General features: G+C 47.6%; 1 protein-coding gene and 1 long non-coding RNA gene across 2 annotated transcripts; one reads left to right on the top strand and one right to left on the bottom strand.

Moving 5' to 3' along the window:
* Nucleotides 1-37,963: 37,963 nt before the first annotated feature.
* On the bottom strand, nt 37,964-249,872 carry PLXNA2 (plexin A2). The gene is made up of 32 exons (XM_037824810.1): nt 249,206-249,872; nt 223,410-224,677; nt 218,112-218,294; nt 148,040-148,174; nt 110,636-110,736; nt 107,264-107,387; nt 105,319-105,472; nt 104,567-104,663; nt 100,473-100,587; nt 92,673-92,873; nt 90,780-90,876; nt 87,679-87,869; nt 72,333-72,484; nt 66,063-66,180; nt 63,315-63,451; nt 62,250-62,417; nt 62,018-62,111; nt 58,106-58,345; nt 57,331-57,474; nt 56,747-56,981; nt 54,329-54,471; nt 53,453-53,721; nt 51,395-51,461; nt 50,984-51,130; nt 50,269-50,428; nt 49,803-49,906; nt 46,239-46,338; nt 44,311-44,501; nt 42,719-42,888; nt 39,950-40,162; nt 39,180-39,330; nt 37,964-38,474 (listed from the first exon to the last, which is right to left on the bottom strand). Exons 2-32 carry the CDS (start codon nt 224,640-224,642, stop codon nt 38,379-38,381), a joined length of 5,730 nt encoding a protein of 1,909 aa, XP_037680738.1. The 5' UTR covers nt 224,643-224,677; nt 249,206-249,872; the 3' UTR covers nt 37,964-38,378.
* On the top strand, nt 227,425-234,299 carry LOC119526038. The gene is made up of 3 exons (XR_005215069.1): nt 227,425-227,703; nt 230,706-230,883; nt 233,966-234,299. It is a non-coding gene; the product is annotated as an uncharacterized LOC119526038 (long non-coding RNA).
* Nucleotides 249,873-258,377: the final 8,505 nt, after the last annotated feature.

Here is a 258,377-nt window from a genome sequence, read left to right as displayed (position 1 = left end):
ACAGGAGTCACTCTTTATGCCTCTCTCTCCCCTGGCTCTAACCTTTAATCTATCAGCAAGCTCTGTTGATGCTGCCTCCAACCCACAACTTGAATCCATTCTCTTTCCACTGTCACCACCATTGTCCAGGCCATTGTCATCTCCTGCCTGCATGGCTTCTTTCTGGTCTCCCGCTCCCTCCCTCCAAAGAGTATAAGCTCCGTAAGGGCAGACCTTGAACGTTGTGTTCAGCACTCAATCACCAATGGCTCACACAATGTCTGGCTTACAGTAACTGTTCAATATTTGATTTTTATTTAATGAATAAATGAATGGAAGAAATGAATAATAAATGAAGGAATACAGCCATTAAAGATATTGAGGCTTATTTAGTAGTGTGCCGATAATTCATCCTGTGATCTCACGGTGAGAAGGGGCCACATTTGGATCCTGGCCACATTGGTGGGACACTAAAGCCCCTGCTCTTTCCACTCTCCAACCTGCCTTGGCATCAGCTCATTTCATACTAGAGTCATATATGCACTGCCCATGTGCTTTTTTCTTTCCTTTTTTTTTTTGTTCTCTTCTTGGTTGGTGCCATGGGCTGCAGAGAGACACCTGCTGGCCCAAAGGTAGTATTGCATGCTTTTGTATCCTGAAGTCTATCATGCTTTCTGTGCGTTTTTGACCATACTAATTTGACAGAAAGCTCTTTGGGGAAAGGAATGATGGCAAACATTCTCATAGGTCCATGTACCCCAGAATTTTCTGATTTTGAGTTAGGGGACTCAGGGTCTGGTATAGGATCCATTGGAATTAATTATGCAGTCTTTTTAATGAGTAATTCTACTTTACACCTAACTTCCCAGTTGGCAAATTGGGGATGATAATGTACTTATGCACCACCTGGTGAAGCCACAGGAAAGTGGAAGGGTTGTGGCTTGGGCTAGGGTGGTGGCAATGGACTTGAAGGGAAATGAAAGCGATAAGATAGGTAATGGAATCTGAATTGACAGCGCTTACCAACCTAAGAGCAACCATTATGATTTCTGGTGGGGCTGACTTGCAGGCCAGGATGAAATGCCCCCTCCACCACTCGCTGTCCTGCCCACATGGGCTGTGCACATCTGCTTTAAGTTGTTAGTGCCCCTGGGGCTGCCACACTCTTGTTTTTCTATAAATAAAACCTTGATGTCACCTTTTGCTCCCCCTTTCAGTTTATTCCTCAAGAGCAGTTGTTTCTTCCTGTGGAAGGCCTCTCTCCCCCATTTCGCCCTTCCTTCGCTTTGCTAGTTCTTTCTCTGTTCCTGACCGTCCCCACCCCCATCTCTCTGGGAGCTGTCTCTTAAAGCTGCAGGATCCTCATTCCACTCCCTGTTGAGGGCTTTCAGGGGCTCCCCACTTTACCTGTGGACACAATTCAAACTCTTCAGCTTGGCCTTCAGTTCACGGCGTTCAATCCTAGTCTTCCTTTCCAGTTTTAATTGCCTCTTTTCTGCCCACTCTGGGTACATTCCAAATACTTCTATCTTCAAAATGGGTCTTGTCTTTGGAATCTTAGAATCTTCACCCCAGAAGAGCCCTGCATGGTATTTAATACAAATTCCCACCTAATTCAGGTATCCCTTCTAGAATCATCTGTGATAAAATTATTTCCTCTGGATTGAAATGGTCTTCAGAGTCCCCCTTGTCCAAGGAGGCCCCAATTTTTCTGTGCATTTTGGGTTAGTATTTCACCACCCCCTCCACACTAATTCGTACCATTCAAATCCTCAGCCTTCAAGTACCCGTTCAAATCTCACCTCCTCCAGGTGGCTTGCCCTGTTCACCAAGCACATGATGTTCCTTCTTGCTTCTCTAGTCCCTTGGCATGGTAGTTAACAACCCGAGCTTTCCATCACACAGACCTGCATTTAAATCTCAGTTTTGTTAGCATTTTAACTTGGATAAGATGCTTAATGTCCAGGAGTCTCAGACTTCTTATATTAAAATCTGATGGCATTATCTGCCTTTTAGAATTTTTATAGGCACTGAATGAGCCAAGGTATCTGAAGTGGTTTGTGAGCATGCCCGACAACTAATAAGTGCTTAATTTAATGCATGCCTGGAAGTTCCTAGCATCACACAGGAATCATTTGCCAGTTATTGCTTTGTATTGTTAGTTCCTTTTTTATATTTTTTAAAAATCTGTAGCAATTCTATCTCCATGACTCACAATTCTCTAGGGGCAGGGGCAGGGACTTGAAGCTGGTAAACAGTCTGGAACTCTTTTCTGATTGAGCTGAAAATCATTGTGTGAGTGAATGCATGCAAGTGTGTGTGCGAGTGTGCATGCACAGGCACATGCCCACTAGGGGGCACCAGAGAGAATGTGAGCTGCTGTCTGTTGAGCAGTTAGCAGGGCCGGCATAAAAACATTGCCCCTGCTGGCAGCGTAAGAATCAGTAGGGATAAGGGGGAGCATAGATGAAGGTTTTGTGCCCAATTCCATATTCTGTGTTTGCGTGCCACTACCCCCTCCCCACACCAATCCCTTTCTGCACGTTACCCACTCACTAGGGTTGGGAATGCGAGTGGAGTGCATAAGTGAGCTGGGAGTTAGGGACCAAAGTGGGAGAGCAAATAAGAAGTATATACAACTGCAGATTCTTTGTTCTGTCCGATTTCTCCTACCCCCACTCCGCACACACCCTAAAGAGTTGCTTTCTGTGCCAGCTTAACCTGCCCATTCCTGCAGCCCAACAGAAGGACTGTCCCTACTTGGCTTTTGCAAACCTGGCCTTGTGACAATGCCAGTCGCCTTCCCAGTGCCATGTTCCCTCCTCTCGCTATTGCCACTTTGCTTTGGCAGGTGTGAAATATTAATTGCCTCACTGGGGACTGGGCTCTTTCTGTCTGTCGTGTCTGAGCAGAATAATATCATTCTCTCCTGCAAATATAATTACTGGGGTAGGGGCTGGGGGGCTGGGAGGGGGCTGCAAGGTAGGGAGGGGGAGCTTGTGTGGGAGGGGGTGTTGAGAAGGGGCTGCTGCTTTTTTTCTTAATCGCCTCTCGCCTGTCTGTTAATTAGGAGCCTTACTTTGCTACATGCTGAGATATTTTGGTTAATTATGAAAGAGAAAAGGACAAATTTGTCACGTCTTTTGTTTTCGTTCCACTGAGTCTCCTGGTGACAGCGGTGTGAAGGCTGATGGACAGCTCAGGCGGCAGTGCCAGATGTTTGCGCGCACCCCCTCTGGGAGGTGTGCAGTGGGGAGGGGTCCGCAGGGCTAGGAGATGGGCAGGGAGCCCCCAGGCAGGCTGGTGGGCATGGGGCCTGCTTGGGCTGGGGTTCACATAGGTCACGAGGGAGAATCACAGTGGATGCCAGGGAGCGTTTTGGCAGAAACCCTGAGCCCCTCTGGAAAGAGCAGGGAGGAGGAGATGCTTATTCATGAGCTATCCTATCCGGGTTGTTGGACTTGAGCAAATAACCAACAGATCAAGGCTGGACTGGAGGATAGAATCAGAGCAGACAGGAAGGCTTGCGGCCCCTTCTAGGGTCTTGAGGAAGTGCGGAGCATGTTCCTGTTGGAGACTGAGGGTAAGTGTAGTGTGCCGTGAGCCTGCCGCGAGCAGGCTGCCCAGGGGTGTGGAAGGGTGTGCTGGTTCTCTCTGCTACAGTACACCTGACTAAGGCCTACTTCAGGTCTCAGCTTATACATTACTCCCCTCCTGTCTCCAGATCTTGTTACAAACCCCTGCCTTTGAGCTTTGAGGCTCACTGAGCTTCTACCCCCTTGCAGCCCTTAGGACCTGGTCTTGGACTTGCCTGCCTCCCAGCCCGTCTCCTCCACTAGACTGTGAGGGCAGAGAACTACACTGGGTCCTGTGGGCAGCAGCACCCCCTGGGCCTAGCAGAGGGCCTCCTGTAATAGGCCCTTAATGCACAGTTGTTGTATATTGAATGAGTTCCTTTGGGAAACCAGAAACACCTACATCCCTGAACCAACCAAATAATCATACAAGACCGGGTAGGCAGCTCCTGACTTATAAATGGTTTGAGTTCCAAAATCCATTTGAGTTAGTTGTCTGAAGCTTTTTCCCATAACAACAAGAATATCAGTGCTGGCAAAGTTCCCGGGCTGGCTGCCAAAAACCTGTTTAACCCATAGTATAGATTAAATACTGCACATTTGCCATGAAAAAATAGTAGAAAACAATACTCTTGCAAGGCTAGTAATTAAAAGAGAAATATGATAGTATTGAATAAAAATAGGTTAAATTTTTCATTTTGAATATTGGAGTTTGAGGAAAAATGTTTAGAAAAGGACAAGCAAATAGAGAGGCTTACGGAAAATCCAAACCAAATTTCTGAGTATTTTCAAGGGTTTTAGAAGTCCATGATACTAGTTCTTTATTATGTCTAATTTCTGCCCCAACTCATGGTTGTTCATTCCCCCACCCCACCCCACCCCCACCTTCCTGATTGCTTTATAATTAGGCCAACTCTTCTTGGTCTCAATTAAGGGTATTAGTTTATTCACAAGTGTAACAAAAAGAGGGAGTAAAGGAATCCTGGGGTGCTTGGACAAGAGGGAGAGGGAGAGGGGAGAAAAGGGTGAGTGTGGGAATGAGATTGCCTGGGGTGAAATGAAGTGAGTCATGAGCAATGATAAGAGAAGGAAGGCAGGATGGAGCTTGCAGCGGATGCAATCTCTCAAGGGGCTCTTGAGAATGCAGAGATGCCCAGTCAGACAGCTCCCTGCACCAGGCACCAGGAGGCGCTGTTGTCCTGTTATAGCGGAGGGCTGGAGGGTGAGCAGCCTTGGAGGAGTCGGTGGGGAAAGCAGGAGGGAGGGAGTGTGGGGACATTTCCAAGTTAATCCTGCAAAAGTACTCTCTGGTTAGAAAGATCCAAATGCGTGATGTAGGTCACAAATGTTCTAAGATCCAAGGCAGGGAGTGGGCATGGTGGGAGAATGGCAGAGAAGGTGAGCCTGGGGGTGGCCTTTGAAGCCTGCTTAGTGGATGGGATGGCCGGAAGGGAGGGTGGCCGTCGTCCTCCCAGCCGTGTGAGCAAAGTTCCTCAGGCAACAGCGAGTCTGCCATTTTGGAGAAAGGTAAGTAACTCTGAGGTATTGATTTTGTGAAATAAAGCAACATAAATGGAAATATTAGGATGGGGAAGTTTTTTTAGGAGCAGGGTATAAAGACGAGTCCTTTTTTTAAAAAAAATCTCTGTTCTGAAATAAGTTTATTTTTACAGAAAAGTTGCAAACCTAGTAGAGTTCCTTCTTCCAACTTCCCCTAATGTTAACATCTTACATAACTGTCACACATTTATCCAAACTATGGAATTGACATTGGTACAGTCCTATTAACTAAACTAGAGACTATTCAAATTTTACCAGTTTTCCCACTAATGTCCTTCTCCTGGGCGGTCTAATCCAGAATACTCTATTGTATTCAGTCATCATGTCCCCTTGGTCTCCTCTAAACTATGCTGTTTTCTCAGTCTTTCCTGGTTTTTCATGAACCTGACAGTTTTGAGGAGTACTGGTCAGATATTTTGTAGAATGTCCCTCAATTTGGGATTGTCTGATGTTTACTCATGATTTGGCTGTGGCTATGGGTTTTGGGAAGAACACCACAGAGGCAGAGTGCCCTTCTCATTTCATCATATCGGGGGCACATGATGTTAACATGACATGAAATATACAGGTTCAGCCTAATTTTCTAGAATACTCTAGCATTCCTGTCCCCACACTCCCTGGAAAAGGTTCCTGCTCTGGAGCAGCTGCACATCAGTGATGATTAAGGTGGTGTCTGCCAGCATTCTCTACTGAAAAGTTACCACTTTCCTTTTCCACCCTCTATTTGTTAGAAACAAGTCACTAAGTCTCGCCCACTCTCAAAGGGATGGAAATTAAGCTGCACCTTCTGGAGGGAATAGTACTGTGGTAGATTGAATTACGCACCCCAATTTTAGACATGTTCTTAATCTTAATCCACTTTCCCATGGGTGGGAACCCATTGTAAATAGGACCTCTTAAAGATGTTATTTGAGTTAAGGCATGGCCGCAATGAATGAACGTGAGCCTTAATCCAGACTGCTGGAGTCCTTTATAAACAGAAGAAATGCAGACATAGTCAGCGAGAGCCATGGGAGGAGCCAGAAGCAGGAAGTCAGCAGGAACTCGGAAGAGAAAGGAAAGGAAGGACATCTCCTTGTGATGTGAGGCAGAGATACAAGCCAAGGAACCCAAGGATTGTGGCAAGCCAACACCAGAGGCAAGCCTTCGGGTTCCTGAAAATCTGAGCCAATAAATTCTTATTGTTTAAGCCAACTCATTCTGTGGTATTTGTCACAGCCGCCTGGCAAACTATTTGTCACAAACAAAGAATTTGTGGAGATATGTTAGAGCTGCCAAAGTCATTTATATATACATATATATATATATATATATACAGGAGGAAATGCTTCGGAGCTGTACAAATATCCTGTTTGGAGGAGTTTATTATTGGAAGATTTTGCTGTAACTATAGGACAAAAGGTTAACCCTTTTGCCTATGGCCAGTCACCTGACAACTTTTTGCCAGAGCTGGGACTAGAATTCTTTGCTGAGAACCTGGACAGGGCCAGTCTGGATGAGGTCATGGTGGTGGCAGAAGTGCTTGGGGAGCAGGTATGGGAGGATAAAGCTGCACTCACCATCTCGATCCCTAGTAAAGAATTCTTGGCCATCTTTTCAGCAAGGGAGGGCTCAGGAACTAAGTCAGTTGTAAGAATTCAGTCTGCCTTGTCCTGTGGCCCTCCCTGCTTGGCTGTGGAACTGACGGGAGGCAGGAAGATGCCCTCCAGCTTCTTTGAGGGCCTTACTTCTGAGCTGTAATGGGAGCGTGCTTCCCGGCTCACTCAGGAACTGTCGGGAGCCTCCTCTTTAGGACTGCAGCCTGAGACAGCTGAACTTGCCGGTCTGTTTTTAATCGACCGCCTCTGCCCCACCTCTTCCCCAGAGTTGAGAATGAGACAACGGCTGGGATACACTTTAGCTCTGCTGCTATGTGAGGAGCAGCAAGACACTGTGGCAGGAAGCTGATGTCCCAGCCTTGGGACCCTTGAGGTTTTGCCTCTCCCAGTTTTTTCTTCCACTATCTCAGCTTTAAACTTGTCTGAATTAGGAAGCTGTTTGCTTCAGCAGAGCTGAGGTTTGGATCTTCTACAGAAGGCCCCAAGGGCTGGTTTAGACCTCCTTTCTCTGTTTCCTAGTCACCTCTGCCGTTGCCCAGCCTTTGAGGGACAGACTGACTTGGTGGGATTCAAAGGACATTATCCCAAAGTCTTTCCTACGATTGACCAAGCCTGGACCAATTCCTGACTGGAATCACCTTTTGCTTTAGGTGCAGAGAAGATACTTACCATGCATCTATTAAATGTCTGTGCACTGTCCCTTTCGGCATCTTCAGCATGTCTTTCATTATTTGATTGCGTTCACCTAAGACCCAACTTGATCTCACCTCTTCCAAAATGCCTTCCTGGATTAACTTCATATCATGCCAATTTTAATTTAACTAATAAACTTAGTTCTGTGTTGTCCTGTATTTTCGAGTAGTTTCAAATGTGAACATTCATATTCCCCATCTAGAGTTCAAGCTCCTTGAGGGGAACTCCAGCCTCCCTCAACTGTGTTACAGACAAGCAGACTGAAGTGTGAAAACAGAAAGATCTGAATCTTATATGGTCCCTAGTGATCCATCCTCTGGAAAGGTCGAAGACCTGGGTCAAACTGCCAGGAATCTAGAGTTACTCTGTCCATTTTTCTGCTTGTGTATGTGTGGGGGGTGGGATAGGAGACGGGGAAAATCGCCTCTTATTTTTAGTCTCTGCGGTTAGGCCTCTGAATTGTAGCTTCTCCTGTTCCCAAAAGAAATAGGAGGCAGAATTACCCTTCATTGAAAGGGGCTCAAATAATGTTCCCACCCTGAGGCAATCCTCTCCCTCTCCCCATTTCCAGCAGAGAAAGGACCCCAGTGCCTGGTATGAGGACGCCAAAAACAGATTTCTTCTGTCTGTTAATATGGGGGAAAAGGCAGGCACTGGTTCTGCCTAGGGCTTCCCCTTCCCCTCCTTATTTGCATTCAGTGAGGACACATTCTAGAACATAACCTCCCTTTTTCATTCCAGGAATCTAATTGTTATTTCTGTGTTTGTGAAAGATAAAGGATTAGCAAGAATGCTTTGCATTAAGGCGCCATTTGTAAATGCTTTATAATTATTTATGAAATTATCCTGCATTCTATAGCATGGGAGATAACTTAAATTGATGTATTAAACATGCACAATCATTATTTTAACAATATTAAAGGCACCTCAGTAGAATAATTATTCCATAAATACGAAGAAAGCATTCAGAAGTGGCACCTTAATTTAAGACATTACAGGATTCATGACACCCAAATCCACGTCCCTTTTTCTTGAAGACAGATGGAGTTTCTTATCTGGCTGCAGTGTTCCTCTTTCTTGAAGTGAAAATGAATTCTTAAATTAAAAAATATATTATCGAGGTAATTTTGGCAATGTGATGAAGCAATGGAAGAGGCGATAAGGAGCAGTATTTCCAGGGACCAGAATAAATTGGACAAACCTTATCTTTTCTAGTCTCCACCCTCCCCTGGCCCAGGGTCCTGGAACAGCCTCCTGGTTTCGGGGTATCCTGCAGGTCTCTGGGGAGGAGTTAGGGACCGACTGATGGCGAGGATTGCTACACTATTCTCCTCTAATGCAAGGGCTTTGGAGCTGTTTGAGCAAGCACGACCCCAAAATAGAAAATACATTTACACAGCAGTAGGTCTCTGGAATGAAGGGGAAAATCCAGAAGGAATTTGAAATTTGGTAAATAGAGGTGGGGTGAAAGTGGAGAGAGGAAAACCATGAATCTCATTCTGTTATTTGTGTGAAGCTAGTTTGGTTTTGATTTTTCACCGGTTTAGTGGATCCAAGGCAGATGAGCTAGTCTTCCTAGCAGAGCAGTTCCACTGTGTTTTGCAGAGGTTGCCCTCTGCTGGTCATTGTTAGAATTTCACCACACTCTTTCAGAGTATACTCAGCATATGGAACGCTTTCCAGGGTTTAGGTCCTATGCTAAGTGTTTTGTGAACATGATCTTATTTAATTCCCACAATAATCACTGGGTGAGAAAAATGAGCCTCAGGGAGTTTTTACGTGCATGTTCAACCTCTTAACCACTAGGCTATACCGGCTAGAGAGCTGACCTGGTTACATAGTCCCAGGTGCAGAGCTGAATGCAAATCTCTATATTTAAAGGGCCTATTCCAGAGTCTTAACGATCTGATGTGGAAGTGCTTCTTAGACTCTAACCTAAGTCCTTCCAGCAGTACCTCAAGCACCTGTCCTTTGGGGAAAAAATGGGTCTTAGAAATGACAGAAGATCAGGTGAATGTTCTTTAAACTTTATTGTAAGCATCTAGTGGCGGCCCCTGTGGATTCAAATACTGGAATCATGCTGATTCTTCTTTTTCTCTCACACCTCACAGCCAGTCCCCATCAGGAAAACCTGTCAGCTCTACCTTCAAAATACATCCAGAATCCAGCTTCTTTCCACCCCTTCCACTGCTACCAGCTTAGTCCAAGGCACTGCCATTGCTTACATGGATTCCTTTTTAGTGCAATTTTATTGAGACATAGTCACATACTGTACAGTCATCCAAAGTGTACAATCACTTGTTCACAGTATCTTCATATAGTTGTGCAGTTGTCACCATAATCAATTTTTGAACATTTTCATTACTCCAAAAAATAAAAACAAAAAAAATATAAAAGAACACCCAAAACATCTCATACCCCTCTTTCCCCCCATTATTCATGTACTTTTTGTCCCCATTTTTCTACTCATCTGTCCATACACTGGATAAAGGGAGTGTGAACCACAAGGTTTTCGCTTACATGGATCCTTGAAGTTGCCTTCTAACTGGTCTCTGCTTCTATTCTCTCCCTGCACAGTCTATTCTGAAAACAGCAGCCAGAACAATCCTGTTGAAACCTAAGTAGAATTGTGGCTCCCCCTCTCATAATTTTCTACCTTGTTTCAGGTAAAACCCAAAGTTCATATGATGGTCTATGAAGTCCTCACAATTTGGCCTCTGTGATCACATTTCCCACTTCTCTTCCCTCCACTTGCTCTGCTCCAGCCCCACTGGCCTCCACTGAGTGTCCCGAAGAGGCCAGGCAGGCCCTTTTCCTGGACCTTCTATCTGGAATGCTCTTCCCCCGGATAACCTCACTCCTTGCTCCCTCTTGTCCTTCAGTCTTCTGCTCAAATGCCACCTTCTTAGTGAGCCCTACCCTGACCACCCTGTTTAAAGTACAAACCCCTGCTCCTCACTGCCAATCCTCCGTCTCTGTTTCATTTTCATCACAGCACTAATCACTTTCTACCACATGGTATAATGCATTTGTTTGTTACATCTGTTATTTGTCTCCATCCAGTAGAATGTAAGTGCCCTGAAGGCAAAGTTTTTGTCTGCTTTGTACACTGCTTCATTCCCAGTACCTGGAAAACTATCTGGCACGTTGTAGGGACTTAACACATATTTGTTAAGTGCACGAATGATGGGCTGCTCCCTTGTTCCCAACTGGTAACAGAAATGGTGACCGTCTGTCCCTTTTTGTCAAGATGGGCCTGGTTTTTGCAATGAGAGCCCAGAGCCTGGGAATCCCTTCAACCCTGGCAGATGGGGCAGCTGGTCACCCTAGTGGCAGGCACGCCAAGCATCAAGAGAAAGGGACAGCTGTCTTCAAGATCCAGTTATGTCTTTCCCTAGCCTAGGAGTCTGGAGGAGTTACCTGTCTTAACTCACATTACCAGAGGACGGGGTGGGGGTAGGAGAATGACTGAGCCTCAGAAAAGGCCTTTTGAGTTATTGAAATTGCAGCTTATTATGAAGAAGAAAGTGAGTTTCTATTTCCTGGTAAATGACATGGGAGTAGAAAAATGACAGTGTAATGAGGTTCCAGTGGAACAATTATTTTCCTGAGATGAAGCAACATAAAGCATCACTTTGGTTCTGCTCTGCCACCTCGCCCCACCCCTCTGCCCTAGTTCAGTGGCCGATAAATCTTCTCTCAGCCTCCCTGATCTGTGGCTGCTGCCTCCGCAGGGACTCGCTGGCCGGGGTGGTCCTCATCAGCCCAAGGGACTCCTGCCTTCCTTGACTGTTGTTTAGGGTGATTAATCTGGGCTCAGGCAGGGGCCAGAAGTGAAAGGAGATGGAGGCCAGAGGGAGAGAGAGCTGCTGGAAGGATGGACAGTAACCTTGAGCCAGGGATGAGGGCATGCATTGGGGCTGGGTGGGGTCAGGGCAGGAAACGGAGAGAGAAGGAGGGATGGGAAAAGGCCTGGTCAGGATTGTTTGGACATGAAGGTAAAGAAGCAGCATCCATCAGAAGGTGGGGATGGTCTGCAAGAGCAAGGAACCACAGAGGGGTTCATCTGTGCTGCCAGCTATGGGGTATACATGGAGACCTCTCCCTCCTTTTTTTAAATCTCAGTATTTAATCAGGTTGTTTGGTCCCTGGGTCTGCCTAATTAAAATTGCTCCCCCTCGCTCGGCAGATATGAATGTCAGTATTAGTGCATACAGCCACTGTCAAAAAAAAAAAAAAAGCTGGACTAGAACCCAGACTTCAATTAGTGATATGAATGAAGCAGGTCTGGTTAAGACCAGGGCAAGCCAGGCCAAAGGGTAAAGGTTGAAACTGATTGTGTTTTAAAACTTCAACTTCCATATGAGACCAAGGGAATAGATATCTATTTGGTACAGGATCTAAATTTTCTAAATGGTACAACTCTACAGTCAATTTGTTCAAACACCACAATTGCATGGAACTTTGAATAGGAAGTGAGATACGGTAGGTTAGTATAGGCTGGAGTGAAATAGTGACACATCCTAGAGTAATTTGGGCAGATAATAAAAAATATATTTACAGCCCCCCCCTCCCCAGCCCCGAGGATCTGGGGGAAGGTGCAGATGTGTTGGACATCCTCACCTGGACTGGTGTTGATGTTGTCACAAACATTGGGACTGGCGGTTTGATGTGCTGAGCCCTCGAGCATGGGACTTGCCCTTATGAAGCTCATTACCACAAAGGAGAGTCTAAACTTGAATGTAATGGTGCCTCAGAGTCTCCCCCTGAGTACCTCTTTGTTGCTCAGATGTGGCCCTCTCTCTCTCTAACTGAGCCATCTCGACAGGTGAACTTGCTGTCCTCCTCACTACGTGGGACCTGACTCCCAGGGGTGTAAATCTCCCTGGAAATGCAGAATATGACTCCCGGGGATGAATGTGGACCCGGCATCATGGGACTGAGGGTATCTTCTTGACCAAAAGGGGGATGCAAAATAAGACAAAATAGTTTCAGTGGCTGAGAGATTCCAAATGGAGTCGAGAGGTCACTCTGGTGGACATTCTTATGCACTATATAGATAACACCTCTTAGGTTTTAATGTATTGGAATAGCTAGAAGTAAATACCTGAAACTACCAAACTCCAACCCAGCAGTCTGGAATCCTGAAGATAATTATATAATAATGTAGATTACAAGGGGTGACAGTGTGATTGTGAAGACCTTGTGGATCACACCCCCTTTATCTAGTGTATGGATGAGTAGAAAAATGGGGATAAAAACTAAAGGACAAATGGGGTGGGATGGGGGGATGATTTGGGTGTTCTTTTTTCACTTCTATTTTTTATTCTTGTTCTGGTTCTTTCTGACGTAAGGAAAATGTTCAGAGATAGATTGTGGTGATGAACGTATAACTATGTTATCATACTGTGGACAGTGGATTGTATACCATGGATGATTGTATGGTGTGTGAATGTATTTCAATAAAACTGAATTTAATAAAAAAAAAAATTGCTCCCCCTCATGCTTCCTTTCGCCCCTTGGGCCCACAGATTAAACCTGAGACTAGTTCCCTTTCAGCCCGAGGACTTGTCCCCAGATACTGAAATCAGTGGTTCTTATAGTGTGATCCTTGGACCAGCAATATCCACACCACCTAGGAAGGAGACAGAAATGCAAATTCTCAGGCCCCGCCTCTGACCTCTTGAGTCAGGGGCTCTGAGGGGTGGGTCCCAGGAATCTGTGGTCCTGATGCAAGGTAGAGTTTGAGAACAATTGTTTTGAATAAGAGAAGACTTTTCCTGGAACCCTTGCTTTGAGGTTTTGAAGCTTGAGCATCAGAATCGCCTGGAGAACTGATGAAAACACAGGTTGCTTGGACCCAGCCCCAGAGTTTTTGATTCAGGAGGTTTGAGGTGGGGCCTGAGAAGCTGCATTTCTGACTAGTCCCCAGGTGATGCTGATGTGCTGGTCCTAGAGTGACTGCATTAGATGAGCTCTTCTAGGCACTTCCCTGGAAACTGTTCATCTGGCTGTGGCCGTGGCTGTGCCCTTACTTTGGACCTATTTCCAAAGTGTTCACTGTTTCCTTTGCCCCAGACTTGACTCGTCCTCGCTTCCCGAGGTCATGTGGTCTTGGACTGTTGCTCAGTGCCTGTTGTCTAGTCTGGGCATTTGGGTGTCTGCCACTCCCACCCTAGAGCTCTGTCTCAGTGCCTGCAGCCCTCAATTCAGGCCTGATCTGGAGGTGGGGCTTAGAACCATGCACATGAGTGTCAAGAGCTGGTTCTCTCTCTCTGACCAGGCCTCTTTCACCCCCTCAATTTCCGAACCTAAGCGGGACCCAAATCAGGGGAGTCTCAAGTGGCTCTAGCCCAGCATCTGACCTGGGTTCTGTTCCCCTGGTGCCGATGGAGCCTTGCCTGAAGTATGCTTTTGTCTTCTTCCAGATACCTGGGTCTCCCTTAGGAGCGATCACTGGATCCTGGTTTTAATTTCTGCTCTTGCATCTGAGAGCTGCATCAGGGGCCTGTTTCTGATGGCCACACTTTGCTGATCCCCTTCTCCTGCTTCCCTGAATTTCCCAATGTGATCTGCTGGGAGGTGATTCCCAGCCCCTCTGTCATCCACTCATGACCTCCCTACTGGGTGCATCCTGAGGGCCTGGGCCACCAACTGCTGCCACTCCCTCTACAGACCCCTACGTCCCCTGGCTGGCCAACTCTCAGCACTGGCGCCAGGGCCAGCTCCAGGCAGTTCTGGCTCCAAGACCTCCCACCTCCTGGTCTGCCCTATCCAGCTGCAAGCACTTCTTCCAAGCTGGACCATGTCCTGCGATGTGAAAGGTTGGGTCCCCGGTGGTTCCTGGGGTGATGCTGGCACTTAGAGATGTAGCATTGCTAAACTCCATGTTGCTGTGGCCACGGGGGAATGGGCTGAGCTGTTGGCTGGCTGCCGAGTCCTTAGGATTAAGGGCAGGTGGTGGGTTTTTATTGCATTGTTATCAATTATAGGGGTCCTTCAACAGTTTCTGGCTCGGAATGAGGGGAATGAAGAAGCCTGTGTTTTTTATCCTAATTTGTTTGGTTTGGAGCTGGACCCTAAGCTCAGGAACCACAGTAATTAGCCCAGCTGCAGAACTGGGCAAATGTAGCACATGTCTGTCATTGCTCCAAGAGGCTGGGCTGGCACCGGAGCCACTGGCTCTAACAAGGGCTTTTGTCAATTTGGGGGCCGTGATTGCAGCGGTGATGTGGAGGGGGCTGGAGCTTTGATTCCTCAGTCTCTCTTTTCCTGCCCCCTGTCCTGCCCCTTTAGGCTTGTGGACCTGCCTGATTGCTGAGGCTGGGGGTGGGGGTTAGGGAGGGAGCACTGGGATTAGGAGGCCAGAGGAGAAGGGATGGTTCAGCTGCTGAGTGCATGGAGGCTCATTTGATGGAGAGGTTGGGGTTTGGTGCTTGCTGAGCAGGGCAGACAGAGAAGGGAGCATTGCAGTCACATGCAAATGAAAGTTGTGCATAGGCCCAGAGCTCTGGGGAGAGAGAATCTGCAATTTGCCAAGCCAACCAGAAAATAAAAAAGATGGCTCAAAATGCATGCTAAAGCTACAAGCAGGAGAAGGGTAGGCGAGAATCAGAGAAATGAGGGGCATGGGGCCTACTGAGAGAGGCTCTGTGTCAGCCATCAACAGGGACAGGGCTGGGGCCAGCTTCCCATGGTGGGACCCATCAGTTCATCTGGAAGTGCATTCCCTTTGCTTGCCACCTTAGCACTGAAGGCAAGCTGTGTCATGCTGGAGCTACAGGCTGTAGAAATGTAAGCATTGGTATGTATCCTACAGCTCTTGTGGGGACTCCAGAGCCTCAGGAAAAGCCTTTCCCACCCTTACCCTGACTTTCCTTCTGTTCTTCTCAAGCCCTGTAGATACCCCCATGTCAGTTTACAAGCATAAACAGCACCTTCAGGGATTGGACGTCAATGTGATGCAGTGTCCAGAATCAGCAACATTTTACTGGATCCAGTTCTTTGTTACTAATCATAGAAGGAAATAGCAGGAGGGATATCAGGCAGATATCAGAATGAAACTCTTACTCATAAAAGTAGGTGAGATAGACATAGAGGACTGGTGGTTTGATGGGCTGAGCCCTCTACCACAGGACTTGCCCTTGGGCAGGCTATTGCTGCAAAGGAGAGGCTAGGCGTGCTTATAATTGTGCCTAAGTGTCTCTTCCTGAATGCCTCTTTGTTGCTCAGATGTGGCCCTCTCTCTCTAGCTAAGCCAACTTGAAAGGTGAAATCACTGCCCTCCCCCCTACATGGGATCCGACACCCAGGGGAGTGAATCTCCCTGGCAATGTGGAATATGACTCCCGGGGAGGAATGTAGACCTGGCATCATGGGATGGAGAACATCTTCTTGACCAAAAGAGGGAAATGAAAGGAAATGAAATAAGCTTCAGTAGCAGAGAGATTCCAAAAGGAGCCGAGAGGTCACTCTGGTAGGCACTCTTATGCACACTTTAGACAACCCTTTTTAGGTTCTAAAGAATTGGGGTAGCTGGTGGTGGATACCTGAAACTATCAAACTACAACCCAGAACCCATGAATCTTGAAGACAATTGTATAAAAATGTAGCTTATGAGGGGTGACAGCGGGATTGGGAAAGCCATAAGGACCACACTCCCCTTTGTCTAGTTTATGGATGGATGAGTAGAAAAACGGGGGAAGGAAACAAACAAACAAACAGACAGACAAAGGCACCCAGTGTTCTTTATTACTTTAATTGCTCTTTTTCACTTTAATTATTATTCTTGTTATTTTTGTGTGTGTGGTAATGAAGGTGTCAGGGATTGATTTTGGTGATGAATGTACAACTATGTAATGGTACTGTGAACAATCGAATGTATGATTTGTTTTGTATGACTGCGTGGTATGTGAATATATCTCAATAAAATGAATATTAAAAAAAAAAAAAGTAGGTGAGAACTGGGAAAAAGTGACTGAGGGTTGTGTACTCCAAGACTCTGACTAGAAAGTCAAAGTGGGGTTGAGCTACTGCTGAACTCTCCAAGCAGGATAATCGGAGCAGACACAAGGCCTTGGAGCTAATGACTCAACAGCTACCATTTCCTTCCTTAGTTGAGACTGTCTCACTTATAGTGTAACCAGAGGGTACCTCTTAGCTTAGTACCACAAGAAAGCACAGTGCCACGAAGAGATGAGTATGTGGGGGGGTAGGGTGCTGGGTCTCTGCCCATCTTAGGCCACAGCGCCCTGGGCCTCTCCCATGTAGATGTCTGTTGGACAGATTTCTTTCCTTGTCCTGTCAGCAAAACTAGAGGATACTGCTCTTCCAAAGCCCTTGGCTTTTTCTCTCACCCTTTCCATTTCCAAAGAAGTGGAATGGACAGAGGAAGAGGCAAGGGGAAGGATGAAAATAGCCAAATCCTAAGAGACCAAGAAAGAATTGGAGTGAGAGCTAGGGCAGGAGTCAAAGACCAGGCTCTTGGGCTGTGGCCCAAAGCTGGGGCTCAGGTTTGGAGTGAGGGAGAGTATGGAGGGGCATTTCCCCTCAGGCTGAGTCACTTGTAGATGGGCTCTGTTGGGGACCGAATCATGTACCCCACAAAAGGTATGTTTAAGTTTCAATCCGTATTCCTGTGGGTGTGAACCCGTTTGTAATCAGTACCTTGAATATGTCAAGGTGGGTCAGGTGTGTGGACTCATTTGTGAATAGGATTTTCAAAGATCCTGTTAAAGTGTGGCCAAACTGAATCAGGGTGGGGTTTAATCCCATGACTCGGGGCCTTATAAAAAGAGGCAATTCAGACAACCAAGTAGGAGAAACCAGAAGCCAGAATAGAAGAGCCAGAAAGCCACAGGAGGGGGGCATGTGACGGAGGCAGAGATGCAAGCCAAGGAACCCCAAGGATTATGGCAGGCCAGCCCCAGAACACTGCCGACTCTGGGAGAAAGATGACCTTTTGAGACCTTGATTTTGGACATCTAGCTTCCAAAACTGTGAGACAGTAAATTCCTGTTGTTTAAGCCAACCCATTGTGTGGTATTCATCATAGCAACCTGGCAAACTAAGAAGACTCCAAACCAGAAAGATAACAGACTCTTCTCTGCTGGGTAGGGGTGAAACTGGCCTCACTTTTTTTTGGCCAATACAATTTCCTAAAGACCCTCAACACACTGGCTCCGTTTCCACTGAAGGCCATACTGAACTCTGAGAAGACAGCAGCACTTTCTATTTTGTTCATCATTGTGTCTCCTGGGCCAAGACCATAGTGGGAACTCAATAAATATTTGTTAAATGAATTTACTCATGAGGGAGATCTCCTTGCTGGGCCCTGGGTTGGGCAAGGCAGCTTCCTACTATTTCCACTGTGGGCACTTCCATCTTGCTGCTTTCTTGTTCATACCTCCTCCCTTCTTCATGTTCTACTTCTGCTTTTCTTTTCCTTTTCTTATTTTCCCTATTTCCTCTCCATAGGCTTGGCTGGGTCCCTGGTTGTTCTTAACCACCGAGGTAGATGCATTTATAGCACGCATTCTTAATGGGCCCTGCCACAAGGCCTAATCCTCCCCATCCCTCTCTCCAAGGCATCCTGAAAGGACCGAGGCAGACAATACTGCATGGCAGGCTGGGCAGGCCCATAGTGAGACTACTGTGTCCCTCTGAGCACACAATATACCCCATGTTCTCAGCTGATTGACAGATGCTTGAAATTTTTTTTTTAAAGAGCAGAAAATCCTCACCTGCAAGAAACAAACTTTGTTTTCCTAGTGTGACTAACTCTGGATATTGGCTCTTTGCCTCAAAGACTTATTAATCAAGGTACCATTATAAGAAAGGACAGACAGTTAGCATTTAGAGCCTTTTATATAAAAGACTGATTGTGCAGCACAGCAAACAATTGTAGAGGGATTTTTGAGAAGGAGGAATCAGCAGGGTGTGGTGGGGTGGGGGGCAAATGTCAGGGTAACATCAGTGATTTGGTCAAAAAGTCAACTTCAGGAGATTGTCTGGGAGTCAGTACACAGTTACCCTGTCTACACCTTCTACCTCGACATCTACTGCTACAGAAAACAATCATTGATGTGGGTAATGAATGAGCCAGAAATTCTGCAAGATTCTCATCCATCTGACAGGGCATTTAAACCACACACTGGGATCCAGTCTGTAATGTCCCTTTAAATGAAACTGGCTTGTCCACACATGCAGTTTCACATCTGGGACTTAAGAAAGCAACCCTTACGTGGTAGGCAGCACATAAGATGGCCCTACAGCTCCTGGTATTTACTCCCTTGTGTGATCCCTTCCTGTTCCATGGGGGCTGGACTTATTGATCCACTCCTACTGAGTAGATGATGACAGCAGTGATGGCATGTCATTTCTGAAATTAGGATATGAAATGACTGTGGCTTCTGTTGTGAGTGCTCGCTCTCTCTCACTCCCTCTCTTGCTTTCTGCTTCTTTCTCTCTGATCAACAGCTCCCAGGTGGTAAGAACCCTCAGGCAGTCTATGGAGAAGCCCACATGGTGAGGAATTGAGGCCTATCAGCAGCCATGTGAGTGAACTTAGGAGCAGATCCTCCCTCAGACCCCACCTCACCCCCATCGAGCCTTCAGAGGAGACCACAGCCTGTACCTTCATCTTGACTTGAGTCTCAAGAGAGACCTTGAGCCAGGGTTGTCCTACTAAGATGTGCCCAGATTCTTGATCCACAGAAACTGAGAGACAATAAATATTTATTGTTTTAGGCCACTGAGTTTTGGGGTGATTTATTACACAGCAATAGAGAACTAATAAATCCAGATATCAGCAATTCTAGATTTCTAGAATTCCTTTAGATTCTCTCCCATTCACCCCTGTCACTACTTACTCTCTCTAGCTGCTTGACCCCATTCCCCATCTCTCCCACTCCCTTATTTTGCCTCTGTATCTTCAGCTCTTCTAGTTGCTTGGATTGATGGTCAGGTCTTTGCTCTATCAGGTCGCTTTGACCTTGGTACCTCTCCAGACACAATTCTGGGGATCTGCCTTCCAACTTCATATTTCATGATCTCATATAAGAAACTGCCACCTGACTTCCTCCTTGACCAGGCTTGCCTCTTACCCTCTTACCTGCCCCAGGTGTGACCTAAAAGCAGGATCAGAAAATGAACCAGACTTGACAGAGCAGAAAAACTTAACCAGAAACTCTGGCAAGATTTTCCGTGAAAGCTGGAACAACCTTCTTATCATGAGAAAATGCATTGCACTCTAGCCCTTCACCCCATTCTCTTAGTGTTCCTATCAATCAGGACTTTCCTGCATTTGTTGGCTGATGGATGGCAAACAGTTGGCCCATTACCTTATAAAAACACAACGTTGTTTTCAGATATTTTTCTTTCCTACTTCTTCTTCCCCACCCCTGCTTCACTTGAAAGCCTTCATTATTTCAGTCTAGTCAGCATTTTATTCATTATTATCATTAGTTTTGGAATTCAGACATTAAAATTATAGGGTCTGGGTTCCATTATGGGGATCTGGTGACTCAGGGTAAATATTCTCCAAGCTGAGAGAACATTTGGCTACTTTCTCTCAGGCATCCTGGTCCCAGATGATAGTTCAGGTCTTGGAGTCAAGCAGAGGCTGATGCAGTTTGGGCATAGAAGAGGAATTTGACTTAGGTTCGCTGGCTTCCCAAGCAATAATGATGACCCAAATGAAATTCCAAGTTTCTGTTTGGGTTAGGGGTCTGACCTAGGCTGGAAGTTGGATGTGACATTCCTCATCTTGCCACCAAGCGTTTTTATCCTTTAGTCTAATATTACCTCTGTCTCCTAGCATAGGAGTTGTAGACAACTTTTGGGGTATCTGCCTGACTTTCAGTAGTTGCAACTGACAGGGAGTCCCTTCAGCGTTCTTACGCTCTGGGGGGCTTCTTTGGCAGCTGTATTGCTAGTAGGTATCTTCTTGGAGACAGTGGATTGGACTAACAGTGAACACCTGAATCAAGTTGGGCCAATCAGATTTGGTTTGGGATGGGCCAGTTTGTTGAATCTAGGAACTACAAGCTTGTGAGTTTCGGGGTGGCTTTCTTCTGTCCGTCTGAGGAGCAGAGGAAGAGTGGGGTGGAAGTGGACCCCTGCTTCAAGACTTGTTCTCCCTTTCTCCATAGCAATAGAGTTTTCAGCTGGTCACATGCCCATGCATAATGAAGACCATGTTTTCCAGTCTCTCTTGCAGCTGCTGAGTATGGCCATGCGACTAAGTTCTATCTTATGGGAAGTAAGTAACTAGAGGTAGAGTATGGCAGTTTCCTGAAAATATCCTTAAGGAACAGCTGACATGCTCCCTTACCCTCATCTTTTTTTTAAATTCCTTCGTCTATCCTGGAGTTAAAAGGTGCTTCAGTGTTTGCCAAGCCAGATCATGAGATGGATCCTCTTTCTGGGGTTGGCAGAGAGAAGTCTGGTTGGAACCCAGATCCCTGGGAACTTAGTGGAGCTGCCATACCTGTGCTGCACACATGAGAGAGAAATAAACCTCTGTTTTGTTTAAGCCAGTGCAATTTTGAGTTTCTGTTATTCACAGCCAAAGCCAATCCTAACTGAGAGAGCAGGTCTATAGAGAGCCAAGAGTGAAGTTGCTGTCAGTCCCTGACAGTGTCCCACTCCCTAATTCTTCTTCCTTTCTGAGGTTCTGTGAGGTGCCCTTGTGATTTTATTTGCTTAAACTAGGTTGAGTTGGTTTCTGTAACATATCAATAAAAATTCCCAACTCACCAAATAATACCACCAGTCCCTAGAACAATGCCTAGCACATAGTAGGTATTCAATTAATATTTGTGGGATGATGAATGGATACTCAGTGCATTGCATATAGGATGTATATGGTAAATGTTTGCTGAAATAATGAACAAAGATTCGTAAGGCCCACTGAGGCTGCATCTGGCCTCTCCACCCACTCTCCCTGGATGATTTTACCTATGATCATACTTTAGTCATCATCTATGACATGATAATCCCCAAAGCATTATCTCCAGTTCAGACCTCTCTCTTGGGACTCCAGATCCATGTATCTAGCAGGTCACTAGACAACTGCCTTGGAGCATTCAAAGGGACTGAAAGCTCTTCATGTCCAAAACTGAACTTAATATCTTTTGCTCCAAAACTGCTCCTCATCTTCTCTTTCTCAACTTCTGGAATCCCTCCACTTGGTTCAAGCCAGAGTCATAAGGTGGCTCTTAATTCTCCTGCACACATACTTGTCATGGTTGGTCACTGAATTCTATCATGTGGTTCCATCTCTTGCATGTCTCTTGAATGGGATCACTTCTCACCATCCATTGCCACCAGCTCTTCTCTACTGCATTACTCCTAATTGGCCTCTTTGCTTCCAGGGTGGCCTGTGGTCAGTTTATCCTCCACACTCCTGCCAGAGTGAGAGGCACAAAATGCAGTTCTGTTGATGTCACTCCCTGCTGAAAACTATTCAAGACTCTTTCTTGCCCTTGGGGTAAAATTGCCCAAACTGTGAGCATGGCTGCAAGGCCATACCTGATCTGATTTGGCCCAGCTTCCCCAGAAGGTCGTACCTAGGGCAATGAACTTGTGCTTTCAAGAGTCGGGCTGACAGAGCAGACTTGATAAGGCCCTGGTTGTCAGATACGATAATAATAGTCTCATTTATTAATATAAAAGCCCGCTAATAGCGGCGGCACTTTTAATTAGCCAAGGCGGCCACGACATTAATTTTTATCCAGAGTTATTTAAGTCTGGGAGCCTTCCTCCCCTCTTTGGTTGGCACTTAGCTGGGGGGCGATTGAGAACATTTGTAATTGGATTTCTGTGCAGGACTTAATTATAAAGAGACAATAAAGCCCCTGAAATGCGGCAGGTTCTACCCAGCTAACTGTTATTTTCCAGAGACACGCTCAGGCCAATGAATGCACAGATTTATCTAAATTATAATTTTTAAACTTAACAAAGCTTCACTTCCTCCTCCCCTCCAGGACCGAGAGGAATCTGACGGGAGTGCAGGCTTGCAGGGAGGAGGCTACAGAAGCAGAATACTTCATTTCTGTAATCAAGTCTTGTGCTCCATGGGCCACTGAGCGGCTTTCCCAGGCCTCTCGGGATCCCAGAAGTGCATTTTCTTCCCTTGGCCAAATGGCTTATTAATAGAACGGGCTTATTTATATCTCACCCACAAAATCCCAAAGTGATACAGCAACAGGGAGATATCGAGCCAATTAGTTGTTGGGTTTGTTGTCGTGGGGGAATCTAGTTATTAATTTACTGCCCTTCACCGGTGGCAGAATCGATTCAGAGGAAACCAAAAGGAAAAGGAAAAAGAAAAAAAGAAAAAAAAAGAAAAAGCCATGTATTTTCATACCATCTGAGAAAACTCAAAGAGACAAGGCTAAACCATTTAAACCTTTGGCAAAGCTGTCTCAACTAAGGGCGGTGGGAACCTAAGGGCGTCTCCACGGTCAACTGCATTTGCTGAGCATCTAGGAAGGGACTGACTTTACATATTTGCATTTGGTACTCACAGCCGCTCTGTGACATGGGGTTACCTCACCCAGTTCAAGGACAAAGGCATTCATTCATTCATTCATTCATTCATTCACTATTTGTTGAAGCCCTCCTCTAAATTTGGCTTTGGAGGGACGATGGTGGACGAGATGGAACCTGGCTTCCTGGAAGGTACATTCACGTTTAGGCAGCTCAGATGGAGAGACTTGCCCAAGCTCATCAGCCAGCAGTTGAGTTTGGTAAGGCCAAGAGAGGAACCCATGTCCACCAAGGCCAACATCCTGGCATCCCTGTGCCTTCCCCTGGGTGCTGGCTCTGTGTGGGTGGTGTGGCCTGCGGCAGAGCACACTCTGAGCATCACCCAGCCTCCTAAGTGGGCAACCTCACAGGAGAAGTCACTAATGAGCATGATTTAGTTTAGGACCTGGGAGAGGAGGGTCCGCTGAGATGAGGGGTTGGGGGCACGTTTTGCTATACTATGAGAGTAATTGTGGAAGATGAGGAGTTCAGGAGTACAAGTATTTTTCTTAAAAATAAGTTATAATAGTCATTACAATTGTTGAAATTTTGGGGGAAAAAAAAGAACAGTGGAAGAAATAAAATGAAATTCACCCATGATCCCACTACCCTGTTTAGATCATGCTGTAACATACTGTGAACGGTTTTCTAAACCATTAGAAATTCTTTGTGGGTATAATTTTTTTTAACTTTTCATTTTTAAATAATTTCAAACTTACAGGAAGCTTGCAAAAATTATACAGAAATAATACAGAGAACTCCAATATGTTCTCTACCAAGATTCCCAACTTTTCCAACTTTTAACATTTTGCCACATTTGTTTTATCATTCTATTTTTCTACCATTTATCTAATCTATCATCTATCCCTATCTACCTACCTCATCTATCTGATTTTCTAAACATTTAAGAATAGATTGTATGTATCATGCTCCTTTATCATGCAATACTTCCATGTGTATTTTCCTAAGAATAAGAACATTCGCCCGTGTGACCACATTAGGTACAATTATGAAGTTCAAAAAAATTTAACATTGATATAAATCGTAGAATGTATATTCCAGTATTTTCAATTGCCCCAATAATGTCCTTTTGGGATTTTCTCCTCCATTATTAGATCCAGTCCAGGATTAGGTATTGCATTTAAATGTCATTGTCTCTTAAGTCTCTCTTTTTAAAATTGTGGTCACTTATTTTATATAGTGACCACACTTATATACAACATCAACTTTCCCATCTCAACCTCTCCCAAGCATACAATTCAGTGGCATTAATCACATTCACAATATGAGCATAATTTTAAGTGGGAATATAATATTCTATCTTGTGGATAGTCTATAATTTATTAAACTTTCCCCTATTGGTAGATATTTCATGTGTTTCTATTTACTGTTATAAATAAAAGAGATGAACATATGTGTTTGTCCTTATTTTTACCTCCTCAAAATTGAAGTGGAATTATTGCAACAAGGAGAAAGAACATTTTAAAGACACTTGAGACATTGCTCTATTGCATTCTAGAAATGTCATACAAAGTTCTATCATGCTTGTGGTGTGTGTGGGGATATCATTGTACCATTTCTTCATCAATGTTGTGTATTGATTTTTACAAATATTTGCTAATTTGATAGGCCAAAAATTGTGTTTCATTATTGCATTTTCTTCACATATATTGATTGCTAGTGAGGTTCAATATTTCTTTGTATGTTTAATTCATCATTTGTATTTCTGCTGCAAATAGCCTTTTCTTGTTCTTTGCACATTTTCCTATTGGGTTTAGTGTTTTCTAATATGTATAAATGCTATTTTATATTTTGAGAACATTAACTTTTTGATCATTTTGTTGTAGACATTTTTCTCAGGTTGATTTTGCTGTTTATTTTTATGTTCTATGTTGTTCTTTACAGTGGTGGTTTGAATTTTTATGCAGCCCAATATATCTGTTTTTTCTCTGTGATTTCTTCAATTGCTTTTATGCTTAGAAAGTCTATCTCCAAACTGAGATAGAAACAGTAATTTATATTTTATTGTAAGTACTTTATGGTTTCTTTCTTTCTTCTTCTTTTTTTTCATATTTAACTCCTTAATTTATCTGAAATTTATTTTGTTCTATGATGTGTGGTGAGGATGTAAGTTCTATGATGTGTGGTGAGGATGTAAGTAGATAAACAGTTAACTGTTTATCCCAGTAACATTTATTAAAGAATGCTTTTTCCCCCTCACTGGTCTGAGATGACACCTTTATCGTATGCTAAATATCTTTTAATATACAGTTGACTATTCTGAGCTGTTTTAGTCTGATCAGTTGATCACACTGTTTTAATTATTGTATCTTTATAATTTCATACATTTTAAAAATGACATATTTGTATAGAGAAATGTAGCATTTTAAAATATGGTAGAATAAATCTCCCACAATTACTCTATTTTCAAGGAAAAAAGTTGGCTAGCCCTGCTCATGTATTTTCCAGATTAATTTTAGAATCAGGCTGTCTAGCTCCAGAAAGAACAAAATTTCATTTGAGGTTTTATAAGGGATTGGCTTAAACATATACCTTAATTTGCAAAGCATTTGCATCTTTATACTAGTCCATTTTACCATTCGGGAAATTGGTATGTTATGGTTTCTTTTCTATTCCTTTGTTTTTGCATGTTTTAACTCTTCGGTCTAAATGGAGTTTTAGATGAGGATCAAAATTGATTCCTTCTCAAATAGCCAATTTTCTCAAATCCCAGTTTTTGTATAACTCATACCTTCTTCAGTGATTTATGATGCTTCTTTTTATCATTTGTTAAGTCTCTCTCTATATATTAGGATCTGTCTCTAGGCTATCTGTTTAATCCCATTGATCCGTCTGTCGATTTTTATGCTAATGCCACACTATTTTGATTATTGGCTGGTCTTTCCGAGGACTAGTTGGCAGTGCCAGCCCCTCCAGATGCCTCTTGGAGTCACTGTCTTTGCTTTCTCCCAAACAAGGGTTCATGCCCTGAAGAAAGAATCTGCCGCTTGGTCAGAGCCTCTGGTCGAAAGCTTTTTCGTGCCTCAAGGGACTCAGACGGAGCAGTCTGATGTCAGGTTTCAGTTTTTAGTTCAGAAAACACCTAGACTGATGGAGATGGAGACCTGATCTCTCTCTGCCCTGCCCTTCTCTCAGTTCAGTACAGCCAGATGCTGGCCATGGGAGAGAGTGCAGGAGAATGAGGGGCCAGAAGTTTTCAGGGAGGTGGTGCAGGACAATAACGATATACTAAAAACCTCTTCACTTATCAAGTGCCTGCTATGTGCCAGGCCTGTGATAAGAGCATTGTGTGCAGTAGTTTTAATTTCCACCATAACCAACTGAGCTAATACTAACCACATTTTGCACACTAGAAGACTGGCTAAGAGGCAGTGAGAAATTAACCTAATATCACCCAGCTAATAGGTGGCGCCTATTTCTCACTCCAGTGTATCTAAGTTCAAAACCCATCATTTTTCCTGTGCCATGGTTGACTCAGCCAGAACTCCAGCCCATGCCCAAAAGGCCCTCCTGACAGGAATTTTTCCCCTAGAGAAAATGTTTTAGGCTCCTTAGCTTTGAAGGGTCTCCAACTCAAGCCCTTCCTGAAATTGAATATGATGATGCAAGATCGAGGTGTTTGAAGCTGGTCATCTAAGCCAGGGCTCAGAGGTCCCTTCTCCACCAGGCTAGGTGGGGTTACCTTAGGGTCTGCACCAGGGCCAAAGCTCTACCTGCAAGCCGGGACTCCCAGGGTCTTCTCCACTCCCTGGACCTCATCGGGGAGGGTTCCTCAAAGGTTCCCTCCACCTGGCTGGGGCCAGGCAGGCAAGCTGGTTTTTTAACCTGGTGACTTCCCAGGCTGAGCAGGTGTGTGGAAACAGGGGCCATGGTGGGAGGAGACAGAGGGAAGCCCATTGCTTTCAAGAGCACTCTATGGAACTAGCTGTATTTCTTTCCAAAACAGTTGACTGAAATGGCTAAAACAGTCAGAATTTTAAAATAAATACTCAGTGAATATCTACTGATCAAAGAATACAATCTAAATTTGCTTCTAATCTTGGTCAAAAGACAATGTGCACATGGTCACATTTCCACTCACATAATCACTGGGCACGTAGTACAGCTGTCTCTTCTTTTCCATAATTTTGATGGTGCATAACTTGAAAGAAAAAACATCTTTCAAATGAGGCCTAGAAAGGGTGAGGTGTGAGCAGACTGATACCAAAGGATCTAGTCATGGGAGGATGAGGCAAAGTTGCTTTGTGGGGGAATTTCTCTTTGGAGGACATGGGAAACAAACATAAATTATTATCCTTAAGACTTACTTTTGAGGCATGTACAATCCTGGGCTAGGAATCTAGGTGCCTGAGTGCTGATCTTGGCTTTTACTAGGCTTTTACTAGTATTTATGTTTCTTTGTAAGATGCTTTCTTTCCCTGGTTCTCAAGTTTTATTCATCACATTCTGATTATCAGAGAAATCATGAAACTATGGAGGTGGAGGGACATTAGGAAATGAGTCCTGGAGGCCATATGACTTGCCCAAGATCACAAAGTCAGCCATCGTTTTTGTGGACCTCACCTCCAGCAACCTCCTAAATCACAGAAGATAATCTTGGCACTCCCTTAAGAAAGGCCCGGTGAAGCCCTACATTATTATTCATGTCCAGCCCAGCTTTGAACCTTCTCTCCTGAATCTTAGTCTTTGGAGTGTGTTTCCTTCTAAGCAGTTGACACGTGCCTCCTGGAACTTCGCCTCTCCTTCTGGAGGTCCAGCAGGGTTTATTTGACTGCCTTTTATAGAGGGGTACTGCCTGACCGCAAGGGTTTCCTGTTTTCTTACAGGACCCCTGCCTCAAGTCTTGTCTTTTCCATCTGTATGAGTGGACACATCCTCCATATTGCTCTTGATCAGGCCAAAGGAGTGACAGCATTCCTGTTCTGTGTTGGTAGTGACTGTGAAGTGCTTGGATTGTCAGAATCATCTCACCGCTATGGTATATTTTTGCTTCAATTCATAGGAGGCTCAAAGTGAGCAAAGACAATGGCACAGGGGCAGGGCGGGCCTTTGAATGCTGGTCATCTGGTCTGGACAGAGAGCCCACGCAAGAAAATCTCAGATTCGCATGGAGACTTCTCTGGGGAACTGTTTTGCTACATAGTAGGGACTGGTGTGGGGCATAGGGAGCATGTTTTATACATTTAACCCTTATCATAGGACAATAACATCAGTGAGTGTCAGAGGTGGAAGAGAGTTCTGGGATTACCCAGTCATTGCCCAGATGTTCCTGGTGTAGGGATGGATGAGATCCAGAAAGGGATGGGACCAGCTCAAGGATCCGGAGGAGGGAAGCACGTCTGCCTGCCCTTGTGGAGTCCAGGCCCTTTCCTGTCCTCGCAAGGGTCCAGAAGAAGAGGCCTCTGAAAGGAGCGGAGGGCAGCCTGGGGACAGTGGGATGGTGTTTGGAGGGAAGAGGGAATCACACCACCACTTTCTAAGTTGAGAATTTTCTGAAGACTAAAGTTATAACATCAGGGGAAGGTTCCTCAAAGGCGCTCTTTTGGACCAGGGGTCTCTGAGCTATGCATGGTGTCAAATATCCCCCAGGGTCTTTTTCACTTTTCTGACAAAATACAATTTTAATTCAGTGCGAAGACACACAAAAGGAAGAGCAAAATGGTAATGGTACCTGTCTTAGTTTCCTAGAACTGAAGTTACAGTACCACAAACTGGGTAGCTTAAAACAACAAAAAATTATTGTTTCACAGTCCTGGAGACTAGAAGTCCAAAATCAAAGTTTGAGCAGGGCCGCCCTGACCTGCAAACCTGTCGGGGAGAATCCTTTTTTGCATCTTCTAGCTTCTGATGGTTTGCTGGCAATCTTGGTGCTCCTTAGTTTGCAGCACTTCTGTCTCGATTGTCACATGACTGTCTTCTCTCTTCTTCTCATAAGGACGACAGCCATATGGATTAAGGGCCCAATATGACCTCGTTTTAACTTAACAATTCCATCTGCAATGACCCTATTTCCAAAAAATGTCACATTCCCAGATATTGAGGGTTAAGACATGAACAGATCTTTTTTGTGGAGTGGGGACAGAGTGGGGAGTGCTGGTGGCATGCCTCCCTGACATCTAGAGTCTTGGGTCGTGTTCTGAGTCCCTCCTGCCCAGGGCTCCTTGACGCACTGAAGTGGAGCTCCTGGAGGTTTCTCCGTGGCCTGGGTGGACACAGGTGGAAGGCGATAAAAAGAATGGGAGATGTGCCAAGTTAGATCCTGGGGGTCCACTTACTGTCCCAGATTGGCTCCGTGTGCCCTTTTTCTTTTTCCTTTCTCTCTTTGTTTTAGGATAGGGAGTTGGTTTGCTCATCTCTCTTCTTACGTTCTTACCAACTGTCCTGTCCACAGATCAGCTCTGAATTAGTAGCCTGGTTCCTGAGTCAGCACAAGTCCTTTTCATTTTTAAGATCCTCTCAACTATTTACCAAAAGGAAAGAGAGTTTACAGTGTAAAAATCCTGGGTGCAGGTAAAGGCTAAATACATCTCGAAACCACGTGTAGAGGGCAAACCTATTCTTCAGTTAAACACAAATGGATTGGGTCTGCCAATCTCATATTCCAGTTCTCTCTTTCTTCCTCAGGGGGTGCCCGAGGGTCTCTCCCACCAGTTCATTCTTTGGTTCTTTCATCCTGGGGCAGAGCTCACAGCCCTCTCCACCTCTTCCACCCCCAGTGCACCTCTACCCCGCTGCCTTAGTCTCAGTCTCCTAATTCAGCAGAACTCTTGGTGATCCTCTGTAGGTGGAAAAACAAGTACCTCAAGTCTCAGGTGTGATTTTTTTTACATTTCTCAGGAACACTTAAGAAACTTTCTGTCCTCCATGCTCTAATGAGCATTTCCTGTTCCCAGGGTCTAATGGGGAGCCCTTAGAGGAAAGAGCTAAGGTTGGAGGCTGGGGGAAAGGAAGGTGTTTACCCTGGGTGGCTCCTTAAAGAAACCCAGAATACCCCCTAGGCAGGGCTGAAACTGTAAAAAGCTGCTGCATACTTCACTCAGCTCTGGAATTGCTCCAGCCCGCTTAGATGGTGCCACTATGCTACCCCAACTTTACCTTTTTCGGTTTCACAATCCCTGTTTTGGCTGCACACTTGGCTCTTGCTCTCTTACATTCCCTAAATCTAAGGCTGCATTTTTGAACTTGGATTCCAGTTTTGACGGCATTGATCCCCCATTTTCCTAGGTCAGCATTCATGCCAGTTTCCTCAGGCACGGACTTTCATTTCTGAAACTTATGTGATTAATTCAGTGCTTCCCACAGCCAGATGGAGACACTTGTTTCTTCCTGCTTGACTGCCTAAAAAGAAGGATATTATCGCTAATTCTCTTTCTCTCATATACCTACTGTAATAGTTATTGAGTCTATTACAGACATTGTCTTCTCTAACCCTATTTGATGCATATAGTTCTCTCCATTTGACAGATTTGAAAATTGCTGGACAGAGAGGTTATGTAACTTGCCCCAGACCACACAGCCTGGAAATGAAATTCAACGCCAGGCAATTTGACTCCAAGGCCTGCCCTCTTAGCCGGGATATATGAAACATAGCAATGAGAAAGAAGTAGGAGGTAGGGTAATAAAGGAAAATGAGGGCAGGGACATAAAGTAAAGCCAGGAATGAGTTTCATATAATAAAACACAGCAGAAAGTCCTGTACGTATGTTATTGGCAGACCACAAGTTTGGCTCCTGGCAGCCAACACAAAACAGGTGGGAACCTCTTCTGGCTTCAGCTCACTGAGCAGAGATGTTTGAAAGTTCGTGGTGTCCATGTGATCAAGCACAGATAACCAGCTGCACTCACCTCCCTAAATTCTCTCAAGTTCTCCGTCATACAAGATCTCCCCCACTCCCAAATTCAGGAGCCCAGTTTTCTGAGAACCCTATCATTGCAGTTTGGCAAAATTATTTCACACTTATTGTAAAAATGATGTAATTTCCACTAGGAAAAGGGGTGAGTCTTTCTCAAAATAATAATTATATATTGGCATTAGATTGTAAACTTTAGGAAAGCTGCAACTTTAAAATTAATAATTTTTTTTCCTTTAAATGGCTCAGTGCCTAGAACAGTGTCATGCTCACAGTAGCTGAGAAATAGATATTAATTGCATTGAATTAATGAATGCTGAAGGGCACTCTCATAGCATCTGTGTGTTACAAGAGGACGGATCTATTTCTGGGAGGACGTCCAAGCGTTAAATGGCTCTAGCACAATGGAAAGGCAGGGTAGTGCAGTGGACAGGGTGTTCTGGAGTCTGACAGACTTAGTAACTGTGTGACCTCAAGCAAATCCCTTAACTTCTCTGATCCTCTGACTATGAGGCTAAAAGAGATGATGTTCCAGTGTCTGGAATATGGTAGGTAGTTCACAGCTTTCGTTTATTCAATCCACCATTCATTTAGAGCACAAGTTTTTGGACAGGCACTGTCTTCTGTCCTGGGAATTGACGGTGATCAGGACAGAGAGGCGTCTGGTAGCTTCCCTCCTCTGCATGTCCTACCCGGAGGATGGTCGTTCTTGCAGATATTTAATCACACGGGTGCCCCAAGTCTAAGGTGCTGAGGGGAGAGAGGAAGAGCATGGGAAGATCAGGGGAAGCTCGGGGAAAGGACCCCACGCGGAGAAATGGTGTTCTTGGTCGGTGCCCCCCTGGTCCCAGCTGATTCTGCTTCCGAAGCCAGGGCTGGGTCAGGCAGTGACAGAGGCCGAGCCCCCCTAACTGCCCGGGCTCACATGGTATTGACACGCGGGAGCTCACAGGAGCCACATTACTGCTTTTGCTGAGAAGTGATTACGCCTTTTTTATTGAGGTGGAACAAACAGTCTCCAGTGCTTCCGGTTTGCATTTAAAAGTGAAGTGGGGGGTGGTTTAATGTTATTAAAACAGCCCATGGTCTCACAAACGCTCTGTGTTATTGCAAACAATGCACTAATTACATGCAGGCCTTGGCACCCACCACTCTCTTCTCCTGGCTCCTCAGGGTGTTGTGTTTGCATTTTTCTTACCCCCAGGATCAGCATTTTCATCTCTCCACTCTCTCGGGGAATGGGACATGGGAGTGAGGTGGGTGGGGATGGGCAAGGCAGCACACAGACCCTGTAAACTCAGAGGCTGCTAATAGGGACCGAAAAATCTTCATAGGAATTCTCTCTTTGGATCTCAGGTCGTTCTACAACTCCTAAATACACTATATTTATTAACATGCACTTGTTTACAGGCTTTTATTTTGGGTCCTAGACCTGATTCTCATGTGTAAGTCCCCTTAACAGCAGGGTCTATGCCTCCCCTACCAGACTGGAGGCCCCCTGAGGGCAGGGGCTAACTCCACCATCAGAGCGGAAGCCCCCTGAGGACTAGGGCTGTACCTCACGTCTTTCAGGAGGCGCTACTCTTGGTGCTGGGCACAGAGCTGTGGACCCAGAAAACTCTTCTAACCCCATTATCATGAAAAAGATCAACAATGGTTTCCTTGCCCGCTCAGTTGGGATGTCAATGGATAGATTCTTGAGTTAGTCTCATTTATTCCTCTTAGAGAGTGGAAATGTCACTCAAACACTTTGGAACACCAGGAAGAAAAATAGAAAAAAAAAAAAAAAGGAAGTACAGAAGAGGGAAGGGGGCGACGGGTGTCTGCAGGTTAGAGGGACCCAATTCCTTACCTCTAAGCCTCACTGCAGACTTGTTAAGTTTCTCCTGCCTCTGGACCCCAACTCAGCCCAACTACACTTATCCCCCAGGCCAGAGTCCACTCTTTCCTCTCTCCTCTGTTTCAGATTTAAAAGCACACACTATCTAGATTCTTTCCTTTGATTTACCCCTAATCCCTCAACTGAAAACAAAAACACCAACAATGAAACCCCTCCAAACACATGGCTGAGATATTCCTTTTTTCAGAATCCTAATGATTTTTACTACACTAAAAGGCTCAGGAGGGCAAGGATCATGTCTGTTTCATTTATTATTTTATCCCCCAGGGCTTGCCACAATGCCAACCCATGGTAGATGCTTAAATAATGAGTTTTTTTAAAAAATACAAATAAATGAATGTACTGTTCAGGAAGAGCTGTCAGTAAGGGCCTTGACTCAAGGTCTGCACTGTCAGCATCCAACTGGAGGAAAGCTGTATTCTGGGGTCTCGTGGCTAGGAGGCAGTGTTCTCCAATTGGTACAAGCCAGGGCAGTGTCTATGTGTGCATGTGTGTGTGTGTTTTGATTATGTTGACCAGACACTAATAAGCTCTGACTCCAGAGATAATTCTAGAAGTCTCTCAAAACTTAGCTTACTTTTCCTTGAGTACCCTGCTTCTTAAATATGCTGTGAAATGTTATTATGCATGCATGCTGCTGAAATAACTAGGTTTATTTGGAGATTTTTTTTTTATCCAGTAAACTTTATTTATATATAACAACAGTACAAATTGCATCCTTGGCTTGCAAAATAGGAGTGTTTCATATTTACAATAGGTACACAATAATATATTAGAATAACAAAAATCCCCTATTTTATTGGACCATTTTAAATACTTAATTTTCTTACAGTTTTTGTTCCACAACACCTGTAAAAACAACAAAACCAGACAACCATCATTGTATTTTCTTAAAAATATATATAATACAGATTCCAGTGTGTCAAAAAGAGTGGGCTTGGGAAGGAGAAGTTGGGGGGAGAGGCAGTTGGACTCGGGTCCCGGACTTAACTGGTGTAAAGAGCTTGTCCCTTCTGCTCCCACGTACTCAAGAACATCTGTTCTTTTTGGTAGGGACTATATCCCATTATACTGTCTACTCTGAATGCCAACATGGAGAGCAAATAAAGCAAAAGTCAAGACCTAGATTGAAATCCAGAAAAGGCTTCATAAAGGTCTTCTTTGAGGATAGAACAGAAGGAAACAGACTGCGCTGCAGGGGAAGGGATACAGCTCCACCTGCAGGAAGAGCTTCCTTATGGTGAGGAGAATGAGACACACGCAGGTGACCACAGAATGCTAAGGAATCTCCAGTTTGCTTACTGGGTTAAGGCTCTGTCTGACAAGCACTGGTCTTGATTGTCTCTCAAGACCTCCCCTAGTACTAGTTTGGAAATAATTAAGAGTGGAACTTTAACTTCATCCATGGGCATCATTGAGCCCTGGATGCTAAAAATTCACTCTTTGGGGGAAACTAGGAGAAAGGAAAGAGGCAGTGAAGAGAGACTTTGGAGTAATGAAGGAAATGCCACCACTTTTTCAAAGCATGGTCCTGAGACATGGCATCGGAAGGCCCTGAATGTCCTCTCCCTGGCTCCCAGATGGAATTCGCTCTCATAGCCCTGCGTCTACTAAGCCACGTTGCATGTTATCACCCACAGAAGCCTCTGGGTCTCAGTTCTCCTCTCCTCTCAGTGGCCAGGCCCCAAGAGCCTCAGTGTGGTTAGGAAGAAAAAAAAACAAAAAGCCAGCCTCTCCCAGAGCAGCTGCCAGTCAGTATTTACCAGCTGCAGGTCAGTGGGGGCAGGTGTGTTGCTGGAATGCACCTGGATATCTATCAGCCCGAGGTTTTCAGACATTTTCAACTTTTTTCTGCCCAGACCATTTTTAGTCTAGCACACCCATCCATTGCTTCCGCTTCATGCTCAGCAGGGCCAGGGGACTCGACTGCTATTTCTTGCCCTCATTTGGTGGAATTGAGGGAAGGTCAGGAGCTCAAGCAGCAGGGGAAATGCTGCCAGAAGAGACTGTGGTGATGGAAACGAGAGCAGCTCTCAGGACTGGGGGAGCCTCCCGAGAATAAGGCAAAGCAGCTGGGCTGTTCAGCCTTCTTCCTCCTCCCAACCCCCTTTTCTGCAAAACTCAGGCCCTTTACACAAAGGGGAAGAGCACTGTGCCTGCTAAGTTGGTGGCAGGAACCAGCAGCCTGAGGAATGTGAATTTGCTGGAGGAACAGCCTTGTCTGTCTTGTTCCTCGCTGTTTGCTAGCACCTAGAGCAGTGCCTTCAAATGGTTGCTGCTCAAGGTTTCCTGGATGAATGAAAGCAAGTAACGGTTCCTCTCCCGAGTGGGTTTACCAGCCAGTCCATGCTTTTAGTGATGGAACTCTGTTAAGGAGGGGGCGCTCTCTGCCAGTGGTGGCTCAGAAGTGGTGCTGGGTGGTAGGCCATGTGGAGAGGTAGGAAGCAAACACAGAAGCACCTGACCCCAAGCAGAGGGCGTGAGGCAGCTGTAAGGTCCAGCTGCAGGGACTTGCTCACCATCTTGTCCATTGGCCAAGTTAGTTGTCTTAGCAGAGCGTTCTCTGTCTTGCCAAGTGCCCTTCTAGGATACTTTTCCTTTTCCAGAGAATTGTCTCTTATGCAGATCAATGAAACGAAGCAAAGCTGGATAGACTTTGGAGAGACTCCCCTCCCTGTCTCCTCCAAGACAGATAGAGGTGGATGGCTTCATGTGGGAGGCACTGTGGCTAATACTCCTTGCTTATGCAAGGTCAACATAACCTCAAAGTGGATAATAGTGAGGAGAGAGTTCAACCAACTCCCTCTCTTCCCTATTCCATGGGATGTGGAATCCTTTGGTTCTTGGTGACTCAAAGCCAAGCAAGAATTGGTGGAGGAAGGATGGGTGGGAAGCTAGAAGGGGGCAAGGCTCTACAACCTTTCACCCTGATGGCTTGGCTTGACTCCTACAGAGATTTCCTTTTTCTCAATTCCCTTCAATGCTCCTGTATCACTTACTTTGCTAGCCCAAGCCCCCAACTTTCTCATAGAATTTTGAGAAATGTGGCCAAGGCATTTATGACCAGCTCTGCCCCCCCCCCCAACTCTCCAATTGTCCATCCCTCTGTCATTCTCCACACTCTACAATGACCTTCCAGGAAGTATTTCCAGTGGTGGTGAAAGTCATTAAAAGTAGCTCCTGGGAGAAAATTAGGTCGATGCATAGAAGTAAGGGTTGGTTAAGATTCCGTTGACATATTTACCTTCCTTTTACTTCTCAGTGGAGCAAAACTCTTGATGCTAGCCTGAACAGGGATGTGATCAGAAAACCTTCATTCAAACAGAGCTCAGAAGTAGAATGAGAGTGGGCTGGGATTTTCTGAGGGTAGCACAAAGCTTCTTGCTTAAACTCCTCATGCTCATATTTCCTCTTCTTGCATCTCCATAAATCAAGGGCTCTGAGCTGATAAGGAGCAGACACTTTGGCTTAGTATGGAGGGCCAGTCATTAGTATTTCTTTCAGGCTATTAACAGGGCCCAGAGAAACTTTAAGAGAAGTGGATTATCAGAACAGAGTGGCCTTGGCATGGCTGGTTGGGAATTATAATGAAAACAGCAAGCTTCCTGAGTATTTTGCTGAATGCTTTTCTCTTCCCATTTGTCAGCTGCATTCAGGCAAGAGACTGGAGCTGAGGAGACCAGGCGACGTCTGCTGTGTGGTTAGCACAGCCATCCAAAGCCACACGCCAGGGATGGAAGCCAGCCTGCAGTGCTCCCCTCCCCCAGCCCTTTCCTGGGAATCAAAATGTGGCCAGCAGAGCCTTCGGACACTGGAATTCCCCGGAGGTAAAGCAGGGCACAGAGAAGCTGGGGCCCAGAGTTAATTACAGAGGAAATGCCCCTGGTCCAGTTTCTCTCGGTTTCCCAGCATTGCAGACTGAGAGTCCCAGTCCCTTGAAAAGCGGAAGGTGGGAAGTGGGGTGTTCCTCCCTGTCCCCCTCACCCATTCCTCTTTGCCTTTCTCATGCTGCCTCCCCTTCACTCAGGGCCCCTCCACCAGCAGAGCCGCATTTCCTCTGGATGCCTCCCACTGGCTGCTAGGGAGTCTCTGGACAGGGATGTGGAGCTTTGGTCTGCCTGGAAACTACACTCAGGAGAGTTGGCCATCCATGGTTTTAGGTGTTGGCAGAAGAGCGAGATAAGGGAAGGAGCCCAGTGAGAAGCCACCCGCTTATCCTTCAAGTTCATGAGAGGCAGGAGAGGCTGAAGACAACAGTAACGTGAGGATGCGACTACAGTCATTTTCACGGGTTCCCCTCGAGGCAAGTGCTGTCTGCCCAGGAGGTCAGGAGCTTCCATGAAAGAGCAAAGGTTCGTCTCCCCTCTCCAAGCTGGAGAGAATGAAGAAAAGAGAGTGTAATAAATACTGCAGCTTCTTTAACCTATTCTCTTCAAGTATTGCTTGCTGTAAACAGTGGCTGACTTTTGTTTTCTCCTTAACTGCAAGGGACCACCAGATGACTGGAGAGGAATCCACTGCCAAACACTCTTGTCCCCAGATCTGCTCTCACATGGTGCCTTACGGAGGCCTGGGCCCCGCACTGCACCTCCAAGCCCTCTCCCCGCAGTGCCCGCCTATGCGGGGAGGGGCCCGGGGTGAGGCAGGGCTGCTCCACGTCCTCGGGGAGGCCTGGCGGCTGGTCCGGGAGAGGCCCACCTCTCCCCAACTTCCGACCGCAATTTTAGGGACACCAAAAGGAAAGTACCAAAGATCAGGTCCTCGATTGTTGAGGTTTGAGATTAAATAAAACAAAACAAAGCAAAAACAGTAGCAAAAAACATTGGTACTACACAGATACCTATCACCTCTCAAGAGATAAAAATATAAAGGAGTGTGGTACGTAAAGCTCAGTTTCCAGTCAGCCAGGGCGAGCCACTCAATGGCTTTGCAATTCGTGCAACGTTCGGCAGGTCCCAGGCTCTTGGCTGCTGGGATAATTCCAGGTTTTACTGGCCTGTATTTTTGCGAAGTGTTTGGTGTGAACTTGTGCTCATTCATTCTTCTTCTTCTCCTCCTCTTCCTCCTTTTTTTTTCTTTTTTTAAATTTCAAGGGAAAGGAACAGTCAATTTCCCTCAAATTTTTCTTATCATCTTTTTTTGTAGGCTTTTTCTGGCATTTGGAAACAGGAGTTATATCAGGAAGGAGGAGTGGGGAAAAGAAAGAAGGGGAAAAGAAATCAGAATTAAACAAAAGTTGGACGGGATGAACAGGGCGGCTTTTTGTTTTGTTTTATTTCTGTTTTTTTTTTTTCCTTTTTCTTAAAAAAAATTAAATAAAGTTTTCATTATTTCCCCAATATACATCAAATGAGTTTTCATGCAAAGCAGCAGTCACAGAGACAGCGCTGTCTCCAGCTTGCGCCTCTCAGCTTGAAGAACCACCTTCTTTTTGCCCGTGTCTTTCTCTTCTTCTCACTGGATGGATGATGCTCACGGTTCTTCCCTGCAGGAACTGGCCAGGGTGAAACTTGGCTGTTGAGGGGAGAGAGGTCCTCCCCTCTCCCCGCGATGGGGTCTCAGGGGACAGCAAGCTCTGGGGCCCAGTCCCCTCCACCTGTCCTTCCTTCTGAGATTCCCAGGGTGACAGCTTTGATGGGACCCTCTTCCCAGGAACGCGAGGCTCCTCCTCTCAGCTCTCAGTGGACATGGCGCTGATGAGCTGCTCCACCTTGTAGGCCAGCCGCTGCCGCCGGGCCTGCTCATCCTGCTCTAGGGCCCCGATGAGCTGAGGAGCAAACACAAAGGCTTCAGGGCTCAGGATAGAAACCACCACTCTCTGGAATCTTTCTATCCACCTCTCCATTCTGCCCTAATGAACATAACTTAGAAAATTTAAACAATTGCAATATACATATATGTATATGTATATGTATATGTATATGTATGCAGGTAGGGGTGCGTGTTTATATGTGTACCTATAAAGTATCTAAAATGATATCCAGCATGTGGGAAGAGCCATGTTGGTGTTAGCTACTACAACAATGGTTGTGGTCAGGTGTAGTGATGATGCACGGCTTACCAAGTCTCTGAAGCTGTCCTATTTAACCTTATTCGTGTGTCTCTGACATGTAACTGACAGGATCTGCCCAAGTGCAAAGAATAGTTTACATCATTGTTCAAGAAAGAATGAAATTAATCATACAACACTTGGAACTGAAAAACAATTAGATTATTAAATGTGCTATTTATTGCATTCATAGACAATGTGTGCCAGACAATGATATGTAGAAGGAAGCATTCAATGGATCAGGGGAGGTTAGGCCTCCTTATGAAGGCATGATAATGCTTTTGAGCTCATTGGTTTTTGACTCCATGAATGTGTTTTCTAAATTACCCTGTGTAGTTATTATTTCAGGACTGAGTCAGGCTTCCTGTTTAAGCGCCTAACTCTCTGTGGGTTGGTGTCTGCCCTTCTAGGGCCCCGTCATACCTCTTCGCTGTACTTGCTGACGTAGGAGTAGATCTCGTTGAGGGCGCTCAGCATGTTGAACTCCATGGCATGCAGGCGGGACTGCTCAGCGAGGTAGGCATTCATGTCCTGGTCACTGATGGCGGGGAGCTTGGTGATGTCTGCATAGTATCTGTAGCAGACAGGAGAGGCTGCTCGATGCGTTGCTCAGCAAACACCTGCCTACACCCACACGGGCCCAGGCCCCCTCAGAACACCGGATGTCCCCAACTGTTCCTCCCTCCCTGTTGCTTTTCTGATGTGGCTTCCTGTGGTCTCTTGCCTGAAGCTGAGGTTGAGGCCTGAAAATTGGTGCACCCTGAGGCTATAGTTTCTTTAGGAGATTCCATCTAGCTGAGAGGTTCTGGCTGCAGTGCCCAGCAGAGTGGTTAAAAGCACTGACTCTAGCCAGGATCCTGTATTCAAACTCCTGCTTTGCCACCTGCTAGCTGCGTGAACTTGGGAAAAGTTACTTAGCCTCTCTGTGCCTCAGTTTCCTCCTTAGTAAAATGGGGATGATAATAACACCTACCATACAACTCTGTTGGACATTTTAATGAGATGATATACATGAGATTCTTGTCACAGTGCTAGATGCTTACAATGTGCTCAATAAATGGTAATGATAATGATAACTACCTGATTTCCAAGGGCACAAAGTCACTGTTTGGGGTCCTTGGTCAGCAAAACCCACAGGCTGGGGAACGGAGCAGGCAGATGGAGCACCGGCCTGTCCCAAGGGTACTACTGACCTCTCCACCCAGCTCTTGTAGCTGGGGATGTCCTTGGCATAGAGCAGCTTGTTGGAAGGGGAGTCCTTGCCCAGCCGGTGCTCTGACGTGGAGCAGGAGTCCATGAAGGTCTGGGCCACCACGGAGAGGCAGGCGTCCGTGATGCTGCCCTTGTGGATGTCAAAGACAAACTGGGGGTTCTTGATCACGTTCACCCAGAACCGCAGAGGGAGACTGTAGGAGAGGCAGAGCAGACCTCGAGAATGCACCTCGGCCATGCCCTGATGTTGTCCACTGATGTTCCTCCTCCCCTCCCCCCACCAAATGGAAAGTTCCCCATCAGAAGGGCAAGGGAAGAAAATCATGGAAAACTGGTCCGGCAAAGGTTGCTAATTTAGCCAAGCTGTTACTGACCCTGGGAGGAATGGACTAGAGCCATTGAACCCCAGTGGGGCACTGGGGCTGTTCTCTAACAACTGAGGGGGAGGGTGGGTGGATTTGGTTCCCTCCTGCCATTCTTTTCTAAAGGCCTCCATGCCCCCAGGGAAGCCCAAGCCCAAGGGACAGCACGATTTTCTCAGAGCTTCAAACAAAGCCCCCAGGCCCTCCCAGAGCCCCTTCACAGTGCCCGTGGCCATTGTCTGGAAGCTGCAGCCGGCAGCCCCCAGGCACTGCCTGGAGTGGGCACAAAGGGCACCACCTGTGCTCCCCGCCCAGGCCGGCTGCTCTAGCAAATTCCCAGGGCTGGCCTGGCCGGGCCGGCTGAGGAATGGGCTCCCCTGGGGGACGCTCTTTCACAGCTCTCCCCAGGGCGTTCTTGTATCTGGGCAGGGGCAGGGAGAGCAGGGGCAGAGGGAGAAGAGGAGGCCATTGTTGGCATCCTGGGAATGACTCACTGTAGTGCAGAGCTTTCCCACCCCGAGAGGAACTGATCCATGGTCGGCAGACTTCCTTCTGCAACTCGGAAGTTTCTAGTGGGAGCAGAGTGCATTTGCTCTGCTCCTTGGGCCATAAGGAGGATCAGCCCATTTACTCTCCTTCAAAACCAGAACAGCTGCTGTTTTTGCTTCCTTTTCCTGCTTTGCCTTCTCTTCCAGCTGCCTTCACAGCCTTGACTCTTTTGTGGACTGAGCTCCATTCCCCGGCTTGTCCTTGCTCTTTAGACAGCCCAAAGTCCAGCCTCAGATGATGTTACAGCTCCTCAGCCTGTCTTCCACCCCCCCCTTCTTTATCTGCTCTTGACTCTCACGGACCCCAAACTTCCCCAAATGTCTCCGTAGACCCAGGTATTGGGAAAGATCAGTCCTACCCACCCCAAGCCCTTCCACGATCTGCTTATCCTCTGCCCATCAGCTGCACCAGCATTGCCACTTTCCTGTGACCTGGCAGGAGCTGCCTCTGCCAAGATGCTGACCCAACTGGTCAGCTCATCTCTTCTGCCCTTCCTTCCTCTGGCAGCTTTGGAGGGGTGGGGTAGGGGGGCATCTTACAACCTTTCCTTGGACATTTGCTAGTTGAGGTCTGGGTAAGGGAACTCTCCCCGACCACGACTCCAGGGGAATGCTTTTCTGTTACTTGGGTCTGGCCAGCACGCTGAAGCCGCAGAGATGGGGGCAACCCAGAACCTTCTCTCCACTTGCCTGAAATTGCCCACTCCCAGCACTGGGCTGTGGAGTCTCCGAGGCTAAAGGAAACAGTGGTGGCCCTGCTTCTGGGAATGCAGATGAAAGGCCTGTCCTGGTGGGGGGCCTGGCGGGCTCCTCACCCCTGACCACCTGAGTCTACATTTCACTCTGCTGTGATCAAAGCAGCAAGGTCAGGGGGACTCGGCTGCCAGGCACCCCGGAGAAGGAAGGGCTATGTGGGGGCGGGGTTTGGTTTTCCCAATGTGTTTTGCTGGTTGCTAAGACTTTTGTTTCCCAAATAACAGCCTGGGTCCATCTGTGTTGGCTCTATTTTCTGAGGAAACAGCTGACTCCAGACAGTGGTGTGGCTGCCTGCCCAACCCAAAGGCCCAGACCTCCTCGCTCCCCTCTCCACACTCTTTCCCCAAGGAAGATTTTTGGCTCCGGCTTTGGCTGGGCCCAGTCTGACCTAAAGCGAGTCCTGAGCTTGGTCTGTGGTCCGGGTTCAAGGCCCAAGAGGGAAAGTCTCATTCCTCCTCTCCCACTGTGGGCTGTGGAGGTTACTTTAGGGAAGAGAGCTATGCCTGTAGGACATCCTGCCTGCAGCTTCCAGAAGGCAATGGCCAAGTGTCAATAGTATGGCCTTAAGGATAAGTTTCCAGTGAAATACTCCTGTCAGTGGGTGCAAGTCTGTAGCAGGTGCAAGCTCTCTCCCAGCATTTCCCCAGAGCTGGCCAACTCGACGAGGGATCTAAGTTTAATTCAGGGCTTCTACATCTCAGGAATTGCCTTAGATTCTGCCCCACTCTGAATGCCTGGCTTTGAAGCTCTGCTCTGATTGCTCTGTGGAAGTTCCCACAACTCCCTTTTCCTGAGAACTAGAGGTCTAGGAGTCAGGCGAGAAGGCACTTCCTGGTGAAGGGTCACAACCTAAAGTGGCAAGAGCTCAAATGTGGGGCATCGAGCCAGGCAGGCCCTGCTTGGCAGAGGCAGCCTCGGGGACCAGTTTGGCTCTGCAGAGCGTATGTGTGCTGTTGGTTCTAGGAGCTTCGGAATTCCCAGCCACGGACGGTTCCTCCCAGCTCGCAGTCCCGGCTGGGCCCCACCCTCCACAGCTGGTGGCCTTCCTAGGCTGCACCTTCCGCTGGGCATCCCTGGGGCTTACCAGTTGCTCTTCCAGGTGTGCCGCACATCTGTGTCATGGATGCTGTGCCTGTCTGCCTGCTCATCCAGGAAGTCAAACATATACTTGATGGCCAGGGGCAGAGCGCTGCCCCGATGCACAGTGCTGAACAAGGTCTCAAACAGGTCGTCCACGAACTTCTGCAGGGTACCCTGGGGGAGGCCAGGGCAGGGGGAGAACATGAGCCAGAGGGTAGTGGAGCGTGGGGGCTGGCAGGCAGCAGATGGGCGTACCAGATGGCGCCTTGGACCAATATCGCCTGGGAAATCTGTCTGCGACGTGAGGCTGTGCAGACTGCGAGGTGGGGATGGAGAAGGGTGCTGTGGGGGTTTCGGGGAGTCAGGAGGGACTGAATGGGCTGTGGATTCCTGGGCAGAATCTCTCCTCCAATTTGTAGCCACATGCCAGACTTACGCTCATGTCCAAGCCAGGCAGGGTGGGCTTAGGACAAGACAGGGGACTGTGAATGCTGTGGGCCCAGGTTACCCATGGTAAGTGGAGAGGAGAGAGTGGTGGGCCCATCTGGAGAGGGTGTCTGAAGAACAAACTGGAGGACTGGGCCTCCTGGCTGGAACATGGTAGAACTAGGCAGGGTCTGGAAGGAAGGTGTGAAGGGCAGTAACATATTAGCGACCTAGTGTAAATGGAGTATGGAGTGTGAGGTGCAGGTGAAGTGTTTAGATTCAAGAACACCCAGGCCCAGCCCTGAACTGCAGGACCTGGGAGGGTCTCTGGGCCCAGTGTACAGGCTCAAGGCACTCCTCTGAAGGTTGGTAAAATATCAAAACTTTTCCGGTGTCTTTGTTGGTTTCTCATTGGTGGTGAGCATCCTATACTGAGGCGATGCAAAACAAACTTACTGATAAAGTATCTCTGTGCTACTTCTGGAAGCAAGTCTGAGAGCTGTAACTGGCAGGCTACTTTATTCAAATTTTAGCAGCATTTTTCTGGGAGCAGTGGAGGGAGACTATTTGAAATCTAGACTGGCTTGGAAAATATGGGCCATATGATTGCTGTACTTACAGGCATATTTTGTTTTCTGCTAGACAAGCTAGAAGACAGCTTTAGATCACAGCTTCTACCACTGCCACTGCCTCACTTCCATCAACATTACGGAAGATGATGAGATGGGATGGGGAAGGGGGGCAGTTCAGAACTTTCCCTCGGATTACCAGCAGGACCCAGCCTTTGTCCTTTCCCTCTTACTGCGGCCAGAAACGTGGGAGAAGAGACAGGGAAGGTGGAGGCTGGATATCAGTCAGGTAAACATAGCACGGACCCCCAATATCTCCCCAAGTAGGAAGGGGGCCCAGAGGTGAGAGAGCAGCAACTCTGAAAAGCAATGATTGTCTTGTGGAGGGGGTAGAGAACAACGATAGCAGCGCTATTTTTGTGGAAGGGTAGAGAGCAACTGTGGGCTGATCCTCTGGAAACCCTGCCCAGGAACCTGGACTACAGCTTATCTGAATGGATCCCCTTGCAGGGCAGGCACCAGGATGCTCTTCCTGTGTTGTGGAGGGGCAGGAAGTGCCCCTTGGAGGAGCCCTCCCTGGCCTGGGCATAGCAGGAGTTACCTTGGTGGCCAGCAGCCGTGTCAGGTAGATCTCGGACACCATCTTGCTGCCCCGGTCCCCCTCCTTCTGGTCCCCATGGTCATGGTTCTTCACCAGATGCCACACCTTGACCCCACTCTCCAGGTCTGGGGTGATCATGGGGGCCCGGGACCGCAGGCTGTCGGGGCTGCCTGTGTACCTGAAGGAGGAGTCTGAGGAGAGAAGGCAGTGGGAGCCTGTGAGCACTGAATTCACGGTCCTTGCTGGTAGAAGCCTTTCTGAATCCTGGCCTGCCTGCTGCACTCCCTCAGAATAAACTAGTTCCAACTGGAAGGGGACCCTTAGGACCTCCTATTGGGTGGGTTCTTTTAGGGATCCTTGGTTGGCATGGGGACAGAGGAGCCTGAAGCCTCTTATAAAACAGGATTTAGAAATTCCTTGAGTTGCCAGATGTGGCCCTCTCTCTCTGGCTAAGCCAACTTGAAAGGTGAAATCACTGCCCTCCCCCCTACGTGGGATCAGACACCCAGGGAAGTGAATCTCCCTGGCAACGTGGAATATGACTCCCGGGGAGGAATGTAGACCTGGCATCGTGGGATGGAGAACATCTTCTTGACCAAAAGGGGGATGTGAAAGGAAATGAAATAAGCTTCAGTGGCAGAGAGATTCCAAAACGAGCCGAGAGATCACTCTGGTGGGCACTCTTACGCACACTTTAGACAACCTTTTTTAGGTTCTAAAGAATTGGGGTAGCTGGTGGTGGATACCTGAAACTATTAAACTACAACCCAGAACCCATGAATCTCGAAGACAGTTGTATAAAAATGTAGCTTATGAGGGGTGACAGTGGGATTGGGAATGCCATAAGGACCAAACTCCACTTTGTCTAGTTTATGGATGGATGTGTAGAAAAGTAGGGGAAGCAAAAAAACAGACAAAGGTACCTAGTGTTCTTTTTTACTTCAATTGCTCTTTTTCACTCTAATTATTATTCTTGTTATTTTTGTGTGTGTGCTAATGAAGGTGTCAGGGATTGATTTAGGTGATGAATGTACAACTATGTAATGGTACTGTAAACAATCGAAAGTACAATTTGTTTTGTATGACTGCGTGGTATGTGAATATATCCCAATAAAATGATGATTAAAAAAAAAAAAAAAAAAAAAAAAGAAATTCCTTGAGTTGCAGTCTTGGGAATTTGGGAGCTCTCCTCCACCATACTTCCAGCAATGAATAATCAACAGTTAAAACGTCAGCTGGATATTTTTATAGGGGTTTTAAAAATCTGGATACTAAGGAGCTGTAAGTTCTAATGATCCTTCTGGGTAATTAAAAGGTCCCTTCTTTCTTGGGGCTGAGGATATAGAATTTCCTAAGCCCTATTTGGAGCTGCTCAGCTCAGTCCTTTGGGTGTCCTTTATGGGGGCAGCCCCAGACCTTAGTGCATAGGGGAGGCCAGAGAAAATGAAACAAGAGGGAGTGAAGCACCGTAAAGTCCCTGCCCAGAGGGCACAGGGGCTGGAGCACTCCTCAGGGGTGGAAGATTAGGGTGACCAGATAATTTACCACCCAAACTGGAACACTGTTGAGTAAAAGGGGGGACTATTAATAACTGAGCCAAGGCAATAGATGTCAGATGTGGGTGGCCCAACAAACTGGATGTATGATCCCTATTTTCAGGTGCCTGCTGGTTCTGGGCTACTTAAACTCCTTCATCAGGCCAGGGATATCACAGGAAGGGCACATGGTGCCACCTGCTGTCCACAGCTCTGAGAGCATGAGTTGTACTGGGAATGACCGGGCTAGGGAGGAAGGGAAGCAAATGAGCACACTCCTTTGCATCGAGGCCAAGTAGTGGCAAGGGCTTCCTGCTCTTAGAAGGGATGGTGAGTGGTCCCTGGCAGGTCACAGAAGACTCCGCTCCAAGCTGCCCAGACTGCTGTCCTCACCGTATCTGCTGATGGACGTCCGGGAGATGCTGGCAGAGGCAGGGATGTTGTAGGAAGAAGTCTGTTTGGGTACCAGAGCCACCACCGACCTGTCTGACACCTGAGGAGGGTACAAAAAGTGCAGTGTGGGTGAGTATAGGGGTCTTGGGAATATGAATAGTCAAGTACTTCTAGAAGGTTATGGAATAGAAAGCAAGGGGTTCAGGAGCTGGGTAGACAGCGAGGAGTTATTACTATTTTTTGAGCTTTTACTGGGCTGGGGCTACACTGACCTATACAGTAGCTATGGGTATTGGGCTCTTTGAAATGTGTTTAATCCAAATTGAGATGCTCTGTGTCTGGACTGGGACATGCGCTAAGTGTCCAATACACAACAGATTTCAATGACTTAGTATGGAAAAAAGAATACAAATGATCTCAATGCATTTTATATTGGTTACAAGTTAAAAAGATACTGATTTTAGGTATATTAGGTTAAATAAAATATATTATTAAAATGAATTTCATATGTTTATTTCTACTTTTTTAAATCTGGCTGGTAGAAAATTCAAAACCATACATATTTCTATCCATCAGTGCTGGGCTAGACACTTGCGAGTTACATGACATCAACCTTGTGAGTTAGGTGCGATTGTTCCCATTTTACAGATGAAGATGCTGAAGCACAGAGGGGCTAAGTAACCTCTTCAAGATCACACAGTTAATACATGGCAGAGCCAAGATTTGTAGCCAGGTCTGTCAGGCTCCAGAGCACATGCTTTCCTTATCATACCCAAATTTGGGATTTTATTTCAAGTCACACTGGTTAGAAGCCTGTGTTTTTTTGTTTGTTTTGTTTGTTTTTGCCCTGATTTCTCTGTGGCTTGGGTTCCATAATGTCTGGGCCACTAGGCATAGTGTCACTAAAAGGGCAGTTGCTCTAGGGGAGTCAGAGAAAGATGGTATCTAGCATGATCCTCTGTGAAGATGACGCTGTGGGGAGAGGGCTGATAAATGAGGAGCCATATTGAAGACATTTGGGACCATTTTGATTTAAGATTACCCTCCATCCAATAAAAATGGAGAATCCCCAGAATTGTGGCGATCCAATTAAACCCCTAACGCAGAGGGAATAAAAAGCTATAATGATGTTATGGGCCATAAAACATTCCTATTAAACCATTTTTTATTTTAACCATTTTTATGAACTTTATAAGTTTGATTTATAGCTGCACCAGTCATAAAACCATCTTTCTGGGTCTTAAATTGTCAGGCCCTCTCTCCCACCAAAAAAGAATTAAATGTTGGGAAGTCAAACTATAAATGAACATTAGTGCTAACGAGATTCCCTGATAGCACTTTTAGTGGTGGTGTTTAATTTTACCCTCCCTATAAATCTGCAGGAGCCTGGGAAGTTTTTTAACATCTCTTTGTTAATTAAGATTATACAGATTTTCTCCTGGAGGGGCTCAAGGACCTTTGACTCTTAGGAGGGTAGCAAGAGGGCAACTTTGGGTCTGGGATGGAGATGGGAACGAACCCCCCATCTCTGCCTTTCAAGGAATCCTCCCTGCACCTGACAGCCCAGAAATGCACCTTGAAAACCTAGTAGGGGCGAGAGCTTTCCCTCCCAGGAAGAACAGGTTACGTCACCCTTTATGATGACTCAGACGGTCACGGTTCCACTCTGTTCCAGGTCTCATCTCTAAGCCTCTTGTCCTTGGTTTTTCTCTCTTAACCAACAGGCGTTGCAGGCTGGTGGTCACGAAGCCTGGCTGGGTGAGCACGTGGCTCTGCCACTTGACTACATGACTGTGGGGAAGTTGCTCATCCTCCCTGTGCCTCAGTTTTCTCATTTGTCAATGGGCATACTAACCATGTACACCTCATGGGGTGGCTGTGGGGACAGAGGCCATTAGGAACTGTAAAGCTGAGAGTGGTGCTGGTGCCCAGTGACCACCTGGTAAGTATCGGCTATCAGTGTTGCTATCATCATCATCATCATCATCACCACTGTCTCCCAAAGGGACGGATAAGCCCTGTGTCCTCATCACTCAGGGCTAGTGTGTGGGAAGTGCCTCACACTCAGTAAAGCTCAGTAAATATTTGAAGAGTGAATGAATACATGAATGATAAATGACATCAGAGAATTGAGTGTGCTTTGTATGATGAGCGCCATAAGAACAGAATATTCCATTCTTTCAGCCACAGGACAGATGGCCCAGTAGCAAACATGAGGGGTATCAGAGACAGAGAAGAAAGGCCCCTCTCCTGACCTTTAGAAACTTACAGTTTAGGGGCATAATGCTCTTTTCCTTTGTATTTCCATATTCAGCTCCAATTGATTCAACACAAATGATCCACCACCCTAAGCACCATGTGAAACGTGTCGGAAGGAGGAGGAAATTAATGGGGATAATGATAATGACCTCATTTGGAAGCATGTATCCTGAGCACCTCACTTGTTGTTTCTAAACTTTCCAAACACTTGACAAGTTGGGGTTGTTATTCTGTTGAGGCAGGGGTTTAAATCCTGCTCCCAAATATTTTTCCATTCCTGTCACACCACACTCCCTCCATCTGGGGCAGGGGTCCAGGCGGCATGTCAGCATGGGGATGTGGGCCAGAGGGGGATGGAGCCCAGAGAGGAGGGTTTCAGGGTATCCCCAGTGCCCCGGGAGGCTCCCGGCCAGCTCCCTGTGGCCTTCAGGGCCCCTTAGCATCCTGGTGGTGGGTGGCTTGGCGGGCGAGAGCCCAGCTTCCCGCCTCTCTGCATGCCTCCCTTTGTGAGGTGGGCATAGGAGAATATCACTAATCAGGCAATCCTGTTGGGTCTTGCAGCCTGAGGCACTTCTTCTGGTTGGTTTAATTTCCCTTAGTGTCTCTCATTTCCAGTTTCCATTTTAGTATTTTTTACTGGATCCCAACCTGCCTGCCTCTTCTTAATCTCACAGAGCCCCCTGGCAGTGAATGGTTACTGTGGGAAGGAAGCGAGGCGGGGCCGGATGCCGCCTGGATCTCTTCTTCCTTCTGCTGGGAGGCTGTGGCTGTGCATGCACCATGTCTGCCCGTGCGCCCAGCACCTTACCTGCTATTCGATTCCCCACAGCTTTATCAGACAGGGATCATTTAAACCCCATCGTATAGATGGGAAGAAAGAGAGCTTAAGTCATTTTCCTAGGGACACCAGCTAGTAAGCAGCAGACGTAAGGCAAGGCTGTTCAGGTCCCCACTACATTGCCAGTCCAGAGTGTAAGCTGCATTTTTAAGTGCCCTAGAGAGAAAGCAGCAGACACCTTCTAACTGAGATGTGCCACTTTTCTGAAGACTTAGAGACATACAGGATGGAAATGCCTAGGCCATGCCCCAGACTGGTTAAATCAGAATCTCTGGGGTTAGGGCCTGGGCACCAATGTGTTTTATAAATTACCCGAGGTAATTCTAACGGGCAGCCCTGGCTGAGAATCACTGCTCAAGGCTCAGGGAGGAAGAGGAGTAGGGGAGTTAAGAAGATACTTTTCTGACTTTTCAGGACTGCCTAGAGGAAGCCCCAGAGGGAAGGGAGCAAAGCCCCCCACTGCTCACCTGGTAATGCATCAGCGTGTTGAGCCGCTTCCAGTCGCCCTCAATCTTGGTGGTGATGTCCTCGTCTTGCAGCACAACCCTGGCAATCCGGCCTTGGCGCCACTCTGGGTGGGGGTGGGGTGGAGTGCAGGCAGCAGTGTGAGAGGGAGAGGGCTATGAGCCAGGACCACCTGGCAGTACCTCCTCTAGAGCCCTGGCAACCCTGGCTCCCTCATACTGATGCCCCTGATGGAGCTTAGAGACATCTAGGGCTCCCCAGGGTCAGGGAAACTGAGGCAGAAGCACGAGCCTCACCAGAGACAACCACCTCTCGAGCAGGCAGGGCCCCGGGGAAGAGGCATTCCCATGACCAGGCGGGGCTGCGCACAGGGCAGGGCTTCTGTCTGCCCATCCTACAGCGCGGCCGGAACACACTCCTGGAAGCCCTTCCCCACCCGTCCCCGTGCTCCAAGGCCAGCTCTCCTACCCAAGTCCATGTCAACAGCCCTCGGCCGCTGGGAATAGGGCACGTTCTTATACACGGCGTCCAGGATCTTCTCCTTGACTTGGGTGACGGTGTCACAGTTTAACACCTTCACGGGGATCTCAGGACTGTTCTCATTGTCGGGGTTGACACAGTTCAGGATCTAAAAGTGGGTGATAGTGGGTGAGTGGGATGAGAGTGGAAGGAGCAATTTGAGGGAGAGGGATCAAAGTGTCAGAATCATGACTTAATAAGGTTCACTTTCCTTGAAGGAGAAATAAGGGTGCCGCGCTGGTCTTTGCCCCAGTTTCTCTCATCGCCATCCACTATGTGAGAACTGAGTCATTGTGTCCACCCCTTCTTTCTCAGGAAACAGAACTATGGTCCCTGGCTCCCAGATGGCTTGGCTTAGCAGAGGCCCATAACGCTGGAATGAGGTACCCTAGGGGTTTAAAGATGGCTCCCGGTGTTTCAAGGGCTTTCCCGTAATATTACCTAGGGTAAACTGAAGTATAGACAGCTCTTTGAGCCCACCCCATGTGATGGGGAGGGGTTTTCCTGTTCTGACACCCCCAAATCTGCTGTGCAACCTTAGGGCTTTGAACTTGCGCCCAGAGTGGTCCCCCAGTCTCTTTATTTATCCCCTCAGACTGCCTCTGTGGTCAGGTGGTGGAGCTCGGAGACGCAAGGGCGTCCCCGGAGCTTCTGGGCTCCTCACCAGGGTCTTGTACTCAATCTGCTGCCGGATGAGCTTGTCCTCGCTGAGGGAGTAGCGGGCCTCACCCGTGATGGCGTCGATGGGGCCCTTCTCCATCTGCTGCTTGATGGCGCAGTACAGCATGAACAGCGGCTCCCCGGCACACTCCTGCAGGCGCAGGCGGGAGAGGGTGATGGAGGGCACGGGGCTGCCCAGGCTTGCCGGCCCTCCCCCTCCTGGCTTGACCGCCTCGTGGAGCCCAGGGCAGTGCGGAGAGAGCCTGCCTAGGCCCGCTCTGCTTTGAGCCCCCAGGAGAGGTGGGATCTTGTTTCTGAGGGTTGGGGTCCCCAGGCAGCCCTGATGGCCAGGCTCAGAGGAGCCACCCCCCATCTTGCTTTCATCTTAGGGCTCCCACCTCACTCCCATTCTCACCTTCAGGAACTTGTGCAGTAGGAAGGCAAACCAATTGGTTAGCATCTTCTCAGCCACGGACTCTGTCCTGGGGAAGGGAGGAGGGCAGTTCTTTATGGAGGGATCTCGGTGGTGGGGCCTGGGCTTATGTGAGCCATAGCCCAAGGAACAACAGGTCATGAAAAAACATGGGCCTGGGAGGCAGGACAGCTGGGTCCTAGCCCAGCTCTACCAGTAAGGGGAGGTGTGATGTGGGGCCGGGGCCTTTTGCTCCTGGTGGTCTCTGGTACCATGAACTGCTTTGGCTATGTCTGAGGGTCTGGAGATAATGGCCCTGACTACCCCCACCCCCAGGGGGCGGTGCTATAGCTATAAAGGACCAATTCTCCTTACTACCTTCTGGCCTCAGGGTGATAAGAAGAGGTTTCCCTGCCCTCCGGGATTCCTTGCATGCCTGAGTACTAGGCTTTCCATTTCTGAAAGGTACCTTGTACTTGCTCCCCAGATAGAATTAGGGAGATGGGGGCCTTCTATCCTGCCCCCTTGGGCTACTCAGAATCAGACTGCCTCGGTTCAAATCTCGGCTCTGCCACTTACTGGCTGTGTGATGTTGGGCAAGTCATTTAATCTCTCTGGAGTCTGTTCCCCTGTCTCTAAACAGGGGCAACAATAATATCTTCCCCACAGGGTTGTAAGAACCAAATGATTTAATTTATGTAAAGTGCTAAGAATAGCACCTGGTGCCTTGTAGCACTATGTAAGTATTAGCTATTATTATCACTCTCCTGTGGAGTCGTGGATCCCAGCTGCTCAGGTAAGGAGCAGTGTGCAAGTGTTTAGCTGACAAGGGATCTGCTTCTGCCAGCGCCGCCCCTCCCTCCCATCCCCCATCCGCATTGTGGGGCTGCGGATCTGGGAATTTGGGAAGGAACAAAGCAGCGGGTGACAGACCCTTGGTGATGGGGATGCCGAGGGGTATTTTAACTCCCTGCACGTGGTGCAAATTATACCCTCTGGTTGCAGTAAATCCCAGGCATTTGCCAGGGCTGCTCCACAATCCAGCCTGGGAGAGAATGACAATGGCAGAAGAAATTGTAGCTTTCTCCCCAGGCCCCTCCCAGCTCCCTCTCCCTGCATTGTGCCTGAGATTAGCTCTAATTTAAATACAACAGTTCTTAATGAGAGTTTCTAATGCTCAGATTGGCAGGATGGGGGCTCAGTACTCCATACAGCAAAGCCATCCTTCCTCCCTCTTCACCCCACGTGGGCCCTTCCTAGCAGCAGGTTAAAGGGGAGGGGTGAGAAGTGGAGGTGGGTTGTCCCAAACCCTGCTGCCTAGAGGAGCTCCAAAGCCTCCAGAGAGAATGTGCTCAGAGAGAATGTGCTCAGGGGAGGTTGTGTGTGTGTGTGTGAGTGTGTGTGGTTGGTGCTGATGATTCGGATCCAGGAAGCTGTGTGCAGAAGGGACAGGCAGTGCCAAGTCCCTGGCCCAGCGCTGTGCAATAGAACTTTCTGCAATGGCAGACATGTTCTATATCTTGCTGTCCTATACAGCGGCCACTAGCCACAGCAGCTATTGAGCACTGGACATGTGGCTAGTGCGATGGAGTTTTTAATCTGATTTCCTTCTTTAATAGCCACATGTGGCTAATGGTGTCCGTATAGGACAGTATGGCTCTAGAGGCACAGGGAAGGAGACTGCAAGATGGCTGTTATTATTCGCATTTTGTGGATGAGAAAACTAAATATCAGAGAGGTCATGAGACTGGTCCAAGATCACAGAGCCAGCAGATAGCAGAGTTGGGCCCCAAGCTGAGATCTGAGCCAGGACCTGTGCTTCTCCACCACAATCAGCTGGCTTCAGATACTGCACAGTCTCCCTGGGCCAAGGGAAGATCAGATTCTGCTCTGGAGGAGCCTCCGAGACACAGGCCTTTTTGCACAGATGCCATTTCTGGGCAAGAGGAACCCTCTCCTGCTGCTTTTGGGGTCTGCCCTAATTGAAGCCCAGATGCTGGACTCCTTCCTGTGTCCCTGTGCAGTGACCCATTTCCCCGTCCACCCCCTTGCTGGTCAGACCTGCGGAGAAGCAGCTTGGGGTGGTTCTTGTTCTCCAGGTTCTTATCGATGAGGTCAGAGAGCAGCTGCTTGAGGACGTCGGTGGCGTACTCCAGGCGGCCCTGCAGGCCGGTCATGATAAGCGAGGCCACGTTGCCCCGGTCGCGCATGGAGAAGCTCCGCTGCAGCTCCAGGGTGCGGATGAAGGTCAGCAGGAACACCTTGTTGTTGATGAGCTGGGCAAAGAGCTTCAGGGCCTTCTCCACGTGCTGCTGCCCATTGCCCTGCACCTGGAGTGGGGTACGAGGGGGTCAACACCCTCAGGGGACAGGCGCCTGGCCTCACTGGGGAGCATACCAGCTATAGGGCCCTCTCCACGATGCCTATAGCCACCCCCATCCCGTCCCCCATCCATGATGATGTCGGAATGGCCAGGCATCGGGCTGAGCTCGGAGGTCTACAGTCTGCTCTGACCTCCGCTGGGTTGGGAGGGTGGCTCAGTTCACCAGTCTCCTGTTATTCTCCTCTGCCCTCATTTTTTATTTGTAGTAAAAGAAATGAACAAGCAAACCTCACCACATATGTCTTTCTCTAAGCCACCTCAAATCCATTTTAGAATGAGGCAGGATCTTAGTTAATTAATTCAGTTGTTAATTAAAGAACAACACACACTGAGCCTCACACTGGAATCAGCCCATGGAGCCTGGGTGCCCCCCTTGGCTGTATCTTTCCCAATCAGCCCTGATCAGAGATATCCTGTTTCTGAGATGCTGCTGTGAATGATTTGCCCCCCTCCCTCCTGAACTGACACCGGGCCGCTGAGCACCAGGTGGATCTCCCAGGAAGCCTGGGCCCCGCATCCCTGCTTGGCATTTGGGTGAGGCGGGCGGGCGTCACCTCCAGCTCCCGCAGGACGGGGTGGTCCTCTATGCCGGGGAACAGCACTCGCATGGCGTAGGTCCGATAGTCCAGATAGGGGATGCCCGAGCGGTCCAAGTCGCTGGTCAGCTCGTTGATGTCTGTCTGGAGCTCGGCAAAAGCTGTGGGAGTGCAGAGGAGACAGGGAGGCTCAGGCGGGGGTGAAAGGTGGGCAAAGAGGTTGGCGAAGGAAGAGGGGAGGGCCGTGGGGTGGAGAGGCAGTTAGGGGTACAAGGTGTGTCTCTAGATATCTCTAGGCTGCCTTTCTTGGGTGGTTTTTATATTACTTTCTTCTTTTTCCTCATCTATAATTTTGAATTTTCTATGTATTACCAGTGTAGTTAAAACAAAGAAAAAGGAAAAACACCATGACTGGAATCATTCAGTAAAAATCCTGCAGGTAGGATATGACTCCCAGGGATGAATCTGGACCTGGCATCGTCGGATTGAGAACATCTTCTTGACCAAAAGAGGGAAGTGAAATGAAACAAAATAAAGTTTCAGTGGCTGAGAGATTGCAAATGGAGTCGAGAGGTCACTGAGGTGGGCATTCTTATGCACTATATAGACAACCCTTTTTAGGTTTTAGTGTATTGGAATAGGTAGAAGTAAATACCTGAAACTATCAAACTGCAACCCAGTGGTCTGGACTCTTGAAGACGATTGTATAACAATGTAGCTTACAAGGGGATGACAGTGTGATTGTGAAAACCTTGTGGATCACACTCCCTTTATCCAGTGTATGGATGGATGAGTAGAAAATGGGAACAATAACTAAATGAGGGGTGATTTGGGTGTTCTTTTTTACTTCTGTTTTTTATTCTTATTCTGATTCTTTCTCATGTAAGGAAAATGTTCAAAAATAGATTGGGGTGATGAATGTACAACTATATGATGGTACTGTGGATAGGTGATTGTACACCATGGGTGATTGCATGGTATGTGAATAAATCTCAATAAAACTGAATTTAATTAAAAAAAAACTAGCTATAAAAAAAAAAGAAATGAATTATTGATAGGTGAAGCAACATGGATGAATCTCAAATGCATTTTGCTAAGGGATAAAAGCCAGACCCAAAAGGTTACGTAATATATGATTTCATTTGTATGATATTCTTGCATATAAATTGCTATTTATATGACAAAGGCAAAACTATAGGAATGGAAAGTAGGTCAGTGTTTTCCAGGGGATAAGGGTTGATCAAGGGGTTGACTATGAAGGGGCAACATAAGGGAATATTTTGGGGTGATGGAGCTGTTCTGTAACTTGATTGTGGTGACATATATCCAACTCTGCCTTTGTCAAATGCACAAAAGAGCAAATTTTACTGTTTTAAAATGTTTAAAATTCTAAAAATCTGAAAAAAAATAAAATTTGTATATATAAAAAAAAAAAAAATCCTGCAGGTACAGAACAGGTGAGCTACAGAGGCTGAGGGGATAAAGCAAAACTAGAACAGGCAGCTTTGCTCCCCCTTTCCAAGAAGAGAATAAACCAACATGCAAAACCGTGGGAAATCCTGGCCATCAGACCCTTGGCCCACAGGGGAGTTTCGCAGCAAAGGACAGCAGTGGTTTCATCTTGGTGGCAGCACTAACTTCCTGGTGCCCTCTCAACCTCCTCGCCAGCTCCAGTGCCAGGAGGAGCCTTTGCCCCACTTTACCCCAGCTCAGCTCTTCCCTTATCCAAAAGAGGGCTTATTGACGATCTTGATGTTTGCAGCAAAAGGAGAAATATTTTGATTCCCATGTGAGATGTTTACCCAGAGAACCCTCTGGGTCCTCAGCCCAAGAGGATGCCAGGTACACCCATCACCTGGTGGTCGTGGTTGCATGGGAGATGGGAGAAAAGACAATCTCTGCTCCCACACACACCCACAGCCAAGGACGCCAGCTGGTGGTGGCCTTCAGAGCAGCTCAGCCTCCAGCAGTAGTGGAAAACAAACCCGGGGGTAGGTGGTGCTGTGGGAAAGAGAGGTGAAGGGCTCTCCCATCTCTGAGATTGCTGTATCCACCTGCTACAAAGTGACTGTGCACATACCAGGAGCTGGACACTCTTATGTGGGGGGTGAAGAGTCTGCAATAACAGGGCCTCAGAGGTTCTCACTGTGAGAGACTGAGGCCCTGAGAGGGACGGGAAGTTGGCCAGATTATGTGCTGAGTCAGGACAGAGGTGAGAACAGTAGAATGTGCTCAGACCTGGGTCCTTCCTTGCATGGTGAGCATTCTTAATAGGACTTCTCTGCCCTCAGGGAAAAAGAAGTTTCTGGGAAAACAGCCATCAAAGTGGAGAGTGGTAATGTGGGGTGGGAGGGATGAAAATAAAGGTGAGAGTAGCTTGTGGGGAGGCTGATGAAGAAAGAAGTGTCCAGGAAAAGAGAGAATGACTCCACTTACCTTCCTTACACTCCAGGGCCACGCGGGACTCCAGGTTGTCCATCTGCATTTGGAGCCGCTTGAGAGTGAGGTCGTTTTCTCGAGACTTCCGTTTGTAGGCAATGAGGACGATGATGACGATGATGAGGAGGAGGCTGCCACCCGCTGCAATGCTGATGATGGCTGGCAGGGTCAGCAAGCTGTCTGAGATCACGCTCACCGAGCCAGGAGAGAACACCATCCCGCCCACGTGGACCTGTGCATTGTACACACACAGACACACACGGATGCACGTGGGTGTAGACCCCTGGCCAGCCAGAAAATCCTTCCAGCTTCAGGAAAGACATTACAGACCACAATCACACAGTGAGCCCTTGGATGCAAAACAACTTCCTGCTCATTATCTGCCGGCCTTGCCTTGTGTTCTCAACTTCTACTCCTTTTAATGAAGGGCATGGAGAAGAGAAGATACAGAGGCTGTGAGTCAGGTGACGAGGCAGGGAAAAGGAATAGTCTGCCCTGGAGGACAGAGCCTTTCTTTATGACAGATCACACGTGCCCAGTGAGGAGAGGAGGAAGTAACAAAAGGAAAGGGGTTCACTCACCATGACCTTGTGCTGCCCTGTGAGGTTGGGAGGCTCACAGAGGAGCTGTGTCTCGGACACAGTGACAGCGCAGGGGGTCTCTCCAATCAGCACCGTGTAGTTGAGTTTGGCACCTCCAGAGGCAGGAGGGCAGAGGTTTTTGCCCTGTAGATAACAGTAATCTTAATAGGAATAGTTGACACATGCATGCAGAAGTTAATTGCCTATTTAAAAAAAGATTAAGGAGACAGGGGAAGGACAGCAATGCAAAAACCAATAACTCCATAAGCATGTTTTTTGGAGGGTACTTCTAACAGCCACAATTTAAAGAGAGAGAGAAAAAGAAGGGAGGAAGAGGGCGGGAAAGAGAGGGGAAGTGAGACAAAACACTGAACAAGGGAAAGCGTGGGGAGGGTACATGGGATATAAATAAAAGTGGTTGAATAACATAACACTGGGACGGAGAGTGCCAGGAACTGTGACTCTTGAAATATGTGAGCAGTTACTGTGGCTACAGAAGTGGTCAGTAAAAGGAAATGGTTACTCCTAACTCACTGCAGAACTTGTGGTTCCCAAAGCTCACAAGAACAACCAGAAATATTCTAAAGTATTTCCTGAGAATCCCAAGGGCAAGATATATAGCTCGATGGGTCAATATCTATAAACAACGTCCTTCTGACAGTTCTGTGAGTCCACATCAGTAGGAATGAGAACCAGGAAGAAAGGCAGGGGGAGAGGAGGGTGCTTTCCACCCAAACAGCCCGGGGCAGACCCTCCCCACGGTGCCCTTCCCTACCTTCAGAATGATGGGGGATCCTGGCTTTTGATCCAAGACTCCAGTGGGGCTGAGCAGCTCAAAGGTTGGGTTGGGATAGTAGATGAACTTGGTGTCGTTGTAAATCAACAAGGACTGGACGTTGTTAAAGACGAATCCAAACTCGTCCGGCCGTTCCACAGTGTCCAGGCCAGGCCGATAGTCCGTGGTCAGAGAGGGCGCCAGGCAGGTCAGGGTGGTTGTGTTCACAACTTTACACACCTACAAGGGCCAGAGCACAAGCAGTCAATGCCAAGCAGAGGCAGACGTCACACTGTCTCCTCTCATACCCTGTGCTTGCTTCTGCCTGTCATCATCGAGTGGCTTGTTTCCTTCATTACGCAGTGAGCCCCTTGAGGTGAGGGCTGGGAATCTGTGTCTGTGTGTGTGTGTGTGTGCACCTGCACACTAGTCTCACCCATCCATTCATCTGTTCAGGCATTCACCAACACCGTTTGAGCATGTCCTTTTTGACAGTCACCATGCTTGGGGTTGGGGCTCTCCTGCAGTCCTGGCATCCTAGCCTCGATCTATAGGGGAGACATGAAACTAAACAAACAGTCACAAGGTGGCTCCAGCAGAGAACCCGGGGCACAGGTGGGGCACAAGGACTGTGACATGCATGCATAACTGTGAGAGGTGCACTGGTGGGGCCATGCATGGTGCGAGAGTCTAGGTGTGTGTGAATGCCCTGGCAGGGGTGGGGGAAGGGACCTCACGGAAGTTTTCCCTTGACAGACATGGAATGAAATTTAATTTTAAGAATGACAGCTAGACAGAGAGAGTGAGGGGTATGGAAGCAAGTTCCAGGCAGAGGGAATAGTAGTTCCAAGGCCTGGGGATGAGGGAACAGGGAATGTTTGAGGGAAAAATAGGCCGGAGGCAGTATAGGGAGTGTGTAAGCGTGTGTGTCCGTGTGTGTCTGTGTCTGTGTGTAGTGGGGAGCAGGAAGTGGTGTGAGATGGGCACATTGCCCAGCACATAGGAGGTATTCAGTAAAGGTATACTGAATAAATTAATAAAATAAAATCCAGCAACACTTTAAAGGTTTAACCCAGGACTTCTCCCTCCTCTTCTAACCAATGCTTGCTAACTTTGCACAGGGATATAACCTGGGTATTGACACTGAGTTCACGTTGTCCATTCTTTCTTGTTGGACTCTGGTTTCTCAACTAAAATCCTAGCTAGGCCTGCCCCTGCTTAGCATGAGTTGTCATCCTCTCCTCTTTGGTTTTGTTCTGAGGCTGACCAAGGCAGGGGCTGGATTGAAGAAACTGCGATGGAACCCATGTCCAGCTTGGGAAGAAACACAGATCCCCTCTCCTCTGGGCTCCCACTTGGTATGACTTGGTTTCAGCTTTGAGAACCATGGCATCCCAGCAACAGCCAAGGGCAGCTGTGAGAACTCAGACTGCTCAAGTACATGCTGTCCTTGCTGTCCTACACATGTGGCCAACACACACACACACACACACACACACACAAGTCTTCATGCTCAGAACAGAACAAAACAAAAACAGGTGAGATTGCCAAAAAGCTGAGACTGCCTTAGAGATTGTGTCAGGGCTCCAATTCCAAGATTTTACCCTCTCTTTCCAAAGGGAGTTTAAGAGTTCAATCAAAAAGGCTCACTGCAGACCTCATGCTGTATTAGGGGTCAGCACTCACTCCAGTCCTTATCATCTCACAGCTCAGGGCCCCTTATGAACCTAAGGTCCCTTTTGTGTTCAGGCCAGGGACACTGAGGCATGGGTAGCCACAGTCAAATGGGTAGAGTGAGCCGGGGAGTCCCAAGCCCTGGGCTCTGCAGAGAAGACACCCAGCCTCGGTGCTCCTCTTCACTTCTCTGCCCCCAACATCTCCCTCCCTGCTCTGTTCCAGTTTCTCTGGACTGGGCTCTTCTGTGAATAAGCAAATCACTCCAAAACAAGCAGACTCTGTTTGCTTCCTGCCCTGTGCTGCATCGGCACTTTGTTTGCCAAACATTCCTCTGAGTTTTGTGGCCTTTGGTTTGGCCCTCCTCACTACCCACCAGGGCTGCTCTGAAACCCAGGGTTAAGGGAGTAGCCCCAGGTGGGCTGAGGGTCAAATGGGGCTGAAGCAGGGCTGCAGGGGGCATGTGCTTCTTTCCCTCCACTCCCTGGAGAGGACGGCAGAGCTTATGAGGTGCTCATTCTGGAGCTTGATGGAAAACTTTCACAACCTCCTGCTTTTCCTCCAGAGTCCAGCCTTCAGACCCCAGGCTGGTCAATATTGAAGCCGAGGGTCCCCAACTCTCGATTGGGAGGAGCCACTTTTTAATTCCTTGAAACACTGAGATTAAGGTGGAAGGGGATAGGGGAACTGAAGGGCAGATTCTGCCCAGTTCTGCAAATGCATCTCGGTGAGGGGAGTGAGCACCCAGGATCTGAGCCTTCTCGGATGGACATGCTTGTGGGACTGCCTTCCCAGCTCAGCCTTCTTTGCAGATGGCTTCCCCAGGGCAAATGCTGCAGCCCTGGAGATCAACCTTGTCAGTCATATGCTCTACACAATCCCGTTTCTATAATTTATGTTTGGAGTTTTTTATCCTTCCTCGCCATGGGCTTCTATTCCCAGATCTCTCCCTTCTCCCCTCCACTTAGGCCTGGGGTTGCACAGAATGGAGGTGTCCAGTGAGCCACCAGGAGCTTTTAACCTCAGTCTGGAAGCAGGAGCACAGGCTCCTTCACCCACTAATCAAGCTCTAGACTTGGGATAAGGGACACGGGCTCACAGTTGAGGCCATGGTGGGTGCTGACAGTGGGGTGCAGGTGCCCCTGGGTCTCAGGTATGCGGGTGACGTCAAGTCGCCAGCATCTCATGTGACCTGGTTCTAAAGGTTCTGGATGCTTGGGGACTAGCCTGGCTCTGCCACCAGCCACTTTTATGATTAGGGGTAAGTCATTTATCCTTTCTGGCCTTAGTGTCCTCAGTTGTTCATTGAGGAACCAGATCTGATGTTCTAGCACTCTGTCAATTTTGTGTTTCCTAAGGAAGCCTTGAGCACACTGAAATGTGTTGGAGTAAGAGAATAGACAGCATACCATCTTCCCCATCTCCATCTCAGCTTAGTTAATCCCCTGAAGGTCAAAGCAGTAATAATAGTAATTCATATGAAAAATAATGGCCATAATAGCATCTTCTGGACTGTAATTATGAACATCATATTTCTGAAAATAATGGCTGAAAGGAGTGAGATAGAGCCAGTAGAACAAACTGAACAATTTAGGACAACGTATCAGAATTTCGCTCTTATGATATAGAAGAACTTCTTTAAAATCACAAAATTTCACAGTGAGAAAAAGTTTACATGATCCTGCGTAGAGGAGTAAAGTAAAATGTTCAATTTGATTGTCTCAGCAACTGGGGTGGACTTATCTACACGCAGTGAGTAATGTTTATAGAGTGCCAACCTGGTGCCCGCCATGGATAGGTTATGAAACTGCGAGGCACATGTTTAGCACCATGTATTGAGAAAGTTAAATGACCTGAGCAGGGTTGTACGGCTACTAGATGGGAGAGTCCTACTTCAAATCCATAAATGGCTGAATCTGGAGCCAAGATGTCTTTGACCTTCCCACACTGCTTCTCATCAGATCTCAAACTGAACAGAGACCTTTCATGCTTTACCATAAGCTCAGAAGCCCCGTACTTTTAGACACTCACGATATCACCTTCCGAGAAGAAATGATTATACTGTAATTATTTAAAACATTGTAAAGCTCGGGTGTTCTAGGCTCAGACTCTGGAGCCAGCTGTCTTTTCTAGTTTCTAGACCTTGCAGTGCCTGACATGGAACTCATCACGTTGCAAAACACAGACAGGTAGTTGTGTCTACTGGGGGCTGGGATGAACCAGTGGTTACTCACTCACATTGACAGATTCTTTGCCATTGAACTTGACTCGGATCCTTGGCTCCTGAATGACATCTAAGTTGAAGCCTGTGATGGTCAGGGGTGTGTGGCCGCTGGGAACAAGCAGAAGCTGGGTTAGGTAAGAGCCCTCTCACACTGCTACCTGGTCAGGATCCCTCTCATGAGCCACACTTGGGCTGGAGGCTCGCGCCACAGAGCAGTGTGTGTACACTTCCCTCCTGCCGCCTCACCTGGCAATGCTCCACTCGGGCTCAATGCGCTGGACCCGGGGGTCATCTATGTACTCGAACTGCAGGTTGTTATCCACCCGGGCTCGGTCTACACTCACGGAAACGGGGACCGGGCCCAGTCCATTGGACGACGGGGGTGAGACACACACGATCTCGTTCATGGACCGCCTGCCAGGGAGACAGCAGGAGAGTTGGAAGAAAGGCGTGAGTAATCGGGGGCCCTCTGGCTTGAAAAGAAGCTTTCCTGGCCTGAGGCCATGGCCCAGGGAGCGTTCTTCTACCCTCCTGTGCTCTGGAACACATCCTTATCACTGTCTATCAGTGCTTTCCTTTTACCTGAGACCCAGCTCTGGTTGGACTAGGGAGGGAGAGAACTGGAGAAGGGGTTAGAGAACGTAGGGCTCCGTGGGAAAGGACGGGGACAGCTGTTCTTTGGAATTTTCTAGAATGTGAACATTTTACCAGTGCTTTGAGAATGGTCAGGCAGCCAACAAATATTTATTGAGCACCTACTATGGATAAGGGTGGGTACAAAATCCCTGCCCTTTTGGAGTTTAGGTCCAAGGAGGAGATTATCAGGTAGATACTCCTGGGAAGACTGGCTCCTCATCCATGGATTCTTTCAGAATTCTCTCAGGATTCTTGACTTCCTCTGGGGCTGAGCAGTGTCTGAGAAACAGTAGGTGCTTGCTAGTGATTTTTTATGCATGAGAGTTGCCCTGAGGATGAGTCTAGGTGCTAACTAAGGGCTGGGAACCTGCAGAATCCCTGCTTCTCAACTCCCCGTGGTGAAGCTCGATGAATGCTTGATCCTGGTGGTGTCTGGAGAGCTCCAGTGAGGCTTTGTCATCTGGTGCGCCATGGCCCTCCCATCTAATTATTTTTAGAAGTACCAGCCCCTCCGACACACAGGACATAAGTTGGTGAGTGGTATATATTTCCATCAGTGACTGGAAGGGTGTTAGGGCCCAGGATGTGACAAAAAACATGGAGGTGGTGGGGCAGGCACACAGGTGCCCATGCCCCGACGGATGCTCTCCTTGGGGGACTTCGAGTCCATCTCACCCGTAGAACTCGCAGGTCTGGTTGCCCAGGTACACGGCCACGTTGCTCCCAGCCCCGAGGTAATGGCCCATGACGGTCACCATGGTGCCCCCTGACTCCGGCCCTCGGATGGGGTTGAGGGACAGCACTGAAGGGTTCTTTGGAAGGAAGCAGAGAAACGTTCACAGCTTAGGTTTTGCCTAAAGGGAGGGATTGAGGCTCAACCTAAGGACAGAAGGAGGGACTGTCTCCATGCTCAGCATAGAGGTACTTTTCCTGCCCTTTCCATTCTCCATGCTCACCCTGGAGCTGAGACCCTTCCTAAGAGGAAGCTCCCAGCATGTCCAGAGAAGGCAGAAGGCCATGCCTTGGAATTAATTAACTCCCTGGAGAGCATCATGCTCATAACAGTGATGGGAAGGCAGATGTGACACTGACTAATCTATCAATTAGTTTACAAATTGAGAACAATTTGAAAATGCTTCTCTATCTAGAGCCAGTACTGATTTTTTTGGCATAAAATCGATAGGGCTGAATAAAGTGTCCCTCTCTGGGTTGGGCCACCAAGAGGATAAAGTCCTCTGTTAATGGCTGTGCGCCTGTCCTTCTGGCCCCACCTCCTTTGCATGTGAAGGACACAGCGTGGTGCCTGGTGCAGAGAACTGTCAATAACGCTCAAGCTAACCACAGCTTCCCTGACCTTCATCAGGAGCATGGAGCTTCGTTGGCCGAGACATTCTGGTAAGCTAACGAAGTTGAAAAAGGAAGCCTGAGCTTAAAGGAAATGTGGTTTGACCTACAATGCATCAGGTGGCAGACCTAAGTCAGAAAGATTTATGCCTCTAGGCTTCTGCCTAGAGGGCAGTGTGATGCAGTGGAAGGTGTGTTTAACTGAGCAACTAACTGCTCAGGCATGAATTCTAGTCTTCTGTGCCAGTTTGGATAAAATACTATGTCCCCCCAAAAGCCATATTCTTTAATGCAATCTTGTGGGCGCAGACTTATTAACGTTTCGGATCAGGGTGTGACTTCAAGATTGAATGTTCCCATGGAGATTTGACCCTGTGCATTCAGGGTAGGTCTTGATTAATTTACTGGAGTCCTTTAAAGGGAGCTCACACAGAGAGCAGGACAAAAACTCCCCAGGAGATGCTTGCGACACTTAGAGATGCTTGGAGATGCAAATAGAAGGATGTTTGGAGATGCTAAGCTAAGAGATGCTAGCCCAGAGTTTGCTCTGGAGAAGCTAAGAGAGGAACCCAATGCTTAGATGAACAGGAGCTGAAGAAGCTAAGAGAGACCAAGAGACATTTTGGAGAAAGCCCATTTTGAAATGCAACCTGTGAGCAAAGGAATAGCAGAACCACCAGCCACATGCCTTCCCAGCTGACAGATGTTTCGGATGCCATTGGCTGTTGTTCTTCAGTGAAGGTATCCTCTTGTTGATGCCTTAGTTTGGACACTTCTATGGCCTTAGAACTCTAAATTTGTAACCAAGTAAACCCCCTTTATAAAAGCCAATCCATTTCTGGTATTTTGTATAATGGCAGCTTTAGCAAACCGGAACATCTGCATTAGCCACTCACTAGCTGTGTGCCCTGAGGCAAGTTTCTGGATCACCCTGGGCTTTCTGTTTTCTCCTTTGTCAAGGGAGGGGGGTGGGCTAGAAGATCCTGAAAGCCCCTCTGACATCCTACAGTTCTCTCCCTGGCTAGTCCTCCTGGGCTTGCTTCTTGTACACAACCCTATCTGCATGGGTAGGAGATGAGGTAGGAGGGCTGCAGATAGGCAGTGGCACTCTGCAATCAGAGAGAAAGAGTACAAGAAAGAGGCACAGGTGCCAAGATCAGAAGACAGAGGCTGGAAAACCTACACTGAGTACTAAAATGCTTTAGGGAAAATAGAATTTTGTGGACTAATGATTTTTCAAAACTCTTAGCAAGGCTGTTTTGACCCCATCCACTGATGTTAATGCTTTTCAATGAAGAATTCGATGTGGCAATGTAGGTAAGTGCCAGAAAAGGGACCGCAGGCCCCCAGAAGGAAGTTATTAATTCAGTATGAATTTGGCCCCAGTGGACTTCAGGGCCCCGGAAGCATCTTATTGATTCAGTTGGAATATAGTACCGGTTTCAAAGAAAGCCTTTGTGGTTTTACTACCGGTTGCCTGAGCCTGCAGGGATATTTTCAGGTGTGAGTGTGTGTGGATGTGTATGAAACTGTGCCATGCACAGAACCACTCGCACGTACAGCCCTCTCTTGAGGTCCTGCGTATAGACACACATCCTGCAGGCTTTCAGTAACTCCTCTAAATTCCCACCTATGACATCCTTGGCAGAAAACAGAGCATGTGGATAAATACAGACCCATTTAGTTAGGTCCCTCAGGTGATGTGTTGTCCTTAGGCTGGAATTAGACTACAACATCACATTGGTGGGACAAAGGATCAGCCTCTCCCTGCCTTGAGGCTAGGATCTGCTTTCAAGTAAGGCCTGATTTTGCCTTATCTAGAAATTTGACCTGTAGGCCCTGGGGCTCCAAGGCCTCCACAGCTGTGTCAATCACATGACCATTCCACACCAGAAAGACAGACTTGCACAGAAGTCAAACAAGTCAAAGAAGTGAGGACAGATGTTCCACTTTCTGGTCTCCTGCTCCATCTGTGGGAACTGACCTAGGAGCAGAGTGCAGAGCCTTCCTTGGAGAGGCCTGGAACTGATGTGTGCCCTTGCTCAGCCCCTGTAGTCCAACCCTAGCCCTGATACTCACCACAAAGGTGTACTGTTGATGGGACTTGGTCATGAACTCTGGCTTACACTCGCCAATACACAGGCGCACGGGCCCTGAGGTGGTTCCCACAAGGGCATGGCCCATCTCACAGACGATCCTGAGGAGACAGCAAACCTTCCAGTGAGAAGCTTGGCAAGAGCAGGCACCCCTGCCTGGCTTGCTCACCCTCTCACCAGTGAGTGACTCATCACAGTCTTGAAATGGTACAGGGCCACGACTCAGCTTGGTCGCCTATCTAGCTGTGCGACCTTGGGTAAAGTGCTTTCCCTCTCTGGGCTTCAGACTCTCCTCTGTTCAGTGAGAGGGTTAGATTAGATCATCTCTGAAGCCCTGTGTGCTTCTGATATGTTATGATGCCTAATATTATGAGCAAGCCTGCACCTCCCATTGCCTAGCATAGCACCTAGCACTGGGCTGGGTATTCAAATATTTGTGAAATAAACTGAATATCCAACAAAGAGATCTAGGGGCAACAATTTGGTTGGTGTTCTTTCCTCTGCAACCAGCTAACATTGCAACTCTCCCCAAAAGAGGGGCTGGCACTGACTTGCCAAGTTGATTTAGTTGTGGTTTGTTTCCTGCAAAGTTTTTTGTTTTTTTCTTTTAAAAAAAGGAATAGATAAATTGGTGAAATAGTGAAAGCCTAAAATGGGAGCTCCCAGCAAAACGGGAGGAGCAGTACTGGGGCAGTAGGCAAAGTGATGGGAGGTGGCTGAGTTCGTTAGGACATCAGTGGACCCTGGACTCCCACTTAATCAAGGGCTAAGTGCACTGAGCTGGTGGGTGATGCAGTGGCGCAGCTCTGGGTTTGGAAGTCACGTATCACAGTAACAGGAGAGCTGGAAGGAAGAGGTGTGCGGGCGATCAATACCCCCAGTGATGACTTCCCTGGCGCCCGAGATCTGTTACAACAAGCACACTTAGAGACTGTCGCCTTAGTCACAGCAGCATTCTGGAAAGGCTCAGAAGACAGGGGAGTGTCTGAAGAAATCAGGTTCTTGCCCGAAATTGTAGTGTAAGGGGTAGGTGGGAGAGAGCCCCATCAGGCTCAGCCGAAAGGAGCCTGAGAGCAGAGGGAAGGATTTTCTCCTCCTTCCAAGGCCCATTCAAGACTTCAGAGCAGTCTGGTGCCCTCAGTAGGCTTGCTTAGTGGGGAGTCAGTGAAACAGACCCCCAATACGCTAATCCCCAGTATTATCCTGGTACGTTGGAGAAGAGCTGTGTTTAATTGAGCGCAGCTCATCTCAGCTTCTCCAGGAAGGAAGGTAACTAAACAGAGGTTTCTTTTTCATGCAATAAAACTTGCATCAAACAAATATGCCACAAGTTCACATGCATGGCCTGCCATGGATCTCCATCGTCATCATAAGAGTTAACCCCAAATAGGTAATCTCCCTCCTGGTGAATATTTACTTAACAGGTAATAACTGTCTTATTATATTTAGTGTCTTAGATTCAACAAGAAAGTACTGACTGTACATGGAAGCAGAGTCTCCCTTCCCTTTCTATATGAATAAATACAGATTAAGTACGGATCCAGAGTAAACACGATAGTGATGCTCAATTAGTATTTTATATGTAACTATCTCCTTAGACCTGTTAAGTGGAGCATTTGAGAAGCTTAATTTAAGGCACTACATGTGGTTATTTTCATGCTACTACCTGCTTTGAGTCTCAGCTCTCTGGTCCCGTTTCCTGCTCCTGTGTGGGTCCCTGACAGCTGCAGACCGTCCCCTGCTCCACCCTCTCCAGGAGCTCTAACGAGAGTCAACTCTCTATGGAGGGTAATAGGGAAAAGCAGAGGGAAGAGGAGGGAGCAGATAACTCTCCTTCCCTCACTTCCTAATCAGGGCTTTCTAAGCTCTTGTTCCTCTCCTTGGACACTCCATGCTGAAAAGAAGGAAGAAATAATTGCGGACTTGAAGGAACAGTGAAAGAAAATATGGCACATGTGAGGCTCACAGGTGACAGTTGGCCCTGGGGCCTGTCTAGGGAAAGGAGAAGCACTTAAGGAGATAACAACGGGCAGGGGCCCCTTGGAGCACTGTCTTTTCTGGAACTTTTTCTTGCTTAGGATTCATGTCCTAAAAGATAAGGTTTATATATCAAGCACCTGGGAGAAGAGCGATGGATGGGAGACGGAGGCTGCCCGAGGGTCTGAGGCCGAGCATGTGCAATTGGCTCTGAACACCCCTGCCTGGAAGGGCAGGAGGCAGGGGGCAGGGGCTATGCTGGAGTGAGGGCCCACGGCTGCACCACGGGGCCGCGCCTCGGCACTGCAGCAGGCGCCTCCCCTCACCCCTGCACCTCATCGGGTGAGTGGGGAGAGGGGCTGTGGTTGGGAGTGGGCTGTAGAAAAGGGTCTGGTTTGGCAGGTCAAAGAGCTGGACGAGAGTCCTAGGGAAGGACTTTAGAAGCACTGCAGAGGTACTTTAATGACTTCCAACTCTTCCCTTTTATTCCTGGGACCCAGTGCCTGCAGGGAAGGATGGAAAGGACTTGGATAGATTTGTCGTAGGTATTTGTCCTCTGAGTTTAATGAAATAGAGAGCTAAAGAAAGAGGCGAGTGCAGCGGTAGAGAGTAAAAAGGATTATACGGAAGAATAAGGGTTAGGCCAAAGCAGACTCTGCACCTTAATAAAACAAAGCTGTAAAATACTGAGCTCTGATTGTGGCAGGCACTTTACAAGGCAGGATATCATGTAATCCTCAGGCTCTGCTATGAGGCAAGTCTTGTTGCCTCCATTTTACAGAAACTTAAACTAAGGTGCAGAGATGCTAAGTGACTTATCCAAGGTCGCAGACCCACTAAGAAGCAGAGCCATGATTCAAACCCAGGCCTGTCTGACTCCAAAGCTCATGGGTTCCTCCATTTCACTCTACTGCCTCTGGCTTTACCTGGATGTTCTGGATGGCTTTCGGGGAGAGGACAATGTGGACATGGCGGCAATGCCTTTCTCTGAGCAACAATGCTGGGGTAAAATTGAGGTTGCTGGACAACCTGGATGGATTCCTAAGGCTCTGAGAGCTAAGCACTCTTCCCACTGCCTTTTTGGTTGAGGACAAGCACCGAAAGCAGCTGTGTGCACTGCCTTCTCCCTCAGGCGTTACATGTCTAATCTCTGCCCCCTCCTGAGTCACTGTAATTCTAGGGTCCCTACGTCCTATAAGGAGACAATAGCTGGAGATGCCTAAATTTTCTCCTTGTAAAATGAGGAGTTGGACAAAACAACTGTCCATCTCTGACATTTGAAGGCTCAACTCCACCTGGTTGACAGGGGGCTTTTGGCGACATTTAATGCCACAGATAAGCTTTCTAATGGTGGGAGCTGCAGATTCCACAGGGCATATCGTTTACTGCTTCTGACATCCTAAGGACCATAAAAGTGATTGTGGAGATCATCTATTCCTTCATACTCATTTTTCAGATGAGAGACCCAAGGATCAGGGAACAAAGTGACTTGTCCAAACTCATACAGCTTGTCAGTGACTGAGCTAAGACTTGGCCTCCAGTGCTCTGACACCCAGCCCAGAGCCCTTGCTTCCAGGCCACACCACCTGCCATAGACTTGGCATTGACTGGGGTGGGGAGCACATATATATGACATCCAGGTAGCCCTGGCTGAGTGCTCAGGTGTGGTAGGTGAGAGAGTACAGGTCAGAGGACCAGAGCTGAGTCTACCTCACGTGGAGACCCCATCCCAGGAGGGGCTGAGCTGCAGCCCCAATCCACATCCCATTGCCGGGGAAACGTCCTGCTACCGAATCATCCGGCCCTCCATAGACCTGTGGGATGCTGATTGCAGGACTAAGCAGGGCCCTTTAACCACCATTAACCTAACTGCTGAGTGATAGATGGCACGGCACAAGCATATGGCGGGTCGTTACCATCCTGCTAATCCTGCCCGCGCCCGGGACTCAGCACTGGGCCCATTCAGCCAAATTCATCTCTCACAGACATCTGTAACGATTGCGCCTGCTGTTCACTGCCCGGGATGGAGGCTTTAATGATGTTAACAAACTCTGAAACCTCAAGCGCGGTAATGAGCCTGGCACGGCTGGAAACCAGGGCTGCCTCCAGCCGAGGTCCGGGGTGCACTCGCTCCCTCCTGCCTGCCTCGGGCCTGATGAGACCATGGTGGCAGTTTTCTAGGGTAATTGCCAGCCTTGGCAGGGACCCATGGTGACCGCTCACTTCCCCAGCCTCCTTTCATGTCTTTGCTTCCGGTTTCACTCAGCGCTGTTTCTTCCCCGTGGCCTCAGGTGAGCGGGGTGCATTTGATTTCATAAATAGAACTATAATTCCTTACATTTGCATAGCACTTTACAGTCTTCATTTTCTCATCTTACTGAATTCTCTTCCAAACCCTGTAGAGTAGGAATCGTGATTTCCATTTGGCTGATAAAGGCCAGGGAGACCAAACAGCTTGCTAAGGTCTCAAGGCTGCTAAGTAGGGGAGCCAGGACATAAATGCTTTTTAATACCAAATCTCATGAGATTTCAATGTCCAGCAGCCTGGTAATTTGCAGTTCTCAGCTGAAATCCTTACCCACCCACTCCCCACCCCAAGCCCTCTCCTTTGGGGCCCTGTGGCACCCGGCCAAGTTGGTCACTGGCCTGTGTCTAGAAGCCCAAGGCAGGTCATGAGGCCAAAGTAGACTTGGGGTCAGTGTGATGGAGAGGCCAGCTACACCCGGCAGAGTGTGAGCTCTGAAAAGACCTGACTGTGAGGCCCTCTGCAGGCCGCCTGGCTCCTGCCCCAACAGCTTCCACCCTCTCTTCTGGCTCAGAAGGACTACTCAACCTCATTTCTCTTCCCCCACTCCTGTATCTCTTTCCTACAGACCCAGGCAGTCTTTCCTCCAAGACACATTCCTGGCAGGGATAAGGTTCCAATGAAGGACCAGGTCTGATGTCTTCTTTCTTCTCTGCGGCTGTGGGCAGCAAGAATCACTACATCCCTCAAAGTCTGGGAATTCATCCCTTTTGTCTCTGACCCTTCTCAGGGCCACACTGGAATCATGACATTGACCCTTGAAGCCACACACTGATGAAACATGGGATTTTCAGTGTGGCCACTCTTTACCTAGGAGTCTTGTGCCATTGCTGTTACAGAATGGAAAGAGCACTGGACTAGGAGTCAGGAGACTCAAGTTCTAATTCTGTCTTGGCCACTTACGCACCGTGAATTTGGGAAAGTCATTTCACATCTTTGAGTCTTTGGCTCCCTCCTGCTGTGTGAATGGTGATAATGATATCTACCTTGCAGGGTCAATACCGATTAAAAATGAGATACTGGATGAGGAAGTGCTCCGTTAACTGAAAAGAGCTGGTGAAAGACAGGGATGTCATTTTTATGGTTGCTATTGAAAGCTGGCGCTGGGGAGGTCAGAGGACAGGACCTGTGGCTGCAGAGGGTGGAGCTAAAGGAGGGAAGCCCTTTCCTCGAAGCCAAGTTCTTGGACATGTTCTTAGTGCCCCTTGCAAAGCTGTATTTCCAGTGGACCGGCATGACTTGACCTGCCTTTACATGACAAATCATGCAGAATGATCTGGCTGCTCCCCTCCCTCTCTCCTCTTGAGGGAAGCATCCCTTCTTCCACCCTCCCGCCTCCAGCTTTGTGACCACTTCCTGCCCACCTCCTCCACAGCAGGTGCCACACTGCCAAATGAACACCCCAAATTGGAACGTATGTCACTCCTGGAGCCCCGTCTGCCTGTCCACCGCTACATGCCTATTTTCTAATTTCCAGTTGACATTTCCCTTAGTGAAATAAATGAATTTGCTCCGGTGGAGGCCCTGCTCGGATTAAGCTGCTGTCAGAGCCCCATGCGCCAAATAAATTGTTGCCCGCAGCCCACCGTGCAGGAGGTGTTCCATTGTGGGTTGGGAGGGGGTGAGGGGGCCGGGGGAGGCTGAGGAGAAGCTACGCCTGTTGGGAAACTGGCTCAGTCACACGGTGGGCAGGTGGAGACTGAAACGGTGGCAGCGTCAGTGCCTCTGATGGCAGAGGAGGCAGGGAACCAGGAATCAAATGGAGTAAGACCCTCTGAGGGTGCAAGTGGGGTGGGAGAGGGCTCTGGGAAAGCTTCAGGAGTGGAGGGAGGTTCCAGGGAGAGAGGCGGCGAAGATGAATCCTGGGAAAGCCCCAAAGAAAGGAGAGCGTGGAGGGCCCCCCTCCCCATGTGCCCCTGGGAAGCAAACCATCCTGCCTAGGAAGGAAAGGATCTGCCCGGGGGGACTCACTGCTCAGCGATGATGTACTCCCCTGGGAGGGGTGTGCAGGGCACCCCAGCCACCTGCACGTGGTGGGCGATCTCCGAGAAGTCCAGACCCAGGTTCACGCCATGGATGGTCACTCGAGTCCCTCCTTCAGGCGGTCCCAACACTGTCAGAATCTGCAGGAGGGAAGTGGGATTAGCAAACGTGGTCGTCAGTGAGCACAGAAGCAGCAGCATCTTTTTCCCTCCCCTGCAGGAGGCCTGAGAACTTGGATGGACACTGGAATCTGGATGGACCGAGCGTGTACTCAAATTTGTAACTTCTCTAGGATTCCAACATTATCTTCTGTTTAACACTACTTCCTTGGTTCTTTTGCTCATTAATTCACTCATTTATCAAATTATTAAAAAAAATTGATCAGAAACCGTACCAGACTTGGAGGCGGATAGTCATTGTTTGAGATGTATCTCTAATTGATGCATTGTCTGGTGGTGCTCAAGTCACCTCTGAACCTTAGTTCTCCTTAGTTATTTGGGGAGGGGGTGCTCCCCACCAGCCTCCCAGGGAGCTTGTGAGCACTGAATGGATGACGTGTTCGGGAGCATTTTGTAAACCAGAAAGAGCTCTGTAAATGTGAGCTGTTATTATTGCCACTGCTGTGTGCACCACCCTGTGGGAGGTACAATGATTGAATGCAACAGGAAATGTGCCCTCAAGGAATGTATAGGCAAGTAGGATGAGATAAAGGAGGCACATGAATAATGCTGATGCAGGGTAGAGAGTGATAAGGTGGGTACAGAGGAAATTCTGTGGGAAGGCAGAGGGGTCCCTCATCATATATGTCTGCAGTGGGAGCAATCAAAGAAAAAAAGTGTATTTGACATTGTTCCACAAAAAAAAATCCTGTGAGGCATACTAGGACCAAGAAGAAATAACTTAGGATTTTCTGACTCTTTGCCGGCTTTCTGTAAGCAAGGATCACTTATTAAAAATTCATTCCTTAATTCAGTTACCTAATGCTAACCATCTCATTTTGCTTCGACCCAACAGGAAATGAAGCCACAGAATCTTGTTCTCCCAGAGATTAAGTTGCTGGTTGGGAATAGATCAGGTTCTTGGAAAAATGCAATTCCTTGGGGTCCAACAGATCCCAGTGAATAAATTCAAATTTTGTGGTCCATAGTCATGTGGAGTAGTTACTGAAATTAGAAGCGAATGCAATCCTAGGCAGCAGAAGAACTCATAAGAATTTCAGAGTGAGAAGGGGGCTCCCTCTCAGTATCTTATTTCAAGATCCATATTTTACAGCAAGAAGAATGAGACCCAGAGAAGTCGGGATGTATCTAAGGCTTTGTACAACTTGTACACACGGTTGTAAAAAAGTCCCAGTGCTCTTTTCAGTACACCATAAAAAAGGTGAGGCAGGACAGAGAGAGAAGGGGACTTGTTCAATGCCAAGAGTCCACCAGAACCACCCAGATGGGGCCTCTGGGCAGAGCTGCAGCCTCTGTGTCCTTGGGCACTGCTGGAGAGCCTCCCCACCCCGAGCCCTGTACATGCTGGCTAGTGGGATGCTGCCTGGGCGGCACAGGCAGTGTGTCCAGGGCAGGGATGATGGGGGGTACAGGTGAAAATGCCATCAAAGGGTCTGGAGACTCTTCCCACCTTCCCTCTCCCTTGCAAGGGGCACTGCTTCACTCGCTGTGTGTGGGCACCACGACAGCCATAAACTCAGCCACCAATTCCTGGATGATAGTCAGCAGAGGAGGGTTGACGGTGGGGGGTGAGGATCGGGACAGGCCTCTTTCCATCGGGGTCTGACTGATGCGCTGCTCAGACCCCTGAGCTCTCAGCAAGGTGACCCAAGAGTCAAACCTCCTGGCCTTCCACCTTTTCTGTAAGTCTTAGAAGGGGCTGTGTCCTTCCCCCAGCCAGTCCAGGCGCGTTTCACCCCAGGCACCTTGTCTGTAGCTCTGACTCCCTTTTCTGGGAATAAAATATTCCACCTTAGGAGTAAAAATAAACAAGACACATGGAATGAATCAAGGTAGAGATGGTTGAGGTGGTTCAGGGGCATCTCTGTGTGTCGGCAGTGAGTGTGTATGTTGGGGGGATGGGGCACAACTGGAAAGGAAGGAGCTGGCATGAGGACCCCTTAGCCTCTATCCTTTTTCTGTCCTGGGGACTCTAAAAATATCCAACAGTAATAGATCTTGGCTGTTCCACCCTCCCCTGGCACAGGTACCTGGGACTCCTGAGCTCTGGGGGATGGACCTTTGCTCATGGGAAACGGGGGGTGCTCCCACCCCCCTGCAGGAGAGCATCGTTAGGAGAGCATCTGCTTTTAGCTCCTGGTTCTCCTTTCATCCACTTATAATAAGCCTTCACCAGCCCCTCCAGCCCTTCCCTCTGCCACCTGGATGGCACGTACCCACCTACCGAAAGAACCGACAAGACTGTCATGATTAGTTCCCTCTCCTCCCCCCACCCTTTTATTTTTAAAAATACATTCTTTTGCTCACTGCAGTTAATTACAACCTTTCAGAAAAACTGTGAAATTAAATCTTTCTGGAAAGCCTAAAAATATTTCCGTCTTGCAGGTAGCCTGCAGGGACTGCGTTGTGGATACTCAGTGGCCCTGGCAGGTTCCATGGGGAACCTTCCTCCCGCTGGTAAGTCATCGTAGTGCTCCCCTTCCAACAGGTGAGGGCTGGTGCCACAGATGCGGCCAGGGCCCTGGGGTGCTGCAGCAGCCCTTGTTAGTGCAGAGCTGCTCAGAAGCATGTCAGCTAATACTGTTTAGAGGAGGTTAGAGGAAACCTTTTTTTTTAAAAAAATATTTGAATTATTAACAAGTGTTATAACCTCAGTGTGAGGATACAAGTCAAGGAGACAGGTCATTTGGGTGGGGAGATTCCAGCCTGATCCCTTCTATCCCAGCTGATAGCTGTTAGGATCCAAACCAGGAGCATCAGCATCCTCATGGGTCATGAAACTAGGTTCTCAGTGCCTGGGGAAGGCTGAGTCCATGAGGTTCTTCTTTTCTTACTCTGTGCTATGCATCCAGCACCTGGGGAAGGTGCCAGGGTGGGCAGGGGGCAAAGCACTAAGCAACCACTCTGCCCTGGGGCTTACAAGGGGCATAGCTTACAGCCGCCCTGCTAAGCAAAACTGACGTGTAAAAGTCTGGATTTCCAAAACATAGAGATGGTGGTGATTATTTTATTTGCAAAAGGATTCCCAAGGCCGCCATTACTGATGACTTCCAAATCTATATCGTTGGCTCAGACTTCTCTCCTGAGCTCCATATCCATATATCCAATTGCCACTGGACATCTCTACTTTCATATGTATGTCCCTCAGGCACCTCAAATTTCACCATGTCTCAAAATGAACTCTTAATTTTCCCTCCTCCCATTCCCAATATTATTATCCTCCCAGATTCTCTTTCAAGGTTAATGGAATGACTATGCACCCAGCCAGGAATCTCACAAGCATCTTTGGCTGTTCCCTTTCCTTCACCTACCACATAAAATAAATAAGGTGACTCGGCCCGATCAGTTCTTGTTTCCGTGTGCCTTGCCTTTTGAATCCGTGCCCCCCTCTGTGTTCCAGATGCAGGGTAGGTGGTAAGGCCAGCCTCCACCATCTCATCCACACTCACTGCAACAGCTTCTGTGTCCCTCTGTATAAATCTAACTTCCTCAAAGCTGCCAGCATGATCTTCATGAACACATACTTGATCAAGTCACTAATCTCTTGTTCTAAAAACCTCCAGTGGCTCTGGTCACCATCAAGACAAAGTCCCGAAGTCCTGGCTTGGCATTTGAGGTCCTCTGGTTCTCAGCCTTCTTCTTCAGACAAATCTGCCATTCTCTGCTCTGTGCTCCATGCTCTGCCTGGAGACCAGTGGCTCCTGTACACACAATGAACTTTAAAAATCTCTGTGCCTTTGGACATAGTGTTTGCTCTCCCCCAGCTTAAGAATTAGGGAGGATCAGGGCAGAGGTTTGTGCTCAGTACAAAGGAACAGAGGAAAGCTTCCAGGAGCACATGCCCCCTGCCCCTGAGGCTGGCCCTCTAGATGACTCAGAGAGTGCAGGGAAGGGCCTTGGCATCTCCATGGTGACCTGGGGTTGGAACCCAGGCATCCTGCCTTCCTATTTCTCCCCAGGACCACCTATCGGGGAGGGGCTGCAGAGGAGAGGCTTCATGGAAACAAATTTATTCTCCAAAGAGGAGCTTAATCCCTCAGGATTAAGGATCCCTTAGGACACCGTCTAAGGGCAGCTGCAAGGCCCAAGCCCACCCTGGAAACCCAGCACCCAAGGCCCTCTCTCCAAAGCAGCATTCACTTCAGGGGCACCCAGGGCTGCATTCCATAAAGCCTGGTTCTTTTCTGTCCTTCCCACCTGGGTCTCCAAAGAGACAAGTTTGCTGAGTCCTTAGTAACTGCTTGTAGAATTCCAGAGAAGACCTTCCAGGTGTGGAGCCTTGGAAGGGGGCTGTAATGGAGGGGAGAGTTAACTTCCAGTGGAGGAGAGGGTGAAAAGGCAGGGCATAATTATGTAGATTCCCCCAAACCAAATAATAGTTGGGATCTTGGCCAGAATCCACACATATTTGGCTCCCAGTTTCAGATGGCCCTTGTGCTGCTGACTGCTAGGGGGTGGGGAAGAGAGGCCATCAGATGCTCAGACAGTATCTGTAGCAGGAAGAGAATAACCTTTTCCGCCAGAATTTGAATTCCAGCTCAGCCACTTATGACCTTGACTCTCAGTGTCCTCATCTGAAAACAGATAACAACGCTTGCCTCACAGGCCTGCTGTGAAGATTGAGATAACATGTGGAAATCACCTAATATAGTGGTTTAGAGAGTAGGCCTTGATAATTCATAATTTCTGTCCCTGTGCTCCCCCTGCACCTGCACCTTCCCAGATCACGAAAGTATGGGATGCTGGAGTTGGTAGGAAGCTTAGCGAGGACAGGACTCTTCCTCTACACATCTGGCAGGAGAACACAGGGACTGGGGAACTCACAGCTTAGATGCTGGGGTGATGCAATCATCGGCAGATTGGAGAATGCCTGGAAGCTTTCCTGCAGCCTGAGCTTAGGCGAGAGGCCCTGCTGCCAAGGGCAAGGCCAATCTGGATTGGGGGATTCTGGGCCCTGCACAGGAGCATATTCTGAGCCACAATACCTTTTCACCCAGAACAAACTTTGGAGGCCCCTGGCCCTGTCCGAAATGGTCTTCATTCAATTCTCCCACCCTTCTTACCATTTCTTCTCCCCTGGCAATTAGCTATTCTGGGGTGGTTTCAGCTTTCCCAATGAACTCAATGAATTATTTCAGGAACGTAAATCTGAATGAGACACCCACGCAAACAAATGATTTGACAGTTTGGGGAGAGTGTGTGTGAGCGCGTGAGTATATAGTGGGGGTGTGGAAAGAGGGAGAAGGGGAACACAAATCTGTGAAATCAGCTGAAAAGATTTTCAACCCCATGTTTTCCAACACGTATTACACTATGGTCCAGAAGACCTCAGAAGTGAGAACTAGAAGGAGATGTTAGGGAGAAGAGCCCAGAGGCAGGTGCTATTCTCCCCTATATTCTAAAGCTAATTGGGGGAAGGGGGGAGCTACTGAGACTCTTCCCTAAGTCCGTGCTGACTTCCCCTGGGTGCTCCTCCTCTGCCAACCCTTATACTTGGGCTTCCCAGAGCTTAGGCTCAGCCCTTTTCTTATACATTATGCATGTTTCCCAGGAGAGCTCCATGGACATAGGATTGAAAACCTATGTGCATTTGGCATGTGGTTCCCTCTGCAGGTCAAGCATGTGCACTAACAAATACCTACCCATCCTGCAAGATGCTTCTCAAAAGATACCTCCTCCCTGAGGCCTTCCCTGACCACCTTGAGCAGATTTAGTAGCACCTTCTGTGCTCCCACTGCCCTTCATGAACACCTCTAAGACAACAAATGCCACATTAGACTGTAACTGTTTATCTCCTCAATGAGACAATGATGATCTTGGGATAGGAAGTATTTCACTTTTGCTTAGCAACCTAATACTTAGCCCACTGCTAAGAACAGAGCAATTATCAATAAATATCCCCAATTCTCTGTTACTGGGAAATGCAGGCCTCAACCAGATCCTAAAACAATCTGCTTTCTTCACCGATGACTGGAAAAATGGAGGTACCTAGGTTGCTTGGGAGTGATGTAGTATTTTAATATTGAAATCTTCCTGCAATCTCCTTCTCTTTAATTTAGGCCAACTTCTCATTTGATTCCTCATCGAATGGAGGACTGAACAGCTGCCTCCTCATCAAACATCTTTCAGATACTGAGGACAGCAATTAAGCCTCCCCTGGCCTGCTCTTCTGCAATTCTGTTAGCCTCTTCTCCGAGGATCTTGCTTTCTAAGCCCTTTGATCATTTTGTCTGCTTTTCTTTGGACCCTCTGATTTGCATGCATCCTTTGAAAGGGCAGGGACCCAAACTAGGCTAACGGCTTAAGCAAAGGCCTGACTGATGTGCGGTAAGGAGTGTCTGCCCAGATAGCTTCCATTCACGGCTCACACGTGCTCTCAACCAGGCTGTCCCCAGGAGTGGGTAAGTTCTTCCTCTCTTTCCACAATCCTTTTCTTTTTCCCTCCCTGGGATTCCTTCCTCATTTTTACTCTGCTGTTCTCTCTTTCCTATAGAAAACTGTATTTTCATTTGCATCTTAATTGGACTCAAATTCATGTTATTATCTTGCCTTAACGTTATTGACTTTTTAACTGATTATAGAATTAAAAGTTTGTCTATCATTTGCAGGACTCAGGAGGAAAATAGAGGAAATACTTTGGGGCTGAGGGTTTGGTCCAGCAGCCCTAAAACCCTGCCACAGAAGCAGTCACTGACCCTGCCCATGTGTAAATGAGACTAGTGCAATCTCAGCTATGTGCTTCTTTAGCTACTCATCTTAAGCCAGGATGATAAGGCCAGTCAGAAGTGGGATGAGGCTGATGCACAGGTCACAGCCAAGATGCCATTGGTAGCGGTGAACTGGAAGATTCCTGTCTTCTGCTGGGATCCCCTCAAGCTGGCTGGAACCTCTGGTTTGGGGAGCCACATTCCCCACCTACTCAGGTCCAACTGACCCCTGCGGAGCCCTGGAGCACCCTGGTCAAATTAGTATTCCTGCCAGCCTCTGTCATGTTTGTTTTCCTCTGTGGGTGCTCTGACCTGGAAAACAGCCGCCGCGATGCTGCACTTGCCCTGATTCTTGCAGCCACTAATTGAACAGTTTGGAGGGAACTGTGCCACAAAGCCGCCCAAGGGCGAGAGCAGATGCAGCCGATTAATTACAGCTGGGGAGATGCGAAGGGCTGTGCGGGGGCAGCAGAGTGAGAGGTGCTGGAAGGCCCAGGGGCTTGGTGGGCTGGGGAGCACTTGAGCTGGCTGGGCCAGGCTGGCCATTCCTGGGTTCAGACGCAGGCAGGGTCTGGGAGGGGCAGAGTGGGGCCTCCTATAGGAGAGAGGTTTAAGGCCCCAGAGGAGCTTGTTGGGGAGCCTCACAAAGCCCAGTTCTGCCGTATAGGCACCTCTCTTTCTCTGGTAATATATCTCCTGGTTAAAAGAGATGACAGGAGAGAAGACAAAAGTGGGGCCTAGACTCCAGGTTATCAAAGATTCTGATAACAATGGCTTCTGTTTCTTCATTTTTAAGGGCTTATGATGAGACAGACATTGTGCCAAGGGTTTTACACATCCCATTTAGGACTCAGAACAAGCTATGAGGGAGGTTCATTATTATTTCCATTTTATAGATGAGGGAATAATGTCCCAGAGAGATTAAATAACTTGCTTGAGATTGCACAGTGAGTGGCAGAACCCATCCAGGTCTATCCAAGTCCAAAACCTGTGCTTTTAACCTCCATGCAACATGGCTGGAGCTGAACATCCTACCGCCCTGGGAGGGACCCCTAGGTCATGAAACATGAGACCCCATTCCCCATCCTGCTCTGGGGTTCCCTTGGCTAAGATCATATCTTGCTGTGGTACAAGGAGCTCTGAGGATGGCTTTGCTGGCCACTGTCTTTACTGGAGCTATCTCCATCTCTCTAAATTTGTTACCTTCCATCTCTCCCTCTCTGTCCCTGCCCCACTGACTGTTTGCCCTTCCCCCTCGGCATGCACCTTTTATATCCGTTCCTGTGCATGTCCCATCTCTCCAAAGGGTACTGGGAGGGGTGGCTACTGTCATTTTTCCCATCTCTACATCAGGCTTGATGAAGAGCTTGGTGCCAGCGTCTTTCCCTCCTCAGCCCTGAAGATTTAGAATTCTATTTGTCCAAGTAAGCTCAGAAAGGAAGCAAGGGTAGGGTACCAGTCAAACGTGTGGGCTCTAGAGTCAAGCAGCTGAGGGTTCAATCCTGGTCCTAAAACTTATTAGCAATGTGACTCAAGAAAGTAATCACATCTCGCAGTGCCTCAGTTCCCACATCTATAAACCGCTAGTAATAACAATAGCTCCTACCTCACGGAGGTTGTTGTGACGTCTACACCAGGTGATGTGTAAAGTGCTGGGTACAATGCTAGGCACAGGCATTCTGTGAATGCTTGCTATTATTTTTCTCATTACTATTTTATTATTAGGAGATCAGGGCAGAAGCCAGGCTAGGTGAGGTCCAGAGAAAAGTGGCTTTGCTTTTATAAGCTTCTATGCAGGTGGAATCTCTGAATATTGTTCCTGGTGGGGACTCAGGCAGGAGCAGACAGCTTGACTTGTGCAGGGAAAGTGGCTTGTGTGGAGGAGACTGTCCAGCAAGGCTTTGGCTGCCTCCCTGGGGGCCTGTGTAGATCGCACCGTGGTCTCCAGTAGACTCTCCATGTTGTGGACAGGGTTGTGAAGCGGACACGGGAAACACTGACACCAGTGCTTCCTAGAGCAGCCAAGGAAGAGGTTCCAGGAGAAGTCACTCCAGGCCGGCTTCAGCCTCTGTTGTCATCCCCCACCAATGATGAATATGCTTGGTATTAGAAGTTCCTGTGTCTGAAATTGGGATTTCAGGAGAGTCCTGCCCTGCCCGAGCATCCCCCTAATCAGGACCAAGCAGTGAGGACAAGTGGAGGGCAGACACACAGCCAATCCTCTCCAGGGCACTTATTCCTTTCCCATTACTTAGTGTTTTTCCTGACTTTAGAGGGCAGTGATGCCAACTTCTTGCCTGCAAGTCTCCATTCCATCCTGACTTCCCAAGTCTTCTGGCTTCTGGGTCCAAGAAAGCAAATTGTCACATTCTTTTCCAACTTGGTGTGTTTGTGTGTGAGCCCGTGTGTGCACACGGGTGTACATAGCCTTCACGGTAGGCTGGAGCCCAGCCGACGAGCTCTGCAGGAAGTCAGGGCATTGGCAGCGCCAGCTCCCCTGCCTGGCATGAAACCTTGCTGGCTCTGTCTTAGCTGATAGTACATTCAAAACCTAATTGTTATCTCAGCAGAGTAACTCCATTATTCATCCTGACACCATCCCCCGTTAGCTGTTTGTTGCAGTGATGTTATATTAATGAGGCCTGCAAATAAACGAACGGGAGATCAGAGTGCCGGCTTGTTTCTCAGGAAAGCTGGCTGACTTATTTATTTATTTGTTGGGAACTTTGCAGCGAGTCATTCACGCTCTGGGCAGGTGGCTTTTGGCCTTCCCTGCAGAGATCTGGTGCAGCCTTGCAGATAAATACTTGTCAACGTCCTAGCTCCCATAACAGACCCATTTGCACCAGAGAGAATCCAGGAAAAAAATCTGCTTTAAATTATTTGGGCAAATGGAGGACAGGAGGAAGCAGGAGCAATGGATCATCTCAAACTATCACAGTATCAAAAATCATTTATGCTTAATTTTCGAGGGCAGTGAACAGGATTTTCTACAACTGCTTTTCTTTCCCAGTTAAATGCATCCAAGGAAATGTTGAAGAGAATTTATAATACCTAAGTATGGGTTACTGAGGTGCTGGGGAAGTTACTGAAGTTGAAAAATTCCTAAAGTAGAGAAGTTACCCAGCAGTAAATCAATGTCCTCGCTCCTTGGCATCAGTAGGGACTTACTGGTCAATGTGGCAAGGACTTGAGGAACACACAGGAACATTTTTTGGTACCCAAAGGCTGGTAGGTAGTAGGTTCCTGGTGACTCCCTGAGAAACCTCAAAACTAGGGGTGGGGAGTTGGGGGGTGGGGAGGGAGTTAGCCCCTGCATTTAAAAAAACCTGCTTTGCCAGTCTGATGGCTTCAAGAGACACCTGGAATTAATGTAACTCCTACCCATGGTAGGCAAGAGGTGATTCCCTAAATGCAAATGTCCTCCAAATTCCATTGGTTCGTTGCTGTATGTTTTCTTCTTTTTTCACTCATTGGTATGTGTGTGCACCTACTTATACTTAGGAGGGCAGTTAGGAGGATGTTATTCTAAGGCTCAGTTCAAAGGTTAGCCAACATTCAGTTTGTCTGGGGACTCCTGGTGTCTTCCAAGAGGACCTCTGCTCTACCACTAACTAGATGTGTGACTCTGGACAAATTATTTACCCTCCTAAGTCATGCTTCCTCAACTCTTAAATGAGGATAGCAACAGCCATCTTGAAGGGTTGTTGGGAGAAAGAGAAGGAGGTATGCAAAGTGGACAGGTCCTGTTGCATAGTAAAGTCTTGTTAAAGAGAAACTGCTATTATTAAGCCTCCCAGAATTAGAATGTGACAGTCTATTCACGTCACTGGCTTGGGGTTAGTGTTCTGCTTAGCTGTGGAAGCCTAGGTCCTTGCTAGGGTTCTCTTTCTACATTGGAGACAACTCCAAAAGGTGGAGATTACTAATTTCAGTCCCAGGCTCTTTGGAGGAAGCGGAGGGGCCTGCAGGGTGAGCCATTTCCAGCCACTGGTGGCCAATGTTCAAGGATAGCCAGGGGTCTTCCTGAGAGAGGCTGCATCCCTCTGCTTCCCCATCCAGGACTCACTCATCCAAATGACAATTTCCAGGCCTCGCACTTTGCATGGCATGCAGTAGACACTTATTAACTATTCCTTTAACAAGTGAATTAATTTCTTCTGTAATTGTGGCACCTCCTCCTTTTGCTCAGAATACTCACTTTGACTGAAACCTGTTGCGTAGGTCCCAAGCTCCTTTACCTTCCGTAAGTTTCTCTGCCCATGAGCATATCCAGTTTCCTCTTCCTTTCTGCTGGGTCCTGCCCACTCACTGCTCCTTGGGAAGTGTTTTCTCTGGGCCTTCCTTTCTAGTGGGTGGCTCTTAACATCCTACTCTTTGAGGTCCCAGCAGGCCCTGAAGCACAGGCCGGGAGAACAGAAATGCGGTGGGCTGTGCATCTCACGGGCTTTCCAGTCCTCTGCCTTTCTCCTGTTCCTGGGGTTGAACAGGTGACACGTGCGCAGATGCCCAGGATGACAGCTGGAATGGGAACAGTCTGCGATCCCTCCCATAGGGGATGGCGTCATTATCACACCAGGAGCTGGCTGAGAAGGAGCAGACGGCGAGTCCTGAGGGGGTCCTAACCTGAAGTTTATGCAAACTGGGAAATTCAATAGGCTGTACATCTTGTCCTACATGAAGCTGCCATAAAAGATGGGTCTCCAGGGGTGGGTTTGGTTGCCATGGAGACAGTGGGGTAAGGAGAGGTTAAAGAAGAACACTGCTGTGCAGCTAACTAAGCTCGGGTCCACTCCTTTTCCTGAAGTAGAACTCTTTTGAGGACATCTCATTTATTTTCCTACCCCCAGGTAGGTCGACACCCATTCTCAGCTCCCAGTTATTTCCATGATAGGAAATGCTGTCACCCCCAGCAACCACCATAGGCCTTCAGAGAATCCCTCCCTTTTCATTCATCAAGAAGGAACTTTTTAGTAAATGGCTTCCATTTGCATGTGTGCTCAGACCACGGGGGTTCACATTTTGAAGATAAGGGCCAGAGGCAAGGAGGTATGTGCACCTCAGAATTTCAATGAGCAAGAAGTTTAAGAAAGATATCTATGCCAATATCAATGCATTAGTTGAGAATGTTAAGGAAAAGTAAAAAAGTGAATTCTTCTTAAAAGCAATTTTAACAAAGTATGCACTTTTGCATAAAATGTCATAGAAATGGGGCTGTGCCCTTCTCAGCATATCCTTTTGGGAGGCACATCAGGTTGATTTTTCTCATTACTGGAGATGTGAATTTTGATCATTTGGTTAAGGTGGTGTTTATCAGGTTTTTTCACTGTAGTTACTATTTTTCATGTTGTAACCAATAAGTAACTTGTGGGAAGATACCTTGAGACTAGGTAAATATCCTATTTCTCATGACACTTTTATTCACCCACTTCAGCAACCATTGACCATTCATGACCGAAATAATTATTACTATGAACTTTGTCAAATGGTGATTTTCTATTTCCATAATTCCTTCTACATTTATTAGCTGGAATTCTACTGTGAGGGAAAGCTTTCCCTCTCCCCCATTTATTTAACTGAATAAATAAATTTATTTGAAGAAATAAATTAATAAACACTGGGAGAGAGAAAAAAACCCTTCAACAGGATGTGTGGATTCTTATTTACTATAGGGGTTATAGTCCATTACTATTGTTGTTTATTTTCTTGCTCAAATTGCCCCAGATATGGCCATTGGGAGCCTCTAGGTTTGCTCTTGTGTCCTTTCGACATGTACCCAACATTGTTGAAGTGCTTTTTGCCAAAAATATGTAACCTGAATTTAATAATGAGGAAACATCAGACAAATCCAAATTGAGGGACATTCTACAAAATAACTAGCCAGTACTCTTCAAAGGTATCAAGGTCATAAAAGAGAAAGAAAGACTGAGGATTCAAGGACTAAGTAGACACAGCCAGGAAATGTAACACATCATCCTGGATTGGATCCTGAATCAGAAAAAGGACATCAGTGAGACAACTGGCAAAATGTGAGTAAGACATGCACTTTAGATGGCATTATTACATTAAGGTTAATTTCATGATTTTCATAATTGTTCTCTGCTTATGTAAGATGTTAATTTTGGAGCCTCTGGGTGAAGGGTATATGAAAGGTCTTTGTACTATTTTTGTACCTTTTTATAAATCTGAAATTATTTTAAAAATGAAAGTTAAAAAAGTGAAAAATGACTTTTTAGGGAAAGGAGGATAGGTGGTGGATAGGAGAAGCAAAATGAAAGAAATCATTCCAGATAACAGTGAATAAAAGTTTGCAGGCCTGACACCCCCTCTCACATATCCTGTCCTCAGTGATGTCCTCCCAGGTGGCTCAGGACACAGCACGGATTCGTCACTTCCCTAAGATGCTCTTTTTCTTTCTCAACAGCCTCTCCTTGAAAAATATCAACAAGAGACCCGAGCGCCTGGGGCCTCAGCCTCCTGCTGATGTGTTCACTGGGAAAATCAATTACACCTTAATTACCTCAGGGGGTTAATTAGCTTCCATGTAGCTTGGGTGTCCTCTGTGAACAGAGCGCCCGTCAGTCCCCGGTCAGTGAGCAGCGGCCAAGGCAGAGGTTTCCCAGGGAGAAGGCTGCCTTGGGGCTGGGGAGGGGCCCCCCCGCCAGTTGGGGTCCAGACGGGGCTGGTGCAGCAGCTGCAGGTTGACGGAGATGGGAGGTGCTGATGGAGGTGAGTCCCTGACTAATTTAAGCTCCACCGCACCACAGGTGCCTAGGGACATGGAGACTTTCAACTGCCACAGCAAAAAGAATTACAGAACCTTGCAAGTTCTCAGACCAGCAGTTTCCGGAAATCACTAGAATCAGAGATATGGCATGGAGTCCTGAGCAGCACAGGGCTCTGGCTGTCTCAAGGCCGAGGCTGGAGTGTCATCAGAAGCCCCTGCAGTCATTCTCTTCCAGCAACATAAAGACAGAGGACGAATTCAGTATGCACCATCACAGGCCACATCAAAGAGCAAAGTGTGGTTGAAGCTGCCCAATCTTGGAGGGGCAGAGCCTGCACTCTCAGACCTCCCTGCTCCGATGAATACGGACCTAGATGCAACAGAGACTTCCACACAGCACTGTGTTTTCCCTGGGAAATGCTGCCATATGGATGGGTTTGCACTTATCTAGTCCATCCCAGGCAGGAAAGGTTGGGATACGAAGGAAGAGTAAGCACCACTTCTTTACATTGTTTGGGCAAATCATAAAGAATTTAAAAATAGTTTTATACTTAAATAAATCTGAGCTCAAATACTGGCTCTGCTACTTAGCTGTGTGAACTTGGGCAAGTTACTTAATTTCTCTGAGCCTCATTTTCTTCACCTATAAAATGGAGACATGAATGCTTCCCTCTCGGGATCGTTGTTAGGAGTAAATGAGAGTGTGAAACACAGGTTATGACCCATTGAATATATACTAGCTCCCTCTTCAAATAGTCCATCCAGCAGGTGCAGGTTGACAACACCTATTCACTCTTAAGGATTTTTTTTTTTTTTTTTTTTTACTGATCTGAGGCTTCAGGATGATTATCATGTGCTCCAGAATTTTCTCCATACTCGGCATAATATAAGTGAGAACCAGAGCTGCTGTCCATGGCCAGCAGGGAAAACAAGGAATGTCTCAGGGAAGGGGCAGAAGAGGAGCAGCTCCTCCCGGCTTTCTCAAGTGTGCAGACCACAGTAGTACTTGCCTCGGCCTTTATTCCTAGTCACCACGGGGAATATGCAATTAGTTTCAAAGTACAGATGACAGTTGGTGAATAGAGAACAGTGAAGAGTGATGAGCACACAATGCAACCAAAGTGAAGTACAACTATTCCTCTCCCAGGCCATTCAAAATCCAAGCAGCTGCATTTTCATCTTCATCATCTATTCATCTTCCTTGGCAATTTGCTATTCAGGAAACACCATTTTTTTTTTCAGGATAATTAATTACCTATTTCTTGCCATTAAAATGCGCAAACAAATTGGGACATAGAGTAAACCCTGAGAAATGGCATGGTAGCTGATGTAGCACCTGCCTTTACTTTCTTCTTCCATTTCCAACTTTGCAACTCTGAGCTAATTGCAGCGCCTGAAATCACCTTTCTGCCGAGGATAGCTAAACCTGCTTTCTGCAATGCCCATGTGCCATGGAGCCAACTTCTTGTCCCCACCTGGCTCAGCTGGCTTGGCAGGAGGCCGGGCTGGCTCTGCCTCCCCGTGGCATGGACACATGCACCCAGGACACACTTCCGTAGGTTTTGTCAGTTACATCTGAACACAGGGCCTCACAACACATGTGAGAGGCTTCATGCACCCCACGGTAAATACACTCTATGTGAGGAAGTCTTCCACAGAGTCTCAACTTGCACTCCTTTCCCATTGTCCTGGCATCAGCTCCGGGAACCTGGGGAACTCACCTCTGTGATCTGAGGGTTGGAGCACTTGACATTGTGGCTGGACCAGTCAAGCCAGGGGCTGGAGGGGCTGGTACAGTGCTGCTGGAGGGTGCATCTGCGCTCGCCACTGCACCAGCCACACTCAAACTTCCGGTCAGCCTTTAAGCAGAGACCGCAGCTCTCCCGCTGGGCGGCACACTTGTAGAGATGGACTGCAAAGAGAGAGGGGCAGTCACCGATGAGACTGGGGATGGCTTCTCACCACTTACCCTCTTCTTGCAGGCACGGTAGGAATTGTCCCCAGCCATGGAGGACACAACTGATCATGATTACTATGCAAGAATTATTGATGGGGAATTAATAATAAATTGAACTTCTTGGCAATCATTTAAGGCACCATTGGAAATAACATCTAAGAGTTCTGGCTCTAGATTGAATCAGATCAGGGCTTTAATTGTGGCTTTACCACCTCCTAGCAATGTGACAAATGATTCAACCTTCTTTCACTTTGTTTACATAATCTATGCAGAGGGAAATTATTTGTGGTCAAGCTTGAATGAGAGGTTGTATATTAAGTGCTTAACACAATGCTTGTAATGAATTTGATGTTCTATCCATGGTTTTTATTTTCTTTGATCTCAAACTATATTCTTCTGCCTCCAGAGCCTCTCTTAGTCTCACATTAGCTCTTATTAAAGAGGTGAGGGTTAATTTTCCCATTTCAGGTACAAATGAAGCTCAAAGAAGGATTTAATGATTCTTAGAGCTTACTGAGGTTAGGGCCCTAAACTGGAATCTTGAAATTCCAACTCACTCTGCTGCTACATTACAGACCCTGAGAAGAGAGAGGGGTCTTGCGTGTCATGCCAGAAATTGTGTGGCAGTTACAGGGGAGTTGGCTTGGGCTAAAAAAAAGTCCAGGTGACTGGCAGTGGGGGAGGCAGAGCTGATAAGAAGAGGGTTGATGCAGTCCTGCCTATAGTCCCCCTGGCTAGAGAGTGTGTCCTTGGAGAAGACAAACTGTCCACTTAACAGGCCACTTTTGGAGTCTGCAAACCCTTTGCCTTTGCTTTGCTCTCTCACAGACTGAAAAGCCCTACGCAGAACAATCAGTGAAACTGTGTTTTATGTGCCTGGAGCTTAGTTCCTTGCCTGCTGGTGTTCTGAACTGAATCTCAAGGAGTCTGACTCCAGAAGCAAATTAGTTGGAAAGCCATTTTCCAACTCTTGTGGTCAAGTGGATGTAAGCTTGCAGGACTAGACGGAGCACCTCTGCTGGAGTCAGGGACACGCCCCAGGGGATGAGGCTTTTTAATTCTTCCATGGACCCTCATCCTTCTCTTCTGCTCTGTCAAGCATTTCTCAGTCCCAGCTGCCGGGACTATATTTAAACATCCATAAGCCTGTAACTTCTTTAGGTAGAGGACAGGAAACAGGGAATCTTCTAATTGACAAGTACACATCGAACATCTGTTAATATGCACTGAATGGCTTGTCTGAGCCTCCTGAAGACCCTGTGAGGTGGGCATCCTCTTCTCCATTTCGCAGATAAGGAAGCTGGGATGTATAGAGAATAATTTCTCTCAGTTCACATGGCTCTAAGGGTAAGAGCCAGGATTTGAACCCTGGTTTGCTGGATTCTAGAAACTGAGTGCTTAAACAATGGCCATATAGCCCTCTCTCTAATTATACTGCCTCTCTTCCCAATCCAGTGCATGGCCCACGGCAACACTCAGGCTCTGGACGGGATACAGACATGAAGACAACACTGCCCGTACACTCAAGGAGCTTCTGAAAAGTTGTTGAGAGCCATAAGTGAGGTTTCTGATGTGACAGCTAGATGTGGCTGTTTTTTTTCCTAAGCTCCAGGTGCAAAGGCAACCTCTGGGAACCAAGCCCAGATCCTCAGCAGGGGAAATGTCTCCTATCTCTTAGCAGTGAGTACATTTGGCCGGGGTATAAGGAGAAATAGAAAAACAAGTCTCTGGCTCCATTTCTTTTTCCCAGCCTAAGTAGCATTGATTTTAGTGGTGGCATCTGAGACAGGAAGCTGTGACACCATAGATGCTGAAGCACTTGCAGATCCTGCTGTGGTCTTGGTCCCCCTCTCTCTGTTCCCAAGGGGTTACTGTCAGGCTGAAGGAGAGGCCTGTGACCAACCCCAGCTACTAGCTGTGTGGGGAGCCATCTGGTTAATACGGGACAGGGTGCAGGCTCAGGGGAAGAGGGTTCAAACACATAGAGGCCTGAGCAGCAGGTTCTTAGGGTAATGTGGTTGCAGCGTGTGGGCTCTGCAAATTAGGCTGGCTTGGTTCAGATCCATGCTCCATCCCATACTGTCTGACTCTTGGCGTGTTTCTTAGGCTCTATGGGTCACAGTTTCCTCATCTATACAATGACAATAATAACAACACATACCTCTTGGAGTTGTCATGATGATTAAGTAAAATAATCTCAAATTGCTTAGTGAGTGCTGAGCCCATAGTAAGGGCTCATCAGATTTGATTTTTTCATTCTTGAGAGCAGGGGTAGAATCTTGATATGTGCTGCATTGAGAGTCCTGCCCACCTGGCACATAGGGGATGGTCGACATGTGTTTATAGGGCAATGAATAAAGGTGGCCTTCATGGAGTCGTGGAGTAGCCCCTCCTTCTTAGCCCAGTTCCCCTTTCTGTGCTTCCTTCCTTCAGATGTGAGCTCAAATCAGCAGGCTGGTCCTTCCCATCCACCTCAGGACCAGAGGAGCAGCCTGGAAACCTCCTTTGTGCAGTGACCCCAAGGACAGGGAACAAGGGCCTGACTAGAAACAATATCTCTATTTCCAGGGAAACCAGGACTTTCCTGGGCCACATTCCACAGATACTTCAAATCCTCTGGGAGCCAAAGAATGACACAGATGAGCCCACAGCAGCCTGGCAGATGCTCTGGTTGTAATAAAACAAGGGCTCCCAACAGGACTCCTTGGATGACTCCAAATGTTGCTTTAGGATCCTCTGAAGAGCTCGGCTGACAGAGGGAGTGTACTATTTGTGGCACGATGGCCGGAAGGCTCTGATCCCTGCAGCCCAGTCTTTCCCAGGGTTGAGAAAAGACCAACACCCCACCCGGAAGCAGCCCCTTACCCTTCAGGTCCTGAGGGTTGTCGATGATGAAATTGCCATTCCACACCACGGCGAAGTCCACGGCCAGGTTGCTGATGTCTATCCCGTCGTACTGGTACTGCGGGGAGAGGGGCAGAGGCACATGGTTCGTGAGGCTCCGTCCTGGGCTCAGGGCTGCTGCTGGCATCTCAGGGGACCAGACTACAGCAGGAGAGAAACCAGGGGCTCTGGTTCCCTCTGGGCTGGGAAACGAGTTGGGGGAGAATCAGGGCAACCCTGTGTGCTGCTCAAATGATCCCCACGGTGCCCTGCCCCTGACTCCCAGACCCTAACACCAGCAGGATGCAGCCCAAACCCCTTCACTTGGCATTCCAGATCTTTCGTAATCTGATCCGAACTTACTTCAACCTTTGTTTCTACTACTCTTCTACAGAAATCTTTGACTCCATCTGTCTCCAAACACATTGCTTAGGCCCCTTTCTGTGTCTTAACTCAGTTCAGATTTCACAGAGAATGCCTGCCTCTCACTACAGCTGCCATCCCTTTAACCCATCTTTATCCTTAAGTCCACCCTGGATCCACCTTCCCTGGGTCTCTTCTCTGACTTTCCTGCCAACCCTCCCCAGCTTCTCTGTCCTCTGGGGTTGCCACTGTCTACCTATGATGCGGCACTTCCCGTGCACCACTTTGCATCTTTTCCTGTGCGGTCTCTCTAGAAAGACCTTTGGTTGCTCGGGGAGCCCCAAGAGCCTTGAGCGGTGCAAATGCCTGACAAACAGTTGCTGAGGGGTTGGCTGGCCAGGCCCGGCGGGGGTCCCCTCTGCCTGCCGATGAGCCTTCCTTCGGTCAGCAGTCCACTGGGGAGAAACGTGCCCACAGCTTTCTGGGCACAGATCTGATCAGCCCTCCCAAGACAGAACTCAAGCTGTGGCCAAGAGACAACTTCCTCTCTCATGCTGATTCCACAGAGGACTTTTCAGCCCTTCACACGCTTCGGAAGCACCGCTCTCTGCTGCCGGGCCACACCTCCGTGAAGGAGGCCCCAGGGAATCCCCTCCGTGGCGACCGGACTGCCCCGGTCCTGGCCACTCGGCTCTGGAGGGCACGTCACTGTCGGCGCGCTCGCCCCCAGCCTTTCCTGCCGCCTTTCCTGCCTTTGTTGTGTTCCGTTTCTTTCTTGTCCCGCCTTCCCCTCGAGCTTGGCGGCCTTCCACCGATTACAAATTCTATCAAGCGCCTGTGACCCGGGAATCTGACAGCTCCCTGATAAGAGGCCCAGATTCTCTTTATCTCTCTCAGGCGAATTAGCTTCCCTCAACACCTTTGTCACGTCACCCCCATCTCCCAGCTGACCCCCCGCAGTCAGAGACAGGGAATTGGCAGATAAAAAGATCTTCTCTGGGCTCGTATTATAATTAAACACCTCATGGCTTTCTGTCCGGCATTCAGGATTGGTTTAACCCTTGCTGCTCTTGAAATCCACTGCTTCCTCCTTCCCCCACCCTCCCACCTCGCCTCGTCGCATCCTACTTGTAGCTTGTTTCTTTCCCAATATCCTCCAGTTTCCTCGTATCCTGAATGGGGACAGGGTTTGGGGTGGAGCTGACTTGCTTCGGCTAGTTTTTTGGAAACCTGGAGGCAAAGAGGTGCTCTTTAAACCTCAGGACAGGACGCAGCTCCTGCCTTCTACCTTTAGGGATCTCGCAGCACTTGGTTTCTCTGACACCATTAACCCATTCTGCCCTGGCTGAGGGGCCTGGGGTGCTGGCTCATGCCTCCGTTCCTGGGGATGTGGGGTCAGCCTGGGGACCCAGAAGGTTCTGGGGGTGGGGTGGGCATGGATGAGGCCTGGGTATTGCCAGGACTGTGAGAGAAAGCCCCGCTCCAGGCAGGGTCCCACTCCTGCCCTCTTACCGAACTGTTCTGGCACTGGACGCTGGAGCTGTTGAAGCGCAGGGCAGGGACTCGGTGGACGGCCCCCTGGATGTTGAGGACGCACTCATAGCCACGCTGGCCAGACTGAGGCTGGGGCAGGTTGCGAGCCTTCAGCGTGATTGGCTTTACCTCCCCGACCGGTATCAGGATCTCCTCCGTGGGCACCAGCTGGGGACAGTCCTGGGGAAGCAAGCAGAGAGGGTCCAGCTGTCCCCAGCTTGCACTGTCCTACTCACCTGAGCCAAAACAAGGAGCAGGGCTGGAGGTCATGTAAGGGGCACATGGAGTCAGCTGGGAAAACGAAATTTGTCTCTTAGCTCCCAGGGCTTTGAAATTGTCTTGCGCATCCCGCAAGTTGCTGTTTCCACTGTGAGTATTACAATTTAGGAATTAATTTTAAAGCACCAGTGTGGCAGGCTGTGGGTTTTATATCCTGAGACACTGGATAAAAGGGCCTCAATGTGTCCCTGTCCCCAACCCCAGAACCCCCACCTCCTGGTTTCATCTTGTTACCCAGCTCCAGCTATCCGGCCCCTTGCATTGTCCAATGCCAGGGGCGTTGTGTTATCAGCAGCTTCAGCTTCCCAGCTCCGACTGAGCTGGGCTTTCCAGGAGGTGGATCAAGCCCTCCCAGTGACACTCTAAACACTTGCTCTGGCTTTTTATCTCATTTCATTACCAGGCCCTGCATGAATGCTATGTTGCTTTGGAAAATAAAATGAAAAAAAGAAAGTCTTGGGAGGGAGGGGCTATTGGAAGGACCTTGAGGGAGAAAGAAAGGGAGAAAGGGATTGATTTCACTCAGTTCTCTTCCTAGATGCTGCTCCCCTACCAGAGGCCAAATTACCGCCTCCCACCACTCCTGTCTCTGCCACTGACTCTGCTCTCTTTCTCTCTCTCCCAAGAAAGACCAAGCCCGCTGGCCCCTGGCAGTGAGGATGTGGAAACCACCTCCACGTCAAATCATTTCCTATCTCTCGGGATCAACTAGGGGAATTCTTGACAGAGGCTCCCCTTCTCCACCCATTTCCCCTGGTTTTCAGAGACAGTGTTTGGGAACGTGTGGGGGTTGATGTTGCAATATGGCCTCAAGAGGGCGCTACTGGTGTTTAGCGCTTGGGGTCCAGGGTTGCTGCGTTTCCTGCAAGTGTGGGACAGTCTCAATAATCAAAGCCTAATGCCAGGGGCACCGCCTGTTAAGACAGTGTTAAGGCAGTGTTGAGTAATGGAACAGTCTTAAGGAATGAGGGGAGCCAGTTTGCCTTAAGCAGTTGCCACTGTAATCTGGGCCTCAAGTGTAAGCCCTTAGGTTTAAGCCCCTGCCTTTCTCTTACCCTGTTTGCACTTCATGGTCCAGCCACACTGAACTTACGGTTAGCCATCTCCCTTATCCATTTCTATTCCTTGGAACATGCTTTTCCCTCTGCCAGAAACACTTACCCCAACCTCCTACACACCTCTCTTTCTCCTGGCCCCCTGCCCTGCCTCAGACCCTCTTTAGCTGATTGTCTCTTGACCAGCCTTCTAAGCTCAGCATCTCCTTCTCCAGAAAGACTTTGGTGTCCCTTTCCTTGTTCTGGACTGAGGGTGAGTCACAGATATTCTCCTGCAATTGCATTTAGCTCCCAGAATTGCAATTTCTTGCTGACTTGTTTTCCTCCCTGGGCTGTGAGTGAGCCCCTTGAGGACTGGGCTCTACCTTATTTGCCTCTATATCCCCAGTCTGATGTGCAGGGGACCCTGGGCCATTGATTGTAGAAGGGTGAATGGAAAACGGAAAATGAAGCAACAGACCAAACGATCTCTAAGCTTCTTTCTAGCTCCAACTTTCTAGGTTCTTTAGAGATGAGGGTAAATCCCTACCCTCTGGAGAAGGAATTTGATTCCCAGAACCTGGGGATGGCAATGGTCAGTTTCTCAAATCACATGATTACTAAGTTGGCATATCCAGAGGAATTATTCCTCCCAGAAACCTATCTAGGAAGTCCTGGATGGATCTCTGGGGCCACTGATGCCATCCCTCTGCTGTAGGCCAAGTACAAGTGGAGATACTGAGGCAGGCAGGGTTTCCACCAGAGATATCACCACGAGGCAACTCCAGAACTGATGGGTCCCCTTTAGGAGCCAGGCACTCAAACTTCTAACCCATCAAATGCTCTTTACTACACTTTTACTTCCATTCCCTGTGGGCACTCCTGACAGAATCTTTCATATATTTATAGCCAAGAAAAAAATGAACACCACTCTAGGACGGCCCAGGCATCCCATGGAAAAGGAGGTAACCATTTCCTGTTAGTGGCTAGAAAAATCCCCATTGAGTCTAATAAAGTAGAATTTTAATTTAGATTAGAAATAAGGCTGGGGTATAAGGATGAGAGAGAGAGAGGGAGACAGAGAGAGAGAATAAAAAAGAGAGAGAGAAGAGAGAAAAGAAGAGAAGAGTGAGTCAGAGACAGCGGTAGAACAGATTTCCAGACTCTGAACCAGTTGATATATTATAAATGATGACCAGTTGTTTTTCATCTCTAATGAGTTCAGAAAACAAAGTCAAATTTCAGTAGAAGGGTCTTAAAGATGTGCTTTTTGGAAGTCATGTGTCTTGGGATACTAAACAAGATTGTGTGATCCTTTTAACTTTTACCATAAACAACAAACAGCAAGCCAACATCCTCATCTGCTAGGTCTGGTTGAGCTTGGAGGCTTCGGGAATCATGAGTAGACATTATGGTACTCATTTTTTTTAAAGGGATTCTAGAATTTTAGAAAAACTTCCCATGGTCTGCTTTTTCAGACATTTGGAACTAAATTTAAGAACAATAATTAGGGTCTTCCCAAATGCCTAACCAGGCTCCAAACTTTCCTCAGTAGAAAAGGATGTCTGATGCTTTGTTTATCGGCTATTTCAGGCCAGAGAGAGTAGGATTTATCTTTCTATTCTCGCGAGCAGAAGAAAGAAGTGGTCAGTGTCCCAGGCTGGGAAATAGGGGAAGATATAGATCCTTTTAGATGGTTCTGGTGAACATGCTAATGAGGGAGCAGAGAGGGTTTTGAGGGGAATGGTGGTGTTGGGGACTGCAGGCAGGTGCAGGAGAACTGCCAGCTCACAAAACTGTCTCATCGTTAGAGCTTCTAAGACCTCTGAGGCTTGAAGCAGGTGATGGGTTTCATCAGGATACAATGGGCCATCCTTTTTATTTCTGTGACTACACACACAGGCACACACACATGCTTGCACACATTCAGTTCCTGTCTCCTGTTTTAGGAAAAAGAAAGCAAATGATCTTAAGAAGCTTTTTCTGCAGAATGTTACGACTGCTGTGAATATTCTTAAAATACTCATTACTGTTGCTAATCCTTGTAGTTTTCTGATTAGGAACGACTCCGTTAGGTCAACTTATTCCTCCCTCTGCCTTCAGGCCAGGATCACCTCCTTAGCAGCAATCTTAGTTTAAATTAAGATGAGTAGATGGCCTATTTGGGACTGTCCTGGGGTGGGGGTAGGCTGGAAAGGGAGGGCGGGGATTTGGACTTAGGAGCCCTAAGAGTCTTGGGGCCTCAATTGCCCACTCTGTTCAGCTACATTTTGCCAGCTTTCTGTTCTGGGGACCCTTCAGCCCTCTGAAACGGCTTCTCCCACGTGGAAATGGCATTATCTTCACCCACTGGACTTCAAACAGAGAGCGCAGCCAGCATCCTGGGAAGCTAATCGGATTTATTTGGTTCTATCTTTCCCCTGGGACAGGGCATAAAGAAGATATTTATGTATCTACATCTCACTAGGCCTGGTTTAGCCATGGAGGGAGATGAGCTTTTAAAGCTGAAAGCCACACATGCTCTCGCGCAGACCCGCTTGCTAACACCACGTCACAGCCTGATCTGGCCCAGGGAGGCAGAGCCTCTTGGGGTCCATCAGAGACATGTTGTGCTCTGGGCAGTGCAAAATCGGGCTCATTACCTTAAAAGAGCTTGAGAGGTGGTTCAATTGAAATTTAGTTTCCTCAACTATAAAACGGTGCCAATAATACCTGACAACCTTACATGAAATGAAAGAGGGACATGAAACATGTTGTAAGTGGCAATAAAAGGGATTAACACTTGTTAATGTTATGATTGCGTATTCCTATGTGTGTGTGAATGTGAATACACCATCAGAGGATTTCGACTATTTCAAGCCCAGTTTGGGAAAATTTACTCTGAATTCTGATTTTTGACTTATTTCATGGACATAGGAAAATCTGGTAACTTCTCTAAGCCTTAGTTTATTCATCTGTAATAGAATCTACTTCACAGAGTAGGCACCAAGATGAAATGAGATAATATATGTAAAATGTTGCATGTGTAACAAGCACTCAATAAATGTTAACTATGTATATTTTTCTTTTTCTTTTGCATTCATTCTAGCATAGCAGTTCCTCACTGTCAAGCCTAAGAAAGGAATTGTGTCCATCAGCCCTCTTGAAAATGTGGGCAGATTTACCTTATGGGCTATCTTTTTACCTGGAAATGGCACTACTGACCCATCTTCAATGGGCAGTTTCTTCATCTGTGGGGATGGATTTGTATTGGGCCATCCACAAAGTGCCCTGAATCTGATGACCAACAGTACAGGGCTAGGGTGAAGTCAGGCCTGCAAGTGTGGCTGTGGCCATGGAGACAAACAAGCTGACTGGCTGCAATTTCCTGTAGAAAGCATACTGTACTCAGCTTTTTTGGATGCCTGTAGCCTTGGGCAAAACCCTTAAATTTTTAGCAGCTTGGTTACTACATATGTCAAATATGAATTATATGAGATTGGAGGGCGGTTGTGAGAATCCGTTGAGATGCCGTATGTCAGTGGTTCTCAATCTTGAGCTCTATTTGGGACAGAGCCCAAGAATTTGAATTTCTAACAAGTTCCCAGGTGGTGCTTCTGCTGCTGGTTGAAGCACACTCTGAGAACTCTTCCTATGTGTGAAAGCATGACAAATGTAAAATACATCCATGCAGTTATATTGGTCAGTGGTGCTAATCAGTCATATATTGTTTCTAGGAATTAGATAGATACAAAATTTTGATTTAAGGGGGCTCTTACTGGAAGTGTCAAAGAGATATTCTATGAACTCCAACGAGGCAGCTCAGGGATTTCCAGACCTCACCCCCTCCACCTCCCCCTGCAAAAAAACCTGAAAAAGTCAGGTAGGACTCCATAAAAGTCAGAGAGACCTCACCCAAGCTGGGTGCAGGCCCCTTTGTAATTCCCCAAATTTTCAGGCATAAGTTTTCCGGAAAGCAGTGGTTTGGACAGAAAAGGGCAGGGCCTGGGAGCATTTTGCCAGGAAGCGACGTGTGAGAGGCTGTGCCTGAGAGCTAACGTAGTCTTTTAGGAAGCCGGGGACGTGGCCCTAGCAACCTCCCTGGGAACCTGCAGCATATTTCCTTCCCTGAGCGAAGTCAGAAGCCGGATGGAGTTTGGGCTCCCTCACAGCCCTCCAGAGACCAATCCCTGGGGCTGGGACGGGTGCCAGGGCCCATTAGTGGTGCGAGAGCAGCAGCCCACCGCTTACTGCTCAGGGGAGCAGAACAGACGAGCAGGCACAGAGGGGATGGCGCCTCCCCACCCCCAGGGGACAGACATTAAGGAGAGAAAGTGGAATAAAAGAAGAAGGGAAGCCTCTGGGTTTGCCCCAAGGGCTCCTTCAGCACTAAGGTGATCCTGAGCTGTGGGGAGGCAAGGGCTTCTCTCTGGCCGGTGCAGCTCTCTGGAATATTTGACTCTCTCATCCGTTGCTGAGAGGGAACTATGTTTCAGTGACTTCTAAACGGCGTGAGGGAGGCTGGGCGTGTTTCCAATTAGCCTTCTGGGGCTCAGCCTGCCGGCCTCCACACCCGGGCAATGAGTTGATTTGTCTTGCTTTGCATTACACTCGTCCTGCCATCCCTCCAGCTGCAGGTCGTTTGCATGTTTGGCTTCAGGTTTCTCTTTGTCCCAGGAGGGGTTCCCCCACCCCCGCAGAGAAATCGAAGCAGCTGCTCTTTCTTGTCTAGATCAGTACTTCACTCCCTCTCCCTCTGTGTTCTGGGGTCCTCTTGGATCTATTTTATTAAGGAACTTAGGAGTTTAGAAGGCGCCAGCGTGAAGGTCAGTTTCTGAGGCTGTTTATCCTGATCTTTCACCGCCCAGCCTTTGCCTCGGACCCGGGACCGCCTGTGTCTTCTGCTCTTTTGGACCAGTTATACCTCCCCTTAGCCAGCCTTCTACTGGCTCCCATGCTGTGTTAACCACCCCCCACCCCCCACCCCACACGCCTGGGTCCTTTTCTCTGTCTGAGAAGACTGGCCTGAAAGCAGTTTGGAACCCTTACAGAATCTAGGGCTGGAATTAATTTCCAGTGTTCACTAAGAAAAGAGTAGTGCTTTTCGGGCCAGCTGTATCAAAGCACACATGCCAACTGGATGGAGGAAAATCCTCTGAAAGGCCCCCCACCCCCCGTCCCCAACACTAGGCACCTGGTTCAGTCATGCGGAGACACCTGTGGATGGGTCTTATATGCCACTGGTGGGGACCACCAATGAGATATGTTTCTCCCTTTTAGGATAGGCATTTTCTTGGCTGAGTATAATGCATGTTGTTTCAGAAGCTAAGAAGAGTTTAAGGTTTGGGAAACCTTTCAAGGGCTACTTTCTTATGTCTATTCATGAAGCTACAGACACTACTGTCCAGATTAGGAGATAAAGGAGGCTCCATTTCTTAAAATCATAGACAAGTAGACACAAGGAACCCCTCCTCTCAATGGCACTGGGGTAAAGTGGTTATTCACTCATCCTTTCTTTCCTGCATGCATTCTACCAACACTCATTGAATGAGGCTTGAAGATTTATTGATGAATAAGATGTAGCTCATGGCTTCAGGGTGCTTATAATCTAGTGCAGGAGGGAGATGTGTACAGAAAGGTGCTATGATGCTGCTTATTTACATTTGTGGATTTTTCTAAAAGGTGGAACAAGAGAGATACATGTGTTTTTGCACATGTGCTTCTGTATATATACTTCAGGTCTCTACAGTTGTTCAAACCCAACTGGCCATGCTAGGGCAGGAAGAGTGACTGACTGGCCTGAGGCATTCTGTGAATATGTGGGAAAGCAACACCGTGCATGATCATTAAGTGGAATATTCATTGGAAAGATAACTTTCCTATTTCACCGTATTGATCACAAAGGAGGGTTACATTGTAGGGATGGCGTATTGACCGAAAATAAAACGGGACTTTTAGCAAGGCCTGATTCTTTTTGTTAGCTGAACTCCTCTCTCTTCTACAGGGCCACCCACCCAGTCATACATCAGAGTCAAAGAATCACTGAATTTTAGAGTTGGAAGAGAGGTTGGCATGAAAGAATGGTTGAGAGTGAATGTTCTATTGAACTAGAGTAGGTCTGCAGCCAAGCAAAGGGCAAGACTCAAAACATCAGTGCCATTCACTGCAGTCTTCCAGACCACGGAGTCTGTTTGGTTGGATCTTTCGTCTAAGCTTTCAGTCTCAACCTACAGTTCCCCTCAAGCTTTTGAATGCACAGTCTTAGGAGTCTAGTAGATACAGCACACTTCCCCGCCCCTGGGGTCATTTGCTGCCACTTTTTCAAGTTTTATAATAACAGGGCTTTCTAACATGCAGAATCTCTGGCAAGAGGACCAAGTTGGGCCAGGGCAAGGAGATGGCCAAACACTTAGACTGACCACCTGAAAAGGGAGGGAGACTTTAGATTCACTGGAAACACTGCCATGACAATGTGAGCCCTGCTTACCTCTGAAATATTGATCCGGCCCTCCTGGAAGGAGCAGGTGGTGGGGTCATGAGTGCAGAGGTTGCGGTACTTGCACCAATGGCAGCGGAAGGCGCTGTTGACACACGACAGGCACCTACAAGGAAGGTGACAGGGACAAAAAGGGGCGAAGAGAAGGGAACAGAGAGGGAAGGTGAGGGCAGGCAGGTACACAAGTGTCACAATGGAAGCGTCTTATCCTGTGTTTAATTCCTAGCTAGCTTCACCCTCAGTAGAGCAGATTGATGGGGCACCCTCTGACACTGAGAATTGTGCATTCTGCATCCAAGATGTTCATGGGAGCATAAAGTTGGAAACAAAATGAGACCAGAGTGGGGATAAAATAACATATAAAGCAGTAATGTGCTGGAGCTGGCCCATACCAGCTTGCAAGAGCTGATTATTTTATTTTCAGGAATTTTGCAAGACAGTTGACATCATGTTGGTAGCTTGAAATCAGCCACGGTGGGGAATATTTACACCACAGAAATTGGCAAATGCTATACACTGTTCCCCGCCCCCCCCCCAAGGGCTGGTAGTTACACATTTACCAACATACCACTGCTTCTCAGCCAGAGTAGCTAAAAGAGCACTGGTATAGAAATTGGGAAGATCTGTTTCCAATCCTGTCTCTGCCTTTGCCACTGGGGTCACCTTGTGCAGCTCACATTACCCTCTGAACTGAAGTTTCTTCATCCATTAAACAGTGTTTATAAAACATTCCTGTCTACTCCACAGGGCTGTTCAGTGTCAATAAAGATAATAGAGAGGAAATGGCTTTAAAAAGTGAAATGCTATACGTGAATATTGCTTTTAAGTGCTTAAATTACCTATTATTTCAAGTTTTTAAATAACAGTCGAGTGTTACCCATTGGTTTGGATCACCCATATTATTGGGCTTTGAGGCAGAAGGCAGTAAGTATTAAATGGTAACTGTGGTCCCACTCTCGAAGTACCCCAGGCAAGGAGTAATATGTGTGCTTTCTTGCAAGGTGTGCACCTCTTTCCTTCCAGTCAAACCATTACAATGGAGACAGGCTGTGCAGGTGGGCTCGGTCCTTCTTGCCAGCTCCCCTAGTCTAACCTTTCACAACTAGACCAATCTGGAAGGGACCGGGGCCAGGTCTGCAATCTGGCGCCACCTGGTGGTGTTTTTATCACATTTGGGCAGATGGAGCCACAGTTCATTGGCTTGGATCCTGGGGTCATTGGCTAAAATGCCATAGTGTATTAACCTCGTGCTGATTATTTTTATCCCCTCCTAGATATGACCAACATTTTTTAGTTTCTGCATGTAGGGCAATGCTATTTCATGTACTCCCAGATCTGACTGGCTCTTGCTAACAAAATATGCTCTAGCAGGTAAATAATGAAAATAGACCAAGGATGAAGAGATCCAAGCTTTCTACAACTAGCTCTTCCACTAATTTGGTGACCCCAGTTGCAGCACTTATCGTCTGTGGGCCTCAGTTTCCCATGTTAAAAGGCAGGGATTGAACATGATTCTGGGGCCTTTATGAACGATAGGAGTAGTCAGGGTAACATAGAAAGTGTTTTGTAATAAAATGGAATCTTGGCTGTTAAGGAGATCTGCTTTTTTTTTCCCTACTAAAACTCACTGCCTGTGACAGCATCTCTGTTGCCATAGCAATGTATCATTGAAAGTGGTGACATCACATTGAATTGCCATAGAGATGAGGATGCTCTCACTAACAATGGATTCCAATGCCACCATGTTGAAGTTAGAGAAGAAGGATGGGTGGTTCTCTCTTCAAAATGCTTGCATTCCCTAACACAGAGTTAGTTGGCGTTGGAACACAGTGCTGAGTGGGCAAATTTTTTTTTTTTTTTAGCTTCAGCCACTCTCGACCTGGCCCTGGTTCCTGCCGAGTCATTTTTACCATTTGTTCTGTTTTGATTTGTCCCATTGGGGCTCAGATGTGTCTCCTTCCTCAATGACTGTAGAGACCCTAAAACTTCAGCAGGTGATGTTCCCACAAACATTGGGGACTGACGGCTTGATATGTTGAGCCCTCTGTCTTGGGGCTGGCCCCTATGAAGCTTGTTGCTGCAAGGAGAGGCTAACCCTGCTTATAATTGTGCTTAAGAGTCTCCCCGAGTACCTCTTTGTTGCTCAGATGTGGCCCTCTCTCTCTAGCTAACCCAACTAATCAGGTGGACTCACTGTCGGCCCCCCCTCCCCCACCATGGGACCTGACTCCCAGGGGTGTAAATCTCCCTGGCAATGCAGGATATGACTCCTGGGGATAAATCTGGACCTGGCATCATGGGATTGAGAACATCTTCTGGACCAAAAGGGGGATGCAAAATGAAATGAAATGGAGCCTCAGTGGCTGATAGATTTCAAATGAAGTCGAGAGGTCACTCTGGTGGACATTCTTGTGCACTATATAGATAGCACTTTTTAGGTTTTAACATATTGGAATAGCTAGAAGTAAAAACCCGAAACTACCAAACTCCAACCCAGTAGCCTTGACTCTATAAGGCTTGATTGTATAACAGTGTAGCTTACAATGGGTTACAGTGTGATTGTGAAAACCCTGTGGATCGCATTCCTTTATCCAGTGTATGGATGGATGAGTAGAAAAATGTGGACAAAACCTAAATGAAAAATAGGGTGGGATGGGGGGGTGTGATCTGGGTTTTTTTTTTTTAATTATTTTTTTATTTTTGTTTTTTATTCTGATTTTTATTCTTTCTGGTGTAAGGAAAATGTTCAAAAATAGACTGGGGTGATGAATGTACAACTATATGATGGTACTATGAACAGTTGATTGTACACCATGGATGATTGTATGGTATGTGCAATTTCTCAATAAAACTGAATTAAAAACAAACAAACAAAAACTCCAACAGAGTCTTCTAATCACGAACAAAAAAACAAGATTAGAGAAGGGAGGCCAGAAGGAAGGGCTTATTTGTTTATTTTAATGGCTAACAATTACTTTAGGGCCTAAAGGCAAAGAGACTGCCTTTGCTCATAGCCTGGGCCTACAGACTTGCTGCCTGGAGTTCTGCCTACTACATCACCCTCAAGTGGTTCCCATTCCAAGCAACAGGAAGGATGGGACCTTAGAATATTCCCAGTTACTGCTCCTTCTGGCATGGAGATGTTACTTGGCATTTCCCCTTGCTGGATGTTTAGGGCCATTGTGCCCATGATCTTCATATGGCCCCATTGTGGAGACCTGTGTTTCCCTCTTTCTAAACCCAATGGTGCCTAAGTTCCCGACTTCTATGGAAGGAGTCTCTGTTTCTCTGCCCAGAAGGATCAGCAGAAACTACACACTGGGTCTCTCCCTCTTCCACTTCTGGCCCTGCTTCTTACTTAAGAAAAGCTCCCAGCTTTCTGCACAGCTCTAAGATCTCACAGCTTGTGGGCACCAGGTGGTAAGCATTCAGCTGTTGGAGATGGCCTGAGCAGTCAGCTGGGCTGAATGCAAGTCCCTCTGGAGGCTGGTGGTTTGGTTTGGCTTCTCCCCGCTTTTTAAGAAATTGAAGGATGGGTTTGGAAACACTGTGGAGCTAAAGCCTCCTCTCCCCCTTTCCAGCCCAGGTCCTTTCACTGCGTGCCTAGTTTCCCCATTGTCTGCTCCTCTGCTGGTGCACATATCTCTGGGTGCCTCTTTGTTCGGTCATGATGACATGTCCAGCAAGACTCCACTCACTATCAACCTTTACCTTCAAAGCTACCAGCAATTGGTCTAAACTGGAGAACTATTCTTATGGTCCCTAGGCCATGACCTTTATTTTTCCTCAAAGCCTCTTTTTACTGCCATGGCTTGAGAGCTGGGGGTAGGGTGTGAGTGTGACTGTGTGTATAAGTGTGGGGGGCAATGAGACGGGATCAGAGGCCATGGAGAGGGAATGCTATTCAGTTCAATCCAATCACATTGATGGAGCACTTACTCTGTTACAAACAATGTGCCAGACCCCCTGGGGAAACTGTCAAATGAATAGGACATGATTCCTATTCTAAAGGGGCTTAGAGCCAAGGGGGAAACCCCACACCCACACCCATACTCAGAGCAAGACTCTTCTTGATATGTGCTTACAGTTGGTGAGCACTGCAGTTGTAGAACTTAAACTCGGTGCTGACAAATATCTTCCCTGTCTCCTTGGATCTCAGCTGCAGCTCTAGCCCAAACCAGTCTGGAAAAGAAAAGGAGGGGTTGACAAATTGGGGGTGCAGTGGGCAGCCTGAGGGCCAATCATTAAACCATTCCAGCGCTCTCTTGGGCCAAGATGCTAGGTTGAATCTGCCAGAATTATCTCTTCTCCCAGGAGACTCCCTTTGGCCCTGCTGATTACCTACCAACCCTTCAGAGCCAGACATGGCCCCCACACCTCGGCCCCCACGCCTCAGCCCCCTTAGGGAACAAATAATGAATTGGATCCCACAGACCTCTTGCCTTGGTCAGGCGTGTTCAATTACTAAAAGACTCTCAGAAATATCGGGCCAGAGCCCCTCAAACTCCCAGTTGTACGGAGAGAACCCACTGAGAACTACTGGCATGCACTCCCATTTCTAGAAGGATAGGAAAGTCTGGCAAGACCCTTTGCATACTTGCAGCCTTAACCCAAATGAAGCAAGGGTTTTCTCCTTTCTGAGTTCTGCTTTGGGGCATGACATGCACTTTCAAGCTCTTACAAACTATATAAGCCCATAATAGTATCTGACATAAGAAGGATCAGTCAGGCAACTTCTGGGCCTGGCATTTGTGACCTCCATCCCCTGTGCCTTTACTCTGGGCCACAACAGTACAGCAGCCCCCAGCGTGTGGCTCTCACAGCAGACACTTCTCACCTTGATCCAGAGGGATGACAGGGACGTCCCTGGGCCCAGGTGAGATACAGATGACCTGGCTCCTGGACACCTGCCCCTCCACCTCCGTCAGGTTCCCAAAGGCACAGGTAACTCCTGCAGACAGACTGGGAGCATCACTCACATCCAGGCTGAGCTGTGGGAGGAGGAAAGAGGGTCAGGGGCAGAAAGAGCCCTAGGGGCTCAGGGGACCTGGGCTCCTGTCCTGGCCCTGCCATGACCCACTGGCTTAGTGATTCCACCCCTCACGCCCCCCAACCTCATCTGTAAAAGAAGGATGTCAGTCTAGGTGGTCTTCCAGCTTTAACATCCACAATGATGGAGGCACAGACAGGTGCCTGCAGAGTGAATGATCTTTTACTATTACCGTTATTGATATTATTACTATTTTAATTTTTTTGCCTCAGCCAGTGTTGGAAAGCCTGACTAAGGGGGAGGGGTAGACTAAAAGGAATGATACAAAAATCCGTCTCAGATTCTGCTCATTTTGACATAACACATGTGAAAATTAGTTGCAAGATGCCACACAAACTTGAAAGCAAGCCATGAGCTGAGTCCTTCACAAATGAGGCCTTAGCACTGGCTTAGGAGAGAATAAGGAGCTCTGATCTGGAGGTTTACCAGGATTCACCAGGATGGTGGAAGAGAGACAGCTCCTCACCCTGGCTAGCATTCAGAGGCTGCTTATCAGGTTGGTAGGTTTACTAGAGTTTCTTCCCCATCTCTTCCCCTTCTGGACTCTCTACTCATTAGCAGCTCTCCAAAGTGGGGCAGTAGGTCCATGAGAAGCTTGGAAGATGAGAGAAAGGAAGGTTAAGTGGACACCAAGGGCCCAGATGATGTCTGCGGTTATCTATGGATTCCAATGACAGCTATTTGCAGCCTTTTCAATTTTGAAGACCCTCCTTTTAATGTTAGAAATATCACAGGCTTTCAGAAGAATCTGTCAACTGAGACACTATCAGTGGGAAGTATTGCTCTGAATTCAGTGCACTTTTCAATGACTTTGTATGTGAATTCAATGTGAATTTGTATAGAATCTAAGTGGTATTTAAAACAATAGATAAGAAATGTGACTGATTCCATCTGGCCATAGGGTGTGCCCATCAGGGTTCATGGTGATAACAACTCTGAGGCCTCCAGGTTGGGAACCACTGATGTAGATTTTCCTTCGTCTTGCTACTGACACCTGGCGATATTTATTTGCAGTGGGTTTCCCAGTTACAGTGGCTATCATGTAGTCTTTCCATATGTTTGCCACTGAATCTCTGCCCCCGGTTTGGGTTTCCATGGGATCAAGAGCCAAAACCTCCTGGTGGGGATGAATGAACCAAAATCCTGGAAGGTTCATTAACTAACATTAGTGAATGTTTATAAAACCTTCAGAATGAAATAAAAGTGTAGGGTTTGAGTAAATGAAATATTTTGGATGGCACCTTGACATGTGGTTAAGGGTTGTTTTTTTGTTTTTTTTTTTTTTCACTTTAAAATGCTCTGTAAAGCACACACTGGCTTTAAATTAAGCCCGAGTCTCTGTTTCTCTCTCTCTCTCACACACACACATACACACATACACAGACAACCTGCAGGTTTCTGTGAGGGGGTGTAGCAAGTGGAAGATTGCAAATACAGCATGTACCAAAGAATGTGTCATTTGGTATTGGATTGGGTTACTTTGTAGATGTTTGTTACTAAATGCAAAATCTAGATTTACAAAACAGATCAATTGGTGATGAATCTGCAGGGAGTTCAGAATGACTATGCCCTTTACAATAGGAGTTACTATAGGTTTTCTATAAAGGTAAAGTTTCCTTGGTGCATTTAAAATATGATCCATTTACAGATCTCCATGCAAGTGTTAAAGGAACACACCCACACACGTGTGCTCTGAACAACCCACCGCCGCCCTCCTTGCTTAGTCACTCACCAGCTGGCTGTGCTCAGATACGGAGATGCTGCTGGGATGCACCGTGAGGCTCATGCACTGGCTGATACTGGCAGCAAATCGATTGGGCTCCCGGGCCCGCTGACACTTGTCCCTGCGGGAACACCTGCCACAAACACAGATTCACAAGAGGTCAGGCCTCTGAGACCCATCTGTTTGGCTCCATTGCTCCTTGGAGGTAATGTACGAAGAGTTTGCTGTCCTGAGGCTGGGAACTTGTCCTCTCATAACTTTCACAGTGTCCCAGAGGGCTTTAGCATCTCCCAGGTGATCAATCCCTCTTGCAGCTAAGGACAGTCTAAGAGGAACTGGGCTTACTCCCAACACCAGAGATGCAGTTTACACACAGAGAATAACCACTGCCTGAGCACTGTGTGGGATGCTCAGAGTGAGTGAGGGAAGTTTGGGGAACCTGAGAGGTAGCCTAGCAAGGGAGCCTAAGCATATGAACTTTGGAGCCCAGTGGCCTGGGTTCTAACCCAAGATCTATTACCTGCTAGTCGTGTCCCCTTGGGCAAGTCTTAATCTCCCTGTGCCTCAGTTTCCTCAATTGAAAATGAGCATGATGCTGATAATACCCTACCCCACAGAGTTGGTGTAATGATAAATGAGTTGGTGCTTAGAAAATGACCTGGCACTTAGTAGTTGCTTTATTAATGTTAGCCTGTATGATCGACATCATCATTGTATGATTAATATTATTTCCCTCGGAAGGATTTAATAAACAGGAGAGGATCTTTGCTGCATGGGACAGTGTGCACATGATCTTGTGGCTGGATTAATGGCTTTTTGAAGGCAGGGGCCATGTTTTATTCATTGAGATATTCTACCTGTCACATGGTATATTTAAAATAAATGTTTGTGGTGTGAAATAATGCCTGACAACAGAAAGACAGAAAGGAGTCGTGGTCAGGGCTGTCTCCGTCAGAAAACTGTATGGCCGTTTCTCCAGACATCTTCATCTCTGGCTCTGGGCTCCTTTGCCCATCTTGGCAGGTGAAGGTGGGGCCTCCCATTTGCAGGAGCTCCTGCTTGCTGCTGGCGATGGCATGGAGCTTGCTCCAAGGCCAGAGCTTCTCTAAACCAAACAGCCTGGAGCCAGCAGGACACTGGGAGATTCTACCCTCAAGCAGTGGTTCCCACCCCGACTCCCCCAAGCCCCTCCCTCTCTTCCTTTCCAGGCACATAATGGATCTAAATATGAATGCTGTCAAAGAAAAGAATTATTGAGGTTTAAGTGAATCCTTAAGATAGCTCTAAAGTGAGCTCTTGACTGGAGCCTTTATCTCATTGACTCACTGAAATGGCTCTTTTTTATCATACTATTTATGGCAACAGCCCTAACAGAGATAAATAGCCTCGGAGACAATAACACACTTGCCAGAGCAAGGCATACAGAAGGGACAGGACAATTTCAGATCCCCCTGGACCCAGAGGCTCTTTAAGCGATCTCCCTCAGCCCTCTGCCTGTGGACCTGGGAGCTGGAGTTGAGCCCATCTCCTCAGTCCCCCGTTACCCAGGCAGGTTGGTGGAGCCAGGTGGGAGGGCGTCGCAGGAGAATCACAAGAAGAGGGCAAACCTCTGGGACTCAGTAGGAAAAATCTTGTTGCCCCTGTGCTCTTGCAGGCAGACTAGCGGGGAGGAAAGGTGTGTCCTAGTGGGTAGGGAGGACTCTCTGACAATAGGTAGGCAGTTCGGAGGGCAGCGGGAATCTGAGACTGTCTCGCGTGACTCCATCATTTTAGCAACCACGGCAGACCTAGACCAGAAGGATGATGGGTGGCCTGGGGCAGCTGGGAGACTTGGGCACTCTTGATAGTTGTCTAGGTGCTAGTACAAGTTGGGGAAGGCAGATGTCCTTGCTGTTGAATAAGTGAGAATCCCAAATCTCTAATTTTGGTGTGTTCTACATGTGAGAAAGCCAGAGATACTGAAGCTGGGAGGGCAGCGTGAGGGAGAATTAGGGAGTGGGTGGTATAGCTGGACTTGACTGCTGCAGAATGAGTGTGCAGGGACCCCAGGCCACTATGCATGTAGCTGGGGCAACTGGGGGGGGGTCGTCTTTGGAGGAAGCAATCTCCTTGGGAGAGCCTGCCGGCCATTAGGTCAACTTCACAGAAGGAAACCCAAATTTACCATCTTTGCTATTTCTGGGGTGCAATGTGGGTAGTATCAGCATCTTTACTACTTGTCTGGCCTAAATGGAGACTCACAGTCCAGGGTTTGGTGAGATCATTTTTGCAGAACTTTTTGAGGAGTCCCTTACCTCCAAATCCCAGCAGGAAACCCACTATCTGTGGGCTCAAATCCAGTCCGGATTTTGCATCTGTGAGGCGCCTGTCTCTCTCCCTCCCTCCATAGCCCTCCAAACACCTGCTGCAGAGGCTGGAAGCCAAGAGCTATTGTGTGGGATCCTGAACTCCGGCCCTCTGCCTCCGCCTCCACCCCAAACCCAGCACATTTCATGGAGATGCTTTGCTGGCTGGCACTGAGCCATGGAGTTTCCAACTCCATTGGGGAACAGAATTCCTAGCCAGCTCCCGCCTTTCGGGTTTTCACCCTTTTCCCTACCTCTGGGGCTCTTCAAATTAGGAAGTTTATGTGTGATTTTTGCATTTCTATTGAGCTGGTATTCAATGGCAGGCAATGTAACTGAATAGGGGCGTGAGGCCAGTTGGAGCGAGATGCAGACTCCTTGAAACCATGAAATAATGAGGCCAGAAGGGTCCTCCCGAGGGTACAGAATCCACAGTGATTATTTGGATTTGCGTAACCTTTTCGGGACTTCCTTATTTCCAAAGCATTTATTATTTCATTTAACGCTCACAATTCACCTGTCAGGTAGGTGTTATCCCTATTTTGCAATGGAGAAACAGAGGTCCAGAGTTGTCAGTGGACTTCTGGATCCAAGGTCACACAGCAGCTAACTGGATACAAACTTCCCAAATCTAGGGCACTTCTGCTGGCACAGTCTTGGCAGGGGACACCTATTTCAGGCTAGACTGAGGAAGTTCTTGGGAAACCTAAAGATTCCACAGTTTCCCGTGTGAATTCTTCCAACAACACTACTCTTCCGTATTCTGAGACAAGGATAAAACAGAGAAGCTGGGAAAGTGGAATCTGGAAGTAAAATCAAAAAGAGAGGGGCAAAGGCTCTGCACCTGGAGAGCAGGCCCACCATGTCCTCTTTCCCTTTTCCTGCTCTCGATAATACAACTACTGTTAGAATTACTGCTCAGAAGTGGAAGATGCCTCTTTCCCTGCAAACTGCTGTCACATTTCTCATCAACATTCCCAGTAAAGAAGCTGGTCTTCTGCAGTCTGGGTCCTTTTTCAGAAATTCCCAAACTTACATGTTGTGCAGGGTGCACCAGCCACAGTGAGGGTCCCCCGAGCTCAGGCACTCCCCACAAGTTGTGTACTGCTCGCATGACTCCACAGGGACCCTGGTGACCTGGCAGAGAGAGGAGAGAGAGTTTGGTGTGATCAGGTTGTGAGAGCTCACGGACGTGTGTTCAGGCTCACTCATTTGCACTGTCACCTCCCCGAAAGGGGAGGCACTGAGAAGTAAATCAGTAGCCTCAATGTTGTCATCTATTTGCTAAGCAGAAGGCAGGTATGGTTAAGCAGATGTGTTGCTGAGGTGGCATGCCCAAGGCTTCTTGCCTTTGCCAGGGTAGACGCAGATCCTCCAATCTGTTTCTGCCTGCCTCTAAAGTCCTCCCTAGAGCTGGGCACACCAGGGACAAGTGCTGAAAATGGTTAACTCTGTTGAAAGGCTATTGAGTGGCACAAACTCATCTCTGAAGAGCTTTCAGCTGGGCTTGGGCTGAGACATCCTGCCTGCAGAGAAAACATTTAAAAAGGGAGAGGAGAAACTTTCCCCATCAAATAATATTCATATTATGGCACAGTCTCTTTATAGCCAACCAAATATACCACCTGGATCCAATTATCCCATTCTCTGATGCCTGCTTTCAGTTTCTCTAGCAAATCTCCCATCCTTTGAGAAGTCTGGCTAAATGGGAACATCCACAGAGACAAGTTGCCTGTATGATTCTGTCTTGGTGGAGGAATGTGAGAATTTGCAGATCAAGACCCTGCTCCCCAGAGAGTGCAGCCACTGAAAACTTCTCCTTACTTCCTGGTGGGGCTCTGCAGAGATGTGAGCTGGGCTTGTTTGTACATTACTCACCCCGGTCTGCCCAGCATGTGTGACAATAAAAGTCAGGCAAGGGGGTCAAGGACTGGAGTCTTCAACTTGCTAAGTCCAAGGTATCTGTCACTGGCTAGGGCAGGAGACTGCTGGGCTGCAAAATCATTTGCTCGGCTGGGAATGCATTCTTATTTGTTGGGGCATAGAGGTCTCCCACCTACTGGGTGCGTGAGCTCAAGTGCGACTGTCACCAGTGGTCTGACAGCACGGCATCCTGCCTGTGGCAGGGGGACAAAGGCTATGATGGAGATGCCCTTCACAGCATCCTCCTGAGAGACTCAGGATGGTGCCTAACACTGCTCATTCAGCAGATGTTTACCAGATGCCAACGAGGTGGAGGCACTGGTGCTATGCAAGAGAGAAACAATGGCAAATAGGACACAGGCCCTGCCCTAGCAGAGCACACAGTCCAGTGGGAGTTGGTGATTACAAACTGACCATTGATCCACAGCATGCCGAGTGTTTACTGCATGGGACTGGTGTGAGCCTTGGGGGCCTTGGGAGCCTAGAGGAGGGGCGTCCCACACAACCTGTAGGGAGAAAGGAGCTAAGGGAGTGAGGATAAGCCCTGAAGGTAGGAGTAGGCCAATATAGAGCTGTGATGAGCCTTCCAAGAGGGGGGATTATCGCGAGCAAAGGCAACCATGGGCAAATTCAGTATAACTCGAGTGGAGCATGTACACTGGGTGGGGATAGGGCTAAAGATGAGGCTGGTGGGATGTAAGCAGGGGCCAGATCATGAAAGGTCTCGTGCTCCAGCCCAAGGAGTGTGCCTTTTTTCTGTTGGGTTACCCTCCTGATTCTTACCACATCATAACACTTATCATTCCATATTACAAGGATTTTCTTTAAGTGAGTGACATGATCAGTTTTAAACATCCCTAACTTTCCTTTGATAACAAAAAATACGAAATGCAGAAAGGATATATGAAAACCTTGCAATTTGGTTTAAAAAAAAATGATACTTTAAATGTATGTTGGGGGATAACTGGTTTGAAATGGCTTATGTGGAATGACCTGAGGGTTTGCGTTGACTCTAAGTCTAATATGACCTGATAGGGTGATGAAATAGCTAAAGGGGCTCATTTGATCATGGGTTACTTGGACACATAGCATCAGGATGGAGAGAAGCCACTCTACCCTGGGAGATTTGAGTCAGGTCTCTGCTCTAAGAGGGGAGTTGCTCACCCAGAGATCTTTTCCAGAAGGGTAACCAGAATGGGAAGGGACCCAGATGCCCATCTGTGGTACAGCCAACAGACGTGCGATGTTTATTTAGCCCAAAGAAGAGGAGTCTTGGGGTAGCTGCAGAGGCTGTTTTCTAGTGTTTGAAGGGCAGCAGTGTGACTCCAATAGGACTTACGGGTGAAAAGTTTTAGGAAAGCCCAATAAAAGGAAGTCAGGGTTGCCAATAACACAACAGATCCCACTTCACGAAGGAACTGCTGTCAGTGGGATGCTTAAGTAGAGACAACGTGACAGTGGGCGGGGAGGTACTGGAAGGGATTTCTGCCCTCAGAGGCAGGCTGTGTTGTCCCTTCCAATTCCAACATCCTAGGATTCTATTTCCCACGGTTTACCCAACTCTTCCTTGAGACTGTTTATGATTTTGTCCTGTATAACCTGTACAGTTAAAAGATAACATCCAGTCATTGCCTCCGCCAACTGATTTCCCATTGCTTTGAAGTGCAACCTTTGGTACCTGACTCGATGCCTGCGATCCCCACCAGAAGCACCTCTCGGACAGGTGCCTGCCAGAGGACTCTTCTAGGGTGTCTCTCCTGGATGTGGCAACCCTCAGCCCCTCAGCATAGCTGTGACCCTGGTCGCCTTGTCTGCATCCGCCAGCCCCCATCCCACCCGCCCTCCGAGGCCTGAGAGCGGTAGTCCAGGGCCCGGCCTCCCTTTCTTGGGTTTCGGGCTCCTTGTGAGTGATGTCTGCATCTGGCTGGAAATTAAAACAACTGTCTGCATTGCATTCGGCCCGTCTGTCAAAACACAGCCCGGCTCTCAGCAGCTGGGAAAGGGGGCCCTGAATGGGAGCAGTGTCTCCAGCAACAAAGCCCACTTTCACGCCAAGTGCCACGGAGATAGTGAGAACCCTGTTCTTCTCCAAACATGAAACCAATAGCACAACTATTTTTCCTGTTTCCTGGGCCCTCCTGGTGGGATTTTTTTTTTTTCAATACCCTGAGTTGAAGAGCAAAGTGAAACAGGAGACTTACAAAGGGGGAGAAGGCTTTATAAAATTGAATTCTTCTCTCCCCATAGCCACACACAAACCAGAGGAAAGAAATGTCACTGTGATTGGGAGAAGACCCTCCAATGTTACCATGGGCCTTCTCTCTTTCATATATTCATGTGTTTCTATATTCATTCATCAAACAGTGTTCATTGACCATGTCTTACATTCAGGCCAGTTACAAGCCAGTGCCAGGTACTTCGAGGGAATAAAAAAACAATGGAAGCATTAAAACACGGCCAATCACCTTCAAGTTGCAAACAGACTAGCAGTAAAAACAAACAAAAAAAGTGATATTTGTTCTAAGGTAAGTACGGGAAGAGGGCTGAGGGAATTCAGAGCAAAGAGAAAATACTTCTACATCTGTCCAACCTGACAGTGCCCTGTGTGGCTACTGGGCACTTAAAATGTGACTAGTCCTGATTCAGATGTGCTGTAGGTGTACAATACAGGCTGAATTTTCAAAACTTATGAAGAATGTAAAACATCACATTAATAATATTTTTATGTTGAATGTGTTGAAAAGAAAAACAACTTGCCTATACTGGTTTAAATAAAATCTATTATTAAATTGAATCTCACCTATTTGTTTTTACTTTTTAAAATGTGGCTGCTAGAAAATTAAAAATTGCACACGTAGCTTGCATTTGCAGCTCACGTTATGTTTCTGTTGGACGGCACTGCTCTGGAGGGAGAGCCCAAGAAGGCTGCGTGAGAGGTATAGTATTGCGCCTAGGCCTTGAAGGATCAAAAATATTTATACAGATGAAGAGGGGATCAAAAAGCCTTCCAGGTAGAAAGAATCACATAAGCAAATGCAGGGAAGCAGAGCTTCTTCAGAAAACTTTGAGGGAAGACAGGGGCACAGTGGGCTCACGCCTGCAAAGGGCAGCTTTGGGTCAACTTGGGAAAACCTGTGAAGACCACAGGGCTGGGATACAGGAAGTCTCTGGGCTCACTCACTCTTTGGCCAAGAGAATTCCCCACATAGAGGTGGCCCTGCGGCTACCAATGGTTTTCAGTGTGTGGTCCTCAAACAAGCAATATTGGCATCACCTGTGAGTGTGTGAGAAGTGAAAATCCCTAGCCTGAGGCACTAAATAAACTCTGGGGATGGGGTTCAGGAAATTGGGTTTTAACAAGCTCTTCAGGAGATTTTTATGCATGCCAACCTTTGAGAACCACCAATATAGATTATCTCAGCTCCTCTGGGGGATGTTTTTAAATGTCAGGCCCTAGGGCCAAGGAGAAACACAATAGAACTCTGCCTTGGGGCTATGGAAGGAATTGACTGATTGGGGTGTGGTGGGGTGGGATGGGGTGGGCGACAGAGACACAAATACTTTGGGGAATACTTTATGCCTAGGGAGAAATTGGTTTTAATAATCCTGAGTCTTCAGAGTTCTTAAAGGTCCAAGTTCAAATCTCCCAAGTTAGGGGGTCATTTGACTCTGCACCCCCAGGGGACAGTCGGGCACTTGGTCTAGCAACTGCTGAGGTGGAGTGAGGTGCAGTGGGGGTGGGATTTATCTCCGAAAGCTCAGGACCGAAAGGGAGCTTTCTCTGGAAGGTGTCCACAGCTTCGGAAGGCTCATTGTCAGGGCTGACTCAGAGTTTAATGGGACGCTCCGGCTCGCTTTAATTGGTGTTGTTCATCATTTTAATTACATCTGAGGTTTCCCCCACCCCCTCCAGCCTGAGCGCTGGGGCATGAGGGTGGCAGGATTGGCAACCCAGTGTGGCAATGAGCTCTGGACAATACCAGGCCACCCTGCTCTTGTCCCCGCCACCGCCTTCTCACCAGGATGGTGGAGCTGCCTCGCACTAGCTTCCACCCTCATGCTCTGCATTCTTTTCTGCTTGATCGTATGTCTCATAATTACGCCTCTAATGAATATAACTGTCCTATTAAGTCATTTACTTAAGATATACTCTTAATTAAAGGTGACTCATACTGAGTTCTTGGCTCCTATGGCCCCAGGGCCCCGTGTCCCTGGTGCCTTCCGTGGCCTGATTCAACAGGGGAGATTTATGTGGGAAGGGCTCAGCAGGACTGTGCAGGGGAGGGGGTATTTTTGTTTTGTTTTTCCCTGCCACTCTCTCATTTCAGCACACTGGGTAGCCCACAGGGTGTGAGGTCCAGCACAGCCAGGGACATTATCAGAGTATCATTAGCTGCAGTGATAGATTACTGAGGGAGGCTGCTGGAACTGGTTGCATTCCTGAAGATCTTGAAGAACAGCACAGACCTCTAGGATCTGGGTCACCTAGGGTGGAGCCAGGAAGTCCTCTGGGATCCTGGGAGTTGCTGTCATCCTGGACAGAGGCCCTGGGCAGTCACTTTCATTAGGTGCAAACAAGTCACTTTTCAGGTAGAAGAGCTGCCCAGTGGTAGAAGCCGGAACCAGAGCCCTTTGCTGAGTGAGCTGGGGAGCAGAAAATCAATACTTTCCCCCTCCACCAGCCTGTGCGGACACCTGGAAGGAGCTCATGGTTCTGAGAACCTGGAATTTTCTACCAGAGAAATGCTGGAGTTGAAAGAAAAACACATAGGGTTCCCACAAGGAATGGCGCCTGAGTCCATTCAGTCCTTACCTGTTTATTGAACACTTGTGATATGCTGAGACTTCTGTTAGGCCTTCAGGCTACATTCTCTGCCCTCCTGGCCCATGGTGTGAAGACATAACCAAGGAAACATTTAATCTCAGTAAGCCACAACAGAGGAATAATTGTGGCTCAGAGGACAGAAAGGATGCTCAGCCCAAGGGGCTCTGGCAGGGCACTCAGTGTTCAAGAGGCCCGCAGGACTCCTTTGCAACCACGTAAGAAAGAGACATGCAGAGAGGGAAGGAATCAGGGAAAGCTGTTCCCCAGGCTGGTGGGGCCCCTTGGAGACTGAGCATTTAATCCCTTGCTTCCCTGGCATCTGCTCTCCCCTGCCAGAGGGTACACCTGTCCCCAAACATGTCCCCACACATGTCCCCTGCCTCCTGACACAGGAAAGAAACAGAGGCCTTCCCAGTGGCCGGGAGTCAGGTGGCGGGGGCAGGAGGTGACACAGACAGCTGGCTGGAGCATGCAGTTGGTCTGATCAACAGGCTCCTGCTCCCCAGGGCCCAGGGCAAAGCACATGACAGCTGAAGTGTAACTGGCTCCCTGGGCCCCTCCTGTTCTCCAAACTTTTTTGGGCAGCCCCTCTCTACCAGCCCCCTGCAGCCCCTTCAACTTTGTAGGGTCTTCCTACATTCTCCTCTTTCCCAAAATCCAAACTTGTTTTCAAGAAAAGACCTGACACCCATTCACATGAACAGCTGAGGGCAGATGGAAGGGAAACCTGCAGCCGGGCTCATGTGTGCACGGAGAGAAACAGTGAAAGCACCACAAAACCAGGAAAGGGTTTTAGCATTTTCAAAGTGCTTTCACCACATGAAGAGGGGATAGGTACTGTCATGCATTATGATTTCTGTGTGATCTATGAGGAAACAGGTCCCCAAAGGGCTGGCTTTGGGAAAGACCATATGGGATCCTGTTGAGGGGTGGGTAAGAAAGAGGTGTCTTAGAAGTCAGTTCCTGGAAAAAGAGGCTGCGTCCTGATCCGAGACAAAATCCCAGCAGGGCTAGGCTGCTTGAAGCTACCTGAGGCAAATGAGGCTTCTGCTTCCCTGTAGACCTCGGCTCTTTAGCTTAGTGCCTTGCTGGTACTTGTTAGCTGTTGACTCATGCAATGGATGGATGGGTAGAGTTTCTCTTCTTCACAGGCTTGCCCCAAATCTTGTCAGCCTTGTGGTGAATAGGTGCAGCCAGAATTAAGAGATGCAGGGATATTTGGCCTGTAAGCCTAGGGCTCAATCCTTTCCCTTATACCTGGTTGCAGATGGTGGCCAAGGTCACAATTGACTTAACAGGGAGAGGAAAGTGGGCAGATGACTGGGAAGACCTACCCTAACCCCCAGACCTGGTCTGATTGCTTTCAGACATGGAAGCCAAAGTGGGCCCTCGGTTCAAGTGCCAGGCTCCTCTCAGATCCTGACATGCCTTCTGCTACATTTTCTTTGGTTCAGCAAGTCTACATGGAAAAATGTCCAGGTTCTCTCTTCTGTCTTTTCAAGGGAAAGATCTGCTGGATGCCTGAAGTAGCACTTTGACCTAACTCACCCCTGCTGGATGTGGAGGCAAGGATGAGATCCTGACTCCTCTTTGGCTCTGCTCCCCAGGGATCTGGGGGGATGTGATGGGGACTGAGGACTCCTTGCTGATGACTGGGAAGCCCCTGGTGACAACACCTTGCTCCAAGCTGGATAGTTGGCTGAGCTTATAGAATGAAATGAAGCAGCAGAGACAATAATAATAGCTGCCATTTATCCAGCACCTACTATATGTGAGGTACTTCATATATATTATCTCATTTAATCCTCACACCAACTTTGCAGGGGAGATATTATCAGCTTCTCTTTATATATTAGAAAACTAAATCTCAGGTTAAATACCCCACCCTAGGTCACATGCCTATGGTAGAAACAGAATTCAAATCCAGGTCTTTCCGACTCCCACACTGAGGCAGCTGGGTTGAGACAGAGGCAAGGAGTGAAGAGAGAAGGCCCACTCTCCCGGGGCTGCCCCAAAGGCTGGCTGTCAAAGTCACTTTTCTTCTTCCTAGAAATCAGTGACTAGTAGGCTTATTGGACACCATTCACGCCCCTGACCACAACATGTCTCTTGGCTTGTTTTAGTCTCCTCTGTTTTCTAACAGTGACCCAGCTGGTGAATCAGGAGCCAGGCAACAAAAAGAGGGGAGACCAGAAGGTGAAGAGGTAGAAAGTTTGGTGGGGGTGGGAAACTTCCTGCTGGATCACCACCACACCCTTCCCGCTGGCCCCCAACACGCGCACACATACACACACCCGAACTGGAACCAGAACAATAATGGAAGAGGCTGTGGGTAGGTGGGCAGATTCCACATTTTTATCTTGAGCCTCATATGGAACGTCACCGAGTCCTCTGTAAGCACAGCTCAAAGTAGAGGAGATAGTAGGGACTTTTTGTCCTGTCTTGCTATTATTAGCTGTGTGGCCTTGGGTTAGTTGGTTTAACCTCTTCAAACCTCTATTTCCTTATCTTTAAAATGGAGACAGTAATAATCTTTGACAAATGGTGCTGGGAAACTGGATATCCACATGCAAAAGAATCAAGGTGGACTCCTACTTCTCACCACATACAAAAATTAACACAAAATGGATCTAAATATAAAAACTAAAACTGTAAAACTACTGGAAAAGAACACAGTGGAATATCTTCAGGGCCTTGTATTAGGCAATGGATTCTTAGACTTTATACCTAAAGCCCAAGCAACAAAAGAAAAAATAGATAAATTGGACCTCAACAAAATTACAAACTTTTGTGCATTAAAGTGTAGTACCAAGAAAGTAAAAAGGCAAACTACAGAATGGGAGAAAATATTTGGAAACCATATATCTGATGAGGGTTTAATATCCAGAATATATAAAGAACTCCTACAACTCAACAACAAAAAGACAACAACCCAATTAAAGATGTGCCAAGGAGTTAAATAGACATTTCTCCACAAAAGATATACAAATGGCCAATAAGCACATGAAAAGATGCTCAGCATCATTAGCCAACAGGGAAATGCAAATCAAAACCATGAGATACCACTTTGCACCCACCAGTATGGCTACTATTAAAAATGGAAAATAACCGGTGTTGGCAAAGATGTGGAGTGATAAGAACCCTTATGCATTGTTGATGGGAATGCAAAATGGTGTAACCACCGTGGAAAACAGTTTTATGGTTCCTGAGAAAGTTAAACATAGAATTACCATGTGATCTGCCAATTTCACTTCTAGATATATACCCAAAGGAATAGAAAGCAGAGACTTGGACAGATATCTGTACATCCCTGTTCACAGAGGCATTATTCACAATTTCCAAAAGGTGGAAACAACCCAAGTGTCCATCAACAAATGAACAGATAAACAAAATGTGGTATATACATACAATAGAATATTACTTAGCCATAAAAAGGAATGAAGTTCTGATACATGCCACAATATGGAAGACATCATGCTGAGTGAAATAAGCAAGGCATAAAAAGGTGAATTTTGTGTGACTTCACTTATATGAAATACCTAAAATATGCAATTCCATAGAGAAAGTAGATTATAGGGCACCAGGGATGGGGGAGGGGGAATTAGGAGTTAATATCTAATGGTACAGCATTTCTGTTTGGGGTGACAGAAAAGTTTTGGTAATGGATGGTGGTGAAGGTAGCACAACATTGTGCATGTAATTAACACTTGTGAATTGTATACTTGAAAGTGGTTAAAACGGGAAATTTTATGTTGTGTATCTGTTACCGCAATAAAAATTAAAAATAAGTAAATAAATAAAACATTTTGGAAAAAATAAATGAAGCGGAGACAACAATAACTGCCCTACCTATCTCACAGGCTTATCGGGAAGCAGAGCACCTCTAAGATCACATTTTTGGTTCGGGGGTTTTTTCTATGCATGAATCAACTTCCCAGTAATTAATGAGAAGAACTCATTATTGTTTGTTCCTAGTGTTAGATCCATTTCTTTAAAAATCAATAGTAATGTGCCCAGATCCCCTTAAATCTTCACAAAGTAAATATCAACCCACCTCCCTGCCCATCCTCTGGGCTATGAAAATCAACATGATCAATATCATGTAAAAAAAAGAGCGAGAGGTACAAAGCAGCAGAAAATCAGCTGGAGGTTTGGGGGCCTATGATTGCAACTAAAGCAACATGTAACCTTCTGGCCAGAAGCTGACCCTGGGGCTGTCTCCTAAGAACTTCAGGCTATCTGGAGACCTGAGGGTGGAGTGGAGTTCAAAGAGAAAATCTCTTTTTAATGACTTGGGGGAGAAGAGTGGAGTGGCTGAGTAATTCGGTATAATTAAAGCTATCTATCACTCAGAGAGAGGAACCCAAAGTTTGTTGAACTTTTCAAAGATTTTTTTTTCTCCTTATTCATAAAAACCCAGTAGAGGGTCCTGCAAGAGTCCAAGGGGAGAGGGCAAAGGGGGAAAAAAAAATTCTGGCCCTGAACAGAGGAATTCACACTTCCTATGAGTGCTGGGCAGTGGTCCCTCCTGAATCTTATTTTCAGGTAGAAACTTATTTTCAGCCATATTTTGTCCTGGTTAAGAAGACTTTGAAGGAAGCAGCTGTCAGTTTGAAGTCCAGCTCCTATGCTTATCAGCTCTATGGCCTTAAGTCAACTTTTGGATGCACTTCAGCCTCGGTTTCCTCCTGAGAATAATGATATCCACTTCACAAGGTTGTTTTGAGGCTTAAGTAACATCTGTACACAAAGACCCCTGCACACAGTCTGTGCTCAGTAATGGAAGTTATTGTGCTGAGTCTCTATATACAGATGCCACGGAAGGCAGTGGTGTTTGCACAGGAAAGGTGCAGCAGGATCCTTGCCTAAGTTTTGCACTGTGTTGGTGACCTTGAGCAAGTCGCTTTGGGCCGGGATTGCTCATCTACCACATGGGGAGAATTACATCTGTCCTCTTTGTGAAGAACCGTACATCCACACAAGGTATTGTCCTTATTAATGACATAATCCTTACCAGAATCTGATGTGTGCTGAACCCCAGGATCCTTGGCTGAAGAAGTCAAATTAAACCTAGTCCCTGAAGGATGAAGGTAAAACTTGGGCAAGCAGAAAAGTGTAAAGAGGGTGAGACACCAAAAGGGCAAAGCAGATACTCCAAATGCCACACCATACTTTCTCAGACAGGGCTCCTCTGCCAGAAATGCTGGGGAGGTAGAAGTAGTGCCCTTTTTAGTTATGTTTTTTGGAAAGATCTACAAAGAAGCAGAGATGCTGATACTGCTTTGTCTCCATGACAACAGTGGATTTATTTAAAGAAAGCAGGTGAGGTAGGAAATGGGGATGAGAAGGATTTGGGAAATGAGGCCTAAGAAATAATTAAAACAGACCTCACACCTGGGAACCAGATACCTGGGATTAGCCAGGCTCCACAAAGCTCTCTAAAGGGGCAACACTGACTGGTCCATCCCAGGAGGGAGAAAGGTGATGATGGCAAGGGGATAGAGGCAGTGTGGGCAATTTGTCTTCCCATTTGCACTCATTCATTCTGCATTCTCTGTATGTTCAGTGCTGGTTCCAAGAAAGCTCCTGACACACAGAGCCCAAGTCTAGACTTACTACATGGTGCTTGCTATTATCCAAGAGCTAGGAATCTGCTCAATAGGCCCTGGTCTCTGCAGGCCCTACTCCCTTGACTTCTGGTTCCCTGTCCTCCAGCTATCGGGAAAGCTTGAGAGGAGAGGTTTGAGGCTCCACTTATACTGAAAAGTTTTAATTTCTTTTTTTGTGTAGAGCTCATTTATTGACATATCATTTATTTGTTCAACGCTGGCGAGGTGGTGATGTGAGAGGCAGGAAGGTTGTCCTGCCTTGCTGGGTCCTGTGCAGTGCTTTGGGAACCTGCATAGACTGGTTAATTGGATACAGACCATTGCAATGAGGCAGTAATGACCACGTGGCCACAGTGCTCTGTACCAGGGGCCTCGTCAGTGGTGGCTGACTGGCTTGGCCTCTTGACTCTACATTCCTGAATGCCTGCCTTATAACTAAATAGACCTGTACCTGGTTGAAATATACTTGGCATGTCTAATTTCTTTACTTATTCATTCATTCCTTCATTCTCTCATTCATTAGTCCATTCAGGCATGAATTCCTCCATCCCATCATCATTCATTCATTCAGCAGACCAAGCATCACGTTTTGTTGTGTGAGGATACAGAAGTGAGTTATTCATGGTCTTAAACTGCCTTCAAGAAGCTTTCTTTCTCGTGGATAAGCTAGAAAGTGAAAAATGGCCTATGAGAGGTGCTATGTTCCAAGCTGGCAGTGATTACCCCTGGCTGACAGGGCCAGGAAGGTGTCACACATTTGTGGCAGGTCTTGAAAACCTGGTGATATTTTGGTAGGCAGGAGTGGAAGAAGGACATTCTAAAAGGAGAGTATAGCATGAGCAAAGCACATTCATGAGAAAGTGCAGGGAGGATTCCAGGAATGGGCAAGTACAGGACAAGGGAGCTATAAGCAATTATTAATAAATATATATTAAGCACCTATTATATATTCCATGTGAACTTTAAGTTCAAAGAATGAACAGGCATGGCCTTGATCCTACAATAATCCATAGTGTTATCAGGAAGATGGACAAACCTCCTAAATTATAATAAAGTATTAGTGCTATGATTAAGGTGTAAAGGAAGGCTTCCAAGAGGCAGTGTTTTGTAAGGGTGACCTCTGCTAGAAAAACAAAACAACACACAACAGAAAAGTCCAAAAACAACAAGAAACACATCTTGGATGAAGTTATAGTCCAAACAACCACATTTCAGCCTTTTAAACTCTGCTCCCACCCACACTAACATTTTTACTCTCGACCCTCCCCATCAATGTTGACCCCTCCCCAAGTGTGAAACATCCCCCATCAGCGTGCTCTCTCCCGACAGCTGGTCTCTTGTCAGGCTCTGCAGGCCCTGCCTCCTTGCCTTTTTGTTCACACAGTCCTGCTAATCAGAATGCCCTCCTCACTCCTGCTATGCTTCAAACCCCTGGGCTCTCCCTCTTCTGCCAAAGCTTCCTTAACCAACCCCAACGATCTCTCTCTGAACTTAGAATCTTATTGCCTGCCCACTTGGCAAGACTCTAATGCAATCTTTTGAAAATCTTAGGCATGTATCATTTTAGGTTACTCAGAGGGCTGTGCTTTTTATTTCTTCATAAAATATATCCTTGCATGCTCCTAGTTCAGTTTCTTACACAAAATAAGTGTTCAGTCTATAAATACCTGCTGAGAAGCTAATCACACTTGCCCAGTGCTTCAGGTTTTATTTTAAGCTCCTTAAGAAAATCTGATCTGTGAAGTTTCTCGAGGTGTGGCTGAGGCCCCCAGGCATTCTGCCGTATCCATTAGGTGGCTTGAAGACTTCTTTTTTTTTTTTTAAGAGACATAGTGTTTATAATATAGTAAGGCACAGGGTGTCAGGGAAAGGACACAACTGTTAGTCAGAAGACCTTGTCTCAGCCTCACTACATACACAACTGGGCTAAGTAAGTCACTTAATCTCTGTGAGCCTTAGTTCCATGTTTGTAAATGTCATGGGTTGTTACAACCAAAGCATCCACCGAGGCTCAAAGATACAATGAATGCTGCATTCCAAAGTAAGATGACAGACCGCCATGCAAGTTTTCAGAGTCGGTTCTCAAAATCCAGATTCATGATTCTTCTACCCATCACCCTTGAAGCCCTTGATCCTAAATGAAATAAAAGGGTTGCAGGAATGAAACAAGGGATTTTGTTAGCTTTTTGGAGGAAATCATCAGAACGTTGTACGCTAGCCGCCATGCAAGAGGACAGATTGGAAAGCTTGAGATGGAGGTGCTGGACTCTAGCAGACAGAGCGGACAGGAAAATCCAGCAGGTAGAAGTCCAGGGGTAGGCTGGAGAGCCCTTAGGAGGGAGAGCAAAAGCAAGTTGCTGCTGTGACTGGAAAGTCACTGTGCCCCTCTCTGGCGGTGGCAGGCTGAGGATGTGCCAGGGCTTCCCTAGTGGCAGATGTGGACACCTCAGGATGGAGAGCTGAGCTGGAAGCAATTTGCATCCTGTCCAAGAGGACCCCTTGGAGACAGTGTTGGGACCCTACTGTAGGTGTCCATGTGGCAGGAAATGCTGGAAAATCAGGAGCTGAGTTGAGAGTGGCCAGTCAAGAGGAAGAGCCTCCTGCTCCATGGGAGATACAGCGGGAGAAACTCAAGTAGGGAACATCCAAAGACCCACAGAAGACCCAGGCCTAGAAGAGCCAGGCAGGAGAACACGGAGGCTATTTAGCAACAATTCCAATTCAATTAGGAAGGAACCTCTCCAACCCCTTCCCTCCTCCTGGGTTAGTGTCAGCAGCTCTACTGGGGGGAAGGTAAGTGAGAAGGCTGGAAGACATCGCCCACCCCTCATTGCTGCATGTTGGGAGCTTGTAGCCGACCCAGGCTGGGGAGGTAAAAGAGCTGAGCTTTACTTAAGTCCAGAGTTTTTAATTTCAGTCTGGACTTGGGCATTGTCATTCTGAATTGTGACCGTGTTGGGGACTTGAAGTGACTGGCACACTTTTTATTAACGAAAAGTGAGCTGAAACGTTCTGTGACCTACCCGAGTCCTAGGTTTCTTTCAGAACCAAGGGAAAAAGTTCCACCACTATAAACATTTTGCTGGTGAGAGATAAAATAAAGTTGCCTTTTTTTTTTCGTATCTCCCAGTGTACTGGTTGAGCACGATCGTATTAATGAAGCCATCCTTAACTCGCCTGTTGTCGTGAGGGTCATATCAAATGAGGGCCACTGCAATGTTTGGTATGATGTGTCTTGCACTAACCTGGGGGAATCACTGCTACTCCTTCTGGGTACTGACTGAAAATTTACTGAAGAAATGAGTTTAAAAAAAAAGAAAAAGAGAATCTTGAGGGTCAACTCTCATGGTTCAGCAGACCACTCTTCCTGAAATCCCGGGTTCCTTCCAGGGAGTGTAGCTCTCCTTTTCAACCGAAATGGCTCATGGGTCAGAAGAAGTTGTGAGCTGCTACCCAGGGAAGCCTCTTAACCCCATGTATCTCAGTCTCGCAGAAGATGCAAGTGCAGTCACTAAATATAGCACTTGAAGCTGGTCTAACGAAGACAAGGCTATTGTGAAGAGTTTGCTTTTGGTCATGAAGCCCCCTGGAAGCTCTTGCTCCCGCAGCCCCAGCTCCTGGTGCTGCCTGAGCAATCTAAGGGGATTGGAGCTTTGCAGCCTCCTCTTGCCGGGAGGATGGTGGTGGGGACTGTTCAAATCTTTGCTGTCCCCCCTGCTTTCTGTTCATTGCTTCCTTCAATTGCTGCCTCAAATGTAACCAAAGTCACGGAGCCTCTGGGGGTAGAAAGGGGTGGGGGAATGTGGGCACATGGAGGACAGACAAAAGATTTTTTTCTTTCCTTTTTTTTAACAGGTGCTTAAGAAATTAATTAGAGCAAATAATCACTTGAGTTGTCTGAGTCTCTTATTTTATTTGGTGCATGCCGGGTCTGGTGGAAAAAAAGGAATTTTAAATAATTTTGGAGTTATAACTGATGTAATTAGGTGCTCAGTGAATACTTAGCATCGAGCTGTCCTTATTAAAATTACCGTTTTAATCAGAACATTGCCGGAGAATCATTAATAATACAATGGCTTGATTCCCTCAACTCTTGATTCCCTGGACTTTTAACCACCTGAGCGTAATCTGGCTCCGTCTGGATACGTACCACGGGTGATGCATTATCATTTCAGGGCATGGGGGGACGGAGCATCAATACTGCTATTTAGTGACTGCCTGAATGCTTTGTTTTGGAGTGAGAGTGTGTTGAGGGGTACGGGGGTACCGTGCTGAAAGGTGGAGATGAAGTGAGGGAGGTTGGCAAGGGGCTTGGGCTTGGAGGTCTTGAGGAAGAAATGGCAGGAGACGCTTTTCCCACTGCCGCAGGCCAGACATGCCTTATATGTGGTTCTGCCACAATGTCACAGACCCAGCCAACGGCCACTTTCCCTGATTCTCTGTCTTACCCTGGCCTCCCCTCATCCAAACCAAATGCACCCCCAAGGATGGGTTCGGCTCTTGTCTCTGCTAAATCACTGAACATCCGGGATCTAATCTACTCAGTTCTTCACATTAACTAAAGGTTAATCTGGTGAAGGAGTGGGGCCACTTCTTAATTTTCCTTTCCGGCATTTTGTGTCGCCAGAGAGAGAGAACATGGAGACTGGCTGAGTTCCTCTGGGACTTTCTAATCCTCAGGGACATTTTGCAGGTAACTGGGTCGGAGGCTAGAGGGAGGCTGGGCGGGTGTGTTTTTTCCCGCCGAGACCCTGGCTAAGCTGGTGTTCGTGGTGAGGGGTCACTGCCCTGGCTCACGGCCCTGGGCGTAGAACTCTCGGATTCTCTGCACCTCAGCTGGTGACACAGAGTGTCAACAGCACTGATTTAGACCCAACTGGGGGCAGAAGTCCTCTGATATGTCACAGAGCTGGCTGGAAGCAAAGGAAATAGAAGCATACTCTCTGCCCTTCTAGGGCTTGCTAACTAGTTGGAGGAACACAACAAAGATCTGAAAGGGGGAAAAAAGATTTAGGACATTTAAAGGGCAGCTACTGAGAAGTGAAAATTAATCTGGAGCTAGACAAGAACATGTGGAGTTAAGTGGTGATAGGAGTTGGGTGGGATTAATCAGAGAAGGAGGAAAGGCTTTCTGAAAGAGGGCTGTGGGGACCAGACATCATCTGCTAAGGTTTGGGGCAGGGAAGGCAGCGTTCTTTGTGTCCCCTGTTAAGCATTCTCCTAGCTGCTACAGGAGGCCTGGTGACAATAGGGGTAAACTCAGAGGCTGCTTTTCTGGGCTACTACCAGCCAATACAGCAACTTCTGTGCATGGCTTGGAAATGCTGCATAGCTTGGTAAACTGAACCAGGACTAGATTTCAGCCCTGATGACTCCTCAGCTAGATGCCTTTGTGCAGTGCACACACTGAACAGTCATATCTGGCGGCCATGATGCCCAAAGTCTCCAGGGAAATAGGGAGTTGAAATGTGGTTGGAGGGTCTACCAGAGTTCTGGCCCAGCTGACACCAAAGACAGAAGATTTTTAATTGCTAAATATTTTGGTGTCTTTTGTAAGCCCTGTGACGAGTCAAAGAGTGTAGAGTAGGTTGGAGTTGACTGTGGACTAAAGGATAGGGAAGGCTTCATGGAGGAGGTGGATATGAGGAAGAGCAGGATGAAACGTGTCCTTGGCAGGAAAACATCATAAGCCACAGCAGAGAGAATGAGCTTTGGAGTGTGCTCTGAGAAACAGTGAAGGACACGATCCAGGATGCCCCCATTTAGATTTCTTTCCTTACTAATTCCTTGGCAATGGGCATTTAAAATAGTAACCAAAAAAGTAAAACAACTCTAGACCTCCTTCAAAGAAGAAGAGCTGAAAGAAAGAATTTCTACATAAACAAATACCACCAAGAGGGAGTGACATTTCCAGCTAAGCAGAGACTCAAAGTCCAGGATGAGTGAAGGCTGTACTCAAGGGTCCCCTCCAGCACCAAGATTGTCCCAGGGGAGATGGCCTGCAGGCTTCTTACCAGTTCCTGGATTCATCACAGCTCTCTCACCACAAGGGGATTTACACACAGTGGAATGCGGTAGGTGAGGGGAGAACTGCCTCTGTGCTTTGGAAGCAAATGGTTATGCCTCATCTCAAGAATTCTTGTGCTTCTGAAAAAAAGAACACTCTGAAGGATAGCCCTGTCACACACACACACACCCTGTCATTCCACAAATACAAACTCATACCCTTATACAAACACTCAACACAAAACACACATTTGTACCATGTGCTCTGATTACATCCAGAACAGAGCCCACCCCCCAAGCTTCACACATACACCACACGCTCGCACTGACATCCTATACACACATTCATTCACACGCACTCATAGCACACATACATTCCTACCACACACATCACCCTCCTTGCCCCCCGCCTACACACAAGTGTGAAAAGAAAAGGGCCATCGGGAGCTGTCTCCCTCTGGCTTGTAGTGAAGAAGGATTAGGGCTGCGCAAGATTAAACAGAGAAGTTAAAAATGACAAACCGACTTCTAAACAGGATTAGAGTCTTAATGAAAACCATAATGAATGAAAGAGCCACCCAGATATCACCCATAAATGGCTATAAATATCAGATCAACAGATGAGGCCCTAGATACTGGTTTCAAACCCCATCAAATTACTTCTGTTATAATTCATCAATAAATAACCAAGCCCAGCTTCATCTATAATGTCCTATCGGGCTTCAGAGAACGGGGTTCTGAGGCCAAACAGATCTGGGTTTGAGTTCTGTTTCTTTGCCCCTGACTAGGTTGGCTTTCCTGGACATATTCCTTGGCTCGAGTCTCAGTTTCCTCATCTACAATATGCTCATCCATAACATGTGCATAATTATCTCCCTAATAGAGATGTTATGAGGATTATAACAAGTCCTGTATACCTAAAATAATAATTATTATGGTTATTATTAATTTTTCTATTATCTCTTGCTTTCCTCCCCTTCCAGCTTCCTGAGGTCCAAGAAAAGCAAATTAGATGCACATTTAACTGCTGAGATCACCAGGAAGATAAGGAAGAAGGAAAGGGGAGACAAGAGGAATAGGAAAGAGTAGGAGGCTAGGGAGAAGAAATGGAAAGGGAGAGAAAATGAGAAGAGGGACAGAAGCCAGGCACTGCCGTCATCCGTGGTGTGGTGCCCACTGCCTCTTTGGGTTGCCAGGGGATGGAGAGGTCACAGAGGAGCCATATAACCATGGCACAGCTTTCCTAAGTTTCTTAATTCAAAGCCAAGAATGGAAGGAGAAAAGCTTAATATATCCACTCGTAGGCAAGAGCCATAATGGAAAATATTCAGTTGTTTACCCCAAGAAAGCTCACTGAACCAAGGTTAGTCATCAAGTCACAGGATTTGAGCCCAGGCAGTTGGATTCTTTCATTTTTTCCATTGGCAAAACCACAGCCCAGAGAGATGGTGTGTTTTCAAGTGTAGGCTTTTTGCACCTCCCCATACTTGAATCACAAAGAAAGTGGAAAAAAATAGGCTCCAACTCTTGGGAGTCTCTTGCCTGTAGTTTTATGATTTGGATTTAATGTTAGGAGACAAATGACGGTCTCTTGGTATCCTGTCCCTATCTCTCACTCTTACCTCTTAAACAGTGACAGTTCCCAGCTCTAGTTTTGCAAGGTACAAGGGTGATGCTCTTCTAACGGTTGTCTGTCACTGTTTATGTGGAAAGTGATTTGGTATGTTAAGAATGTTAGATTGCAGGAAAGCAGCACCCCTGGGCCAAAGGAGTTTATAATCTGGATTGAGGAGGACTAAGCTATTCATTGGACTCAGGAAGCATCAATCACCCTTGTTCCATATATAAAGTGAGATGCATTCCATAGGGTCGCTGCTCTGGGAGTTTCAGGAGTGACAAGGTAACTATTCGGGCCAGTTGACCCCAGAGACAAAATATTTAAAGACTAAATAGTGTGTGCAGCTTCACTTGCAAAATGATGCCTAATCCTCACTTCCCCATGGCCACCAGATGTTAGTCTAGTGCCACAGGCAGGGAGACTGAGCTTCGTGCGGGAGAGAACCAGACTTAACACCGACCGATACACAGGCTTCAGGCAAACCAAATGAAGCAGGGCTGAGCACATATCTTTCGTATACATGTGAGACCTTCTTTCTTTTCTATAAAATCCCAATATGATATCCTGAATTATGGGGAGAAGAAATTGTTCCATGACTAGGCCAAAATGATGCCATGAACCACAGTGTTCTTAGAGGTTAGGCCTGACGGCAGCGGCAGCCGCTGCAGCTGGAGAGTCAGGGAAGAACTCGGACGGATGATGGGAGGCGATCACGGAGCTCAGGTGCTTCCTGCCTGGGTCGTGCTGCACCAATGTCTCTGGTTACCTCAAGATAGACTGTGAGAGTCTCAGAACCGAATTCATTTGAAAATGTAATAATAACTCTACCAAATGGCCTTTTGTGGGTGCCGTATTTCATTAAATAAAATGACAATACAATGTTGCCACACTGAAAAGGTCAGGCATTGTTTGTTAACAATACTCAAAGAATCTCATTAAATCTAAGAGCCCGAGGAAAGCACTGACTAACAAAACGTATCTGAGGTGATTTGCATACAGGTGAAGACCACCTGGGACCAGAGTGGCAGTTGTAGGCCCCCTGCGGCCACTCCCTGGACATCCCTATGCTCCTTGGAGGGTCTCCAAGTCATTCCGTCTGGTGTGGAGGGACCGGTCACATTGACTGGGCCCTCGAGTTCCTTCCCCTGTCAGAATTTACTCCTTTGTGCATACTTGGCAAATAGGTGATTCCAAGTGACAGAAGGAGGATTCTGGAGAAAATGAAGTGACTAGAATTTTCTCATTAATCTGGGCATGCTCCAATTTACATTCTGGGCATAAATTTGCATGTTGAATTCAAGAGGCCCCAACTCTAAGACTATTAGATAAAATAAAATTAATTCTTGTAATCCTCCATGATCATATTCAAACCCGATATTCTCAGCTTGGCATACAGAATAGGCTTGCCTGTCTGCTTTCCTAGTGAAATGATTTTCTCAAACATTGATTGAGTTCTGGCTGTACAAGCAGCACTGTAAGGGGGTGGAGTACCTGTGAACTGGATCCTGTCCCCCTAGATGCTCAGAGACTAATGGACGGATACATCAAAGAGTCAGATATTTACCGTATAGGTAGTTTTTTTTTTTTTAATTAAATTCAGTTTTATTGAGATAGATTCACACACCATACAATCATCCATGGTATACAATCAACTGTCCACAGTATGATAACATAGTTATGCGTTCATCACTACAATCTATCTCTGAACATTTTCCCGTACGGGTAGTTTTTACGATATAAGCTACAGAAGCTAAAAGAACCGAATTCATTCTGATTGGGGTGAGTAGGGATGGTTTTGTGTTCTGCTGGGGACACAAGGAGCAAAGAAACATGGAGCTGGCAGCAAGGAGATACTCTCGCCTTGCTACAAGTTCAAAATACCTGTATGACTCTTCAGTTCCCTGTCTTTCTAGGGAGCTGTTAATTAGAGAGACAGCTCCTTGAGAGGGTTTGCAGCTGAGGCCCAGCAGGCATCAGGGTTTAGGGGAAAGTCCATACTATGAATAATTCCTGGGGGGGGGGGTGGGTGGGATGGCGAGTATGGTCAGGCCAAAGCAGAGAGCAGGATGCTTGAGTAGCCTACGTGCCTGCAGAAATCTGCTTGGCCTGGGAAGCAATCTTGACACCACGGTGGGAGGACTGATTTCTTCTTGTTCCTCTGTGAGTTTAGGCTTTTCCTGTGGTCCTAGACATGGGATCATGAAACACGTGGGCTTTATTTACTTGGAGAAATAAAACAGACTCTCTGTGAACCAGGTCTCTAGTGCTTAGTGATCTAAAAACTGCCAGGGCTCATCCAGGACAATTAAAGATTGCTTTCAAAAGCCTTCATTTATTATGTGCCAGGCAGTGTGCTGAACGCTTTACATATATCATCTCATTTTAATCCTTGCCACACCTGATGAAGTAGATGCTATCATTATTGACAATGTACATAAGAGGAAACCGAGGGTTTAATGAGATTAGGTAATTTGGTGAAGGTGAGTGTGTCATACTGGAGCCATTCTGCTCCCCCAAAGCAAGCAGGCAACACGGCACTGTGTTCAGAGGCTCTGGCCTCCACTTGCCTGCACTGTCTTCCTGGAGAGTTGCAGGCTCTGCTTTTCCTCTTTCTCTTTCCACTCCCCTCTTCTCCCTACCTTTGGAGCAATCCTGGAAGGAAGCTCATGAGAAGAGAGGCAGGCACACTGTGTCCTGGGCCCAGGGACAGGTGACCTTTCCAATTCAGCACCTTTATAAATCTTACCTAATGAAGTTAAGGGGGAAAAGGAATTAATGAATAAAAGAAGGTTAAATCACTCTCTGCAGAAAATTGATGCTGACAGCAAGGGCCAGGAAGAGAGCTTGGAGCAGGGCACTGACTTGCACAAGAGGCTTTTAAAATTCCTTTCTCCAAATTTGAGGGATCTCTGAGGCCTGACAATTCCGAGAAGGGCACTGAAGTCTTTAGGAAGTCTGAGATGGCCTGAAGGAGCTGGAGTGAGAAAGCCATACTCCATTTTTGATTTTTTTTTTTTCCAGAAGCTGATTTGGGTATAATATACACATATATCTGCATGTGCACATGCTCACATACACACACATAATCACACATGCTATATACACAAAATTAACTCCTGCAGCCAATCAGAGTGCCATTAGTTTGCATCTGCCTGGCTCATTTCTGGCCACCCAGGGACTTCTGAGGCATGTCTACCTGTCAGCACACACTTGTTAGCTCTCTCTATCTCCTTGTCACCACTATGACTATCACCACCTCCAACTCCCACCCCTCCTGGGGCTGTATTCCTCAGCCCGATTGGCTCAGAGGGGCTGTGGGAAGCTGGCAAATGTTAGACCCATGGAAGGAGAGGAAGGGAGGAAGGAGAAGGCAAAGCGAAATAGCTACTGGCCTCGGAGGCCAATCAGGCCAGGAGCTGGGTGCAGGGAGTGGTCAAGGTTGAGGGCAAATGGTTGAAAAAGAGGAGAAACATTGTGCAGCTCAAGGGAGCAAAATTTTGAGTGAGGGACTAGAAGAAATAAATGCTCTTCTGGGCAATGCCACTCATTTACTCTGGGGCAGGTCACTTGCCAGCTCTAACTCTTGGTTTAGCTCCTCAGTGAAAAGGGGCAGGAAGAGGAGGGTGTCAGCAGAAATCCCCCTTGGTGGGAGTGCCCAGTAGCAAAGGGGATCAGTGATTCTGGTTTTCTTGCCTCCTGCTGTGCCCACAGGATTTTGAGACTCTGATGCTCAGAGGAGCCAGCACAACTTGTCCATCCTGTAGTGTGATGAGGCCTGGAAGCGAAGGAGTAAATTTTGGGCTGACGTGGAGGGATTAACATGTTGGAGGTGGGTTCTTGTATGTATGTGTGGAGGGAGGAGAAATTGGGGGGAGGCAGACAGACCCAGAGCCAGGAGCTGACTAGATCAACAAGTAAATAAAAGGTCACAGTGATTTTCCCAGGCACCCTGGTAGAAGCAGACAGAGAGCTCTGCAGACGGCAGCAGCTGACAATTGGCAAATGAGTCTCTGCAGTTATCTGTTTCCCTTCCTTATTCTTGTCTCATAGAAATAATAGACGCAACCAGCAGATGATTTAAGGATGACAAATGAGCAACATACTAGTTGGGGGGTGGGAGTGGTCAGTTACAGTGACACAGGGAGCTTGTGAGGGAGCCAGAGAGAAAGCACAGGGTTAGCCGGAGCCCACCTATAGGTTTGGCTCTTGCTCTGTCCCAACCAAGCACTTTACAGAGATTAGTCATTTAATCTTCTCAACAATCCTATAAGGCAGGTGTTATTGATATCCCCACTTTACTGAACAAAAAATTGAGGCTTAGAGAGGATAAACCAGACTGTCAGAGCCAAGAGTTAAATACAGGTCTAACTGCTTCTAAAGATAAGCTCTTTACAACTATTCTATAATGCCACCTTTTTGTATGTTCTTTGTTTCTTTCCTCCCCCCATCCACCTTCCTCTCTTTCTAACCTTTGATAATGTTTATTAAGCACCCACTAAGAGCCAAACACTGTGATATCTCTGGGGAAGATGTAAGCAGTCCAGGAAGGCAAGGTCTCTGCCACCGATAAAAGCTGAAATGTCAGAATGAATGAATAAAATGGGCACAGTATATTTTTTTCCTCTTCCCATAAAACTGGGATGGGCAGAGGTTTTTCTCACTGTACAGTCAGAGAAATGGCTGTCCTGAGGGGGAGTGGATTGCCGTGATCACAAAAGGCTTCACCAGTGGAGCTCTGCCCAGCCCTGGCATCTTTTTTCTTGACTGTGCAGCTTAGATCAGTGACCTGTCCAGGGCGCCTGCTGGCATGCCTGGTGCCATGGAAGGAGCACATTAAGAGCTGGGTGCACGTTTGCTTCCTCTCAAGCTGTATGTGGCAGCAGTGGAGGCTGTGGGGGCCTGGAGTCCCTTCTTTTTGAGTAGAGGCTCCTTTTCATCTTGGAAAGAGGGGGTGGTTGGAACCTACCTGAAAGCTGCTCGCCTGTTTGAAATGGGAATTCTGCAAGGGTGATGCTTCCTTAACCCTTGCCTTCTGCAATACAAACAATACCAAAATTTGTGGATGATTCCCTGAACACGCTGAACTCTCTCATGCCTTCATGCTTTCCTTCACTTGATAAATGCTCCTTTGCTTTTTATTCACTTGATGAACTCCTCCCCTTTCATGATTCACCTAGAGTATCACCTCTTCCAAGAAGCTTTCCTTGGGCTACAGATTCTGTTGCATGACACTGTCTCATGTATTCCCAGAATTCCTCATAATGTATTGTCCTTCACTGCTTCCTTGTGTGGTTTTGTCACATAATTGTCATTTTGTGAAAATAAGCTCTACACTGTATAAACATATACTATGTATAAGCATAGTAGGTCTTTGAAAATTGTTTGATGGCAGCTGATTAAGACATTGTTCCCATCTCTGTCCATTTTTCCCTTTCCAATCTTTCTTCTGCCTGACTCTCCTCTCAGTCCCTCTCCCTCTTATCATTAAACATCACTTGAAGGACAGACACTGAACCCAGACTGTTTGCTAAGCCACCAGCAGCTGATGGCATAGTCAGTCCTCCCTCCTCCTAGTGGAAATTTCAAACCCCCAACCTGTTTGCAGAGGTGAGGAGTGGGAATAATTGGGAGGGAGAGTGAGGAGGGTTACCTGATGCAGAATGGCAAAGGCTCGGGCAATTTAGCTGCACAGCATGAAGACTATGAACTGAAGACTGTGGCTGATATGCTGGGTCCCTGAGCTGGGCCAGCGGCAGAAATATCAAAGGACCAGATGGAAAGATGCAGCCAAGCAGGGCTCCAAAAACAGAGCAAGCAGGGAGCAGAAGGAGCACGATCCGCTCTTCCCCCACTGGGTACAGCCCTGCCCCGCTGCATAAAAAGCCTCACAGTGTAAATACCCTCTGTACCTCCAGAACACACAGGGACATTCGATCTCATCTCACTCATCTCTCTCACACACACCTGTTCCCATAAGCAAGTGCACATGCAGCCCTTCAATATATATTCAGGGCTACAAAGAAAGCACCAAATGTCAAGACTATGAGAGGTATGCAAATGCATTTTATCCTTGAGGAAACTGAGGCTCCAGATGTACTTAACTCAGATGTACTGGTAAGCGGCTTTTTGATGATTAACCAAAGGCAGAATGTTCCCCAGCCACTCTCCCACCATCCGTTGTCGTCCTTCCACTTCCCCCCTCCACCTCCCAACAAACTCTCTAGCAGCTCAAAGTCTGAGTCTAAATTTCATCCCTAGGAACAGCCCTGGAGAGCAACCGGGTAGCATGTGTGAGCGGCTGGCTAGAACTCACAGGCAGTGAGGAAAAGCCCCCAAATATTTCTGTAAACCAGCACAGCTGCTCACTTCTGGCTGAGCTGTTCAGAGGCCTTTCCCAGGAGAACCTGGCCAGTGGTCAGCTTCCACCTCACGGGAATGCTGTGTTCACAAAAAATCTCCTTGACAAAAGGCCTGAGAGGGTCAGTCTAAGTCTACACCATTTGTGTGGGGAACCAGCGGGAGTGGAGGTCAACTCCTTTCCCCTCCCTCAACAGCACCCGGGACCCTGGCCCACACGTGATAGAGCCTTGTCAAGTCACCCAGTGCCTACATCTACTTCCCCCTCGCTGAGGAGGCCACAGAGTCCTGATGTGCACCCCAGGACTTCAAATTGTGCTTCTTTCCAGGGACTAGACTGATAATCCTATCCTCCCCTTTCCCCCTTCCTTGATGGCTGGGGCTTCTCTTGGCCCCTCGGAAGCCTGTATTTTCACATCATGGCAACTGTTCTAGTCATCAGTGGATGGAAATAACTTTTCACGATGGCTCCTCTGATGTTGCTATCTTTTGTGTTGATCAAAACAATGAAACGAATCAGACTTTCAGCATCTGATTGAAGTCTAATTGGAAATCCAAAGTGGCACTAAATGTTACGGTCTAAATAAAACACATTCAATTACCGAAACCCAGTGCAGGCAGCATGAGGGAGAACTCTGGGAAGGAGGTGAAAAGCAGGCTGCAGAGTTCTGGGGTGTCACTACAGGGCACCCAGAATTCGGCTGGATAACATGGAAGGTGGCAAACACAGAAGGCTTTCTTGAGCATAAGAACCTCTAGTTAGGGTGAGCGAGTGAGCAGATACTGTTGTTCACATGAACAGAGAGGTTGCCTGGGAGCTTCAGTGCAATACATCCCACATGTTCTGGACCTGCCTTCCTTGCAAAGGTTTTCATTCCACTAGACAGGCCAAGATGTGGCTGAGGGTCGGAGAATGCGTATGGGAGTCATGTCACCTGCTGGAACCCCTGAATGGGCCTCCTTAGTGAGCTGGGAGGGCTGGACAGAAGCTCTGCAACCACACAGACCTGCACCTAAATTCAGTTTTGCCTCCTGAGAGTCTTAGGCATGGCCTTGCTAAAATGGAGAGATAACACTGCCTTTCCAGGTGGCTGTAAGGATCCGGAGACACTGTGAGGCACTTGGCCTTCTGCATAGGATAAACAGCAGTAGTTTCCTCAGGGCTTGGTGCTTTCTCTCCCTCCACTCTGACCACCAGAGACATTTCCTGTGTCTGTTCACAGAGGGCCTGCGGCATTACTTACTTTCCTTTATTGGTTTTTTAAACAAAAGCTGTGTACTACTCCAATCTCCTTGGGGGTGTCAAGTGAGGAGTTATGGAGCCCTGGCTGGTCCCCTGGAGCTTTGAAAACAGCTTCTAAGCCCTTCCCTTAATTTGGATCTGGTGGAGGGAAAGCAGGAAGGGAGGTGCCTTCTGCACCCATATGGCAGCTAGGGGCACCCTCTCAGGAAGGCTGAGGTGTGGATTTGGCTTCAGAAATGTGGGCGTGGAGTCCCAGCCCTGCTGCTTGCCAGCTTTGTGGCCCCAGGCAAATTACTCGGCAAGACCAAATTTCAGTTTTCGTATCTGTGAAAAAGGCAACGACAATGATACTTATCTCACAGAATTGGTGATTCAGCTGAGGTCATGTTTGTAAACTAAAACAAGAAAAGCACTACATAAATATTAGTTAGATTTCAACTCATCTTAAATAAGGTAGGGTGGTTAGGTGCGGCTGTATGCAGAGCACGATTTGCAGGGCTTGGCCTGATGATTACGCATGCATGGGGCAGAACCATAAAAATAAAATTACTACTACTAACATTTGTTAAGCAAGTAACATGTGCCAGGCAGTTTTCAGAATGCTTTTTATACATTAATTCACTAAATTTAACCCTCAAGCAGATGCCATAATTATACCATTTTACTGATGAGGAAACTGAAACACAGAGAGGTGCAGCAACTTGTCCAAGGTCACACAGCTGTGAGTGGCAGAGCCAGGATTTGAACCAAGGCAGGCCAACTCTCGAGTCCACCCTCTTTACAGCAATCAGTAAACTGTCACAGCCAATCTGATTGGTTTGGTACACCCTCCCTTCTCAGGAGTCACTTCCCTCACAGACCTCTGTTTCCTCATCTGTAAAACAAAGGGCTACTCTTCACTAGGTAACCTCTGAGGCTCAGCTAGCTTTGGATTCCTGTGTCAGGGAGAGGGTGAGTCGACTGGCTAGGTCATCCCAAGTATGGAGAGGTCAAGTTCACTCCCTCCCAGATTGGTATAAGTTATTTCAATCATTGAGTACACATACATCTCTCCTACAGAGTTGCTCACCTTATATTGTCATTCTTCCCCTCCCGGACTGTGACCCCTCTGAAGGCAGGGGCTGTATTTTATTAATCTCTACACAAAAGCAGATGTAACAGTCTTGTTGCGTTGATAGCAGCAGAAAGAAATCAAGAAGGTACCCAACTTCAGGGCAGTTCTGTTTATAAGATCTTAGCTTGAATATTATTTAAAAGACAGGCCTATCTATATCTGTTTATGTAAATGACCAAATGACTTGTTTTTGGACAGCTCTATGCATTATACATGGTAGACACTTAATGGTCTGTTGAATGAATGAGTCAGTGTATGCAAACGATATGCAAATCTTTCCCTATTTTAATTTGACCCTTGGGAACATCTTCAGGGACTCTCATGGGCCCAGTTTGTTTTAATTTTTTTTTTTTTTTTAATTAAAAGTTTTAAAACACAGCTAGTATTCTCTCTTGCCTGTGCTGAGTGATGCTGTTGTCAAGTTGGGGAAAGAACACTGGGCTGGACCAAGTCAATCAGGATTAACCCCGGTTCTGCTGGTTCTAGCCCAGGCAGAAGGGATGTTTGTTCCTGAGACTTCGTCCGCCTTATAAAAATACAGAGGATAACGCAGGCAAGCAACTCCCCTTTCTGGGCAACAGGTTTCTCATCTTTAAAATAAAGGGGAGTGGTGGTTCCTTCCACTATTGACAGACTATGGTTTCCCATCCTCTCAGTCACAGGAACTTCCTTCTCGGCAGTCAGAGTGTCTAGGCAATACCTGCCTAGAAAGAGAAAGCAACTCCCTTGCTGAGGATTAGTGGGTCTCCAGCCACTTGCGCATTTAGGGAAATGAGTTTTTTTTGGCACCAGTTCTTTCAGCCTGGGCATTGTGTTCAATCATTTATTTCCAATCCAAAGGATTTTAAAATAAGAGGCTGGAGTTTTCTCTCTCAAAAATAATAAACCAAGAGCCTGATTAATAGGGTGGGATTGCATTTCCTTTCCCTTGTATGAAAATATTTATAAAAAATGTCCCAATAAGAATATTAATAGCCAGGAATCAGCTCTTTGTTCCCTGAGATTTAGAACAGGGGGGAAAGAAAGGGGGAAAATCAAAATCCAGATTTGGCATGGTCAGTGTTCCCCATGCCTCTGCCCTCCAGGAGGCAGGATTTCCCCTTCCTTTGGGAAAGGCATGGAAACCAAGCCCTCCGCTCCTGGGCCAGGCTGGGGTCCCCCCTCCTTAACCAGAAACACATGTGCATCAGAAGCTTGGATTGAAAATGACATATTTTAAAACAAAAGTGCTGGAGAAATTCGCTTATCCTCACTTTCCTAATCTGCAAACTCTGTAATTCCTCCCAGGGTCCCTCAGGCTCAACTCCAGCCCCCTCCCCGCCTCCCTCCCCACGCTCCCCCTCCTTCGTGGCTCAGCCAAGGCCTCCCCAGCCCAGGCAGAGGGGAGAGGCCTCCCGTCACTGAACCTTCATCCACCCTGTAAAAATACACCTCAGCACGCTTTGCCCGCGCCCTGGGAAGCCCTAGTGCCTGGACTAAACAAATGTACAGAAACAAAATAACAGTCTGCAATGTCAAAATAAATGAACAGGGGACATCTGGAAGTGTGGTTCTCCACATCTTTTCTTTCCTTTCCCCGAGGTCTTTAGGTGCCATAGAGACTTGGTAGTTCACTAGCTTTGGCCACAGGTAAAAGACTTACTACCGTGGAACAGCACAATAGTCTTTTTGAAAGTAGTTCTTATTTTTGGCCCTAGATTCAGCCTGCTAGTTGACAGGGCTTCCCCCAATCCAAGGAAACCAAAATTAGGTTTCTGGTGAAGCCGCGCTGAACACTGCTGGGGTGGGATGCTACGGGAGCCTGAGCTGTCCTTCCAACCTGCCTCCATCCTTCACGGGGCCTTCAACCAATGCCGGGAAATTGGGGGTGGGGAAGGGGAAGGCAGGTGAGGGGGCTCCTGCAGTTGAGACCTCCAGGAGGGAAGGGTGGCATCACAATGTTTCAAACTACTCCTTTTAACAGCTCCAGGTCAAAGCACTCCTTGCCCCATCTCTCTTAAATTACTTAAGGCGAAGGTGGTTAAAAAGCTGGTTTCCTGGAATCCACGGTGGTGAGGTCCCGCTGCCCTGCATACTGAGTGGATTGTGGAGAGGATTGCCTCCTGATCACCACATGAAGGCTGCCCGGGAGAGCCACTTAAAATCAGCATGTCGTTGGGTGATTTCCAGGCAGTGTAAATCCTGTTTCTGATAGGAGTCCTTCAATGGCTTCCCAGAAGCACTTTCAAGGCTCACGGACATTTGCTGTGGACCTCACTCAGGACTTACACAGCCTTTAGTAAATGAAGGGCAATCTTTAAATCTACTGGTGCTTCCCCCGAGTGCTTTGGGAAGTCAAACCAATTCTGATGGCTCTGGACTTGGGTGTTGTACCATGCTGAAGGGGGCAGCCAGCCTGCGGGGATCCCCCGGGCCTCATACTTCTCACCTGGGGTCAGAATGGGTGACCTCCAAAGTCCTCAGCAGCCCTGAGGCTCTCTGGTTCCATGAACTGGGGAGTCAGGGAACCATGCACATTTACCTTCTCAGAGCCTTGCTTCGCAAGTGTGTTCCACAGCCCACATGTATCAGAATCACCTGGGATGATTGGCAGCAGAGTGGTGGACGGTGCAGGCCCTGGAGCCAGACCTCCTAGCTACAAGCCCCTCCTCTGCTGCTTACTAGCTGTGTGGCCTGGGGTAAGCTACTTAACTACTCTGTGCTTCTGTTTTCTCTAAAAAATGGAGACAGGATAGATAATATGTGTAAAGTACCCAGAATAGCATCTGATCCATAACAAGTGCCCCACAAATGTTAGCTGTTTTTGAAGGCCAATTTCTGTCTGTTGGAAATGCTCTGGTGCCCGAGACAGCAGGGCACAGACTAATATTCCAGGCTTTTCCAGGCATTTTAGGGCTGACCCCCAGATTCCGTGTCTCTCCCACACCTGCTTGTCAACCACAGGTAGGCCCCAGTGCCTGACCTCTGCCCTAGCTGTGTTCCACACATCATTCAAAGTTACTGACTCGTCTCTCAAAGCATAGTGTTGCATTTTATTTTCTTCAACAGAGCCACAAGGAAATCCATATGGAGTGGTTCCTGGGGATTGCTGGCCTGGCACCCATGCTCTGGGGTGGGCCTCTAGAGCCTTCCAGCTCTTCTTCATCTCTTGAGGCCCTACTCAAGTCTCATTATCTTTTGCAAAGCCTCCCTGGCCTACTCCAGATGTCACTTTCCTCCCAAGTCTGGTAGCTTCCATTCCACATGCAGAGTGACTTGTCAATTGCAGGGACATTGCCCTACAATGGTTGTGTAGAGACTGACTCACAGTGGGACAAATGAGCTGCCTCCTAAGTAGCAAGTGAGCTCCCCAACACAGGAAGCGCCCAAACAGGACTCATTGGAGATGGCACTGAGGGAAATCTCTGCCTCAGTCAGGGTTGGCTTTGTGACTTTGAAGTTCTCTTCTAAATTTGAGGGTCCAGGAGGCTGATTCCTCTCACTATACCCAGCAGAGGGCTGGACATCTAGCAGGAAGTGCTCAATAAGTAAGTATTTAGTAACTGACCAATTGATGGGGTCCTTGTGGTGGTTTAACATACAGCCATAAATTCTTTGATGCTCCTTCATTGAAAGGTGGGGGTCTATGTCCCTCCATTTTAATCTGGGCAGGCTGTGATACTGCTTCAATCAGTAAACTGGGGCAGAAGAGAGAACTGTGACTTCCAAGGCTAAGTCATAAAAAAAAAAAGGCAATAAAGATTCTACCTTATTTGCAGGGAATATTCACTCTTGGAGCCCTGGGCTGCCAGGTATGAAGTCTGACCACCTTGAGATCACCAGGCTGTGAGAAAGCCCAAGGCACACAGAGAGGCCATGCCTAGGGGTCTGGCTGGCAGTCCCAGTGGGTCCCAAACTTCCAGACATATGAGAGAAGAAGGCTCCAGAGGATTCCAGCCCTGAGCTATTCTAGTCACTCCCAGCCATTCATGTGCTCCCTGTAGAGGCCCCAGATATCCTTGAGTAGAGACAAGCCATCTTAGGGTGTCTTGTCTGAATTCCAGACCCACACAGTCCATGAGCATAATAAAATGGGTGTTACATGCCCTGAAGTTTCGGGGTGGTTTGTTATGTATCAATAAATGACTAGCACATATCTCTCTGAATCCCTTCAGAACTGGGGTCTGAGTGTCTACTACCTGGAGAATGGCAACCTGAACTTGCAAAATACTTGGTTTACTTACCTGGAGAGGCCGGACATGAAAAGCCCCATGGATAGTCCCTCTTTGGCTAGGCGTCTGCATAGACAGCTAGAAAGAGCCCAGAGATTTTGGGTATATACTAGGGATCAGGTTCCCCTCCCCACCTCCCAACTTCTTGCTACAGATGCCCACTATACTAGCCTCCTGGGCCTCACACAGGGGCCTGGGGCTGCCTCCGAGTGTATTGAGGAGAACTGGACTGTTTAGTCTGCTGGGCACATTCCTGGATTTTAAAAATAAATAGCAGATTATGAACGACTCAGCCTGATGCTGTCAACGGGCCAGGCCAGAGGCTTTTGAGAACTCCCTCAGGAGGGAGCAGCAAAAATGGCAGGTTGGAGGCAGTTGCCTGAGACTGGGCACTCTGTCCCAGCCATAATTTAATAGTGGAGAGGCTTCCAGCCCTCTGTGGGGTCCCAGAGAACTTCTAACAAGCACTACTATTGATAATGATCATAACTGCTACCACTTATTAAAAGCACTGATTACGTGTCAGACACAGTGCTAGGTAATTTATGCATATTCTCTCAGTCTTCACAACAGTTACCATTATTAGGCCCATGACACAGATAAAGAAACTGAGTTTTAAGGAAGTTAAATAACTTTCCCAAAGCCACACACCTAGTTAAGTGGCAGTGGATTGGCTGGAGGTCCATCTGACCTGCATACTCCAGCTCTTCTCCACTATAACATATTGTCTCTCCGGGCCTCGAAACAGAGAGAAGCATCCTGCACCCACTGTCCCCCTTCAACTTACCTCCACCCCACCCTTCTGACCCCAGCCTTCAGCCTGTGTGCTGTTCCCAAGGCCCTATCCAGCCTACATGGAGCCATTCTCCACTGTGACTCCCGTTTTCCATTTCACCCTTCGGTGGATCATTTTATGCCTCTATTCCCTCTGCTAATTCAAACTAATTAAAGTATAAAATAGAATAATTGCTTCCATCCCTATGCTCTTTTCCCATCCACCCTGACTACAGAGTCGTATTCCCTTTCTGGGAGTGGCCAGTCTGACAAGTTGGGTGGAAACTGGGGCTATCAAGTTTCTTTTCATCTTGCTGCTTGTTTTTTTCACTTGGCTCATAGCCTGCTTTTCCCTGGACTAGCTGTCTGACTTCCATTAGACTCTGAGATTATGGGAGTGACTTGTATTCATGTGTAAAACATCTGCCAATTTGCTTTTGATGAAGCTGGGGTGGACTTTCTAAGGAAGAGACAGGCATCCTATCAGGGAAGCACCTGGGCAATTAAAAGGATGGGGGAATCAGTTCCCAAATTTTCCCCTGGGACTGGCCAGTCTTAGATCTATTAACAGTACATTAACATCGACTTGTTAGGCAGTGGCACTAATAACCTAACACTTCTTACTAGTCCTATTTCTTAATTACATTTAATAAACTGCAAAAAAAAAAAAAAAAAGAGAGAGAGAGAGAGAGACAGAGAGAGAGTATGTGTGTGTGCTGTATTGGATTGTTCTAGTTCTGTGGGGAGATGAAAATTGCTCTAGGCAGAACTTGCAACCAGGACCTTGGTTCTACTCACAGTGTGACAACGGCCTCACCTATTATTTAGGTGCCATGTTTTGGGAAGGGGACAGGGGAGCAGACAGGCAAGGGTTGAGGACAGGGTGGAGGGCAATGATAAAAGTAGGCTTCCCAGAATTTGTTACAAAGTGAAGTGACGGGAAGCCCCACTTCCATGACGTCCGTATAAGGTCTTAGGACCTTTAGAGTCCTCCATGGTCTTAAATTGTTGCCTCAAAACAGGAACACACTTATCCATAATGAGAACAGCATTCTTACCCTTCTGCAGTGTTCATCCTTCAGGGAAGAATCTCATGTGGACACATGCAGTCTCATAAATCTCTCATTCAGAAAGTGCATCTTTTGGTCTAACCTCAAGCCTAAGGTCTACCGTCCTTTAGTGTTGTCTCGTAGAAATGCAGAAAAGTCCCAGTCTCAGGGCCTTAGACAAGTGTTTTTCTGATCTTGGCCCAGTTCACCCAACTGGAGACAGTCAGTATTAGACCATGTAGGCCTTCTGGCTCAGCCTGAGCCTACTGGCTAGTCACACTGCCATTTATCTTCCTTCTGATCAACATTCACAGTCTTGGAGACAGGCCATTTCCAATGCGCCTCTCAGAAAAAAACCTGAGTAATGGAATCAAAAAAGCATGAGAGCTGGAACGGACAATATAGAATCATAATGGTGATTATTTCTGTGGTGCATGAGACAGTGTAAAAAAGCAATTCCTCATCTTTTCTCTCAGATGAGCCTCACATTCATCCTGTGTGAGACTCACTGAGGTAAGTGACTTGTCCAAGGCCACTGAGCTATAAAATGGTAAGACAGGATTCAAATCCATAGCTTTCGGTATCACAGATGATCCTACTATCTGATGCCACTCCTCAATTTTATAAAGGAGGAAATTTAAGTTGTGAGAAGGTCATATTACTAGTTACAGCAAAAGCTGGACTAGAACCCAGTTCATCTGACTCATTTTCACTGATCATTCTCCTGCCACACATTCAACTGCTTCCTTTAGGAGGTCTGAGCTGTCTGCGAATACTCTGTACTCATAGCTGCTCAGCCTCAGACAGATGGGCCCTTCTGGGCTGTTGTTGGCCCTCATTCCAGGACTCAGCCCCTGGTTAAATCACCCGACTACCTATTTTTGCAGGATTTACAGCTCTCCAGGTTACAGGTCTCAGATCCCTTCCCCAAATCCCCCTTAGACTTTGTTCCTTGATTACAGCTCCACCTGGCACAGGGAGCAACCCCTACAAATATCTCACAGGACTAGAGACAGCCCCATCACATCAAACCCAAATTCTTATATCTGCTCATCATAACTGGCTACTACATAACCTTTCTGTTGAATGCAGATGGTTGCAAGAATTGGGCAGCTAAGGCAGAACATGAGGGCAAAGGAGAGGATATTTATGAATAAGCTATGGGGACACTTGGTTTGGTGGGGGGGCTGATGCTCTCAAAGACATGATAAGTTATGGTTTCAAGAGGTCATCCCATTCCCCGAAGCCCACTTATAAGCCTCTACCCTGACCCAGATTTTCTCCTTTGGCAACATTTTGAATGCAATTTCAAAAAGCATCCTGTTTGAGAAAAACATCCACAGTGAGATTATGTGCCTTGGCATCTTCTCAGTTGCACCAAGGTCTTATTGGCCATCTTTGCTTTTCTGTCTCAATGGGCTCAGAGAACTCAATAACTAGCCCTTTCCCAGAGCTACCTACCAGGTCCTCAGCCGCACATATTGTCCCTTGAAAATATCTTGTACAATGTGGGTCTATTCAGTCCCTCTGACTATCCATGTCTCCCTGTATTTAGGTTGCCATCTATCCATTCATCCTTCTAGCTGTATACATACCTGCAGAAAGAATGATGTTCACCAAATGTTAGCATGGTGTTACATTCTGGGTGACTTGTTTTCTCTTTTCTGTATGTATTACATGAATTTATGTGGTGGGCATCTACCATTTTTATTTAAAAAACAACTTTTTTTTTGGTCTTAAAAACAAAGAAGAACAGAAAGAAAGGGTGGAATATTTATATAACCCAATCAGACATTACAGATATCGGGTACCTGTCTCACTGTAAGAAATGTAATGGCAGCAATCAAGGCCCATCACTTTGATGTTTTCTCAGGACTTTGTTCTTAGTAAGTAAGTGCCTGGTAATGGACTCTTCTAGGTCTACTGACTTTTAGTGGAATGATAGGCCAGTGTTGCTTTCCAAGACTGTTGTTACTGATTGAATTGTGTCCCTCCAAAAGTTAAGTGAGTGTCCTAATCTCCAGTACCTCAGAATGGGACCTTATTTGGAAATAGAGTCATTACAGATGGAATTAGGCAAGTTAAAATGAAGTCATCCTGAAGTGAGGTGGGCCCTTAACCCAATATGACTAGTATCTATATAAGAAGAGGAAATTTGAACACAGAGACAGAGGGGAGAACACCACAAATCTGGCAACCACCAGAAGCTAGGAGAGGCTTGGAACAGATAATTCCTTACAGATTTCAACGGAAGCCCAGCCCTGACGACACTTTGTTTCCAACCTCTGGCCTCCAGAACAGTGAGAAAATCCATTTCTGTTGTTTTAAGCCACCCTGTTTGTGGTACTTTCCATGGCGGCCTTTGCAAACTAAACAGTCTTATGCACTCTAAGTTAGGACAGGAGACAAAGCCTCTTCTAGCACTAGCATGTTCCCATCTAGACCTGTTTCTGCCTCAACTGCAGGGGCCACATGAGAGGAGGTAAAAAAGGCAGGTGGGTTCAAGGTATCTGGATGTAATTTGCATGCAATTAGCATATGATTTGTGTCATCTCTCCTCAGGCAATTTTCAAGTTAGAACTGCATCACTGCTTCTCTTAATGCTGTCAGGTACCCATTTGCCTCTTCTTTACTCCTTCTGCTTATACCTTTTCCCTTGATTCTGATTCCCTATATTCTACATGAAAAGGAGGCAGAGAACTCTGAAAGGCAAAGTGGATCAAGAACACCTGGAATCCTGCAGAGTATTTTGAGAATGACACATGAGCTGGGAGACACTGTGTGAAAGCCTGCTGGTTCTCCAGCCCCAGCATCCTTCCCTGGCCTGAGTCCGAGTCCTCAGCTGCTGAGACTGATTCACAGTCCTTCTTCTCCTTCTTTGGCCTTTATCTTACCATGTTCAGGATAATGCCAAGCACACTGTTGCTCCTCAACAACTGTTAACTCACTGAATGAAGAGAATGAACCAGTCTTTTCCAAGGTCTTTGCTTTGCTTTCTGGATCTGCAATGATCTGGTGAACCCCAGTTCCCCTCTTCCTTTTTCCTTGTTAGCAATGTCTCCCTGCATTTGTCTTCTCTCTGCTCACACATATTCAGAGCAAATACAATCTGGACAACTTGGGGCAATAACTGTTCCATCCAAGAGGGCAGGGATCTTGCTCAGTTGTTGCTGAGCAGAGGGCAGAAGTCTATTCTCAGGGCTCCCTTCCCATCTCTGCAGGCATGGTTTCAGCTTCCCAGAGCTGCCCAGCTTCTAACCTGCACCAGTCTAATAATACACAGGCCCAGATTTTTATCTCCTTCTGGGGCACTATCTTGGATCTGTCTCTCCCAGGATTGGGCCCAGCCTGGAGGCCTGGATTATTTACACCTCTTTGGCTCCCTTGAGCAGCAGACTCTGTGGGCCTGGGAGCAGTAAATCTACCTCCTAATCACACCAAGCTGCTCCATGCAGGCTGGCCTGTTCTTGCAGGGCTGTTCATCACGCACTGAGACAAGGGGCTATGGCCTAGAGAGAAGCCTCCGGGAAGTAGCTGGCCTCTGGTTGCTTTTCTGTGGCTCCCTGCAAAAGCCTATAGGGACTCTGCGTTCTCCCTGGGGCCCTGTGCAGCAAGCCCAATGGACCCCCTTGTTGGATGGAACAGCTACTGACGGAGCAAAGGCCACTGATTATCAGCTCTTCCTGGAGTATGGGAAGAGACGGAACTTACCTGTCTCTCAGACATGATGTACAGGTAGCGCTGATCAATGGAGAAGGCCATGTCCCGGAGGATGGGGCTCCCATCTTTGAGTACAGAGACCATCTCATACTGGACCCCGCCATGTGGGGGACCGTCTGCCCGGATCTGCATGAAAAACAAAGGTGTCTTCAGCATCTGTACTCAGCAGTGCCCTATGGCTTACTTGCCTCACTTTAAAGCAGGTCACTCATTTCTCAGAAAGACCTTCTCCCCACTCGCCACCCTGAACCAGGCTAGGCTGCAGGGAACTTAGAGGTGATGCTTATTTTAGAGCCCAGTTTCCACCCAGAGAAATCCTTTTCTAAGCTGCTGGAGTGTGCTGGGTCTGGGATTTCTGATGGTGGGTTGATTTGTGTGTGCACATTTGCCCTTATATATGACTTTGAGTATTCCCATGTTGACTATTCTTGTTTGCATGTATATATATTTAGAGCACTCTGTGTGTACATGTACAAGTGTGTGCTTGTGCACTCATTTTTTTGGGGTAGGAGAGTCAACATCTGTGCACAGTGTTCTTGCCTTAAGTGGGTGAGAGGAAATGGTAGGGCAATCATACAAACCATCAAATAGCAGCTCACCGAGAGACGAAAGACTTTAGGATCTCAGACAGAGAGACTAAAGATTCTTTAGTGCTAAATAAAACTGAGGTCTCTGTCCTAAAACATATTCCCTGAATGTCTGCAAATCTACCCTATGAGATATGGTGAACAAGGAATCCCGGCTCAGTCTCTCAGAGTCCATCCCAGGAAAGGAAGTCAGAGAGAACTTGGACATCCTCTAGTCTAATGCTTCTGAGCCCTAACTGCACATTAGAACCATCTGGGGAGTTTAAAAAATACTGATGCCGGAGCCAGTTCCAATCATTAGAATCTCTGTGGGTGGGGCCTCGGCATCTTGGGTTTAAAATTGATCTCCCCTGGTGAATCTAATGGGTAACCAGGGTTGAGAAGCACTGATCTAGTCCAGTGGTTCTCAAACCAATGTGCATCAGAATCACCTGGCGGGCTTGGTAAACCATATGGCTGGGCCCCACCCCCAGAATTTCAAATTCAATGGGGATAGTGCCTGAAAATTTACATTTTTAACAAGTTCTCAGATGATGGTAATGCTGTTGGTCAGAGGGTTTGAGAAGTCCTAACCTAGTCTAACCTCTACATAGAACACTGAGACTCAGAGAAGGGAGGTCCCTAAGGCCATGAAAAAGTGGGTGGCAAGGAGTCTTCTTTCATTTGAAAGTGCCCGCCCTCAGGTTTCTTATTCCCAACACTGCAGCTGACTGTTGACCATCATTCCCTATCCCTGTCCTTTGTCTTGTCCTCTATCTAAACACCCTTCAGCTCCAGTCCCACCTTCTCCATGGAGCCTTCCCCAACCTCAAGGCGCACGCTGATTGTTCCCTACCCAGAGGTCCTTTTTTTCTACCAGACATTTTGTCCTAGGATTATAATCCATTGATTTGTTCATTGTATATGTACTAGCTAACATTTATTGACTGCCTGCTTGGATTGTTCTCTAATTGCTTCACATGTGTTTAAGTCCTGTCAACATTCTGAAGGCAGGGATGTGTTTTCTATCTCTTTTATAACCCTCTGATGGCTAGAACAAGGACTGGGAACATGGCTGATGATGGATAAAAGAGAATGCTTGAGAGATACTTGTTAGAGGACATGAACTGTGAACCAATAGATAAAAGCATCCTGGACTTCTTAGTACTAAATAAAACTGAGGTCAGAAGACATTTTCTCTAGAAGATTTTAAGATTAAAGCTTCCCTTTCCTGTGCTTTTGGATTCTCTCTGTACTCCTAACCATCTGCTTCCCTCTGCCCATTTTTCCCCACCAGACTGAGAGCTCCTAAGGGCAGAAGCCATGACTTATTCACCCCAAGGGCCAGGCTTGGTACCTGATGCTAAGGTAATCATGTAAGGACAGGTGAATAGATGCATTTCCAGTTCCTATGGGCAGATCAGTAAAGGTCAACAGCATTATTTATTGCAGAGTAGGGGGGATGGGACCAGAGCTTCCATTCATATTTCTCTACCATCATGAGAATTTATATACTTGTGGGGCCTGAGACAGGGCATGGACTGCTCTGGGGAGTGGGTGGAAAGCAGACCACGAGCTCTAAGAACTTTGGCCCTGGAGTTTCCAGAGGCAGAAATGACAGATTCCTGCTTGCAGCCTTGTGCCTAGCCCTGGGCCTGGGATCATGGAGGTCTTGTTTTCCTCTTCATTAGCTTTAGTGGGTGATGTGGGAGGCTCTGGGCTTGAAGTTAAGGAGGTGACCTCGATGGAACCAAATAAACTTGTGTCTTAGCCATTATTACCCCTAGTAACTCCCCTTATGGTTTACCATTCTCACCCTTATGGTAACTCCTCTGTGCACTGCTCTCTCCTCTTTTCTCCTAAGCTCCACTCTTGCCCTTTTTCTGCCTAGCTATTGGCTTTCTGCTTTACAAAGCTGTTGCCATGGCAACTGTCACTAAAACCCCTCCTTTGTGGGGTGAGGTAAGAGACCATTTACTTCATCCTCATAAGGAAGAGGAAAACACAAGGGGTCAGTGATTTTGTGGGGCTGAGGCTACCACCCTCCACCCCGGAGCAATTCTGATTATGAGATTCAAGCAGAGGGAAGAACAAAGGGGAACACGCCCCATGATTAAAATTTTTCCCCTTAACATTCAAATCATGATTGATGGACAGACCCCAAATTTCCATGAGATCCTTCTAGAAATGTGGCAGCTGTTAGTCACAAAAGATCCTGAGCTATATTGCAGGAGCGAGAGGGAAGATGTGATAGTTATGACTTCTGGTTGGCTTGGCCTCAGTTTTCTGCCTCCATGAAATGAGCAGTTTGGACTCTGCTTCTTCTCTGAGTCTGAACCACACCTGCCTCTGAAGGAGAACTGACCCAGTACCTCTCACCACTCTCCCCATGACAGCTGCTCCTCTCAAGAGAGGTTTAGGTCTCCTCAATCTTTTGGACCCGGAACCACCCCCTCCCCAGGCTGGCCCAGCATCTCCCTAACTAGGGAAGCTGGTTAACCCTCTGCCAGCTGGAGCAGCCACCTTCCTCATATGCCTGGGCACTAGCCCAAAACCCATGCAAGGCATGGACGCAGAGTCAGAAGGAGGAATACTACTGGTCTGTGGTTTCTGGGGCTAGACAGTACCCATGGCCAGGTTTGAGCTGGAACTGAACCCAAGAGAACTTATCCTCAAATACTCTCTGTTGCATCCCAGCTATGACCAGTCCCAATCATTAACTTTTTACTGAATCAGAGATGTAATCAGAGGTAATTTTCCCCCTTCTACAACCCTTTATTATTTAATAAAACTGTTCGAGCCAAAATCAAACCTTACATGTCTCTCAAATGTTAGAACTAAAGGCAAAACCAGAACAGAAAATGTTCTCCGTATTGAACCTGAACTGAGCTATCCTATTTCATTCAGTCTAAATCCCTGGAAAGAAGGACAGCATTGGCCAAGAAATCCATGCCTCTGGGCTTACCCCCTCACATCGTGCTTTCTGCCACAAGCTCGCATAATCCTCCAAGATAATTACAGCAGGACAGAGAAGATGGAGAATGGGGGGCAAGAGACCAGGGGTTCAAGGTGAATGAGGCAGGGGTAGAGACTGGCAGACAGGAAGGCAGGGGATGCCAATGGGGCAGCAGAGCTCTTTCCCCTCCCCAATTCCCTTTGCAATACATCAAAGTGGGCAGAGTGAAGGTCTGGGAATCAGAATTCTTTTCTGACTCTTTTCTTGCCTAGACTTGATTTCTGCCTACTTTCAGGTGAGTTACCAAGTCCCTCTGAGCCTCAGTTTTCCTCTCTAGATAACAGGAAGGAACATTTTGCTTAATGCATATCACAGGAGAATCACAGGCTCGTAAACTTCTAGAGCTGCAAGGGCTTTCAAGCTCGTCTCATCTAAACTCTTTCATTCAAGGCACACAGCTAGTTGGAGCAGGGACTCGACTCAAACCAGCTCCAGCTGGTGTGGTTCAGTGGCGGGATGGAGAGAACCATGAGTAATTTAGGAGAAGAATCCTACTCTTGTTCAAGCATATGATTTTCCATAGTTTTCTGTTGTGGATAGAAAGTTTTGAGTTTCAAAGTTGTCCTTCCCCATGTTTGCCAGACAAAGGATGGGAAGTGGTAAGAAGGTTGTCAGGCAGTCCTAAAGCAAACGTGGGATGTTAAAACCTAATTAATTGAGTCTATTCTGTGATGTCAGCTTTTAAGCTTGCATCCCCAGGGCTGGATTTCAACAACCACAAGGACCACAATAAACTGAAATAGGCTGTGAATGCGATCCAAGAGAACAGCATTATCAGATTCAGGCTGCACAGGTCCCAACATCCAACCAGGCAGTGTAAGAGCCAGGATTCTGGCAGAGGAAGGAGGTGGAAGCAAGTCACTTGAACGTGTTTTTCTAGTTGGAATCTTCCTCTACTGAGAGGGCTTGACTTCAATAGATATGCAAAAGATATGGGGGCCATTTTTGTTGCACAAGATCAGGATAAGAACAACAGTCTGTTGCAGGAGAGGAGAGTCCTTTACCCAGACCTGGAAAAGATAAAATGTGCCTAAACCATAGCACAAGGAGATTTAGACTACCTCTAGTAAGGACTTCTGCTGTGAGGAGACTTGATGGAAGCTGAAACTTCTCTGGAGGGTTTTAAACACAGAATAAACCCTTTTGCTCCACAGTTTAAATGTGGCCCTGCCTGAAGGCAGCAGGATGGACTTGATGAATTTTTAAGGGCCCTGCTCACCTAAAGAATTTAATTAACAGCTACCACTTACACAGCTTATACAATGGACTAGGCACTGTTGAAAGCACTTAACCAAAGCTAATTCATTTAATCCTTACAAGAATCCCCGAGGTGGATATTATTATTATTCCCATTTTACAGATAAGAAATTTGAGACACAGGAGAGTTAGGTGACTTTCCCGGGAACATACAGCTAAAGAGGAGTGGACCTGGGACTCACACAGAGGCAGCTGGCTTCAGAGCCCAGATTTGTAGCTACTATGTGACCCTCTTAAGAGAGGCTGAGAATGGGCAAGTGCTGCTATTCTTTACAGCTGAGAACAGCATTGATGAACAGTATGAAAGTCCAAATTCTCTCCTTATCTACTCTTCCCTTTTTAGACCCCAAAGTCAAAGTAGGGTAACCAAGTGTTTTCTGGGGGCAACCATAAACTCAGATCCTAATTTGGGGGTACCTTGCTTGGGGACTGAAAGTCAATTGATCAGGGCTGGCTTTGTGACAGGAGGGTGTGAGCTGAAATCCAAGGGAGATTTACTGTCAGGTTTTCCAGAAGGGAGGGGCATGTTTGAAAGGAGAATGAAATAGTAATCCTATTAGTATCTTTCCTTTAAATCACTGCTATGTCTGTACAGAAATTAATGACAGCCTCTTTACTTGAACATCCAATTCAAATCAGCATATCCAATTAACTCACTTACCTACAGGCCCTTTCTGAACTCCTTTTTCTTGTGCTTCAATTTCTTCTCTAGTTAACCCTAAATTATGAGCTCTTACTTGAGATTTGGCACTTTAATATCACTTTATTATAATAATAATAATAATTATTATTATTTTTCAGTATAGATATGTGTGTATTTTTGCAAGAGCTGCTAGAGATCAACAGAATTGCAGATCCTTTTCTTGGGCCTTTCAGCGAAAATCAGATTGCTTTGAGAGGCATCACCATGCAGGGAAAAGTACTGGCTCATGTCTGGAGGGCAGGGTTCTAATCCCAACTTTCTCGTTAATTGGCTATGTGACGTCAGGCGAGGTGCATCACGTGTTTGTGTAGTAATTTCCGTAGCTGCCAGATAAGGATAGTAACTCCTGTCCTTCCTCGTTCAAAAGGGATATCGTCAGGTATAATGAATTATTAGCCATGAATTTCAATAGAGTCCAATATGCATTTATTACTACTTTGAGCTAGGTCTGGACCAAGATCTAGGGAACTGTAATAAATGATACAGGATCCTCTCAGGAAGCCCCGGGAATGGGGACATGGACCATCAAACCAGTCTTCCATGGTAAAGAGTGCAGAGGAGTGCAGGGGACTAGAGGATCCTGGGTTCAGAAGACAGTTATCCCCCATGAGAAGGGGTCTGGTAAGGGGATCTAGGGGAGATGAATATGGGGGGGGTGTGTGGCAGCACCTGACCTGGTCTGAAGGAAGCCCTTAGGGGAAGCCTTCCTGGAGGAGGTGATGCCTAAGCTGAAAAGGCTGAGTCAAAATGTGAATACTTTGAAAAATGTAAGGCTCTAATGTAAAGACAAATGTGCTGTTGTTGTGTCTGAGCTCAGATTTCTTGGAAAATTAATCTCTCAGTCCTGAGCATTCAGAAAGGATGAGAACTTTGACATGGAGTTATTGAGGGCTCAACATCAAATTCAGGAGGTCTTGCAACCTTGAGTCCTAAAATTCACTTTGGAGGAGGCCTTTAATACTTGGTTCCATCTCTGCTTGCCTCAGAACTGTGGGCTTGCCTGGGAAATGAATGTGTCTGAGTGTTTGTGTTTGTGCGTGTGTGTATGCATGTTTAGACCTTCAGCGAGGGGAAAGGTGGAGAAGCCCTGGTGCTGCTCAGGCTGAACCCGGGAGTGAGTTAATGAGCGAGCTGAGTGTCTCCACAGCTGTGCGTTTAGTGCTGCGCGGGAGAGGATTCAAGCTGCAGTTTATTTTTGTAGAGCTTCATGACCCGAATTATTTATAGATTGAAGTCTTTGGTAAATTCAGTCTCTGCGATGCCTCCCCTTTCTATCCTGCACGCACACTCTCTCTCACACATATACACACCCTCGTACACACACAGAAGCAGCAGTGGCAACCACCAGGGTGCCCTCTCCTTGGCCCTGCCCTGGGAGCTGTGGTGATGTCCGCTCACTGTGTAGAGTGTAGAGTCACAGCTCAGCTATCCGAGGCTCCCTGGAGGAGGGCCTGAGCCTGGCCCTAAATGCTTGGATAATTGGTGTTGGGGGTGGGAGGTGGGGTGGTGGCTGGTGGCGCAGAAGCCTGTAAAACTTGGCCTGCTTGTCGCACTGAGCCGGGAAAGGAGAGAGAGAGGGGAGACAGGGCCAAGGTTCTTCAGGTCTGCTAAGCTTTGAGGGTTCCTACCACCCCCCACCCTTCCATACATGCCCACACACAACACAGATGGCTCCCGTGCCGGTCCCCTGTGAGTTTTTGGTCAATCACTGCGACTTTGACACTGGAGATTGGTATTTTGATATACAATTATTTCTATTTCTGTGCATGCTAAGAATCTGCCCTACATATCAAGCTGGTGGTGGGTGAGGCTAGCAGAGGAGAGCAGGTAACTAGAGGATCCTGGATTTCAGAAGGCCTGACCATGCACGACTTCGTCCTGGAGGGGGTCCTGAAAGCAACCACTTGTTCTCTGGACTTCGGCATTGTGGGGCCATTTGAGAATCAATAATAGGTTGGCTAATAAGGAGAGCAGATGTAGTGAATATTTACTGAGCATTTACTATGAGTAAGGTATGTGGTAGGTTGCTGGTGGTTGGGACTCTAATGGCCAGTTTTCTTTTTCAAAGTCATGGTGCTTTTTGCTCCTTATCAGCCAGGGAGGATGGACAAAATGAATTACTGCTCCACGTCACTCACAGAACTGAAGGAGCAGCCTCTGCTTCAACCTTCCTATGGTTTAAGACAAATTCTGTGGTCCACCTCCCCAGCCCAGGGCCTCTCCCTTTACCACTCAGTGGAGCGTGACATCAAACCTAGGAAGCCAAAAGAAGCCATATCTCTTGGTTCTGTCCCTGTCGGGGAGGGCTTTGCAGTTCCAAAGACAGGGAAGGGACAAGAGCTTATAAGAGGTAAACTATATTATGCAATTCGGCAGCACAGGGCTCAGGCCTCAGGCCTCAGGCCAGCCCCACCTTTAGAGGCTGCTCCAGCTCTCGGCTAGACGCAGGCCAGCCCCGAAGCTCCAGGAACAAGATGAAGCTGCCACGGGCAGAGGAAGCACTTGATTGTTCTGGGAAACAATAAGATAAACACAGCAAGGGACAGCCAAGCATTAAGCAGCCTCAGATGAAATCAAATCACGCAGCAGCAAAGCAATAATTCACGTGGAGTGCACAGAGTTGGGAGGGAGGAGGAGAGCATAGCGGGATGGTAGAAGGAATTAATAAAGAATGATGAGGAACTTCTGCCAAATTCGCATCTCTGTTTACCCAGAGCTTTAGAGAAGTGGGGCTCTCAGAATCTCCCTTCAAGGCACTGCACACAGGTTAAGTTCCTGGGGATGCCCTGGTTGTTTCAGGATAATATCTGACCTCTCAGGCTTTTTGAATTGGGAGTGAGTTCTCTGGAACAGGATGTGGTTAGAATCAGGTATGTTGGCAGACAGGTTAACCACCTGGGAGATGCCCATCCCACCCCTATGGAGAGGGTGGGAAAGGGAAACTAGCACTTCCTGAGATGGGCTATCCATAGGGCTTTTGACACTTATCTCCCTTTATCAATTCAGTTCGTTTACTTAATGAGCATCTATTTCATGTCAACTCGTTTGCAAAAGGCTGGGGATTGAAAACATGAAATCTTCAAAATGTTATGAGACAGGCCTCCCCATTTCAATGATCGAAAAGTATTATCTAGAAAATGTATCGACATCAAAAATAGATTGAGAAATGCTATCTAGTGAAAAAGTATCTAGAGGAAAAAAATATCTGGAGCAGGATCACAGATAGTAAGTTGCAAAACAGAACCCAAAGCTAGATCTGTCTCATTCCAAAGCTCCTCTTGCTCTTTCATTTTGTTGCCCTCCAGGGCCTCGGTTTCCCTCTAAGTCAAACAGAAGGACAAGCCTGAGTAGGAACTAAAAATTACATCTAAAAAGTGCTGGGGTTCTCTGAAGGTAAGCCCTGGGGAATAAAATAGCTCATATAGCGGTCCCTTCCGGTGTAACAAAGACGGCCACCTGCCGGTGTAACAAAGACGGCCACCTGCAGTATAGAAAAAGAGCAAAGGGTCCTGCTTAGGAGGGCTATTCTCTTCTTTAATAACTCATTGTTTTCACTGGCCTAAAATGGCCCTGCACTTTGTAATCTGGAACAGTAATCTTTTGCTTTCATTAACACTGCGGATGGCACTTCCAGCCATATGGATCTGACATTGGGCTCATGCCTGATTACAGAAGACGCCCCAAGATTTTAGAAGGAAAATTCATTTTAAAACCTACATGTATATCATGCTGCAGAAAATGTGTGGTACCTGAGAGAAGTGGAAATCACAACCATGTCACTATCTTTCTCTTTCCATTGCTAATGGGTAAGTTCTGAGCATTTACTGCCTCTTATCCAGGCTACTGCAATAACCCCAGAAATCTCCCTGCATCTGGCATATTCCTGCTCTAATCTATTTTACCAAATGCTGCCAGATTAATCTTGAAACACTTATTTGATCCTGACTTTTCTGTATGTAAAAATCCTTAAATTTCAGGTGTTTGTAATTTTCTTTCTCTTGCTTATCTCAGACTCCTAATTTTTTTATGATGAGCATACACTACTTTGGGAATATGAAAATATAAATCATTGCATGCATGCATGCAAACACACACCACACCTTTAATTGCCCTCCATTGATAATTTAGAAAACTCTACACTCCTTAGCTTATTATTTGAGGTCTAGCTAACAAGGCCTTCTCACCATTTTCCAATTATGTCCCTGGCTGTTTGCTCTTTATGCCTTTGCTTAACAATTTATTCTGCCTCCTGGATCCTAACCGTCCTTCAAGGCCCAACACAAATGCCACCTCCTCCATGAAGCCTGCACTGAGCCCTCCTTTGAACTCCCATACCTCTCAATGTGTCCCTTGGCATAGCTACTTGTGAACACATGCAGTTATCTTTCCTATAACCATAAGTTCCTCGAGAACAGGCACTAGGTTTTGTACAGCTTCATGTGCCATCCTGCACTCGATGCTATTGTGCACATAGCAGGCTCTCCATAACAAATGCTGACAGAATGACTAAATCCCCATTGCTGAGACACCACAGGAATGGAACATTACTCAGAGCTCACGTTTACTTAATCTCTATTATTGTTAGGCACCGAGCTTTTATACACATTTCCTATTTAATCCTCATGACTATTAGGCACGACTATTACCCTCATGTTATAGATGAGGAAACTGAGGCTTAGAGGGGTGAGGTAACTCCCCGAGGTCATGTTACTGACAGGCAGCAGACCCAGGATTGGAACTCAGTAGCCTTCACTTTTCCAGGCTTTTATTTTCCCACCTCAAGGAAAGAATGGGTAGGGAAAGAGAGAATCTTGTTCCATACACAAAACCTACCACCACCACCAAATCTTCCATAACCTGGCACATAAACTCACTGTACGTATTTTTTTTTTCCTGTTGAAATGATCTTTCTGGCTCCCTAGTGGACTGGTAAGAGCTCTTAGGAAGAAAGTGCTATAAACACTCAAGGTGCTGCTATGACAAGAACTCCAGGGCCACTAAGCATGCAGGCTCAAAGGCAGATAAAAAACAAAGATTAGGGTTGTGAAGATGGGGTCGGAGTTGGGGTCAGAGCAACAGTGTCAGAGGCGGAGGGAAAGGAGGTGAGACCAGAAAGCCTCCGTCTCCTGAAGTGTGGAGCAGCTTTGGTATGTCTGACTTCCTGCCAGAGCCCAAGGGCAGAAGAGACAGCTGGGTGAGGCTCTACCTCTTTTAAAGGATTCTGATTGAATAGCGGTCGCCTTCACACCTTTCTTCATCTCCCCTCCCAGGAGAGAGACTTTAATAATGAGCCGCTTCATGACAACAGACCACTAATTAATTCACTGCTATTCTTCTGGGACCAGATCATTGTAATCAAGGCGGGGTAGGGCGAGGGGGTGGGGTGGTGAGTAAGGATTGTCTTGATCTGCGTGATCTGCCATTTCCCCTTGCTCCATACCCTGGCACCACTGCTCTAAAGCCCTTCCCGGCCACCTTGGTCTCTTTGCTTGGACACCTGCTTCTCCTTGAGGCCCACCACCCCTCCTTGTGCTGATGACCCACAGCTGCTGGGCACAGTGCCAGCACACAGACTCTGCTGGTGGCTGGGTACAGCAGGTGCCAGCATCTCACTGGGGGGATGAGGGAGGGAAGCAGGCCTTGGCCTCGAGAGGAACCATCTTTGTCCTGCCTTTCCTCTGAGTGTTAATAGAGATCCAGTGGGCTTGCCAGTCATCAAAGCGCAGCCCCAGTTCTTCTCTTTTGGCTCCTGCACATCCTCCTGCACCCCGAAAGGCTTCCACTACCTAGGATGCTATGTGCCCCCGCCTTGTAAGCAGCCACAACATCACTGCATCCAAGGAGTGGCTGCATTTTTGCAGATGATGGAATTCTTTGTGTCAGGACTTGAGCAGATGAACAGCAACCAAGACTGTAGGGAGCTATTCTCAGGACCAAGGCCGCACAAAATAACCTTACCACCACCCCCATCCCACCCCCATAAAGCCGGATGGCATTTGGAGACAGTGGGAATTAAAGACCACACAAGTCCCTTTCTGGCCAGCCTCTTCATAGGTTTTTGGGTTCCCTTTTTAGATCTTCCGCACCCCACATTTCTGTCCTTTCTCCTGAGAGGTGTTGACTGACTGGTCAGGGCTGAACCCTTAACTCGCTGGGGTACATGCCCCACAGGCCCTCAACCAAGGGACTTAGTTCTCACTTCCCTCATCTGCAAAATGGGTAAAAACAGCCTGGCCTATGTGAGGAGGATGCTGCAGGAACAAATTAGGTAAGGAATGTAAAAGCATCTGGTAAGCTGGAATGGACTGTAGGAAGGAGAGGGATTTTTGATGGATTTACTTTTAATCCACGGACTATGGGTGGGACAAGAGCTGAGGAGGAAAATCAGGCGGGGAGGAATTCTTCAGGGTGTCATAGGGGGTGAGCGAGTCACCCCTACTCTGGCCTTTCCAAGGCAGCAGCTGGGGAAGGGGGAGGAAGAGGAGGGGGAGAGTGAGTGGCAGGAGCCTGCTTTCGAAGGGGGCTCTTTCTGGGTGAGAAGTCCTGGTGCGGCTCGGGTCTGCACAGAGCCTGCGCTGGGGACACAGAGGGCGAGGCCACGGGGCAGAGAGCATGGCAGTGTTCTGATTCAGATATATGCTTTTTACTTCGTGAAAAGGTGAAAAGCGAGGGGGAGTCTCCAGTCTTTTACCTGCAGAGAGAAGGCAGCTTGGGGCAAAACTTCCCACTTCTAATCTGCTTCTTAAAAAGAGCTAGAAGGAGCTACAGTTTTGCTTTTGTGTGAAGTACCAAAGCACCCCCCTTCAGCCCCTCCCACGCCCCCACTCCTCTCTCTATTTTTTTCTTGTTAAAGAGCGCTCCACCTCTCCAGGGACTGGAATCATTAACTGAATAGCACTTTGCCTCTCATAGATTTTGACAATTTGGCAGGGAGCTGGAAAGTTCAGAGAAGCTGCAAAGAAGCAGGGGGGCGAGGATGGGACAAAAAGGGTGGGTTTGAAGGATTGGCCTGGTGTGCGCCTGGCCCCTGGCCCAAAAACTGGCCGTTTCTGGGTCCACTCCTCTCTTCCTGCCCCGCTCTGTAGCTCGAGGGAATCCTGGGTCCCCAGCTGTCAGGGAGATGGTATTGGGGTGGGTGGGGAAATATCACATGGATTCCTGTCCTCATTCCCTTTTACTGTCACCTAGAGGCTGCCTGGGGTTGGCTGACAACCAATCTGGACAAGGGATCCCTCAAGGAGAGGCAGGAGTTAAAGCCCCTCACTCCACCTGGCACCTGAACCTCCCCATGCAGCTGCACCTGGGGGCCAAGGGATGGGTGGCAGTGGGCCTGGGTGAGGAGGGGTAAATAGAGGCCTTCAAGGGCAGCAAAGCCCAAGGATGGAAAACAGGTTGAGAGAAAGGAGGGTCACAGATTTCTCGGTCAGGTTCTGATGTAAACAGATAAAAGGGAGAGAGAATTCTGGGGGCAAACGAGAAAGAACCTATGTTGGAATATCTCCAGAATTGGTTTTGCATGGACCTCACCATTAGGAAGCTGATGGCTTTGAGGCTCAGAAGAGTGAATGGGGCTCCAGCCTCCCTGGAGAGGATCAGAGAGGTCCTGCTTCTCCTTGCCTTGCCCTGTCTTCTCTCCCCACATTAGGAACCTGGCCTTATTTAGTAATCCTAGAAGAATAGCATGGTTAGCACCTATAGGGCATATACTATGTGTCGGACATGGCATCAGACACCTTACACAAAACCCATTTTGCTGAAAGGTTGGGTAGCTTGCCCTAGGTCACCCAGCCAGAGAGTGGTAGACAGGGATTTGAATCTGAGTCAGTTTGATTACAAAACTTTTTACTAAGTCACATGCCTCCCTAAAATACATGAAGGACTGGATTGAAGGATTGGCCTGGTGTGTGCCTGACCCCTGGCCCAAGAACTGGCCATTTCTGGGTCCACCCCTCTCTTCCTGCCCCGCTCTGTAGCTCGAGGGAATCCTGGGTTCCCAGCTGTCAGGGAGATGGTATGATGTTAACGTCTTACTGTCTTATTGTATTGTCTGGGCCTTCACATAAGTGCCAACATAAATTATAAATTCCTAGATGCTGAGGGTGAGTCTATATAGTTCATTTTATTCAACTTTTAGTGGAGTTCTGAGCACAAAGGAGGTGTTAAAAAAGCTGTCTCTATTCTTGAGTCAAGTTAGAGCTCCAGAAAGCCACAAACTTGGATTATGAAAGTCTAACCAGCTGCCTTCTCTTTCCTTAACGGCGGTATCTACTTGCTTTTTCTTGTTTGTTCCTCCATGAGAGCCATTCATTGCATGTTGACTGCTGCATGGATGTCATAGCCTTGGAATTTTGTCAGGAGTTGATATATGAAATTGCCATATAAAGAAGCCTCTGATATTGATGTCAATCTTTTTGTCCTGGTCTCTACACAAGGTCTTGCATGATTCAAGTATACGTGAAAAGGAAGAGGTGGAAAACACCATTCAAAATACAGCTGGTGGTTGATTTGCTAGGCTAGTAAAAAATCTGCAGATTGGCTATGGGTCTGGCCTATAATAATGCTTCATAACCAATTGTAAAATGAAAGAATGGATAAATGAATGAATGTATGCTTCTCTGAGCCAAGAGATTCTTCTTATAGGAGAAAAGGCCAGGGCTGTTTGGCAGAAAGCCGTCTTCAGGCCACAGGGGAGACTCAAGATCTCTAGGAGCCCAGTGGAGTCCAAGCTCCCCTCCCCATCCTCATCCCCCCACCCGGCCAAAAGCATCTGCCCCCTGAGCCACGTGTTGCAGAACTAGGTCAGTGTGCCGGACACTCGAGGAAGGAGAGTGGGAAGAGGGAAAGGAGGGAGGGAGGGGGAGGCCTGGGTACCTGCTTCTGCTGCCTTTCTGTTCTTCCTTCCTTGAAGAAATGACAGAAATGCTAGCCCTTTGAAGGAACTGTAGGGAGAAAAACGGTGGTCTCCAAACATGTGTCGGTCTGTCTCGGTTTTCACACACAATCTCCTTTTAACTCCCACTCTTCTCTTTCTTTCTCCCTCCCTTTCTTGTCTCTCTCCTGTCAATCCCGATTTCTTTGCATGCCTATTTTCTCTCTCTTTCTTTATCTTTCTCTGGGTCCGTCTGTCTCTTTTTCCCTCCCTCTCTCACACACAAACATACACACACTCTCCCAGATCCCCAAGAGAGACAGTCTTTGGAACCCTCCTGCTACCCCAGTCTGCCCAAGACCTCAGAGTTGGTCAAGAGCAGAAGAAACCAGCCCAGAGCACAGGGGCACTCCCACCTCCCAAGCTGACCTGTGTCCAGACTTGGACTTTAGTTTTAATCCCAGTGGCCTTGCAGACATCAGTTGCGCTAATTTATTCTTGCAATTAAAAAGGACAACCCCCACCCCCCACCCCATTCTGTCTCTAATCCCAGATAATTAGCTCTCTGATTGCCAGTGCTGGGCAGGAAACCCCGTGTTTGGAGAGGGATTTTGGACAGACCGATTAGGCAAACACTATGCAGGAAGCTGCACTGGGAAAACAGGCTGTTCTCAAATTTGTTGTTAAAAGAGATTTGTGGTGGGCAAAGGGGCCTGATTCCTCCAGGTGGTCTGAGCCGCCGCTGACCCTATTGGGTTCTCTACCAAATGGGTAACTTTTCTTGGATTTCAGGATTCTCTGTTTGGTGGATCCCTAGTGTGGGTTCTATCCAGCATCCCAGATGGTATCCCTAGAGAGGGTATTCCTTAGTGCTCCTGAAGGGGAATGTGCTTCTCTATGTGTGTGAGAGGGACAGCCCCAAGGTTTTCTACCCCCACATGCTGCCTGGGTGACAGTCAAAGGTTAATAAAATATGATGGTGACCACAAGACAGCTGTGACCCCAAGACCCAGGGAGTGGAAGAGTTGCCAGGAAAATGGGGAAATCCTTCTCCCACAGGCTTTGGGGAGGTGTCCTCAGGGTGGCAGAGACAAGGGATTCTGGGAGTCAGGTTCTCCCAGCAGGGCTGGCATTTATTGATCTAACAGACACTGCATTATCATCCGCTCTGCTGAGGGTGTACTTGGGTAAGGACATTTTTTTGTTGTTATTTCCACCATCTAACCTTCCCTTCTATTACTTCCTCTGAGCCTCGTGATCAGCCTGTGGGGCAAGTATCCTTTTATGGAAAAGGAAACCAAATACCTGAGAAAGCAAACTTGTTTCCTCAAGGTCACAAAGCAAAGCCTGGTAGAGCTGAGGAAAAAGCACTACAAGGCTCCAGGCAACTGGCTGTCCCCAGATCCTTCCACAATCACATGTTCTCCAGGTCCTAGATACTGCTGAGGTAGGATACTGGAGTGAAGAGAGATTGAGAACGCAAGGAGATTTAGGACTCTGATGTCCAAGGGCTGGATTCTGAAAGCCCAGCCCTACTTGATGGCCAGCTGGACTTCTTCCTGACATGGGATGGGGCTGGCATTCTCAGGCTACCTAAATAATCTTGGTAGGCCAGGACTCTGGTGTTCCTTTCCCTTCCTTCTGCCTTAAAATTAGCTCAGAGGAGAAAGAGCAGGAACCAAAGCCAGGGTCTGGTGTGTGGGGGGACCTGTGCTTGCAGAAAAGGGGAGGGAGAAGCAGGGGCCTGTGGGCTGGCAGCTGGGGGATTTGCCCAGCCTGCCGGCTGAGGCTCCTGACTCTGCTCTCCCACTGTGGCTCCTCCAATGAGCTCAGGGCATGGGGGAGGGAGCCCGGCCATGGAAGGATTCCAGATGGGCTATCAGGTTTGCCCAGAGTCGACTCTGAGACTCCTCTGGTCTCTGCAGCTCCCTCAGCTCTGATTCAGCAGCACAGCAAAGGCCTGCTGTGGAATGCCAGTGAAATCCAACCCGCCTCTCCCACCAGCCTTCCCCCTCACTCCCTCTGCTACTCAAAGATACCACATTTCTTCCCTTTCCTTCTCTCCTTCATCAGCACAAAACCTGCCAGAGGCAGAAGAGATTAGAGCTGGGAATTTGGCTGATGACTGGGCCTCTGGATCTGGAGCACTGACCCTATTTCCCCCTAGGAAGAGGTAGCTGTATAAAGTTCTGGGTTCAAGTTCTGGATATTTTGAAACAAGGTGTGTGCCTGGGGAACCTGGAGATAGGGGGAAGAAACTCCTTGTGTCTCCCTGCTTGCTGGAATCTGTCTAGCTGGCCCTGACCCAGGAATGAGAGGGAAGAAAGAAGGACACACTACTAGCAGCACAAGGCAACCAGCTATCAGCTAGCATGACAGCTTCTCACGGTTGCATGTCTTCCAGCCCAGCAACTGTATCTCATTCAATCCACCCAAAAGAAGGGAAGCTTTCTTTACCCTCACATTCCAGATGACTACTTCGAGGCTCTAGGAAGTAGAGAGCACAGATGGGGTTTGGCTCTCTTGACTCTTGCCCCAAACATTTCTGAGGACCATCTATGCAACCAGCATAGTGCTTATGCTTTGGGGAATATAGAAACAAATGCAATGCAGATCATGCCCTAGAAGCCAGTGCTCTTTTTCTTATATCACGTAATTAACAGATTAATTATTCTCAGAGGAGGCCTGCTGGGTCTCATAATATAATAGATGTTCACACGTCCTCACTCATTCATGTCCTCACTCATTCACCGCTGTTTAAACAAGATCAAGTTCAGTTCTGCCTTGTTGAGAATGGAAGGAATCATTGCAAGTGGTGTGAAAGGTCACATTAGGAGTTCCTCTCTGGTGAAACGTGCCTCAGTTCCCCCTTTGGCAGCAAGGTTCTACTTTATGGTGATTTGATTTGGAAGCTTCTGGAGCCTTCCATCTGGGTCTCCTCCACCCAGAGCAGGCATTCCTAGTCTCTCAGTTCTGCCTTAGGTCATTTGTTAATGACTGGCAGGCTTGAGGTGATGCTATGGTGTCAGGGTTGATTAGCTGGGCTGAAATTTGCATTTTGTTTCAGAAAACCAGCTTGGAATCTGCTGGCAGAAAGCAGCAGGGTTCCAACTTCAATAGAGAAGGACCCTGAGGCCAGGCATTTGAATTAACCACAGAAGCCTTTTCTACCCTTTCTCTCTACTTCCTCAAACTCCTACTTCACCTCTCCCCTCACACCAGAAGATGGGTTAACTGCAGCAAAGGGCTCTCTGAAAAGGCTTGCAGAAAAAAGGCTTTTTTTTTTTTGGCCCCAGCTTCTTCAAAGAAGATAGGAAGCTCCCTCCAGCCTCTCTGGAGAATCCGTGAGGGAACAGGCTGTCTCAAAATGCCGTTAAAACCTCTCTCAAATTAAAAACAGTCCTGGAATGTGCAACTTCATGAGAATGGCTCAGGGACACACGAATAGTGGGCTTAGACAGCAATCTCAGGGCACAGACAAGTGTAAAAAGCCCCTGGACCAGGGCTTGGTTCCCTGGCTCTGTCTTGGGATGGGTGAGCGTACTTGGGCAAGACATTTAGCCTCTCTGAGCCTCAGTTTCACACCTATGGATAAAAAAATAAAACGGTTATCTTTCTCCTCCCTAATTCCAGTGTGCTTTAGAGAGAGAAGTGGCCCTGTTATTCTCAGAGATAACAGTCTTGGTTCTCACCACATGCCATCTTCCTAGCTTCCCTCCCTGCCCTTCCTCTCGCCACAGTCATGCTATTTTAAGTTGAGGCTTCCAGCCAGAATCTGTACTTTATTAATTACGCGTCAACTACTCTGTGTAATGTTTAATGCGTTTTCCAGATTGTATCAAATCCACAGTGAAAGGAGGAGTCTGCAGGCAGCCAGGGGGCCTGGCAGTGTGGGTACTGGGAGGAGTGGGGGACCAGGGGCCAGCCTGTGTCTGCCCCCTCTCTCCCCTCCTCTCCAGCCCGCCAGGAGTCTCCGCTAAAGGCCAAGCCCAAATCTGGCCTGCAGCTCCCTATTTAAAGAACGCGAGGAGATGCACAGCCCCCTCACTGGAATTGGAAAACCTGCCTCACTGGGAAAGGCCAAAGGGCTTTGGACAACTGAGATCCATTAGCAGGGAGGGTAGAAGGCTGAGGGGTGATTTGGAAACGTGGCTCAATGACATGCCAACGGAAGGCTGGAGATGACACTGACCATCTGTTCTTCTCCAAAGAGGAAAGAGCAATAGCATTTGTGTTGGAGCAGGAAAGATGTGAGTTAGACCCAGGTATTAAATTCCTGACTGCTTGGTTTCTAATGCTGTTGCTAACTAGCTGTGTGATTTGGGCAAGTCCTTTAGTCCATCTGGACCTCACTTTATTGACAGGTAAAATTAGTGTTTACTCAAGATGAGCTCAGAGGTCCTAGCTTTAGCCTTCTGTGTTTCTTTCTGGCAGGAATTAGGAGAGATTATGGGGAGAAGCAGAATCTCTTTGGGAAATACAAAGATGAATTCTGCATTGCTTTCTGAACTCCAGGAGTGCACAATCAGGCAAAGAAAGCAGATAATAATAACATGAAATAATAAAAATAGCAGCAGGTTCTGTCCCTGTGCTTTACTTGTATGAAAACATTTAATGCCTACAGTAGCCCTATGATGGTAGGTTCTACTCTTATCCCTTATTGCTGATGAGAAAAGTAAGGCACAGAGAGGTTAAGTGACTTGTCCAAAGTTACACTGCTAGTAAATGGTTCTGAATCCAGATAGTCCCACTCCAGAGTCTGTGACACTCAGCACCGTGCACAATGCCCCTGGGAAGGGAATATAAATAACTCACATGCAAGGCAGACTTTGCTGTAACCAAATTATAAGGAACATGAGATTATAGAGGGAAGTCCTGATTCTGAACGGGCAAATCTGGGAAGGCTTCACTGAGGAGGTGGGATCTGAGTTAAACCTGAAAGGACAGAGGGTCGTTTCCCCAGACAGAGGAGGCTGGGGAGGCAGAGCAGCCGGAGGTGAGGCACAGGAATGCACTGAGAGGGATGTTGAGGAGAGGTGATTGGCAAAGCTAGAGCCCAGGGGTAGGGGTGTGGGTGTGGCGGAGGTGGCATGGGGAAGGGATATAGGACAGGAAACGTCCCTGGTGGGGTGATGACAGGACTTTGATAATTATTTTGAACTATGTCCTAAAAGCTCTGGGGAGTCATTAAAAGGTTTAAAAAATGTGGAAGCTAACTTGGAGGAGGGGGAGCAGGAGCCAGCACAAGTTCAGGAACGACATAATAAAGGCTTTAGCTAGGACTGGGACAGCGAGGGGGCAGGTGGGAGGGACCTAGCCAAGGCGACTGAGGGACAGAGAGAGTTTGGCAATTAACTGGACATGGGAAATGAGGCAGAGGGAGGAGCAGAGGAGTCAAAGGGAACTCCAGCCTGTGCCTGGAATGGCTGGAGGGGAATTGGATGGGGTGGCCTCAAGGAGCACAGGGTGGGAAGCTCTAAACTGTGCACATTAGGGGTGAAACAGAGAGGTCAATGGAGCATTTACAATTTCAGCTTAAATATCAGTTCCCCAGGAAAGCCTTTTCTGACCCCTCCCCACTAGGTCTGGTCCCCAGTTACAGGTTCTCTTCCCGCTCCCGTGACTCTGCACTTCTCAGTGGCTCTGGTCAAGACTTAATAAGCAATTACTTGCTGGTGTCGTTTTCCCCAAGTGACTGTTTTGTTCGGCCCTGGGTTCTTAGCATGGTGCCTGGCATGTCAGTGCTTGATAAATATTTGCCAAATGAATTGATAAGCTCTGCCTCTGGGCCGGATGCCCTTCTCCCACCCTTGGACACCAGGACCTGCATCGCAGCTTCTCATCACCATTTCCCCAGGGTCTGCTCCTCCCGCTGAGCACAGAGAGGGAGAGGTGGAGATGTGTTCCTGTGTTCACCTGTCCACTCTCCCCACACTGATGGGTTCTGACACTTCCGTACAGTGTTGCCGGGTGGCAATAATTAACAGTTTAGCATGGAAATTGGCCTCAGCAGGAGGGGGCTGGTGTGTGTGTGCGGTTAAAAGCCTTTGGTTAGGGGACACCTTCAGCCCTGCAGGCTCCAGGCTGAAGGGACCTTTTACTTCCTTTCTGGGGGAACTCCTCCCAGCCTGATCCACCTCTGCCCCTTCTTTGCTCCCAGAAACTCTCTTCTGCTCTGTCACTACCAACAGCTACCTAAGGAGGGGTAAGAGGGAGAGACAAAGAGTTCTGCCCCCTCTCCCCAAAATCCTTTTCAGAACTCTGAAATTCCTCAGTTCCCCCTTCCAAAAGGTGAGACAGAAAGGTGGGTCTCCCTCCCAGCTTCCTCTTGAGGTGTCATCCTTTGAAGGCCAGTTCCAGACATTTTCTCAGAAATGGTTTCTTCCCAAATCCCTGCAGGACTCTGAGGAAAAAGGGCAGAGGAGAGCATCTGCTACTCACAGTTAGAAGTGGGATAATTTGGCTCCCCAGAAGGAAGAGCAGGGATCATCCTTGGAAACTCCTAAGAAGGGGGGGGGCGACACGTTCCTTTTCCAGCCTGAGCTGGAGCTCCCTGCCCTCGGTCCCCAGACCTGGCTGCTTCAGCCCCGGATCTCCGGGTGTCAGTCGGCGGCAGCTCCGCTGGGGTGGGGGTGCGGGTGCAACGAGCGGAGGGACATACTTAGCAGGCGCTGCCTGACTCTAGCGGCACTAATGGATTCTGTTATCTCACCAGGACCCTTGTGGGCAAATCGGCAAAGCGGAAGGAGGTGGCAGGTTAAAAATACCCTGCGCTCAAAGAGGCTTAGGTGGGGGCCGCGCCCCGGGGATCACAGTGACGGCAGGCCTCTCGGGATGGGAGGTCGGGAACCGAACCAAAGCCGCTGGGCCCTCGGGGTCTCTTCCGCTTCCAATTCGATTTTGCTACGAGGATTGGCAAAGGATCGTGGAGATGAAGGGATTATTTTTGCCGATGTTATGAGGCCTGGACGGCCTCGTTTTGGGTGAGGACTATTTGGCAGTCACGCGGCCCTCTCTCTTTCTCAGCCTGATGCTCCGGGATCATCGGCGTGCAGGCAGGCATGGAGTGCGGGTGCCCGAGCTCCGAGTCATTTTATGGCTCATAGTCTCTTTCCCAGAAAAAGGAACCAAATCTCTTATGGAAGGAAATAATAATACCCTACATTTATAGAATGTTTTTATTGCTTCTGAAGTGTTCCCGCATACAATGCCTCATTTCAGCCTCACAGCATGCCTGCGAGGTAAGAGTTATTATCTCTGCCTTTTATATGGGGAAAACAAGACTCTGAGTTTACGAGACTTGCCCAAGGTCACATATCCAGAAAGTGGCAGAATGGAATTCAGATTTCCTATCCAGTGCTTATCTTGCATCCTGTATTCTCTCTACTTTTCTGCTGCCCTTAATCCTCCCACCAGGGAAAAACCCACAGGACTCTCCTCAACAGCCCAGCACAAACCCTCCTTCGATTCTATTTGTCTTAAAAGCCCACAGGCCCAGCTGCTCCTATGAGGTACCAGGGCTGTCCGACATTAGGCTGGTCTGGGGTTAGCTGTCTCCATCCCCTCAGGAGTGGGAGGGAAGCTTGCAACCGTGGCATCCCTTTTCTAGCTCACAATCCCACAGTCCCCAAATTGAGAGGAGCCCCAAGACTCCAGGTGAGGTTTCACACTTGGAAACAGTGTTCCACAACAGATTTAGTACTTACGATATTCCCTCCTGTTCAGAAAGTTCCCCCTAAGGTCTAACTTCCTGCTACAGTGGAGGGCTATGTCTCCTGTATGGATAACCTAAGGGTAACTTCCCATGACAGGGAAGGACCCGTCCCCAATGGTCTAAGGAGAGGGGACTCTGAAAGGAATCCTCCTCCTTGCCACTCTATTCCCGAGAAGAAAATTGGTCAGGGCAGATTAGGTTTTTATATTTAACACATGGTATAGAAAGAAACCAACCAAAAATATTGAGATTTTGAGAGAGAGAAAAAAAACAGGAATCCTGATTGATTGGAACACCCACAGAAACTGTAGCAATTGGTCACCTGAGTTGCCTCCCAGTCACAGATTTGCTGCATAACCTTCTCTCTGTGAGGACTCTGGCTTAGGAAGTCACCCTGGGAGCTGATGGGCTGGGCTGGAAGTGAAGCAGTCAACTGGTCAGCGTTGCTTGAGCTCTCAATGTGCTCAGCCCACTGAGGTGGGAGCAGAGATTTCAAAAGACAAAGATGACATGATCATTAACTTGCAGAGACTTCCTGAAGATCTGGTAAGGGCGGACTTCATTGCTTCAAATCTGCTTGAATGGCCACTGTGCCAAGCACTGTGCTAGGCACAGAAAGTTGACTGTGATCGGGTCCTTGTTCCTGAGAGCTTGTAATTGGGAGGGAGCAATACAGACAACTGTGAGGCTTAATGATAATTGCACATAGAGCAATTTGGAAAATACTCTGGGAATTCAAAAGAATGAGAAAGTCCATGGGGAAGGAAGTGGGGCAAGGAGAATCAACAAATGGACAGTGTAGTACAATAATAATAATGAGGCCTGTAAAAAGAGGGCCTTATACACTAACATAATAATTAAGCAAAGACAGGATGGGAGAGTGGAGTGGAGTGGGGGCTGGGAGGGTCATATATTGGAAGGAATCTAGGGGAAAGGGTTGCTCTCTTTTTCAGTTTCTAAATAGATGGATTCTTAATCTCTGGCCTCAGTTCCAAACACCTTCCCTGGCTCCCTCACAGCACTCTTCCCCTGCCCCCCCCAAACCACTAAGTTCCCAGCACAATGGATTTCTACTTGCTGCTGCAACTCAGCACCTGAGCTTACACCTGGGGCTACTGCAGGAAAGGGAGTTCCCAAAATAGAGAAAGGAGCTTGGGGCTATGTTGAGATGTCAGTTTGCTGACTCCCGTGTCTCTAGGTGACTGGGGATTGGCATCAACTAGATAAAGGAAATCCACATATTATTTCTAAGCTTCATTTATGTCCATGCTGAGTTTTAACAGCCTTATCTCACCAAATCTTTGACCAGAACTCCTAACAGGGACTGCCCTGACTGTTGAGAATTTCATAGAGCTTCTGGGAGAAAAGGGTTCAAAGGATGAGGGGACCAGCAAGGGAGAAGAGGTCACTAGGAAAACCTCTGCCCTCTCCCATAACCCCCTCCTTACAGCAAAGTGAGTCACTAATGCATTAATTAGCTAAGTAGTTTTTGAATGTACTCCATTGCACCTCGTTGCCTGCAGCTGCCATTCCCTGGAGGGCCATAATATACTCAGTGCACACTATATAATTAAACATCAACCCATGTGTCCCCTGCCCAGTGCTGGGACGCCTATTTGCTTGTGTTAATGAGAACTGGAATGGCCTTACTGATGAGAGGCTCAAAGAAGTAGGCAGGGATGAGGCAAACATATCTTTAGAAACTTAAGTGCATCTGCTCTGGCACCCCTCTCTTCTTATCACCCCACCCCCACCTCCCCACACTCTGCACTCCAGAAGGACATCTCAGGACCCCTGGTGGAAGCTTCTCACAAGACCACAGGCCAAAGTGCCATCAGCTTGCTTCTTCTCTAATACGAGTCAGCGCAGCAGCCTGCACGTGGTGCATAATGACTATGTTTCTGCTTAATACAAATTGTGGTTATTTAGCAGCCCAAATACCAATTCCCTACTGAGATCCCTGTCATTGAAACCCTGCACACATACACAGACTCAGCAGACACAAACACAAGCACCTGCATGCTGCCCCTGCCTCCATTCACCCCAGTCTATCACAGAACTATTCTCTGGCTTTGGGGCCCAGATGTACTAATACTGAGATGGGCAACAAAGTGAACTCTGCATTTATACACACAGCTTGTTGGAACAGAAAGGGCAGAGCTTTTGAGCCAGAAGACCTGGGTTCAAACCCTGATTTTGCTTCTTAGTGACTGTGAAGCCTCGGGCAAGTTACCTAAGCTATCGAGTTTTAGTTTACTTATATGGGAAGTGGGGATAGTGAAACCCATGCCACAGGTGAGGATTATAAGGTGTAACTTATAAGAAGAAATAATAGTGGTTCATTAAACGCGTCTTTCTCTCCTTTCCTTTCTTAATATAGAGTCATATCTGGATGGGGCATGGAGGCACTCTGTCCAGGGGAAAGGGGTGAACTGTAGGGACCTAATGATGATACCTTACACTCAGATTTCAGTTTATAGCATAGTCATTTTCATCTACAAAAGGTCACTGATAATATCCCTAACACTTAGAATAGTGGCTGACACATAGTAGATGCTGAGGAAACATTTACTGAAGAAACAACGTTGTCTTTTTTAGCCCTCATAATTCCCATCAGTGAATATACTGCCCTCATTTTTCAGACTAGATAGACTCAGAGAGGTTAAGTGCCTTACCCAAGACACACAGCTAGTGCCAGATACAGCTGCAATAGAAATTCAGGTACCTAACTCAAGTGCTCTTTCTGCCACCTTCAGTAGAATTTAAAAGCTTAGAGAGTCTATAATTTCATGAAAAAGGAAAGCAAAGACAGAAGGAAGATAAAGAGTGTGTGGTTTTTAAGAAGCGTAGGTACTGCTCCTGAGAGGCTAAGGGGCCCCAACACGGCTCTTAATTGGCCATCTGTGGCCAGGTTATGGCATCCCAGTAAGTACCAATTTCAATGAGGACATGAGGCCAGGGAAGAGGACTTCTCAGGAGCCACAAGAGACAGGATCTCTGGGAGGCAGAAGGCTGAGCTCCCCCAGGATTGTGGACTCTAGACTCCACTCCCATATTCATTTCAAAAGTTACCCGGCCCCTTCAGCCGTTTCTTATGAGACTGAGCGGATGATCAGCCCTATAAAAGTGAACTCCCTAGGGAGAGGTTTGATTGTCCATACTCAGGCCATGGCTGCTTCCAGACCAAGGCACTGGACAGGGAACAGCTGGGCTGGGGTAACGGCAGGCCCCTCCCTGCAGGCGGCACTCACCCCGCCCAGCACAGAGCTCCCCGAGAGAGCGCAGGGGAAAGAAGCAGCTCTGAGGTTGACCTTTGGGAGTTGTGGGCAGATGGGAGTGACAGGCCACATGCTGCAGACCCAGACATGACACAGACTAAAAAACTGATAAATGAGTGCAGATTAATGGAGTGACGACAAGATACAGAGATAGTTCAGATGGGTTATACGTGACCAACATCCGCCTTGTCCGACCATCCGCCTTGTCTGTTGGTAGAACTTCAACTCATCAGGAATCCCTCTCTGTCTCCTACAGGGGCCTTGAGGTTGCAGAGACTGGTTCCAGGGCAGACGGTGCTTGATGCAAAAGTTTATTTTGGTGTATCTGGCCCTATTTGGAAAAAAGTCAGAGGCCCTCTTCTAAAAACTATGCCGAGTGACCCCAGCCTTGGAGGGCAAGTGGGCAAGGGGATTGGAGCAGAGAGAAGACTGGGAAGTGGAGGTTACATTGGGGCTCACAGGGAAGATTCTGGAGATGCCCAAGGGGAAGGGACAGATCAGGGCCAGGACTTGGGTGGGAGAGGAGCATGTTCAACAGGTGAGGAAAGGGACTTTGGTCAGCAGAGGGCAGAACAAAATCCAGCATGCCAAGCACCCTGTATTCTGGGCTTGATTTTGGCACAAATCAAGTGTGGCTTTGGGCAAGTCACTTCCCTTTTATGCCTTAAGCCCAAGTCCCCTAAAATGAAGGGCTTGGGCTGGATGAACTCTAAAATCTTTACTGACTATCAAAAATAATTTTCAAAAATTTCCAAATTTCTAATCCCTTCCCAAACGCCTGGGCTTTTCTGGTCTGCTGCCAACCATAGAAACCAGGATCTCCAAGGACTTTCCAGCTAAGTGTGGGGTACTCTGTGCATCCCTCATTAGATATTCACCACCTCTTCTCACTCCCCAGCCTTCCTTCATTTCCCCATATGCAGATGGCTTTGTTTTCCAAACCTGATAGATGCTGACAGGTATATTGTTCTCAGCATCACCAGACTGCCAGAGGCTGCTTAAGTCAAATGATTTTCTTTCCCCTAATAACTTGGAGAATTTTTTTTCTCTTAAAAGCCACAAAAAAAAAGGTCTTTTTTTAATGCCTCTTTTTTTACCTTAAAGAGACAGACTGTCGTTTGTCATTTATCTTTTCTCTTTAGCCCAAAGTCAAATGAAAGGAACGTTAAACAAAGACCAGCCTGCCTTGAAGCAGTCATTTGTGACTGGAGGCCGGGAGGACTAGGCTGGGCCTCGGCGACCATCTCCAGAGACTGGTGACGGACAGGTTGAAGGGAAGCAGGGGCGGGTGGGATCTGAACCACAGCCAGGAGAAGAGGCAAAAGCCACCCACAAAGGCTATGGGAGCAGGAGGTGCAGTGGGGCTGGATGCCTGCCAGATGGGGGTAAGGGCTGGCTAGGAGGCCAGAGCTATCTATGGGGATGCTCGTAAAGGGTGTAGTTCAACCAAGCACAGGAAAATGGAATGAGCCTGGTGTGGTCAAAGTCCAATAGGCTTTATGGTATGATTCCATGACCTCCAAATTATTTTGGTCTTTGGAATAGTGCTTAAATGCCAACTAAAATCGCCTCTACCCTATAATATGTGCTGTTTTTAATGAACAATTAACCATAATTTGGCTGATCCACCAACCAGTGATTTTTTTCTAAGTTCCTCCTAAAGTGTTAAATATCCTGGCAGTATAAAGATACATACAGTATAGTCCTTGCTCTCAGGAATTCCACAAACTAATGAAAAGGATAAGACCCAGGACAAGACAAAGAACAAAGAACAATGCCAGAGAGCAAATGCCTGATACAGAAGAAGGTGGTGCCAGGAGTTCAGAGCTATCACTTAGGGTTGAGGAGGGAAGGTTCTGGAGGGGAGGGGAGGGCGTTGTTCCCAGGGGTGCTGTAAGAAGAGGTGCCATCTCAGTTAGGCTGCGATCACTGTGAGATGGAGCAAAGGGTGCAGATTAAACTTGGTGCTATGGAATGAATCAGGTCTCCCATAAGGACACGTTCAAGTCCCAACCCCCAGTCCTGTGGGTGTGAACCCATTTGCAGATAGGATCATTGAAGAGTTTCTGAATCAGGGTAGACCTTAATCCAATATGAAGGAGTCTTTATAAGCAGAGGAAATTTGGGCAGAGAGGTAGTAGGAGGCAGATGGGAGAGAGAGGCGGCCACGTAATGGAGGCATAGATGGAGTTAAGGACTGCTGGCAAGCCAGCTGCAGAATGCTACAGATTCAGAGAAAGCATAATCCTTCCAATACCTTGGTTTTGGAGTTCTAACCTTCAAAGCTGTGAGCCAATAAGTTCCTGTTGTTTAAGCCAACCAGTTGGTGCTGTTTATTACGGTAGCCCTGACAAACTAAGACACTTGGGAAAGGTAAATTGTCTATAACAAAGAACAGTGGTGGTGGTGGTAGGAGGGGGAGAGGCTGCCATGCATTTTAGGTCATTGCTTGAGATTTGAATGTGCTGGGGGTGGGGTGGGGAGCTTTTAGCCAGAGGAAATGGGTAAGAATAGATAATATTAATAATAATAGCTAACTTTTTTTGGAATGCTTAGTAAGGCCAGACACTATTCTAAATGTTTATACATGTACCATTTCATTTAATCCTCAAAATAAAATCATGAGGTAGTTCCCCATTTTAGAGATGAGGTAACTGGGGCACTGAGAGCTTAAGAAACTTGCCTGTTACCTAACCGGCTCTCTGAATTTTAATTTCTTTAAATATTAAATGATGCTACTCATAGTTCTTACCTAAAAGGGTTATGTGAAAGGATTAAATAAGAAAATGCATGTAAAGCACTTAGCACATAGCCTGGCACATAGTAGGTGCTCAAGAAATATTAGCAATTGGCATCATGAGCAGTGGTTGTGAAGGAGAAATGCACATTATGTTTGCAGGCTTATACCAAGGTCACTGTTGGGGGCCTCCGTTAACATTTTTGGATGGGGAAAGTGCAATTGGAAAGGCCTGGGACTCCTGGATTTTGCCTTGTGAAATGGTGTGTTCTGTTCTTCCCTTTATTTCTGGGTCTTCATTTTGACAATGCCTTAAAAGCAACTCCTAAGAACCAACTTATTGCTGTTCCCTCTTCCCTGCTCTCCCCCGCCTCTGCCTGCTGGCTCTGCCCATGGCACAGCCCATGTCCGCAGACACCCTGACTCACAAGGGCCTCATCTCAGCTCCCGGCAGGCTGCGCTGAGCACATGCCCTGACACTTATCATACCCCTTGGAAGCCTAGATTCTGAGTTTCTTTGATGGCAACTGTCCCAAGGAAACCATGTTCTCTTTCTGAGAGATCTGGAGGACAGAGGGAGCTGGTCTCATCGGGTCCTTGCATAGTACACAGTGTCCACTGTCTATCCTCTCAGAAGGGAGGGCTGGGAGTGTTCCGGCCTCACCTGGAAGCCACCACAAAAGCCAGCACAAAGCTGCTTTTTGTGGTCAGGAGGAGAAAGGGATAACTGAGTTACTCTGGGGAAGGCTGGCTGCAGAAGCTGGGTCTGTTCAGCACCTACCAAAGGCAGTGGCTAATCAGCCCAATGCCCTAGAAAGAGCCCAGGCTTAGGAGAGAATTAGCTGCTGGGTGACCCTGAGCAAGTCCCTGTCCTTTCTGGGGTGGAGCTGCCTCATGTCATATCTGAGAGGCAGTGGAGGGTATTGGTTAAGAGTGAAGTCTGAGGCTGGACTCCCTAAGTGTGACCCTTGGCTTTACCACTAACCTTGGGAAAGCTCCTTAGCCTCTACGAGCTTAATTTCCTCATTTGCAGAGTGGCTGATGCCAGATTAAATGTACTAATACATTCAAAACACTTAGAACATTCCCTGGCACAGGAAACACCAGATGTGTTTTCTAGTACCACTGCTACCACTACCACTAGACTAAAGTTGTTGGATTAGTAAGCCCCTTTAAGGTCTCTAACAAGCTCATGGCTCCTTGCACCACTTAGATTCAGACTTAATCAGTGTTTACTGAGTGCTTACGACATGTGAATGTATTATCTTATTTAATCCTCACAACAAGTCTTGCGAGTCCCTTGTTATTATGCTCATGAAGAAATGACAAAACTGAAGCTCAGAGAATCAAAGCAAAGTTCTCAAGGTCACACAGCTAGCATATGACAACGTTGGGATTCAAACACAGGTCCAGTCCAGTGCTCTTTCCACTCTAATCTGTCTGCACTCTGGCAAAAGATCAGTCCTTTGGTACCAAGTTGTCACATCTGTCCAAGATTTAAGGCCAAGCCTCTGGTTCCAGGCAGAACAAGTTCTGGAGCTAAGTATGTATGCTGAGCCGGTCTCAAGGGTGGGTGGAGGATTTGCCAATGAAAATGTTACCAGCTGAACCAGCATTAGCCAGCCATATTGGGGCTGAGATCGAAGAGAACTAAAATTAATCCTCTCATTACCAGCCTGACCTGCAGAGAGATGGGCAGCACAGAGCCAGGAAGAATAACTCTGGCAGCATCTGCTGCTGCAGTCTGCTCAACTTTCATTTCCTCTGTCCCGGCTGGTAATGCTGCATAAGTGCCCGGATGCCAAGATGTAATGTGGGTACATGTGCACATGCCCATGTGCACACACAAACACATGCACAACACAATGCACACATATGCACACACATGCACCTACTCAGGTCGAAGTATCAGACATAGAAGGAGGGGCCCATGGATGCAGCTCCTTGGAAGGACAACAAGTTAGTGGAATAGAGGGTCTCTTCCCCACTGAGGAGGGCATCTGGGTCAGAGGCAGAGTTTCTGAGCCATAATGTGGCTGGTTCCTGCAAATGTGTTTGGTGCTTGCCTGATAATAGAGGGCCCTCCCTGCCAGCTGACTGGTCTCAGCTCCTTTCACTGAGAGGGGCTTCCGAATGGGGGCAGGAAGGGAGTGGGGACTCCGTAAGGCCTGGCAGCCTTTGGTTGTGTGTGGGGCTGAGGGTTGGGGAGAAAAGGGATAAGTCTTGGATGAGCCCCCAGTCTTGTTTTATTTTTGCTGAGACCCCTGGGGGAGGCAGGGAGGAACACAGAAGGTAGAGTCATAAGGGGACTCAGCGGGTGGGGTGGAAGGAGGTATGAGCTGCCGAGGGAGGGAAGAAGATAGCATCAAACTCCCTGGATGGTCATCAGCCAGATGTGGAGAGCATAAGGAGGAGACAGGCCAGAGGTGGGAGGAAGGAGGGAGAGGACAAAAGGAGGAGAGGATGGTTGGGAGGGGCAGCAGGGCAGGTAAAGAAGGCTGCTCACCTACATTGACCTGCCCGGCCACACCATCAGAGTGGGAAGCAGGAGTTGTTTCCACGCCTCCTGTTAAGCTTGTTACTATGCCAGGAACACAGGGATTGCCAGGCTCTCCTGCTGAAGGCTCTGCCCAGCTCCTCTGCTTTAAATTTTTACCGTGACTCAAACTCCACAATACACTCCCTGCTCCATACCAGCTTTTATGCCTCCTCTCCTCATCATGTCCTCTCCAACTTTACATTGGTGCATGGCTGCAAAATGACAACATGCTAATAACTACAGTGCTGGGTACAGAAGAAATCCCCTCCAGGAAATGAGCTGGTGTTTCCTGATTTCCCAAAATGTCTCTGGGATGCAAGAGAAAGAGAATTTGACCCTCTTGATCTGACAGCTCCCTAGTGCTGGGAACTCTCTGGCCAGACCCAGCTAATTGCTGTCTTTGAGAGAGCTGGTACAGAGCGGGAGCCAGCTGCGGTCAGAGCTTCGCACACTAGCATCTCTGTGGGAGCTCCTGTACCCCTTAGAAAACAGAACACAGCAGCATGTTCACTGACTTCCAGCAGTGAGCAGATTGGCTGATCCTGCAGAAATCTTTGGGAGAAGAGCTGGAACACCTGGAGACCTCTAACCTGAAGATGTAGACTAGACTGAGGGAGGATGGGAAAGAGGGCTAAAGGAGGGTGGGGAGGACAGGGATGTGATAGGTGAAGAACAAAGTGTGGGTCTTGCCATGATTTGACCCAGGCCCACTCACCCCAGCTGAGCATCTGACAGTAAACTGTGGACCCAAGCATCGAATATTGCCCAGTTTTAGGTGGAGCCATTTTTTGCAAGGGGAGGTGCCTCCACCCTCCCTCTCTCGCCCATCGGATCCTCTGCCATCAAAGTGGAAGGGGAAGAGACTACCTGGCCTGAAGGCAGAAGAAAAGGTAAAATGGCCTCTGTAAGACCCTATTAGGGCGGAGAAGGTCAAACTATGCCCGTCACCCTTAAAACTTGAAGCAGTCTGGTGAGGACTGTGTTCTCCTTCTAGGTTCTGCCCTATGCTGGAAAGTCTGAGAAGGAGGTCTGGGGCCAGTTGGGGAATTGCTCTCCTGGGGAATGGGCTGGACATCTGGAAAGGTCATCCACAGTCCCAGTGGGGGGTGGGAGCCACAACCTGCAGCCCTGGGGCCAGAGGTCAGGCTGGAGAAACGGTATAAGAAAGGCAATCTTCCTAAGAGAGTGCCTAAGAAAATCTGACAGTCAGAGATGGAAGACCCTACACTTCACAAATAGTTAATAGGTGCCCAGGGAGTCATTGGGAAGGTTATAGGGTTAGACATGGGTTGGCTTCCCATTACATGGTACCTTGGGATTTTGTTTCAAGTGAATTGATGAATGGCTCAATTCTGTTCCTGTCTGAAGCAACCAGCCTTATATACCCTCCTTCTACGTCCTATTTGCCTGGTGCGTTACAGTTTACAAAGGTTTTCATAGCCAGGTTTGATTTACTGTCACAACACCCTGTTGAATAAATGGATATTGAATTATTGCCATTTCACAGGTGAGGACATGGAGGTCCAAGGATGCACCTTCAGCATTTCCAACCAGATGAAAAAGAGCTGGATAAGGTAGGCCTAGAAAAGCCTTTATAATGCAGTGAGGGTGAGCACTGCAGAGGAGGGTCTCAATAGCCTGCAATTAATTCTGGAACACATCACTTCTCATGGGTATGGGTGGTGGAACGCTGTGACTCCTATACTCCTCAAATTATGCAAATACCGGAGGGTACCCTAACCTGCTGGAGCAGGGAGCTTTGGTTAACCTAAGCATGGACTTAGAGGCTGGAAAAAACCCTGGTTACAGATATCTTGGGGTCATGGAGAATAGGGTCCAAAAAATAAGAGTAACAAGATCAGAATTAGGTTGACACAGGTTGGAAAAGCCTTTAGAAAAATGGGAAAGATCAACCAGAAAAAGCCCCAAAGTGGGAAACAGACAGTAAAGGGTTATTGTCCAGTTGGATAGAAAATACCTGAGAAAGAGAGTGATTATATTCAGGGAAATCAGGGAGGAAGTAAGGGAAAGTTAGCTCTTGGTATGTCTAGAATGTAGCCTGTGCTGAATTAAGGAGCAAAACATGGAGTTAACTTTCAAAATTATACATCTGATTACGTTGCTGATTTGCTCGAAGCCTTAAATGACCGTTCAAGATTGCTTGCAACCTGGCTCCAGCCTGCCTTTGTAGTGGCTTCCCCTCTGTGCCCACCACCCTTCCTCTTAGAGCCCTGGGCTCCTCCAGCACTGAACCACTCCCAGTTCCCTGGACTTACTGTGCTGTGCACCTTCATGCAAAGTGCCTTTGCACAAGCTGCTGGGAGCGGCCGTCAGCTACTTCTCCAGCTCACAATTCCTTCTTGTATTACTAAAGCCAGCTCAAATTCCCACTCTTTTTGACATCTCCCACTCTCTCAGGCCGAGTCAGTCAGTTCTCTCTGCTTTATGCCCTCAGCACTTGGTACACATTTCTGTCTTGGTACCATCCTATGGCATTCCAATTGTTAATATAAGGCAAGGCTGTGAGTTACTCATCTTTGTACTCTTCCTCATTAAACCACTGAGTCTAGTACCTAACTGATTACAGCTGCTCTATGAGTAGAGGACTGCTTAGAAACACGGATACTGGCACCAGTTTGCATGGTTTGAGTGCCAGCTCCACCTCTGACCTGCTGTGTAACCTTGCCATCTCTGCCTCAGTTGCCTCATTTATCAAATAGGGATAATAATTACAGATACCTCATAGGATTATTATGTGGATTAAAAGAGTAGGTATAGGGAAAGCTGTTAGGACAATGGTACTTATTAAGCAGAACATGTGTTTACCATAATGATATTTATCTTTTGAATGAATGAAGAAACAACATGGAATTAGCAAGCTGGTCACATTTTTCCTTAGTGACCTCAGAAGTACTCAGAAAGGGTGTAATCTGGTCTAGGGGTGGAAATAAATTTCTGATGAGGAAGTGACTTATGGAATAACAGTCAGCAAGAGCCTAATCAATGGCCTGTAAAAGTAGATCAGTGATTCTTAAAGTGTGGTCTCCAGACCAGAAGCATCCATCCCATGTGGGGACTTGTTGGACATGCAGTTACCTACTGAATCAGAAACTCTGGCGTGGGGTCCAGCAATGTTTTTTAACAAGTTTGCGGTGATTCTGATGCATTCTTGAGTTTTACAACAACTGGCTATACTTTCCCCATCTCTTATTATCTGTGTAGAGTATGTGCTCCAAGATTTCAAACCTGCTTTGCCAAATTAGTTTGGGACCTTAACTTGAGGACATTTGCAAATATCAGGCAAAAACCACTCTTGATTGTAGGAGATGACATACAATGTATGTAGCACACTCTCTGCCACACAGTAGGAGCTCGACAAAGGTAAATTCCCATCCTCTCTCTTCTTTTTTGTAAAGAGAAGAGATACCAAGAGGATAAAAGAGAAAAGGGCCATGCTCCTAGACAATCGATTTTGGAAGAGAATTCTCAAACTCTTTAGGAGGGGATGGCCATTGAAGTAATTATGGAAAGCTTGTTTTGGGAATTGGTAAATGCAATGTACACCCAGGTGCCTGTTCCCTCATGGAAATGGGGGCTTGTGCACGGCGGGTACACCACCCTCTGCTGACTCTGCAGCTTGGCTAGAAGAACAGGTGGGGAAGAGTGAGGGTGGGCCTGACTGAGGAGTAGAGCTTGGCTGGGGCCCAAGATCCCTGCCAAAGGTTTACACAGTGACTCACGCTGGCTCCAGCCTACTGCTGAGGAGAGACTGAAATGTCAAATGAAGGAATAAATCTTCAGGGGGTGGGGATGGGGGTGTTGTCCGCCTTCACTTTCTCTCCAAGGGGAACCTGTGTGTGAGAGCCAGCAGCTCTACCTCACAGTGCACCTGGGGCCTCAGCCACCCTGCTGGGAACCTCAATTTTAAGGGTATTGAATGAGGCACAATGTAGATACCTATATGCATGAGGACGGGGGAAGGGGAGTTCTAGTGACTCACCCCTTCAATACACCCAATTTAGGATGATTTAGGGTAGTAGATTTAGGATAGTGGTTTGCAAAGTGTGCTCCCAGACCAACAATCACAGCATCATCTGGGGGTGGGGTCCAGCATTCTGTATTTTAGCACATTCTCCAGATAATTCTGATGAAAGCCCAAGTTTGAGAGCCACTGGCTTCCGGCATGGATTGAAATCTTTTTCTTGGTTTAAAGAAGAGGGGCATGTGCTGCTCCACAGCAAAAGGAGATTCCCCCTTGCCCTGCCACCCAGTGTCCCTACAGGGATACCAGCATGCTGGGCCCCGGCCTGGTAACTGCGACAGGAGGAGAGGCCCTGTGGGGGATAGGAGGAGGGGAGGGGTGGGGAGGCTGCCACAACTCATTTTCCCTTAACATGAAAGCCCAGGGGATGCCTAAGCTGCCTCAGCATTGAGACCATGGCAAATTACAGGCTGATGATGGTGATATTACCAATAATGATGATAATAGCACCAATAATGTGGGGTCAGACAGGCACTTTCCCGTCGTTGGTCAAGGGGTAAGGTTGCAGCTTTGGTGCATTTGCTTCTGATTTAGAGGAAAACCTGGATCCCAGCCAGCTCCATTTCCCTCTCAGGAGGTGCAGTCAGGGCTCCCAGCCCTTTGTCCTCCCTGCCTCCTAGAGGAGCCTCCCTCTAGCCAGTCAACTCTTCCCCTGGGTCTGGGGTCTGCCCTTGTGCCTGGGCAGGTGAGGGGCTGGGGAGATGGCCAAGAGGAAGGCAGCACCCACCTTCGCCCCCACTTGGAGCTCAGGAGACAGCTCTGGGGAAGGCAGGTGGGTGGGCAGGAGGCTCACCCCCATGCTGCCCACAGGGAGGGTGTGAGGGGGAGATGAGGGCTAAGAGGCTCTGCTGGCCTTCACAATCTCACAGAAGCCAAAAGCAAATTAGAGGCAGAGTCTATGTGTATGTTGGGATAGAAGTCTCCAGCGAATCCATAAATCCCTTGAGCTAGAGTCTCACCTTAGAGATGGTCTCCTCCCACCTCTTCCCAGGGCAAAGAGAGCAGAGAGAGTCAGAATCTCAAGGAGAGAAAAGGTCATCTGCTAGCATCTCCCCTCCACCAGACTCCCCCCACCCCACCCGCCCAGCCCCTGCCAAAAGTTATCTTTTTCATTCTTCATCATTTTCCGGGATGAAATATTTCCCTAAATGCTACAGCATTTCTGTAGGGATCAAAAAGAACAACAAAATACGGGGCCGCCATCTCTTCCCTCTTGCTGCTGCCTGCCCCACCTCCCATGATCCAGCTTCAAACACGCAGAGGAAATTAGCACAAGGCCCCCTGTCATCACAAGCAGTGACTTGTGAACATGTGCTTGGGTTGTTTCTTCTCCACAACGCGAGGTTTGGAGCAGCTCACTGGGGGCTTGTAATTTTTTTTAAAGAACTGTGTGTATGTTAAAGTCATTAAGGTTGGGAAAGGGGGATTGGTGGGGTGGGGAGTAAAAGCCATTATATGGGAGGAGAAGAAAAATGGCCTGTCTTCAAGCTGTCAGCAGAGGAAACGCCTCTGCATCAGAGGAGAGGGGCTTGGGCCCTAGGCCGGCCAGGCACCTCCTTGCCTGGAGGGCTGGGTGTAGGGGTTGAGAAGCAGGGAAAGGGAAAGGGCAGGAATAAGGCTCATCACCCAGTCCCAGACTCCGCTGCTTGGCAATGGACTGTACCCATTTATGTGTTAAAGAGCCACCAACAGAGAAGAGAGATGGGACACTCAACATTAAAAAAAAAAAAAAAAAAAAAAAAAAAAGAGCAAACCCTTACTGAGCACTTCCTATAACTTGAAATACTTTCAAACTTTCAGGACAGTTGTAAAAATAATACAAACCCCGTACAGAGAACTCCAATATACCCCATTCCCAAGATACCCAGATTCACCAATTCTAACATTTTGCTACATTTGCCTTAACATTCTACCTACCTTTCTATCTATCTACCTGTCTGAACATTTGAAAGTTATAGACATCATGATCCTTGAACACATAGTACTTCTACTTCAACGCTTCATCTATCTTTATATCTAATCCACACAACATCCATATCCACATGTGGTAGGGGCTATTATTATTCCCATTTTACAGATGCAGAAACCGAGAGTCACAGTGGTTAAGCATCTTGCCCAAAGTCACGCAGCTAGCAAGTGGTGAAGAAAGCATGAAGATACAGGCCACAGGACACCATCGCCCAAATGTTTGGAGACTTTGTTCCAGTTAAGAACAGCTCATTGTATGGGAATCCTTACTGCTCATGAGTACTTGCTACCACTGTGCCCCTAATCCCCAAAGCAGCCAAGGGGAGCAGGACACCTAGCCTAAGGGGAAGTAGAGAGGGCTGTGGCCAAGGGCAACAGGGAAATGTGGCCATGGGAAAGCACAGCAACTGCTACGAGCCCTGGTCAGAGCATAAGCTTTTGGTGTCTCCCTTCTGCTCAGGTTTGAGAGGAAACAATGAGGTTCACTCCTGGGGAACCCTGGACACCCAGTCATCTAGGTCTCCCCAGTACTTGCTCAGCAAGAAACCTCTGGTCTCCAGGCCTAGTGTCTGTGACCTCTTCCTTCTTTTCCTTCCTTAATTTGCTGGCCTGGGAGACAGATTCGGAGCAATATGACATGTTGAGGGCCACAGGGAGCATCACAGAAGCTCCATCCTGGCTGGCTCTGAGGACCGTCCCACCCACCCAGCTTCCTCACCCTGGCCAGCCAGACAGAACGTGAGGCATTTTCATCACCTCCCAAAGGCTGAGAGCGCTGGCAGTGGTGGGTACACGGTAAGGCCGTGTCTGTGAACTACTCCTTCCTCCAGGCTGCCAGACCTGAGGGGTGCGTCCCTGGTTCCCCAGAGCACATGCCCCAAATCACTGCCCAAGTGACAGCTTTTGCTTTTTGCATTAGGGAAACACAGAGAGGATGAAAGTCGGATCCCACTGGCTGCTCCACAGGCCTCCTTTGCCAAAACATACTGTGAAAGGACCCCTGACCTCCACCTCATACTTTCTCTGTTCCACCTCCCGTCAGCCCTGCTCGTTTCCCTCCTCCTCAGAGAGGGTTAGACAGCTTAGTAATTTAGGGATCACTAGCAAGAAAGGTGCAAAGGTCAGAAGTCTGGGAGAGGCTGAGAGGGGAATTTCACCCCTACTCTCTGGCAAGACTCCCTCCTCCCAGGACTCACCTCTTTCCATCATCTGTAGCCCAGGCCAGTGTGGGTGTGAGAGCACTGGGAAGGAAGGAAAGGGTTTGAGGATGGGGAGTGGTGGTGTACAGCTAGGTAGGGAAAGAACATGAATTTTTTTTTTTTTTCTGACTGGTGGGCAACAGAGCACTTTTAGAAGATGCATCCCTTTGACTAACTTCTCTTTGTGTAGTAGGGCCTGACCACTGATATGTCCTTTCATTTTTTTTAAAGCACAGCTTTCTTTTATTTATTAATTCATTTCAAAATTATATACATATATATATACAGACATCTGTGAACACATCTCCCAACCTAAGATTTGAAGTCATAACAATAATTTACATTCATTTATGTGTCTCTCCCCACCTCTTTATCCTGCATTTTGTGTTTATAATTTGCTTCCTTTCTTTTAAATGCAGTTTTATTGATATATACTCACACACCATACAAACCATCCAAAATAGAACTTGTATTTTTAAAACATGCCCTGAAAAATAAATTTTGAAATTTTGCTAGGAAAGAAAATGCTATGTTCTCCTGAGATCTTGGCAGATTTAGGAAGTTCTTCCTAAATTCCCTCTTGCTCTAGCTGCTACACAAACCCCTAATTTACTTTAGCATGTCTCCTCTCTCCCCCACCACAGCCTGTTCAATCTGGCTCAGTTCAGCTCAGCTTCAGAGCTTAGAACACAAGAAGCCGTGATTCAAACCAGTTCAGACAAGCAACTAGCTCATCTCACTTCCCTGAGAAATCAGATCCAGCAAAAAACTTGCAGGAGTGGCTGAAAGAATACTCTTTGGAGCTGGAAGGATTTACTGCAATTCCATAATGGCTAATAATGCCTTTCTCTGCCCACCCATGTGGAGTTTGGGGGAAATTATATTCGTGGAATTTTACCTCTAGAAGGGCCTTATAATACAATCTCCTCATTTTACAGATAGGGAAATTGAGGCACATTCACCTTCACTCTGCTAGTTAGTGGCAAAAGGGCTATTCTGCCATCTTCTGTAGTTATGCGAAAGGACAGGGGCTCGAAGAGCAGCCCTGAGGCTGGGCAGATCTGTAGAGGGGCTTTGCGTTGGACTCTCCTGAGTTGCAGCCCCAGCCCTGGGGCGGGCGGTTCCCGCTGTCTCTGAGGAGAAACTGGCTGCTAGGCAGGCTGGTGGGTCAAGGCCGCTTCACATGGAGGTCACATCTTTGACTGAGGGGCTGAGAGAGCCCACAGAGGCCAAGGGGCCGAGATTAGAAGAAGGAATGCTTTCTCCCCAGCCAGGCTTTCTCCACATGTGGAATCCAACAGGGTTTGCCAACCTCTTGGCCCAGATAAAGGAGCTTTTCCTCTCTTCCTCCTACTTACCCTGAGGAACTGGGGAAGGTTGAAGTCAGGAGGGATGGGTGAATTTTTCCAGTCTGCAGTGGGGATGGGGAGTAAAAGCTCTTTGGGGGTGAGGGCAGAAGAATCAAGGTCACAGATGGAACTGCCGCGGTACGAGGGAGGCACATGTGTTATTGTGTGCATGGGAGGGGGTGGGGCACTAGGGTTTGGCATTTCAGACAGGGGAGAATTCATCGAAGGCTTATAAACCAGACACGGTTTGTCCTGAATCAGGAGGGAGGGCAGTGAGAGATCTATGAAGTCACTTTCTTGAATGTCACTAACATTTCACGTCTCGCTTACTCTGCCTTCCTGTCTCTTTTTTCCTCTCTCCCCTTTAACCTTCCACAGCAGGGGATGAGTAGTGGAAGGGGCCGGAAAGGAGGTCTGCAGGACTCCTCCAACTCTGCTGACCATCAGCAGCCAAGAACCGCTGCTGACAGAAAAGGAATGAAGGGGCAGGGATGGGAGGGAAACCAGATGTCTGCAGCGCAGCGCTGCTCGGCAGGGTGCCTGCCCCCACCACCCCTGCCTTCTAGAGTCCCAGGCTGGGGACCAGGGACCAGGACCAGGTGCAGAGGAGGGCACAGTGGTTCTCAGGGGGCAGGGCTGGGACCAACTCCTGTTCACTCTCTCTCTTGGCTTCTGGGGAACAGACCGCAGAAAGAGACCTGTCTGGTGCTTAGGCTGAGAATTGGGCTTGCTCTGGGGCAGGTAGAAAATACATTGCACTGTGGTATTTTACAAAACTGTCCCTTTTTCAATGGGGACTGAGATGTTGGATTCTCTTTTGGGCTTAATGGGACCTCTATGTTGTTTCTGATTCAAATTGCAGAACTGTGCTTTCCAATAAAGTAGCCATCAGCCACATGTGGCCATGTAAGTTTAAATTAATTAAAATGAAGAAAAATTAAAGACTCAGTCCCTTAGGTGCACTGACCACATTTCAACCTCTCGATAGCCACATTTGGCTAGTGGCTCCTGTACTGGATAGTGCAGATGTAAAAAATTTCCACCATCATTGACTTTCATTCTTGATTTTTCTAGCTGTTCCCATGATAGGAATGGAGGGAGGATTGGCCCTAAGGGTGGGCGTGGGGGGTGGTGGTGGTATGAGATGGGGTGGAGGGAGGGGAGAAGAGAGATGTCACATCTGTTGTGTTCATTCTGTCTACCTGCATGTTTTCTTTAGACCTTGAGTCTCTTTGCTGGTAGTAAGCTAGTCAAACTGCCTTGGGTGGTGGCAGGGGAGGTTGTCTGTAGCATAGGAGGAATTCAGGTGACAGCTATAGCCAAACAGGTTTGGCAATAATATTTTACCATCCATCCCCACCCTCAACTTAAAAAAAAAAAAAAAGTCAAGGCAGGTACACCAAGGCCAACCCAAGATAAGGTGGGTGTAGTGTCACTAACCCAACTTACTCATCATGTCTCCGGGCCTCTGCTGGGGTGGGCGTAGTCGGGGCTGGGGATGGGGAACACAGGCTGAGGATGAGGCAAGCGGTTATGCTTTAGTCAATTTTGAAAGCTGTTGACATGATGGAAATGGAATGAGAGATGTGAAAGCCAGATAGAGGGCTCGCCCAGCCATGCCTCCCGCCCATGGGCCTGGGCTGCTTTACCCGCCCCAGGAAGTCTTTGGTGGAGAGATACAGGAGGAGTGTGCACATGTGCAGACACACACACACACACACATACACACACACATATCATAGAGTTCCAGGGAGATTTCCGTATTAGCTCAGTTTCCCAGTAAGCCTCAGCTGTTCCTTTAGGTTCCAAGGGAGCCAACAGATGGTCCCAGCTAAACAGTCAAGTTTCCCAGTGCCTCTAAAATCAGGGTCTGGGCCTCTCCAAGGCCAACAGTCTAATTAAGCTTTTTTCCCCACGGGTGGAAAGCAAATGACTCCAGGGCCATTCCTTTCCTTCTTTCAAGCATCAAGTCCTCGGGCCTCTCCTCCTGCCCCTCAACACTCCCAGCACTTTCCCATGTGGACCCTTTGCCTCTCACACTCTGCTCTGAAGATTAGGTTAAGCAGGGATCACAGACCCCCAGAAAGATTTCCTTCCAAGGTGTCTCCTAGGCCCCAGGGAACTAACTAAACAGTCCAAAGGAAAACTCCAGGCTCAGAGGTTTGCCATCCATTACGGAGACTCCCTCAGTCCAGAAGGTGGGGCCTCGGGATTATGGCCAAGGATCCAGGTACCTTTGATGATGCTCTTATTTTTCTCTCCCAAGAGCCAAAAAGAGCTGCAGGGAGATCCCGGTGCCCTCGTCTTCTTCCAGAGGCACCTCCTCCTCCCTGCAGAGTTAACTGGCATGACTGGCATAAATACATCCATATATCTCTCTCTAAATATACACATCATCAGCTATATATATCTTTTCTTCTAAAGACTTGGCAAGAATTCCCTAGAAGACTTTTCCACGACACAAAGGAAACCAGCGGAGTCATCAGTTTGATCTTTCCCACAAATACGGCTCTGGGTTGACCTTTGAGAAGCTCCCTGGAACCTTGCTTCCAGTACCCTAAGCTCCCCAGCCCTTACCAGCCCCCAACTCCCTGGCAACCACAAAATACAAGCTGGTTTCCTGAAGCTGCTGCTTTAGTCCTCATTGGTCTCTGTCTAGATGAAAAAAAAATCCATTGCTTTTGACCTATTGCCTTAAAAAAAAATGGGTTTTGTATTTAGCTCCAGCTGGCAGTAGGAAGGAATTAGCTGGGCCATGGGATCCAATGGCAGTCGGGTACTGGTACTGGGTAAGGATGGAGGTACTAGTGGTTTCAGAGTGGGCTTTCCTTTGTGGGCAGGATGTTGGGGCAGGTAGAGTAGGTGTCCTACCGAGGTGCAACAACCACTGAGACAGTAAGCAAAGATGTGGCAAGCATTCCTCTGATGGCTCCCTGGATAAACAGGAGAAATACAAAGCTACAAGCCTGGGGCTGGGAAAGCTATGCAGGTAATGATTTTCCGAGGGAGTGCTCATTAGGAACAGGTTCTGAGAACCCTATCTTCATCACCCGGCATCAGCATTCGTTGGAAGGAGCCACAGGAAGGGAGGAGGGGAAGGCTGGCTCTTCCATCTTTTTTCCTCCATTTTAAAATTTGGATGGGTGGAGACAGCCCCTGTGACTTTTATTTGAAGTATTAGGATCCTAGCCACATGTTGGTGCCATATTTAATCCTGGAAAAGGTTTTCCTTTCTTCATTTTTGAAGTAGGGGAGTGGGAGAGGAGACTCGTAAGGAGAGACTAGAAAATGCAAGGGAATACGAGAATCAACAGAGAAATGCAGAAAATTTAATTTGGAAAAAAAATCAACTACACCTCCGATAGCCTTTCTTGTTTCTTATTCTTTCTTTTTAAAGTTGGGTTGTTATCCTTGCAACACAGAACGCCAGCAGGTGTTGCTGGCAGCTGTTTAATGACAGTGTTGAGTCTTTCAGAAAGGTAGACATGGAGGCAGGAGGCGGTGAAGGAGAAATGGTGGTGGGGGTGTAGGTGGGCCCGCATTTGCAGAGAGGTAGCTAAGAAACGGAGAGCTGCAGTGGGAATTGCAATGTTATTTTGTACAAAATCCTTCCTGTTGGAAGACGGGGGAGGGACAAGAGACATTTTTTCAGGATTTTTTTTTTTTTTGCAGACTTAAGAATTTTGAACTAGAATTACCAACAGTTTACTGTGTAACTTTGGTCAAATATTTAGCTTCTCTACTCAGCATCTCTCACTTTTGTCATCTTTATTTGCAGTGACTGCCATGAGGATTAAATAAAAGGATCAGGAGTCCCTTAGAGAGGGATTTCAGCAGACCCAGAGGTGACTGGCACTGCAATTATCACACATCTGGAAAGGTAATGGCTCCCAGACTGGCAGAAGTGTATTACAGTCCAGCAAGAGAAAGACAGTTTTTGTTACCAGGCCCACTGAGACTGATCTCCAATCTAGAGTGTGTGAGACAGCCAGTAGGTGGCTGGGTTTGGGGAGGGAATGGAACAGCAGCCACAGAGCCTTAAAAATGAATGCAATTCCAAAGAAAACCTCTTGAATATTGAGAATCTGAAAATTTTTTTCTGCTCTGTGTTTGTGGCTTAGTTCCCTTAACCTGATCTCATGAAAGCCAATCTGAAAAACTTTCAACCAAAAATCTTCCTCGGAGAGACCACCACAACAGCCTCCCTGAACTGTTGGTTCCCTTCCTGTTGGGACAATGACCAAGATCTTGTGAAAGTTCCTAGCAACTTTTTCTCTACCTAAAGGCATTATTAGGACATGTACTCATGGGATATAGCCTGCAGATGTCAGGCTCTTTCTCTAGGGCTCTGCTCATTTCATGTCTTTTTTTCTTTCTTTTTTTCTTTCTTTTTTAAATAGGTGGTGGTGGTGATGATATTTTAACCTAGTGTCACATATTTAACCTAGAGCATCAATTGATGGAGAGGAGAGAATAGGCTTTGGGGCAGCAGTTGAAACAAGGAACTCTAGTTGTCCTGATCACAGGAACCATGTCAAGGCACAACAGTTTTTAGCAACAGAAATATCTACTGAGTGTCGGAGGCTGCTAATAAGATGGGTGGTGTGGGGGAGAGAATGAAAGTGCTAACCGCTCACATTTGTACAGCAGTGTGTGGCTTACCAAATGCTTAACTCATATTATCTCATCAAATTTGCCCAGTAATCCTGTGAAAGAGGAACAAGAGTCACCAACATCTTCATTTTAATGATAAGGGAACTGAGTGATTTCCCCAAAGTCAACGGCTGTGAAGTAGTAGAGCCAAGACTGGAGTGTGAACTCTGGGCTGCTTTTTCCCGCTGCCACATTACCTCACTGCCTGTGCTACACAGCCAGAACCTTTGAGGGAAGGGTGCACACATATCCTGTCTTTATGGGAAATGAGAAGGATGCAAACACATCCCAATGTTTTCAAACTGACTGTAGGTACTTAAGGAAAGGGCCCATGCTGTATTGTCCTTTGCACCTCCCAGAGCCCATAACCTACACAAAATAGAGGTTCCAAGAACACTGTTTGAATGACTTTTTTAGGCTAGGTATAGGGAAGGACACAACAAAGGCCCTGAGGCATCATGGGTTAGTGAACTTGGAGCCAGAAAATTGGTATTTATGTCTAGGTTTCACTGCTTACTGACTGGGCCTCTGTTCACCCCATCTTCAAGGAGATGAGAAATGCAAAAGTCCATGCACATGTGATGTTTAAAGGTAGATCTTCCTGACCTAGAGGTTCAAGAGACCAAAAAAAAAAGATGGCAGAGAGATGGAAGCTACTCTTCTGAGAGTCTTTCAAATGATGCACGTGTCCTGATCTAGGTGGGCTGGGCTCAAAGGATGGCTCAAGGAGGAAGACACAGGGCTAAGAGCTTGCAGTGAATAAACTTCCCTTCTCTCTCCATTCTAAAAAAAAACTCTGTATCATGAGAAGCATGAGGAAAGGAGCAAAGGACAGTGGTGAGGACTACCATCAGGGCAAGCCATCTTGAGGATCTCCCCCAGCCTCAGGATCCTAAATGATCTCAGGAAATAACTTTAAAAAGGGTAACCAGCACCACGGCTTAACTCTTCCCTGACATTCTTTGACTCTCTCCCAAGCTGAGAGGTGACTTTGGAGGGTCATACTGCACTGACTCTTATTTACGTGAGCTCGCCAGGAGAGGTGGTGGTAGCTGTGGTCTAAGTTAGCTGACTCACTGCAGAGGCAGAGCAAAGATGTGAATGAATCATTCTCATTTCACAGATAAAGAAACCAAAGCTCAATGAGGTTAAAAAATTTTCCCAATATCATCTACTTAGTAGGTGGCCAAGATAGGATCTGAACTCAAGACAATCTGACTCCAAAGTCCATATTCTTCTCTCTATAGAAGGCTGCCTCTGTCCAAACAGCCTGTCAGTCAGGGGCTACAAATAAAATGCTGCACCTCCTACAGCAGCCACTAAATCACACAAGGAGAAGCTGGAGGCTGGCAGAGGGCAGATTTTTATCAAGACATGTCAGAAGCTGGAGAAATGTCTCTACCCTCTCTCCAGCTAAAGTGCTGACTGTGTTTGTAAGATGAAGAGCATTTTTAGGGGAAGGGAAGATGGGTATAACCTCTTGCTGAAATCCCACATACACACACACACACACACACACACACACACACACACACACAAATTAAATAAACTCAAAAAACCCAAAACACCTGAAGGCAAATTGGGCATCGAGGATTTTGTTCAATTGTGTACCTGTGTGCATGTGGGTATGTGTGGGGCAGACTGAAAGAAGGAGGTGAAGAGTGAGGCAGGCTAGAATAGGGAACTTTGGGCAGGCAGAAAGGGGGGCACTGGACTAGGATTGCAAATGACCCAAACCTGAACCCCCTTTGATGGGCCAATCAAGGTAACCTGGAATGCAAGCACCAATCAAAATGGACTTCAGTTGAACCAATCACAAGTTGCTCTTAGCTGGTCCCCCATTCAATCACAGTGCAGTCCCTTATTTGCATAAAAATCAGCCAACCCTAAAACCCCAGTGTCTAAGCCCTCCCCCTCTAGCTAATAAAAGGCCAAGAAGAAACTCATTGGGAGCGATTCTCTCTTGAGTTCCCATGCTGATATTCTTTGGCATGTAGTATCCTGAGCTGTAACACTGCCAAAGTGGTAACTCTGCCTGAGCGTAGCCCGTCAAGAGTGGTCTCTTTACTCAGAGTCTCTAGCCTGATGGTGTCCTCTGTAACATCTGAAATAACGCTTTGCTGTCACCTTGCCACTGGTCTGTCCCATCTCTGAGTTTCTTCTCAGTGGGACCTCGAACCTGGAGTAAGACTCTGCTCTGGAAGGAGCCTGGCCTCATCCAGTGAGCCAGTAACAGGTTTGCTGGCGAGCCAGCCAGAAGGGTCTACGTTTTCTCTGGAGCTCTGATGCCCCAGGAGCCTCGCTCCCAGTAAGTCTTCAGTCAAAGGGATCAATACCGCGTAAGTCTTATCCTAGATACTGGGTTTCAATTTACCACCTCATCCGGACCCCCTTGGCAGCTGTGGATATCCTGCCTGCTGTTCAGGCTAAATGACTCCATTATGTCTCCCTCTTGTGTCTCTCTCCTTTCTTCCTTGTTACAAACACATTTTTTCTTCCTTTTGTCCCCCCATTGTTTCCAACCACTGGAACCCACTATTTGTTCCTACATCTTCTTTGATGTTCTTCCACCTTCATGCAAGACCAATGTTGGGTCTGTATGAAAGTTTTCATCTAGGAAAATTCCTGTGGGGCATCAGTAGAAGGCTCTCCAGGGGACTATCCCTACAGGCCATACTGCATGTTCTCCCCTGGCTGTGTCCCCTCCTCTTCCCTTCCCTCTCCCTGGAAGAGATCCTCCAGGGTATTCTGATCTACTTCCTCCTTTGTAAATAGCCTCTTTATGACTCTCTCAAGAGCCCCTGTTGCTTTGATATCATAAAGCTTATCTTCCTCAAGGACCAGACAAGCTCTAGGTCTAGCCAGGCAGAACCCCTGTTCCTCCAAGTTCTCTGTTTATGGTGGTACATAGATCAAATTATGACCAACACCCTGATGGGGTTGGGAGGGAGAGCAGGAAGTTGGCTCAGAGCTACCAGGGTAAAGAATCTAGCTCAATAGCCTTCAGAGTCCAGCCCAGAGCCTCATGGGTGAAAAGTCTGGCTCACCAGCCCTCTGAGTCCAGCTTGGGAGTCAAGGGGTGAAACCAGACAGCTCATTTCCTAAGTCTAAGGTTTTCTCCCACAGGGACACCCAGGGACAAGAAGGTGTTTCGAGGGTACTACTCAGCTGTAGGACTATGGGACACCAAGCCTCAGTGAGTGAGTAACCCCCTCTATCCTCTTTCCTTTCTGTGTCAAGCATCCCAGCTGACAGCCTCCTAGGATGTATCTTGGAAAATTGGAATGACTTGCCGACCACTGAAATGAGGAGAAAAAAACTTTTATGGTAATGTTGCCTGGCCACAGTATAATTTGGGAGGTGGGGAAGAGTGGCCTCAAAATGGCACCCAGGGCTTTGACGCCATTCTCCAGCTAGACCGCTTTTGCAAAAGGAAAGGGAAGTGGTCTGAAATTCTCTATTTCCAACTCTTTATGGCTCTATATCAGGATAGAAACCTGAGGGGGTCCTTTAAAGTGTGCTATTTTGAAGGAGAACTAAAGGAAAAAAATTTCTTACCCCAAGAGAGAAGGGAAGCAGATATATTAGATGACCCGCTGTTAGCCAGATCCCCGGAGCCAAAACCCCAAGCAGATTCAGGGATGGTCCACCTGTTCCAGACCCTGGGCCTACGGGGCCTGAGGTTCCCATAGATTCTCTTCCTTTAGCGGAGAAACCCACTGCACCCCCTCCTCATTCGAGCCTGGCAGGGCACACTCACAGTGGAGCTTCCTATTGCCCCTTAGAAGGAGAGGAGAGACGTCTAGAAGGACGTGGAATGTACCTTCTCTGGGAGGTGGCTAATGGGGATATGGGAACTAAAAGAGTCCACATTCATTTTTCTATGTCTGACCTGGCATAGGATAAGAAACAATTAGGAAAGTTCTTTGAGGACCCCTCTAAATTCCTAGGAGAGTTCAAAAGTCTGGTCTTAATCTATGAGTTACTTGGGGAGACATTCAAGGTATCCTCTCCACTTGCTGTACTCCCGAGGTGAAGCAGAGAATATGGGGAGAAGGAGAATATGGGGAGAAGGACAGGGGCATGCAGACAAACTGCATGGGTAACAACCAGCTCGGTACAGAGCAGGGACTGCAGCTGTCCTGGACATAGACCCTGACTAGAATTATCAAAGATGACACTGGGATCTTGAGGCAGGGGACCATATGATTACTTGCTTGACAGAAGTTATGAGGAGGTGTGTTGTTGAGCCTGTAAATTACGATACGCTACAGAGGGTAACTTAGGAAGACAAAGAAAATCCTGCTCTGTTTCAAGGGAGGCTCGTAGAGGCCATGAAAATGTATACCAATGTAGACGCTGATTCAGAAGAAGGAGAAATCATATTAAAAACCTATTTTATAGGCCAATAGCACAAGACATAAGGAGAAAACTACAAAAGATGGCCCTGGGGCCCTAGGCGCCTATGAATGAACTCATGAACACCGCCTTTTTTGTCTTTAACAACCGAGACAGGGTTGCTGAGGAGGATAGGGCTTGGAGAGACTGGAATTAAGCAAGGCTCATAGCTCTGCAATAACTGGTAAGCAGTCGCCTCAGGGCCACCCTGGGCAGGAGCCGCCCAGAACCTGTCACCAACGTGGAGAATCGGGACAGTGGAAGCAAGAATGCCTCCAGAGACACATGGGACTCCGAAAAGGGAGAGAGCCCTTGGACCCTGTCCGTGATGTGGGAAGGCTGGGCACTGAGCCCGGGAGTGCACTGAACCCCAAGGAGGAGTGAGGCCCCTTCAAGGATCCTATTGACCACATTCAAGATGGGCTGAAGGGGCCTGGGTCTGGTGGCTCCCTGGATCTCACTGAAGGACATCGATCTTGATGAGCCCTGGGTGACCCTAGATGTGGCAGGTAAGACTGTTAATTTTTTAATTGATATGGGAGCCACATATTCAGTCTTAACCTCTCACTCTGGCCCTCTCTCCTTTAAAGCCTGTCCTATTGTGGGAGTAAATGGAAAGTCTTGGGCTCGAGCCTTCACCCCACCTCAACCCTGCCAAATGGGTAATGTTCTTTTGAGTCATCAGTTTTCAATAATACCAAGTGTCCCACCTCACTTCTAGTAAGAGATTAACTAAAAGCATTAGGTGCTCAAATCTAACTGATAGGTTGTCTGCCAAAGCAAGAACTTGAGAGCCCTGTTGAAAATACTGTAGCCTTAAGTATGGTTTTAACTGGGACTGAGAGCACTCTAGACTCTCTCCCCTCAGAAATAACAAATCAAGTGGACCCCAGAGTCTGGGAAACAGACCTGTTGGGGAAAGCAATTCATGTCCCTCCTGTTGTAACTCGGCATAAGAGAGAACTGCCTTTCCCAAGGAGGGGACAGTACCCCTTAAGCAGGAGGACCTTAAAAGTATTCAACCCCTTATCCAAAAGTTTTTAAAAGCAGGCCTTTTTATTCTCTGACAGTCCTCTTGTAATATTCCCAACCTATCTGTTAAAAAGTCAAATGGGACTTATTGGCTGGTGCAGGATCTTAAGGCCATAAACCAGTTTGTTTCCCTCCACCCCACAGTTCCTAACTCTTATACACTCTTCAAGAAAATCCCGGGCTCCACAATGTGGTACTTAGTTCTGGATCTAAAGGATGTTTTATTCTGCACACCTTTACACCCATATTCCCAGTTTCCATTTGCCTTTGAATAGCAAGGGCCTGGGGATGAAACCCCCACCCAGCTCACATGGACAGTCCTGCTCCAAGGGTTTAGGAACAGTCCTCATCTCTTTGGGAATACACTAGCCCAAGATTTGGCCCTCTTACATTTGGAGTCTAGCTCTCTCCTTCAGTATGTGGATGATTTCCTAATTTGCAGTCCTACCAGGGAAGTCTCCCTTAGGGACACTATTACCACTCTAAATTTCCTAGCTGAACTCTGGTATGGAGTTTCAGCTTCAAAGGTTCAAGTTACCTTGCATAAAGTTCTTTATCTTGGGTTTATTCTTACCCCAGGGGAGTGCTCCTTATCATCCGAAAGAATTCAAGCTATGCTCTCCATACCGCCCTCCTGAGACCAAGAAACAACTAAGAGCCTTCCTAAGGATGGCAGGGTATTGAAAGATCTGGATTCCCCGATTTGGGGAGACAGCCTAACCTTTATACGAAGCAGTTGGGGGACTGGATAATGCCCTCTTAGAGTGGGGAACAGAGCAGGCTTCTGTCTTCACCACCCTCAAAAGTGCTCTCCCCAGCCTGCCTGTCCTAGGGTTGCCAAACTTAGATAAGCCCTTTTTTCTATATGTGACTGAAAAGACAGGAGTAGCATTAGGAGTGTTGGTGCAAAAGCTTGGAAGTGTTCCCTGACCTGTGGTGTACCACTCAAAACCGTTAGATACCACAGCTCAGGGATAGTCACCTTGTCTCAGAGCAGTAGGGGCCAGTGCCTTACTTATAGAACAAGCCACCAAGTTAACCTGGAGACAAACTCTAAGAGTCTTTTACTCCCCACCAAGTCAGGGACTTTCTAGAAGCAAAAGGACATCAATGGCTTTCAAATAGTAGGCTCCTGAAGTATCAAGTCCAGCTCTTAGACACACCAGAAGTTCAAATCCAAGTCTGTATTACCCCGAACCCGGCTACTCTGCTGTCAGTAAACCCAGACCAAGAGACAACACCCTGTGAGCACTCATGCTCAGAGACACCAGCTCAAAATTATTCTAGCAGGCCAGATCTATAATATCAGCCCTTAGATAACCCAGAGTTAGAATGGTTTACAGACAGCTTTGTGAAGGAGGGAGTCAGAAAAGCAGGATATGCTATTGTCTCCCTGCAGGAAGTTATAGAAGCAAAGCCTCTACCTCTGGGACCTATGCCCAAAAGGCCGAACTCATAGCCCTTACTAGGAGGTTAATGCTAGCAGCTGGGAAAAGAGTTAACCTCTACACCGACTCCATGCTTTCCTTGTGCGGCATGCTCACTCGGCTATCTGGAGGGAAAGATGGCTGCTCACTAATAAGTCTCCCGTCAAACATAGACAAGAAATTCTTAACCTGCTAGAAGATGTGTTGTTTCCCCAGGAGGTTGCGGTAATCCACTGCCCGGGGCACCAGACACCTGACTCTAGTAGCCAAAGGGGATAACAGAGCTGCCAAAGCAGCTGCCCAAGACCCTATCTCTGTGCTAGCATTAGTCCCTGATCCCTCTTTTCCCCTTACCACTCTAAAGAAATAGGGTACACATATGAAACAAATGGACGGCTTGTTAAAGAAGAAAGAATTTTCCTGCCCAGTGAGGTGCAGTGGAAAGTCATTCAAGGCCTCCACCAAGCTACCCACCCATCTGGGAAGGGATGCTCTCACTACTTTAGTACAGAAAATACTTGAAGGAAAGAATTTAGCCAAAACCATCAAGAAAGTTACTCGGAGTTGCATTTTGTGTGCCTTTAACAACCCAAATTCCAGCAACCTCACCCAGCCACCAGTTCTAACACCCCCAGTGCGGAGATGGGTAATATACCCAGGAGAAGACTGGCAGATCCACTTTACCCATAGGTCACCTTGCCAAAGATTTACATACTTGCTAGTCTTTGTAAATATCTTTACGGGGTGGATAGAGCCTTTCCTACTTGAACAGAAACTGCTCATACTGTCTCTAAGTATGAGACAGATAATTCTTTGTTGTGGAGCTGTGTGGTGCATTGTAATATTTTTAGTAGCATCCCTGGCCTCTACCCAGTAGATGTCAGTAACATCTTCCATCCAAGATATGACAATCAAAAAAGTCTACAGACATTGCCAAATGTCTCCGGGGGGAGCAAAAATCACCCTATGGCTTAATATAATTAATACTGATTTTAGAAACAAGTAATATATTGGAAAGCATATAGTAGACATTTCTAATAACACTTTTTTTTTTTTTTTGAAAGAGTGAATGAATGAATATATAAATGAACATGCTAAGTAATAATGGGCATAGCTCTGCACCTTTAGGCCCTTGGTGGCAGGAGGAGTTGCAGTTTTCTACATTCTGGAATCCAGAAGGTTGATGGAATAACAGAGGGGTTTGGAGAGGGCACCTTTGAGTGCCCACCAGACCTCCCTCAGTGTCTCTGCTGCCAGCCATCTTTTGGTGTGAACCTAGCATCTGCTGGGATTTGCAGATGGGGCATTGACAGATGAGTGTGGCTGTGCGCTAAATGAGGCTGAAGGATTTTTCCCCTCTGGGAAAGGACAGCCCCAAAGGGATTTGGCTTCAGCAATGATGGCTTGAATTTCTGTGCATGAGATGTGATTGCTTGAATCACACACACTCTGTGAGGCCAGCCATGGACATCAGCAGGAACCCCTGAAGTCCCACCTCACTCAGAGGCATGGCACATGCTTGCAAACCTCCTTGGGCTCACATCAAGAAGAGTCCTTAAAATTGGGACACAGTGATGGTTCCTGCCCTAGGATTCTTTCCTTGCTTCCCTCTCCCTATTTTCCTCCTCCTTTTTCTTTCTTTTAAAACTTTTATTGAATGTCTGCTACAGGCACAGAGATGATAAATAGAGCCCCATTCCTAAAATTGATCAAGGTATACTGGGTGCGAGAAAAAAGAAAAAGGGCAATTATACTATTGTTTGACAAGTGCTGTTGTGATAACAAGAGGTCATATTTACTGAGTACTCATTCTATGTTGGACCCTGATCTGTGTGCTTTTCATGCATTAACTCATTTAACACCAACAACAATCCTGTGAGGCAGCAACTATTATTTCCAGTTTATAGATAAGGAAACAGCACAAAGGGTCACAGATATTAAGGGTCAGAGCCAGGAAAGCTGAACCCAGACACTTTGGCTCCAAGGCTGGGACTCTTCTTAACCATTATGTCCCTCTGCTCTGATGGCCATTGCACTGGGGCACACAGGAAGGGCAGCTAGCCCATACTGGGGAACCTCCTAGAGGGGATGGTGCTTAAGCATCTTGATCAGGAGGAGGTGGTAGCTGGCAAGGGGAAGGGAGAAGTGTTCTTCGTCTGAGAGAGCAACACATGAAAAGTATTGAGGTGAGAAGGAGCAGCAATATCCTCGCCTGTGCTCTCTGACCTGGCTTTGCAACCAAGATGGTGACCCACACTGTCTCCCGGAGGAACAACTTTCAATGGCCCACTCTTTCTCTATGCCCTGATCCATTCTCTTTGCCTGAGCCTCTGCTTCAACTCTTGGCTTTGCTCTAGGTTCTTTCAGGCTTGCTCTGTTCTGCTGCTACTGACACCAGGTTTGGAAGTGGGAGCTTGTGTGTGTGTGTGTGACTGGTTGTGAGTGTGCACATTGCGTGGTACAAGAGGTACACACCATGTGATAGTTGGACAGGTCCTGCATTTCATTTAAACCTTTTTTTAAACAACAAAAAATCATATTCATAACCTTGACATATAAAATGGATAAGAGCAAGATGCCTTGATTGAAGGAATGTGGAATTGGAGGACTGCTTGGGAGTGGTCACCCTAGAGCTCAAAGGCATACTGCTTACAAACCTTTAGATAATGGGTCTTAACATTTTGGGGTCATAGATAATTTTGAGAATCTGATAAAAGCAATCAACCCTCTACATGAAAAATGTATAAACATGCAAATGCTGGCAAAAGTTTTTTGTCTGTGTGGATCATGGGCTCCCTAAATCCCAGAACACAGGTTAAGAATCCTCTACATGTAATTACTGCAATATCCTCCTATTGGGTCCCTCAGCCTCCCTGACTTTGCAAGGGGGAATTTCAGCTGCAACAGCGCAGTGAACGATGGAACCCAGACAGACCTGGCATTGCTTCTCTTGCTCATTCAGGGTTTGGAAAGCACACTCCTTGTGCTCAATTTTCTATGACAGGGGCCTTGGTGTTAGCATTACTCCCACACAGTCCTTGGGGCTCAGGGTGGCCGAGATGATTCGTGCCTCAATTTCCACACTAGCCTAATGCTAATGAGCTCACTTATCTAGGTTATGATTAGAGTAGAAAAAGGACGGGCATCCATCCAGTTTCCAATCCTGGTGTCACTGCTGGATGACAGTGGGCAAATCAGGTTCCTCATCCAAAAGATGATGACATACGGGATGGTTAGGATTGCCAGATGAGCTCAAAGTGGGTGATACATACATGAAAGCTCTTGGTGTCTTAAACCACCAAGCAAGTTTAGGGAGTTATTATTCTCTTGGCATTCAGAGAATGGCTGGAACATTCCTCCTGACAGAATTGCCACACAGGCCTGAGACCCAGGAAGATAATGATGATCCCTTGTACTTTAAAGTAGCAAACTGAGGCCCCAGACAGAAAATGATTTGTCCACGGTCATGCATCCGTAAGTCCTCGGGGAAGCTCATAGTTTGGGGCACATGGCTCTGGACAGTCCCAGCAATGGCCGATGGTCCTGAAGTCATTTATTCCGTCTTCTAACTACCATTCCTCCACCAAGGAAAGAGACTCTGAGAACAGCCTCTTGCGATAGCTCCTGTGGTATTTTATGCTTTGGTTGAGGTCCTTGTTTGCTAAGATTTGAAAACCAATTTCCAAGTTCACAGTGGTGGAAAAATGACAAGGTTCTTCATGGGGTCTACCTGCTGTTAATGAGCTGATGGGGGGAAAAGGCCTAGTGAAAATGAACAAACGCTGCCTCGAGTCACGGGAGCGCTCCGTCAGCCCGCCCATCGTATGTGTTTTATGCAGTGCTCAGGCTGCCGGGGCCTGAGGCCTGAAGGCAGGTTTATGAGATTAAAGCCCAGTGCCCAATAAATAATTTAGCAGCTTACTGCAAAAAAACATACATGCAGTATAATAGCTACTATCTCCAGCAGTCTGATGTGTACATACATTTTAAATTCACATCACTTTCATCTACATGTTTTCATTTGATGTGGAGTCCAAAACCAAATAAGAAGAAAAAGAACACATCATCTGCACCCTCTCTATGCTTTCTGCTACAAGATGGGGCTGATGAGAGAGAAAATTATTCAGTGCACTGACTAATTATTCAGGGTTTTGCTGGCTGGTCTTTCTCTCCATCACAACCCCCTTCTTTGCTTTCAGTTGCTATTTGTGTATGTAGGAAAGATCAGAAATAGACCAATTATTCATTCGGAATTTGGGTTGCCTCTCCCAGGGGTGCCTTTTATGGAGCAGAGCTGGCTCCGGGTGCTGGCCCCTACAGCGTCATGAGTGACTTGCATGTGGGTGCAGCTCAAAAGTTGGGATAAATAAATAACACGGTCATGGTCACCACAGTCCAGACTGAAGTTTCAGTGAGCCCGACGTAGTGGTGATTGATTGGTAAGACTTGGGCTTGAACATGAGGGAGGCGAAGAGTATTGGAGAGGGGAGTAGGAAAAGTTTAGAGGAATTTCACAGAGAGAGTGGGTGGGAAAAGGCAGAAGAACTTGCACGAAGTTACTCCAAGATCTAGAAGCATCAATGGGAAGTGAGAAGTATATAGTAATCAATGTAGCATCATGAGCTGGCAGGAGAAAATGATGCCAAAGGGAACCTTCCTCTCCTTATTGGAAAGTTTATGGATTCTGATCACAGTCAAGGAATAACTGGCTTCAGTGCAGGATAGGGATATGGGAGGGTGGCATTCGCTTTTGCACCAGCCCTTTGACTCTCCTGTGGGCAGCATCTGTTCCAGACCCACTGGCCACTGGGCTTGTATAGACACTGCCAAGCTTACACCACCCCCACCCCCATTACTTTTTGCACCTTCTTGGCCTTGGATGCATTTGTTGCCAGTGGCTGTGGTTTTATCTCCTGTTGTTTATGGCTTGGGACAGGCTGCCTACAAATAGCTCCCCGATGAGTGGGGAAATGCAGTCATCTGCCATTCTGTGAAGCGCTTTCCAGAAATGAAAAGGACAGTCATAAAATGTGGCATAGGGAGGGGGGCTGGGTAACATGCATTATAAAAAGTGTAATGGACTAATGCTAATACACAGACTGGCTGCAGCCCAGAGGTGTCTGCTGAGCTCAGACATAAATATTGGGAGACACCAAGGAGACAGAATTTTTATTTCCTTCATTTGATGGTGGGGGGAGGTTGGACATATTTTTTCTCTATTTCTTTGACTGTGGACATTCCTCTGGGGCTACCACCAATCTGTCTTAGACTCAGGCTACCCAACATTTTACTGTTTCAAGAGAGAGAGCAGTTAGACTTTAGGTAAGACTGGAGGTGCAGGGGGATTTGCAGTACATCAAGTTACCTCATCAGGTGAGTCAGTTTCAGGGTTTTGGTTATATAGTTCAAGATCTTGCAAGTGACAAGATTACACAATGGGCTGAGTATAATTATGTTAAATGTATGATTGAATGTTTATATGAGTAGTTACGTACTTGTCCAACATGAGGCTACTTTCCAGCATTACAAGGACTGATTAATGTCCCTGATTCAGTGGGAACTGAAATAACACTAACGGTAACCCAACAAGCAAACCCATTCCCTCTCAACTTCAGGTAGGAAAAGTAAAATTATTTGTTTTATAATTAATGAGAAAATCAGATATTTGAAGACTCAACTACACACATTAATTGTTTTCTAGGGTTCTCGGGTTAGTGTTGGCCATTGGCCAACTGCTACCTATCCGCATATTAACATTTATGTATGCACTTACATACAATGGGTTAATGGCCAATGGACTGATGAAAGAAGTGCATAAAAATCCTGTATACAAGTAGCCTCTGCTTTGGGTTCTAGTCCATTTCTCAGTACTCTTTAAGTGCTCAGTGCCTACAAGTTATGATAGAGCTCTGGGCCCGATCTCCAGAACAGATTCAGTACAGAAACTTGCCTAGCCTCCACAAATGTCAGTTCCTTTTCATCTAGATGGGGTATGGACTTCTGCTTCTCTGTATTAGATCACCTTCAAGACTAAGTTGACTCTGCCTGAGACTCTGGACTAGGTAAGGAAAAAGAGAAACAGTAGAAAGTATGGTCTCTCGAGTGTGGCAAGAAGCCTCTGTTCAGTCTGTTAGTGTGTGGTGAGAAAAAGACTGACGGCATTTGGAATTCAGATTCCAGTTCACCATTTGCTTTGGAGGAATTAATTTTCTGTCTCCTTTCCCTCAGAATGGGTGGTGAATAAAGTGGCATTCTCCTGAATGCCCTGGGTACCAAGAGGAAGTACGGGGTTGAGGGGGTAAAGCGATCTCTCTGTGCTCTGGTTCGGGGTTTATGTGAGAGGAGAAAGAAAATAGGGAGAATCTTACTAGTCATAGAAAATCTGTGCTAAGCAATCAATATGCTTATTTAATCTTACTATAATCTTTATGAAGTAGATATTACTATCCCCATTTTCAACATGAGAACTTTGAGTTTCAGAGAGATAATTTAACCAAGGTCGCATATTTAGCAAATAGTAGAATTAGGACTTGAATTCAGGTCCACCCAACTCCAAAGACCACTGTCTTCTCGCAATGACTAAAAAGTGTGGAAGAAAAAAAAATCAATACATGATGGTTGGGAGAAAAAATTATTTTCAGTCTGAAGGTCAAAAAGGGAAGGGACTAATGCATTCCTTATGCCAACTGTTGCAAGTTTATTGTTCCAAGTGATAAAGAGGGGTCATTGCATGTGCCACTGTTGGAAAAGGGCTGGCAACCCATGTGCATGATGACATATGTGATTGCTCAACTGAGGGTGAATGGGGCATTGAGAGTCACCAAATTTGAACTTGGAGCATGATCAGAATAAAAAACTCTGGTGGGGTTGGGACACTGGGTTCCTCAGTTTAAATATGCTTCATATTTGTCTGGAAAAGCATCTCAAAAGAGAAAGAGTTCATCATTTTCCACTGGGTATAGCAGTGGGCTCTTTTATGTGTGAGGTTAATAGGTTCTCTCTGGCTCAAGGAGCACTGTGGGTGGGGGCCTTTGAGTCAGTTGTGAGTGGGTGTCTTGCCTGCTCAAACATCTAGAAATGAAGCCCAACTGGGCCTATCAATAGGGGTTTGTCTCAGCCCCTTTCAACTAAGCTCGGGGCATAAGGAAACATCCCTCTTCCCTTAGTTGATTCATAACTGCCTTAAAGTCTGAGAAAGAAATTACAATACCATCTAGCCTCCTGGCATAAGCTGACCAATAGTAGGTTAGACTTAAGGAAGAACTTCCTGACTATGAGATATCTGAGGCTTGACCATAAGTGATTGATGTTGGCTCTGGAATATCCTTTCCCAAAGACTTTAAAGAGCAGGAGAGACACCTAATTGCTGCCCACAGCACTGGGCAGGAGAGAACCTTCCTTCCAGCCTCACCTTTGCTTGCTGATATTTCGGTAAAGGCCTGATACAAATATAGAATGTATACTTTTCACATCATTCCTGGCAAATCTCAGGTGCACTCCATTAGCAGAGTTCCAAGGATGCCATTTTCTATCAAGAAAAAGACATGCTGCACCGTGGTGCTTAGCTTAGGGCTCTATTAATAGCAATCCTAATTATATGGCTGCAAATTTAATTCATAGCAATGATTAGTGTCAGAATCAAAGGCATCGGGCATCAATATTGATGGAATTGCATAAGCCCCATAAACACAGAACAAGCATTTGGGCCCTTCCCCCCAGCACGGTCTGCTGTTAACTATTGCATTAATGTCTCTTCCAATTTTGCCAGATCAAAATGACTCCATTTCTCAGTGTTCTCCTCCTCCCCCCTCAACCTTTGCCCGATCAGCTCTGAATGGGTATGACTGGCACACAAAAGATCCCAGACAGCCTCTTTGAAGAAGAGCCTGGAGGCTCCAAGGGATTCACGGGTGATGGGCCTGGACCCCACGCTTTACACAGCAGCTCTTGGCCTTGTCAGCAACACTCCTTTGTCTCCCCTTCAAAAAGCTCACGGCAAACGATGATGCCTGGAGAAAGGGGAGTCAGCTGGGAACTGTGTGTGGCACAAAAGGCTGCCACCCTGTCCATTGTGGCCCAGGCTGAGAGGGTTGGGGAGGCCCGAGGGGAGGGACACAAGGCAGCGTGTGCCGAGGTGACAGCTGCCACATCCCGGGTTTCCAGGGCATCTTTGCTTGAAAAGAGTGCAAAGTGCTGTCCCTCCCCCTCATTCTCTTGTGCATCTTCTTACAGCTCTCTGTAGGGCAGGTGGTAGCTCACAGATGGACAAACAGAATCTCTGAGAAGTACAATAGGGTGTTAAAAGCCAGTGGTTAAAATTATAGGTCTGCAGCCAGAGTGATCTGGGTTCAAATCCCAGCTCTCCATTTAGAGTAATGTGACTGGGAAGTCACTTAATTTTATTGAGCCTATTTGCTCATATGTAAAATAATATTAATCCTTAGCTTACAAGGGTTTTGTAAGGCTTAACTGAAAAAAAAAATCTAAAAAATACTTAGCTCAGGGCTTAGCACATACTGCTTAATTTATAGTTAAAAAAAAAACCTGGCATGCTTAGAGACAGGACTAGCATCGAAGATTTGAGATTCTCAAGTCAGTGTTCTTCTGATTTGTCATGACTTCTTAGCCCCTAAGGCAAGCATTTTGTGATGAAGTTGGCCTCCCTGCTGACCAGGCTCTAGTAAGATACCACAGACCTGTTGAGCGAGGGCTCAGGGATGCAAGGGTATGTGGTCGGGCCTGGGATGGGGGAACCCAGCTGGTCTCTCGACTTTAGGGGCAATGATCTCCATCCCAGTTTTACGTTCTGCTTAGGAAATGCCTAAATGCTAGGCAGAGAAGGAAGTTAGTCTGAGGCTTTACTGAGAGAATAGTTTTCTAAATGATACGGAGATAAGGGCCCAAAAATTGGAATCTAAAAACCTGGGTCTAGTCTTGCCTCTGTTGTTAAGAATCTGGATGATTTTGAGCAGATCACTTAACCTTTCTAGGCCTTGGACTGCCTCATCCATAAAATGGGACAAGAACACCTCACCTGCCCAAGTCAGAAGGGTGGAACAGTCCAGTGAGGTCCCTTTAGCCAGAAATCTATGACACATGTTTAGGGGAAGACTCCTGCCCTACCCCATTCGCATCCCAACTTCATGGTCTCTTTCCCTTCCTTTGTTGCCCCACAGCCCAACATGGAACAGTAAAGTGTGACAACTCCTGATTAGTTACTAAAGCCCACTGATGCTATTTCTCATTCTTGCTTAGTTGGAACACTCAGCTGGTGACACCAGCCTTTGAAGTAGAAAACCAGAATGCAGTGTAAGGAGCTGATGACTGATTGTGACAACCCCAGTGGCACTAAACTCCTTCCCCATCCTGGAGTCTACACATTTCTGTGAAAGATGAAGCCAGAAGAGTGATAGAATCCACAGAGAGATTCAGAAGAGCAGAACCTCAGGTCCAACTCCCTTACTTTGCATCTCTGTATGTTTTCTGCTTCCCCGGATGAAGGACACATGATAACAGAAGTACAGAGAAGCTCAAGTAGGTACAAGCTTTTGGCTTAATCATCATGAACTACACAAGGGACCTAGGTGTATGCTGGACCCATCTCCACCCTGAAATATTTGCAGTTCTGTTCTAATTCCCATATTGTCTTTTGATTTATCATGTGACCCTGGGTAAGTTTGTAAACTCTCTGAATTTCACTATAACCATATGCAACAGAGAAAAGTATTCCAATCATTTTTGATTATCCAAAAGTGATATGGAATTAATGTGCTAATAGAAACAAAGGGGATTTGTGCTCCTTGCAAGAAAAGCATGGTGAGAATAGAAGTCACACTAGCAGTAAAAGTAGTAATAACAGTAATGACTGCTATTTGCTCAGTACCTACTATTGGTGAGGCTCTGTATTAGGTACTTTACATCCTCCATGTCTAATATGTATAGCAATCTTGCAAGGGAGGCATAATGTTCCAGTTTTGCAGATGAGATAACCAAGTTCCCTTGAGGGGAACAGTTGATCTGAGCCAGCACTGGGATATTATGGTTGGCTGGGGAGAATCTAAAGAGCAGAGAATGGCCCTGTTTTAGTTAATTCTGCAAAGCTGCAGAAGCGGAACCGACACTTCCCCCAGCCCCACCCTGGGGAGGGGGTCAGTACATATTGTTTGGTGATATGGAACTCGGAAAGCTCTCTCTGGTGACTAATGCAACTGGATGCCAAAGTCCAGCAGGATTAGATTAGTTCGGCTCAGCTGGTCCAGTCTTCGAAGTATTTTTTCCCATGACTCAGGGCTGGGGGCAGGGGGCAGGATTCTTTTCCTCCATCTGACCTTGCAAACATGTCACTGAAAAGGAGATTGATCTGACAGCTTCATTGCCCCAGGGAGCCAGGGAAGATGCTGGATTTGGGGGAAGCCTCGAAGATTTTAGTAATAATAATAATAGAAAGCACTTCTGTGTCAAGCACTTTTCACAGGTTATTTTATATAATCCTTACAACAAATATACAAGGTCTTTATTATTACCCCCCCTCCACAGAAGAAAAAAAACTGATGCTCACAAGTTAAGTGATAATAGCAGCTAACATTTAAGTGCATATATGCCCAAGCAGCTCTCTAGTGCTTTAAATGAATTATTTCATTGTTCTCCATTTCTTTCCTTATAAACATACTACATATTATGCTCACTTGTGTTTTTGTCCGCCTTCCCACTTTAAGATACAATTTCTATTAGGGCAGGTGTCGACAGTCTTGTTAAATAACATACACCCAACTCCTGGCACAAAGTAGGCATTCAATAAATATTAGTTTGATAATGAATTATTTCATTTAATCCTCATTATGGTGTCATGAGGCATATATTATAATAGCCTCCATTTTACAGATGAAGAAACTGGAGCTCCAAGGTCACACAGCCAGAGAGCTGGAGTCAGGACCAGAATCCAGCAGCTCATAGAATCTTCGTTATGCAAACAGGTCCCCACCTGAAGGCAGGGAACTGGACGTGGTGGTCTTTGGAGGTCTCTTCCAACCCTGAGATATACGGCTGTGCCCAGTGTACTCAGGCAAGGCAGGAGGAATGGTCTAAAAGGCTGTGCGTTTCTATGGTTTGCATTTTCCTAAAGATGAGGCCTCTGTATTCTCTGGAAAATTTCATGTGGCCTATTTGGGTCATCTGGATTCTGTGAGCTTGAATCATTACCCTCCATCCCCTTGTCCCCAAAATACAGTTCCCTTCACCTGCCCTGAGACAAAGACCTGAGCAACAGGGGCTTGCTCTTGGGTTGCAAAGCAGCCTACTAAACACACAGCCTGATGCCTCATGCAGGGACTGCCCAGGATTGAAGTATTTAAGGAGCTGCACAAAAGATGCAAACAATAAATGAGCCTTTAGTTTGTCCCCTTTCAGAATGGCTCTGGGAGATCAGGGCTTTCTCCTCTGGGGTCAGCTGGGGTTCTGGATAGAAACCAACAACCCCCCTCTCTACACCTGTCATGCTTGAGCTGGGGGAGGTGGTGGCCGGGGGGTGGGGGATTCTGTAAATATGTCTCCTTCCCTGTGCCAACCAATGCAGCCTTTCCCAGCTTTCAGACCAGTTCTCGGGACCCAAGAGGCCTATAAAACAACAAAACAAACAGTGGGTTTGGCGGCGGGAGCCTGGGCAGGCAGCCAAACTCATTACTAGGGATGCGGTGGTGAGCTCCCTGAGCCACCATCCCACCTTGGCCACGCAGGCTCTGGGGAGGGGCAGAGGGGCGTCTGCTCCCTACTAACCCACCCCCCAGTGCTGCCCAGCTGCCTAGGGGAGTCGGGGCCCGGGGCAGCGGTCACAAGTCCCAGAAGAGCCACTGGGTCTCCTGGAATTGGACATGGAGCCCTGGCTGTTTACTTAATCAGGGTTCACATTGAGAGACGAGTGAATCATTTCCACTCAGAGGAATGAGTGGCTATTGTTTGACAGGCTTGGCACAGAGAGAAAGGCATATTTCTCAGCTTTTCATCCAACTTGGCTTTCTGTCGGCCAAGGCAACTCCACCCCATGAAGGAGCCACAGGTTAGGGACTTCTGTACGTTTTGAGAGGAAGTGTAAATGCCAATGTCAATATTGTCAACAGTCGGCCTTATACCCTCAGGTGAGATACTGAATATCTCTGTGGCTTAGTGTTCCATGTCTGTAAAATGGGGTAGAGATGCAGGGGGCAATCATCACACTTAGTTGAAGTATTTGAGAAAGATGGAAAAGACACATACAGGTATCTTGTCAATAGACAGGGTTACCACATAAGTGAACAATAAACCAGGGACTGGGGTGAGTTAATACTTCAGTGCTCTGATGGATTCTTTTTTTTTTTTTTTTTTTTTTTTTTTAATCATCATTTTATTGAGATACATTCACATACCACGCAGTCATACAAAACAAATTGTACTTTCGATTGTTTACAGTACCATTACATAGTTGTACATTCATCATCTAAATCAATCCCTGACACCTTCATTAGCACACACACAAAAATAACAAGAATAATAATTAGAGTGAAAAAGAGCAATTGAAGTAAAAAAGAACACTAGGTACCTTTGTCTGTTTGTTTGCTTCCCCTACTTTTCTACACATCGATCCATAAACTAGACAAAGTGGAGTTTGGTCCTTATGGCATTCCCAATCCCACTGTCACCCCTCATAAGCTACATTTTTATACAACTGTCTTCGAGATTCATGGGTTCTGGGTTGTAGTTTAATAGTTTCAGGTATCCACCACCAGCTACCCCAATTCTTTAGAACCTAAAAAAGGTTGTCTAAAGTGTGCGTAAGAGTGCCCACCAGAGTGATCTCTCGGCTCATTTTGGAATCTCTCTGCCACTGAAGCTTATTTCATTTCCTTTCACATCCCCCTTTTGGTCATCTGATGGATTCTTTCCAGTGCACAAGCTGCTACTACAAGAGGCTTGAAGTTTTCCTGGCTTTGCTTAGTAAATCGTTTGTGAGATTAAAAAGAGAAGAATAGGTTTGGGACATCAGGGCTTCCTGTGGGCTGGGGACTGGAGACCTTGAGTTGGTATGTCCCTTAGGGAAAAGAAGAAGGAAGTTTCCTTAAGAATTTCACAGGCGTTTCAGCTGCTGTTAGCTAATGGGAAAGGAGACAGTGCCAACAGAGGCCAGGGCTTCCCCAGAGTTTAGAAAGGGCCAAGTCTCTGCAGACTTGCCAAAATGTCCTAGGTGTCCTAAAAATAGAGGGCTGGCAGGAGGAGCAGTGGTTACCTAGACCTTCTTACCTAGCCCCCACCCCCACCCCAACCAGCTGCAGGTAAGCCTGCATCCTGTCCAGGAGCAGCAGATCAGCAGACGGCTCTCCTTGCTTTTCTGAGGATCTCCAGGCAATGGTGTAAAAGCCAACCCCTTCTTTCACTCCAATCAACATTTCTGAAAGTAACACCCACCATCTTCAAAATGTCATCACCAGAAATCAAACTCCCCATACCCGCCAGCATTTCTCCTGCTTCTTGGACTCCTCCTCACTGCCACCACAAGCCTTCCCTCTCCCCAACCTACCCAACACATCATAACTTCTTCTGCAAGCAAGCCACATTGACAGGAGCTGCTCTTGCTGTCTGCATTTCAGTCAATGCAAATGGGTGACTAGCATACGGTACATACTCAGAAAATCTGAGATAATTTTAATGAGTACCTAACAAGATATATGTTGATACTGGTGGTTGAGGAGTACAAAAATGAAAAAGAGGGTCCCTGTCCTCAAGGATCTGTGAATCTTAAGAGAACTGGACACACTGGCAGCTGCTACCTTGTCAGAGGCTCTTGGAGCAAGCACTGAGTGCCGTGAGGGGTCTGAGGAGGTGCCAGGAAGGACATGCCACCAGTGCTCGAGCAGCCAGCAAACGCTTTCCAGCTAGAGTACAGAACAGAGCCACCACCCCTGGCTGCTAGTGAGGGACCCCTGGGCCAAGAGGCTAGAGGGTGAGAGCAGAACACCTCCTCCCACCTCCCCATCCTCACCCCGGCCTCTCTGAGGAGACCCTGGAAGGCTGTGAAACCAGGGCTGAGGCAGCAGTTCTAGCAGCTGCAAATAGAGGGAAGGAACCAGAGAGACTTTTCTCTGAACCATGCGACAGTCCTTCCTCCCATCTCCCTGGTGTCTTCTGCTTTTCAGAATGTTCCGTTCTCTCTTCTGCCCTGCTACTTGTGCTTGACCTGCTTCCTTGACTCCTCCCTTCAACCTGGAAAGTCATATTAAAAAGAGTTTCCAGTTCCTATTGCCACTCTTCCTCAACCTGCTTTGGCATCACCCCCCAGTCTCTCTTATCTGGACTCCCACAGCCTCGTCTTTGCCAGGAGGGATGTCATCACAGTAGAGTGTGTCCAGGCGCCAGATTAACCAGCTTTCCCCTACCCTGTGTCTTGCCCCAAGCCTGTCTGCCACCGTCATCTTGGCCATGCCTTGCCCCGTCTATGCCAAGCACCTCCTACCTGATCCTGAGGGGCTTTCAGCCATGCCGAGGGCAAGCTCAAACCTACCTTTGACTTCAAAGCCCTTATCCAGGGTGCCTTGGAATTCTCTCTTTGCTCCTCTTCTCTGTCACAGCCTGCCCTCCTTTATCATACACTCCTAACTAAGGAGTCAGAGAAGTAGTGGCTGAATAATTGAAAGGATCATCTGCTTCGGGGTAGGAGTCCCCTCTACAGCATGCCTGACTGGTGACCCGGACTCTACCTGAATATTTCCGCTGACTGGGAGCTCATTCCCTCTCACGTCAATTCATTCCATATTGGACAGTTTGGCTATAAGAAACTTCTCCCTTATTTTAAGTGAAAGCTGATTGACTGTAACTTCTACTCAGTGGCTCTATTCTGTCCTCTGGGGCCACACAGATAAATCCAATTCATCTCCCACAGCTTAATGGTTAAGCGTCCCAGTTGTGAAAGCAGATGACCTGGGCTCAAATCCTGAATCTGCCATTTACCTGCTCTGTGGTCTTGGGTAAATTTCTTTACCTTTCTTGGCCTCTATTTCCTCATCTTTAAAAAGGAGATAATAATAGCAACCACCTCATAGAATTATATAAAGATTAAATGAGTCATGAGATGTAAAGCTCTTAGAATAGCACTGGACACAGAATAAATGCTCAGTATATTATATTATCTGAAGGAACCTGTTTTGTCTCCTCCTTTACTCTTTTTTCCCCCCTTGGGCTAACATCCTTTAAAATTCTTTTTCTTCATATACCATGATTCTCATGTCCTACCAGTGTTTGCTTATCTTGCTGAACCTACTTGAGTTTGCTTAAGACCCTCTTATCATATTATCTCCAACCTAAAGTGGAGCCACTGTCTCTCAAGACCTGGAAACTATTCCATTCATGTGGGGAACAAGGATTAACTTTGCGAATGCTGAATCGCATCGTTGGCTCACGTTGAGCTTGTGGTCAGCTAAAATCTCAAGATCTTTTCATTTGAGTGGCTACCAAACAAGGTCTTCTAGGTACTCAGAAGGCTCGCCAAGTCCTGCACGGCCCTTCAGTGCACTCCAGACCCCTTGTAAGTGCTCTGCCCCTTCTCCAGTGTGGCACCCGAGGTTGAGAATGCCCTTCTCTCTCACCCCCAACTCATCAGTTCCCCTGTCTCATCTAGTCTTTAAGCAGATCATGATAATCTTCCTCCTCCATAAAGCCTTCCAGATCGATCACCCTATAGCAACTGGTTTCACTCAAATTGTCCCCCCTCAGGGGTGAATCTGCCTGTCTCTTTATCACCTTTGTTGCATTAACCCTTAAGCCATGTAAGTAGTACACATCTTGGTTTCCGAAGTCTTATCTGTATTCTGCCCATTCCTTCCGAGTGTCTGTATCCAGGTCTATGGTGTTCTCCATGTGCCTAGCAGAGAGCAGTGTGTGAGGAAGTATGGGCCTCAGCACACAGCAGCGCCCTGTGGCCATACCACTTTTGGTGAGTCCCTGCTTCCTCTAAACTTCCCCCCTTGGGGACATCCTGTTCCTATGGGCTGCAGTGGATGAGGGCTGGACAGTCTGACAGACGTCTGGCCAGGCAGGGAAGAAATGAGTAGTTCTGACGCGCCCTGCTTCCCTTCCCTTTCCAAACTCTTAGCTATTTTTTTCGTTATTTTCCTTCCTGTGTTGAAAGGGCTATGGGGCTGGGACCATGGTAGGGTTTCCTGGGGACATTCCATAAATTCCTGAGGGGCTGTTTCTCTGGAGAGGGGTCAGAACAGACGACTGGGTAAATGGAGGGCTGGCGGGAGTCTGGGTGTGGTATCGGGTGCCTCAGAGATGTATAGGTGGGAAGGAAGGGTGAGTTTCATAGAGAAGGGGTGGTATGAGCTCACAGAAACAGCCAAAGAGAGGCCAAGTGAAGAGTAAGGAGTAGCAGCCAGCCTGCAGGTTGGAACAAGCTGTGGGCAGCCACGCCCCCACCCTTGCTGTTGAACCCACTTACTTGCCTCCACAGTGACGTGCAGTTCTGACAGGGCCAGGAGAACTTGGCCACCTTGGGTGTGTGGCTTGGAAAGATGCCCCAAGCAGCCCCCTGTGTGTGTAACAGTGACTTTTTAAATATAACCTTAAAACTGTAAGCAAGCAGGAAATTGTAAAGTAGCCTTAAAATGTAACCTTCAAAGCTGGAAACAGGCTATAATGGAAGCTCTTATTCTCACAAAGGTGTAATATGTAAATGTAAAGTCTTGAAGCAGTGTGTAAATGTAAAGTCTGCACCCAGATTTGAATAAGCATTCATCTATGGTCCTCAGACCTCCCAGATATGAATAAAGCCTTTTTATCTATCTCTCTAGTACTGGGAACACCTTTCACAGGTGTCACTTAGTTCCTGAAGAAAACAGGAAATAACTACATTACTGAAATTCTCCAGAGCTCTGTTACATGTTAACTAAAATGATAACTCTTTTTGTCTCTGATGGGCATAAAAACCAACAGAAGAAACAATTCGGGGAGGCAGATTTGGGAAAGCTTCCCTCCCCCATCCTCCCACTGGTATAAATAAACCCTCTTTTCCTTTTCAGCCTGGTTTGGTGTAACTTCTATTGGCTGCACTGAGCAACGAACCCAGATTTGGGCAGTGCCCCTTCTACATGTGTGCTGCACAAGATGCATAGAGATCTGGGAAGCTCAGCACATGGGTCCTGTTGAGTCTGACTGGGTTGTTCTTTATTCATTCCTCATTCACCCATTCAGCAAACACTAATTCTTTAACTCAGATCTAGTGCTGCCACTCTCTTCTCACACAGAAGACAGTGGCGACACTAACTGCTGGCTGAACTATGTAGCAAGCCTGGGCCCAAAGGCTGTTCTCAGCCTCCATCACCAGCTCTGTAGCTGCTTCTTTAGGTAACAATCTTCCTGATTGGGTGTTAGGGAAAAAGGCAAATTGTCTTAGATCTCTATGCTTGGACAAGTCACTTTTCTTCTCTGGGTCTCAGTTTCCCTGTAATGTAATGAAGGTACTGGGCTGGATGATCTCTAAAGTTCCTTAGAGAATGGTTCTGTTTTGCAGAATGGTTACAGGGCCTATCCCCCCTGTGAACACTTGGTGGAAGGACTACGGTGGAGGAAGGGAATAAATATGAATAAAGCATGGTCCTGCCTTTAATGGAACTTTCACAAGAACAAAGGGGACAAACAGAGAGTCACACAAATGAGCCGGGGCAGTGAAAGAAGGTGAGTGAAAGGGATAAGGGAAGGGGCAGAGTGCTGTCCTAGTTGTGGCTGCTGCTGGCCCTTAGAAAGCCTTTGTGTAGTTCAGAAAAAGGCAGTCCTTATGGGCAGAAGAATTAGTAAGGGGAGCCCCTCTGGGGAGTTGTCTGTACCCCAGGGTACATGGCTTGACAAGGAGAGCTCAGGCTGGATTTCAGTCCCTTACCCCACACCCTTGGCTGTGCCAGGCACAATTTGCACAACGTATATGGTGAGCCTGACTGAACAGGGAAGCTGTCAGCCTCAGGAGTCCAAGCTGAGCCCTGCCCCAGTGCACTATGCCAGTTTTAATCTTAATGGACTCTCACAAGGTAACTCCTTCCCTTCCCTATTTGGGAAAGCAAACTCAGGGACCACACTTATTCTCTTCTCCATGTGCCTGAAAGCCAAGCCAGAGTCCACAGTCCCAGGCAGGGTGATGGGCACAGGAGAGGAACATGTAGGAACCTGTCCATCGATCCAGGAAAGGGTTAAAGGGCTTTGGTATCATAGGAACCAGAAGAGGTCTGGAAGGTTCAGCATCTTCACATAAACCCAGACCACTTTTTCTCACCTCCTTTGGCAGTAACTCAGAACAAGCAGAACACGGAAACTTATCCTCAGACTCCCACCCTCTGCCCTCCTTCCACATTCCCAAACAACTTCCCTCCCAAGGCTCTAAATGTATTAGGAGGAAAGAGCTACAGGGGTTATGTCAACTTCAAAGGGTGAGACGCAGTGAGGCCTTGCATGTGCCTTGATCCACAGGTGGTGGGACTGGGGGAAGGTGGCAGGGAGGTAAGCTTGGGAAAAGGGGATTAGCTGGGACCGGAAAGAATGTGGCTGCTGCAATCCCACATAATGAAGCAGATTGTGCTCTCTGTCTGCACCCTCAGCACTAGACAAGCAGGTACAAGCTGTTGGCTTTAGCCTGCTGCACAAAAGGATTCCCGTGCTGCCAGCCCCAGACAGCCTGTACCTTCCAGCTGGGAGAGGTGCCTACGGTGGGCATGGGATAAGATGTCTACTTCCTTCTTGCAGCCCAGATTTGGTGGGGGTTGGGGAGGGGAAGAATCTGTGATTGCAGGAATCGGGAGGACAGGAGACCAGCCTGTTACCCAGGCACCATATGCCATCAGACAAGCACCCACCATTTGCCCCAACTTCTTAGAATTGGGATCCATATTCTGTTTTGACCCACTCTGATGGACTCAACAAAGACTTCTGGCCAGTACAATCAACTCGACGGATCCTGGGGAGGGATTTGTGATGTGGGTGAATCATAATGTAGATAATCAAAAGATCAGTTTAACTTGATTTGGGAATGAAGAGTGATTTTTCGTCTTCCTAGGCAGATGCACCTTCCTAATTTCTTACAGTTTGGGTAATATTGAGAGATGTTTACATTCCCCAGACACCCATCGACTGATGGCCGGGGGAAGCAGCCGGAAGATAATTCATAAAATTGACCCCACCCCTCCCTAGCTCCCCAGGAAAATTAAGAGTTGTTTGTAGTGAAATCTCCTCCAATAGCTACCTTCTGGAACGGACTTTCAGTTGAGGAGCTGGACAGCATCGGGGTGTCCAAGCTCACAGAATCTTACCTTTTTCAGCTTGCCGCTCTTAGTCCCCACGAAAACCACACTGTAGCCGTTGTAGACGTAGGAGGCCACGGAGGTCATGCGGTCCCGACTGGTGGTGTACAGGGTCAGGCCTTCCACTGGAGTTGAGCCTCCAAGTGGCTGGTTGATGTCCAGTCCGCAGAAGTTATCATCGATGGGGACGGGCTGGAGGGAAGGGGAAGGCACTGGGGTGAACAGCAGCGGAGACACGGCCAAGTCCCTCCACACTACCCCCAACTCCAGCCCTAGGGCCCCAGGCCTTGGAAAGGCACAGACATAAGGTTCAGGGGCCTAACACGTACTGGAAACAGATTCAACCAACTGACCCACAAATTCCCTACTGGCGCCAGCAAGACCAGATAAAGGAATGAACATTCCTCCTATTCACCTGGAGTCACCCATTCATTTTTCTGCCAAGAGAACCAGGGGCAATTTGTAAAGTGAATTGCTTGAACTTGTTTTCTGTTCTGTTTTTTTTTTCTTTTTTTTTTTCTTTTTTAATGTCTATGTGGCCCTTGTCTTCTGTGAAGGTCTTTCTACTTTTTAGGCAGGAGTCCCTTCAGTGGTCATTCAGCCCAGAAGCAATATCAGGATTTCTATCAGCCTGGAAAGGGTTTCTTGTTTGGGCACAAGGAATTTTAAGCCATTCAACTACTCCTGACATCATATACTGCATGTACTGGGGGGAGATTAAAAACCACCAGAATAATATTGAGCAGTCACTTATAATTTGGAAAAGCTACTTAATCTATACAAGCCTTAGTTTTTTCATCTGCAATAATACCTTTCTGATAGAATGGTTGAGGAGCAAATGAAATCGTGCGTGTAAAAGAGTTTTGCAAGTTGTATAACTGTTTCTACTATTGTGCATTACAGGTCTTCAACAATGTTTGGGTAAATATAAGTAAAAGAGGCAATGTCCTTCCTATTATCAGCCTTTCAGAGGGAGTGGTGATGCATCAGTATAAAGACTATCTGTCAGGAGAGACTGAGAAACCTTTAAAAGGAGATCTTGAGCAAGTGAAAAAATCGCTAGACAGAAAGTAGGAAGATCTGTGTTCTATTGCTAACTGGCAGTGTAATCTTGGACCAGTACCTTTATCTTTGGTAGCTGTTAAAAGAGAAGTTAAGGAAGATCTCATTCAGTCTCAAAAAAAAAAAAAAAAAAAGACTCTGGATGTTTGCTGAGAATAGGGGCTGCCGAAGGGTCACGTTCTCTGCACCGTGCGTAGCATGGGCTGGGCCAGGATGGGTGTCCTAGTAGATTGCGTGACATGGAATTCTATGGGCAAAAGCTGCAGGCTCTGGGCCTGAGAGAGCCCGGATCCCATGGCAGCTGTCCCTTTGGGGTGTGCAAAGGCATCCCAAAGGAGGAAGGAAATGACTATTGTGGGAAGCATAGAAAGCATCAGGGAGACGCCTGCTCCCTGTGCCCTCAACCTCCTCCTCTCATGCTCACCAGGGAAGAGCAGGATGACACATCTCTTGCCTACAGCCTCGTTTCCTTGGAATAATGGTTTATAAGCATAACGTGGTTTTTGTGGGGTTTTTGGGTTGTTTTTAAAACCAGGAACTTCCCTTCTCTTATGATTCCTGGGTGTTTTGCAGGGTGCAGCTGCTCCTGCTATTGGTGGAAATGGTGTTGTGCTTGTGTGTGTGTGTGTGTGTCAGTGTGTGTGTGTATTCTTTAGGGAAGTGAACTAATTTTTAGGCTCAGGATAACCCTTGAACTCTGGATAATATGGGGCCCCACCTGGCAAAGGGGATAACTTCTTAGGAAGGGAATGAAGCAGTGGTGTGCTAGATGGAGCCAGCTCATGAGAGATGATTGTGTGTGCAACTCTTTGCTTGGTGACAGCACACTGGAAACCTGAAACTGGCCATGGTGGGAGTATTAACATGATGGAAATTGGAAACTGCTGCAAGCAGGCCTTCCCTCACCTTCCCTCCCACAGAGAGCCAATTGCTGAATATTTACCAGCACACCACTGGAGCCAGTGATGGGCACATCAAGCTCCCTGGAAAGGCATGTCAGAGTAATCAGTTAGTTCATTTTAACTTTTCTACTTCTTTTCATCTCTACATTGTAGACAACAGAGTAGCCCAATAATCTAGGGAGACCTAGATTTATGTCTCTACCACTATCCAGCTGTGTGACCTTGACGTATTCCACACCCTCTCTGAGCCTCAAGTGTTCTCATCCATAAAAGGAAGGATTGGACCAGGTAATCATCATGTTTCCTCTCAGCTCTGAAAGGCCTTGATTTCATGGCTTCAGCTGCTTTCCCAGTTTCTCCAGGTGCTGGTAAGGCTGCATAGTCTGGGCACAGGCATAGCCCAAGCCAGCTTCTGAGAAATGATGACAGAAACAAAAAGCCCACTGTTGATTGTGGATTTCTCTACATCTCTCCTGATTCTAGAATCTTCAGAACTACAAGAGAAATAGTTTGCTCTGAGCCCAAGTCTCTGAGACTGGCTGACATTTCTTTCCATCTTCTTTAAATTGTCAGACATTCCCAAACACCTGATGCCCCTTTGTTTTTGCTCAAATGGTGAGAGCGTGGGGTAGGCTTTCCTTAGAAGAGCATGGCTTCACAGAAAAAGCTTAGGCCCCAAAGTTATATGGGCTGAACAGAATTCAAATCCTTTCTCTATTATTTACAGTTGTGTGGATTTAAGCAATTTATTTATTCTTTGTGAGTCTTTGTTTTTCCATTTGTAGAATGGGAATAATAATCTTTGCTTTCTAGGGTCATTGAAGGATGAAGTGAGATAACACGTAAATTTCCCAGCATTGCCTTTAGTGAATGCTAGTCCACTGAGCACAAATCTTTGTCTGTCTTGATCTGAAAGTTCCATGTTAGTCTGGAGGTCATGTTGAAATCAAGCCCTGGGACTGCAGCTTCTCTTATTTATCCTTAATCTCCTCTAGGGCCACTAAGATGTCTGGATCCCCAGATCTTGAATCCCTTGGATTGTAAGGCTCTTAAATGGACTCCTCCTTTTGCAGTTCCCTACTCCCTGCCCCCGTCCCCCAATGCCAAGGATGAACTGGAAGGGTGTGATGCTGAAAGAATAAGGAGTGAGGGGCTGTCCTCTCTGAGGTCCTGGTTCACCTGCTGTCACCTCTCTCCTGGTGTTTGCTGCCTTTGGTCACTAGCCTGGGCTTGTCCTCTGCATTGGAGCAGAGAAGGGTGTCAGTTTCCTCTTCCCTCTGGCTCAGAAGCAGGCAGGAATCAGCAGTTTCCTCCCAACAAGGCCCCCTCTGGGGTTAACCCTTGCACTTCCTCTCTACTTTTCCTGATTGGTTAGGATCATAGGACACAAAATTTCAAAGTACTTTGGAGATTACAAAGTACTTTGGAGATTATCTAGCTCAACCTCCTCATTTTACAAAAGTAAAATAACTAAACAAATAACTGGTTCTTTAATATTATTATTCACATTAATAATTATGCTGCCATTTTTTGAATGCTTATTATGTGCCAGGTATTGTGCTAAGCATGTTATATACATTTGCCATTCAATCCTCTTAATAACCATGAAAAGAGGGTACTATTATCCCTGTTTTAAAGATGAAGAAATTATAACTCAGACCAGGTACATAACTTGCCTACAGCCACAAAGGTAGTAAGTGGTAGAACTGATTTTTAATCCAAATCTGTTGGACTTCAAATCCGATTGTTTTAACCATCACCCTAACCTACTGAGCAAATGCTGGTTGGAACAACAGCATAACCTAGGCATGGTCTGTTTCCTCACTTCAAGAAGAGGTCATAAGTCCCAATAGCAGGCAGCGTCAATTTAGGGTACTCAGAAGGCAGCCACATAGGCCCCTCGGTTTCGGCTTTGCTCCTTGGACTGCAGATCCAGGGCTCACAGCACTTTGCACAGAAAGCTATTTTACCCCTTGTCAAACTACATAAGTGTTTGCTGGTAATTGTAAGTGAACATGCCAGGCACGGTGTTACTCTCTCCATATATTATCTCTTCTGATCGTCCCATGAGGCAAGCATTATCATTCCCATTCCACAGACGAGACATCTGAGACATACAGACGTTAAATTACTTCTGAAGCTAGTAAGTGGCACAGGGGGAATTTGAACACTGCTTTTTGTCTCAGAAGCCCAAACTCTTGGCCACTATTTTATGTCATCACCTATTTTTGCATCTCTCTCTCTCCCAGTAGAATATGAGAACCATTAGGTGACCACGTCTTTTTGTGTTTGCATCCCTGGTGCCTAGTACAGTGTAGGGCATGCAGAAGATCTTCAACACCTGCTTGTTAAATGGATGGAGGGATGTGTGGATGGATGGAGAGAGAGAGGGAGGGACAGACGGATGTGTGGACATATGGATGATGGCTGGCTGGTGGGATGGATGATCCAGTGGGTGGAAGACGATGACCACTTTGGGGGCAGCGTCCCGTCCATCCAACAGAACAATGCACCCCACTAATATTCTTGCTTTTGCCATCACCAGGTCTGGACCCTGAAGTCCCCTTTCTGTCTTCTCTTCCCTTTTCCCAGTCTTCTGATTCTTCTCGTTTTCAACCTATCAGTCAAGCTCAACTCTCTTCCCTCTTCTCCTAACCTACATATCCAACTACCTACATGACCCCTACAAGTCCTGCACATGCATGATCTGGTCCCTGTTACTTCTGACAGACTGCATCTCCCACCACTCTTTCTCTCACATACTCTGCTCTGGCTGCAGTGGCTGCTTTTCTGTTTCCCAAACATTCCAGACTGCCCTGCATTCTTTGCAGCTTCCTCTCTGGGATGCTTTCCCCAGGTACCTGCATGGCTCATGTCTTTGCAAATCTCAGCCTTTGCTTGAATGCCACTTTTTCAGTAGGTCAACTGCCTCCAGCACTGTCTCTTCACTTTCCCTGCTTTATTTTTCCCCATAGCAATTATCACTATCTGACCTACTGCATGTATTTATGTGTTTATTTCTCTCACCTCTCTAGTATATAAGCTCCATGAGGGCAGGAAAATTTCTATGGCTCACTACTGAAGCCTGAAGCCTAGAATAATGCCTGGCACAGTGTAGGTGCTCGACAGATATCTTTTTGAATGACTTAAGGAGTCAATCAATCAACAAACATGCCCCAAGTGTCTAATGTAAGTTAGACCCTGTGTTATTGGTGTCCCCCTGACAACATGAACCTGAGAACCCCTCTCATTTCAGGCTCTGCCAGTCTGGCAGTGGGGCACTGACAGGAAGCTTGTGCCCGAGTCATGAATGAGGAGCAGGGTCAGGTGAGGGCCTCCTTACCGCCTTGGTGCACTGGACGTCCTTCCCCAGCAGCCAGTTGAGTTCCAGGTTGCCCTCGCCCTGGTAGCAGGACTGCAGGCGCTCTTTGATCTGCAAGTTGATGGCACGGATGGGGAAGGCACAGAGGGCAGAGTCATCAGGTGGGTGGTGATACTGCTTCTGCCCTTTGGAGAAGATGGCGAAGAGCACGTCATCCTGGCTGCTGATATTGAAGGCCTGGGCCAGCATGTCCCCGGGCTTGGCGAGGTAAGCAGCCTGCAGGAGGCGATATTCCACCCCAGCCCGAGTGCATCCAAAGGGCAGGGACACGTAGGAGTGGAACTTGGGGTCATCCTTGCAGAGACGCACAATGCGTGAGGTGTAGAAGAGGTCGCCAGCGGAGTTGATAGCCACGCCCTCCGGGGTCTCGGGCTGGACAGTGAGGAAGTACACGAAGACCCCGCTGGCAAAGCCGTAGATGTAGAAGATGTCAAAGTGGGAAACTAGAGCCAAGGTGTCCGAGGGGATCTTGATGAGGGAGGAGACAAAATCACTGTGCAGCTCATAATCGAGCATGGCGGAGGATTCAGGGTCGCGGGGCAGCTTCCGGCTGGACAGGGTTGGGAAGTAATCCTGCTTCCCATCCACGGCAGTGCCGATGAAGAGCTTGCCATCCTCACCCTTGGAGCGCACGATTACCCCGTACATGGTGCCCGTCTTGTTGACGCTGGATAAGTAGTGCTCCTTCTTGTGGGATGGCTCCACTAGGATGAAGAGGTCATCCAGCCGCAGCAGCTTGCAGACCCCCTGGTAGAGGCTCCCGCAGGCCAGCAGGCGGTTCTCGGAGTAGTCAATGATGAGCAGCTTGTTGACGTTGTTGGTGAGCGTGAGCACCTCACTGCAGGGCTGCACGATGAGGGGTGGGTAACAAGACTTGTTGTCTTCTTCTGGTCCTGTCTTATGAGCCACCTGAATGGTGAGATTGCCGGTCAGCTTATACACTCTGTTGATGGCCCCCACGTACACAGCCCCCGTTCCACGGTGAACAGTCAAGTGGTTGAAGGTCCAGTCACGGTTCTCAGAGTGGAAGGTGCTGAACTGGTGCATCCCAGCTGCCAGTGGGACCAGGAGCACCCAGACCACGGAGAGCAGGACCACAGACCAGTTGTCAACCTCTGGGGCCCGCGGCCAGGGCCTCCTCTGTTCCATTCTGCGTGGGGCAAGGACCAGGAGACAGATCCTCTGAGCACTCATGTATCCCACCTTCCTGGGTTAGCCCTCACATGGTTCTGGAAAACACAAGGCAGAGTGGTCAGATGGAAAATAAAGTCTGGGAGGAGTGAACAAGATCATTGACTCAAGGTCCCAACCCTGGTCCTTTCTGTGAGCCTCCTCTTCTGTATTTGTTTTTCTATTTTTAACAGACTTTCTGCTTCTTAGGGATGTTCAGGGAATCCTATTATCTATTTTGGGCTCCATGCTTTACACTGTAAAATATTTCTTTACTTTATAAAGCATCTCTATTTCTGTCTTCCTAAAGACATCTTTTTTATCTCTCAGAGAGGTTAAAAGACTGTTTAAGTTCATCCAGTTAGTCAATCTCAGTGTTGGGACCAAAGCCAATCTTCCCCACATAACTATCACATCTGTGCTATCCCAGAGGAGTGGAAATCTCTCCCACTTTTCTAGAAGCTTGTTAGGAAGGCACTCCCCCAGCTTCTCTCAGTCAACTACCCCCAGCATAGGGTATCACAATAAAACTCCTCCTTTCAGATGTCCATCCCTTCACACAGCTGTGTTTCTTTACTTTCTCATTCCCTGTCCTCTGTGGGAAGACAGACGGGCTGGTCACCCTGTATATAAGTGCCTCTCACTCTCCCTTAGCCTCTTTTCCGCACAGAAGAATCCCTCATCTTTATCTGTAAAAACTTTTCTAGAAAAGTGAAATATGCTCTGACCAGTAAGACTGGGGTTCCCACAGTGCTGATCAGGAGCCTGCAGAGCCCCAGGGAGACTGGCTGACGAGGCCCCATCGCTCCTTGGGACAGAAGGATGCCCAGCCACCGCCTCCCCAGTGAGTCAGGCTGCCGGATCCTGGGGGACACTGCTTCAACATCTGCTGCTTTGCAAGCAGAGCATATGGGGAACCTGCCTCCTTGCTAAGGGGGACTGGTCATCTGTGTCCATTTTCTGCCACCTGAGGCAAAAGTTCTGGGTTTTAAGAAATGTGAGGAGGAGCAAAAGGAGGTGAACAGAGGGCCAGTTTCCTTCCAGCTACCGCTCAGTTCTCATGGCTGTGGAAGGATGCATGCACTCAACTTGGGCCTCAGTCTCCATGCCCAAGGGAGTCTCCAGCCCTGCCTTACACTTCCGAATTGAGAGGAAGCTGCCCAGAGCGGGCAGGTGGGGCTCCCGAGGAGGGCTTCTAGAGACTCCTGGGCAGGAGGCGGAAGGTGGAGAGTGGATCCTGTCCTGTCACTGTAATAACGCAGCTCCTGGCTTTCATGGAAAGCAGTAACAGCAGCAGTAGCGGCAGGTTGCGGGACGTGTGGCAGAGAAAGCTTTTCTCCAGTGGGACAGATTGTCCAGCATCCTCCTCAGACAAGTCCAGACAGAACTCTGGGCACACGAAGTGGCAGGAGTGGAAACACCCAAGAGAGGATGGAGAATATGCTCCAAGACAGCGTGGTAGAGGCCTGTCCCCCTCCACCTGCAATCTGGCTGGACTGTACTATGGTCAGAAAAGACACCACCTTGAGGGGCCCCTCCGTTATTTTATTTCTATTTTTAGAAACTCTCCCCCCCACCCCATCCTCTGCCCCACCTAGGTTCCCCTCCTCCAACAGTCTCACCAGGGTGTTCTGGGGTGACTCACGAGGCCCCAGGCTTCCTTGGCAAGAGGAAGGCAGCGGCCGCGTGAGGCCCGGGCTGACCTCAGCTCCCCCGACACAGCACTTCCGGCCCCGCCCGCACACCGGCAAAGCCTCCCAACACACTGAGCTTTCAGTTTGAAAACCAGAGGTTATTTTTAGTTATGTCCTGAGGCCGGTAGCAGGACATGCATTCCTCAAGCAGAGCTGCAGAAAGGAAATAACCGAGTTCCCAAATTCTTAGCTGGCCAGGGAACTGCCAGAAGCCATGTGTCCATGCCTCTGTCTCCGGTAGGAAAGCTCGTTTGGCCAAAGCGGGAGATGACTGTGTCCCATGAGGAGCTGTGAGGATGACGATTATAATAGTCACACGCTGTGCTTGGGGTTTTGCATTTCACCAAGTGCTCTCTGAGATGCTCTGGCACTGAGTTTGTGGACAGCATACTCCTGACTTCCCCACCACATACACGTGCATGTATGTTTATCCCGTGTGTGGAAGAAGGGGCTCCTGGCAGCAGAGACAACATATGCGGATGTCGTGTGAGGTTAAGATCAGCCATCTCACCTCCCAAAACAGAGCTTGAATGGTGAGTGGCTTTTGTTGTTAGACAGAATTTGGGAACAAATTTGGGACCTTGGACAAGCCAAGTCTCGTGTCATGAGATAGTGCACAGAAACCTGTTAGCGTGGTCACTGGCACACAGTAAGGGCTTGATTTATGTTAGTTGTTGTTATTATCACTGACACCTCCCCAGGAGACCCCACCTCAGGAATCCTGCCAGAACTCCTCTCTCCACTGTTTGCTTGTATTCTTCCTTTCCATGGGAATGAAAGCTATGGACAGGCCTTGTATCTCTAGCTCATCCTGACCCAGCAAAGGGGCTCAGTCTGGGAAGTGTGTGTCAGGGGAAAAGGGATTGTCCAGGAAATAGATCCAAGATGTTCTGCTCTGTCATAAAGCTGCACAAGTCCTGACACAACCTCTCCACTGTGGTCTGATGGCCAGGAGGTATGGGGTCGTGGGGTAGGGTATAAAGGTAGGAGATTCAGGAACGTGGGGTCCAAATTCTGCCAGTGTCACTCATGAGTTGTGGGGCTTTAGATTGGTCTAGCATCTCCCTGAACTTAGTTATTTATCTTAAGATTTCTTCCTTTAGATTCAATGATACCTCAAGGCTTGGTTCCTTCGGCTCTTAAAGTGTGATTTTACTAGCAGCTGAGGTCCTTCCGTCTACCTGGTGAGACTGGTTTGGCCAGGAATTGGCAACAGACCACTACAAGCTGGGCTGTTTTCCTCTCACCCTGCAAATCAGTATCTGGTCTAGGACAGACTGCTTCTGGTGACCAGTCAAATGAATCCACTCCATGGAGCTCAGGAGTCACCCACCTGGGAGCAGTTGGCACTGGAGCAATTGGGAGTCAAGAGGAAGCATCATCTCCTGCAGGTTAGATTTGGGGGGGGGGGGGCTTGCACCCCCTTGGGAGTGTGGTTTCATTTGGACAGCTGACTTCCAACAGCAAGTTGAGAGCCTCTGCCTTTCCATGCCAAGGTTAATGTTACCAAGTATTTGCTCCAAAGCAGAGCCCAGATGGCAAGGATCAAGCCTCTTATCAAGTTCAGAACAAGGGGGAAGGCCACCAACCTTTGTGCCTCTAATAATGCAGCATAGTGTAATGGTGAAATGCATGTGCTCCGAGTCTAGATGCTTGTATTCAAACAGGGCATGTAGCCTTGTAGAGTTGGTCATGTTACTTAGCCATTCTGTGATGCTATTTTACCATCTATAAAATGGGTTTAGTATTAGTAGCTACCTCACAGGATTATTATGATGAAACAAGTTAATATGTACAAGCACTTACAATAGTGCCTAGCCCATTTTAAGTGTTCAGGATACATTAGCTTTTATTAACAGCACTTTATGTGTTGATATTTCCAGCTCCTCAGCCCCATCCATTCCATGATCTGTCTTAAAATGAATTTTCCATCTTTAACTTGGTAGAAGCCAGTGAGCATTTGCCCACCACTTCTTATAATTTCTTCCTAACCCCAATTTTCTGCTAATGTCAAGCTCAGGAACTTTCTCTTAACAATGATGCCCCCTTTCTGTCACATCTCCTCTATCTAGTTCTTGAAGTCATTTCATCGCATACATTCTCAAGAGCCCAAGCTTGCCTAGTCTCTATTCTCCTACTGGTTTCCCTGTCCTAGCAGCAGAGCATCCCAGGACACCTTACTCTGAGCCTCCCTGATGCCCAGGAGAGGCTGCGCTTGCCTCTTTGGGAAGCAAATGCCACTAAATATTTTATGTGGAGGGCCGATGACACCATCTCCCTGATGAGGACTCAGGAGGCAGATATTGGTGACAGCCAGTGGAGGCACCTAATACCTTCCTGATCAGATGCTGCTGCTGCAGGCATGTGCGGCAAAGCAGGGAGGACACGATAATCAGGTATTTCCAGTTCAGCTCTAGGGGATTCCCTCCTCCCTGCCGACCTGCTCTGTTGCTTTTTTCAGAAGCTCTGGGTGCACATGCCTTTATTCTTTCAATGGTCTTCCCTGACTGCAAAAGGAGCTGCGGGATGAGGAGTTAGATTCAGGAGTTGATTTTGCCAAATTGAATCGAAGTTCATGTTAGTAGACCTCACACACTTGAACCCATCACTATCACCACCACCTCCCTTCCTATCATCACTGTCACCACCATTATCGTCACCACTGTCACTACCAGCACCATCACCACCAGCACTATATCAACAGCACAATCATTGCTATGATTTTTTTCACAATAACAATAAGCGGTGCCTGCTATTACTACTGCACCTCGTAGGTAGCAAACACAGCCAGGATCCTGAGGAGCCAGGTGGTGGTGGAGAAAAGGTAAGCATGAAACTAAGAGGCTATGAAGCACAGTTAGCAGCTGCTCTTTAGATTTACCCCAACCTCCTTTCTCTACCATGGTAGAAGGAAGTCTGGCCTCTTTCCCCAGCTCTCCATTCAAATTAGGAGCACCTTGAATGCAGGAATCAGGGCTAAGGCTGAAGGAGATTTTAAGTTTACTCCAGTGATAAGAAGCCAAGGCCCATTAGAAAGGAAATGAATTGTACAGGGGGACTCCAAATGAGTCAGGGACAGGCTGACCTGTGACTCAAAGTCTAGTGCCTTGTCTAAAAACCTACTGCTTTTCTCATGGGCAGAAGGGCCGTGACAGTTGGTTATGTCCTACCTTGAGGCTGCCTTGCCTGGGGAAAAAGTAGGGGCCTTCTGACTGTGGCAGAAGTGAACCTGGTACTGGATAAGGGTGTGCAGAGGGTGCCCAGGGTAGACTCAAAGAGGTGAGGGAGTAAGGGGTGGAGACAGTGAAAGAGACACTCTCAACTGTCCCCCTCCACGTCAGACAGAGTAACCTCCTCTGACCTACGCCCCAGATGTCACATCCAGGAGTGGAGCCTACTTTGTGGCTTGGGGACTACGGGTCCCACGGCACATCCCTCTGTATTGTCAACAACTTCATATATAGATCAGATTTAGTCTAAGCACAGAAGCTTCTTCTTCCAAAATAGTTAGAATTGCAGCAGAAGGGACTGAAGGTTGTTATGAAAGGGGACAGTCTAACTAGAGATGATCCCTGCAGATTATGGAATTTTCTGATATTGAATTTTCCTGAAAGTTGTCTAGGAATAAATTTACCCAGAGTCAGGGGATTGGTCCAGATGACATTAGAAGGTTCCTTTTGGTTTAAGATTTCTATGTATTGGTGGATAGTATATCTAAATGTGACATTCTGGGACACCAGCTCTTCCCCCATGGGTGGGATGGTACCAAAGTACCTGTCTAATTTAATGTCACTTGCATAGCTGTACGTGCAAACATTCTGAATGTAATTCTGGCTAACACCAACCTCGGAGATAGTCCGAGCATGTTGGGTGGCACAAGGTGAGCAAAAGGGTGAATGCAAAGGCCCCGGGTAACGCCGACAGCTGAAAGGCCTCAATTAAAGTGAAAGGAGTTATTTGGTATTTAAATAATTATTAGATTGAAGGAATAATCATGGGTTTGAGCTGATTTTTTTCCCCACTGTCACCCTGATGGAGTCTATAATATTATTATTCAAATGCCCATGATTCTCATTGAGAAGAGACCGAGAGAGAGAGGAGAGGGGGGTAGCACCCAGGGAGGGGTTGGGGAGAGAGCCTCATTTACTCTCCATGTGACAGGGCTGCAGGAGGTACGATTAGTCTTTTTCTTATTTCAGCTGTCACTCATGCACAGACACCAGAGATTGTTATTAGCGTATTTTATGCAAGCGATTTAAAGGCAAAAAGGGGAGGGGGTGAGGGGAGAGGAAGAATTTCCTATGGAAAATAATGGAACCAAAGGAACAATTTAGATGTCACTGCTATACCAGCTGTGTTTGCTTCATTAATCGAATGTCATTTTCCCCCCTAGACTCTGTCTGTGCTGTTAGATGAAGCAAAGTGGCTACAGCTCCCCCAAGAGAGGAGAAGGAAGATGAGGGGTGAGAGGAGGAACACGTGTCTCCACCTACCTGCATCCTTGGCATCCTTCCCCAAGAGGGTGAAGAAATGATACTGTGGCCCTTCCAGTGTGTGCCAAGGTGACTTTGGTATGCAATTTCTATCCAGTCACCCTATCTCACTGTGAGAAAGTGGTTCCCCTTCGTATAAGTCTTCATAGATTCGATTCCTTTCACAGGGAGTTAAACCAGATCTAATCACCAATAACCGAGGACTAAGAGAAGGAAATTTGGGGGGTCTTCCCACTCCTGACCAGTAATGAGGGAAGAATTCATATTCAAAGTGGTGAGGCACTGAGGGACTGCGTGACCAGAGCTGTGCAGCTCTCGGCTCTGCAAACAGAGGGAGCAAGGCTCTTGGAGTCCCACATGCCTGCGTGAGGGTGATGGACTCTGCCTCTCAGGTGCAGGGGTAGGTAGAGGCCAGCCTTGGGGCACAAGCGGAGGGGGGCTGGGGCCTGGCGAGAAAGGCAGGATGCCTGGGGCAATACACTCTAATTCCTTGGCCAGGAGTTGTTCTTTTAGGGAAAAGGGGTGTGTGCGTGCACATGAACACACATGTTCTTGGGGACAGGGCCGGCAGAAGGGCCAAGAAACATAGACATGTAGCTCTCTGAAAATTTTTGTGAGAACTGAAGGCAGCAAACAATTCTTCCTTCTTCACCCAGCAGAAAACAGTGGCCCAGAGAACCCAATTGCTCTTCCGGTCACAGCTTTTATTCCCAGTGCGATCAGAATCAGGAGTTGCTGATTTCTCACCTTTTCCTGCAGAGTGTTTCCGATCCCTTTGCCTCCCCATCCCTCTTCCTCCCCTCCTGGCCAAGAGAATAAAATGTCACTTGCCAGACCTCAAGAAACCTGTGGGATAGTTTCTGAATTCCTGGGTGAGGTCCCCTGCATTCCCATCCCAGCTCCTCCTCCAACTTTGTCCTGGGACCACTGCTTTCCATGCCAGGAAGGGTTTTCTGGTTTCCTCTTTGTTTTTTTTTTCCTCAGGTCTCCCTACTGATCAAGCCCTGGAAACTACACCAGTTCTCTCAGGGCCTTAGCAAAACATCCAGTGTTTGTCCTCTCCTCTCACGGGCTATAAAAGTTTGGAGTTGTCTCCCTGAATTATGAAGGATTCCAAAGACGTACAATCATCTGAGGGACTGAGGAGGGGGGCGGGGGTGTGCTCTGCTCCTTTCTGGGACACTGGCTGGGTTGGCTTTGCAAAGTCAAAACAAGATTCATTACCGTGGGGCCGGGAGCAGGGAGATACATGCCTGACCCTGCAGACCTGCCCCATATGTCATGGGCCTGTCAGAAATCTCCCAGAATTCCCTTTATTATCTAAAGGTCACCACCCGGGCAGAGCTGAGAGAGCTGCATGGTATAAACTAAACTACAAGAGCAATCAATTTCAAGCAGCTGCCTTCCCCACCACCCTGCTTCCCCACGCTTTGCCCTCTTCAACCCCCTTGGGGGAGAGTCTGGGAGGAGAGCCCCTTGCTGGCCACCTCATCCCTGGATCAGAAAGAGTTTCTGCAAATAGGCAGGGAACCGAGGCTACCAGAAGCAGGTCCCGGAGCACTGCCTTCCTGGAATTAAAGCGGGGGGGGGGGGGGGGACAAGGAGGAAGGTTCCTCCAGCTCTCTCCTGACTTTAAGCAGGACCCCATTTACATCATCTTGGTAGCGGAGACGCTGTTCTGGTAGGTATTAGGGGATTAAAAGTCTGGCTAAGGAATTCTCAGTCTCCTTTCAAAGATAGGGTAAAGAAAGTGGAGAGATGGCTTTGCTAAGTTGAGTCAAAGTTCAACTTAGGGCGCTGAGTGGCATCATAGTAGCAACTACCATTTGCTTCCTATAACAAAAACAAGAGTAGCAACTATTTTATTTACTAAGCATTTGTTAGGCGGCTGACCCTGTGCTAGATACTCTATCTAGGTTATTGATAATTTTGTGATTTTCTTGCAAGATGGGTATTGTTATCCCTATTTCACAGATGAAACTGAAGTTCAGGAAGGTGGAATAACCTGAATAATATCATTCAGCCAGGAAGCAGAACTTTCTGGTGTCGACATTTTTCCCTCTATTCTGCATTGCCTAGATTTTTAGAGTTCATTTTTCAGTCAAACCCTCTTATCACTGGTCTGGGAAAACTCACTAGAACATCAAGGAAGACTTGGCGAGTATTTTATTATAAAGGTCAAAACTTGTAGCTCCAGTGCCCTATTTTCCTGTTCCCTGAGGAGCTCCTTTATTTTGGTAATAGAGCAGGCTAGGGGTAGAAGGTGGCATGGGCTATATATCGTGGTTATCAGTTACAAGATTTAGTCCTGGGGTGTTTTGTGGCAAGAGGTTTGATGCTAGTGTTACCTTTCAGAGCATTTCCAAATGAGCTTTCTAAGGAGCTTAGAAATACATCTTCTGCCTTCTCGCCCCACCCTATTGAAGAAGAAAGTGCTGGGGACTCTTTGAGGTTGAAATGGGGGCAGGAGAGCAGGACAGAGGTTTAAAAAGTACTCTGCTAAATGGTTAAGTAAATTACTCCGCATAATGGCATATTATGCTGCCATTAAACAATGTTTTCAAAGAATGATAACACTTCTCCAACGCACAATAGTGGGACGGGAAGGCAGGGAAAATAAAGGAGGGAAAAAAAAAGCAAAACATCGGGAGTTCATCACAACTGTCAGTCAGAGGACTGACCCTTAAAACCTCACTTATTTTACCCTGAAACTGTCCACATCTTTTTCCTCTTGAAGAAAAATTTTAATGGCCCCCAGGAGTCTGGGTGAGAGCCCTTCCTGCCTTCTCTTGCACTCCCGTCTTCCTTTCTGCCCTCAGTAGCCCACAGGGAAGCGGAAGCATTCTAGGGATAAGGAGCACTCCGACCCCTGCTGCTTCATCCTTGTGTGAGGAAAGCAGCCATCCGTGCCAGATCAAGGTGCATTTTTTAACGCCATCCATTTCCAGAAGTCAGGGTTCCCCATAGTTCAAAAGGGCGGGCCGCTACATCAGGAAGCCCAGTGTTGCCTGCCTGAAAATGTTGCAGGTAAGATAGTCACATAGTCACCAACCAGGCCTTCTGCTGAGATGGACCCTGGTGGAAGTCACAGGCAGTTAAGATTCAGCTGTGATTACCCTCCAAGGAGTGCCTTCTACTGCTTCATTTCTTGTGCTTTCAGACCCCCCTGGTCCAGCTCTGCCAGGAACATGGCCAAAGTGTGATATTCACGTGTGGAAACCTTCCAGGGCTCCCTGCTGTCGCCCGGATGAGCTCAGAATCGTTGATACCCTGAGTTCAAGTCGCTCACGTTGACTTTTCCACCTTTCTCCAGCCTCACAGCCCACCTTTCCCAGAGTGTCTCTGCTCCCAAGAAACTGGTCTGTTTGTCAAGTCCCCAAAACACCCTGCCCAGTTTCACCTCTGTAGTCCCCTTTCCTGGAACACTCGTCTCTACTTTCTTCTTTGCCTGTCCAAACCCTGCCACCCTTCAAAGCCTCACGGAGTCCCCAGGACCACCCCTGCCCACCTGCTGCCTGCCCACTTAGGAGGCATTTTAGCACACACTGCATCACAGATGGCTCTCCTTCTTATGTGACTACATCCCTGTTCCCCATGGAATTAAAGGCTCTTTGAGGGCAGGAACAATAGCTCATGCTCCTCAGTATCCCCTGCAGGGCAGGCCTGGTGACTTTCCCTCAGTGATGGGCTCAGTCTGAATGGAGGAAAACAGGTGACAGGGGAGACCGAGGTGACCGTTTGCTTTTTCTCTGCTGGCACTAGCCTGGCTAGTTTGCCCTAGGAAATGGTTTGAACTGACATGCTAGGCTCAGATATCTGTCATGACTGAGCTCTTTTGGAGGTAGGAGAGAAGGACTGAAACTTTTGGGAAGGATCCTGGCTGGTGTGCATCTTGAACCCACTGGTGAAGAGCAGACAAAGTGAGAGAAAGATGGAGAAGAATGGGACGATTCCAGCTCTGACTTTGAAGAATGCACAATCCAGACAGGACTTGTGCAGGAAGTCTTACTAACAGAGCTACAAGACCCAAATCATATAATAATATATGGCAAATTGACAACATGAAGTGATTCAGAGTAGAGTGGTGTGGGGTGGGTTTTCCCTAGGAAGGTTTCATTCAGAAGAGGGCTCTTCTCTAAGGAGGTGCAACTCGCTGTGGCAAGTAGAGCAAGGCAGCAGGGACAGAAGCAAGGCAATGCATGGGCTTTGGAGTCAGACCTGTGCTCAGGTCCCGTGCTACCACTCATGTGTTATTTAACCTCTTAGCGCCTCAGTCTCCTCAGCTGTAAAATGATACCTCACAGGATTGTTGTGAGAATCAATGAAATAACGGATGTGAAATGTTTTGTAAACTCTACAGCTCTGAATCAACAGTGGTTACTCTTGTTTCTGTTTTTGGAGAAACACAGGACAAGGGCATTGTCTCCTTGGTGTCAAGGGCATGCTTATACGTAAGAGAGTTCTGTTTCAGGTTGGTATGGGTGATAAGGGGTGATTACTGTGCAGTGGGACAGGCCTCCAGGAAGGAGCCAGGTGCTGCGGCCCCACCTTCTCCCCCTCTGCAGACCTGAGATCTCAAATAGCCATTCTGACCAGTCCTCTGGTCCCACCCTATTCTTGTTGCCCCTTTCACCTCCTCTTGTGGACCTTGGATGATTTAAGGGCCAGCTGTGCTGTTCTTGCTGATTTGTTAAGGTCCCCATGGCAGGAAAGGAGGGGGGAAAGGAGGAATGAGAAAAGCCGGCCCTGAGGAGGCGATCCTGGGAGAACAGTCCCTGCAGGGGGGAGCTCTGTGTTCTTTGGACTCTTCTGACACAGGGCCTGGCTGGCATATCGGATGAAGTTCCTCTCCCTTCCATGTCTTTCCCTGCCTCTCTTTCTTTCTGGTGCTTTTCTGAACCGACAGCCAGCCCCTGAATAAAAAGCTATAACTCCTTTTCATGAGGAAGCTTCTTAAGTAGGCTGTGTCCCCATCCTGTACCTTCCCACCCTCAGTTTCTATATTTTTCTCCCTTTGTCTAAGACTCCCAGCTCTCGCAGAAAAGATCCTGAGCTGTCAAGCAGCTCTCTTAAGTAACAGGCATGTTCACACTCACACACGGAGCAGGGGAAGTGCTGTGGAGCTGGGTGAAAGGTACACACAGAAACAGGGGGACTTGGAATTCCTGAGGACCTTGTCTGTGCCAAGACACACAGACTCTACTGAAGGACATTTGAACACCGGGAGAAGTAGCATCAGCGCCTTAGTCGGGGCAGGCAGGGGCGACAGACTTTTGAGGCCCTATCACTTCGGGATGTCTAGGATTTCTCAATCGTACTGGGAGGGAAAGTGAAGGGCACAATTATCAGAGCCAGGCTGAGAGAGGGAGAAGAATGTGCTGAGTGAAAGCAGCGGGGGTGGGGGTGGGGGTGGCTGTCAGGCCAGCCCAGGGAGGGAGGACCTGGGGCAGGAGATGAAAAGAACTCCCTGAGTGAGAATCTGGCCCCGATGATGAATGGGGTGTGAGAGAGAAGCCTGGAAAAGGGTAAACAGCCAGGAGGGAAGAGGAAGGGAGGGGTGAGGAGAAAGAATGTGGAGGTCAAAGAGCAAAGAAAATGCTCCTGGAGTGATCGATTCAAGATTCCACGTGTTGCAGAGCCGGATGGGTGCACATGTGCACACAGATGTGCAGGGGCACATGCCCTCACCTTCCACGTCCATGCAGAGGTGCAAGCAATCTGCTCTTCTGCTTGCAGAAACCTCTCTCAGACACAGTCCATCCCCCTGAAAGTTTCTTCTGATGTTTTGTTCTGAGTCTCCAACAGACCCCAATGTAATGCAAACGAGCATTTGTGCAGACATTTCATGGTGTACTCTGAATGTCACATGCAATGTCCCATTGGTGAACCCCTCACACAAGCCTGGGAGGTAGAGGGCAGCAACAGCATCACCATTTTACAAGTGATAAGGGTTAAGTAGATTTGGGGTTAAATATTTTGGCTATTTGGGGTTAAATATTTTGGCTAAGGTACTGGATGTGGAAGTGTGACAGGGAAGTGGACTCAGGGCTCCTGGAGTTAAAACTTGAACTTATTCCTTCATCCGACCTGTCTCTCTGCTGCTTGGAGTTGTAGGTGCCACTAACTGCTATCTTTGTGGAGAGATCACTAACTCCATTCTCTGCCTCCAGGTAGGCAATGATCTGGCCATACGGGGTCATACATGGTTACACCTCTTTCAGAATGGGAGAGGGGATAAGTAGCAGGGCTCACAGATGAGCTCTTAGGAACCTCCTGAAAAAGCTGGGAGGAAAAGGCCTGGGGCTGGGAGCTCCTGGCCATCTATGAGTGCCATTTGGCTCCTGCCCAGCCCTGGCTGGTGGGAATGAGGGCTGGGGAGGAGGTGAGAATTGCAGGATAGCCCTGGGGGCTTACATAGGTGGTGGCAGATGGAAAGAGTCCAGAAGGAGGAATTTGTAGGACAGATAGGCTCCAGTGCCAAAGTCCCACCCTATCCCCCAATCTGCCCTTATGTTTGGTGCAGAAAACTAGCTGCCAATTCCTCCTCTGAAGACCAAATATTTCCAGTGTCCCTGCAGCCAGCCCGAGAGTGCAGGCAGCTGCTACCTGCCTCCTAAATTCTCCCCCACACCCATCTTCTCCCTGCTCTCTACCCTGCCCTGTTCTTCAATTTCCAGTGCTGGCAGATCACTGATTAATTCAGGGTGGTTTAATAACCCTTCTATTTCGATGTAACAAGCTGTCTTGTTTTCTTTATTTTTAACACTGACTTTCGTTTCTTTGCTAAGCATCTTACTGTCATTTAAATTTCTCTGTCTCCAACCAAGCTGATAATAAACTGGAGTGAGCAGCTGCTTCCGTCCTGTTTATGACAATGATTAGAAGTTAGAGCTGTGCAAGCAGAGAATTGACCAAGCCTCGGTTCAGAGAGGTCTGCCCCTGCTTGTAGACAGAGTGCTAATTTTAACACGATTAGAAGAATTCTGGTTCCAGGGGAGACCAAGGCTAATCCCAGCCTACCGTGTCTGGCACCCTTCTCAGAGGCCAGCCAGGGGGTACAGGTGTGACAATGAGCTCTACTTACTTTGGAACTAACGCCAGTAGTTGCGGTCATTTTTAGAGGCCTGACATTCAACTTCACTGCTCAGCAGAGCCTTTTTCTCCACTGAACTTACTGCGCAGCCAAGGGGAAGACTCAAGGCTGGATGATGTGGATGTCAGTCATTACCTATTGTAACTTTCCCTTCAATGTACGAATCCCTTCCTGAGACCTGGTCATCTTCCAGCCTCAATTTGAATCCCCTTCATAGTCTCTTTCAAGTTCGGTGGCTCTGGTAAATCTCTCTCTGTCTCTCCTCTTGTGATACTCATATTTAACTTATGTGACAGTTATCTGAGTGCATACCTTTCCTCTCTTGCCATGTCGTAAGCTCTGCAGGAGCCTTCACAGTGACTTGCATCCCTCCCATAATAACTGGCACATAATGGCTATTCAACAAATACTCATGCACTTAAATCAATTATGTTGTGTCAACTTCAGTCTCATTGCAAGTAAAGTATCTTTCTTCTAGCTGGATAGGGTCCTAGTGAAGCTTCCTGTTTTTCTCTACCTGGACAAATCTTCCCAGAGCCAGGGCCCTACTTTTTCTTCTTGGCTCTAGGGTCTACACAGCTGGTTGAAAGCTTGACCGAGGAAGCTGGGAGCAGGCAGCTGAGGCCAATCAGGCCCTCTGGAGCCCAGTTGCCCCTCTGAGACCCTTAGTCTGCCTGGGAAAGCTCACAGGTGCGTGGGGCTCAAGCCCTGGCTGTCAGAGACTCCCCTGCCTCTTGCTTTTTCTCTCAGCCTCGTGAGAGCTGGGAGCTCTCTGGGCCTCCCAGCCAGCAGAGTCTGCAGGCAGCTGCACGGGTCATTGTCTTACCCTCTTCATGTTGTGAATGCTGAGTCTACAGAGACCGAAACACAAACAGTGCCCACAGCGCTTCTCAGGGAGGGAAGGGTTGCTTGGTCTTGCCAAAGCCATTGACTGTGCAAATAGCAAGGCTGGCTGTGGATGGAGGAAAGCTGGTTGGAGCTTTTTAAGGGGGGTGGGGTGGGGTTTCTATGCCACACTGCCCAGCAGCATGGAGAGGCAGTGGGTATGTCCTAAGGGCCAGCAGACTGGCAGAGAAGAGGAGAGGTTGGTCCTCTGGAGGCATATGGCTTCACGATGTGATGTGTGTCTACTCAAATCCAAGAAAGAAGAGAGACGTGGGGGAGGTCACTGGGCATGGGTGTGGGGAACAAGAGACTGGAAAGAGAAGGTAGGTAAGTGGGCAGATCAAGAGGTTGTCATGGGCAAGTCTGGGGCAAACAAACTTCCCATCAGTCAGACAGCAGTGAATGGATACTTGCTGTGCGACTCACAGCAATCCACTTACCCAGTTTGGCCTTGGGTTTCACCTATATTATGCCAGCCTGGGTAAAAGCTGTTATCAAATACTCAGAAACATTTCCCAAGTACTCTATATAGTACACCTATTTTGTAATTCAAAAGGTTTTTAATAAAATTTTAAAAAGAAAATCAAGGCATCCTGTCACACTCATTTCCCACTGCAGGGTCTTGGACAGCACTGTTGAATGCACAGGGCTCTTTCCTCTCAAAACTACCTTCCCAGGCTCTGCAGTTCTAACAACAGGACAAAGGCCCCTTGCACTCCAGGGGAGGGCTGTGGGAAGCCTCTCAGTCTAGGAGAAGACAGCTGATGCTTCTCCCCAGACAGCCAGTTATCTTTGGACCAGCGATTAGCTCTGGCCAAGGATCCAGTCTCTAAGCCCCAGGGTCCTCCTGCTAGTGTTTGCCCCACCATGTCTGCCCCATCCATGGCCACGCCCCTAGGAGCTCTCTCTGTAGGAGATGCAAGCCCTATCGCAGGCAGGCAGTCAGCCAGGGGCCCAGAGAGCAGCACCTTCCCTTGCCATTGGGGGGGGGGGGGACTCCCAGAACAATGCCAGCTTGAAGTTCCATGAAAGAAATGCTCATATCTACCCTATTTAGAGCTGAAGGCAAAAAAGCCTGAGAGTGGATTGTTGCTGATGTTCTCACAAACATTGAGGACTGGAGGTTTGATGTGCTGAGCCCTCTATCTTGGGGCTTGCCCTTATGAAGCTTGTTAGTGCAAAGGAGAGGCTACACCTGCTTATAATTGTGCCTAAGAGTCTGCCCCTGAGTGCCTCTTTGTTGCTCAGATGTGGCCCTCTCTCTCTAGCTAAGCCAACTTGGCAGGTGAACTAACTGCCCTCCCCACTATGTAGTACATGACTCCCGGGGGTATAAATCTCCTGGCAATGCAGGATGTGACTCCGAAGGATGAATCTGGACCTGACATAGTGGGACTAAGAACATCTTCTTGACCAAAAGGGGGATATAAAATGAAACAAAATAAAGTTTTAATGGCTGAGACATTCCAAATGGAGTTGAGAGATTACTCTGGTGGACATTCTTATGCACTATATAGATAACCCTTTTTAGGTTTTAATGTATTGGAATAGCTAGAAGTAAATACCTGAAACTATCAAACTGCAACCCAGTAGTCTTTACTCTTGAAGACGATTGTATAACAATGTAGCTTACAGGGGGTGACAGTGTGATTGTGAAAACCCTGTGGATTGCACTTCCTTTATCCAGTGTATGGACGGATGAGTAGAAAACTGGGGACAAAAACTAAACGAAAAATAGGGTGGGGGGGATGATTTGGGTGTTCTTTTTCCTTTTATTTTTTATTCTTATTTTTACTTTTTCTGGTATAAGGAAAATGTACAAGAAATAGACTGGGGTTATGAATGCACAACTATATGATTGTACTGTGAACAGCTGATTGTACACCACAGACGATTTTATGATATGTGAATATATCTCAATAAAACTGAATTTTAAAAAATGACATAGGAAAAAAAAAAAGCCTGAGAGTAGCAAATTCAGAATTCAAATTCCAACCCCACTGGTTAAATGCATGTGGCCCCTTTGCCAAGATCACCATCATCTTTCCTCTCAGTTTCCAGTCTCTATTGAACCTTTGGTCATTTATATTTTATCACACAGATATTCTTTAAATAAAATCTTACTTTTCTCAGAAAATTCCAAAGAAATTCAGGGAGTGGGAGAGAATGAGGAGAAAAATATCCCTAGCTTGGCTTTATTCCTGCTCTAAATTTAGGATACTATTCCACATTTACAGCAATGTCATCTTTCCAATTCCCCAACACCATCTTCCTCTGCCTGACTGCAGGACCAAAGGGAAGCAAAGGCCCTCTGCGAACCATGAGAAGGGTTCGTTCCCCTTGTGCAAATGGAGAAACTGAGGAGCTGGGTGAGGGGCAGGAGCAGAGCTGAGGGCAGGGCTATGAAAGCCCCCTTCTCCAGAGCGTCCTGTGGCTCCCTCTTTTCTCCCTCCTGGGACCAGGAGCAAACGGAGAGCCAGCTCTGATCAGCAGGTGAGAAATCTTTTAGGAGGGAGGAGCGAGGAGTGTGAATGGGAGGCCCTTTGTTCCTGTGGGTTAGGACACCAGGCTCTTCCTGACCATCTGTTCTGACCCCTCTGGGTAGGGCCCCAGCAGGAGGGAGGGCTCCAGCTTCTTTCGCACACCCTTCAGATCATTTTCTCCAAGTCTCTCACCGCTGGGTGTCCTCAGGCCCAGGAAGTCAGAGGGCTTCACACCCTGAGGGTCAGATTTGAATTTAATTTCCAGATAAACCCCAGGGGTATGTTTGGCTATGGAAAACCTGGTGGTGTGAGAGTTTTAATGCCACGGAAGAGAGTGAAAGAACTTGCTAGGGAAAGATCTAGGTGGCTGGGGTGAGGGTAGGGGTCAGTCTTGACAGGGGATTGAGAAATCCTCAGTCCAGTCCTCCATCTCGGAGAAGAGGGAAACCTGGGGGAGATTTTCTGACTCGCTGCAGGTGTCTTCTGTCTGGGGCCAAAGAAGGAGCCTGCGTCTTCCTGTCTGGCTTTGGGCTGGGCTCCCACTGAGAACCCTGTCCTCCACAAAGTGCAGAAACAGGCTCTTCTCCTGGAGGTATCTGTGTTCCTCAGGAGAAAAAAAAAAGGAAAGCAGGGGGAGCAGCCATGGGAGGTGGGAGGTCAGAGGGCAACGTAATATTTACCCAGCCCAGCCGAGGCCTTTCGCTTTTATGAAGCAGGAAACCACTTCAAAGCGGCAACATTCCCTCTTGCCACTTCTATCTACCCTCTGGTCCTCCTGCCTTTACACACCCCTTCCTCTCCTCTCCCCCTGAAAGGGTGGAGCCATTTTCCTCGTCTCCTGCTCCCTCCAGGCTCCCTGCTCAGAGCTGTGACAATCCTGGGGTTCCCCCGAAATTCTGCGCCTGGCCCTGGATTTCTCTTGCTCACTGGGAGAGTGGGGCTTCTACCAGTCACTGGGGTTACAGTCCCTCAGCCGAAGCCCCCATCCCACCACCAGAGCAGAAGGCAGAAATGAAGGGCAGGAAAAGGACCTAGAGACTGGAGGCTAGTGGTCCTTTACATTTTTGGAGGTCACAATCTCCTTCTCTTCAGAAATAGATAAATACATACCTGTATATTTCTGCATACATTTTCAAGGGATTCCCAGGCGAAGGTCCTGGAGCCTAAATATGCCCCCTGGTTTAGAACTCCTGAGACTGTCCAGCCGGGTCCTGGGTTCCCTACAGCATCTCTGACACGGTCCCCCTGGCTTTGATTTGAGCCCTTCATGGGGCAGGGAGAGTATTACTCCCACTGAGAATTACTGGGAAGTTTTTAAGGTGATTTGAAATCTGCCTGCTTCCAACCTCCTCCCATTAGACCTCCTCTACTTTCTTTCTGGCCAGAGATTTTAAAAGACAGTGGTTCCTTCTCTGGGTAGCAACCATGGCAAAGATGGTCCGTGGAGTGGGGTCGCCTGCTCTGCCAAGGTGTAAGGGTAAAATCTGAATTTTCTCTCTCAGGTCTGATCCGTTTAATGAGTTCATTCAGATAAGAGTTGGGGAGTAACAGCAGGACTCTGGTCACTTAAATGTGAATACTGATGAGTAATAACATTTCCTGATAGGCCACATTGCCAGCTCTAGGACACCGGAAAGGGATGCAATTTACATAGAATACAACATGAAAATCTCTCTGGAGTATGCAACTTGGAAACCTTGCTCTAGGATGTTGACTAATAGAAAACAACTCCAGCATTGTCAGTTTTGAATCCCCAGGGGAGAATGAGGACAACATGGTTAGGGGTAGTTTCAAGAGGCTGGGGATGGGAGAGTTAGATAGTCATTCTTGCTGGTAAACTGTGAAGTTCTCAGCACCTCTGAGTCTGCCTCCTCACCATCTACCCCTTCCACTGACTCTGAGCAAAAGCTTTGAGCAGCTTCTGACCTCACTTCCTCTGAACCCCCAGTACATTGTTAACTGCATTTTGCTTTATAATAAAGTTATTTGGGGATAGTTGTCTTCTGTAATTTGCTCCTCCCCCCACAGTAGAACATAAACTCCTCGAAGGTAAGATCTATTACTTTTTCATCTTTGTACTAAGAGCTACTACATTCCTGGCAGTACATAAGTGTTCTATCCTTATTTAATTAAACTTAAATGGATTCCTCTCTCTGCTTTCAGTGTCTTCCTACTTGGTTCAGTGCAAAGGGCAAGAATTTGTGTAACAATTCAAATATAAAGACAAATGAAGCTAAATTGGAGGGGATGTTCAGTTGTTCTCTCTCACTCCTCATTCTAACCCTCCATCTCCAAACAAGAAACTGAAGTAGGAAGGGAGGCTGTTTAAATGCAAACAGAGAGCCTGGAGTATAAATACCAAGAGAGTACTGGGGAGCAGCATCAGAACCTCTGGCTCTCAAAACCTCAGAGAGAATGTGGTTGTGTGTGTGTGTGTGCGCACATGTGTGTGTGTTGGGGGGCACAGAGGAAAGAGGTTCCTTCACCAGCCCCAGGATGTCTCCCCATCTTCTTTCTGAAAGACAAGCTGAACTCTTTAGGGACAATTCTATTGCCCTTTATTTCTCATCCTGAAAGTAATTTTAGCCAAGGAAAAGCAGAATCAAACTTTCATAACATGATACATTTATCTTGTTTTTCTTCTTTCTTTTCTCTCCCCTCCCCTCCTCTTACCCTTGACCCCAGGTAAATTTGAGTCAAAGGGAAGCCAAGATTAAATATCGGGGAACAAATCAGATCTGAAGAGACGCTATTTTCTGGCCCTCTGCCTGTCCCAAAACTTCAATATTTTTCCATGCCCCTGTTAGACAGTTATTATCTCCTCAGATGAGAAAAGCCTCTGGACTCTGCTCTTTCTCAATATTGTCCTCTGCTGAAATGAAAGGGGGAATTATAATTCAGAGACGGGCTCCCACAGAGAATATGAAGACAAAGATTAAATCAACGACACCGCGTTGACATACGTTCAGTTCCTGAAAGGCTTTTTAAAAAAAGTCTCCTTAGGAGCAGTTGTACCACTACCTGAGAGTGTTTCAAAAATCCGCATTTAGGGAGCTGGAAGAAGGGAAGGCATTTGAAGGCGCCTTGGGGATGGGCCAAAAGCTTCTATTGCTGATAAAGGCAAGAGTGTCTCGGCCGGCCGGCAGGCCAGCAGACTGGACTGCCTGCTAACTCGAGAATGCAGCCCCTCCCCTTAACCCCCCACATCCTGTCAGGGAAGGCCTCTCCCTGAGCTGCTGAAGCCCCCCACCCTCCACCCCACCCTCCAGCCCTGTGCACCTCTGCTTGATGTTACAGGCGCCTTTCCACTCCCCTGAGACCAGACAGGGGCCCAGCGGTCCCACTGGCAATAGGACCCTACCAGTTGTGGTCTCTGGGTAGTGACAGCTGAGAGTTTCTAATATATCCCATCTATTTTTTTCCTTTCCTAAAAAAAAACACACAAAAGCCACCGTTTAGGGCCAAGCCTGGTTTTCAAAAGCCCCCTCTAGTGGAGATAACCTGATACTGCAGCTTCCCCATTCAGCCCAGACTCTCCTCCCCAGGGGAGAACAAGAAGTGGCCCCTTTCTGCCTTGACTGCTCTCTTTCCCACTCTTTTCTTGCTTTTGTGTTTGCTCTCAGCTCTTCCCACCACAATCACACTATCTTTATGTTCTCTTTCTGTCTACCTGCCTCTCTCCCTTTATCTGGGGCTGTTTATACATCCTGACCTGGGTCTTTCCACTTAATGAGTTTGCCCCTACATCTTGGTCTGCCTCTTCCTTCCACCTGCTGGCTTTCTCTGGTGTCCAGGACTAGCTGGAAATGTTCTGGCAAGGTCTCGGAATCAAATGGCCTAATATCGGAGAGTCAAAACAGGGACCCAGGAGCCAGATCCACAGAGATAAGCACTGGGAAAACCAAGCTTTCCTGGAGGAGAATGGAACTTTGGCCAAAGCTCCCCCCACCCCCTTCACACATACCAAGCAAATCTTAGCCTGATTTAAAACAATCTAAAACCTGAACTTGGAGCTCCTGCCTTGGAGTCCTGCATAAAACCAGCCTGCTCGCCTAAAGCAATTCCCCCCACCACCCTGCCTACTTCCCTGTCCTCTCTGACACACATCCTGCCATGCAAACAACTGGCATTACCTGGTGAGGGGACAGCTGGCAGGGGGCAGGAAGAGTGTGTTCTGCCACTGGTGCAGGGGAAGAGGAGAGAAAGGGCCAGAGCCTGGGGCTGAAGGGGGAAAGGGGGTAAGGGGGTACAGAGCTAGTGTACTACTGGGGTGGGAGGGGGCCCACAGGGAACACCTGCTGGCCCTCTGGGTATCCAAGAGATATCCTTTCACCCAAGCGGGAGATATGGCCAGGGTAGGGCAGAGGGTTAATAGTTAACCAACTGCAGGAGCAGGGAACTTAAGGCATTGCAAAGGCCTAAGCTTTCATTTCAGCTCTCCACACTCCCTTCCTCTTCTCCCCTTGCACTTTTACCCAGTAGAGAGAAACTCTGCTCCCCAGCAAACAACTTTCTCCCCTCTGTTTCTGCCCTTGAATTCCAGATGAAATAGCTGGTAGCGAGATAAAGAAATTCCATATGCCCAAATGCCAGGGAATGGAGTCCAAGAAAGCCTGAGGGCTAAGTTGAGGAGGAGAAAGGGGGTAATCCCTTCTTACTATCCATCCCTCCCCACCACTTTGGGACTGGCTGTTTGACCCCGGGGTGGCCTGCCTTTCTCTCTCTCTGCAGGGCTCACCTTTAGAAATGACCGAAAAAGAAGTGGATGCACACCCACCCCCCATTGACTCTAATCAGGCATGAAATCTTTGTAACTAAGTGAAAAAACTGTTTCCCATAGGGGAATCACTTCCATTCATCATTGTTTGAACTGAGCCTATGTGGAGGGGAGAAATGGAATATTCACATATAATGAATTGATAGCAGACTGATGGAGGGTAGGGGGGAAACACATGAGCTATAAAACGCCAGCACCTCAAAGCCTGTTTCTACCAGTTTTCCCTACGGATAGCCTGAATTATTTCTAGTTAACAGACTGTAACACAATGTTCCAGTCTCTTTATGATCATAATGGGGGTGGGGTGGGGGGCTTGACTTGGTGTTCCTTTCCTCTCCATTTGCCATGATGGACAGAAGTATACTGTGCCTCAGTCTGTGTCTGCGGAGACAGCTGTGTGGCAACGCAGGGAAACAGCTGGGGCCCGGGTGGGAGTGTCTGCTGGAGATAGCAAGTGCCCCCACCCCCCAAACCCCATAACTTGGGAAGGCAATCGTAGAAAAGGATCCAGGATAGAGACTATAAAACCCCCAAACAGTGACAACCCAAGCACCATAAATATTTCCTAGTACCTGAACTGTTGAGTTTAGGCTGCTGCCAGCTGCCGTCTTGTATATTTAACTATGTCACTGGTTTCCCTCCTGCTTGTGTGTTTTGTTGTAAACGTGCCCATGAAATAAAGATTAGATGAATAATCAGAAGTATTTGCAAATGGGAAAGGGGCCTAGTAGCTGTTCTTTGAAGGTTTTCTTTTTAACCTCATTTTAAGCACAGACTCTAGAAAACCAGATGGTGAACTTTTACATTCATCACACCTGCAGCTTTTTGATGGTCAACAGTGTTGGACAGTGAATGTTCCCTAGAGCTCTAGAGACAGGGGTTGGTACTCAGGCCGTCTCTAAAAGGCCTTGATAATGACAGTTTTGGGTGGCAGACATGCAACCCCGCCATTCACTCTTGATTTAGACTTGGTCTGAAGGGCCAAATAGACCCCCTTCCCTGCTCCAGGCCCTGAGGGATACAGACTCTTTCGCCCTGTCAAAGGGAAGAGCCAGGTGGGATCTCCTCGCCAGCCTCACGGTCCCCGAGCCCAGAATTTCCGGTACCTGAGCACTTTGGATACTGGTCCTCCTCAGCAGCATCTCCACTACACATCACTCCAAATGTCTTTTCCATTTAACTGCTTTGCAGGCCAATTTGTCCCATCCTAATGCAATTTGCTGAGGACAGTGAGGGAGCTGAGAGGGCAGCCTGCATTGCCCTCCCTTTATCAGTGGGTCCCTGAAGAGGATCGGCTGCCTGAGCAAGGGGAAAGTCTCCTTTAGGGAATGCTGGCTGACAGCGGCAAATTCAGGGTTCAGGAGGGGTCAAGATGAAATGCTGGGATGCCAGGTGGGAGAAGGGGAAAGGAAACAACCTCGCAATGATTCCTTGACAGCATCTGCTCTCAGTTTCCTCCATTCCCTACCCTCTCTCCTCACCACCCTAACTCTTCCCCCTCCCTCCCTCTCCCCCCGGGCCAGGGAGGAGAGATCACACGTAATTAGTTCAAATGGTGCTGTGTGAGGTGAGGGGGAAGTTAATGAATTCTTCTTTCTTCGTGCCTGGAGGTCAGAGGGGAGAGGGCTGGGAGCAACTCAGGGAGAACTAACTCAATTAGAAATAGCTGAAATCCTCCAGCCAGGGCTATCTCTTCCTGGGGTTCAGTCGCTCTGATGAAGGTTCCGGAATCCAAAACTGGCCCAGAAGGATGAGTGAAGTTTCAAGGTCTGGGAAAGAAGCCAAGCAAACAAGAATCTGTTATTGTGTAGGGAGGGGGAGAGCTGAACCTGACTCCTGCTACAAAAAGTCCGACCCAGCCAGACACTCCTAAACCTTGCTTGTGAATAGAAAGGAGGGGATGAAAGGATCTTTCTCAAAATTTCTGTGGGTTCTTCCAAGCTGATGGGCCCCCAAGCCACCGCCTCAAGCTACAGCTGGCAGTCCCGCTCCCCTAAACGGGTTGCTGCCTTTTGTCCAATTGCACACCCGCTACTGAGTGCCACTGCTACCCCAGGATTTTAGATTCCTACAGTAGACCTGGTAATATTTCTACTGCTCACCTCACTGGGCTCTCATCTCCAGACCCTTAACGGATGCAGAATCCCAAGTCTACTCAACTCTCCTCCCCCATCATCTCTATCCTTTCTGAGATTAGCTGAGTTTGAGTAGGTAGCTCCTCCCAGAACAAGGGTCATGGAAAACAGGTGGACTTTTTTTTCAGGGACCTGGAATGGCAGTTTCTGAAGATACTCTCTTTGGTCATCCTGACCATGATTAACCTTCACCGGGACTACCTGTGGGATGGACGAAGAAAAGGGCTAGAATTATCTAAGCTTCCTACATCACTTGTGGGTGAGGCAAGAGGGAGCACGTGTAGGAAAATATTCTCCCCAAATGGTTGATTAAAGAGCCTCTCGGACCCCAGGCAAGCTTCCATTTGTGCCGCCAGCCCTCAAGTGCTGCTCAAATCGGAGAGGGGGAAGCATCCTTCACTGCATGGGGGCTGGGGGTGGGGGCATGGAGCACTTATTCCCATTTAGTGAGTTGGAATGTCTCCCTGAGATTTGTGGATTCAGCACAAATGACGGTTTTCCCTTCGAATTCCAAGTCGCCTGATCCAAAGAAACAGCCAGCGGCCGCCAAGGACTTCAGCACCCAAGTGAAAGCCCCCAAATCGAGAGCTGACCACAGTGGCACTGGGCGGTCTCTTGCCACCGAGGCCCTCTTTGGGCTCCAGCTTCCGAGACAGTCCCGCCGCCCCAATGTTCCCCAAAGCCTCAGATTGCCGGCAGGTGCGCGGTGAGGGCGCACGGTGGAGGCGCGCAGTGGAGCGCTGCCGTCTCCCGCAGCCGGTGGCTGGGAAGTCCGCAGCCAGCCGGGAAGCCCTGGGTAATAGGCAGCCGCTCCGAGTCTGCTCGCACTCGCGCGCTCGCTGGGTTCCGGCCGGCGAAAGTGGCCTGGCCCCGGCCAAACCCGCCCGCCGCAGCCGAGCCGGGGTGCCTGGGGCCAGAACCCCAAAAAAGCGGGCGCGGGAGGAGCCGCCGGAGGGGCGTGCGCGCGTTTGGAGAAAGGGCGGAGGGCGCTGCCGAGTCGCAGCGCCCAGCCGAAGCCGCTGCTTACCCAGCCTCGGCGATGTCGGTCTGTCCTTCCATCCGTGGTCGATCCTCCCGGGCCGCCAGCTGCCGAGGGCGGCGCGCCGCCCCTCTCCCAGCTCGCAGCTGGGAATCACGGGGACGACAAAATCCACATGGAGTCCAAATTCATTAAAATCCACGTCAAGCCACCAGCCACTTATCTGTATTCCTGAAGTGGCCCCTCGGTCTCCGGTCCGCGCGCCCCTCAGTCCTCCGTCGCCCCTCAGCAGCCCCGCCGGGCGCTGTCGCCGGCTCGCGGGGGGATCCCGGAGGCGCCGAGGGGGCGTGTGGGGGTGGCTGGCGATGTCTCTCCTTGGGCAGAAGCAGAACACCGGCTGTCTTCAGATTTTTCCACCGCGACTTTCCGGGCTCCTCTGACATCAGCAATCGCGGCGCTTCCTTCCCTTCTTGCTCCCGGGTTCGTTCACAGTCCCATTTCCTCCGGGAACCTGGCTTTAGAGATCTATTGAGATGTTTGCTTCGCTAGCTCTTTTGCTCGCGTTCCCTGCTGCTCTCGTGATCGCAGGGTCTCTCTCCGAATCGCTAGCTCTCTCGGAGGAAAAATTCTCAGGAACTGCGCTCGCCCGCCCTCCCGCTCCAGTCTGGCGCGGACGCCGCTTGGCCCGGCAGCTTCAGCTCCCGCGGCGGCGGCGGCGGCGGCGGCAGCGGCGGCGGAGCCCTCAGCGCCGGCCTCCCTATATTACCATGCAGCTCATTATCATAGAGGCCGCGCGCGTTAACCCCCTCCCTGCCGGCCGCGCCGGCGGGGGGCTGGGGCCGTGCCCGCCGCTGGCACCGCCCGCCGCAGCCGGGCCCCCTGCCCCCTCCCCCGCCCTCCCGGACTTCCACCTCCGCGAGCTGTCAACAAAGGAGAATCAGATTTGGCATCTGGAGGCCGCCCCGCTGCCTGCCCTGCGCCCAGCTCTGCCCGGACCCACAGCCACCTTAAGTGGCCAAGGGGGCAACGAAAATCTTGCCAGGGCCTTTGGATTCGGGTCGAGATCTTGGGAGCGCTGGTTTAGCCCCCGTGGGGAGAGCTCAGAGTGGGTGAGGACAGTGGAGACCGGGGCGCCCCCTCCCTTGGCATCACCTGTCACCGCGCACATCCTCCACATCTCCCTCTTCATCTTTAATTTTAGTGAGGGGTGAGTGGGGGAGAAACCGGCGTTGTCTGAGAGCGTTTAAGACACGGGTCTCAGAATTTGTGGGAGCTAATTTCCTCTTCTTGTGAATTTCAAAGACCCAATAACCGGCCAAATGAGGTTTGAAGTTGTTAGTAATTATTATTTTAATGCAAAGATACGCCTCGCGCTGAATCTCAAGCTTCCAGCTCAGTTAGGGATCCTGGGCATCTGGCAAGTCCTGAACTGAATGGAGACGGTGGAGAGGAGTGGGGAGCATTCTAAATCCAGACCCAGGGAGCCTGACAGGGGAATTAGAGAGGTGGCGGTAAGATAACTTATTTTAATAACCTAGGGTGAAAGGTTTTCTGATTCCGATGGCAATGCCTCGGTGTCCTTACGACCACCGACTCCGCGCCATATAGAGTCGCAGTATCCCCGCAGCCTGTGGACACTGCTTTCTGAAAGGGGCCTGCAAATAAGACCCCAGCGAGTTCGCAGGGTCTGCGTAGTCCCTGCTCAAGATTAGAGCACAAGCGAGTTTACCCAATAGGTCCAAGTGTTCCGATAAGCTCCCTCTACTGCCCTCTGGTGGCCACAGTCCTCGGTACTATAAACAGGGAAAAAAAAAAAAAAAAAAAAATCTGTCCTGAACCCTAAAGAGTCACCTGAAATTCTCAGAGCAGCGGGGGACCTAAAAGAAAGGAATTAGACTCAGCAGTCCTCTTGTACAATCGTCCATTCAGTACAGGATTGAGAGCGTCCAGGCTTTACTCTGACATCTTCAGAAATTAGTTAATTCTCGAAAAGTTCTTCATTGTAATTAGCTGAAATTGGTGTCTGTGTAACTTTTCACTGGTTATTCCTGTGTTTGTCCTGTGAAACCCCAAAGAATCTGTCTAAGCTGTCTTCCCTGAGCCATTCCTGTTCTTTTCTTTGAACTTCTTAAACATTTATTGTTGGCACCACTCCAGGCAATTATCCATATGTTATCCTAAATTATTATTTATTTCTCTTTAAAAGTAGATTCTTGTTTCCCCATCCAGACAGTCTAGTCTGGCCTCTTATCTCTGTGTAGACCGAATCTAAAACAGAATTTATTAAGGAAGATGACTTGAAGAAGATGCTAGCAGATTTTGGAACATTTTCCCCATTTGTTCATTGCGTGGAATATCAGTCTGGCTGCCTACATCTGGGACGGTCTGTTAGGGTTGGATATCTAATTGATAAACCTTAAAACTGAAAAATAGGGCTCTCTGGTTCTAAGCAACTGCTGTGTGACCCTGGAAGAGATCACGTCTACTCCCCATGCTTCAATATAATCACATCCTAGTAAGATTATAATACAATTTAAATAGTTTTTCTGAATCCCCCAATCCCCGGTCATGGTTCAGAAATGGATCCTAGAATGAAGAACAAGGAAGCAAAAAATGAAATAGACTCCTCCATTCATCCCATCCTTCACTTCCACACGTCCTCTCCTTGAATAAAGGGAGAGGAAGAGAGAGAGAGAGAAAGAGGAGAGGACATGGGCAGGAGGACACACTGCAGGCAAGGTGATACAAGTCACCCAGCTTCCACCTGGCCACTGAACCTGGTCTGAGAGCTGATCCCTGTGAGGTTATGGGGGTGCTTGTGCTCAGCCTCACAATGGGAAGGTGCGCCGGGAGGAACTCTGGATGAAGTACCCTTAATCTCTCTGTGTCTCAGTTTGCCCATCTGTAAAATGGGAATTCCTACCTTCATCTTCAGACAGCTGAGGGAATTAAAACAGATATATGTGAAAGAGTTTAGAGAATTAGTAGGATCATTAAAATGGAAAGATTTGTTATTTTTAGCCCTAATAGACTAGAACAAATATGGATCTTAGTTAAGCACATAATTAGAACAATATTATTTGGGAATACAAAAAAACAAACCTTGGGTTCATAGTTTCTATCTAGATGTAACATCTTCTGAGGCAGTGGCAATATATGTGAGCCTCTACTCCTTATAGGTGCTCAAATAACCCCATCCCTTTGACCACTGGGTATTCATTCATTCAGTCAGTCAGTCAGTCCAGTAATTTTTATTATGGCCAAATTTACCAGACTTCTTTCTTTAATTGAATTGTATATGGTACATAATTATCTCTTCAGCATATATTTTCTAAAGGAGTCATGCAATAACTCAACAGTCTCCATCCTCCAGATCCATCTATGTATTTCTAAGGACTTGGGTTTTCTGATGTCTATCTGGCCTTCATGGTCCTCTTCTTTAACTTGGCAAGCTGGTGTCAAATCTGCAGCCTCCAGGGACTCACCCAGTCTCTGCCAGTGGCTTGTGGTCAGTTCTCATTTCCCTCAGGAAAGCCAGCTATAGCCCAGCAGAGTTCTGGACAAGGAATAGGTACTTAGTAAATGAATGGATGAAAGAAGGGGGAAGTGCTTGTCTTGTGACAAATCCTCGTCTTTGGAGAATAGCATCAAGCTCAACAGAGTTCTCTTCCACTCCAACCTACCCCTGTTCACTGGTCTTAGCATTCCTGGAAATTCATCCTTGGAAAGTTCTTTGTAGCTGCTGCATTATCCCAGGCTCAGGTCTCTTCTTTGCTTGTCACTAGGTAGGCCAATCGGGAAAGAGGATAAGAGAATTGGTAGAGAACAGGGCATCCCAGAATGGGCTACATTTTTTTCCCAGGAGAAATGAATATTTCTTCTACGGAAGGCAAGTCTGACTGAGCAGCTCCTGTCTGTGTTTCCCAGGTGGGAAATAGGCCTCCTTGGGCCCTTGAAAGTATGCAACCATGTTTTGGGGAGTATAGGCCCAAATGGGCAAGTGGCCAACCCCCAGAGGAAGTCCTCTTTCTATCACAGCAGCAGCTCCAGACCCACAGATAGATGCATGTATGGTAGCCCCTCGGATCACAGGAGGTATTTTGGTACTGGAAGGCAGCCATACATTGGCAGGCTTTTAGCATCAACTCTGCTCCTTTCAGAGGCGGGGGATGGGAAGCCATCAGTGCTTAGCATGGGAATGCTCGGCTGTGAGTGTGCGCGTGCATATATTTATTGTGTGTTGAGTGGGGTGGGGGCTGGGTTTTGGAGATTGTGTGCTTGGGCTTGGGGTGGGGAAGCATGTGGGCTCCTGCTTGCCAGGGTAAATGAAAAATCTTTGGGTGGTACATCAGCTGTTGGCAGGCTTGTGCTTGGCTCTGAAAGCTGAGGCCTCTGATGCCCCCAGCAACTCCATCTATCTTTGATCTAAGAAGCATGTCACTTTTCACTTGGCTTGACCCTGAGCTTGACACATTGCAAGGCAAAGATGTGTTCCCCTTGTGGGGGCGTCCTTTGCCTCTCCGTGCCGTGCTCACTTTCACCCAGCAGATACTCTCAGGCAGCCACAGTGGCAGAAGCAGCAGCCTCCTCTACCCCCCACATTGCTAGGAACAAAAGGATTGGTGTGACAGGCCAGAGTGGTGCTGGGGGGCCAAGTCCCATGAATGGGAGAGAGAGGCTGTCAGGGCTGCCAGAGTCACCAACCTCAGCCTGGGCAATGGAGACAGGGGCCCAGGGCACATGGAAGAGGGCACCTGCTTGGGGAGTCTCCGTGCCATTCATAAAGCCATCACCCTCTTTTCTCCTCCCCTCCTATCCCCTCACAAATCCCACTTCCCTGTGTACTTTAAACAGTAGCAAGCCTGCTAAGGCTCCAAATCAAATAAGGTGGGATTTCACTCATTTCTCACTAAACCTCCCACCAGCAGAGCTTAGATCCCTGTATACCTCACCCGCCTCCTCTAACCCTCCTCCCTCCCTCCCTCCCTCCCTCCTGTGTGTTACTCTAGGAGGAGAATATTCTCTGTGAGGCCTAGGCAACTGCAGCCCCAAAGCTGCATAAACAGGGCCCTGAAACAGCTTGAAAGTCTTCTAAATTTGCAGGGACAGGAAGCTGCAGGAGAGAGGGAGGGGAGTGTGGACTGCAGGACATCCAGCAGGGAAAGTGAAGGCTGATCGAAGGCCAAGGCTCTGTAGTTTTCTTATGCTTGTGCTCTGAGGGTCTCAGAAGGGGACTTCCTCCCGTATTTTTTCTTAGAATTCAAAAAAAGGAGACACTACCCATTTGGTCATGCAATCCCTGGCTAAGCCTTGTGCCAACTTAGTTTCCTCATCTATAAAGTGGAAATAACATTCCCGGCCTCACAAGAATCAAGCAAGATACTGACTGCGAAGGGGCATGGCAGTCTGGGAAGCATTATACAAATGCATGGTGGTGTTGTCTTAACTTCTGGAATTTTCTTCCAGAGGGAAACCTACTTCCTGACTGCTGCAACTGTGGTTTAGTCTTTTGTTCAGTTTTCCAGGCAAAACCGCTGGGCCCACCAGAAATCCCCTTTACTTATGGAATGACTGCAGCATCTCCCCATCAACTCTGGGTCACTTCTTCCCCATACACCCTCACCCCCCTCCTGGAGAATGCTACAGACCAAAGGGAGGTTCTGCTGGGTTATCTTCCCTTTTGGAATCACAAAACACACCCATGCTGGAGTTGGCTGTCATTGCTAGGCAGTCTGCATACACACCCAACACTCCCAGACTAGCAGAGGAGAGCAGGGGTGGTTCCCCAGCTGTACAGGAATTGGAATGGTGCTGATCCTCAATGCTTGAGACATATTGTGAAGATATGCTTTTTGGGAATTTTGCTAGCAGCCCTCCTTCACCAACAAGAAAGCCCCTAACTGTGTTGAACAACTGACTTCTCTGGCTTGGCTCAGATAACAGTTGTTCTCATAGCTTCAGCTGGATCTGGGCTGCCAGGGCTTTTGGGGGATCTGGTGTCTCTCGGGCAGCCAGGCCCAGGGCCTTCTGGGTTGGAGTGAATAAGATTGGACAAAGCTAACACAATATGTTCCTTTGAGACCAGAAACTCTCAGAGCTGATAGGAAGTCGTCAAGATGATTTTGTCCAGACTTTTTCATTTAGACCAAAAGATGCCTTCCCTTCAGTTGCTTATAGTTATCATAATAGAAAAATAAGTGCTAAAGAGTAATGCATGCCCACCCTGTGCCAATCATAGAGCTGGGCAGAGTACATATATGATTCTTAATCCCCTCACAATTCCAGTCCTTCAAGGCAATCATTATCACCCCATTTTACAGATGCAGAAAGTGATGCTCAGAAAGTCAAGTCCTGCTCCCAAAGTCACCTAGGAGGTATAGTGGTATAGTCAGGATTTGGACCCAGGCCTTCTCTGGTTCTACCCTCATCTGAGGAGGAGGCAGTGATGAATGTGTGGTAGTCCATACTTCAAAGCCCAGGAAGTGGGAGGGCTGGGCCTCATCTTTCTTCTTGGCACTCAACCAACCCATGCCCCAGGGCCCTGGGGCCCGGCAGAGGTTCATCACATGCCTGGCAAAGCATCTCCAAGCTTCTGTCCTACTGAGAGTCAGGGGTGTCCTTTTCTCTTACAAAGAGAACATGTTGTAATTGTTATCATGATTATTGGAAACAATCATACTAATGAGCCCGATTCTTCCTTATTTTACAGGAGGCATGCTTTTAACAATGATAGTTGGCCCAGAGGAAAAAGTTGCCGGTGCCTGCAAATCTCCACTGGCTTTTGTCACCTCTGTCCCGCACAATACCACATATGTGACCATGCCTGCCTTCTATTTCATTGGGTGCCATGTGTGTCACCCCCACCCTTTAGAGAGAGCTTGCCAGTTGGTCTTTGTGGGAATTCATAGGCAGTGGGGTGAGCAAAACACCAATGCCTGCCTTTCCTTGACTGCATCTGTGCCCTACAAACCCCATCAGAATTGAACTTACATCTCCTCCTAATTAGGGGAGAAAGAAAGACAAGAATGATAGCAGAAGAATGTCTTCCCACCTCTGACTGCAAAATCTTCAGGAACAGAACATTAAGCTTTTCTGCTCTCTGCCCAATCCTCCAAATTCTCTTTCAGGCCTGATGTCTGGAGTCCTAGCAGTGTGCCAGGCCCTCCGGGGGCCAGGAGCCCCGTGTGTGATGAGAATGATGAAAAGGGGCTTGTTTGAAATGCTAGACCCTGCCCTGGGGGCCTGTCTCCGGTCTGCTGTGAGGTGGTGCAGCCCTGCAGCCCAGCAGCCCAGGAGGGGTCTGGGAGGCCTCAGGAAGGACAGGTGGGGGCTGGTTCTGGGCCCTGTGAGGTAGGCGGGTCCTTCCCCTAAGAGGAGGCTGGCAGGGAGTAAAGTCCATCATCCTATGCAGAAACAAATAAACACGCTGATTACGTAAACCAAATTCCCTGACCATCCAGCTGCAAATCACAGCGACTGCTTCAATGCTGCAAATTTAAAACTGGGTGTACACTGCTAGAATCTGAAAAGAAAAATCCAGAAATGGCACAAGTTCTTGGCAGGCTGGAATGAACTGCATCATCACCAACACTGTGGAATAATTCATAGCCACCTGAACAAGCCACTTCAACATTGTTTTCTGTATGCTCAGTTTTTGAATTCCTAGAAAGGACGGTTCACACTTATATTTCCCTCATAGTCAGTTTAATTTTAAGTTCATTATTATTCTTTTTGGGAAATACTCCCTTGCTAGATATTCTGGGTGGTGTATCAAATGGGAGAGAAGGATCAAAAAGAGTCATTCTCCCTTCCTATCCTTTTCTCGCTTTCCCCCTCTTTATCTCTAGGGTTATAGCACATGTTTTTTTTCTAAACAGCTTCTACTCACTCAGCATCAACCTTGCTTGCAAAGATCTGTTCTTTCCTTTGAAAAATAGAGGTTGGAAAAGCCCAGCCTGGGAGGCAGGAGACCTGGGTTCCAATCCTGGCTCTGCTGGTTTTTCCATTTGTAAAAAGTGGATAGTAGATGAAATGCTTTCTGCCGCTCAGCAGACCTCCCAGCTCTGATATGTTTTCTTCACTTTGGAGAATGGAGGAAGGACTTTGGGCATTGGAAAAGGCTTGTTTTAATAGCTAAGAAGGCCCAGAGCCTTAAAAAAAAAAAAAAAAATGACTAGAGAGTGCAATCCAGGGACAGAGCTGAGAAATAGGATTTTGCCTTTGAATTGTCTCGAGTTGGATGATTTCTCTCTTTGCCTGCCTTTGATAAACTCTCCTGTACAGGGCTTTGGTGTTATGAATCTTTCTGAGTCATGGGTTGCTCCAGCCCCTTGGATCCATTCAGCTGACAATATTTCCTGATGTTTCAAAGGCCAAGAGCATGGCATGATTGGGTGTTGTGTATTTACCTTCTTTCTTCTTTCCCCACTCCTCTAGCTCAAGCCTCCACTCTTTCTTCTGGAATTCCTATTTTTCTGTGGTTCCACAAGGTCCTGAGATCAAGGCAAATCCCAGCCCTGGCCACTGCCTGTGGTGTGGCAGCCCGGCTCCTGACCTCTTGGGCAAGGGAGCAGAAATCCATCTGTGGTCTCTTGGGATATCATCCCCCCCTGGTGGAAAGACAAGGAACTTTCCTGGCTTTGGAAATGCTGGGCAGCCTGGCAGCAGTACCTCTTCTCTGCAGTGTTCAGTGTGGCTAGTAATTATTACCCTGTGTTAATCATGACAATGGAAGAATTGCAGGCCATTATTTTGAAATGATCGGCTCTAGTCAATGACTACTTATGACAGCAAAGGGGAAACATCAGCTCCGGGGAGCCCCTATGTAAATGGGGAGTTGAATGAAAGATCAGGAATAATGGAATGTGTATTTAGTTCCATTTTCCTCACTAAAAGGGCTCTGTCAGAGTAATTTCCCCTTCGGCGCACTATACCTCTCCATTATTTACAATATCTTCTTGGGAGAATAAGACAACACTGGACCCCTCCTCCTCCTCTCCTACTCCCTGCCTTGTGCCCTCTCTCCCCACCCCCTGCCACTCCCTCCCCCCCTCCCCTCATCAATTGTGTCTGTTTCTGGAGTTTGGCAAACACAGCTACTTCCTCCTGCTGTGCTTTCAGTGGAGTTGAAATGAATGTGGCTCTAGTCATTTTTTCCCCTTAATCATTCTTTTTCTTTTTTGCTGGAGAGCATTTTCATGAAGCACAATCACAGAGGAAC

This window comes from Choloepus didactylus, chromosome 2 (genome assembly GCF_015220235.1).
Source record: "Choloepus didactylus isolate mChoDid1 chromosome 2, mChoDid1.pri, whole genome shotgun sequence".
Lineage (NCBI taxonomy): Eukaryota > Metazoa > Chordata > Mammalia > Pilosa > Megalonychidae > Choloepus > Choloepus didactylus.
The sequence above is the reverse complement of the archived record's forward strand: the minus strand, read 5'-3'. Positions and strand labels throughout refer to the sequence as shown.

Excerpts from the sequence above, each read along its gene's own strand:
- PLXNA2 (XM_037824810.1), bottom strand. The coding sequence starts at position 224,642 with ATGAGTGCTCAGAGGATCTGTCTCCTGGTCCTTGCCCCACGCAGAATG. Across the intron at positions 66,181-72,332 it reads GAGTACATCATCGCTGAGCA|GATCGTCTGTGAGATGGGCC; the intron begins GTGAGTCCCCCC and ends CTGTCTCCTCAG. Across the intron at positions 62,112-62,249 it reads CCCGAGTGGAGCATTGCCAG|CGGCCACACACCCCTGACCA; the intron begins GTGAGGCGGCAG and ends GCTTGTTCCCAG.